At 40.6% G+C, this 263,246-nt stretch overlaps 1 protein-coding gene across 10 annotated transcripts; it reads left to right on the forward strand.

Annotated features, from left to right (window-relative positions):
* The first annotated feature begins 19,428 nt into the window (after positions 1–19,428).
* Positions 19,429–224,235, forward strand: IPCEF1 (interaction protein for cytohesin exchange factors 1). 10 transcript variants are annotated; one of them, XM_033234991.1, is made up of 12 exons: positions 19,429–19,573; positions 88,285–88,328; positions 113,569–113,621; positions 132,275–132,314; positions 132,989–133,158; positions 157,422–157,495; positions 159,007–159,078; positions 166,102–166,160; positions 167,517–167,602; positions 182,256–182,628; positions 214,070–214,263; positions 222,225–224,235. In XM_033234991.1, exons 3-12 carry the CDS (start codon positions 113,586–113,588, stop codon positions 222,435–222,437), a joined length of 1,317 nt encoding a protein of 438 aa, XP_033090882.1. In that variant the 5' UTR covers positions 19,429–19,573; positions 88,285–88,328; positions 113,569–113,585; the 3' UTR covers positions 222,438–224,235. The 10 variants fall into 10 exon arrangements, with proteins under 10 accessions (XP_033090882.1, XP_033090885.1, XP_033090888.1 ...); XM_033234994.1 differs by having other exon boundaries at positions 132,278–132,314; XM_033234997.1 differs by lacking the exon at positions 132,275–132,314.
* The last annotated feature ends 39,011 nt before the right edge of the window (positions 224,236–263,246 follow it).

A 263,246-nucleotide genomic window follows, 5' to 3' on the forward strand; every position in this document is an offset into this window, starting at 1 on the left:
TCACCCATGCTGGAGTGCAGTGGCACAATTTCGGCTAACTGCAACCCCCACCTCCCTGGTTCAAGTGATTCTCCTGTCTCAGCCTCCCCAGTAGCTGGGGATTGCGGGTGCATGCTACCACACTTGGATACTTTTTTTGTATTTTTATTAGAGACGGGGTTTCACCATGTTGGCCAGGCTGGTCTCGAACTTCTGACCTCAAGTGATCCGCCCACCTCAGCCTCCCAAAGTGCTGGAATTACAGGCTTGAGCCACCGCACCCGGCCTCATTGTGGTTTTGATTTGTATTTCTCTGATGATTAGTGATGATGAGCATTTTTATCTATGTTTGTTGGCCACATGTATGTCTTCTTTTGAGAGGTGTCAATGCTCTTTGCTCACTTTGGAGTTTTGCTCTGTCCCTCAGGCTGGAGTGAAGTGGTGAGGTCTTGGCTCACTGCAACCTCCACCTCCCGGGTTCAAGCAATTCTCTGCCTCAGCCTCCTGAGTAGCTGGGATTATAGGCGCGCACCACCACACCTGGCTAATTTTTGTATTTTTAGTAGAGGCGGGGTTTCACCATGTTGCCCAGGATGGTCTAGAACTCCTGAGCTCAGACAATCCGCCCACCTTGGGCTCTCAAAGTGCTGAGATTACAGGCATGAGCCACCGTGCCTGGCCTCTTTGCTCACTTTTTAGTGGAGTTATTTGTTTTTTGCTTGTTGATTTAAGTTCCTTATAGATTCTGGATATTAGATCTTTGTTGGATGCATAGTTTGGAAATACTTTCTCCCATTCTGTAGGCTGTCTGTTTACTCCTTTGGTAGTTTCTCTTGCTGTGCAGAAGCTCTTTATTTTAATTAGGTCCCACTTGGCAATTTTTGTTTTTGTTATAATTGATTTTGAGGACTTAACTATACAAATTCTTTGGCAAGCCTGATATTGTGAAGAATATTTCCTAGGTTTTCTTCTAGGATTTTTATGATTTGAGGTCTTATATTTATGTGGGAGAAACTTTTCTAAGTGAGATTTCATTAAAGACAGAGTCTCACCCTGTCGCCCAGGCTGGAGTCGAGTGGCATGATCATAGCTCACTGCAGCCTCGAACTCCTGGGCTCAAGCAATCCTCCCACCTCAGCCCCTTGAGTAGCTGGGAATACAGGTGCTCACCACCATGCCTCGCTAATTTTCAAAATTATTGTAGAGACAGGGTGTCGCTATGTTGCCCAGGCTGGTCTTGAACGCCTGCCCTCAAGTGATCCTCTTGCCTCCGCCTTTCAAAGTGCTTGGATTACAGGCTGCACCAAGACAGTTCAGCAATTACTGACAATTAACTACAGAGTTAAATGACTTTAAGTTCTGGGTATTTTTTTTTTTTGCCAAACTTGTAGGGGGTGCAGGGGGCGCATTCCAGGCTCCAGTCCCTTTTGGGGTATGTCCCTCTCCTTCTTCTCTGCTGTCTGGCTGATGCAGCCTGCATGAACCATGAACCTGACTAGTTTGGTTCTGATTCTCAATTTTTATTTCAATTATCATTAACTTGTAAAAATCTTCCCCCTTGAGTAAGAGATGTCATGTCAAAAAAAAAAAAAAAAAGTCACAGCTACATTTTAGCTCATTTCAATCTTTGCTGCTACCTGGATTTCCTGGCTTCTTGACAACCCATATTTAGTACATATTGAGGCTGTAATTGCATAATCATCGAAAGGTCGTAGGTGAACATTTTGTGCTTCAGAAATTTCCTGAAATTTCCTGAATTACTAGCTGTATCTGAAAGGGACTCGATAACTTGCATTTTTAGCAAGTATTACAATTTGAATATACCACAATATTATTATAAACAATTGAAAATCCTAAGTAGGTCCAAACAAGAGAGTAGCAAATACACAAAAGATAATAGGCAGGACCTGTGTAAAAGGGAAAACGAATGATGTTACCATTATGATGCTATGACCATTAGTACGGTCCGTATTTTACAAGGTGTATATTAGCAGTTTGTAAAGAACTGCTGTTCTGGTATTCTGGCATTCCCAAGTAGCTTAGAGAGGCTATTCTACAGCTATTTCTTCAAGAATGACAGTTTCCAGCCTGTCTTTTTAAATGTCAGAATAAGTGTCTGATGTAAAGTAGGAATTAGGATATGAGAATCAGAGTCATTTCAAGTTTCTTAAACAAGACCTCTAAGTCTTAAGCAGGAATCGGCATATCAGTTTTACAGATGGGAACATCGTAAGAGCCATTTGTTTAAACTCTGCATAATTAGAGATAATTACGTGTTTAACAGTCTTTTAAGCTCATTCTCTGGTTTGTAAGGAACAGAGACTCATGTTAATTACCCAGAAAAAGGAGGCATGTTGCTAAGGCACATAAACTAGAACAAGAGCAGAAACAGCATCAGAATGAGCTGTGCAACCCACCTCTCTGCTTCTCTCTGACATGGACATCTCTGGTTCCCCCTCCTCTTTACTTCTATCCCTAACCCCAACCCCTGATACAGACACAGAAAACAGCATTCAAACTAACATCAATATATGATGTGCTATATTTGTTATCTTAAACAAATATGTACATTGCTTTCTAGTTTTTGTGTGTGACTTGATTAGGCTAAGTCGGCATCCCTGTGGACAGAAAATCCAAAGGCAGAGACAAAACAGAGTTTCTGTGCCTGCAAGGATGGGCCTGCCCCTGAACTGTGGTGAATTCACACTGTGACACCAAATAAATTATCCTTCTTGGCAGCTACTGGCCTTTCAGGCTGCACCAAGACATACAGCACATCATTTTGTTCCAACTCCTTTGCAAGGAGACATCTATACATGCCCATTATATGTGGCTACATTTTAAAAATATGTTTTAGTTCTTAAAGACATAATCTTGAGTTACTTTGAAAATGACCTTTCCAAATGTCATATCCCTTTTACTGTCAATAAACAAGGCAACGCTGTGTTTTTAAAGTTGAAATGGAAAGAAGCAGAAGGAAAAAATAACGAATTTCTATGGTGAAGCTCACAAGTATTTTTACTTCTTTTTTCCTGCTTAGATATAAAAATCCTGTTAATTATTCCTCTAAACCTCAGCTCCTTGCTGTTCTGATGTGGGTCTTGGATACATTCCATAGCGTTTCTTTTTTTTTTTTTTTTTGAGGCGGAGTCTCGCTCTGTCGCCCGGACTGGAGTGCAGTGGCCGGATCTCAGCTCACCGCAAGCTCCGCCTCCCGGGTTCACGCCATTCTCCTGTCTCAGCCTCCCGAGTAGCTGGGACTACAGGCGCCCGCCACCTTGCCCGGCTAGTTTTTGTATTTTTAGTAGAGACGGGGTTTCACTGTGTTAGCCAGGATGGTCTCGATCTCCTGACCTCGTGATCCGCCCGTCTCGGCCTCCCAAAGTGCTGGGATTACAGGCTTGAGCCACCGCGCCCGGCATTCCATAGCGTTTCTTATGCATCGGAGGCTGGAACAGAACAAACGAAGGGAAGAAACTGTTGTGTCCTTGTGCTTCCGGGCTCCAATGACAACATTTGCCACTTGGTGGCAGTAATTGGTTTAGTCCAGGCTGAGGAGTTCATGTATGTCGTCTGTGATGTGCCTGTTAATCTTAGAAAGCTATTATTATAAACATGATTCATGTGTCTTATGCATGAATTAATTTGCCAGAGAAATGGGCTTCCTTACGAAACTGCCACAGGTAGTGGGTGAAATCCAATCAAAATAGTCCCTCACAAATGAGGACTGAAGTAGATCAAAGATAATAGGATCTGTTCTTTTTCATTTCTTTTATTTTTTATTTTTTATTTATTATTATTTTTTTTTTTTTTGAGGCGGAGTCTCGCTCTGTCGCCCGGACTGGAGTGCAGTGGCCGGATCTCAGCTCACTGCAAGCTCCGCCTCCCGGGTTTCCGCCATTCTCCTGCCTCAGCCTCCCGAGTAGCTGGGACTACAGGCGCCCGCCACCTCGCCCGGCTAGTTTTTGTATTTTTAGTAGAGACGGGGTTTCACCGTATTAGCCAGGATGGTCTCGATCTCCTGACCTCGTGATCCGCCCGTCTCGGCCTCCCAAAGTGCTGGGATTACAGGCTTGAGCCACCGCGCCCGGCCGGATCTGTTCTTTTTCAAATCAATGTCTATTATCACCAATTCTGTTCAATAAATGTCTCAGAGTGCTGTGCTTGGCTCCCAGGGAGCGGTAGGTTTGCCTTTTAAAGAGATTGCACAGCCTCTTGGAGGGAGGGGTGAGGGAAATTCACTTCGAGGTGGTGAGACTACCCAGAACGCTATTGCAATTCTGGCAAAAATGAGGCCTGAAGGTGAAGTGAGGTGGCAGGGTTGGAAGAAGGAGAGAAGTTTGAGAAATATTAGATAGTTGAGGTGATAAATCTTGGTGATTTATTTGTGAGGAAAGTAAAGGGTCTGGAAAAATCAAGTGTCTCCTCTGCTTTGACTGTTGATAAAAACTGAGCTAGGGATTTGGAAACATTATCTTTTCTTACATTCTGGGGCTTGATGATATCCAGCTACTCATGGAATGTCCAAGCAGGTATTAGGAACTATTGGAATTAGGTAAGGGGAGAAAGTCTGCCCTGGTAGAGTGCTTGTAGGCCGAATAGTGCCCACCTCTACCACCCTGGAAAGATATCTACATTCTAGAACCTGTGATGATATTATTTTACATGGCAAAAGGGATGTTGCAGATGGAGAGATTATCCTGGACTATCCCAGTGGGTCTAGTGTACTCACAAGGGTCCCTGTAAGAGGGAGGCAGGAACATCAGCGTCATAGGAGGAGATGTGACAGGCAATGGAAGCAGAGACCGGAGTGATATGGGGCAATGGGCCATGGAATGCGGGCAGCTTCTAGAAACTGGAAAAAACAAGGAGATGGATTCTCTCCTACTACCTCCAGGAGCACACTCTTGCCAGTTCGTTTTAGACTTTGAACTCCAGAATGGTAAAATAATAAATCTGTGATGTTTTAAGCCATTAGTCCCCAACTTTTTTGGCATCAGTGACTAGTTTCATGGAAGACTATTTTTCCATGGACTAGTGTGGAGGAGATGGTTTGGGGCTGATTCAGTCACATTACATTTATTGTGCACTTTATTTCGATTATCATTACATTATAATATATAATGAGATAATTATACAACTTGCCATAAAGTAGAATCAGTGGGAGCCCTGAGCTTGTTTTCCTGCAACTAGATAGTTCCATCTTGGGGTGATGGGAGAGAACGACAGATCATCAGGCACCAGATTCTCATAAGGAGTGCGCAGCCTGGATCCCTCACATGCGCAGTCCACAACAGGGTTCTTGCACCTGTGAGAATCGAATGCCGCCACTTATCTGACAGGCGGTGGAGCTGAGGTGGTAATGCCAGCGATGGGGAGTGGCTGTAAATACAGATGAAACTTCACTGGTTCACCTGCCACTCACCTCCTGCTGTGACACCCTGTTAGATCTAACAGGCCATGGACCAATACTGGTTTGTGGCCCAGAGGCGGGAGATGTCTGTTTGAAGCCACTAAGTTAGCAGCAATTTGTTAGAAGAGCAATAGGAAATTAATACATATCCCTTTACATCTTTTTCACTTCTTCCATCTTTACTGTTTCAATAATATTTATGAAGTGCCTACTATGTGCTATGCATTGTGAGATACATTATGAACAAGATACTGACTCTCACTTCTAGCAGTTTAGAGTGTAGGTGGAATTATAATCATAGAAACACCTCAATTTACAATATAGTAAATTGCTGGAACTGTACAAATTGAAGGAGCTGTGAATAGTTCCTCCTTACTTTTTGATGAATCTTTGATCTATAACACTTTAACTTCCTAGCTGCTAGTAACATCTTGAAAATCTGACTAATCATCTATACTGGAAACACCATTCCAGATACATACTGGAAAATATTTTCAGCACCTACTTCATTTACCTGTTTCCGATTCTTTGATCATCCAGTTTGTGCAAGTCTCTTCTTATCACGCCTCCAGGATGATTCTTCTTTGCAGGTTCCTGAACTGCCTGGCTGGTGGCATTCGTGGTCTAGAAGGTGCAGGGAAGCTGAGTCTTTTCTTAGGCCATGTCAATGTGCACACTCACTTGATGGTTCCCTGGGAGGGCCAATCTACAGAAAGCACAATCTTATCTGGAAAAGCAGGAGCTGGAGAGAGAGTGCTTGGCAGAACCGCACTACATGTTGTAAGAAGGGATACACTAGGAGAAGCCTGTATGAGTGACAGATGAGATCCCTACTGGACAAGGGATACACTAGGAGAAGCCTGTATGAGTGACAGATGAGATCCCTACTGGCCAAAAGGCTGCTTCACTAACAGATAACAGCCTGACTTGGGGCTCATAGGTGTTGGTTGGGTCTTTACATCATCAGCAGAATCTTAGCTCAGTCATGTCCTCAAGACCAAGGGAGGTGAAAACAGTCCAGGTATTGCATCCTGACCTGGGGGTGGTCTTCTGATCATCTCTGAGTAAGGCTTGATTCAGAAATGGTAAAACAAGGATCTTACCCAACAGTATTGCACACTCTCTGGGATTTATTAGCCAAGAGGTCAATGTTATGCAATGATCCATGATAAAATTGCTCCAATTACTATCTCATTTACTGAAACAGAAAGTGAGTCTTTTAAACTTTGGCATTCTTGGGAATACAGATAAGTTAGGCTGATACAGTAACCCAATGATATCAGAATGGAGCTGTTGTTTTTCCTAATAAGTGTATGAGGGGCAAAACATAGAGGAACACAGAGGAGGAAAGACTAACATTTGCACTCTAGTCTTTACTTTTGGAAAAGATAATGAATTCAAACAACATTCCTTGGCCATAACATGCCATGCGTTGCACCTGCAGGTTTAAAGTTTAAAAGAAAAGAAAGTCCTTGCCTTTGAGAATCTTGTTTCTTTTAATAAAAAGAATATTTCTACATAGAGAAATGATAGAATGTCAGCAAAATACATGATGTTCAGAATGCTTTTTCTTCAAGGAGGCTGGCATCCTACACACCTCACTTCCATACTCCTGAGTTTGACACTGGGTGAGTCTCAGCCTAGCCCTCAGCTTCCCCTTTCGTTTTAATTCTCACTTCCTGCTCCTTCATGTTAGCCTCAATTTGCAGTCAATGGTTCTCAGTGCTTCCCTTTCCATCATCAAATATATGTTGAAATGCCCTCTTTGCTATTTTGAAATAAAATTCATAAATAATATAATCTGCCGACATACAAGCCAAACAACAACAACATAGTGATATACAATAATTTGCCTGAAAGCACGAGGTCTGGAGCCAGCCTGGCCAGGCTTGAATCCAGCCTCTGCCATTTACTACCCATGGGGTCTCACGCAAGTGACCTCTCTGTGCCTTGCTTTTCTCATCTCTGTAAAGGGAGTAACAACAGTACCTGCCTCATAGAGTTATTGAGAGGATAGGTAAGCAATATGCACAGCTTTTAGAATGTGTCTGGCACATAATATGCACTCTATATCTATTAGCTCTTACTACTGTAAATAAAATATAAAGGACAGGCCAGGCGCAGTGGCTCACACCTGTAATCCCAGCACTTTGGGAGGCTGAGGCAGATGGATTACCTGAGGTCAGGAGTTCAAGACCAGCCTGGCCAACACAGTGAAACCCCCTTTCTACTAAAAATATAAAACTTAGCTGGGCGTGGTGGTGGGCACCTATAATCCCAGCTACTTGGGAGGCTGAGGCAGGAGAATTGCTTGAACCCCAAAGGTGGAGGTTGCAGTGAGCTGAGACCACGCCATTGCACTGCAGCCTGGGCAACAAGAGCAAAACTCAGCCTCAAAAAATATATATATATATGTGTGTGTGTGTGTGTATTTATAGGAGATACATATAGGAGAAACAAAAGTCGTTCAGTAATAAAATAATATCTACAGTATTTTAATGTATAAATGCTTAGGCATGACCACACTAGGAAAACAAATGAAATAGTCAGACTCTAATTTATAATGAATAAGTTTTGATTTAAGGCTAATATTCAGCTAAACATTGGTGATACTCCTAAAAATTATTGGCCAGGCGCCGTGGCTCATGCCTGTAATCCCAGCACTTTGGGAGGCCGAGGTGGGCGGATCACGAGGTCCAGAGATCAAGATGGTCCTGGCTAACATGGTGAAATCCTGTCTCTACTAAAAATACAAAAAAATTAGCTGGGCGTGGTGGCGGGTGCTTGTAGTTCCAGGTACTCGGGAGGCTGAGGCAGGAGGATGGCGTGAACCTGGGAGGCGGAGCTTGCAGTGAGCCGAGATCGGCCACTGCACTCCAGCCTGGGCGACAGAGCGAGACTCCATCTAAAAAAATAAAAAATAAAAAAATTATTTAACATTTGAGGTAACATTTAACTAACCATAGTCATATGTACATGTCAAATCACAGTGAATGTGACAACTACTATAATGCAGATCGTTACAAGACTCATAATCAGGGCTATCATGTTAATGTGATTTCTGAAATGGTCAACAATTCTTTGTAAATTGCCAAATAAGACAAATTTACGAGATACATTTTATTTTATTTTATTTTTTTTGAGACAGTCTTGCTCTATCGCCCAGGCTGTGGTGCAGTGGCCGGATCTCAGCTCACTGCAAGCTCCGCCTCCCGGGTTCACGCCATTCTCCTGCCTCAGCCTCCCGAGTAGCTGGGACTACAGGCGCCTGCCACCTCGCCCGGCTAGTTTTTTGTATTTTTTAGTAGAGACGCGGTTTCACCATGTTAGCCAGGATGGTCTTGATCTCCTGACCTCATGATCCGCCCATCTCGGCCTCCCAAAGTGCTGGGATTACAGGTTTGAGCCACTGCGCCCGGCCAACAAGATATATTTTAAACTATGAAAGTAGCATTCCTGGAACAATGTATATATAGTGAAAACCATGCAAAAAGACTTTGTTTCTAGAGTCAGTTAAACCTTCCATACTCTTCATATTACAGCTGACCCTTGAATCACATGGGTTTGAACTGTATGGATCCATTTAGAGGCAGATTTTTTTTTTTTTCTGTGGAAGTTACACTGACTGTGCCTTCCTCTCCTGTTTCCCTTTTATTTTCTCAGCTCTTCCACTTCTGCCACCCTGAGACAGCAAGACCAACTCCTCTTCCTTTTCAGCTTATTCAACGAGAAGATGATGAGGATGAAGACCATTATGATAATCCATTTCCATGTCATGGATGGCAAATGTATTTTCTCTTCCTTATGATTTTCTTAATGACATTTTCTTTTCTCTAGCTTACTTTATTGCAAGAATACAGTGTATTATACATGAAACATATAAAATATGTGTTAATTGACTATTCACATTATCGATAAGGCTTCTGGTAAACAGTAGTCTATTAGAAGTTAAATTTTGGGGGAGTTAAAAGTTATATGTGGATTTTCAACTACTCAGGGGATCAGTGCTTCTAACTGCCATGTTGTTCAAGGGCCACATGAATACAGTATCTGGCGGGATGTTAGAAACTATGTAGGACATAGGATAATGCTTTGTTATGAGGGACTGCCCTTTGTTTTCAGGGAAATCAAACGCCCTTTACCACTACCACCATCACCACCCACCCATCTTACTCCCTGCAAATGCCAGGAACAACTCTCAATCTCTGTGACAAACAAAATCCCACACAAATCTCTAAAATGCCCATTAGGAGGCTGTGCCAGCCCAGTAAGAACCACTGAGCTGATTGTCAACCAGCTGATCTGAGCCTCTATTCACGTTAGGGGTTGTCATCTCCTGCTCCTTCTCCCCTGTCAGTTCAGTATCTCATCTGTGCTTCAAGATCAGGGTCCATGCTGTGTCCTCCATGAAGGACAGCCTGCCAAATTCCCTTCTTCCATCCCTGACCTCTCAGAGTCCCTTTTTTTTTGAGACAGAGTCTCACTTTGTCACCCAGGCTGGAGTACAGTGGCGTGATCTCGACGCACTGCAACCTCTGCCTCCCAGGTTCAAGCAATTATTTGCCTCAGCCTCCCAAGTAGCTGGGATTACAGGCATCTGCCACCATGCCTGGGTAATTTTTGTATTTTTAGTAGAGACTGGGTTTCACCATCTTGGCCAGGCTGGTCTTGAACTCCTGACCTCGTGATCAGCCCGCCTTGGCCTCTCTCAGGATCCTTCTACGCAGCATCAGGCACACAGCATTTGTCATACGCTGCCCCTCCTCATCTGCTTGGTTGTCTTCACTCTCCTTCTTTCCTAGATGCAAAGCCCCCAGATTTTAGCACACATTCCACAGATACATCCAAGAGTGAATAAAGCAGGGAAGGGTTTTTATTCCTGATTAGTGGGAAAGATGAGAAAATGTTTCAGACATAAATTCAAGATGATATTACATGTGTTGGAGACTATAAATTCTTCAAGAAAATCTTGAATATTGATATATTTTCATGTATAACATTAAAATTTTCACTTCGCTGATTTGTAGTGGCTGAGGCTTGCAAGCTGTTTGAGTTATTTGTCTACGTGTCTTACCAGCGTCATCCCAAATCAGTAACAGCTGTGTGTTATGTGTTCAAAGTGTGAACTTAAAATGATTCGTCTGCTTTGGGGATGGGGTTGTTTCTGTCTAAACTAAAGGGATCTGACAAATTCATATTCGTTAAAGTTCAATAGCGAAGCTTAAAGGCCACCTCTCCTGGAGAGACTGGTGGTGCAAGAGAAGGAAATGCCTTAAAAAAGAAAGACTAAAACTGTAATTATGGCATTTCAGGCGTCAGAGAAAGTCAGAAACGGTTTATGGATGGTGTGAGAGAGGCTCCCAATAGCCTACAAACCATAGCTTTTCTGAGAGATGGATTATGTCCTTGGATCTTGGAGTACAAAAAATTACAGCCCTCACAAGAAAAATATAGCTAAGTATCAGTTAGGGAAAATGGTCATTTTACTGAGGGCCCTGTACTAGATCGTGAGGATACAAACTCAAAAATGATACTTCCTTGCTTTCAGAGAGCTGACAGTCCAGCTAGAGAGGCAAACTTAAAACCAGGAGGGCTCCATAATTTGTGGGGTCCAGCTCAAAATGAAAATAGGGAATCTCTTATTCATAAATTATTCAACATTTCAAGAGTGACTGCAGAGCGTTAAACTAAGCACAGGGCCCTTCTAAGGACCGGGACCTTGAGAATGCATGTCTCATGCCCTGCTTCTACATGGCTATAATAACACAGGACAATGTGCACTGGAGACATGCATGAGATGCTGGGAGAACAGGGAGGGAAGTAACCTCCGAACATCAGGGCTAAACTTTGTAGGATGGACCAACTTTTGCTAAACAGAGACAATTGGAGATCCCAGGGGCTCCAGGGAGGGGAAGCAAAGAGGAAAGCCTCCTTCTCCTGCTGCAGCTCTTTCCACGCCAAGCTGATCACACAGATTTTGTGTGTTATAATTAACTTCCCGGTTAGTACTCGTCAGTTACTTGGGTAACTTTTAAAATAATATGCTCCCACTTGTTTCTTGCTTGTGGAGAATCTCCTGTAAGTTTGAGGGCCAACTTATTTTTTTATTTTTTTATTTTATTTTTATTTTTTTGAGATGGAGTCTCGCTCTGCCGCCCAGGCTGGAGTGCAGTGGCCGGATCTCAGCTCACTGCAAGCTCCGCCTCCCAGGTTTATGCCATTCTCCTGCCTCAGCCTCCCGAGTAGCTGGGACTACAGGCGCCCACCACCTCGTCTGGCTAGTTTTTTGTATTTTTTAGTAGAGACGGGGTTTCACCATGTTAGCCAGGATGGTCTTGATCTCCTGACCTCGTGATCCGCCCGTCTCGGCCTCCCAAAGTGCTGGGATTACAGGCTTGAGCCACCGCGCCCGGCCTGAGGGCCAATTTACAATCCCCAAATTGTAAGTTGGCTCTCAAACCTCTCTTTCCACCTCTCAAGTCCCCCAGGGCTCTCCAAAGGAACTTTCCGGTGGAAGAGAAATGCTCCATGTCTGTGCTGTGCAAGATGGGAGATCCTGGACACCAGTGGTCACTGAGCACTTGAACTGTGGCTGGTGCCACCAAGGCACTGAATTTTTATTTCACTAAATTTTAATTAGCTAAAGCTTAATTTTCAGTAGCTATTGGCTGCCATCAGAGTCCAGCATACTTTAATGTTTATATTGTCTTAATCTTTTCTCTTTTTTTTTATCTTTAAAACATACATAGAGACAGTGTCTCCCTACATTGCCCATTCTTGGCTTGAACTCCTGGGCTAAAGCAGTCCTCTTGCCTCAGCCTCCCAAAGTTCGGATTATGGGTGCGAGCCACCACACTCTGCCACTTACAGTGTCTTCGTGTCTTACATGTTTTCTCCAGACCTTGATCCTCAAAGTTGAAAATCAGTTGTGAGTATTGCATTATTATGACTATAAAAATTGTTATTAACTTCACAAGCTGAACAGTATAGAGTAATTCCATTCTGTTCCTTTACTGCTTTTATTGTTATTTCTCGATGTTTTCTAATTGTTTTTCTATTTTTCTTTCTTTGGCTGCGCTGCCCATATTGGTTACTCCATAATTTCAGGGGTGATATCACGCTCTGTGACTCCATTTTCCCCTGAATACTTTGCTTTTGGAAGCTTTTCCTCTCCTACCGAGTTCCATGCTGATGTTTGCTGTCTGGTTCAGCTGCCTGATTCCCATCCAAGGATTTCCCTTTGCAACACTCCCAGGTTGAGTCTTCTCTTTCCTGGATTCCACCACTTCCATTTTTTAGTTTACTCCCTTATTTTGCTGGGGTCCATCATCAAGTAACTTCCTAAGAAGGTATGTGGAGGCTGGGCACAGTGGCTCATGCCTGTAAAACCAGCACTTTGGGAGGCCGAGATAGGAGGATCACTAAAGGTAGGGAGTGTGAGACCAGCCTGGCTAGCATGGTGATACCCTGTCTCTGCTAAAAATACAAAAATTAGCCAGGCGTGGTGGCAGATGCCTGTAATCTCAGCTACTTGGGAGGCTGAAGCAGGAGAATCGCTGAACCTGGAGGGGAGAGGTTGCAGTGAGCTGAGATCGTGCCACTGCACTCCAGCCTGAGCAAGAGAGCAGGATTCTGTCTCAAAGCATAAAAATAAAAATAAAAGAAAGGGTATGTGGGCAGTCATCCTTCTGAGTCAGCTCTGATGCATCTGAAAACGAGCATGTTCTACCTTCACACCTAATTGATGCTTTCGTTCAGGTATCAGCAACCTACTCTCCATGGGCCACTTTTGACTTGCTGCCTACTTTTGTACGGCTGGTAAGTTATGACAGTTTTTTGACATTTTTAGATGCTTAAAAAAATTCAAAAGAAGATTTTGTGATGTGTGAAAATTACAGGCAGTTCAAATTTTAGTGGCCCTAAATAAAGTTTTATTAGAGCACAGCTGTTCTTTTACATGTTATCTATGGCTGCTTTGATACCACAATGGCAGGGTTGAGTAACTGAACAGAGACTGGCCCACAAAATCTAAAATATTTACTATCTGGCCTGTTCCAGAAATCGTTTGTCAGCTCCTGCTTTAGTTGGTCAGAGTCAAAAACCCAAGTTCTCACAGTGATCCCTATAGGACCTAACCATAACCATGGACTCCCTGGCTCCCCTCTCCATCTCTGACCCGTTCTGCTCTGTTCCAGCCACACCTGCCCCCATGCTGTTTCTGTGGCACCAAGAGGCTCTGGGGGTGGCAGGATGGTTGCATTTGTCTGCCTGATCTCTCTTCCCTTAGCTGTCTACGCAGCTTACACCTTTACTTCCTCCAGGCTATCACTCAGAGGTCACTTTTGTGAGTCCTTCACTGGCCTCCCCATCTAATTTTTAGCCTTTCCTTAGACTCTTATGTATTTCCTCTGCTGATTTATTTTTCCTCCTTAGCACTTATTTCTACCTAACACTTTATATTTTACTGTCTTAGTTTGTGTAGAGAGCACACCATCCTGATCTGAGCATGAGAAAAGAAGTTCCCTGAGGGCAGGACTTTCTTTGGTTCACTGCTGCCTCCCCACTGCCTAGACTGTTGCTCAAAAATATTTACTGAATGATATGGTTAGGCTTTGAGTCCCCACCCAATTGCAATCGCCATAATCACCATGTGTCCAGGGAGACACCAGGTAGAGGTAATTGAATCGTGGAGGTGGTTTCCCCCATGCTGTTCTCGTGAGAGCGAGTTCTCATGAGATCTGATGGTTTTATAAGGGGCTCTTACTCCATCACTCAGCACTTCTCCTTCCTATCACCTTGTGAAGAAGGTGCTTTACTTCCCCTTCACCTTCCAGGGTGATTGTAAGTTTCCTGAGGCCTCCCTAGCCGTGCTGAACTGTGAGTCAATTAAACCTCTTGCCTTTATAAATTACCCAGTCTCTGGCAGTTCTTTCTAGCAGTGTGAAAATGTACTAATACACTGGATGAATGAACATAAAATTCTAGGGTGAAATATAAATCCTTCAGAACTTTGAAGGCTGTGCTCACTGACCCTCTAACCCTTAATGCTACTTCTGTGAAATCTGGAGCCCTTTAATTCCTCGTTTCTGTGAAAGTGACTTATTTTCTGTGCTTGGGAGATTTTAAGATTTTCTCTTTATTTCTGGAGCTTGGAAATTTTGCAGTGACTTGAAATTCATCTTAGGCACTCAGTGAGACTTTTTAATCTAAATATTCTTGGACTTCAGGGGGATCCTTAATGTTATTTCTTTGACTTTGTCATTGAATATTTCCTGAAAATTTCACTTGAATTTGTCATCCAACCTGTCCATCCAAATCTTTATTTAACAATTATATTTGCAATATCCAAGGGGTCTTTCTTGTTTTCAGATTATTTACCTTTTTTAGCATCCTGTTCTTTTTAATGGATACAGTATCTTCAGGACTGTCTCGAAGGATACTGATTAGAAGCATATCTAGGCCAGGCGTGGTGACTCATACCTATAATCCCATCACTTTGGGAGGCCGAGTGCACAGATCACCTGAGGTTAGGAGTTTGAGACCAGCCTGGCCAACATGGTGAAACCCTGTCTCTACTAAAAATACAAAACATAGCTGGGTGTGGTGGCGTATGCCTGTAATGCCGGCTACTGGGGAGGCTGAGGCAGGAGAATCGCTTGAACCCGGGAGGCGGGGCTTGCAGTGAGCCGAGATCCCGCCACTGCACTCCAGCCTGGGGGACAGAGCAAGACTCTGTCTCAAAAAAAATAAAAAAAAAAAGAAGCACATCATCTGGCACATGCTAGATGAGACTCTTATGCCAGAATGTGAAATTCTGACTCTGGAGTGCCCATATCCACATATAATGCCTGTCTTCTCTGCATGATTTCACTGTGTGTAGAGACAAATCCTCGGTATGCTGCCCGGGGAAGGAATTGTGTGTGTTTGCTGTGCAGAGGCTGGGTGGACAGAGAGATTTGAAAGAGGGGTATGGGAGGGGCTGAGTTCTTACAGACTTTTTATTACTCTTCCTGTTTTCAGTCCTGTCACTCTATCACTCATTTAGCTCTCTTAGCTTCTCTTGGCTTGAGTTCTGGTCCTCTCAGGGATTCAGCACCGCACACGGGCAATTTCCTCCAATGCAGTGTTCTCCTAACTAATGGGATATTGTGGTTCCCCTGCCTGCCTCCATCTGTTATTGCTCCTCTATTGGCTTTCCGGCTGCCAGAAATCTGTTGTGCTCTCTCAAGTTCTGATGCTTTTCCTCCTTTTTTTGGGTTATTGTGGGTTTATATCTTTTGTTTTTTTCTTTTGAGACGGAATCTCGCTCTGTCACCCAGGCTGGAGTGCAGTGACGCGATCTTCGCTCACTGCAACCTCCGCCTCCCGGGCTCAAACTATTCTCCTGCCTCAGCCTCCCAAGTAGCTGGGATTACAGGTGTCCGCCACCACACCCGGCTAATTTTTTGTATTTTTAGTAGAGATGGGGTTTTACCATGTTAGCCAGGATGGTCTCGATCTCCTGACCTAGTGATCTGTCCGCCTGGGGCTCCCAAAGTGTTGGGATTATAGGCGTGAGCCACCACGCCCAGCCCTATATATTTTTTTATACTTTTCTCATCATTTTAACGGAGTCTTTGGGGAGGGAGCAAATCTGTGGTCAGCCCATCATCTTGAACTGACAGTCCGGCCACTTTGAGGATTATTCTAATTCTACAAATCAGGTGATTTTTACTCAAATAATTTAAGTGGCTCTAATCTGGCCCCATAAATGTAAATAACATGTCTTTTGAGGATGTCTTTGATGATGGCATCTAAATGTCTGGTGAGAAGCCAGGCCATACTATTGATGCCACTAAATTCCTTTAATAACACTAGTACCATTTTTTTCTTCTACATAAAGCAGGGAACTAGAAGACAAGTCAATTTAGGGAGAAGATAAGGCAACACTTCCAGAAATAGAAGTGTACACAAACAAGAAGCCACGGAGAGAACCTTCATTTTATTCCTGCTTAAAATATACAGCATCTTCTTTTATTTTTTCACTCCTCCGCAGATTCAATTTACATTTTATCTTTGTCTTAGTTGTTCAGGCCGTTATATCAAAACACCATAGCCTGGGTGGCTTACAAACAACAGACATTTGTTTCTCACAGTTCTGGAGGCTGGCCATCCAAGACCAAGGCACCAGGAGATTCAGTGTCTGGTGAGGACCTGCTTCCTGGTTCATAGGTGGCTGTCTTCTGGCCCTGTCCTCACATGGTGGAGGGCTGGGCAGATCTCCAGGTTCTCTTTAATAAGGAAATTAATCCCATTCATGAGGGCACTGTCCTCATGACCTAATCACTCCCCAAAGGTCCACCTCTAAATACAATCACATTGGGGATTAGATTTCTATATTATATATATATATAAAATATAAAATATGTTATATATATATATATTTGGAGATGGAGTCCTGCCCTGTTGCCCAGGCTGGAGTGCAGTGGTGTGATCTTGACTCACTGCAACCTCTGCCTCCCGGGTTCAAGCAATTCTCCTGCCTCAGCCTTCCAAGTAGTTGGTATTACAGGTGCCTGCCACCACACCCAGTTAATTTTTGTATTTTTAGTGGAGACGGGGTTTCACCATGTTGGTCACGCTGGTCTCGAACTCCTGACCTCGTGATCTGCCCTCCTCGGCCTCCCAAAGTGCTGGGATTACAGGCATGAGCCACCACGCCCGGCCTCAACATATATATTTAGGTGACATAAGCATTTAGTCTATAGCAATCATCCTGTGAAATGAATGTAAAGAAGGCCAGACGTGATGGCTCATGCCAAGGCAGGCAGATTGTTTGAGTCTAGGAGTTTGAGACCAGCCTGGGCAACATAGCAAAACCCTGTCTCTACAAAAAATACAAAAATTAGCCAGGTGTGGTGGCTCATGCCTGTAGTCCCAGCTACTTAGGGCGCTGAGATGGGAGGATCTCTGGAGCCTGGGAGGTCGAGGCTGCAATTAGCCATGATTGCACCACTGCACTCCAGCCTCCTGGCTCAATAGAGCAAGACCCTGTCTCAAAACAAAACAAAACAAAACAAAAAACCAAAAAAATAAAAAAGGAAAGGAAGCAAGCAAGGAAGGAAAGACAGGACTATAAAGAAAATGTGAAAAACTTTGAAACCAGAAACTGAAGTATTTCAAACTCTTATTTATTCCTTATTTATTCCTTAAGGGCAGTAGCTTTTACCAAATAGCATTAATAACTTAGTTACATGTTCTCTTTCTCTGCTCTTCCAACAACATTATTTACTTTTAACATATTTTACTTTTAAGTAAAATTTCCTAAAGTAAAAGTAACATTTTACTTTTACTTTTTTTATTGACATTTGAATTGAGGCATTTGAATCTTGTTACTCAAGATTATTATTTCTTTTTTTTTTTTTTTTTTTTTATGAGCCGGAGTCTCGCTCTGTCGCCCGGGCTGGAGTGCAGTGGCCGCATCTCAGCTCACTGCAAGCTCCGCCTCCCAGGTTCATGCCATTCTCCTGCCTCAGCCTCCCGAGTAGCTGGGACTACAGGCGCCCGCCACCTCGCCCGGCTATTTTTTTCTATTTTTTAGTAGAGACGGGGTTTCACCGTGTTAGCCAGGATGGTCTCAATCTCCTGACCTCGTGATCCGCCCGTCTCGGCCTCCCAAAGTGCTGGGATTACAGGCCTGAGCCACCGCGCCCGGCCCCCAAGTAGGCAGCTTTCTAAGATCCGTTTGATCCCCGCCTCCCAGAATTTACGTCTTGTGTAATCAATCCCCTCCTCTTGAGTGGAGATTGGACCAAGTAACTTGCTTTTAACAAATCGGGTATGGCAAAAGTGATAGACTGTCACTTCTGAGATTAGGTTACAGAAGTGATGTCCATCTTGCTCTCACTGAACTCTCTCTCATTCTCTTGCACTCTTGCTTGCTTTTGCTAATGAAGCTAGCTGCCATGATATGAAGCTGCCCTAAGTAGAAGTCCATGTGGCAAGGGACTGAGGATGGCCTCCAGGCAATAGGTGGCATTGAACTGAGACCCCCAGTCCAATCGTCCCTGAGAAACTGAATCCTACCAACAACCAAATGAGCGATCTTAGAAGAGCTTCTTTCCCTCACTGAGCCTTGAGATGACTGCAGTTCCAGCCCACACTTTGATTGCAGCCTTGTAGGGGGATCTTTAGCTGGACCACCAGCTAACCTGGGCCTGGATTCCTTACCCACAGATACCATGGGATAATAGATGTTTGTTGTTTTAAGCCACTAAATTTTGGCGTAATTTGCTAAGCAGTGAAAAGTAACCAATACACATGCTAAAATTTAGGTACCACATTTGGAAGATTGCACTGGTCATGAGCCCATTTTTAATGATTTATTTGAGAGCAGAATATAAATAGAGTGAGACTGTATTCATTTCCCAGGAAGGTATGGAGAACCAAGAAGCTGGTGTTGAAAGGGAGATTGGGAGGGCAGGAATTTGTTTGTAATGAGATGGAATATCTCTGACTTTCAGGCTGCCATTTTCCTTTCCCGTGTGGGAAAGAAAAGTTTTGAAGTTAGAAACTCTACTATGTGTACTGCAAAAGATGGCAGGCTAAGACTTATTTTTCTCCTAAAATACTTTTTACAAATGTGTGTGTACCCTCTGTTTATTAGAGCATTAGGAATGATTAGGAAAGGAGGAAAGAGGGAAATCTGAAAGAAGATTGAACCTAAGGGGTTGAAGTGGCATTTCACCCAAAAATGCTGAGAATGACTGCAGATCAGCTCACCCTCCATGCCCTGTACATGAACATTCTTGCCTCCAAAACAGGAAAGCAGAACTATGAACTGTTTTGCCAATGTGCTCAGCAAATGAATACACTGGGGGCAGTGCTTAGTGATCAATTAAGTCAGGCAGATGGGATGTGCTTGCCTTACATGTACTTTGTCCTGGATATGGGCATCAAGGAAGAGTTTGATAACAATGAGAAGGAAGAGCAATAGGATTGAGGAAGTGGAGATGACACTTCCTCTTCTTTCGAAAGAGCTTTACTCTCTGATCAGCTTTGAATGTTAGTTCTGGGTTGACTGAGCCTCCAGAGCTAAGGCTGCTTTGAGTAGAATCCTCAAGCTTGGCCTCAGAGTACTATGAGGCTTCAGAATCCAGAAATAAAGAGACTACTCTTGGATTTACTCTCTTTGTATTGCATGTAAGTAACGTCACTCCTTGGCTGATGTGTGAGAGGTAATTGCTTGACAGATCAAGATGGCAAAGCAATGGATACCCTAGAACTCTCCTTAGAGCAGTGAGGTAAGAAATGTGGCTTTGGGGATATGGTATTCACTAAGCTCTCTGTAATCTGGGAAGCCAGGTGCTAAAGATTCTCTAATTCTGTGAAAGCTTTGAAAGAGGAGAGAGTTGTATACTCACTGTGCTTTTGTGTTTCTTAAATGGGTGTTGTCTTGATAGGTGTTTAGACTGCAGACCACAGGTTTGATTTAGAAAAGCACTATCCAGCATGTGTTTGGGTCCTGAGGAGTTCATTGGGGGAAGCGCTCTGGGGCCGCCCTCTTTCGAGAAAGTGTGTTCTTTGCGGGGGAGCTTCCTTTGCGTGGAGGCAACTGGGGGGCATTTTACTCTTACATAAAGATCTTGGGCTTGACACAATATCTCTGGTATGAAAATGATGGCTAGGTGTTGTTGGTTCAGAGGCTTTTAGTAAGGGTGTCTGGGGCACTTGATTTTTCTTTGCTGGGGTGTATGTGAAAGAATTTAATTATAGCAGGCAGAATTATAACCCCCTGAAGCATCTCTGACTACAGCAGTGGACTTTATTAGTCTTGAGTGGCCTATGTGTTCCTAGTGCTGTCCTTGATAAAGTCTAATTTCTATCCAGTTATTTATTTTATGTAGAAAATAGAAACGGAGGGCTGGGCACGATGGCTGACGCCTGTAATCCCAGTACTTTGGGTGACTATGGCGAGAGGATCACTTGAGGTCAGGAGTTTGAGACCAGCCTGGGGGCAACGTAATGAGACCTCATCTCTACAGGAAAAAAAAAAAAAGGACAAGAAAAGAAAATAGAAATAGAAGGCTGGGTGTGGTGGCTCACACTTGTAATCCCAGTACTTTGGGAGCCCAAGGCAGGTTGATCACCTGAGGTCAGGAGTTCGAGACCAGCCTAGCCAACATGGTGAAACCCCGTCTCTACTAAAAATACAAAAATCAGCTGGTCATGGGAGCATGCACCTGTAATCCCAGCTACTTGGGAGGCTGAGGCAGGAGCATTGCTTGAACCTGGGAAGCGGAGGTTAGAGTGAGCCTACATTGCACCACTGCACTCCAACCTGGGCGACAGAGCAAGACTCCATCTCAAAATAAAATAAAATAAAGAAGAAAACACAAAAAGAAAGAACACGCATTTCTTTCTGCTCACATCATGCAAGCAAGGAGGAAAAGGGTGTAAGTTTGTGTATGTGTTGATGAACTCATTCTTTAATTTACCTTTTAATTTTCTTCCATTCCTCTTTTTATAAATCAAGTGTCTTTTCTGGAGTGGGTCCATGTATGAACTATTTCAGGCAAGCTGTGTTAAGCAAATATATATCATCAGAGTATGGAAATAGGAAGTTCTTTCCTGCGGTAGTTTGCTGTGGCAATAAGAGATAAGAAATTACTTCATGACTATTGCCTGAGACTTTCCTTTTGACTCGTGTATCCTTTTGAATCAACAGCTCACTTCTGCTTTCCATCCAGCTTGGAGGCTCTGCAGTGTGAGCTGATAAATGAAGTACAGGTTAACAATTTGCAAGTAGGTCTAATGTAGCAAATGGTGTGTGTGTGTGTGTGTGTGTGTGTGTGTGAAGAAAAATCCTAAAAAATAAGCTTTTCAGCCTTAAAGAGAATCCTGCAAATGGAGGAGTTACTTATGCTCCCAAGTGCTCAGAACAGTGCCTGCTCTCAGTAAATATTTGTTGAATGAATGAATAACTGGGATAATTCATAAAATGAATGTGGTAGGAAAGCCATTGCTTTATCTCTGTTACTCAGGCACTTTAAAAAGTGAAGGTTAGAAAAGGTCAGAGGTAAGCAGGAGAGGAGAGTATGAAGGTGTAAAGAAAGGGTGTGTAGAACAGGGATCAGAAAAGTCCCTAGGTCAGTAAAGTAAAAGGGGTGGCAATACGTGGTGGTAGAGGTGGAGGTGGAGATAAAGGGCTTGGTGGTGGAATTGGTGGTGGTAGGGGAGGTGATGGTGGAAGTGACGGTGGAGATGGTAGAGGTGGTTGTGGAGGAGATGGTGGAGGTGGTGGTTGAGGTGGTGGTGGAGATGGTGGTTGGAGGTGATGGTGGAGGTGATAGATGGTAGAAGTGATGGTAGATATGGTGGAGGTGGTTGAGGAAGTGATGGTAGAAGTGACAGTACAGATGGTGGAGATGGTGGTTGGAGATGATGGTGGTAGAGGTGATGGTGGAAGTAATTACGGGAAGGTCAGTGTAATTTAGCCAAGAGAAAACACAGTTTAGGGGTCAGATATATCTGTTCAAAATCTGTATCTCTGAACCCACCAGCTCTATGACCTCTGAACCTATAAAGTGGTGACTATAACTTACTGACTTTTTGGGTTGTTGTATGAGGGTTAAAAATATGATTGCATTAAATGGCAGTTATCAATATCAGTTTTCAAGTTGCCACAGCCACGCTTAAAAATTTAATCACTAATTTGTCTTTTCTTCTTTATGCTTTGTGCATTTTCTGAATTTTATAAAGTGAAAGTGAGTTTTTAAAAGAATCATTAATTTAAAATAAATGTTACAAGCCTAGTTACCAGAATGGTTGAATACATGGTGGTATATAAAGAAATGTCATCAATAAAATGATATTTATGGAAATATTCTCATGATGTAATGCTAAGTCAAAAAAGGAGGAACATAACTTTTTCAACTATGTAAAAATACTGCAGAGAAGCAAGATTTGGGTGAAATGTGTTAAAATGTTAATATATGAACAGTGGACTTATAGCTCATGATTTTTCTTTTTCTTTTTTTTTTTTTTTTGAGATGGAGTCTCGCTCTGTCGCCCAGGCTGGAGAGCTCATGATTTTTCTTTCTTTGTACTTTGTACTCTATTTTTTTCCCAGATTTTTCATTAGTGAAACATACCTGAACTATTTTAGTAATATGAAAATAAAACAAATGTTGAAAGAAAATAAACAAGCCCGGTGCGGTAGCTCACGCCTGTCATCCCAGGACTTTGGGAGGCCAAGGCAGGCAGATCACCTGAGGTCAGGAGTTCAAAACCAGTCTGACCAACATGGCGAAACGCTGTTTCTACTAAAAATATAAAAATTAGCTGGGCATGGTGGTGGGCGCCTGTAATCCCAGCTACTCAAGAGGTTAGGCATGAGAATCGCTTGAATCCGGGAGGTGCGGTGAGCCGAGATCACGCAGCTGCACTCCAGCTTGGTCAATGAGGGAGACTTCATCTAAAAAAAAAAAAAAGAAATGGACAAAAATTTAACCCTCCTTAAGTCTTCCACCAACAGGACAACAAAAGCAATGTTTTAGTTATAGTGTGCTCAAGTTCATGGTTCATTGCAGTCTAAGAAATGACACTTAAAATTTATGTTATTTAGTCTTTGTAGGGGAATCCCCTTTGACAGTAAACCTGGTGCAGAATCATGTGTCAACTCTGAAGTGAGAAAAAGGAAACATGGTCCCACTGGGGCTGGCTGGTCTGATTAATTCCTAGAATGACCTGAAAATGGGTTATTTTCTCTGAATGATTTATAAATGCGTCTAAACCTGAGTTTGATGATTTCCTAAAAAATTCAATAGTCAATTCGTCAGTTACTAATTCTAAGTTCAATTTAAATCTCCCAGTATAATTGTAATTCATTTTTTAGGGAATGTTGCCATATCTTTATCATCTTGGTACGCATAGGGAGAGGTCATGAAAACATTTTTGTAGAGTCACGGGTTATTTTGTAGAGTCAAGAATTATTATTCCTGTTGTTAGAATCTTGGCCCTGCCATCTCACAGGGCCAGCAGGTCACCATGGAGTCCCTTATCAGGGACGTAAGCAAAATAAAATATTTTGGCTTGTAGGCATTGAAAAGAATCTTCTGCCTCTGTCTTAGAATCAATCTTTGCCTTAGAAAGGAGAGGTAGTTGGCAGACAAAAAGGCAAAGGGCTGAACAAATGTGAGCAAAGACAGGCCTCCTAGACTGACACAGGGATTGACACAGAAGCAGCTGAAAGGTGAAAAGTGAGCCAGCTTAAACTCAGCCCAAAGTTACTAGAATGTGGATGAGTCTTTCAAAAGAAGTCTGCATAAAGAATGACCAGATCGTCAAGGAAAACTAAGTCAAGTTAGAAATGAAAGAATTAATCAAAGAAACAAAAACCCAGCATGCACTAGGCGTCGAAATAGAAATGGCAGCATGATAGGATTCCCAACAGAGTCTACAGCATTTTCTGAATATTTCATATGTGGAGTGCTGAATAAAAACCAATGATATTACTGAGCGCTTGGTAGGTTCTAGACGCTGTGATCTGCACTTTTATTTTTACTTTTTAGTTTACATTTACATTTACAATTTCTTTTTCTTTCTTCAACTTTTAAGTTCCAGTGTACATGTGCAGGATATGCAGGCTTGTTACATAGGTAAATGTGTGCCATGGTGATTTGCTGCATAAATCAACCCAACATCTAGGTATTAAGCCCAGCATCCATCAGCTATTCCCGATGCCCTCCCTCTCCCCCCGCCCCCACAGGCCTCAGTGTGTGCTATTCCCCTCCCTGTGTCTATGTGTTCTCATTGTTCAGCTCCCACTTGTAAGTGAGAACTGCGGTATTTGGTTTCCTGTTCCTGCGTTAGTTTGCTGAGGATAATGGCTTCAAGCTCCATCCGTGTCCCTGCAAAGGACATGATCTCGTTCCTTTTTATGCTATTTCAGCCACTTCTTAAAACAGTTCTGGGAAATAGTACTATTGTTATCTCCATGAAATTGAAGCTTAGAAAGGTAAAGTCCTCTGCCTCAAACCGCCACAATAGGCAGGAGAGAGGGATTCAAACCCAGATCTTTGTGTCTCTGAGCCTGTGGCCTAACTACCATTCTACACATTACATTGTTTTCATTTATGTTAAAGTTTTTGTTACATAAATAGTGATTTGACATCAAGGGCGAGTCTGAGCAGAGCAGATTTGCTCTCTACTTTAAAACCGTCCAAGTGAAATTCTTTTCTGCTTTCTTAGGGAGGAGGTAGTGGAAAGGAGTTGTTCTTTTTTTCCAGGAAACTGTCTGTGCCTTGGCATGATTGCACATCCGTGATTGTCTTCTTAGGCAGCCAGGTGGTACCATGTAGGAAATGCTTCCAGCCAGCAGGGAGCAAAAGGGGACTGGGGGGACCTCAGAACCATCCCTCGGTAGTTCACAACCACAGTCAAGATATGTGACTGTTCCATCACCACGAGGATACCTCACGCTGCTCTTTCATAACCGTACCCAATCTAATTTAAAAAATATCCAATTTCCATTTTGAGTATTGTTGGACCCATATTGATGGGGCCTTCTATTAGGCTCAATTTTTTTAGTGGGAACACCACATATCAAAAGGTTAGGAGACTTCAGTGTCCTGCCTGTGGTATATAATAGTTTTGTGCTATAAGCAAGCATTTAACTTCTCCACGCTTGAGTTTTCTCATCTATAAAAGCTGAGATAAAAAATACCAAACCAGGCCAGGTGTGGTGGTTGATGCCTGTAATCCTAGCACTTCGTGAAGCCGAGGTGGGAGGATCGCTTGAGGCTAGGAGCTGAAGACCAGACTGGGCAATAAAGCAAGATCCCATCTCTACAAAAATAAGAAATGTGGCCAGGTGTGGTGATGTGTGGGCCTGTAATCCCAGCTGCTCAGGAGGCTGAGGCAGAAGGATCCCTTGAGCATAGGAGTTTGAAGCTGCAGTGAGCTATGATCATGCCACGGCTGTACAGCCTGGGCAACAGAGTGAGACTCTGTCTCTGAAAAAATAAAAAAAACTAACCAATTGCTTTGATGTATGGGCCAAATGAAAGTAAATATATATACTTAGAAGAAAACAAAAATATTATAAACCACTGGAGACCTTCTTGGAAGCTAATACAGGAGGTAAATAATGAAAGCAATTTTAAGTGCTAGTAATAAACCCATCTGTATTGCTGGCAAGCACTTCTAGGGGCCAAATTGAACATGACTCATTTCTATGAAGTTAACTTGTGGCATTGGGTCTCAAACAGTAGAGTCACTTCATCATTGAATGGGAGTAAATAAAGACACTCAACAATGAGACACATTTACAAAATGAAAATCAGGCTATTGTGAAATCTATAAAACGACTTCCTTTCATAAATGGAGTCTAGAGAGTGATCCCAGATTATCATGACAATTTGGTTACTTGTTAGATATGGAACATTAGTGTCTATTTGGGGTGATATTTACTTACCTCAGTTTCTATTGAAAGAAAAGTTCAAATATTCTGAAAATGATGCAATGTGATGGAACTTTGATCCACATGTAAAATCTAAGGCTGCAATCTAAGTGTATAGCAAGTGGAAACTTCTCAATAAATGGATGTTATATCATTTTAGTGGTTCATCTGTAATTGTTGATCACTTTGATCCATAAATTTAGGCTGGTACCTGCATAAGTACTTTAATGACAGCATAAATAGCCATGATTTCCAGCATATTCTTGAGTTTCTCTGTGACATAAGAATCTCTTAAATCCCCTTTTCAGATTTGAAATCCCCAATTTCAAAATGGAAATTGAATTGCCCTGATTCCTATTACATGATTATCCCTAGCAGAACAACATTCTTTTAACAGGTAAATATCATTATAGGAAGCTAATTCATTTAATCTGTGCAAAACTAAAAATATCTTTTTTCTCCTTCTCTTAATTGATCCATATTTAATTTTTGTTAGACTTGTTAATTTTATATAATCTTTTTCTAAACATGCAGTAGAAACCTGTGACTAGATAGATTTTTTTCAAATTTGGACAGGGTAGAAGTTCTTTTTTTCCTGACTATTGTGAAGGAGACTGCATTCTTAGGAGTTTTATGCACTGATCTCTAATGCCAGAGAGGACTAGAACATTTAACTACTTATAAGCAAATGTACATATATTAATAGAGACTGAACCTTAGTCTAAAACAGGAAAATAGGCCAGGCACAGTGGCTCACGCCTGTAATCCCAGCACTTTGGGAGGCTGAGGTGTGAGGATCACTTGAAACCAGGAATTCGACCCACCACTTTGGGAGGCTGAGGTGAAAAGATCACTTGAGCTCAGGAGTTTGAGATCAGCCCAAGCAACATATAGCAAGACCTCATCTATACTAAAAACAAAACAAAACAAAACAAAAATTAGCTAAGTGTGGGAGAGCATGCCTGTAGTCTCAGCTGCTCAGGAGATGGAGGCAGGAGGATCACTTGAGACCAGGATACTGAGGTTGCAGTGAGCGATGACCATACCACTGCATTCCTTCCAGGGTGACAGACAACGACCCTGTTTCAATAATAATAATAATAAGATAGAATAATACAAACCTCTGAGAAAGGAAAAAAGATGAAACCAACCAAAACACTTCCCAGGAACCTTAATTTAACATTATTCACTCCTATAGAATATAATTCTATGTAAAGTGTCACAGTTTATCCAAAGATAAGCTGTACTTATACAAAGTTATGTTTTAAGGAGAAAATCAGTAATTATTTGAAAAACTAAGCAAACAGTTATAAACATGAAAACCGTATGTTTTAGGCTACTTGTTTATGATTATTCTGTTTGAATAGCTCAGACTACAGCACACTATTGGGTAAATCTGTAATAGTTTTATGGACTGATGAGAATATATATAATCTCAACAATTTCTTGAACATGTTTGAAGATCCTGCTATTCTAGCAGATTAAATGATTGCAGCAGGAACATTGCATTTATTCACTGGAAGTGCAAGTCATTTGTAACAACTTTGTTCTTTCCACCAATTAAAAGCCTGAAGCAAATGATATTAAGGACCTTATTTTCTGGTTCCTTGTTAAGTCACAAATCCCAACCTCTTTTTTTATCCTGATAAAAAATAGTCAAAGAGTTGTTCTTACTAGTGGTTGTGAATGCTAACCATATAATATGATAAGGACTCACTTTTGAATATTCAACATTCACCAAATACTTATTGAGTACCTAATATTTTCCACATAATGTGCCAGGTATTTCATTACAATTAAACGGACAAGATCACCTTTGAAATTCCCCTGGAATCGTGTGAATTAGTATTGTCTCTTGGTTAGACTCAGTTATAGCCAGTCTATCAAAGAGAAATGTCTGAACTTGAACTCTCTTGGTCAAATACGGTCACAGTTTTCCAGCTAGAGCTGGATTTTACTCTGGAACACAGTTACCAGCGTTTTCTGCACTTAGATTTTCAACTTGATTAATCAACTGGAGCAGCTTTTGCGTAGGTAATGGGGACTTGAGGGAGGGACTGTCAAACAAGGTTTGAGCCAGGCACTTGAGTACTAGTTTTATTTTGTGAACATTCACAAACATTCCAAAGTTATGTACAAATTAGTTGCCTTGAGAGGGACGCTGGAGTCCCAGATATTCTGAGCTGAGAAGCCAGCACGGGGAGAGAGACACCAAGTCACCAAAACACAGTAAGTGAGCTGAGTAATGAAGGCTCAGCGACTCCAGATTGCCTTGAAGTGACTTTGCTTTCAGGTTGGCATTAGCTGTAGTCACAGGGTCCTAGACATGGGGTGTAGTAATTTCCACCTTGCGTTGCATCCTCTTTGTGTTCTGTGCATTGGGAGCAAGTTGGCAAGCGATTCTTCCGTCAATCTCAGTGGACTTCACGGATTGAGCACCAAACCACTGTTTACTCCCCACAAGCTCACGTTTCTTATCATTGTGGAGGTGGCCTTTTGCCAATGGATGGATGCTCCTGGCCCATGAAACATTCTAGGCAATGCCTGGAACTTTCTGGGCAGTAGAAGTCACTGATGTGAGCCTTAGAGGAAGGCAGAAAATAGAGTCCAAGAGGACTCCTTCTTTCTATAGGTTGGTGAAAAGTAGTTTTTAATGGCAAAACCTGCAACTACTTTTGCACCAACTAATAATTGCAGCTCCTTCAACAGGCCATGCAGGCCTTCCCCAGCCTCACTGGCTGTGTGGCACATGGAGGTAATATATACTGTCCTCTTGCTGTTTGCAAGGGACTGTGTTAAAGGCTTTACATTCATTATCTATTTTTTTAAATCAAATAGCTCTAGGAAGTGCTGTTATTATTAACTACTTCCCTTTTTCTGATGAGAAAACACAGGTTCAGAGAACTTCAAACCTGGCTCGAGGTCACCCAGAAATAGTACAGTCAGGGTCCCAACCCCAATAGTTTGACTCTGGGGTCCGAATTTGAGCCTAGGCGTGTTTGACCTGAGAGTCCAGTATATAGCGGCCCTGAGGGAATGTACTATAATATAAGGAAAAGGATGCTACATAATTTCTTATTTTTGGATAAGGTTGTTTTGTGCTTGTCCACCTTTGTCTCCATTCCTGGAGCTGAGAATGTGTGTAATCCAACCCCAGTGAGGCCAGAGCAAGCTTGTTTGGGTGAATAATGATTTTAGGAGTGCTCAGCCCAGATTTGCCTGAACCTTGAGGAAAATCTCATTCCCAAAGACACTTCCAGATCAAAGCTGAGGAGAGTTGGGGTTGAGGGTGATGGAGCATTGTTTCTAATAATTTAGATTGAAAAGGGGAAGAAAACAGAGATTAAAACATAGTAAGGCAGAGTTTTGAGAGGATGTGTTTGGATAGGGATACAGTCTGACCACCCAAATCTTATCTTAAACTGTAATCCGAATTGTAATCCCCATGTGTTGGGGGAGGGAACTTGTGGGAGGTGATTAGACCATGGGGGCAGTTCCTCATGTTGTTCTCACGATAGTGAGTGAGTTCTCACGAGATCTGATGGTTTTATAAGAGGTTTTCCCCTGCTTTGCTCTGCACTTCTCTCTCATGCTGCCACGTGAAGAAGGACATGTTTGCTTCCCCTTCCACCATGATTGTAAGTTTCTTGAGGCCTCCCTGGCCATGCGGAACTGTGAGTCAATTAAACCTCTTTCCTTTATACATTACCGAGTCTCAGGTATTTCTTCAGAGCAGCATGAGAATGGACTAACACAGATAGTCCATGCATTCTTTCTAATTATTATACAACTAGAAAAAGTTCTTGAATAAAAGAAAAGATTAGCATATGCTAAATTAGAAAAAAGGAGAGAAGAAATAATCTCTTGTTTTTTTTTTTTTTGTTTGAGACGGAGTCTTGCTCTGCCACCCAGGCTGGAGTGCAGTGGCCAGATCTCAGCTCACTGCAAGCTCCGCCTCCCGGGTTTACGCCATTCTCCTGCCTCAGCCTCCCGAGTAGCTGGGACTACAGGCGCCCGCCTCGTCGCCTGGCTAGTTTTTTGTATTTTTAAGTAGAGACAGGGTTTCACCGTATTAGCCAGGATGGTCTCGATCTCCTGACCTCGTGATCCGCCCGTCTCGGCCTCCCAAAGTGCTGGGATTACAGGCTTGAGCCACCGTGCCCAGCCAGAAATAATCTCTTTAGGCAAACACTTTGAATTCAACCTCATAGTAAAATGTGTTATCCACTTTCTTGATATCTAGAGCTTAAATTTTTAAAAATAATTATTTTTCCTTAGTACACATAGAATGCATTTTATTGCCAATGACACAGATAAGCAAGGAAAAGATAAATACTTTTCATGATCTAATAACCTTGAAGTAATTATAGTTAACATTTTGATGTAAAATTTTCAATGTTTTTGCTTTTTAAAAATGTACATGTGAGGCCAGGTGCAGTGGCTCACACCTGTAATCCCAGCACTTTGGGACACTGAGGTGGGCAGAGGGCATGAGCTCAGGAGTTTGACACCAGCCTGGGAAACATGGTGGAACCCTGTCTCTACCAAAAAGTATACAAAAAATTAGCCAAGCGTGGTGGCGCATGCCTGTGGTTTCAGCTACTTGGGAGGCTGAATTGGGAGGATTACTTGGCACCACTACACTCCAACCTGGGTGACAGAGTGAGACCCCATCTCACAAAAGAAGTGTGTATTTACAAAAAAAGAGATACAAGTGTATTTTAATATATTAAAGTCATATTCCTAACACATCGTATATTTTAGATACAAAGATTTACCATATGGGGTACAGTAGCCAACGTTTTTGAATGGATAGATGAAGAGATTTCTTTCTTCATGATAACTGCCCATAGGAAAGCTCAGATATTCAGAATTATTAAATACTGAAGAACTGACAAATCTAAGACATTTTCAACCAAAAAATGGTGAGCAGTCATGTAAAACAAAAGAAAGCAGAAGTTAATGAAAGAACAAAAAGTGGTTGAGGCATGTTTTGGGAGGTGTCATAGCAGGTGGCAGCAGCTATGGATTATTCTCATAATCCATATGAGAGATGAGAAAGTGGATTATTCTCAATTGGCTTGCATTGTTTTTTGCAATTTTATTTTGGTGTTTCGTGGTCCTGGAGACTAGTAGGGCTCTGATCTCCATGTGATTTTAAGCTTGTCGTATCATCACGCATGTAAAATTTTTGAGTTATCTGACTGTAAGAAAGATAATGTCTTAAGCCTAGAATTTCTGTTCAGTCCCCTGAGACATTCATCCCGATTCAGCAAATATTTGTGTAAAATTTTCTCTGTATTAGGCATTGTGAAGAATATAAAATGAATACTAGAAAATAATAGTTACTACAAATATCTTGCTAATTTACAGTGACAACAAAACACACACATGAAACAGTAAATAAAAGAACCGACTGGGTGCGGTGTCTCACGCTTGTAATCCCAGCACTTTGGGAGGCCAAGGCGGGTGGATCACCTGAGGTCAGGAGTTTGAGACCAGCCTGGGCAACACGGTGAAACCCTGTCTCTACAAAAAGTATTAAAATTAGCTGGGTGTGATGGCGTGTAGGAGGATTGCTTGAAGCCAGGAAGAGGAGATTGCACCACTGCATGCCAGGCTGGGTGACAGAGTGAAACCCTGTCTCAAAAAAGAGCAACAACAACAAAAAAGACCCAAAGTGACATGTGATTGTCATGGTGAACAGTGTAGAGAATAAGTATGCTAAACGTTAGAGAGAGCGTGATCCAGGAGCCTGTAACGGTGGAGAAAAAAGTTGAGTAACAACTTCTGTTCTGTTCAGAAAAAAGGGGAAAGTTTCAGGTGAGGGGAGAAGAGAGATAACCATGAAAGTCAGTAGGAAAATGTAGGCTCAGAGCTCTCCCCGGGTGCCATCTGTAATGGTACTTGGGATTCGTGCTCCAGCATATTGGTCACTCCTATACCAGGAAGAATCTTGGACCCCGGAGGGAAGACCTTTATGCTGCCAGTTGCTAAACCCGTGAACGTGGGGTTTTCTTCATGTCTTAGTTTCTCCATTTGTGAAACGGGGAGCCTCATATCTTTACATGCCCCAAAGTCATTGGGGCCTCTATGAGAGAATGTGTTTGAATGAGATTTTTCAGTTGAAAAACAGGATGTAAGTATCTTTGGTGATAATGATTTACTGGATATACAGATGGAAGAAAAGCACAAAACCAGGACATGAAAGGACAGTGACGTCCTCATGATATGGCTCCGCTGAGGGGAGGAACACCAGGGATCTTGACTTATATGAATTAGATAAAACGACATGGACACATGTGGAGTGGTTTTAAGAAGCAGAAAATTTAATAGGCAAGAGATAAGGGAGACGAAAGAAAGAAGAATCTCCCGTGTACAGACACAGAGGGAGGAGGGCTCCAAAGCCGAGAGGAGACTCCCAGTGTGGTGGAAAACAGCCAGTTTTATGAGGAGGCTGGAGGGGGCGGTGTCTGATTTGCACAGGGCTCAGGGGATTGGTTTGACTAGGCATGTCATTCATGAAACATGCAAAAAAACTGGCCCTCCCACCTTAGTCTTTTAATATGCAAATACAGGGCGCCATGATGTTCTGCACACTTGGGGATATGTAGGGGTGCCCATGCTGCCAGGCACACATCTGGGCAAGGGCAAGAGGACAATCGTGGGAATTTCCAGGTTGGGTGGACCCAGTTTGTAATGGCTCGCATTTGCATATCAAAGATTGCCAGCCCAGTTCTAAGAGCCAAGGGTTTCCTGCTAGACAAGAAACGTTTCTGGAGCTGCTTTATAAGGGATGAAAATGTTCCAAGGACCCCTTTTCCGCTCTATCTGCCTAAGATAATTTCCTAATAACTCCTACAGCAGTCACAGCACACCCGGGTCAATGTGAGTAATTTTAGAGACAGAGTGAGTGCATAATTGGGTCAGATTGGCAGAGGAAAGAAGGCTGGTTGATAGGTTGAGGCCCCTGAGACTTCTCTGATCAGCATGGAGAAATGGTGGGAAGTGAGGTGACTTGGGGAGGAAAAGCTTTCCCAGGGAAATGGAGCATTTTGGAAGTCTGCAGATAGGGAGAGTTTTCATACATTTGTATTTCACCTAATAAAACGGCACTTTCCTGAGTTTTGTGGGCAAAGCATGATGTTAAATCTTTTAACATCTTCTTGCCACTAATTGAATAGGAGGAAAAGGAAATTTCTTCTTTTTCTTCTTATTTCCTTTTTTTTTGAGACGGAGTCTCACTCTGTCGCCTGGGCTGGAGCGCAGTGGCCGGATCTCAGCTCACTGCAAGCTCCGCCTCCCGAGTTTACGCCATTCTCCTGCCTCAGCCTCCCGAGTAGCTGGGACTACAGGCGCCCACCACCTTGCCCGGCTAGTTTTTTGTATTTTTTTAGTAGAGACGGGGTTTCACCATGTTAGCCAGGATGGTCTCGATCTCCTGACCTCGTGATCCGCCCGTCTCGGCCTCCCAAAGTGCTGGGATTACAGGCTTGAGCCACCGCTCCCGGCCTTACTTCCTTTTTGTATCCCTAGAAGCACATGACATAATGCTCAACAAAAAGCAAAAAGATGCAGTGGCTTTGAGAAATATTATGATAACTGAAATGAGTGACTGAGGCAAGGGGCTCAATGAATCGAGGTTTATTAGGCCAGCTTTAGGGAGTTTCTGGGAAAAACTCGAGCCGTAAACACGTCTGTGGCTGTTTTCCCTTCCTTCCTTCCTTCCTTCCTTCCTTCCTTCCTTCCTTCCTTCCTTCCTTCCTTCCTTCCTCCCTCCCTCCCTCCCTCTCTCTCTCCCTCTCTTTCTCTCTCTTTCTTCTTTCTTTTCTTTCTTTCTTCTTCTTCTTCTTCTTTTTTTTTTTTAAAGCATCTGGCTCTTTTGCCAAGGCTGGAGTGCAGTGGTGGGATCCCAGTTCACTGTAGCCTTCAGCTCCTGGGCTCAAGTGATCCTCCTGCCTCAGCCTCCTGAGTATCTGGGACTATAAGCACATCTGACCAAGCCTGACTAGTTTTCTTGTGTTATTTTCTGTAGAGACAGGATCTCGCCATATGCCCAGGCTGGTCTTAAACTCCTGGACTCAAGTGATCCACTGGCCTCAGCCTCCCAAAGTGTGGCATTGCAGGCGTGAGCCACCATATTCAGCCTTGTGGCTGCTTTTCTGAAGAGATATTTAGGAGGTTTAGTATTTACACATTTCCTTAAAGAGGGAAAGAGGCTGGATGCAGTATCTCATGCCCATAATCCTAGTACTTTTGGAGGCTGAGGCAGAAGGATCACTTGAGACTAGGAGTTTGAGACCAGCCTGAGTAACACAGCAAAATTCAGCCCTGCCTGCCTCCCCTTCCTCAGCCCCCCACCCTGCCACCGTTTCTCCAAAAAATGAAAAAAATTGCCAGGTGTGGTGGTGCATGCCTGTGATCCCAGTTACTTGGGAGGCTAAGGTGGGAGGATCACTTGAGTCGCAGAAGTTAAGGCTGTAGTGAGCTATGATCATGCCACTCCTCTCCAGCCTGAAAAGGGGAAGGCATGTAGGGAGAGGGGCAGGTAGGTAGTAAGAGGAATGGTTACATTCTTGTGAGACTTTAGTCAATGTCCAGAAATCTACATTTTACATAAGACAAGATGAATAATAGAATTAAAAAAAAAAAAAAACACAGGGAGTAAAGGAAAACTCAATTATGCAGAGGTCTTTGGGTAAGTGGAGGTATGATTGATCTTGTCTTTGTTCTGTACCTGGGGAAAAAAAGCTTGTAATGACGTTATTGGTATGGAATCAAACAGACTTCAGGTTTAGGAGCTAGACTTAGACTGCAGACCTAAAGTATAATTGGCATGTCCATGGTTATGGGAGGCCAGCAAATAATTTACTTCAAACGATCTGTGGGAACAGTCTTGAAAGATGCCTGAGGCCTTTTGCCTTTCTGTGGGGGTCTGGGTAATGCATGCCAGTAACAGCTATTCATTTGAAAAAGGATGTTGCATGACTCAACCTCTATGATTAACCTCTTTGACATAAGGGGTTTGGAAGTTCTGAGATATTTAAATTTTCCTTTACGTTATCAGTACAATAGGGTAGTAGCTGGAGCTCAGGCAGCAGTTGGAGGCTTACATATCACACTCTTCTTTTTAGGTGAAGGCATACAGACACTATAAATTATTAAGGTTTAATGCAATCAACTCAGAATGAGTGGTGGTAATGATAAAGCAGGAATGAAGAACACATCCACACAATCTATAAAGGTTCATTCCAACTGTAGTGTTTGAGTAATTTCTTCCCTAATTATCTAATAGATTTCGCAATTAGTTTTATCTTCCCTTATGCATTGAACCTTCCAGTGGACACAGGAAAAAAAGCCAAAGGAGGAAGAAAGATGAAAAAGGAGGAAGCTTGGGAAATTCACACACTCTATTAAAGGATCCGGAACTGATTTAGCCTGGCAAACTTCCTGCCTGTTTTGTTCATTGCACTCTGTTCAGACTGCTCTGAAAGGCTCCATTTCGGCCAAATCTAGGATCTTTCTCATGCTAATCTTTCTGGATTCAGCGTTCCTTTCAATATCAATCATAACCTCCATCCCCAAATGATCCCTTCTGTAGGCTTCAAGCCCCAGGGCTTTCAGCCTCTTCCACCCTGGTGACTTGTACTCCATCTCTCTCAAACTTTTTCTTTTAACTATGGGCTCTTATTTGATTTGGTTCTTGGCACCCTGTGTTGCTGTCCCTAGTGTGAAAGGAAAATATCTTGGGCCCCCCAAATCACTAAGCTAAGAGGAAAACTCAAGCTGGAAACTGCTTATGGCAAACCTGCCTCCCAGTCTATTCAAAGTTATTCCTCTGCTGACTGTGATAAATGCGTATCTGATGGCCTTCTTTGAAAAGACTGATCAGCGACTCAGAACAACACAACAGCTTGTCTGCCACCTATCTGTGACCTGGAAGCGCTCTCTCCAGTGTGAGCCTTCCTGCCTTTGCTTCAAGTTGTTCCGCCTTTCGGACCTAACCAATGTACTTCTTACATATCTATACTTTATATATACATGAAATATATAAATATAATATGTATACACATGCATATATACACATATATATGTATTTATTTCTGTTTTTTTTTTTTTTTGAGATGGAGTTTTGCTCTTGTTTCCCAGGCTGAGTGCAATGACGTGATCTCGGCTCACTGCAACCTCCACTTCCCGGATTCAAGCGATTCTCCTGCCTCAGCCTCTGGAGTAGCTGGGATTACAGGCATGCGCTATCACGCCTGGCTAATTTTGTATTTTTAGTAGAGACGGGGTTTCTGCATGTTGGTCAGGCTGATGTCGAACTCCCAACTGCAGGTAATCAACCCACCTTGGCCTTCCAAAGTGCTGGGATTACAGGCGTTAGCCACTGCGCCTGGCTGTTCTCACACATTTTAATTGATATCTCATGTCTCCCTAAAATGTATAAAACTGGCTGGGCTCAGTGGCTCAAGCCTGTAATCCCAGCACTTTGGGAGGCTGAGGCGGGCAGATCACCTGAGGTTAGGAGTTTGAGACTAGCCTGGCCAACATGGCGAAACCCGTCTGTACTAAAAATACAAAAATTAACTGGGTGTTGCTGGCGTGCACCTATAATCCCAGCTACTAGGGAGGTTGGGGCAGGAGAATTGGTCTAACCTGGGAGGCAGAGGTTGCAAGGAGCCGAGATCACACCACTGCACTCCAGTCTGGGCGACAGAGCGTGACTCCATCTCAGTAGTAATAATAATAATAATAATAATAAATTAAAAAATAAAATCTATAAAACCACACTGTGCCCTGACGACGTTGGGCAGATGTCGTCAAGACTTCCTGAGGCTGTGTCACGGGCACGCATCCTCAACCTTGGCAAAATAAACTGAGACCTGTCTCAAATTTTCAGGGTTCATTCTAGAGACTCTCTCAGGAAGTTCCCTAGCCTCAAGTATCTTCAACTGCTACTCTGCAATATGTTGAGGACCCATCTTTCCAGCCTTGATCTAACTCTAGATCCCCACTCAGTTTCCTCGTGCTATCAGGTTTCCCCCACTCACATTACTGACATTATTTACAACTTGAACATGCTTGAAATTAAATTATCACTTGGCCAGGTGCGGCAGCTCACGCCTGTAATCCCAGCACTTTAGGAGGTGAGGTGGGTGGTTCACTTGAGCCCAAGCATTCTAGACCAGTCTGGGTTACATAGTGAGACCCCATCTCTATAAAAATAGTTTTTAAAATTAGCTGGATGTGGTGGTGGTATGTGCTTGTAGTCCCAGCTACTCAGGAGGCTGTGTGGAAGAATCACTTGATCCTAGGAGTTTGAGACTGAAGTGAGCTACGATTGCACCACTGCACTCCAGTCTGGGTAACAGAAAGAGAACCTCTCAAAAAAAAAAAAAAAAGGAAAAAAAAAAAAAAGGCCAGGCTTAATAGCTCATGCCTGTAATCCTACCACTTACCACTTTGGATGGGAGCAATGCTTGAGGCCTGGAGTTTGAGACCAGCTTGGGCAATATAGCAAGTCCCAGTCTCTAAATTAAAAAAAAAGATTAAAAAAATGATAAAAGTAAGTAAATAAAATAAATTATTACTCAATGTACTCTTGCTGTTCTTATGCTATTTTGAGAATTCATGGACAGTGGATTGGACCAAACGAACTTGGTTGAATTTATTTTTAAAAAAATGATTAGGCTCTTCTCCTCTCTCATTTATAGGTTAACACACCTGTATCCAATTATATTGGTCAAAATTAAATAATGAGATTCAGAAAATATGATCAAGTATAGAGTTTATTTTAACCTAAATTTTGAGAATGGCCCCCCAGGAGCACAGATTCAAGTTGCCCTGAATATACACTCTGATTAGCAGCAGTTACAGGTGGGTTTTTAAAGGAAAAAAGAAGAGGCAGTTCCTAAATTGTTTATCGATAATTTACATTGAAATAACAAGCTATTCATTGGCAGCAATGTACGTTGTTTTTTGTGCATGAAGATAATGGGTGAGGCAGCTAGGCAGGAACAAAGTGATTTTATTTTTCTTATTTTTTTAGAAGCAGGGTCTCGCTCTGTCACTCAGGCTGGAGTGCAGTGTTGCAGTCTCAGCTCATTGCAACCTCCACCTCCCGGGCTCAAGCGATCCTCCTGTCTCAGCCTCCTGAGTAGCTGGGACCACAGGTGTGCTTCACCATGCCTGGAATTTTTTGTATATCTTTTGGAGACAAGTTTTCATCATGTTGCCCAGGCCAGTCTCAAAATCCTGGGTTCTAGTGATCTTCCCCTTTGGCCTCCGAAAATACCGGGATTTTCGTTATGGGGCAGTTAACATTTAGAGGTCCAGATCAGGCATTTATCAGCCCACAGCTACGGGGTAGATGGGTCAGATAGTTTGGAGATCCCAATTCACCCTTAGTTGGAAGGATTTGATTGTCTAACTCATACATCAGCGTTAGTAACTCATAACAATTTAAAGACCTTCTCTTTTCAAACATGTGCTCATTTTAACCCAGATATAGCAGCACAAAGAGTCTAGCAGTAAAAAGTCTAGGCTGTGAACAGTTATCGCTAACAAGATGAACACATTTGGAAAATCACCGAAACTCTTTGGATCTCAGTTCTCTATCCATAAAGTGGCGGAGTTAGAGTCCATGAAGTCAGAATTTCTTCTAGCTAAAGTATGTTTGGTATCTATGATTCTATAAAGAAAGCCTTGGTATAAGGCATCAAAGGCAAGTGAATAGGGTTCTACAACCCACCCAAGTGCAAGGCTAGGAATACATACCCCATGGGAAGACCCAGGCTGGGAGGCACCAGGGAGCAGAAGATCAATAGACTTGAATTCAAACTTTACCTAGATGATAAATCAACAGAGACAACTTATTGATGAAGGTCAGGCAATAGAATGTTCTAGAGTGGGGAAACCTTACATAAGAGACCTAAAGTTCAAGCCTCAACTTAGCCATTCAGTAGAAGGGTGGCCTTGGACAGGCTACTTAACTCTTCTGAGCCACAGTTTCCCCAATGGGTGTATTACTATCTGGGATTACAGGCAGGAACCATGGTCCAAAGTGACTTAAAACAAGTGCCCCCAGGGCAAGGGTGGTATGGTATGTCACTGAAGTCCTTTACTCATGTCTTTCTGGGCCTGATCACTTTTGTGTATGGCACAAAGCTTAGACTGCTCAGAGCTAGTTTTCTTCTCACATTGTATAGCACTGAGTTCACACATTTGTCCTTAGGTCAAAATAGCTTTGTTAACACTTTTCTTCCTAGCCAACCTGGTTCCTCCCCCCTCCCCCTTCTCCCCAGTAAATAGCGGAAATTTGACTGTGGCCAAATCTCTTTCCTCGTTGCTGTGCCTCTTTTTTCACAATAACTCACATACATTGGCTAATTCAGCTGCTGAGACCTGGCCTCTTTTCCTGCCCTGTAGCTTGTGTCTTGTCTCCTGGTATAAAAGAGAGACTCAGAGATTCTTTTGCTTATCTGAATGTCATTGCATGGTCTTGGGCTTTGAGTAAATGTGACAAAGATTCAGGTTTAGCAATCTTTTTATTATTCAGACGTTTCCATGGAAAGGCAGTCCCTCTTTCTCTTGGAAAGACTAGAGAAGTTACTTACATTCACACTCAGTGTCTATGGCTAACGAATGGGCAAAGTAGAATGCTGTTTTCTCAAAAGTCTTTTCCTAGCCTTTTTCTTTCCATTTTTGCTCTATTTTGAGAAGGAAAATATCCTTCTAAATCATAAATGCCTGTTTGCATGGAACTTCTGAGCTCAGGCTCAGAAGTTTAATAACTCAGAAGTTTTATAATTTATTGAGTGTGCTTGTGCACATTTTTTCTTTTTTACTGATGTATAATATTTGTTCATATTTATGGATTACATATGATAATTTGTTACATCCATAGAATGTGTGAGGATCAAGTCAGGGTTACTTAGGGTGTCCATCACTTCCAGTATTTATCATTTCTATGTGGTGGGAACATTTCAAGTCCTCTCTTATAGCTATTTTGAAATATATAATACAGTGTTATTAACTGTAATCACTCTACTCTGCTATTGAATATAACACTTATTCTTTCTAGGCCAGGCGTGGTGGCTCATGCCTGTAATCTCAGCACTTTGGGAGACACTGAGGTGGGAGAATCACTTGAACCCAGGAGATCAAGACCAGCTTCAACACAGTGAGACGTCGTTGCAACAAAAATTTTTTAAAAACTAAGCAGGGCATGGTAGCACATGCTTGTAGTCACAGTTATCTGGGAGGCTGAGGTGGGAGGATAGCTTGAGACTGGGAAGTCGAGGCTGCAGTGAGCTGTGATTATGCAACTGCACTTCAGCCTGAGTAACAGAGTGAGACCTTGGTCTCAAAAAAAAAATAAGAAAGAAAGAGAACTTTTCCTCCTATCTAACTGTATGTTTGTATGTTTGTATCCACTGACCAATCTTTCTTCATCCTCCCAATACACACACCCTTCCCAGTTACTGGTATCTATCATTCTATTCTCTACCTCCATGAGATCAACCTTTTTAGCTTCCACATATGAGTGAGAACTTGTGATATTTGTCTTTCTGTGCCTGGCTTATTTTACTTAACATAATTACCTTCAGTTCCATCCATATTGCTGCAAATGATGTGATTTCATTCTTTTTTATGGCCAAATGATATTCCATTGTGTACATACACCACATTTTCTTCATCCATTTGTCCACTGATGGACACTTAGGTTGATTCCATGTCTTTGCTATTGTGGATAGTGCTACAGTAAACATGCAAATACAGATATTCCTTATGTATACTGATTTCTTTTCCTTCGGATAAGTACCTAATAGTGGGAATGTGGGAGCATGTGGTAGTTCTATTTCTAGTTTTTAAAGAAATCTTCATACTATTTTCCACCCTATTCACTTGCCTTTGATGCCTTATAACAAGGCTTTCTTTATAGAGTCGTAGATACCAAACATACTTTAGCTAGAAGAAATTCTGACTTCATGTACTCTAACCCTGCCACTTTATGGATAGAGAACTGAGATTCAAAGAGTTTCGGTGATTTTCCAGAATCCTAGACTTTTTACTGCTAGACTCTTTATGCTGCTATATCTGGGTTAAAATGAGCACATGTTTGAAAAGAGAAGGTCTTTAAATTGTTATGAGTTATTAACACTGATGTATGAGTTAGACAATCAAATCCTTCCAACTAAGGGTGAATTGGGATCTTCAAACTATCTGACCCATCTACCCCGTAGCTGTGGGCTGATAAATGCCTGATCTGGACCTCTAAATGTTGGCTGCCTGACAATGAAGACTACACCATGTGTTTTTGAAGATTCTTTCAGTTTTTCTCATTTCTGTGTCTTTGTCTACAATGAAGTGCCATCCATTGTACATGAAGATGGTGAATATACTTTATTTATTTCTCTCTCCTAATACTCATTTATTTATTTATTTCTCTCTCCTAATACTTATTTCTGTTAAGCCCTTGCATGTTGTATGAGATATTAGGGTGGAGGGGCAGTCTGTAACTAAAGAAATGTATTAGTCATGGTTCTCTAGAGGGATAGAACTAATAAGATATATATACACACACACACATATACACATATATATCCATATATATATGCGTGTGTGTGTATATATATATGTATATATAAAGGGGAGTTTATTAAGTATTAACTCACACAATCACAAGGTCCCACAATAGACCACCTGCAAGCTGAGGAGCAAGGAGAGCCAGTTTGAGTCCCAAACTGAAGAACTTGGAGTCTGATGTTCAAGGGCAGGAAGCACGCAGCATAGGAGAAAGATGTAGGCTGAGAGGCTAAGCCAGTCTCACTTTTGCATGTTTGTCTGCCTCCTTATATTTGTTGGCAGCAGGTTAGATTGTGCCCACCCAGATTAAGAGTGGATCTGCCTTCCCCAAATCACTGACTTAAATGTTAATCTCCTCTGGCAACACCCTCACAGACACACCCAGGATCAATACTTTGCATCCTTCAATCCAATCAAGTTGACACTCAGTATTAACCATCACAAAAAACATCTAAATGAATTGGCTTGTTTGAAGATCCAACACATGACTTCAGTTCCAGTAACACCCTGAACATCATCAGGAAATGAAGTTAATCTAGCGTTGGGAGCCTAAGATGAGAGACGAGCCTAAGTTTCTAAAGTTTCCAGAAGGCAGGAGTGAATTGGGGGTAAAAAATGCTGGGTTTTCTGTTAGATCAATTTTTTTTTCAACTTTTTCTAACCAAGATCCCCTTAGCGTTTCCATCACGCCTGCTTAAAGCTCAGATGAGCATCAAGTTGTTGTAAGGCATTTTGAGGCCCTTCCGATCACACATATTTTTACTGACAGCTTTCTCTGACCTTGTAATGTGCCTGTTTTACAACAGAGTGCCTTACTCAGTCTCTGTTGCTCTCTGGAGCCTCATTCAGTAAGTGACAACCAATCTTAGACTTGGAGGATAGCTGTGCTGACATTCTACCTCTCTAGAGATTTAGAAGTCTGCACAGATGGGAGAGGGAGAGCACTCTTAATTAGCATAGGAGATGTAGGAATTCAAGCAGAACCTGTATAAAATGCTGGAAACCCCAGTTTTATGTGCTGAAGGAGAGAATCTCTTCAGTTTTCAAGATTTTTTAATTGAAAACTTTTAAACACAAAAATCACATAAAACTTGATTGTGGAAACATAGCATCTTCACATATAAACTTAAACTGTCAGATAAATATTTGTCATTCACTGGCTTTCACCAGAAGATGAGTTTGTCTTATAAAAAGTTATCAACATGAGCTGGTTACAGTGATTTATGCCTGTAGTCCTAGCAGACTTTGAGACCAGCCTGGCAACATAGCATGGCCCTATCTCTAAAAAAACAGTAAAACAAACAATCCCCCCAAAACAAAGAACAGTTATCAACAGGTCAGATACTGTGCAAGGAGAGAAGTATAAAAATATCATGATCCCTGATATTTCAGTTGCATTTGTCCTGCAATTGACTTAATGAAAATTATGGCAGAGTATGAGAATTGCACTTGTTGTTAGTAGCGGCAAATCCTAACAGGTCTGTAGCAACCCATTTCTTGCCTCCTCAGAGAAAATAATTTGGCTGAGCGGCATAAGGGAGAGTGACAGTGAGAGACTGAGGCAAGTTTTAGAACAGGAGTGAAAGTTTATTAAAAAGTTTCAGAGCAGTAATGAAAGGAAGTGAATTTGGAAGAGGGACAAGGGAGCAACTTGAGAAAACCAAGTGCCCTATCAGACCTTTGACTTGGGGTCTTCTGCACTGGCATGGTTCTGGGGTTTGTGTCTCTCCTCACTTGATTTTTCCTTGGGGTTGGCTGTCCTCGCCCACAGTGGCCTTTCAGCACTTGGGAGGGGTTACATGCATATGTGTTTAGTAGAGTTGTATGAATGCTCGTTTGAGGATTTTTGTTGAGTCAAATGTTCCTCAAGGAAGGTCATATACCAGCTAGACTCTGCCATTTTGCCTCTTAGTGCACATGCTTGAGCCCACTCTCCCATGCCTGGGATCTTACTGGGAAGCTGCTGATCACCAACTTCAGGTGTTTTCTGTCTATCGGGATACTGCCTTTCCTTGGTACTGACTGCAACAAATTACTATATTATTATTTCTTTTATTTATTGAAGTCATAAAACTGCTTCTTTTCTCTTTCTTTCTTCCTTTCTTTCTTCTTTCCTTTCCTTCCTTCCTTCCTTCCTTCCTTTTTCTCTTTCTTTCTTTCTTTCTTCTTTCCTTTCCTTCCTTCCTTCTTCCTTCCTTCCTTTTTCTCTTTCTTTCTTCTTACCCTTCCTTCCTTCCTTCCTTCCTTCCTTCCTTCCTTCCTTCTCAAATTCTCCATTATTTATTTATTTATTTATTTTTAGAGTCTCACTCTATCACCCTGGCTGGAGTGCAGTGATGTCTCAGCTCACTGCAGCCTCTGCTTCCTGGGTTCAAGGAATTCTCCTGCCTCAGCCTCCTAAGTAGCTGGGACTACAGGCATATGCCGCCACACCTGGTTAATTTTTGTATTTTTAGTAGAGACGGGGTTTCGCCGTGTTGGCCAACCTGGTCTCAAACTCCTGATCTCAAGTGATCCACCCACCTTGACCTCCTGAATTATTATTTTAGAGAGACAGCTTAACAACTGCCTGACCATCACTTGACAGTTGCCTGACATCCCTGGGGTAGGAAGGAGCCCTCTCCTGCCCTGCTCATGTCTGCCTAGCTACCTCCTCCAACATTTTTAAATATGGAAGGAAATAATTCCTTTGCTAAGGTTTTGCCTTTGACAGTAGGCTGTAGAAAATGCTGTGTCGACCACTGAGCCAGACTATTTTGCTTCTCGAAAGATTGGAAGTGAGGTGTCCTGATAAATTCAAGAGAGAATAAGAACTTAGGAGGGCCCACAGCTGAACATACTTGTGAGGGGTGCTGTAAGAAAAAACGCTTGGATTGGTTTTAAAGTTGAATGTAAGACAACTTCTTTAGGCAGACTGTTAGTTGAAAGAGAGGCTGACCAGACGTGGGGGTCATGGCTGTAATCCCAGCACTTTGGGAAGTGAGGCGGGTGGATTGCTTGAGCCCAGGAGTTAGATCAGCCTGGGCAACATAGCAAGACCTTATCTCTACCAATCATAAAAAAAAGTTAACTAGGCGTGATGGTGCATATCTGTGTTCTCAGCTGCTCGGGAGGCTGAGGTGGGAGAATTCCTCGAGTCCAGGAGGTTGAGGCTATATAGTGAGCTGTGATTTTGCCGCTGTACTCCATCCAGCCTGGGTGACAGAGAGAGATCCTGTCTCAAAAAAAAAAAAAAAAAAAGAGCCTATAATTATAGAAGTCCTGTTGGTCCTGCTGGTATTCTGTTAAAAGGAAAGTTGTTTCCCTCCCCATTTTCTTTTGGGGGAGTGTCTTGAATTGGATCTCTTTTGTCTCATATGTGTTGTTTTTTTAAATTGGATATTGCATTTGTTGTTGTTGGTCACTGCTGTGCTCTATCCGAGAAGATTGTCCTTATAAGGAAGTAATCTGGTGGGTAATAGTGAATTTCAGTTGTTCTAAGCCCACACGTAGTCTTCTCACTTTCTTCTTGCCATGGGACTGAGAGAGTGCTCCTTGGGATGGAGGTAGGTTGTGCTCTATTTTCACAGATGGCAGCTTCAGGTTAGCTACAAACTAGTAAGAACTTTTGACAGCATGGAGGCCAGAGTGGGGCTGGGAAGTACTTTGGAGTTTGCTGAAGAAAAACAAAGATTCAAACCAAAGACTGTCCTGATTTGAGCTCAGATGAGCATTTCCTGATGTCAGGTGATCCAGTCTTTTCTAATTTGCTCCCGCACTTTTTGGAAGCATGTGAATTTGCCACTAAGCTAGTGCTGAGCTGTTTGGGAGGAAAATGACTAGATAATTCATGAAAAAAAAAATTTCACTTTCTTTTTTGCATGATGAATCTAGGAATTCATAAAAAAACTGTTCTTTTTTTTTAGTTTTTATATTCCTTCCTTCCTCCCTCCTTTCTTTCTTTCTTTTTTTTTTTTTTGGCAACAGGATCTGGCTCTGTCACTCGGGCTGGAGTGCAGTGGCACGGTCATGGCTCACTGCAGCCTCCTGGGCTCAAGTGATCCTCCCACCTCCTCAGTAGCTGGGACTACAGGCATGTGCCACCACACCTGGCTAATTTTTTTATTTTTTGTAGAGGCAGAGTGTCACTCTGTTGTCCAAGCTGGTCTCAAACTCCTGAGCTCAAGTGATCTTCCTGCCTCAACCTCCCAAAGTGTTGATATTACAAGTGTGAGCCATTGTGCCTGGCTGACATAGGTGTTCTTGTGAATGGTTACTTAGAAATATTACTCTCAGTTGATTAAAAACAATAAATTCTTAGAGACAGGGTCTTGCCATGTTGTTGAGGCAGGTTTCAAACTCCTGACCTCAGGTGATTCTCCCCCGTTGGTCCCCCAAAGGGCTGGGATTACAGACATGAGCCACTGCACCTGGCAGATTTTTAAAATGTAATTTAAAAACTTCTTTTCCTGTTTCCTGGAAACATTAGAGTCTGAACTAATGCCTTTTTGTTCAGTCTAGTGTCTGGGATTATTTTTTTCTTCCATCTTTTAAGATTTATGCTAAGTTGCTTTGAAAAAAGATACAATTTTTTTTCTTGGTATTCATAAATGCACCAGTGATTTGAGTATCGCTTCATATCACATTAATCAATCATACAGAATACTTTGAAGTTCAGTAATAGCTGATGATTATTTATTTGGCTGGGTTTCAAAGCAATAACATCAAATGCTTCAATTGCTTAATTTTTCTAAAGTAAGACTGGGAACCTGGAATGATAAACTGGAATGGGAACCATTGACTTCATCTGGTCTGAGCTGTTACATTTTAGAAATGAGTACACTAGGCCTGAAGAGAGTCTTAAATGAAGTTAAAGGACGCACTTGAGTCAGAGAGAGGAGAAAAAGAGAAGACAGAGAAAGATGAAAAAGTTAAGCAAAAAAAAAGTTCTCCACTGAAGGATTTCTTTAAAATTTTTTTTTTAATTTTCTTTTTAGAAAATAGATTTGGGGTCTTGCTATGTTGCCCAGGCTGGTCTTGAACTCCTGGGCTGAAGTGATCTGCCTGTCTCAGTCTCCCAAACTGCTGGGATTACAGGTGTGAGCCACTATGCCTGGCCTCCATTGAAGGATTTCTTAGGGCTGCTAATATGTTAACAAGCATCGTAAATCTCCAAGGTGGGGACAATTTTTTATTTTGGAGAAATTTAATAAGCAGTGTTTCCCAGTTGATTGACCAAGGTTTCCTTTTTTGACAGAGCACTGGGCAAGCCTAGTGTTCATCAGCCACACTTTAGAATTTGTTCTTCTTTAGCTTGACCTGTTCTTTAACTAAAATGTATATTTTTTTCAACTTTTATTTTAAGTTCAGGGATACATGTACAGGATGTGCAGGTTTGTTACATAGGTAAGTGTGTACCATGGTGGTTTGCTGCACAGATCAACCCATCACATAGGTATTCAGCCCAGCATCCACTAGCTAGTCTTCCTGATATTCCTCCTCCCCCAACCACCCTCCTCTGACAGGCCCCAGTGTGTGTTGTTAGCCCCCATGTGTCCATGTGTTCTTATCATTCAGCTGTCACTGAGAGCATGTGGTATTTGGTTGTCTCTTTCTGCGTTAGTTTGCTGAGGATAACAGCTTCCAGCTCCATACATATCCCTACAAAGGACGTGATCTCCTTCCTTCTTACGGGTGCATAGTATTCCATGGTGTATATGGACCACATTTTCTTTATCCAGTCTATCACTGATGGGCATTTAGGTTGATTCCATGTATTTGCTACTGTGAACAGTGCTGCAATGAACATACGTGTGCATATATCTTTTTTTTTTTTTTTTTTTTTAAGACGGAGTCTCGCTCTGTCGCCCGGCCTGGAGTGCAGTGGCCGGATCTCAGCTCACTGCAAGCTCCGCCTCCCGAGTTTACCGCCATTCTCCTGCCTCAGCCTCCCGAGTAGCTGGGACTACAGGCGCCCGCCACCTCGCCCGGCTATTTTTTTCTATTTTTTAGTAGAGACGGGGTTTCACAGTGTTAGCCAGGATGGTCTCGATCTCCTGACCTCGTGATCCGCCCGTCTCGGCCTCCCAAAGTGCTGGGATTACAGGCTTGAGCCACCGCGCCCGGCTATATCTTTATAATAAAATGATTTCTATTCCTTTGGGTACATACCCAGTAAAGGAATTGGTAGGTCAAATGGTATTTCTGCCTCTAGTTCTTTGAGAAATCGCTACACTGTTTTCCACAGTGGTTGAACTAATTTACACTCCCATCAACAGTGTAAAAGTGTTCCTTTTTCTCAGCAACTTTGCCAACATCTGTTGTTTTTTGCTTTTTTAGCCATTTAGTCATTTTGACTGGCGTGAGATGGTACCTCATTGTGGTTTTGATTTGCATATCTCTAATAATCAGTGATATTGAGCTTTTTTCCCCCATATGTTTGTTGGCCACATGTACATCTTCCTTTTTTTTTTTTTTTTTTTTTGAGACGGAGTCTTGCTCTGTTGCCCAGGCTGGAGTGCAGTGGTGCAATCTTGGCTCACTACAAGCTCCGCCTCCCAGGTTCACACCATTCTACTGCCTCAGCCTCCCGAGTAGCTGGGACTACAGGCACCCACCACCTCAGTCGGCTAATTGTTTGTATATTTAGTAGAGACAGGGTTTCACTGTGTTAGCCCGGATCGTCTCAATCTCCTGACCTCGTGATCCACCCACCTCAGCCTCGCAAAGTGCTGGGATTACAGGCGTCAGCCACCCTGCCCGGCCACATCTTCTTTTGAGAAATGACTGTTCATCTTCTTTGCCTACTTTTTAATGGGTTTGTTTTTTTCTTGTAAATTTGTTTAAGTCCCTTGTAGACTCTGGATATTAGACCTTTGTCAGATGGATAGATTGCAGAAATTTTCTCCCATTCTGCAGATTTTCTATTCACTCTGATGATAGTTTCTCTTGTTGTGTAGAAGCGCTTTAGTTTAATCAGATCCCACTTGTCAATTTTTGCTTTTGTTGCAATTGCTTTTGGCATTTCCATCATGAAATCTCTGCCTGTGCCTATGTCCTGAATGGTATTGCCTAGATTTTCTTCCAGGGTTTTTGTGGTTTTGGGTTTTACATTTAAGTCTTCAATCTATCTTAATTTTTCTATAAGGTGTAAGGAAGAGGTCCAGTTTCAGTCTTCTGCATATGGCTAGCCAGTTATTCCAGTACCATTTATTGTACAGGGAATTCTTTCCCCATTGCTTGTTTTTGTCAGGTCTGTCAAAGAGCAGATGGTTGTAGGTGTGTGGTCTAATTTCTGAGATCTCTTTTCTCTTCCATTGGTCTATGTGTTTGTTCTTGTACCAGTACCATGCCGTTTTGGTTACTGTAGCCTTGTATTATAGTTTGAAGTTGGGTAACATAATGTCTCCAGTTTTGTTCTTTTTACTTAGGATTGTCTTGGCTATTTGGGCTCTTTTTTGGTTCCATATGAATTTTAAAATCTTTTTTTTCTAATTCTGTGAAGAATGTCAATGGTAGTTTAATGAGAATAGCATTGAATCTATACATTACTTTGAGCAGTATGGCCATTCTCATGATAGTAATTCTTCCTATCCAAGAGCATGGAATGTTTTTCCATTTGTTTGTGTCCTCTCTGGTTTTTTTGAGCAGTGGTTTTAGGCCTCCTTGAAGAGGTCCTTTTCTTCTGTCCTTAGCTGTGTTCATAGGTATTTTATTCTTTTTGTAGCAATTGTGAATGGGAATTCATTCATGATTTGGCTCTCTATTTGCCTGTTGTTGGTGTATAGGAATACTAGTGATTTTTGCACATTGATTTTGTTTCCTGTGACTTTGCTGAAGTTGCTTATCAGCTTAAGAAGGTTTTGGGCTGAGGTTATGGGGTTTTCTAGATACAGGATTATGTCATCTGCCAAAATGTGTATTTTTTTCTATGTGAAACAATGTTAACAGTTTGTTTCTTTTTTCTTTGAGAGAAAGTCTGGCTCTATCACTCAGGCTAGAGTGCAGTGGTGCAGTCGTGGCTCATTGCAGTCTCTGCCTCCTGGGCTCAAGCCTCCCACCTCAGCTTCCCGAGTAGCTGGGACCACAGGTGCACACCACCATACTTGGCTAATTTTTGTATTTTTTGTAGAGATGGGGTTCCGCCATGTTGTCCAGACTGGTCTTGAACTCCAGAGCTCAAGGGATCCACCTGCCTCGGCCTCCCAAAATGCTGGGATTACAAGCGTGAGCCACTGTGCCCAGCCAAGAATGAAATTCTTAAATAATGTGGCTATGCATGGAGGCTTGAACAACAAACCTCTTCTCATTTCTTCTCACTTGTCAAGCCCTATTCAAATTATGATGGCAATTATTGTGTCTGTTCTAAAGAATGTGTTTCTGGAGTAGTGATTTTATATAAAACTAAATATATTCACTGTAAAACAGCACACCCCAAAAAAGCACACTCAAAGAAAACATTAATTAAGTTGCAGTCAAAATTACTAGATTGACCAGGATTAACTGAAGATTTTTATTATTCTCTTCCCAGAAGCATGTTAGAGCTGTGAGGACAGAGTTTCACGCTGGTCATCCCCACCTCTATTCTCAACCCTTAAGTAGTGATTGTCAGAAAGTAGATGCTCAGTCAGTAAATATTTGTGGAATAAAGTAATTCAGATTATTTTATTACCCAGTTATTTTTGAATTGGAAAACTATGCAGATATACATTTAAACATTAAAAATTACATGGTGGGAAGTGACATTTATTCTCACTTAAGACTTTGGGCTCCCACTCTTAGTTCTCTTCCTCAGAAGCAATCACTAACCAGTTTATACAATGTAGTTCTAGAATGTCCTATGCATATTTAAGCATATACACACATATGTACATATCCTTATCTATGTGTATAGATATGCATATATATTAATATATAGTTTTTATACACTGGTGGAGGCATAGTTTACAGACTGTTCTATGTTTGATATTTTGTCACTTAGTAGCCATCTTATGAATATATTTAGAGAATTTCCATCTAATAAATGAAAAATTTTATCTCATTGATATTTTACTTTTTTAAAATGATTGAGGTGGATTATCTTTTCCTGTGCTTATAAGCCATTTGTGTTTCCTTTCTATGAACTGCCTCTTTAAGCTTTGTGCCTGTTTTTCTATTGGTTTACTGATCTTTTATAATTGATTTGTAAGAGGTCTTTATTCATGAAAGACATGAACTCATTGTCATATGCGTTGAAATATTTTTCCCAGTTGATCATTTGTCTTTTGACTTTGTATGGTATTTTTTTTCCATGCTGGAAAAAACCCTCAAATGTATTTTATGTAGTCACATTTGCTAATCTTTTTGGAATTCGGGTTTTGTGTATTTTTTTGTTTGTTTCAAGACAGAATCTTGCTCTGTCACCCAGGCTGGAGTGCAGTGGCACGATCTCAGCTCACTGCAACCTCCGCTTCCTGGGTTCAAGCGATTCTCCTGCCTCAGTCTCCCAAATAGTTGGGATTACAGGCACCTGCCACCATGACCAGCTGAGTTTTGTATTTTTAGTAAAGACAGGGTTTCACCATGTTAGCCAGACTGGTCTCGAACTCCTGACCTCAGGTGATCTGCCTGCCTTGGCCTCCCAAAATGTTGGGATTGCAGGTGTGAGCCACTGCACCCAGTCTTGTACATTGTGTAGAAAAGCCTTCTCAAATCCAAGAAGAAATAAATTATCCCACATTTACCTGGAATAGTTTTATGATTTTCTTTTTATTATTTATTTATTCATTTTATTTATTTTTTCAAATAGAGATGGGGTCTTGCCATCTTGCCCAGGCTGGTCTCAAACTCCTGAGCTCAAGTATTCCTTCCACCTTGGGCATCCAAAGTGCTAGGATTACAGGCATGAACCACTGTAACTGATCATGATTTTATTTTATATATCCAAATATTTGATTCACCTGCAATTTATTTTGATAAAAGGTAGCTTTATTAGATGTGTTCCATATGGCTAGCCAGTTGGATAAGCCACATGCTTCTGCTGATTTGAAATGTTGTCTGTTTCACGTTCTGACTTTCAGTGTATTTGTGCATTCATTTTAAAAAATTAACTTTGTTATGAAAAATTTCAAACTTATCAAAGTAGACAAAATAATAAAATGAAGTCCCATTGTACCCATCACTTAGCTTCAAAACTTTCAATGTGATCAGTCTTGTTTCATCTGTATCTTCCCTCTGTGTGTGTGTGTGTGTGTGTGTGTGTGTGTATATATATATTTTTTTTTTAAGATGGAGTTTCGCTTTTGTCATCCAGGCTGGAGTGCAATGGCACCATCTTGGCTCACTGCAACCTCCACCTCCCGGGTTCAAACGATTCTCCGTCCTCAGCCTCCCAAACAGTTGGGATTACAGGCGTCTGCCACCATGCCCTGCTAATTTTTGTATTTTTAGTAGAGACAGGGTTTCACCATGTTGGCCAGGCTGGTCTTGAACTCCTGACCTCAGGTGATCTGCCCACCTCGGCCTCCCAAAGTGTTGGGATTACAGGTGTGAGCCACTGCACCGGGCTCTGGATATTATTTTGAAGGAATCAGACATCATGTCATTTTGAGATATTTCTGCATGTATCTGTTTTAGTTTGGGTTACTCCAGAAGCAGACCCTGAGACAAAGATGGTAATGCAAGTATTTATGTGTAAATACCAAATAGACGTTTATTTGTAAATACCAAATAAATGTTTGGTAGAATGAGAGAGGGAAGGGAAACAGATCAATAGGGCGAGCATCAAAAAGTTTGTCACCACCAACTATGGCTTCATCCTGCTGCAGAATTCCTGGAGGCTGTGGAGAATATATGTTCCCTGTCCCCAAGGAGCAAGGGAACTGGAATATGTATTCATCAACCCCCAGCAGTCATTGGTTGAGGGGCGCTAGGGGCGAGAATGGAGAGGACAGCTGTGTGGATTCCTCAGCACTTCTAGTCCCTTGTGCACGTGGATCTGGGGCTAGTAAAGGTCTCAGTCAAAGGGACCCAGATGCTGGGTGTTGGAAACTGGGCAGGGTATCTAAGGCAATGGTTCAGGACCAAGGGCATGGGATGCAGAGCTGACAACACCTGCTAGAATCTCTTGTTAAAAAGCACTTGTCACATCTAAAAAGATTAATAAAGTTCTCTAATAATATTAAATAATGTTCAAATTCCTCTAATTGTTTCATACACTTGTTTTGTTTTTGTTGTTTGTTTGAATTAGATTTCAAGTATAGTTTATGTATTATAATTTTACATTTAAAAATTGCGTTTAATATATAGGCTGCTCATTTCTTTTGAGATAATTTGTTTTTTGAGACAAAGTTTCATTCTGTCATCCAGGCTAGAGTGCAATGGTGTAATCTCAGCTCACTGCAACCTCCACCTTCCCGGCTCAAGCGATTCTCGTGCCTTGGCCTCCTGAGTAACTGGAATTACAGATATGCACCACCATGCCCAGCTAATTTTTGTATTTTTAGTAGAGAGGGGGTTTCATCATGTTGGCCAGGCTGGTCTGGAACTCCTGGCCTTATTGATCTGCCTCCCTCAGCCTCCCAAAATGCTGAGATTATGGGTGTGAGTCAACATGCCTGGCCAACATTTTCTTTAGGAGGCAGTTTTACCTTTTCTTTTCCAAGTCTTTAAATCTTTTATTTTTTCTTATTTTATCACATTGGTTAATACTGCAGGTACGATGATAGCAGAAGTATGCGATAGCACATCATTTGCATTTTTCCCAACCATAGGGGTGGGTGCGTGTGTCTGTGTGTGTGTGTGTGTGTGTGTGTGTTTAAAATTTTAAAACTTTTTGTAGAGGCAGGACCTCACTATTTTGCCCAGGCTGGTCTTCAGCTCCTAGCCTGAAGTGATTCTCCTGCCTCAGCCTCCCAAAATGCTGGGATTATAGGTGTGAGACACTTTGCCCAGCCTGTAGGTGGCCTTTTCATGAGATGAAGTTCCCTTCTATTTCTTGCATGCCTGAAGGTTTTTTGTTTAGTTTTTAATCATAAATGTTTTTGAAGTTTGGTGAATGTGCTTTTGGCACCTATTGAGTTAATCATGTGGTTTTTTTTTTTCCCCTTTATTGTTTTAATATGATGATATATATTGATTGAATTTCAAATGTTAAGCTTGGGTAACCACACAGTCATTGTATAATATCCTTTTTATTTTTTGTTGAGTTCAATTTGCAAATATTTTGGTAAGAGCTTTTGCATCCATGTTCATGAGAGATACTGGTCTACAGTTTTCTTTTCTTAAAATGTTCAGGTTAGGTTTTGGTATCGGGGTTCCATTGTCCTCATGAAAACACTTGAGAATTATTTCCTCCTCTACCTTCTACCTTCTAAAAGGTTTTGTAAGGTTCCTTGGGTTTTTTTTTGTTGTTGTTGTTTGTTTGTTTCTTAGGAAGAGTCTCTCTCTGTCACCCTGGCTGAAATGCAGTGGTGCGATCTTGGCTCACTGCAGCGTCTGCCTCCCAGGTTCAAGCAATTCTCCTGCCTCAGCCTCCCAAGTAGCTGGGACTATAGGCTCGTGCCACCATGCCTGGCTAACTTTTTGTGTTTTTAGTAGAGATGGGGTTTTGCCATTTTGGCCAGGCTAGTCTTGAACTCCTGACCTCAGGTGATCTGCCTGCCTCTGGCTCCCGAAGTGCTGGAATTACAGATGTGAACCACCATGCCTGACCTGGGTCTTTTGGATGCTTTTTATATTTTACTTCTCCAAAGGTTGAGAAGGAAATTTATAAATATACATATCACCTTCTTTCCTGAAATGTTTATCTAGTATATAAGTTTATGAGTAAAAACTATTTTGCATCATCTGCAGGTTTTATTTATACACATATTATAATTACTTACCTTCTAAAATTAGCATAGATATTTGAAGCGTCAGAATTACTATTCAAAGGTAACATTGTTCAAATGTAACATTTATTCGTGAATTTACATATAGGCTGGGCATGGTGGCTCACCCCTGTAATCCCAGCACTTTGGGAGGTTGAGATGGGAGGATTGCGTGAGCCCAGGAGTTCGAAACTAGCCTGGGCAACATGGAGAAATCCTGTCTCTACAAAAAATACAAAAACTAGCCTGGTGTGGTGGTGTGCGCCTATAGTCCCAGCTAGTCAGGAGGCTAAGGTGGGAAGATTGCTTGAGCCCAGGAGGTCAAGGCTGGTGAGCCGTGATTGTACCATTGTGCTCCAGCCTGAGCAACAGAGCAAGATCCTGTCTCAAAACAACAAAAAAGAATTCATGTATACACATATACATATATACACACGTATATGTGTGAGTGTCTATATATATATCTATAGATAAAATTATATACATAATTTTTTAAACATGGTGTCTTGCTATGTTGCCCAGACTGATCTAGGGTCCATGGGCTCAAGCAGTCCTCCCACATTAGTCTCCCAAGTAGCTGGAATCACAGGCTCGTCCCACAGTGCCTGGCCATGTACGTATAGTTTTGTATGGGAAACTTAATATACTTCATTCATGCACAATTGGTACGTTCAGTCCTTCCTATCCTAGGAAGGGGTTCTCTGGATATGTAGTGTGACAGTCAGCTTTAAACAATTTTTCTTATTATTCCATAAACCAAAGTGTCTAAAAATTGATTACTACCCTTTTTAATCAGTGACAGGAATTAAGAATATTAAGGTTTATTTAAATTCTCAGATGCACCACAGTCGTTAGTAGAGCCAGTTTTTCTAGGCTTCTTGGAAACAAAGCTTTTCCTTGGGGCAGTTGAGGCCAGTTGCACTTATTGAATCTCATCTCTTTGTATTTTCCCCAGTCTCTTTTTCTCTAGAGTGAAATGAGCTGTGAAGTGGCCAAAAGGAAAGAGAACAGGAAAGAGAAAAGAAAAAGGCGAGGTTTTGAATTAGATACAAATTGGAAAAATATGTCTTGAAATAGTTGAAAATGATTATTCCTTTTATTTTTGCTTATTTGATACTTATGAACTATATGGTTAGCTTCTAGGATTTATAATTCAGGAGTTTTGGAGTTTTGTTTTCATTCTTTTTCACTTTTTTATTAGTTAGATAACAACATACGAATAAAAATGAGGAAACGGTTTTGCAGATTGAAACTCAAAACAACAGAATAAAAGCTAGATAAGAGCAATTTATTCTAAATTAGTGCTCGGAAGGGAATATTCTCATAATTTACATGTTATATTTTTGGAAAAAAATGCTCGAATCTAAAATATGATTGGCCTCCTTAAATAGACAGGGGAGAGTTAGAACAGATATTTATGTTGTGATTTGAAATTTTGGGGACATAGCAATGATTAAGAGAACTCTTGAAAGCCAAGAATTTTCTCTTTTTCCAAAAAAAAAAGCCCATGCCTGAGCCGTGTATTGGGAGCGCGGAACAGACTTCAGGCTTGTTTATATAGGCAGGGAGTGCATTCAAACACGATCTTGCTAATCTTGAAGTATCACACCCGGAGCTAGTTGCTGCTTTTGAAGGCTTTTTAAATTTAAATAAGATGTTTCCCCCCCCCCGCCCCACCTTCGTGTCTCAATTTAATTCTGTGCTTCTCACACACTGATAAAAATAAGACATGACACATGCTTTGGTTAGGCTTGGAAAGCAATGATTGATAGAAAGAGAGAACACTGAACCAGAGAAAGGGATTTAAAAAGGACCTGGCCGGGGTGGGGGGGGACCATCTTCTGTTTTCTTAACATGGAAAACATCTTAGCAGTAGAAACAATGTTTTGAACAGATATATTTTAAAAATGTTTAGTAGGCACATTTTTCTGCCATGTTATAGTGAGAAACAGATGTAGATGCTGTTAAATCATGTCAAATATGAACTGCCTGTGTACCCCATGTATATGTGTAAATATTTAACTAGAAAAACAGTCACATGAGAACTATTCTGGAGTGATCTTAGAAGCAGGAAGCCACAAATTATAGGTCTGAAATTTACCATGCATGGCTTATGAGTCCAGATAAGTAAAACCAAATGAAAAGACTCTGAAAATTTTATAACTAGTTCCTGTTTTTGGGTAAGGGGAGGGAAGGGAAAAGAGCAGAATGAATTTTAATATACTTCATTCACGCACAATGAGTATGTTCAATTATAACCAGAGTACTAAGAATAATATGACATTAATTTAGTTATGCATTTAAATCTAAGATATTAGTTATCACCCTGCTGCATAGATAAAATTACTGTGGAATTGTAGCTTATCTTAAGTTAGGTTCTAAAGTCAGCACATAAAGCAAAAATTACAAACATTCACATTTTTCCTTGAAAGTTGCCCTTGTTGACATCATGTTTGAGACAGACACACATAGGTCTGCTAATGTGGCCAGTGCCAAAACAGATCATATCTTCTGAAGGTTCCAGAAGATAAAACTGGCTTGTGTTTATGGATGGAATGAGGGAAAAAATAATTATTGACATCGGGTGCATGTTGTATAGAAAATATGTATTGTTTTCTTCTTCTTCTTCTTCTTCTTCTTCTTCTTCTTCTTCTTCTTCTTCTTCTTCTTCTTCTTCTTCTTCTTCTTCTTCTTCTTCTTCTTCTCTTCTTCTTCTTCTTCTTCTTCTTCTTCTTCTTCTTCTTCTTCTTCTTCTTCTTCTTCTTCTTCTTCTTTCTTCTTGTTCTTCTTGTTCTTCTTCTTCCTCCTCCTCCTCCTCCTCCTCCTCCTCCTCCTCCTTCTTCTTCTTCTTCTTCTTTTTTTTGAGACAGGGTCTCTCTCTGTCACCCAGGCTGGAGGGCAGTGCTGCGATCTTGGCTCACTGCAACCTTCCCATCCTGGGCTCAAGCAATCTACCCACCTTGGCTTCCCAAAGTGCTGAGACTACAGGTGTGAGCCACCATACCCGGCCAGAAGCACATCATGATTCTAGTAAGGTGGAAATGGAAGCAGATTTATGCCTTCCATCTCGGTCCCAATCTGGGGCTTATCCTTCTGAAGCAGAAGAGTGGAATGAGTCCTGCCCTACATTATTCCTTTATTTATTTTCAAGTTAAATTTTAATTTCATAGAAATAATATTCTCTAATTACCTTCTGTGACTTAAATTATTTTATTGGGGCATGGCCTTCACGTAGTGAAAGGCACAGGTCATAAGTGTTGCAGTTCCATGAGTTTTGACAAATGCGTATGTATGTTCATGGAACTCAAACTATTACCAAAAAACAGAATATTTCCTGTCTTGCTCCATTAAGGTCAATCCCACCAGCCTCTACTCTCACTGGGGACCACCACTGTTCAGATTTCTTTCTCCAAAGGTTAGTCTTGCCTGTTCCAGAACTTCATAGCAAAGGCATCATGTGGCTTGTACTTTTACATATCTGACTTCTTTTGTTCAGCATGATGTGTGTGAGATTAATCTATGCTCTTGGGAAAATTATCAGTAGTATTTTGTTTCTGTTTATTACTGTATATTCTGTCTTATGAACATATTACAATTTATCTGTTCCTATTGATGGACAGTTGGGTTGTTTCCAACCTGAATTATAAGCAAACTAGCTATGAATATTCATAGACAAATCTTTGCATGGATACATGTTTTTCTTTCTTTTGAGTAAATACTAAAGGGCAGAACTGGTGGTCACAGAAGATGTTATGTTTAACTTTATCAGAAAGCACCAAACATTTAAAAAAAAAAACAGTTGCAGCTTTTTACATTCTCACCTTTGTATAAGAGTTCTTTTTGCTTCAAATCTGACCAACATCTTTCTGACTTTTGCCATTATAGTGGGTGTGCAGTGGTATCTCATTGTGGTTTTATTGCATTTTCCTGATGATTCACTATGTTGAGCACTGTTTTATGTGTTTATTGGCCATTTTTACATTTTTTTTGTTAAGTGTCCATGTCATTTGCTCTTTTTTTCTTTTTTGTTCTTTTTTTTGAGATGGAGTCTAGCTCTTTTGCCCAGGCTGGAGTGCAGTGACGCAATCTTGGCTCACTGCCACCTCCGCCTCCCAGGTTCAAGTGTTTCTCCTGCCTTAGCATCCTGAGTAGCTGGGAACACAGAAGCCTGCCACCATGCCCAGCTAATTTTTTGTATTTTTAGTAGAGATGGGGTTTCACTGTGTTGGCCAGGCTGGTCTCGAACTCCTGACCTCGTGATCTACTCACCTCAGCCTCCGAAAGTGCTGGGATTACAAGCGTGAGCCACCATGCCTGGCCCATTTGCTCATTTTTAACTGGTTTACTTGTCATTTTATAATTGAGTTGGAGGAATTCTTTATGTATTCTAGGTACAGATTATTTGACAGATATATGTTTGATGACTATTTTCTCCCAGCTTGTGGCTCGCTTATTTTATTAACGTCACTTGTGATTAGAATTTTTTTCTTTTATGTTTAGTGCTTTCTGTATCCTGAGTAAGAAATCCCCAAGATCACAAAAATATTACTTTATATTTTCTTCTGGAAGCTTTATAGTTTCAGCTGTCAAGTTTGGATCTGAGAGGTAGGCATTGAAGTTAATTTTTTTTCATATGACTATCCAGTTTTTCCATCAGTATTATTATTATTCCTATTAACTAATTAATTGACAAAATTGTATCTACTTACTAGGTACATGTTGTTTTAATATATGTATATATTGTGGAATGGCTAAATTGAACTAAATAACATTGTCTAACTTTACACACTCATTTTTTGTTGTGAGAACTCTTAAAATTTACTCTTTTAGTGATTTTCAGGAATACACTATACTGTTATTAACTGTACTCACCTTGTTGTACAATTGCTCTCTTGAATTTATTCCTCTTGTCTCATTGAACTTTTGTATAGTTTGACCAACATCTCCTCCTCCCCTAACCCTTGGTAACTAACCACCATCCTATTCTTTGCATCTATGAGTTCAACCTCTTTAGAATCCACATGTAAGTGAGAGTGTGCAGTATTGCTTTTTCTGTGTCTGGCTTATTGCATAACATTTACATAATGTTCTCCACGTTTATTCATGTTGTGAAGGACAGATTTTTAGGGATACAAACATTTTCAAAAACTTGTTCTTTTGTGGTTTTGATCTTATCTCAATTTTGTCTTTTACAAAACTAAGAGCTATTTAGACTGTTGTGTTTTTCATCTGAAAACTTGAGATCAACTGGGGAAATGGTCAATAGATATGAGAATTCAATTAGAAACAGTAATTAATACTTTTCTGAGTTTTTCTTTAATGTTAGATGAGGCAAATGAATTCTTAGGATACTAAAGTAGAAAGAGAAACACAAGAGGAAGGGCAAGTTTTAAAAAGTAAGAAGAAAGCAAAGTTTTCTAGGTAGATAGATCTGATTTTCACTAGTTTTTTCTTAGTATCTTTGTTGGTAATATAAACATAGGTATGTTTGCATTTTTTTGTATTTTTAGTTATGGGCTCAAACGTATATACAAATGATTATGTCATTAATCTCTCCAATATGCTTGGCCCTCTTTTGCAAGAATTACTGGGCACAGAGCTATAGTGGCCAATTTGATTCTCCTATTGGCATTTATATTGGGCATTTCCCCTGACCCTGTTCTCAGTTTCTTATCTAAGATGAACTGATAATCCTCCAAAGACTTGTTTTTTGTGATCAAAATGAAATCAGATTAAAAGCACTCTATAAAAAGTACAAAAATGTAAGTACTATGATTATTAGCCAAGGACCTGGGTTAACTCCCTTTTTGATGCCAGAGAAAGCACCAAGGTAAATGGCAGAGGCAAAAACAGAACCAGAAGATATCTGGGCATGGTGGCTCACACCTGTAATCCCAGCACTTTCAGGGGCCAAGGTGGGAAGATTGCTTGAGACCAGGAGTTTGAGACCAGCCCTGCCAACACAGTGGGACCCCATCTCTACAAGAAATTAAAAAAACTTAGCTGGGTGTGGTGGCACACACCTGTAGTCTCAGCTACTTGGGAGGCTGAGAAGGGAAGATTGCTTGAGTCCTGGAGTTAGAGGCTGCAGTGAACGACGATCATGCCACTACACTCCAGCCTGGGTGACAGAGCAAGACCCTGTCTCAAAAAAACAGACCAAAAAAAAAAAAAAAAACCAGAAGATGAATTTTTGGCTCCTTGGTGTTTTACATCTCTTTTATATAAAAGCATACATACAATTCTACACCATTTTGGAATTTACCTGCCTATATAACAGTACAGTAAAGCCATAATAACTAGAACAGTGATTGAGTTGAAGAGATTAGGCTTAACCGAAACATCTTTCTTTAATGAAGTCATTAGTATAGACAAATAGTAAAGAAAAATGTTTCCAATATCCAATAGGATAGACTTTTGTAGTCTCTTCAAACATTCTGTTACAGTGTTAAATTGAAATACCATTTATAGTTTAAACTCTGTAAGAGATCTGTATGACATTAATTTTTTTTTCTTTTTTTTTGAGACAGAGTCTCGCTCTCTTGCCCAAGATGGAGTGGAGTGGCGTGATCTCGGCTCACTGCAACCTCTGCTTCCTGGGTTCAAGTGATTCTCCTGCCTCAGCCTCCTGAGTAGCTAAGATTACAGGCACCCACCACCACGCTTGGATAATTTTGGTATTTTTAGTAGAGATAGGGTTTCACCATGTTGGCCAGGCTGGTCTAAAACTCCTGACCTGAGGTGATCTGCCCTCCACAGTCTCCCAAAATCCTGGAATTACAGGTGTGAGCCACTGTGCCCTGGCCATGACATTTTATTTTTTTGAGACAGGGCCTCACTCTGTCACCCAGCCTGGAGTGCAGTGGCATGATTTCGGCTCACTGCAACCTTCCCTTCCTGGGTTCAAGCGATCTTCCCACCTCACCCTCCGAAAGTGTTGGATGTGAGCCACTGTGCCCTGCCCAAGAATAAGTTCTAAAAAAATTTTATTTATTCATCTTAAATTGACAAATGCAAATTGTACATATTTATGGTTTACAACATGGTGTTTTGAAATATGTGTACATTGTGGCATAGCGAAATCAAGCCCATTAACATATGTGTTACCTCACATACTTTTTTTTGGTCATGAGAATACTCAAAATCTCTCTTGGAAATTTTCAAGTATACAATTCATTGTTATTAACTATGGTCACCATGTTGTACAATAGCTCTCTTGAACTTATTCATCTTGTCTAAACAAAAGTTTTGACTCTGGCTGGATGCGATGGCTCACGCCTGTAATCCCAGCACTTTGGGAGGCTGAGACGGGCGGATCACGAGGTCAGGAGTTCGAGACCAGCCTGGCCAACATGGTGAAACCCCGTCTCTACTAAAAATACAAAAAATTAGCCGGGTGTGGTGGTGCACGCCTGTAGTCCCAGTTACTCAGGAGGCTGAGGCAGAAGAATCACTTGAACCCAGGAGGTTGAGGTTACAGTGAGCCGAGAGCATGACACTGCACTCCAGCCTGGCGACAGAGCAAGACTTGGTCTCAAAAAAAAAAAAAGTTTTGATTTTTTTGACCAACATCTCTCCAATCCTTCCCTCTACACCAGCCCCTGACAACCACCATTATACTCTCTTTCTCTCGGTTTGACTTTCTTAGGTTCCACATATAAATGAGATCATACAGTAGTTATCTTTTTGTGACTGGCTTATTTCATGTAACAAAATGTCCTCCAGGTTCATCTGTGTTATTGCAAATAACAGGATTGCCTTCTTTTAAAAGTATTTTTAAGTGTATTCTATTGTGCATATAGATCACGTTTTCTTTATTTGATCATCTGTTGACGGACAAAGACTGATTCGGTATCTTGGCTATTGTGAATAGTGCTGCTATGAATGCGGGGCACAGGCATTTCTTTAATATACTGATTTCATTTCTTTTGGATACATATCCAGGATTTATCCAAAAGATAAAGAGGTTTCTGCCCATATAGTAGTTCTATTTTTAATTTTCTGAGAAACTTCCATACTGTTTTCCATATTGGCTGTATTAATTTTCCTTCCCATTGACTGAATACACACAAGAATTCCCTTTTCTACACATCTTCACCAACACTTGTTATCATTCATCTTTTTTTGAAAAGAGTTATTCTAACAACAGGTGTGAGGTGATATCTCACTACAGTTTTAATTTGTATTTTTGTAATGATTAGTGAGGTTGAAAAATTTTTTATGCACTTGTTGGCCGTTTGTCTGTCTTCTTTCAGGAACTGTCTATTCTGATTCTTTGCCCATTAAAAAAATCAGGTTATTTAAAAATAAGTGTTTGAGGAAACATAATGAGCACTTTTTTTTTTTTTTAAACATATTTAGGAAATTGTGATTCATGGAGAGGGGGATGGCCAGTGGTCAATTGGAAGTATAGCTCTGGAACTCAAGAGGTCTAGCTTGAAATATGGATTTGGTTGCCATTAGCACTGGTGATAACTCAATAAAAGGTAGTAAGAGAATGTAAAAAGAACATGAATAAGATCGTAAGGAACACTGATATTTAAGGGATTAAAAGAGGCAAGGGTTTGCAAGGAGCCTGAGAAGAGATGAAAGAAGACTGGCAGGAAGTGGCGTACTGAAAGCCAAGGGAAAAGAGTATTAGGATGGGATCCTGTGCTGCAGGGAGGTTAGAAAGAGAGAGATTGAAAAGCGCTCCTTGAACTCAGCAAGAAGAAAATGCCTGGCAATTTTTCTTTCTTACTTTTTATTAATTTATTTTTAATTGACAAATAGTAATTGTGCATATTTATGGGTTACAATGTGTTGTTTTGATTTATGTATACACTGTAGAAAGATTCAATCAAGATCATTAGTGTATTTATTCCCTTCCAACATCATTTGTTTGAGGTGAGGACTTTAAAAATAAATTCTTTTATCAATTTTGAAATATATAATACATTATTATTAACTGTGTTCACCATGCAGTGCACTACAACACCAACACTTATTCCTCCAGTCTAACTAAAGCTCTGTACCCTTTGATCACCATCTCCCCTTTCCCCAGCCCTTCCCCCACCATCCTCAGCACCTAGTAACTCCCTTTCTATAAGATTAACTTTTTAGATTCCACATATAAGTGAGATCATATAGTATTTGCATTTATGTGCCTGGCTCATTTCATTTAGCATAATGTACTTCAATTCCATCCATGTGGCAAATTACAGACTCTTCTTCTTTTTTAAGGCTGTGTAGTATTCCATTATGTATATACATACCACATTTTCTTTATCCATTTATCTGTTGAACACATAGGCTGATTCTGTATCTTAACTATTGCGAATAATGCTGAAATAAACATGGGAGTACAGATATCTCTTTGACATGCTAATTTCAATTTCTCTGGATATATACCCAGAATAGGGATTGCTAGATCATATGGTAATTTTATTTTTAGTTTTTGTGGAACCTCATACTATTTTCCAAAATGGCTGTACTAATTTACATTCCCACCAACAATGTGCAAGGATTCTCTTTTCTCTGCTTCCTTGCCAACATCCTAGACCTCCTCCCCTTCCTCTAGTTTTCAAAAAAATAGAAAGAAAGAAAATAGCCATTCTAACAGGTATCAGGTGATATCATTGGGGTTTTAATTTGCATTTCCCTGGTGGTTAGTGATGTTCAGCATTTTTTCATACATCTGTTGGCCAATCATACGTCCTCTTTTGAGAAATGCCTGGCAGTTTTGAGGTGGGCATCTTTATTCAGTTGAGGTTGAGCTCCACTTGTATTATTAGGTCTTGGAGAGCTGAGTGTGTAGTAAGAATTGGAGCAGCAGGAACTGAGTTCTTTTACAAAGGTTGACTAAAGGGAAAGTTTAAAAATGCACAGTGATGGCTGAGCGCGGTGGCTCACGCCTGTGATCCTAGCACTTTGGGAGGCTGAGGTGGGCGGATCACTTGAGGTCAGGAGTTTGAGACCATCCTGGCCAACATGGTGAAACCCCATCTCTACTAAAAATACAAAAATCAGCCAGGCATGGTGGCAGGCACCTGTAATCCCAGCAACTTGGGAGACTGATCCAGGAGAATTGCTTGAACCAGGGAGGTGAAGGTTGCAGTGAGCCAAGATCTCACCATGGCACTCCAGCCTAGGTGACACAGCAAGACTCCGTCTCACAAAAACAAACAAACAAACAAACAAACAAACAAAAAACCCACCCACACAACAACAACAAAAGCACGGTGACTAAATTGCTTTAGTGGAAAGGATATTATTTTAAGGTGGGTGGGATTTCACAAAGATTGTGGATCGAAGAGGAAAGTAGAGAGGAATTGTCTAAAGATACAGGACAGAAGAAAAAAAAAAAACAGGACAGAGAAGAGACAGTAAATATGCCTTATCCAAGAACTAGGAGGGTGGCACCTCCCAAACATGGTGAAGTTATTGGTGTTCAATAGGAAGAGAAGGGTAACAGGTATATAAGGATGGTATATAACAGCTCTATGAAGAACAGTGAGATTGTTGAATAAGAGACAGTAGGATGCATTGGGGATGCGAAGGTAGCATAACTGTTGGTTTCTTCCATCGGTCGGGTGTCATTCAACACAAGTTGTGAGCTCCTGTTACATTTCAGGTAGTGTGCTGGGATTAGATGGTGAGCCCTGCCACCATGGAGTGGGGGGACAGATATTAATCTTAATCATACAAATATATCCAAATTTGTGATATTGATAAAGGCTGTGAATGAGAGGTTATTGGCATTCTGAGACCATGTAATGGGTAGTTTGACTCAGACAGCTCAGGGAACTGAGCTCATCTGAGGCGACTTAACATATTTGCAAGAAGTTCCTTTAAAAAGAACCAAAAAACAAATGTAGATGTTTACGTTTTTAAAATGAGAACTGCAACCCATTTTTAGCAGATGTTCCTAAGTTGCAGATGTCACACCTTATCACATCTAATTTAAATTGAAAAATAGTCTCATCCTGTAAAATTTGACAACAGAGAACATTCTAAAGTATTATTTTATGAAGAATCTAGAAATTACAAATGCATGTTACCTCCTATTGCACTGTAATAATGGTTGTGTGTTCGTGATTCTTTTACAGTCCTTCAACACAAATTGATTAATTTTATCCCCAGTTTCAGGTTAAACTCCCTTAAAAGCCACACAAAGTCATGGCTAGTTTTATTAGTCGAGATCATTGATTTCAATTAAACAGCAAAGATAGGCTTTGCTGAAGGAACGATGTTAATTCTCAAGATGTCTGATATTAACATAAAGAATACTATGTTCTCTGTTAAACCTCTATTGCTTTGGGAAAGAAGGTTGGCTTCTGGGTAAGTTTTGTAAAAAGACAAATTAGATGGTATAATTTTAAATGTGGAGCCCTCATTAAAATATTTCAGAAAGGGCCAGGTGTGGTGGCTCATGCCTGTAATCCCAGTAGTTTGGGAGGCTGAGACAGGTAGATCACCTGAGCTCAGGAGTTGGAGACTAACCTGGTCAACATGGTAAAAAAAAATACAAAACATCTCTACAAAAAAACACAAACGTTAGTAGGGCATGGTGGCATGCACCTATGATCCCAGCTACCTGGAAAGCTGGGGTGTGAGGATCGCTTGAGCCAAAGAGGTTGAGGCCACAGTGAGCCATAATTGCGCCACTGCACTCCAGCTTAGATCACAGAAAGGACATAAATAAATTAATCATATCTTTTGGCCCCTTTTCACCCAGTTCTAGTTTTTTTCCACTATTTACTACTGTCTGTTTACATCCCTCTCCCCCTAAAAATTCCTGAGACGGCTGGAGAACCATTTTTATTTAAAGGGGCAACGTTCAAGTCACCCCCTATCTTTCTTCTTTTCAGTGGTGAGAGCCTCCTAGGAAGTTTTCTGTTTGCTTGCTGGTTGTGACTGTTTGTCAGTGGGCGGGTGTGAGGATGCAGAGATGGAAAGGGCAGCTCAGTCATCTAATAGTACACAGAGGAGGCACTCATGCTGTGAGTACACATTCATTTTTACTCACTTTGTTTTTGATGAGTGTTTGAAGCAAAGAGTAGGGTATAGTTAGCAATAAAGATGGTGAATGTACATCTAGATTCTTCTCACATTAAATGCAGATTTGCAAAAAAGCCTAAATGTAAATAAATTGTCTAGTATTTGTGTGATTTTATTATAATTTGGTGAAAGAGACTACTTGGCGGGTATGGCATTAAGGAGAACAGAAGTAGAAGACAGTTCCGGACCACCATTATAAGCTTAAACTGTATCTGTCCATACCCCCCACTGCCATTCGTATGCTGGAGTCCTAACCCCATTACATCAGAATGTGACTGTGTATTAGTCCGTTTTCATACTGCTGATAAAAACATACCTGAGACTGGGAAATTTACAAACGAAAGAGGTTTAATGGAGAACTCACAGTTCCACGTGGCTGGGGAAACCTCATGACCGTGGCAGAAGGCAAGGAGGAACAAAGTCATGTCTTACACGGATAGCAGCAGGCAAAGAGAGAGCTTGTGCAGAGAAACCCCCATTTTTAAAACCATCAGATCTCACAAGACACATTCACTGTCATGAGAACAGTACAGGAAAGACCTGTCTCTGTGATTCAGTCATCTCCCACTGGGTCCCTCCCACAACATGTGGGAATTATGGGAGCGACAAGATCAGATTTGGGTGGGGACACAGAGTCAAACCATATCCGACTGTATTTGGAGATAGACAGGGCCTTTAGAAAAGTAATTAAGTTAAACTGAGGTCATTAGTGTGGGCCCTAAAACCAAACCTGCAGGCACCTTGATCTCAGACTCTGGCCTCAGAACTGTGAGTGGATGAATGTCTGTTGTGGAAGCCACCCAGTCTGTGATATTTTGTGATGGCTTCCTAGCAAACTAGTATAACCACTGACAGCCAGCAACCTGCACAAAGAGGCATGAATACAAATGTGAATGTTATAGCAGCTGCAGGTTGAGGGAAGTAAGATATACAAAATAAGTGAGATTCAGTCTGAGAGCTGAGTGTGAGCATTGACTAGATGTCTGACTTTGAGCAAGTTCCTTAAACTTTTTGAGTTTCGAAGTCATAAACTGGGCTCATGAGAACCACAAGAAACCTGCGAAGGCACTGGGACAGAGCCTGGCTGCTGGTAGGCACTGCACAGTATCCATCCTCCCTGTCCTCTGCCCTGACTGTGTGTGCTCTTTCCTAGGGGGCCCATAGGATTAGGGTTCATTGACCCTGAGAGCTTTCTGACAGCATGGTGTCATGAACCATCTCTGGGTCTTAGTTTCTTGACTATTAATGGGCCAGGCACAGTGGCTCATGCCTGTAATCTCCAGCCTTTGGGAGACTGAGTCAGGAGGATGCCTTGGACCCAGGAGTTGGAGACCAGCTGGGCGACATAGAGAGACCTTGTCTCTACAAAATAAATAAATCAATAAAAATAAGTTAAAACAAAATACAGCAAATAATTCAAACTAAAAAAAAAAAAGAAAAGATTGCGCTGCATTGTTAGACTCTAACTCGAGGTCATTCTGTCTCTGAAAGTTTATATTTTTAAAGAATTAAAGGAAGCAAGCTTGAGCGAGAAGACAAGGTAGGGGGTTCTGGATAGATCTGCTGAAATGTTAGTAAATTATGAGAAACAAAGCACTGGTGAGGTTAATGTAAGTGATGTGGGGCGACTTCCAGAGTTAGATGGCAGGGGTGGGCAGGCAGGGAGAAGGAAGCTGGGTGTATTAGGGTTGTCTAGAAGACAGAGCTAATCGGATATATGTCTATATGAAAGGGAATTTTTTTTTTTTTTTTTTTGAGACGGAGTCTCGCTGTGTCGCCCAGGCTGGAGTGCGGTGGCAGGATCTCGGCTCACTGCAAGCTCCGCCTCCCGGGTTCCCGCCATTCTGCCGCCTCAGCCTCCTAGTAGCTGGGACTACAGGCGCCCGCAACCGCGCCCGGCTAGTTTTTTGTATTTTTAGTAGAGACTGAAAGGGAATTCTTTAAGGAGAATTGACTCACACAATCATAAGGTGAAGTTCCATCTGCAAGTTGAGGAGCAAGGAAGCCAATCAGAGTCCCCAAACCTCAAAAGTAGGGAAGCCAACAGTGCAACCTTTAGACGGTGGCCAAAGGCCCAGGAGCCCTTGATAAACCACTGGTGTAAGTCCAAAGGTCCAAAAGCTGAAGAACTTGGAGGCTGATGTTTGAGGGCTGGAAGCATCCAGCATGGGAGAAAGATGGAGGCCAGAAGCCTCAGCAAGTCAGTTTCTCCCACCTTCTTCTGCCTGCTTTATTCCAGCTGCACTGGCAGCTGATTGGATGGTACCCATCTGTACTGAAGGTGTGTTTGCCTCTCCCAGTCCACTGACTCAAAGTTAATCTCCCTCACAGTCACACCCAGGAACAATACTTTGCATCCTTCAATCCAATCCAGTTGACGCTTAATATTAACCATCACACTGAAGTTAGTTTCAGTGGTTGAAAAGGAAAGCCCAGGATGGAGAACGATTAGTGATTTTTGTTTTTAAACCAGTGAGATGTGATTTTTGTGAAAGATTATTCTGGTAGTGTATGGTTGTGTATGTGGGATAGATAGGTACAGTAGGAGGGAGAAGACAGAGATACAGGCAGAAGTATGAACATAGGAGGGCCTGAAAGATTGCTGTGGAAATGGACAAACGCACAGAGAGGAATGCATGTAGAATTACTGATGGGGTGGGAACAGCAGAGGAAGGAGAAAGGGAGTTCGAATCACTGAAAAGCAGGTGACATGCACCAGCCTATTGACCTCCTGCTGTTTTTTTTTTTTGTCCAAAGACAGACACCTGACTGGGTAAACTCTGAGATGGAGGGGGCCGAGTAACAGCAAGGGGAGGCACCAGCCTTCTCACGTATTCTCTTTTCTTTTCTTTCTTTCTTTCTTTCTTTTTTTTTTTTTTTGAGACGGAGTTTTGCTCTTGTCCCCCAGGCTGGAGTGCAATGGCGCAATCTCAGCTCACTGTAACCTCCTTCTCCTGGGTTCAAGCGATTCTCCTGCCTTTGGTCATATTGGTCATAAAAAGCAAGATCCTCTTGCTTTTTGGGATCTCTGGCTTCTGATCCAAATACTTACTATATCAGATCCAGAACCGACTCATACAAGCAAACCTTCATTTAGAATATATAAATGGTGATTTCTTCTTTTATTCATTTATTAAATGTTTACTAGTGTCCTAGGTAATGGGCTATGAGTTGGGAACACAGAGATGAATGAGATGCCAACCCTTCCTGTAATAATTCATGCTAAGCTTATCTGTCTATTAAATTGCATCACACGAATTGAGAACGAGAGTGATTTCAGGTAGTATTCTCAACGTAAGTAAAGTCTGAAAAAATTGGCATGAACACGATACTCTTTTAGGAAGAGCAGACTTTTGCTCTACCTTGTTCTAAAGCTGCTTATTGATGTATTTTAAGTGTATTTTATTTGTTTATTATTATTTTTTAATTAAAAGACGTTTTTTGAGACAGGGTCTTGCTCTGTCACCCAGAATGGAGTGCAGTGGCAAAATCATGGCTCACTGCAGCCTCAAACTTCTGGGCTTAAGTGATCCTTCCACCTCAGTCTTCCAAGTAGCTGGGACTACAGGTGTGCCCCACCACACCAGGCTAAATTTTAATTTTTTTTTACAAAAGTGGGATCTCCTTATGTTGCACCAGGCTACTCTTGAACTCCTGGGCCCAGATCCTCCTGCCTCAGCCTCCTGAGTAGCTGGGACCACAGATGCATGACACCTTGCCTGGTTAAGGAGTGCATTTTATTTTATTTTTTAATTTTAGACAACGTCTTGCTCTGTTGCTCAGGCTGGAGTGCAGTGGCACAATCATGGCTCACTGAAGCCCTGACCTCCTGGGCTCAAGCGATCATCCTGACTCAGACTCGCATGTAATTAGGGCCACAGGTGCACCAATATGCCTCGTCAATTTTTTAATTTTTTGCAGAGAGGGGGTCTCACTTTGTTGCCCAGGCTAGTCTCAAACTTCTGGGCTCAAGCGATCCTCCTGTCTTGGCCTCTCAAAGTGCTGGAATTACAGGCATGAACCAGTGTGCCTGCCCAGGAGTACATTTTAGAGTAGGGCAATAGTTGCTACAGAAGAATGTATGAGAATCATGCTCTTTTTGTGTTTAGTTCTCTTCAAAACAAATGATAGAAAAGAAGAAGGGCGAATGAGTCATTCTTGTCTCTCCACTTCCTATATTATATCATTAAAGTTGGAGAGGTTTTGCAGAAAACAACTCCCTGATGTTCTGAGAGCTGGTGGATATGTACACTAGTAATTAAACGACAAAGTGAAAAGTGCTATCATAGGCCGGGCACAGTGGCTCACGCCTGTAATCCCAGCACTTTGGGAGACCAAGGCAGGCGGATCATAAGGTCAGGCTGGAGTTTGAGACCAGCCTGGCCAACATGGTGAAACCCCGTGTCTTCTAAAAATATAAAAATTAGCCGGGCATGGTGGTATGCACCTGTAATCCCCGCTATTCAGGACGCTGAGGCAAGAGAATAGCTTGAATCCGGGAGGCGGAGGTTGCAGTGAGCTAAGATCGTGCTATTGCACTCCAGCCTGGGTGACAGAGCGAGACTTTATCCAAAAAAAAAAAAAAAAAAAAAAAGAAAGAAAGAAAAGTGCTATCATATAGTTGCATTCAAAATTTGACGGGAACTTAGGAAGATTTACTAAAGCTGTTGAATTGCTGGTCAATGTTGCCTCACTAAAGATGGTAATTAGTTATTATGATCCATGTATTTGGGTGTTGCAGAGTCAATAAACAAAATAAAGGAAGGTGGGAAAGGATAGGAAATAAGTAATTATTAAGCATCTACTTAAGTGCCTGATGATAACTGGGTAAATTCATGAAAATTATGTCACTTAATCCATACAAGCACCCTGGGTCCTAAGTTATAGTCACTTTTCAGATGAAAAATCTGAGATCTGGGCCGGGCACGGTGGCCCATGCCTATAATCCCAGCACTTGGGAGGCCGAGGCTGGTGGATTGCTCAAGCTGGAGAGTTCAAGACCAGCCTGGACAACATGGTGAAACCCTGTCTCTGCAAAAAATATAAAAATTAGCCAGGCGTGGTGGCATATGCCTATAGTCCTAGCTACTCGGGAGGCTGAGGCGAGAGGATCAGTTGAGCCTGGGATGTTGAGGCTACAGTGAGCTGAGCTCATGCCACTGCACTCCATCCTGGGAGACACAGCAAGATCCCCTCCCTGCCGACTAAAAAAAAGAAAAGAAAAAGCTGGGACTTGGAAAGAATAATAGTTTATCCAAAGTCCTACAGCTAGTGGGAAGGCAGAAGCAGGATTTCCATACGTGTCCAGATTCCTCCCACCATATCGTGTGGTTACAACTAAATGAGACAAATAAAGCACACAAGAAAGAGGAAGTGGGCAAATTTGGCTTTGCTGCCTCAGAAAGTGAGCGTGACTCAGAGATTTCTGACAGCAGAACCTAGTGGTTTGTGGAGTCAAGGTCTATAAATGTTTCTGTTACTGGATTCAGGAGATTTAACTTGATAACAGAAGGTAGCTGTCAGATAAAGACTGGAATAAACATTTCTTTGCATTAGTATATAGATCTACAAATGTGAGCAATGAGAACTCTCTGGATGGTTTCCACAGAAAATGAAATGTAGTTGAATCTCATTTATTTGGAAGTTGTCTATCTATAAGCTTACACATCCAGCACACAACAAGGAATCAGCAAATCAGCAAAACTCCATGAGTGCTCAAGTAGATGTCAAAACCAACAAATGGTAAGTCTCAGGCACCACGCTGTTTATTCCATTCCAAATGCCTTCAAGCCCTCAGTTAGAATCTATTTATTAATTCTTCTCCGATTTTCTAATCTAGAGGAGGATGGAAGAAACTCTCCATAGTATTACTGAAAATAGAAGTGATGTCTGACAGGAAGTAATTAAGACAAAAGAAAAAACAAAGCAGTTGGAAGAATGCAAAGATCTTAGTGTTAATTCAGATTATGGTGAGAGACCCTCAATGGGTGGGATTGCCCTTGTAACATATCCATGCAAGAAAGTGGGGGTTTTCACCGTCGACCCAGAGTCATCAGTATAAAATTAAACGAATTTCAGGCTACTTTTCTAGGTAGGCAGGAGGTATCTAGTACATTTATAGGACATTCACTTATTCAAAATAAGTAACATGAAAATGTGTCATTGCCTAAATGAATAGGAACTCGGCCATCTCGGAAAATTTTTAGTTATGCAAAGCAATGCATACTCAGAGGATCTTAGATAATCTGGTGTAGTATCATTCAACTATGAACTCTAATTTCCAATCATAGCTTTCAATGGAAATGGGGCAGATGACCCAGGGATAAGATACCCCTGTTGGTCTGAAGAAGAGAGAGGAAAACTTCACCATCCCAGGGATCAACCGTGCCTCCTAATAGCTGTGGGACTTTGAGGAAACTAACATACGCTCCAAGCCTCAGCTTTTTCATCTGTAAAGTGAATATTGTACAATTTAGGACCCAGGGTGTTTGTGAGGATTAAATGACATAATTCCTGTGAATTTACCCAGTTAATGTCCTCACTCCCCACTCCCACTGTCACTGCAGTGGGGAGTAGTGGTAGTTAGAGGAAATCTCCCAGTTGGGTTTTTTGTTTTGTTTTGTTTTGTTTTTGAGACAGAAGCTCGCACTGTCACCCTGGCTGGAGTGTGGTGGTTTGATTGTAGCTCAGTGCATGCAGGCTTGAACTCCTGGGCTCAAGCAATCTTCCCACTTTAGCCTCCTGAGTAACTAGGACTGCAGGCATATACTGCCATGTCTGGCTAATTTTTTATTTTTGTAGAGATGAGGGTCTCACTATGTTGCCTAGGCTGGTCTCAAACTCCTGGCATCAAGTGATCCTCCTACCTCAGCCTCCCAAAGTGCTGGGATTACAGGTGTGAGGCATCTCGCCCAGCCCCCAGTGGGTTCATACTCCCTCTCCTCATCTTAGGCCATGCAATCTTGGAAACTAGGGACAAAGGCCTTTACCCATGTCCTTCTTGGGGTGGTCTTACCACATGTACACTATCTCCCTTGCCCCCAAAACATCCACACAAACACACACATTCCTTGTACCAGGCCCTCTCATAACTGTAACTAAAAAGGATATTTAAATGTGTACTAAGTAATTGTGTTGACAGCCTTTTGTTTTACTTCCTTATTTTTGTCCTATTCCAATTGTGCTAAAAGTGTCAAAGTATCCGATAAAAATACAAAAGAAGCCTGACATACAAGGAAGAATAAATAAAAGGAAGGGACTTGGATAATTTGCACCGTATAAAATGAGTCTTCAAATGATTGAATCAGATGTACTGCTTCTTAAGAGACATTTTATATGCTGAATAATCTGTTTTTTCTCTCTCAGTAATAGAAATGTTGACCCAAAGTTTCATAAAGCTGTTGAATGCTGTTTCAGATGTTGCAAATGCAAACTTAAGAAATAGAAGTTTTGGCTGGGCGCGGTGGCTCACACCTGTAATCCCAACACTTTGGGAGGTCGAAATGGGCGGTTCCCTTGAGGTCAGGAGTTTGAAACCAGCCTGGCCAACATGGCAAAACCCCATCTCTACTAACCATACCAAAATTACCTGGGTGTGGTGGCACGCACCTGTAATGCCAGGTACTTGGGAGGCTGAGACACGAGAATCACTTGAACAGGGGCGGATAGGGGGAGGTTGCAGTTACTGCAGTCTGAGTGACAGACCGAGACTCTCTCTCAAAGCAAAACAAAACAAAACAACTTATTGTTTCATTGAACTATCTCTTATAATTTCTCAGTGGAAATCAATGACACACATTTATGCTGGCCCAGCTTAATATAGGAGTAGATTTAAAAATACTTAGTATAGGCCGGGCGCGGTGGCTCAAGCCTGTAATCCCAGCACTTTGGGAGGCCGAGATGGGTGGATCACGAGGTCAGGAGATCGAGACCATCCTGGCTAACACAGTGAAACCCCGTCTCTACTAAAAAATACAAAAAACTAGCCGGGTGAGGTGGCGGGCGCCTGTAGTCCCAGCTACTCGGGAGGCTGAGGCAGGAGAATGGCGTGAACCTGGGAGGCAGAGCTTGCAGTGAGCTGAGATCTGGCCACTGCTCTCCAGCCTGGGCGACAGAGCGAGACTCCGTCTCAAAAAAAAAAAAAAAAAAATACTTAGTATAATTTTTTTAACCTTTTGAGAGTATAAGATATTATTTATTTTTACTTGTTAGTACTACCTCCTTTGAGATACTTAATCTTAAAATGTAGATTCGTGATTCTTACTTTTTATATGTCCTGGTCCAATTTGAGACTATGATGAAAGCTGTAAATGCACATATCACATTAAATTATGCCCACAATTTCAGCGATCATGGTCCCCCAAAGTCCCAGGACTCAATAAATAACTCTGGGATACAGAGTAATAGATGTGCCTTTAAGAATATTACATAAATGCTGTTTATTGTAACTGAGCCTTTGACATGGATTGAGAATCAGCCAGTTGGATTTAAGTGTTCTCAGCATTAAATAGGAATGCAGCCTGTTCTATGCTGTAGATTAAACAAGTGATTTGTAGCTTGGAGAACGGTATACCCACAGACACATTTAACAAAACACCATGCTAATATTTCAAGGTTTGAGGGGTGCCTGGACCAGATAGCCTCAACCCTTGTGCCCAAGAGTCTCATACCCATTTGGGAGCATCGTAAATCTCTAGTTCCTACCAGTGCATGGTCCCAGGAGATGAAGACCCACATAAGAATGCTGGTCCCTTCCCTCATCATTCCTTCCTCATATCCCAGCTGAGTCCAAACTATAATGTGAGGGATCCGGGACACACATGTAGACCAGAGACTATGACAACAATGATTTTAACCTGGAAAATCTAAACAGGTATAACTACATGTTAATTTCAACTCTAAAATTTAAATACAGCCTATATGTAATATTTTAAGTGTAATTAATATAACTTTTTGGTGTATGTGCCAACATAATTGACTGCAAAATATACTCTAGTAAGTGGCCGAATTAACTTGTTTTATAGATTTTTTGATTATAAGCCACTTAAATGTGGAGCTAAGTGTAACAAAAGTAATTACTTTGGGTTTAGAACAGCTGGTCTGCAGTAGCTCTTCTTTCTCAGTGATCAAGTAACAGGGCAACTTTTCCATGAAAACCACTCCTAGTTCATAACAATAAGAACTATTGTTTTCAAATATAAGAATCTTTATTTACTTACCTAAGTCAGTAGAGTGCTGTCAATTTTATCGAAGAGTAATTTGCTAAGGGGCATAAAATGTCTACTTCTTCAAAGCCCATGGGGAATATGGTGTTTCTGTGTTGGACTTTATGTTTTTTTGGGGTGAGGAGGAATAATCTACTTTGATTTTTGTTTTGTTATTGATGTTGTTAGTGTTTTTTTTGTTTGTTTGTTTTTAGACACAGAGTCTTACTGTGTCACTCAGGCTGGAGTGCACTGTTGTCATCATAGTTCAGTGCATCCTTAAACTCCCATACTCAAGGGATCCTCCTACCTCAGCCTGTCAAGTAGCTAAGTACTACAGCGCATGCTACCATGCCCGGCTAATTTTTCATTTTTCTGTAGAGATATGGGTCTTCATATATTGCCCAGGCAGTTCTGGAGCTCCTGGCCTGAAGTGATCCTTCTGCCTCGGCTTCCCGAAATGTTGGGATTACAGGCATGAGCCACCGCATCTGATCATTTGTTTAAGGAAGAAAGAAAAAAAGAAGCCACGTCTCTCAATACCTACATTTAAACAAATAGAAAACAAATATTTTCAGAGGCTCAGTTGAAGAATCAGAATAAGTAATAATACTCTATGTTTAACCTAAAATTGCATCTGCTTTGGACTTTACCCACAAAGAGGTCTGCCTGCATTTCAGCTTTATTGAAGATGTAAAGTAATTGTTCTTTCCTTTTAGGAGGGAAGACAAAACACCGTTCCCAGTCATGGAGAAATGCTTCCTCCGTGCCTGGGGCTTGGAAAACGAGTGGGGAGGTGAAGTCTTCATTCACTTTGGGGTTTCATTTTTTTTTTTTTTTTTTTTTTGAGATGGAGTCTCGCTCTGTCGCCCAGGCTGGAGTGCAGTGGCCGGATCTCAGCTCACTGCAAACTCCGCCTCCCAGGTTTACGCCATTCTCCTGCCTCAGCCTCCCGGATAGCTGGGACTACAGGCGCCTGCCACCTCGCCCAGCTAGTTTTTTTGTAATTTTTAGTAGAGACGAGGTTTCACTGTGTTAGCCAGGATAGTCTTGATCTCCTCACCTCGCGATCCGCCCGTCTCGGACTCCCAAAGTGCTGGGATTACAGGCTTGAGCCACCGCGCCCGGCCTGGGGTTTCATTTTTAAAGTCATATGCCAGCTGATGAATTTTACACATGATTTGGGCACAGAATTGCTAAATTTTTGCAAAATTGAAGAGGATAAATCCCCAGTTTTCCAAGTTTTTTTTTTTTTAAAGTCATAGACTACTTTCTTTTTTATTTTCTTTTTTAAACATTTTAAGGTATTTGCTTTATTGCTTATCCGTCCTTTTATCCATCCCTCTATCCATCTTAAGTTTTTATTTTATGTCATTTTAAGTTCCAGTATACATGTGCAGGACGTGCAGGTTTGCTACAGAGGTAAATGTGTGCCATGGTGGTTTGCTGCACCTATCAGCCCATCAGCTAGGTATTAAGCCCAGCACGCATTAGCTGTTTTTCCCAATGTTTTCACTACTCCCATCTTCCTTAGAAGCCCCAGTCAGTGTGTGTTGTGCGCTTTCATGTGTCCATGTGTTCTCATTGTTCAGCTCCCACTTATAAGTGAGAGAGTATGCAGTGTTTGCTGAGGATAATGGTTTCCAGCTTCGTCCATGTCCCTGCAGAGGACATGATCTCATTCCTTTTTATGACTGCATAGTGTTCCATGATATATCTGTGCCACATTTTCTTTATCCAGTCTGTTATTGGTGGGCATTTGGATTGATTCCATGATAGACCCCTTTCTTTGAATAAAAGTATGCCCTGTAGCCCAAGTGAAACTGCTAAGTGTGGACCCGCCCACTTCCCCTAGGCTCTCAGCAAGTGTCCCCCGGTCTCTTCTCTCACCTGCACAGAGCCTTGCTTATTATTGGGCATGGAGTAGCTTTATCCCAGCTTAATAAAGCACTCATGAGGCCGGGTGCGGTTGCTCACGCCTGCAATCCCAGCACTTTGGGAGGCCGAGGTGGGCGGATCACGAGGTCAGGAGATCGAGACCATCTTGGCTAACACGGTGAAACCCTGTCTCTACTAAAAATACAAAAAATTAGCTGGGTGTGGTGGTGGGTGCCTGTAGTCCCAAATACTCGGGAGGCTGAGGCAGGAGAATGGCGTGAACCCAGGAGGCGGAGCTTGCAGTGAGCCGTGATCGTGCCACTGCACTCCAGCCTGGATGACAGAGCGAGACTCCGTCTCAAAAATCAATCAATCAATCAATCAATCAGTCACTCATGGGAGGACTGAGAGGGGCTTTAGGATGCTAACCAGTGACAACAGGATTTTAAGGCATGAATAATTCACAACTGATTTGTGAAAGAAATAGCAGTATTTCCTAAACTCTTTGGGTTGACATCCTGGGATAAAGAGGAGCATTGGCATCCTTCTTCCTTAGATTATGTTTGTATGCACGTGCACAACGCTAATATTGGTAATCTTTATTTTATTTTATTTTTGAGATGGAGTTTCACTCTTGTTGCCCAGGCTGGAGAGCAATGGGGCTATCTCAGCTCACTGCAACCTCCGCCTCCTGAGTTTGAGCAATTCTGCTGCCTCAGCTTCCCATGTAGTTGGGATTACAGGCATGTGCCACCATGCCTGGCTAATTCTGTATTTTAATAGAGACAGGGTTTCACCGTGTTGATCAGGCTGGTCTCAAACTCCTGACCTCAGTTGATCCATCGGCCTCAGCCTCCCAAAGTGCTAGCATTACAGGTGTGAGCCACCGCACCCAGCCCATAATGTTGGTAACATATAAAAGAGTTACTCATTCTCTGTTGAAAGAAGAGACTCTTAACCATTCTTCTCTCTTTAAAGGAAGATTGCTCTCTATTTTCTTTGCTTTCTTTGGGTTTGAGTCATTTTTCAGTTGAATTAGCAGGGCACAGTCTGTTTTTTCAATGAACAAATAACAATGCCCTCTTGATTTGAGATTATGTAATTGACTATAATAACTCATGAAATGTTTGCAAAGTCAAAGTGAAACTGCTGACTTAAATTTAGTTTAAATTATGATTAAGAGGTTTTCTAGAAACCAACTCTGCAAAGACATTTTGGGGACCACTTGGGAAATTGTTAAATCAAAGTGGTGTGTATTTGAAAGCTTACTACAATATATTTTGTAACGTGTTCTCAAAATGTTTTCTTAGAAAAAGTTTTTATAGTTCTCTGAAATCGAGCCAGAAGATCCTGAATCTGACAATTTTTTAAATAACTAACAGTGAATTTTTAGGTGAAACAATCTTTGCATTGTTCCATTTATGTAGCTTTTATTTAAAAGAACGTAGAAATGCTAAACGATGAAATAAAATATTTTGGATAGCCCTACCCATTGAGCCTCAAAAGTGTTCCTGACCTTGTTCTTAGAAGCACTTCTGTGTGTTATACGCTGGTTTTCAAACACTGAAAATGTTCATATGGACTTTCACGTTATTCTGCACCCCAGCACCTTATGCTCAACAGCCGAGATAAGAAAAGAAGGCTCTTCAGAGCACTGCGTCTCATTAAAGTGCTGTCCAAAATCTCATCCATGCCTGATAAAGTTAGTGGAATGTCAGGGCCTCTACTGTGATGAAAGGATCTAAATGTGACTTCTCAAGCAGCCAAAATATTAGCTGTCATCCCTGTCCGTGCAGAGTTCTAAGAGTAGGCCTTGCAGACACAAAACTGTATGTACAGAATGACCCTTGTTATGTTACAAATTTTCAAAATGAAAAGAAGAAAGTGGACAGGAAATACACAATGAGTTCACAGTGGGTACCTGTGGACCTGGGAATGATGGTGATTTTTGTTTTCCTCTATTAACTTTTTCGTTTGCATTTTAAAGCCTACAACAATGCAAATATGTATTTGTAAATGTCAAAACAACATAGTTTTCTAAAAAGTGGAATAGATGCTGTAGTTATTGGCAGAGCCAAAATCAGAGTGAGGACATGGTGACCGTGAGCCCTGAATGTAAGCTGCCCAATAGCATTGCCAGACCTGCACGTCAACCTGGGATTTAAAATATGCTCACGGTAGGGGTGCTGAGTCAGGAACCTGCTTACATGCCAGAAGGACCAAATACCTAGAACGGTAATGACTTTCGGCTGGGCACGGTGGCTCACATCTGTAATCCCAGCACTTTGGGAGGGTGAGGTGGGTGGACTGCATGAGTCCGGAAGTGCAAGACCAGCCTAGGCAACATGGTGAAACCCCATCTCTACAAAAGATACAAACATTAGCTAGGTGGGGTGGTGTGTGTCTGTAGTTCCAGCTACTCAGGAGGCTGAGGCAGGAGGATCTCCTGAGCCCAGGAAGCTTGCGACTGTAGCGAGCCATGATCATGCCAGGCTGGGTGACAGAGTGAGACCCTATTTAAAAAAAAAACGAGGCCAGGCACGGTGGCTCAAGCCTGTAATCCCAGCACTTTGGGAGGCCGAGATGGGCAGATCACGAGGTCAGGAGATCGAGACCATCCTGGCTAACACGGTGAAACCCTGTCTCTACTAAAAAATACAAAAAACTAGCCGGTCGAGGTGGTGGGCACCTGTAGTCCTAGCTACTTGGGAGGCTGAGACAGGAGAATGGTGTAAACCCAGGAGGCGGAGCTTGCAGTGAGCTGAGATCCGGCCACTGCACTCCAGCCTGGACAAAAGAGCGAGACTCCGTCTCAAAAAAAAAAAAAAAAAAAAAAAAAAAGAAAAGAAAAAAGAAAAAGAGAGAGAGAAAAGAAAAGAAAAAAAGAAATGTAATGACTTTGGACCAGTAGGGAAGCAGAGAGATCAGTGTCATTGTATATCACACATTCAGGATCTGCATCCAACCCTTCTGCATCCAATCCTCCTGACTTCCACTGTGGCTGGGGCCCTGTCAGTCTTTCTCACTTTAATGTTCTTTCGCTGTTTTTATCCAAAGCCATTGAGGATGATATTCCTTTTTTTTTTTGAGATGGAGTCTCTCTCTGTCACCCAGGCTGAAGTGCAGTGGCCGGATCTCAGCTCACTGCAAGCTCCGCCTCCCGGGTTTACACCATTCTCCTGCCTCAGTCTCCCGAGTAGCTGGGACTACAGGTGCCGGCCACCACACCCGGCTAATTTTTTGTATTTTTAGTAGAGATGGGGTTTCACCATGTTAGCTAGGATGGTCTCCATCTCCTGACCTCATGATCTTCCTGCCTCGCCCTCCCAAAGCACTGGGATTACAGGCACGAGCCACCACGCCTGGCTGATACTCATTTTAACAACATTTTAGGTGGTACATACATTTTGGTCAAGGAGAGACACAGACAGAGTTTTGCCTGGGTGTTGGTAGTGGCCACAAATGAATCTCTAGCCTGGTAGTTTCTAGGGTGTGCGGTGGCGTTGAGGGTGGGATAAACAGGTGAAAAGATGTGGTGCTGGCCTCTGGGAGAAGCAGAGAAGGCAACGGTGGATCTGAGAAGTGACTTTTGTGTTTCACACTCCCTTGTCTTCTTTACATCCTCTTCTTATAGCAGCTCTTCCCCTGCCTCTGGTGTTTCTGTCCTCTTGGTGCCCTCTGGGTGGTCAAAACCCGACAAGAGCACATCTTGGAAACTGCTTGCCCCAAAGGGCTCCTTTTCCTTCATTTCTGTCTTGTTCCCTTTCTTCCCTATCTCCCTGTGCTTCCTTTATCCTCATGAAATATATGCGCAGAGTCCACAGCATATTTAGACTCAGAACACTGAGACGTTTGAGAGTAGTAGCTGTCAGGTCCTTCATATAGCTAACAATTTGGGACTAATATTTTGAACAGTGTCCGGTGTTGTGGGAAGTCAGGGACCCCGAACGGAGGGACCGGCTGGAGCCGTGGCAGAGGAACATAAATTGTGAAGATTTCATGGACATTTATCAGTTCCCAAATAATACTTTCATAATTTCTTACACTTGTCTTTATTTTAATCTCTTAATCTTATTATCTTCGTAAGCTGAGGATGTACATCACCTCAGGACCACTGTAACGATTGTGTTAACTGTATAAATTGATTATAAAACGTGTGTTTGAACAATAAGAAATCAGTGCACCTTGAAAAAGAACAGAATAACAGTGATTTTAGAAAACAAGGGAAGACAACCATAAGGTCTGACTGCCTGTAGGGTCAGGCAAAAAGAGCCATATTTTTCTTCTTGCAGAGAACCTATAAAAGGATGTGCAAGTAGGAAAGATATTGCTAATTTCTTTTCCTAGCAAGGAATATTGATATTAATACTCTGGGAAGAGAATTACATTCCTGGGGGAGGTCTATAAATGGCTGCTCTGGGGATGTCTGTCCTATGTGGTTGAGATAAGCACTGAGATATGCCCTGATCTCCTGCTGTACCCTCAGGCTTACTAGGATTGGGAAACTCCAGCCTGGTAAATTTTTGGTCAGACTGGTTCTCTGCTCTTGAACCCTGTTTTCTGTTAAGATGTTTTTCAAGACAGTATGTGCACTGCTGAACATAGACCCTTATCAGGAGTTTCTGATTTTGTCCTTGCCCTGTTTCCTCAGAAGCATGTGATCTTTGCTCTGCCATTTGCCCCTTGAAGCGTGTGGTGACCTACTCCCAAAATAGAAAGAACCTACGTTGAAATATTGGGGATGGGTTCCCCTGATAGTCAGGGAAGACAGTGTGCTAACATGACCTGCTACATTAGGTGGTGACCAACCAACTGCTAAGAGTATGTGTGTGTGTGTGTATGTGTACACATGTGTGTGACAGGCAGCCACCTCCTGGCTGTCAGAGAGCTCCAGATGGTTCAGGACAGAGGCATGACCAGGAGTATTGCAAGAGTCCCAAAGCTCTGGGGAAGAGAGGCTAAACTTCTCTGCAGTTTTGGTTTAGACATGTACAGACTTAGCTGATGGACTGAGACTCACAAAAGGCTGGACTGGAGGGAGAGCCATGGGGCTGCTGGCAAAAACCAAGATGAGCCAAGAAGTCTAGCAATGTGGGAAGAGGCAGCAGATCCTTGTGCAGGCGTTGCTGACCTAGACCCCCTGTGCTCTCTGTTCCCCGAGCAATGCCCACAGCAAAGTGTGTGCCACCGATGCTCACAGCAAAGTGCGTGCCACCCATGGAAAGTCCTCGTCAAAGTAATGAGCAGAAAGAGGTGTGTGTGTGTTGGTGGGTGGCTGTGGTGAGATGGGGGTGTCCAGAGGAGGTTGGGGGCAGCACAGCAGCCATCCATGAGCAATAGAGTCGCAGCAACAGAGCAGTCAACAGCAGCCAGAGTGGCAGATGCCAGGTCAGTGGTCTTCATTTGTAAAAATAGCACCACCTTCACAGGGTTGCTGTGAAAATGAAATATTTAATGCATGAGCAGCATCTAGCACATGACTGTACAAATTAAATAATCAGAGCTTAACAAATGTTGGCTATTAGTACTTTCTTTTTTTTTTTTTTTTGAGGTGGAGTCTCGCTCTGTTGCCCAGGCTGGAGTGCAGTGGTGCAATCTCAGCTCACTGCAATCTCCACCTCCCAGGTTCACGCCATTCTCCTGCCTCAGCCTCCTGAGTAGCTGGAACTACAGGTTCCCACCACCACACCCGGCCAATTTTTTGTATTTTTAGTAGAGATAGGGTTTCACCATGTTAGCCAGGCTGGTCTTGATCTCCTGACCTCATGATCCACCTGCCTTGACTTCCCAAAGTGCTGGGATTACAGGCGTGAGTCACCATGCCCAGCCAAGTACTTTCTTTAAAAAGTAATTTTTATATTTTATTTTTTAAAAGAGATGGGGTCTCACTCTGTTGCCCAGGGTGATCTTGAACTCCTCGTGGTGAAGGACTTTCTCTTTAGTTCAGCTAAGAGCCGAGTTCTTGTCACACAACCGTGAAAGATTAGTCTCGCAGGCACTTTGAAGGGTGAGAAGGGCAGGGTTTATTGGGCAAAAAGGAAATAAAAAGGGAAACAGGGACTCTCAGCAAAGCGAGAGTTCTGCTGGTAGGCTTCCTGCCTCACAGATTGAATTCCCATTTACCATCCCAGAATCCTCCCCTCTGCAAATGGTGTGAAATTCCGTGGCTCCACCCCAGTGCCCACGCCTCCCTGTGCAAAGGCCAGTCGAATGTTCTCTGGGAACCCCTTTATAGTTGGCTGTCTCACTGAGGTCAAACAATCCCCCAGCCTTGACCTCCCAAAGTGCTGGGATTACAGGCATAACCTACTGCATCCAGCCTCCAGTGCTTTTATCATTGGTGCTTTTGTGAGATTTCTTTACTTTTATCTACTTCTACTTGTTTTCAAGTGGTTACATAGTTTGATTTTACATGATACAATAAAAAGGATTCGGCCCAGTTTTTGTTTTTAAGCAGAGAAATTGCTTCTTAGGATGTATTTTAAAGAGTTAAATTACACCTGAAGTGGGTTGAACTTGAGCAAAGTTTTAAAAATAATTGTGTCTCAAAGTTGAACAAAAGAATTGGACCCCAGTGTCATTCTTTGCTTTAAGAGGATTGTGAGAATAACTAATAACAATTAGGAGGTTAATATATTATTGAAAGTGGTAATTTTACCAGTTTTGAACTCATGTTCAAAGACATAATTGGAATAATTTTCAATAGACATCAGTCTTTATTTCTTAGGAAATTACAGTGATTAAATTAATGGCAGGCAGCCTCTCTTATTATTTGAGGATAATAGGAGTCTGTTGAGGATTAGGGGGGAAAAATGAATGATACATGTTCTATTAAAGACTTCACAGTTGAAACATTTCTTACTGCTCTCTGTCTTGCCACAATTTGTGTATTTAAGCACAATCATCAATGCAACTTCCTTTACTGTATTTGGCCTAAAAAGTAATTCAAATGAAGAATAAGAATAATGCTTTCCTTGGGATTCCAGTATAGAGTTTTCTTTTAGGGGATGCATAATATGCCAATTCAAAAGAAAGTTATGTAATGCTTGAAGAGCTCTGTGGAAGTGGAAAAGATAGTTCATTTTTTTCTCTGGATATTTTTCAGGAGTCTGTTCCTGCTTCTTTATGAAATTGAACACTGGACAATAATAATAATATCACACTCATTATTCAGACATTTTAAATTGCTCTAATTTCTCTTTTACTTTGAAGTGAGATATTCAGATCACTGAGTATTAGAGAAATGGTGCACTGATGAAGCAGTGAATGGATCTTGATCTGTTATCTCAGCTTGAGGCTTAGTAAAGTGGTTTTTGTCAGTGGACCATTGTACCCTATTTTCTTGAATATCTTTCTATACTGAAAATGATTTAGATGGTACATCTGAGTCTAATGCCACCCAGATAAGCATCTGCAGTTGCGATGACCTGGACTTGGGTGGTACTGCTTTTCAGATTTCAGTATCACTCTAAACCTTGTCTGGCTTTTGCCCGCGTCAGTACCCTTGAGCTATAGGTTGGGAAACCTGTTTGTTTCTCTTTCTGGCTGGAATGTCTTTTAGAGATTCATGTTATAGGTTGTGACTCAAGTTATATACACCGATTCCCAAACTTTTCTTGACTTGATTCTAGACTAAACAACACTGCAATTGTGAGGCCCCCAAGGCAAAAAGTAAATAAGAAAAACTACCTAATTTAATATGCTAGAGAGTTTTTGCAAACATACAGATGACTACATCAGGAAATACTGTTTTCATTGCTTTGGAAAGTAGGAGGAAGTGACCTAAGATCTTGTTCTGGGGAGAAAGAAAGAGTTAGCACATTATTAGTTGCACCAAAGCAGAGGCAAAAACGTGAAGAAAAGTCAGTGACTTTGAGTGTTAGCTTACCTGATACAGCTAACACTCATTTATTTTAACATATCGCCACTTTTAAGTTAATACCAATTTTTCCCACTGTTTCTGGTTTAACTATTATAATTTGAAATAATCATGGTTGGAAATGTTTAGATAAATCATGATGCCTCACTACCTTGTAATTTAACACCACAAAATAAGAACTGTAAGGCAAAGGGTTTGGACAACAGGGAGTACAGGTTACAAAACAGAAAAAGAGATCTGGATTTATTTGACATGAAAGTAGAGGGTTTCTTACTCCAGGGTGTTTTTTACAGGAATTCTATACTTAAATTTTGGCCGCTGAACTAGACTTGCTGATTGTATGAACTTGGATAAAATTCCATTCAGAAGAGAAAAGATGACCAAAATAAAAAACCTACCTCATGGGACTGTAGTGCAAATTGCATGAATTAATCCATATGAAAGCATTTTGTAAATTGCAAACTGTGTCACTAAATTTATTTTATATGAGACAATCACTAAGTGTTATTAAGTGATTGAAAGGAAATATTAATCCAGCCTGTTATGTGGTTTTCCGAATGTATAAAAACAAGGAAAGCATTCCAACCTGTGAGTACCTCTGCCAGAAATGTTTACCTTAGTTGTGAAGGAACAGTCAAATCCAAATTGAGGGGTGTTAGGCAAAGCAACTGGCCTGGACTCTACAAAAACGTGTCGTGAAAGGTAAAAGGAGACTGTAGACATGCCTTGGTGATCCCTGCTTAAATTCAGGATTTAAAATAAAATATAACAAATATTCCACACTGAAACAGACATTAGTGATACAGTTGGAACATTTGGACTGTATATTGATTGCATTGTGTCAATTTAAAGTTTTCTGAGTGTGGCTGGGCATGGTGGCTCAAGCCTGTAATCCCAGCACTTTGGGAGGCTGACGCGGGTGGATCACGAGGTCAGGAGATCAAGACTACCCTTGCTAACGTGGTGAAACCCCATCTCTATTAAAGTAAAAAAAAAATTTAGCCAGGCGTGGTGGTGGGCACCTGTGGTCGCAGCTACTCAGGAGGCTGAGGCAGGAGAATGGTGTGAACCCAGGAGGCGGAGCTTGCAGTGAGCCGAGATCATACCACTGTACTCCAGCCGGGGCCACAGAGCAAGACTCCATCTCAAAAAAAAAAAAAAATTTCCTGAGTGTGACCATTATTATGTAACTATGGTGGGATCATTGCTCTTAGGAAGTATATGCTGAAGTATATAGGGGGTGAACCATCTTTATGTCTGCAAGTGACTCAAATGGTTCAGCAAAATATTTAGATATGCAGAGAGATAAAGCAAATGTGGAAAAGTGTCATAATTTGGGAATCAAGGTGAAGGCCATCTAGTTGTTCATTGCTACCTATTCCTACAACCTTTCTACAGTTTTAAACATTTTCAAAATACAATTTTGGAAAAAAAATTTAAGAAGAAAAAATCCAGGTACTCAAAAATACAGATCTTGAAATATGTTCTTTACAGAGCATGTCTTCCTGCAATCTTATTTTTCTGTGAGATGCCGATATATAGATTTTAAAAAAGAAAAATCTGTGTTTTTATAAATGTATGCTTTTAGGCAATGAACAGGATTATTGTTACTAATTTGAAGCATATTCCCACTGGCTGGGCGCGGTGGCTCATGCCTGTAATCCCAGCACTTTGGGAGGCCGGAGGCGGGCAGATCACAAGGTCAGGAGCTCAAGACCAGCCTGACCAAAATGGCGAAACCCTGTCTCTACGAAAAATACAAAAATTAGCTGGGCATGGTGGCACTTGCCTGTAATCCCAGCTACTCAGGAGTCTGGAGCAGGAGAATCACTTGAACCTGGGAGGTGGAGGTTGCAGTGAGCTGAGATTGTGTGCCACTGCATTCCAGCGTGGGCCACAGAGTGAGACTCTGTCTCAAAAAAAAAAAAAAAAAAAAAAGAAATATATTCCACTGGAAAAATTCCAGGAAAATAGATAGAAGTTCTCAATCCATGTGCACATCTTTTGTGGTATTTAAAAGTGAAGTAAAAATGTATCATGGGATGTGTTCAAAAGGACAGAACATTATTTTTACTGTCCTCTTTAGAAAAAATTCAAGTTTGGGGATCTCAGTTTAATGATTTTGTGATAATTCGCTACCCGGATCTTCTTTCCTATGAGATTAAACTTTTGTTTTCATTTTTTGAGAGAGACATTGGGAAGTTATTGTTAGCAGAGGTGAATCTGTGTAGGTCTGCACCAACTTGATTCTTGCCTCTTCAAAGGAAAGAATTCGATTGAGGGGCATGACTTAGAGTGAGAGACTGAGGCAAGTTTTTGAGGAGTGAGAGCTTATTAAAAAGTTTTAGAACACAAACCAAAGGAAGTAAAGGACATTTGGAAAAGTGCCAAGCAGACAACTTGAGAGATCCAAGTACCCTGTTTGATCTTTGACTTGGGGTTTTATACATCGGCATGGTACAGGGGTTTCTGTCTCTCGTCCCCTGATTCTTCCCTTGGGACTAGCTTACCGCATGCGTAGTGGCCTGCCAGCACTTGGGAGGGGAGCATGCTCAGTGTATTTACTGAAGTTGTGTGTGTGCTCACTTGAGGCATTTTTCCCTTACCAGTTGAGTGTTCCTAGAGGGAGGTCATATACTAGTTAAACTCTGTCATTTTGCCCCTTAGTACACATACTTGGGCCCACTTGCCAACTCCTGAGATCTTATCAGGAAGCTGCTGATCGCCAACTTCAAGTGTTTCCTACCTATTGGGAGACTGCCTGTCCCTGGCACCAGCTGCCACCAATTATTATTTTAGAGAGCCAGTTTAACAACTACCTGACCATCACCTGATGGTTTAACATTGCCTGACCTGTTTGTGTTTGCTTAGCTATCTACCCTAACATTATCATGATGATTGACTTACTATTCTGTTGCTTATTCCTGGGGTTGATGTGGTGGGATTCTGATTTTCTCCCAGGTGATTGAGTCCAGGCAGAAATCTCATGATTCACTTTTCTCTCTCTCTCTCTCTCTTTTTTTTTTCCCGTAAAGGTCAAAGACAACAGAACTGGACCAAGAAAGTTCGTAAGTTTTTGGTATGTAATTGAAAACTCTTTGCAACAAATTCTTTCTCTTTAGTGATATTTATGGCTTGAAAGGCCTGAGTTTCACTTTGTTATTCTAGTTTGTGAATCAACTTAGTGTAGTCTAGATATGTTTATCCTAGTCTAGGATTTATGCAGAGGGAAGTTCATAGTATTACTACCTTTGGTCCTCTGAAGATTACTTTTCAGTGGGAGAATTAAGTAATTTATTTAGTTATTTATGGGTTGATTCTTTTTTTTTTTTTTTTTTTGCCTCTCTCAGAGTAAGGAATATACCGTGACTATCAAAGTGCTTTAAAACTATAATTATGTGAAGAGTCTATTTTACAAGCAATTGCGTGTTTAAATGCCCGAGTATAAATTGAATGCTCTAGAAATGGAGTACTTACTGATTCAAATTTACTAATAATTACAATTAAATATTTATATTTAATAATTATAGTAGAACAGTAAAACAATCTGAAGATGTCCCACCTCTAAAGTTTATAAGTTTATTCCTAATGATCTAGGAAAGACTGGAGTTGAATGCCTGTGTGTTCTTCTCATTATTACTCTGATTTTCTATTATAAAATGATTTTAAAAGAATTTTTTATATATCTTAGCTCCTCACTAAAGTATCCATCTTTTATTTGGTTTAACTCTTGTTTGTTTGTTTTTGAGACAGTGTCTCACTTTGTCCCCCAGACTGGAGTGTAGTGGCATGATCGTGGCTCACTGCAGTCTTGATCTCCCAGGTTCAGGTGATTCTCTCACCTCAGCCTCCCAAGTATGCCACCATGCCCAGCTAATTTTTAAAATTTTCTGTAAAGATGGGGTCTCATTATGTTGCCCAAGCTGATCTCTAACTCCTGGTCTCCAGTGATCTTCTTGCCTCAGCCTCCCAAAGAGCTAGGATTATAGGCGTGAGCCATTGCACTAAGCCTTAATTCATTTTTTTCCAAAGATGAAACACAATTTTAAACTTGCTGTGGAATTCAAAGGAAGTATTCTTTTCCAGTTATCTTATTTTTTTTGAGATGGAGTCTTGCTCTGTCTCTAGGCTGGAGTGCAGTGACGTGATCTCGGCTCACTGCGACCTCCACCTTCCGGGTTCATGCCATTCTCCTGCCTCAGGCTGTCTGGTAGCTCAGACTACAGATGCCCGCCACCACACCTGGCTAATTTTTTGTATTTTTAGTAGAGATGGAGTTTCACCATGTTGGCCAGGGTGGTCTCGATCTCCTGACATCATGATTCACCTGCCTCAGCCTCCCAAAGTGCTGGGATTACAGGCGTGAGCCACTGTGCCTGGCCGCCCACAGTTATCTATTAAGGACACATCTTTTTGTGACTCTATAGATATAATTGAAATTCTGGTAAATTTACCAGAATTGCTTAAGTCATTAAGCAATAACTTAAATGCTATTATTTCCTATGACCCAGAAAATAATCACTATTGTCCCCAGTATGTAGTTTCTACCATTTCCAATAATGTTGCAACTGTCTTTGAAACATTGTTAGTCATAACTCATTAGTCACCATGGTGCTTTTTGGTGACCATTGCCCTTCTCTTTCTTATTCTGTAGTTATTTTTCTATTTTTTATTTTTTTGAGACAGAGTCTCGCTCTGTGGCCCAGGCTGGAGTGCAGTGGCCGGATCTCAGCTCACTGCAAGCTCCGCCTCCCAGGTTTACGCCATTCTCCTGCCTCAGCCTCCCGACCAGCTGGAACTATAGGCGCCCGCCACCTCGCCCGGCTAGTTTTTTTGCGTTTTTTATTAGAGACAGGGTTTCACCGTGTTAGCCAGGATGGTCTCGATCTCCTGACCTCATGATCCGCCCATCTCGGCCTCCCAAAGTGCTGGGATTACAGGTTTGAGCCACCGCGCCCGGCATTCTGTAGTTATTAAAACCCGTTGTCCTGGTTGTCCAACTCATGGACACGCAAATTAGCTTTGGTGCATACCTTAGTGGTTCAGACGTCTTCTAAGACATAAATTCTGTTGTTTCAACATGTGTATGAAAGATAGGCATTTACTCATGAGTCAGTCAGTAAGATGTCTGCATTGTCTTCTGCAGTAAAGAATGCTTTATTTACTATAAAATTTGATGTTTTGTTGAGGAATGTTAAGTGATGCTTTTTTATACTCATACTTTTCATTGATGATACACAAAACTGATTACCCTAAGGTATTGACAAAAGTGGGTGATTTTACCGTCTTCAAAAGTTGTCAAGTATGTTTTCCAGTATAACACTTCTGACTCTCGGATTAGGGACCTCCCATCACAGTGGCCATCTAGTAAGAACATGGCTTGTTATAAGAAACTGCGTTTGTTGGAAGACTGAATTAGATGAACTTTATAGTCTCTTGTAATAAAATAAGAGATAGCACAATGGTACAAAGGGGAGGTTCTGAGCTCAGAGTTCTGGGGTTTGAATCTTATCTGTGACACAAATACACACCAATCTGTATGACCTTGGGCAAACTGCTTAACTTTTACGCACTTCACTTTCCTCATCTGTTAAATGGAGACAGTATTAGTACCCATAGCTGATGTAAGGATTTAATGTGTTAATATGAATATAGCTCTTAGAACAATATCTGGTGCATAATTAAGCACTTAATAAGTATTAGTTATGACGATATATTAGTTCATTCCCACACTGCTATAAAGAACTACCTGAGACTGGGAAATTTATAAAGAAGGGAGGTTTAATTGGCTCGCTGTTCCACAGGCTGTACAGGAACCATGGCTGGGGAGGTGTCAGGAAACTTACAATCATGGCGGAAGGCAAAGGGGAAGTAGTCACAGTCTTCACATAGCAGAACGAGAGAGAGAAAGAGAGAGAAGGGGAAAGTGCTACACACTTTTTATATTTTATTTATTCTTATTTTTTAATTTTAAAAAACAGAAAGGGGGCTTTGCCATTTTGCCCAGACTGACCTCAAACTCCTGAGCTCAAGCGATCTGTTACACACTTTTAAACAACCAGATCTCATGAGAACTCACTCATTGTCATGAGAACAACAAGAGAAAATCCACCCCCATGATCCAGTCACCTCCCACCAGGCCCCTCTTTCAACACTGAAGATCGTAATTCAACATGAGATTTGGGTAGGGGCACAGGGTCAAACCATATCAGATGGTGATGAACGATCTTGTCATCAGCCATGGCCTTTATTCCCAGCAACTTACTTCTTCAGGTGTCCTTATATACTGCCTTGGTTCCACCTGATGCAAACGTAAGGCAAAGCTCAGACTTCACCGCTTTCTGCTGAAACTGACACTGTGGTGTCCTTTCTTCCATCACACTGCTCCCCCCATTTTACAGGCTCCACCTCTCCTCTTCCCCTCCCTGCCTCATTGCAGGTCTTTCCACATACATCCAAACACCGCTGGATTTCAGATTTTATGACAAAGGGGTTTATTATGATATTTTTCTAGCAAAGTCAAATGTTTACATAAGAGAAAGTCTTGAACCGGTTACTAGGATAATAAAATGTCCTCCAACTTCATGCAAAAGTATGTTAACAATTTTCATCTTTTAATCCTGTCATTAAGCTATACTAAAGGAATCTTGTTTATCCAGTCATTCTAATATATTATCAACATAGTTCTTTTTAAAAAAATTTTATTTTAAGTTCTGGGATACATGTGCAGAATGTGCAGGTTTGTTACATGGGTATACAGGTTCCATGGTGGTTTGCTGCATCTATCAACCTGTCATCTAGGTTTTAAGCCCCATATGCATTAGTTATTTTTCCTAATGCTCTCCCTCCTCTTGCCCCCCACCCCGACAGGTCCTGGTGTATAATAGACATAGTTCTTAGTTCAAGGGTGTGTAGTGGGAGCAAACAGTTCCTATTTAGTTTTCATTCACATGTGCCTACATTTTTGGCCCCATAATTATTTTGAGTTCTCCACAGATTTCTTAAGTACAGAATGCTTGTCTAATTATTTTGACATATTCCTGCTGGGCAGTAAATATTGTGAAGTTTTATGTGAATGCATTTGAACATCAGGTTATATTTTTCTTACTATGTTTTACTTGCTATGGCCTATGAAACTTATGTTCTAAGGATGGCTTAATTTTGATTTATGTTACCAAGTGATTCAAGGTGTCAATGGACTTTTTCCAGAACAGAAACGTGTGGGGCCAGGTCTCACACCTCTAATAAAGAAACAACTCAGACTCCAAGGGTTTCTTGCCTTATTTTAAAATAAACTCTGTGTTAAAACCTTGTGTGCTGGCAGTGAAGAAATAGATGACCACATGTATTTTCTTCTTGAAGGCTCATAATTTTTGTGCATATGTGTGCAAAATATAACAATATGAACAAGAATGTGGCAACTAGATTACAAAAAAAGAACTGGCAAAAGAATACTTATATGGACATTATTTCTTGAAAACAGTATCTGTAAGCTTTTCAGATTATTGAGAGGGCAGGTTAACATTGGAGCTATTGTTTTCCTGGTTAATAATATTTTTGCTTTTTTAAAATTGTAGCTCAAAAATATGGGTATAGCTTTCTAAAAAATAGAATCCAATTTCAAGAATGGTGAGGTACTAACTGAAAATCTCTAAATCTTTTGAGATTATTTCCACACATTAATAGGGCATTTCCTCAGAAAATTTTCTGCATGTATTATAGGTAGACAGTGAGGAAAAGGGAATAGAAAAGATCAAGTTTTCTCAGCAAGCAAAAGGTTTCTTGTTGCCATTTTCATTTTCCCTGAGTTTATTATCCTCAGTAGAGACATCAATGTCTTTCCTAATAAAATCACCTTCCAGCCAAACTGTTAAAAAGGGCAACTAACTACCTTGGGTGTATGTCAGTTTACACAGAAAAAATTTAAATAGAGCTTGAAGAAATATAGAAAAGACTTCTGTTAATAATTAATGAGGCACAGGAGCTCTTATTAGACTAGACTGTGTTATGCTGAAATTAACTCTCGAGTAACTCTGATTTCTTTTTTTTTTTTTTGAGTCGGAGTCTCACTCTGTTGCCCAGGCTGGAGTGCAGTGGCACGATCTTGGCTCACTGCAACCTCTGCCTCCCGGGTTCAAGCGATTCTTTTGCCTCAGTCTCCCGAGTAGCTGGGACTATAGGCAGACACCACCATGCCTGGCTAATTTTTAATAGAGACGGGGTTTCACCATGTTGGCCAAGATGGTCTTGATCTCCTGACTTTGTGGTCCACCCGCCTTGGCCTCCCAAAGTGCTGAGATTATAGGCGTGAGCCTCACTGTGCCTGGCTGTATCTCTGATTTCTTACCCAAACTCTATGTTCAGTGCTGGTCATCAGGAGGGGAGGGCTCCTCTACTCCATATAATCACTCAGGGATTCAGGCTGATGAAAGCTCCACCATCCTGCAACACCACCATGTCAATAGGTGGCTTCAGAGTTGGCCATGACACAGGAGGGTGTGGGGCACTCATACTCTTCTCCAGACACAAAGTGATGACATCACCTCTGCCCAGTTCCCATTGGTCAGAACAACTCACGTGGCCTCTCCTAACTGCATGGGCCTGGGAGGTCTTCCTGGGGGCTAAGGGAGAAGAGGAGAACTAGACACAGAGCACAGTAGCAATTTCTTATCTGATTTTATGTGCTGCAAAGTTATCACTTCGGTGTCTCTATATAACACCCTTCCTTTCTAAATCAGTCACACTTACAATTCCTTCTGTTCTGCCAGGTAATTGAGTTATTTTGATATTTTAAAATTAACTTCACATTTTTTACTTTCTGAGCTTAGGTGAGAACAAGTGAAACAAAGATTATGAAGAAGGAATTAGTGAAGGCATAGATACCATCAACAGCAGAAAAATGTCTAATTACATTTTAGCCTTCATCTGTTTATAGACTTCATTGGTGTTATTAATGGTACTTTCTTTTTTCCCAACAAAATCATTACTTGAAATTTAATGTAACTGCAAATGTGTGACGATTGATTGCAAAATCAATTTAAGGGATATCAAGCTGGAAATATGAAACTATACTTGCATAGTTTCAGTAGATTGTATTTTATGTGTACATCTTTTTTTAATTATATGCTCATCTTTCCCTGAATCTTAATCTCATGTTCTTTTCCTTTTTCTATCTCACGTTTTTCTTTTTAAATGTCTTTATCAGTTTATTAAAGTATTTTACCAAGCAATGTTTTCACATAGGGCACGTAAGGAATAAACAAACATGTCTAAAATATGTTTATTTTGCACTCACAATAGTTGTGTGTTTGGTTGGATATAGAACTTTATGTACAAATTTATTTTCACTAAGAACTTCAAAGGTATTGTCCCCATGTCCTTCAGCAGCTCATCTTGCATGAGAAATCTAATGCTGTTCTTGTTTCTTTAGAGATAGAACATTTTTGTTCTGTCTGTAAACTTAGAATTCTCTGTATACTTTGAAATTCTGAAATTTCACAAGATATATTCAAACTTACATCGTATTGTATTGTATTGTATTGTTTGTATTTTTCGAGACGGAGTTTTGCTCTGTCGCCCAGGCTGGAGTGCGGTGGCGCAATGTCAGCTCACTGCAAGCTCCACCTCCCGGGTTCACACCATTCTCCTGCCTCAGCCTCCTGAGTAGCTGGGATTACAGGTGCCCACCACCGTGCCTGGCTAACTTTTGTATTTTTAGTAGAGACAGGGTTTCACTGAATTAGCCAAGATGGTCTCCATCTCCTGACCTCGTGATCCACCCGCCTCGGCCTTCCAAAGTGCTGGGATTACAGGTGTGAGCTCCCGCGCCCGGCCTTTTGTTTTTGTTTGTTTTTTGTTTTTTGTTTTTGAGATGGAGTTTTGCTCTTGTGCCCCAGGCTGGAGTGCAATGCATGATCTTGGCTTATTGCAACCTCCGCCTCCCAGGTTCAAGTGAGTCTCCTGCCTCAGCCTCCTGAGTAGCTGGGATTACAGGCATGCACCAGCATACCTGGCTAATTTTTTTTTTTTTTTGTATTTTTAGTAGAGACGGGATTTCACCATGTTGACCAGGCTGGTTCTGAAATCCTGACCTCAGGTGATCCACCCGCCTCAGCCTCCCAAAGTGCTGGGATTGCAGGAATGAGGTACTGTGCCCCGCCCTCAAATGTGCATCCTTGAAAATTTGTGGGATTGACTATTTTGTAGCATAGAAGATTTTTTCCACTCTCTCCCTGGGTTCTGCTTCCTGCTGTTGTGGCTTCATTTTCAATCTCTTTTCTCCACTATTTCACAAAGGTGACCACTGCTAACTCCAGGTTTGCAGGGCATTCATGGCTGACACCCCAGAAAAAAGGGACAAATCTCTTTTCCAATATTTCAGACAGGATTTCCTGATTATCTTGACTTGATGCACATACTCCTTTCTGGATTGGTCATTGTGACAAAGAGGAGTAAGTACTTTGATCCATCTACTTCTTACCACTTCTATTGCTACCACTCTGATCCAGCAAAAGAGATGACACTGTAATCTCTTCCCTGGATCATTCCAGTAGCCTCTTAATTGATTTCTCTGTTTATGTCTTTTCTCTCTTTCAGTCTGTTCTCAGTGCTGGACCCAGAGCTGTTAATGTGTTTGTCAGATCAGAACCCTACAAAGCCATTCATTTTATTTATTTATTTATTTAATTTTGAGACAGAGTCTTGCTCTGTCACCCAGGTTGGTGTGCAATGGCACAATCTCAGCTCACCGCCACCTCCGCTTCCCAGATTCAAGCTATTCTCCTGCCTCAGCCTCCTGAGTACAGGATTACAGACAAGTGTCAGCATGCCAGGCTATTTTTTTGTGTTGTTGTTGTTGAGATGGAGTTTCACTCTTGTTGCCCAGGCTGGAGAGCAATGGTGCCATCTCGGCTCATTGCAACCTCCACCTTCTGGGTTCAGGTTATTCTCCTGCCTCAGCCTCCCAAGTAGCTGGGATTACAGGTTGTGTGCCACCACATCTGGCTAATTTTTTGTATTTTTAGTAGAGATGGGGTTTCACCATGTTGGCCAGGCTGGTCTTGAACTCATAACCTCAGGTGATCCACCTGCCTCGGCCTCCCAAAGTGCTGGGATTACAGGCTTGAGCCACCATGCCTGGCCAAGCTTGCCCATTTTGCTTCAAGGAAAACTAAAGTCTTCAACAAGAGTTTATTTATTTATTTAGAGACAAGCTTGCACATTGCTATCCAGGCTAGAGTGCAGTATTGCTCACTGCAACCTCAAACTCCTGGGCTCAAGCGATCCTCCCATCTCAGCCTCCTAAGTAGCTAGGATTACAGGCATGCACCACCACACAAGGCTACTTTTTGAATTTTTTTTTTTTTTTTTTTTAGAGATGGGGTCTTGCTGTGTTACCCAGGCTGGAGTGCAGTGTTGTGATCTCGGCTCACTGCAGCCTCCACCTCCCGGGTTCAGGCAATTCTCCTGTCTCAGCCTCCCAAGTAGCTGGGATTACAGATGTACACCGCCACACCTGGCAATTTTTTTTTTTTCTTTTGTGTTTTAGTAGGCACGGGGTTTCACCATCTTGGCCAGGTTGGTCTTGAACTCCTGACCTCAAGTGATCTGCCCGCCTCGGCCTCCCTAAGTGCTGGGATTGCAGGCGTGAGCCACTGCACCTGGACTTAATTTTTAAATTGTTCTGTTGAGATGGGGATTCTCACTATGTTGCCCAAGCTGGTCTCAAACTCCTGGCCTCAAACAATCATTCCACACTGGCCTCCCAAAGTGTTGGGATTACAGGTATAAGCCATAGCATCTGGCCTGGTTCTCACTTTTCAAAATGACTTTTATTTTGAAATATAACATACATACAGTGGAAAACATGAAAAAAATGGAATAGCTAGATGATTTATCATAAAGTGTAAATTCTTGCAACTGCCACTTGAATCAAGAAATAGAATACCATTGGGATCCCGAATCCCCTCTTATACCCCTTCCAATAAATAATTCCTGACTCCTCCTCAAAGGTTACCACTCCCCTGCCATTTGTGGTCATTGTGGTTGCATTTTGTTATAATTTTATGAGCCGAGTACACTTCCCTAAACACTATGATCTAGTTTTGGCTGCTGTATTATTTTATATAAATGGAATCATATAATTTATATTCTTTTGTGTCTAGCTTCTTTCTCTCAAAGTTATGTCACTGTGGGTAGAAGTAGTCATTTTGATTGCTATGTAGTTCATTGTAATGACTATATCACAATTTATTCATTTTCCCATTGATGGACATTTGTTTTGTTCTTTTTTTTTTTTAAACAATTTTTTAAATGATTTACTTCTTTGTAGAGCTAGAGTTTCACTTTGTTTCCCAGGCTGGTCTTGAACTTCTGGCCTCCAGTGATCTTCCCATGTTGGCCTCTCAAAGCACTGGGATTATAGGCCTGAGCCACCGTGCCCAGGCCTTTTTTTTTTTTTTGTGGTTGTTATTAATGAACTGGATAGAACCATTGTTACACATTTTCAGAATACATTTGCACACATATCTGAGGCATGTACACCTTAGAGTAAAGGTTGTGGGCATAGACTATGCATGTAATTAACCTTAGCAAGTGTTACCAAACACTTTTCCAAAATAATTTTCCACTGGCAATATTTTGAGTTTTCAGTGGTTCTACAATCTTGCCAACGCTTGGCATTGTCAGTCTTTTAAAATTACACTGTTTTGGTGGCTGTTTAATTATGTTTCATTGCTGTTCTGCCTTGCATTTCCCTGATGGTTAATGAGGTTTAGTGTCTCTCCTATATATATTGGCTAATTGATGTTCCTCCTTGGTCAAAGGCCAGTAAACCTTTTCTCATTTTTGTGTTAGGTTTTCTCCCTGTTCCTCATTGATTCATGGGAGTTCTTTATAGATTCTGAATGCATGGCCTCATGCAAGTTATATGTATGGCACATATTTCTTCGCATTCATTTGCTTGTTTTCTCGGTCCCTAAGGTTGTCTTTTGATGAATGGGAATTCTTAATTCTAATATGTTTCAACTTATAGCTTTTCCTTTATGGTTAGAACCAGTGGGGGAAATTACAGTATTTTCAATAGATGATACTGACATAATTGGCTATTAATTTAAAAGATGAAACTTGACCCCTATTTGAAACCATAATAGAAAATCAATTCCAAGTATATTGTAGATCTAATAAGGAAGACAATGCAATAAAATTTGTAGAAGGAAAAGTAGGACAATATCCTTATGACTACAGAATAATGAAGATAACAGCAAAGGAAAAGCACTAGCCAGAGTCATCTTCACAATATTGACTCTTCCAATGAATGAACACAACATCTTTCCATTTATTTATACCTTTTTAAAGTTTCTTTCAAAAATTGATTTCTTCATTGAAGTCTTACACATCTTTTTTTATTAGATTCATTCTAACATATTTGAATTTTTATGATACTGCTATTTTCTTAGAAATTTTACTTTCAAACTGTTGGTGGCTGGTAGAAATGTTACTGATTTTAACATATTGGCTTTGTAGCTAGCAACCTTCTTATGTCCACTTTTTTAAAATGTTGAGACAGGGTCTGGCTCTGACACCCAGGCTGGAAAGTGGTGGCATGATCTCAGCTCACTGCAACCTCCATCCCTCAGGTTCAAGGGATCTCCTCACCCCAGCCCCCAAAATAGCTGGGACCTCAGGTGCACACCACCATGACCAGCTTTTTTTTTTTTTTTTTTTTTTGTATTTTTGGTAGAGACAGGGTTTCTCCATGTTGCCCAGGCTGGTCTCAAACTCCTGAGCTCTAGCGATCCACACACCATAACCTCCCAAAGTGCTGGGATTACAGGCATGAGCCACCACACCTGGCCCACTTTTTAATTGTAATTGTTAATGTGTAGATTCTTTCTGCATGTAAAACTGTATCATCTGAAAATAATGACAATCTTGATTTTTTACCTTTTAATCATAATTTTTTTTACCATTGTTTTCCAGTACTTTTGAGACAATGTTGTTAAGTGATAATGAGAATCTTTGGCTTATTGCTAATATCAAAGGAAAATATTTCAACATGTCACCATCAAATATGTGATGTAGGAATAAGGACCTTCTTACTTATTGAAAACAGTGGAGTAAGGACCTTTTTGTTTTGACCATGACAGGAATTTGGAGAGGGTTTGGCTTGACTTGGCAGTTCATCTTTGACCCATGTGACTTTAGCTGGGGTGACTAGGATTGGAGGATCCCTACTTTCAAGATCACTTTTGCATCCATACATCTGGAGCCTTGGCGTCTCTTGGATTCCCATTCTCTACTTAGCATCCCGTTCTCCTGGGCCTGTCCACAGGGCTTGGCTCTTTGCAGCACAGCAGCATCAGGGAACCTGGACCTGGTGAATGTCAATCTGGCTTCTGCTAGAGCATATGTTCCTCTTTCAGATGTAAAATCCCATGAAGTTGAGCCTGTGAGGTCATAGAAATTGCAATTAAACATATCTGTTAAATTAAAAATCAATTTCCAATCTAAACTTTTTTTTTCTACACAGGAGTTTAAAAATAATAATCCAAACAATTGTCATAGCTGAATTTTAGTACTATGGAATAAAGAAAAAAATAGGTGATTCCTTCTATTTTGCGATGACAGACTTTTACTTTTGAGGTTAAATGAAGGTATTTAGGGCAGGAAGGAGAGAGGAAGGTGCATCTGTGCATGGAAGGTGAGGAGGTGGGCGCAGTACAGAGTGTAGGTGAGGTGCGAGTGAGAAAGTGAGCATGTAAAGACGAGAGTGGGTGGACCACAGGAAGCTGGGCGGACCACAGGAAGCTGGCTGGAAAAAAAAACTCTTTGACTTTACTTAATTGAAAGCAAGAGAAAAGCAACCCAAAGACAAGCGGAAAATCTCACAGGCAAAGTCTATAGAAAGGGATGGAAACAAAAAATAAGCCCACATGTGTTCAGAGAAAGGTGAAGTGACTGGCCAGTTACAGTCTGCTCTGTAATTTTTGTATTACTTCGCAGTACTTTATACAGTAAGATAGTCTAATTATTGTAAACTAGTTCAACCATTATGGAAAACAGTATGGCGATTCCTCAAGGATCTAGAACTAGATGTACCATATGACCCAGCCATCCCACTACTGGGTATATGCCCAAAGGATTATAAATCATGCTGCTATAAAGACACATGCACACGTATGTTTATTGCAGCACTATTCACAATTGCAAAGACTTGGAATCAACCCAAATGTCCATCAGTGACAGACTGGATTAAGAAAATGTGGCACATATACACCATGGAATATTATGCAGCCATAAAAAAGGATGAGTTTGCATCCTTTGTAGGGTCATGGATGCAGCTGGAAACCATCATTCTTAGCAAACTATCACAAGAACAGAAAACCAAACACTGCATGTTCTCACTCATAGGTGGGAACTGAACAATGAGATCACTTGGACTCGGGAAGGGGAACATCACACATCGGGGCCTATCATGGGGAGGGGGGAGGGGGAGAGATTGCATTGGGAGTTATACCTGATATAAATGACGAATTGATGGGTGCTGACGAGTTGATGGGTGCAGCACACCAACATGGCACAAGTATACATATGTAACAAACCTGCACGTTATGCACATGTACCCTGAAACTTAAAGTATAATAAAAAAAAAAAAAACAAATAAAAAAACCAACCAATAAAAGAGCCAATGCTTCCTGGAAAAACAAATTGAAAATTTTCTTTTTGAAAACTTAGATTTCTGAGTTTATGATTCTAGTGATTTTAAAAAATGCGCTATTTAAATCGAAAGAATGTCAAATTAGGGAGTGGGGACGATTTCATCTTTTGTCTTAAGGTAAATATTGTACTTAGATATTTTTCCACTAGGTGTCTCTTTGCATACATGTTATGATTTCAGAGAAAGCGAATCTATTCCTGAAGGCATTCACTTATGTGGATTGTGTCAACAAATATCTCAATTTGGGTTGGTGGGTATTTAAGAATGACTTTAATTTCAGTCCTTCCTAAAAAATAAATAGGTGTCTTTTAGTGACTTCTCTCGTTCTTGCTTTAAATGTTTTGGAGACGCTGACCCAGATTTTTCAGCAGATGCAAAATTGAGGTCCTTGTGCCTGTGTGGTTACCAGCATGATATGGTTTAAGCCTTCAATTTATAGCCTGCCTATGTGGGATTCTGACCAGGATGTGAGCCCTTCATAAGTTCTGAATGAAACCTCACCTAGGATGCACAATTCCCAAACGAGCTGTGTGCAGCTGGTCAGTGTCTCTTGCTGAGAGCTGCATTGCCTGCTGATCAGACCCTTCCAGACCACACAGTGGCAGCTGAACTGTGATCCCACGAGTAGCCCTTTGGGCAGCCACATGATCACTGCTAGTCACCTTAGTTCCCTTGAATTGTCTAAATTTGGTAAATAGCTTACTCATTCTAACTTGTCCTAAAGTTGAGGCAGGGCCAAGGTAAGTAAACAGATATTTATTAGGTGCCCACTGCATGTCTTGCCTTCAATGTCTGTAAGAATTATTAGATTCATTCATTGTCTAAGAATGTAATGAGATCTACTGTTTGGGGGGGGAAGAAAAGGGCCTGCTTCTAAGGAGAATTTGAAAAGGCAAAGATTACTCTGAGACGGCACTGCTGATGACCACAGGGTCCCGGACCTGGGCTTTGAAAATCTGAATTTAAATTTGGCTTTAACTTGCTAGTTGTGTAAACCAGTTAGTCTACCCACTCTGTATATTAGTTTCTTCATGTGTAAAAGTGTAAGTTACTTTACAGCGTTGCTGTGAAGGCTGAAAACAGTTTGCAATAGTTCTGCCAAGTATCATTATAAGAGCCTCCAAGAAAAGTCACCCTATTCTGGGTAAAGCAGCCCTTACCATGATTATATACAGTAGTTTAACTCCTTATGGTCTCTCTTGTCTGGTAACCCTTGGGCATGACCTTTGCAAAATTACAAGGCCCCTAAAAATGATCTTTTCTTTTCTTTCCTCCCTCCTTCTTTTCCTTCCTTCCTCCCTCCCTCCTTCCCTCCCTCCCTCTTTCCCTCCCTCCCTTTTCTTTTTTTTCTTTCTTTCTTTCTCTCTCCCTCTCTCTCTCTCTTTCTCTCTTTCTTTCTTTCTTCCTTCCTTCTTTCTTTCCTTCCTTCCTTCTTCCTTCTTTCTTTCCTTTCTTTTCTTTCTTTCTTCCTTCCTTCCTTCTTCCTTCCTTCTTTTCTTTCTTTCTTTCCTTCCTTCCTTCTTTTCTTTCTTTCTTTCTTTCTTTCTTTCCTTCCTTCCTTCCTTCCTTCCTTCTTCCTTCTTTCTTCTTCTTTCTTTCTTTCTTTCTTTCTTTCTTTCTTTCCTTCCTTCCTTCCTTCCTTCTTTCTTTCTTTCTTTCTTTCTTTCTTTCCTTCCTTCCTCCTTCCTTCTTCCTTCCTTCCTTCCTTCCTTCCTTCCTTCTTCTTTCTTTCTTTCTTCTTTCTTTCTTTCTTCTTTCTTCTTTCTTTCTTTCTTTCTTTCTTTCTTTCTTCTTTCTCTCTCTCTCTCTCCCTCCCTCCCTCCTTCTTTCTCTCTCTCTCTCTTTCTTCTTTCTTTCTTTTCTTTCTTTCTTTCTCTCTCCCTCTCTCTCTCTCTTTCTTTCTTCTTTCCTTTTTTCTCTCTCTCTCTTTCTCTCTTTCTTTCTTTTCTTCTGAGATGGAGTCTCTCTCGGTTGCCCAGGCTGGAGTGCAGTGGCACAATCTTGGCTCACTGCAACCTCCGCCTCCCAGGTTCAAGCGATTCTCCTGCCTCAGCCTCCTGGGTAGCTGGGATTACAGGCACCTGCCACCACACCCAGCTAAATTTTTTGGTATTTTTAGTAGAGACGGGGTTTCACCACGTTGGTCAGGCTGGTTTCGAACTCGTGACCTCAAGTGATCCACCCACCTTCGCCTCCCAAAGTGCCAGGATAACAGGTGTGAGTCACTGCGCCCAACCCCTAAAATGATATTTCTTAAGGAAAGATCTAGCCAGACAGAAGAGGATTTGGCTCCAACTCTAGAGCAATGGGTGCAAACGGTTGACAGCTTTTATAATCATTTTTTTTTCTTGGCTGCCTTCTAGCCAGTGAATGTTCAGTTGCAGAGTTCCCTGCTGTATGGGGTATAGTTGCTCACTTTGGTGTAAAGGGCATTGAATGGAATAATGTTTGGCAAAGCAGAAATAAAGTGACTGGCTGCCTCAGAGCCATGTACACTGTCTGAATTTCACCAAGTAGAAAAATATTTCATCTTCTGCAGACAGAAAATGTAATTATTATTCATGTGGAGAAATGGAGAGATGCAAGTTGCAGAAAGGTAAGGGCCATCACTTGCTATTCCTAACTGGCTCATCCTAGAGCACTGTGTCAGCTCTTGCCTCACAGGCTAGAGTGAAGCAAACTAGGAATTGGGGGTATTATTTGGGGGATGCCCTAGTAGGGACCTGGAAGGAACCAGGCTGTGCTCATGGAACAGACTATGGTAGACTGCAGTAGGCCTCATAATTGATACCTTATCTAAGAGCTACCAGTGTTTCCTGTGTCCTTATTAGGGAGCTGGTGCCCCTTTTCTCCTATGATGTAGCAGCTTGAGGACAGTACAAACTTTTGAGGTGGCTCCTGGAGTTTCAGTCACAATCCCTGAGAATCACACCTCAGCACACAGCTAGCTTGGATCCTAGAGTGACTGGCTCCTAGAGGTTCCTTGGATCTGGAGCTGGCATAGGAGAAGCAGGTGTGATGGTGTGTTTTATCTGCACTGATAAAACTGAACAAGAGCTGCCACTAGGGTGTGTATGTTTGTGTGTCTTTAAGGGGTAGGTTCAAATATGCGTTGTGGTACCCCTGCCTATACAAATAATTGGAATCGTTGAACATCTATCTCTGTTTTGGAGAACCAGTGACAACAACTGCTCTCCAGGCAGGTGTTATGGAACTTAAGACAACCACAGAACAAACCCAACTCTGTAGAAACAAGTGCCAGTGCTTTTCAGGGCCTCTGGTCTACCCCATGGTTTGGTGAAGGGAACCTTGATTGGGTGCAGCCAACACAGTGTGCATGTGGGCCCGGGCTGGGCTCTGGGTGCTCTGAAGAGGATCGGCCAGGGTGTAGCCCACGGCAGGTCTCTGCTTGCCCAGTCTAATGGCCCCTGCAGGTGCAGACCACATTTTAGAAGGTTCAGGTTCAGGAGGCCCACAGAAGGACAAGAGACCCCTGTAGTTCAGCAACTCAGGGGAGCTCTGTACCTCCAAGAGGGGCATGGCCAATAGCCATTGGCATTTGGTAGGCCCTTCCAGGATGTAAAAGAGGCAAATCGTTTGAGAGCTCTTGCAGTTTTCCACCTGTTTGTTATTATGGTAAAATGGTCCAGTGAGAGGACAGATTGACATTATTGGCTGAAAGAAAGTCTTTTATCTCCCTTAGCTTTGTGGATTTTGTGTGTCTGAGCCTTGATTGTCAGGGCTGACAGCTTATGTGGGAATTCATGAAGGGAAAGCAGGGAAGAGGCCTGCCAGTCTCTGCAGATGATGGATTGCAGTATTTTTATGGTGTCAAAAATAAAGTAATTTTAAGCATCATAGTTTTTCTGTTTGAAAAAAGCTGTGGTTCTTAAAACCATCTGTCAATTCATCATCAAAGCAGAGAGAAGGCAGAAAAGAAATGCAATGAAATAAGCGGAAAAGACAACAATAAAAAAGGGAAGATAGGTGAAAGAGAAAGAATGAGAATATTCTATAGCAAGTAGAAAACGGATTGGAATCAGAATGACACTTTGAGCTTAAGTTAAAAAGAAAAATGCAGCCGAGTGCGGTGGCTCATGCCTGTAATCCCAGCACTTTGGGAGGCTGAGGCGGTCAGATCACGAGGTCAGGAAATCGAGACCATCCTGGCTAACACGGTGAAACCCCGTCTGTACTAAAAATACAAAAAATTCACAGGGCGTGGTGGTGGGCACCTGTAGTCCCAGCCACTGGGGAGGCTGAGGCAGGAGAATGGCGTGAACCGGGGAGGTGGAGCTTGCAGTGAGCCAAGATCGCGCCATTACATTCCAGCCTGGGCGACAGAGCGAGACTCCATGTAAGAAAGAAAAGAAAGAGAGAAAGAGAGAAAGAGAGAAAGAGAGAGAGGGAGAGAGAGAAGAAAGGAGGGAGGGAGGGAAGGAAGGAAGGAAGGAAGGAAGGAAGGAAGGGAGAGAGAAAGAAAGTTAAAATAATTTGAATGAAGCTATTTTCTCCCTCATAAAGTTCCTGAACAAAGTCACAACCCCAAACCGCCCCTGCCCCATATGTCACTGTACACAGGCCAGTAGGGAAGTCATCTTGCATTTGCTTTCTTCTCTCCTGCTTTGCCTTGACAAGTGAAGTCTCCTACTAATTGGCAAAATGAATGGATTATCTCATGTCCTTTGCTTTTATATGAGAGCAAAGATGAATGTCCTCTTCTGTTTTCCATGGCATTGCTGTGATGGACTATCATTTAACAGAACATGCTCGCTTACAAACAGTGCTTGTCTCCAGTAGAGTGTGGACGTTTGCTGCCACATGGATTACCTGCTTGTCGATGGTCAAGACTTCTGTCACGACAATAACAAGCATTTTTTGTTTCCTCTTAGCTCTGGCTTCTGGATTAAGAATAATGCACATTGTTTGCCTGTGTTTGTGAACTTCGTATAAATGCATTTGCTGCTGTGATGTCTTGCAAATGCTAGCATTATAATTTTAAAGGATAAATTAATCTGTGGGTTTTAAAAATTTTAGTTCAGACCTGTTTTGTTTTCACTTAAGGCTCCGTGAGAAAGAGAATCGACCTAGCTCCTGTGTTATTTCAACTGGAAAATCGTCTCTAAATCACAATAAATTATCTTCTTTTTAAAAACATGGAAAACATTAGGCATGGTACTTATTTTGCTGCATGATTCCAAAGATGATAATGTATAGATGATAACAGTCTAGGGAATAACCAAGACAGTTACTTTTGCATCAGTTGAATCAATAAATTCCCTTAGTGGAATTTTTTTCTTGATTCCTAAGAAAATACTAATTATGCTAGCCTTCTTTATAAATCGTTTATTTGTTGCAGATTGATATTTTTGGTTTATTTTCTGGGTTTAAAATAACATAGAATGAGAGTCCATATTTCTATCTTAAATAACTTACTAAACAATTTCTAAAATTGCTAGAACACACTTGGTTTAAGAACCATGCAATTTGTGATTAAAACAAAATGGAATGATTCTTTATTAATATATGTGAAGGAAAATCTCTTCTTTGCAATTGACTTTATTACTCATTTGCTAACAAAACATACTTTCCAGTTTTCAGTTGCAGAGTTTATCAGGAATGCGTTGTATTTCATTTAGCCAACTTAAACAATTAATGATTTCATTGGTTTGGCTATGTTTCATGTTGTAGTATGTTGAAAAATTGTTCTTTAAAGAAGATAACTGTTTTAAATATGATTGAGATAACCATTCCCTTAAACTCTGAAACAAAGCACCAGAAATGGCATTGGTGAGTTGGCTAGGGAGTTTAACCAACCTTGAAGTGTGAAAGCTATTTTATTTGATGAAACCTGTTATCACACTTGTTCAATCCCTTTAGTTGTATACTGATTCCATCAGGAAGAATAGTTTTGTATAATGAAGCTATTTCTAGGTAATGGCTCCCATTCTAGGTAATTGCTACCACTTACTAAGCATGCACTGTGCCCTGTGTGCTTCCCATATGATATCTCGTTTAATTCTCACAAACACCTTATGAGTTGGTTATTATTACTCAAAGAGGAGGCATTTATTAGTCAGAGCATTAAGCAATTTCCATAAGTTTTCACATTTAACAAGTGGCAGAGCTGGGATTTGAACTTAAAGCTGCTTGACTCTAATCTACATACTTTAGTGCAGTAGTTTTCTTTTAGAGACAGAGTCTCACTCTGTTGTTCAGGATGGAGTGCGATAGCATAATCAAAGCTCATTGCAGACTTGAACTCCTGGGCTCAAGCAATCCTCCCACCTTAGCCTCCTGAGTAGCTGGGACTACAGGTACACGTCACCATAGCCTGCTAATTTTTTAACTTTTTTGTAAAAATGAGGGTTTTGCTATGTTGCCCAGTCTTGTCTCATACTTCTGGTCTTAAGTTATCCTTCCATCTTGGTCTTCCAAACTGCTGGGATTACAGATGTAAGCCACTGAACCCGGCCTAGTTTTAAGCATATATTTCTGGTTGTGCACCCATAAAAGAACTTGGGAGCCTCATGTAGCCCCTTATACTTCAAATTGTCACCTAAAGGTTTTGTCATACATGTAGTTGAAAAGATGTGTTTTCTGGCATATTGTAAATATTGATGATTAAAAAGGTTACACTTCTGTATAAAAGTAACCTATGCAATATAGATATCATAAGGAGTTGGTATGTCCCATAATTTTTTTTAAAGTAATCCTTAGTACTTTTAAATTTTACATTGTTTTCTTTTCTCCTGAAACTCATATTTTCATTCCACTATCATGGATTTTTATCCTATTATGTGATTTTTTTTTTTTTTCTTTAAGAGACAGGATCCCACTCGGTTACCCAGGCTGGAGTGCAGTGGCATGATCATAGCAACCTTGACCTCCTGGGTGGGAGGGATACTCCTGCCTCAATCTCCCAACTACATATGCCTGCCACCATATCTGGCTGATTTTTCTTGTTTTTTTTTTTTTTTTTTTTTTTTTTTTTTGTAGAGATATGGTCTTGCTGTGTTGCCCAGACTGCTCTTGAACTCCTGACCTCAAGTGATCCTCCTACCTCAGCATTCCAAAGTGCTGGGATTACAAGTGTGAGCCATTGTGCCAAGTCCTATTATATAATTTTATGCCTGAAAATATTTTATTGATAATTCTATCATACATTTAAGCTAAAAGAATAGTTTTTTTTAGTGTGTGTGGTGGGGGAACAAGGTCTGGCCCTGTCACCTATGCTGGAGTTGCAATGACTCACTGCAACCTCAGCCTCCTGGGCTCAAGCCATCCTCCCACCTGAGCCTCCCTGGTAGCTGGGACCACAAGTGTGCACCACCACACCTGGCTAATTTTTGCATTTTTTGCAGAGATGGAGTTTCACCATGTTGGCCAGGCTGGTCTTGAACTCGTGATCTCAAGCTATCTGCCCACCTTGGCCTCCCAAAGTGCTGGGATTAGAGTCATGAGCCACCGTACCTGGCCAAGAATACATATTTAAATTGAAATTAATTTAAAACTTTTTTGGTGACATAATTATTTAAGCCAAAAAATTTTATTCAGAGTTATTGTTACAATTATTATTGGTACATAATTTAACAAACGTTAATATGATATGCTACCCATTTTGACTGATAATGATTGAATAAAACAGATGAATATTTTTATTGAATATGCAGTACTTAATGAGACAGATGAGACATTCCCCCCAATTATGTAACAGACACATGAATAAGCATTATTTATTACTACAATGAGAGAGTTGAGAACTAATTTTAATCCTATTATTGGTTTTTATGTATGTAAGCACTTAGAAATATTTTTCACATAAGTAAATATGTAGGAATCGAGCACTTTTTGAACTCCTTCCAAGGATATGCCAAATATCACATGGTGATTTATCAGAACAATTACTTTCATAATTCATAGACAATTCAAATAGGTTTTTCCTTAATTTTGTTGAAAGCAAAGAACTGGAAACCTCTTGATATACAAAAGTGTTTTGTTACCCTGTCATTAGGTTCTTATCTATTTTTAAATTTGTGGTAATTCAGAAATTCATTATAAAGACATATCAAATTGTCATTATTTCTTCCTTCAATTCTTATTTATAGGCGCTTTGCTTAAACTGATATTCTTAGAAAGGATTGTGAATACTGAAAAAATATTACTTTCAAAACATCTTTGCCAGGATTATTTTTTTCACAATCTGCTTTTATTGTGTGCTTTATATACATATTTTCATCAAAACCTTGGAGCTACCCATTTAGCTTATCAACATATGGACACCATGTGTCCTGGTTAATAGCTGAACCAGTTCTCATTGTCCAAATAATCAAAAGTATGTACATGAGTCTCCATAGCCCTCATTTCTTTTCCTAATTCTTCTTGGTTATGGCCATGGGCTTTGTCTGGAAGAGGAGAACCAAGAGTTGAACTTAGCTTATTTTGGCAGTTCTTCTGCCCAAAATTAGTTTTGAATCATTTTAGTGGAATTTAGATTTCATATGTTTCAACTACTTCAAGAAACAAAGTACTGGTCAGGCATGGTTGCTCACTCATGTAATCGCAATGCTTTAGGATGCCAAGGCAAGAGGATTGTTTAAAACCAGGAGTTTGAGACCAGCCTGGGCGACAAAGAAATACCGTCTCTATTTTTTTTTTTAATTTAAAATTAAAAATAAAATAAAATAAAGACACAAAAAAAGAAACAAAGTACTGAAACTTCAAGATTATGAATGAAACGCTCATACACAGACTCCACAAAGGGACATCCAGCCCTAGCTGTCTCCCATTCCACCTCCACCACCCATGCCAGTGGCTGCGTATTATTTCTGACCTTTTGCTCTTTGACCAAAGGAAGCATGACATCAACACCATCTCATTTCCATATCCTGCAGATTGGGGAGGAGCCTTCTAACGGGCTATTCATGATGCCAATATTTTACAAAACAAAAATTTGGAATTCATACATTTCCTTTATGGAAACTCATCTATAGTGAGTGGTTTTATTGCTTGTATATTTAATTCATTTATTCAACAAATATATATTGAACTACATATACAGAGCATGACATATACAGTCGCCTGTATACAGAGACTGGGGACACAGCAGCAAATAAGTGAACAAGGCTAGACACAGTGGCTGCCTTCAGGTAGGATATATTATAATGGAGAGTCAGATGTTAAAGAACCAATTGCAAAATTAATCATTCACTACAATGATGAAAACTTCTATGAATAAAAAATAAGGTAATGTGAGAGGCTATAGAAGGTGATCGCTCTCTCCTAAGGATCAGGGAAGGTTTTCTTGATGGAGTGACCTTCTGTCAGAGAGTTGAAAAATTAGATGGTATCAGCCATCCTAGGTGGGGACTGTTGAGAAAAAGCATGCACCAAGCCTCTGAAATGGAAATAAATGTGTTTGAGGGCTTAAAAAAAAAAAAAAAAAAGACAGTAAGGGAGATGGAGAGAAACAGACATGGAAACAACCCAAGGAAGGGATGAAGATGAGGTAGTTGTCAGATGGTGCAAAGCCTCACTTGTAGGAGGTTTTCACAATTTTGATCTTTATTTAACGACAAATAACCATTGTAGGGATTTAAGGAAAGAGGTAAATAGTCAGATGTGCACTGAAAAAAAAAAATCACTGGGCCAGAGAGAAGGCTGGGACATCAGCTAGGATGTTCTTGCAGTGGTCCAAGAGGGAGGTGCTGATGGCTTGGACTAGGATGATGGCAATAGGTGTGAACAGAGAGGACTTAAGGGATAGTTAGGAATTAAGCAGGTAAAATGCATACAAAAGAAAGATTCTGAGTTGAGATGGAGCTCCCTGGGTGCTGCTGCAGCCACCCAAACCACAGTGGGGCAGGCAGAACCCCTGCCCTCCTGAGCAGGGCTGCAGCCACCCAAGCTGTACCTACAGATCTGAGTCTCTCTGTGCTCTTGGGGGGCCAGGAGCAGGCAGGAGCCCTGCCCTCCCGGGTGCAGCGACAGCCACCCAAACTGTAGCTGCAAACCCAGGCCTCCCACTCCAAAGAGTAGATAGGACCTACCCACCCCCAGACTCAGGCATCACTGCACTCTTTGGGGCCTGAGAAGGCCCCTGCTGTCCTTGCAGGCTCAGGGGTGCCTGCTCTTGCTGCCTGGCTTCTCCCTGCTGTCAGTGCCTGCTCTGATGGGAGCAAAGTCCCCACAAGCCCAGGCAGCATGGACAGCAGCAGGAGGCAGACAGATTCCAGGGCGGAAGGGGGCAGGTCCCTGGTGAGGCCCACCTTCAGGCTGGGGAGGGCCTGAAGACTGGGGGCCGGGCTGCCAGTCTCACCAACTGGAGTGGGAACTTGTGGTGCCTTTTCTGGGCCCTCCCGTGGCCACCCATGGACCAATCTGTGTGTATTTCCTCACCTCTGAGGCCGTAAAAGCCCCAAGATGAGACAGAACTGAGCAGACATCCCAACAACCAGTTGCAGGGAGGAGCTACCCTCTGCTGAGAGCTTCAGGACCTGCAGAGACATTGGGACTACCAGCTACAGAGAGGAGTGACCCACTCCAGGGCCTCCTCTCTGCTGAAAGCTGAACACTCCATGGGACGACCTGCCTGTGGAGAGGAACTACCCACTATGGGTCTTCTCTGAGCTGTTCTAACACTCAATAAAGCTCCTCTTCATCTTGCTCCCTTCTACTTGTCTGTGTACCTCATTATTCCTGGATGCAGGACAAGAACTTGGGCAAAGGTGCCACTGGCCACAGAAGTTTCTGGCCAGAAGAGCAACAACCCAAAGATCCTGTAACATTTTGATATCCCAACTTGTGAGAGTATTCTTTTCTTTTCTTTTTTTTTTTGAGACGGAGTCTCACTCTGTCGCCCAGGCTGGAGTGCAGTGGCCGAATCTCAGCTCACTGCAATCTCTGCCTCCCGGGTTTACGCCATTCTCCTGCCTCAGCCTCCCGAGTAGCTGGGACCACAGACGCCCGCCACCTCGCCCGGCTAGTTTTTTGTATTTTTTATTAGAGATAGGGTTTCAACGTGTTGTCCAGGATGGTCTCGATCTCCTGACCTCGTGATCCGCCCCTCTTGGCCTCCCAAAGTGCTGGGATTACAGGCTTGAGCCACCGCGCCCGGCCGAGAGTATTCTTTTCAGCACACCTCCACCTCCAGCCAAATTGGCTTCCATCACTTAATTTTTTCCAATCTTGAAGATTAAAAATTGAATCATGGTATTTTATTTTGCATTTATTTTATTACTAATGAGATGAAGCATTAGTTATTTGTATTTTTTTTTCAGTTTTCCTTTATTTGTTCTTCTATTAGTTTGCTTATTATCTTCTTTGTGACATGTAAGAACTCTATTTTATGGTTCTTATGTATTATTAAATGTATATTTCGGATATTTTTATCAGCTTGTGACTTGATTTTTTAAATTTAGGTTTTAGTGTTTTTTTAAGAAATAAGTTAAAATTAAGTAATTAAATTTATCAGTCTTTTTATTGTGGTTTCTCTCTTTCACATTTTACCACTAAATGTCTTATTAATATCTACGCAATATAAACATAGCATTTTTGATGTGAAAAAGGAGTTTCCATTACTCAGAATTTGGGAACCTCCACTGGTGTAAGAAACAAACAGGTCATGAATGTGTACTTGTCGTGTCACTGGGAAGAAGTTGAAAAGCTGTCTGCTCTGGGGAGAGTTTCAGTGGCTTGTGGATCTTTAACACGTTTCTTGCTTGTCAAAGTTGAAAACATGAAGATTTCGTTTGCTTTTCTTGAAACCACAGAGTGTCTTGTTTTTCAGGCAACCCACTACACAGTGCAGACATCAAAAGGAGCCCATCTTGGTATTAAAGTTTGGGACTTCAGAGGCAGGGGAGTTAGCTGTGTTTTCAAAGTTGGATAATAGTGATGGGCCACATTTTCACATCTTAGTTGCATTGTTTGTCACGAAGAGGAAAAGATTTCCGCTTCTCAAAATGTGTGTATGTGTGTGTGTGTATATATATATTAGAGAGAGCAAGCAATATTAAGTGTTTAAATCATGTACATGTCTTGTTGAATACTTGAAAAGAATATTGACAAATGTATAAATGAAATTCTGGCTTATCTTATGAACTCAACTTTAAACAGTTGACTTATTGAGTTCTGAAATAAAAAGCTATTTATTTATGTATTCATTAAATTTTTTTTTTAAGAGACAGGATCTTGTTCTGTCACTTAGGCTGGAGTGCAGTGCAGCCATTATAGCTCACTGTAACCTTGAACCTCTGGGTTCAAACAATCCTCCCACATCAGCCTCCTGAGCAGCTGGGACTACAGGTGTGTGCCGCTATAACTGGCTATGTTTTTTTTTTCTTTTAGGGACAGGGTCACCGTATGTTGTTCAGGCTGGTCTTGAACTACTGACCTCAAGCAATCATCCTGCCTTGGCCTCCCAAAGCTCTGGGACTAGAAGCATGAGTCACCATGCCTGGCCGAAAGGCTATTTAATGAATTACTTTTATTGTAAAATTGATTAATCACAATAGAATTATTTTCTCTCCCCACTCAAAGAGATATGTTTTTATGAACACTTTAATCTCACATTTAACTGAAAGTATTTTTTCTCTTCTAGCTTTTGTTTCTACTAAGATGACATCATACATGACTATTGATGACAGTGCTCTTGTAAGTATCCTTTGGAATACCCCGGGCTTTCGATGTTGTCAGTTTGATGAATGAGTAAAATAATAGATTGATTTCAAGTTTGGCCAGCAATTTATTGTCTTCAATTTCATTAGCCACAGTAGAACCAAAGACCCTGTTGCTAGGTTTAAAGGGTCTTATGGTCACCAAGCATTTAAGACCTCTAGATTTTTACTTTTAAAGTTTAAGCTGCATACCATGGTTTTAATATGCTGTACATAAATTATATTTTAAGAAGATGCTAGCTATGGTACTGGTGGAACCTCTCATGCAAACTCTATAGGAAAAATTCTATTAATAATTTCACTGAAATTGGGCTGGGCACGGTGGCTCATGCCTGTAATCTCAGCACTTTGGGAGGCCGAGGCTGGCAGATCACAAGGTCAGGAGTCTGAGACCGGCCTGGCCAACATGGTGAAACCCCGCCTCTACTAAAAATACAAAAATTAACTGGGTGTGGTGGCATGCGCCTGTAATCCCAGCTACTGAGGAGGCTGAGGCAGGAGAATCACTTGAACCTGGGAAGTGGAGGTTGCAATGAGCCGAGATTGCGCCACTGCACTCCAGCCTGAGCGACAGAGTAAGACTCTCCCTCAAAAAAATAAAAATAATTTCACTGAAATCATGGGTATCTTTTAAAACAATTTTATAGTCATATATTTGCCTAAGATAAGTCAGGGAATTGAGCAAGTATATAATTCTATTAGACAAGGAAACTTACGCAGGGAAAAATTAGGAAGTTGATGTCAGTAACATGGCATTTCTAATAGAAGGGACTGTGGGGAGTGGTGTGGGATTGTATGGTGTGCTTCTTTTGGCAAATCTAATGACCTCATGATGGATGTATAGGACAGAGTTTTAGGAGCAGAGCTAAAAGCATAATCAGAAGTGGCATGTTGGGAGGATAAAGTATAGACTTTCTGCCAGATCTGGAATGTGGACTGTGGTTTCTTGATGCAAATTAGAAAATGGATGTCAGGGAGTTTGTGGTAACAGGGATGAAGAAACTGAGTTAACCAGACGGCTCCTAAAAGGGACACCTTAGTAAAATGCAGGGCGGCTGATACATCCTTTGCTTGACTTGCTAGCAATGTCATATCCCAGAAACTGAAAAAGCAATGAAAACACTTTAATTCTGGTGGTAATTCTAATTAAGGAGAAAACTTGTTAGATATGAAAAAAATGCAGGAAACTTTGAAATACCAGACTGCAGAAATTAAAAATGAAAACACAAATTATAAGAAGTTATGTATTGGCCGGGTGCGGTAGTTCATGCCTGAAATCCCAGCACTTTGGGAGGCTGAGGTGGGTGGATCACTTGAGGTCAGGAGTTTGAGACCAGCTTGGCCAACATGGTGAAACCCCGTCCCTACTAAAAATACAAAAATTAGCTGAGCATGGTGGTGCACATCTGCAGTCCCAGCTACCTGGGAGGCTGAGGTGAAAGGATCGCTTGAATCTGGGAGGCAGAGGCTGCAGTGAGCTGAGATCCGCCACTGCACTCCAGCCTTGGAAACAAGGGATGACTCCATCTCAATTAAAAACATAAAATAACATAATGCTGCTGGGCCTTTACCTCACACCAGATATAAAAATTAACTCAACAGGGAGGATGGCCTCACCCGCACACAGGCAGGCCTGAATCATGAATGGGGAGTGGCCAATAAGGGATAAGGTGTTTCTTTAAAAAAAAGAAGTTGGCTGGGCATGGTGGCTCACGCCTGTAATCCCAGCACTTTGGGAGGCCAAGGCGGGTGGGTCACAAGGTCAGGAGATCAAGACCATCATGGCTAACATGATGAAACCTATCTCTACTAAAAATACAAAAAATTAGCCGGGTGTGGTGGCGGGCGCCTGTAGTCCCAGCTACTCGGGAGGCTGAGGCAGAAGAATGGCATGAACCCGGGAGGCAGAGCTTGCAGTGAGCTGAGATGGTGCCACCGCACTCCAGCCTGGGTGACAGAGCGAGACTCTGTCTCAGAAAATAAATAAATAAATAAAAAGGAAGTCATGCATTGTAGGATATTTGCCATCTAAAGCATGGAGAAAAGGAAGGTGTGATCCAATGGGCATGGATGGATGGGTGTTTTTTGATAATAGAAATGTGAATAATTATAAGGAACATAAATAAGAGGAACAAATAAGAGAATCAATGTGGCTGCAGTAGGAGGCTTTGGCTAGGAGTTGATATAAAAACTTGTTTACAGGATGCTGAAAGGGAGTCCTGTGGTCAAGATTTAATGCAAATGGACATCGCAGATCTATAAAAATAAAGTAAGGAAGTTGAAGTTCAGAGTAACAAAAATGAAAATTTTTAAATAGGAAAAAATCCATTTTAAGATTATAAGCCGGGCATGGTGGCTCATGCCTGTAACCCCAGCACTTTGGGAGGCTGAGGCAGGTGGATCACAAGGTCAGGATCTGGAGACCATCTTGACCAACATGGTGAAACACTGTCTCTACTAAAATACAAAAATTAACTGGGCATGGTGGCCCATACCTGTGGGGAATTGCTTGAACCTGAGAGCTGGAGGTTGCAGTGAGCTGAGATCACACCACTGCACTCCAGCCTGGTGACAGAGCAAGACTCTCACAAAAAAAAAAAAAAAAAAAATTATAAGCATGTGTGTATGTACTATTTGGAACAAAGACATAAAAAAGAAAGGATTAGGATTCTTGTACCCTTGGGAAAGGTAATGCAATGTTTAATTCTTACATTGCTCCACCTTTTCCACTGAAAGGATGTAATCTTCCAACTGGAGGAAGTTCATCTTATGTGTTTAAGAAGAACTGGAAATCAAGGTAGTAAGAGAACATTTAAATGCTTTAAAAAATTTGTTCGTTCGTTGGAACATTCACTTAATATTACTTACCCTTACCTATCCTGATTCTATCATGCATCAGGCACTGTGCCAGGAAGAGTAGGAACTGGAGATTTAATTGGCTTTGGACAAGTTAAAGTCTCTACATCAAGTATAACCCTGGGTACTGGAATAAGATCACAGTTGTGATTACCAAAGGACTAACATATCATCATGTAATTTCCAACCTAGAGCCATTACCACTATAACAGGTAACCTGTTTCCCTTGGTCTTGTGTACAAATGAATTCTATTCTTATTAGTGAGAACTCTGGCTATTTACGGATCTTTCTCATTTCATGAGCCATCTCCACTCCTAGAGTCAATCAGCCAGCTCTCCTCATGTGTCTATTTTTCCGTTATTTTTATCTCACAGCCGTCAGTGTCTGGGTGGCACTGCTGAACATTTCTTTTAAGCATTTCTTCCAGCAGCTTTTCAGTGGTTACCCTACTTTATCTTTCCGTTCAGAAAATTAGTTCAATTTTCTGCTGTCATTTCTTCTCTAAATAAAATGTGGCACAGGAGACCTATTTTTATGCTAGGTAGTTTCAGTAGGTTTGACACCTTTGACCTAATCACATCTTGAATTGCACTTCATTTCCACTGAACTAACACTTATTGAGTTATATGAGTTGAGCAAACTGCTTGGTGCTGGGGTATAAAGATGAGGAGCATACCATCTTGTTGGGGGTAGGGGGAAGGAATATGCCTTCAAGGTCCTTTTGTTGATCCTAGCCTGCTAGTTTTCACTGAGGCTGGTACGGTACCTGGTACTAAGAAAACTGCTCAGAATTCACAACTAAATTTGAAGTGCTATTTGAAATTGTATCATGTGTATGCCAAATAGCATTGTCCTGTTTTGCTAAGCTGAGTTGTTACCTGATAGTATTCTTTTCTCTCTTCTAAATGAAACAATGGGATTTTCAAAGCTAAAGTTTCATGCAGATCCAAAAGTATCAATCCACCAATTTCTATCAGTTCAATTTCTTAAATATTTCTCCATCTTCACAGCCACAGCTGTTGCCCTCTTCCCCTGGGCTTTTGCCTCTGGCCCTGTGTCCCTCCAATCCACTAGCCACACGACAACCAGAGTGAATTTTTCTTAAATGGCAGTCTGATTATGCCACTTGCCTGCTTTCATTGGTACAATGTCCCATTGTCCTTTGGATAAACTTCATACTTTAAGGCCGAGAGAAGTGGCTTATGCCTGTAATCTCAGCACTTTGGGAGGCTGAGGTGGGAAGATCACTGAAGCCAGGAGTTCGAGACCAGCCCTGGGCAACATAGGGAGACCCCATCTTTACAAAAAAAAAATAGCCAAGTGTATTGCCTCATGTCTGTAGTCCCAGTTACTTGGGAGGCTGAGGTGGGTGGATTATTTGGGCCCAGGAGATAGAGGCTGCAGTGATCCACTGCACTCCAGTCTTGGCTATAGAGCAAGACCCTGTCTCAACACACACACACGCACACACACATGCCTTTAGAATCTGGCTCATTGTGTGTTGGGAATCTTCAATATAGTTACCAGATTTGGTACTACCCTCGAACTTCTCTAAGAACTGGTTTATGTAGTCCTTGATATTGATAAAGTTTCCTTGAATCACACTATAGTGATAACCAACTGTTATGCCCGAAATCATGATTGCTTAGTTTTCTTTTAAGATCAGTTTCTCATTAAAATAAATAAATAAATGAATAAATAATACTGGCACATATGAATCTTCGAGGCTTGATTATAAAGTTCTCCTGTCGGCCAGGCGCGGTGGCTCACACCTGTAATCCCAGCACTTTGGGAGGTCGAGACAGGTGGATCACGAGGTCAGGAGATTGAGACCATCCTGGTGAAACCCCGTCTCTACTAAAAATATAAAAATTAGCCGGTTGTGGTGGCGGGTGCCTGTGATCCCAGCTCCTCAGGAGGCTGAGGCAGGAGAATTGCTTGAACTCAGGAGGTGGAGGTTGCAGTGAGCTGAGATGGCGCCACTGCACTCTAGCCTGGGCGACAGAGCGAGACTCGTCTAAAAAAAAAAAAAAAAGTTCTCTGGTCTTAGATAGATGTTAGCAACAATGTTCAACTAAAGAAGGAAAACAGCCTAGTTTAAGGATCACAGGGCTCACAGGGAATGAGGCAGATAATCTCTTTTACTGCTATACGTAGTTCCTGTACCCAAAGCTCCTAAAAAGTTTTCCCTGAAACAAAAAATTATGTGTATAAATCACAGATATTTCACTCAGTTTTCTTGCTGACAAGGAAATGGTCAATGGATGCGAATGCATGTTTATGTCTGCTACTGTGGTCATTTACTGTTGCCTGGACTCTCACCTGTGGGATGATCTGTCTAACAGCAAACTGGCACTTGCTGTGTTTGCTTCACAAGACAGCTCTGCATTTGTCACTTACAAAGCGTCGGTCTTTATGTGACTATGTGTAGTCAACAGCCCGGACACGATTTCTGCCTACATGAAGCATGCATGTCTCACCCCTCACTCCATCTCCGTGCTCGTCGTGTGAACTTCAGGGAGAAGAAGCGAGGAGTTTATTCTTCATGTTTCTGGTCAATTAAAAAAAGCTGAAACTTTGCAGTTTGCTTTCAGGCTACATCAACATAACCCATGTCGAAATAAGGGGCCAAAGCTGCTCTTCACACGGGTCAAACACAGGAGACTTGAACATATTTCCTGTCACAAGGACTTAGGTGGGAAGGGCATGAGAGCTCTCTGGGGAATAGATTATTGGTAGGGGTGGGAGTGGCTCATTAACTAGAAAACTTCTGTCCTCACATGCCACCCTTGCCCCATGCATTCTATATTTCTTTTTTCTTTTCTTTTCTTTTCTTTTTTTTAGATGGAGTTTGGCTCTTATTGCCCAGGCTGGAGTGCAATGGGGCGATCTCGGTTCACCACAACCTTTGGGGTTCAAGCGATTTTCCTGCCTCAGCCTCCCGAGTAGCTGGGATTACAGGCATGCACCACCACGCCTGGCTAATTTTTTATTTTTAGTAGAGACAGGGTTTCTCTGTGTTGGTCAGGCTGGTCTCAAACTCCTGACCTCAGGTGATCCGCCCACCTTGGCTTCCCAAGGTGCTGGGATTACAGGTGTGAGCCACCGCATCTGGCCCACAGTCTGCCCACCTTGGCTTCCCAAGGTGCTGGGATTACAGGTGTGAGCCACCACATCTGGCCCACAGTCTATATTTCTTTGGTTCCAGATTCTCAGTATTTGGAGGGTTTGTTGAAAGAAGATGAGCGAGAAAGGTATTGTGCATTTTAAGGAAATAGTCTTTTAGTAGAACTAGAGATTTGTTCAGCAAAAGCCCATTTTACCTTCAAGAAAATACCAAGAGTCAACTTTTCCTGTGAATTCAAGCTTAAAGTCAATCAATCCTATGTGGTTTTCTCTATGGATGTGCCTCTTTGGAAGTGAGAAAGGTATTGGAGAAACTTTTGTGTTGCTTAACTATGCTGATATTATTTACTAGCCAAGGTGTTTTGCAACTTTGAGTAATTGAGCAGTAGATGGCTTTGCAGACATCTGTCAAAGTTCCACTATCTGCCATGCACCTAGGAAGTCATCATGCTTACTAAAGGCATCATAGGAAGGAAAAATTGATATAAGACCATAAATCTTTTTGTTAAATTTTTTTTGAGTGCCTACTTTGTGTCAGTCACTGGGCTAGGTACTAGATTTTGAGCACATGGCATGTTCAAGAACATCAATTCTGTCTTGAATTCTTGGCCAGTCATTGATGCATTTTAAGCAGAGTTGTAGTTGTTCAGTGGTGTGTTGAATGGGTTTTGAGGATCTAGACTGTAGACGGGGAGTCCGGGAATGAGATGGTTGGTCACTGTTTAAGAGAAAACTGATACGGATCTGACTAAGGCAGCAATAGTGGAGATAGAGAGGGAAGAGAGATTTGATAAATATTAGGAAGAAACCTGGACAGGGGTGGTGCATGAGCGAATGTGTAGGAGAGGGGAAAGGGCAAACCTGAGATTACTCACAGGTTTGGAGTAATCTCTGGGTTGGATCATTGGGTAGGCAATGTTACCACAGTGTGTGTACCATGGTGTCCCACACAGATAAATAAACAGATTTTAATATCAATTGCAGAGGCATAGCAAAACGTGGTGAGAACATAGAAGACAGAACAGCAGGAGAATATGTAATTAAACAATAGACTTAGGAGTCTGACTGGCTGGGTCCCATTCTTGGCTTTGCTACTAGCTGTGCGTGATCTGTAGAGAAGTTTCTTAACCACACCAAGCTGAAGTTCCTCATCTGTGAACAGGAGGATAAAAATAGTACCTACCATGAAGATCTTCGGAGATAACATAAATAGCTTATTACAGGGGCTACAAATAAATAACACTGGGTGAATATGAGATTAGTATTAGAACTAACCACCTTCTAATGTCAGAGAGGACTTCATGTGGAGGTGCCATTTGACCTGGATCTCAGAGGACGAGTAAGCATTAACCAGGAGAAGAATGGGCAGGGAAATACAGTAGTCAAAAGCAAGGAACTGTTAAAGTGCCTGATATTTCTGCAGAATAGAAAAAAGTTATCTGGGTGTGGTGGCTCACATCTATAATCCCAGCACTTTGGAAGACCTCGGCGAGAGGATCACTTGAGGTCAGGAGTTTGAGACCAGCTTGGGCCACATGGCAAGACTTCATCTCTACCAAAAAATAAAAAATTAGCCAGGTGTCCTGGTGTGTGCCTGTAGTCCCAATTGCTACTTGGGAGGCTGTGGTGGGAGGATCGCTTGAGCCTGGGAGCTTGAGGCTGCAGTGAGCCATGATCATGTCACTGTACTCTAGCCTGGGTGAAAAAGCAAGACCCTGTCTCAAAAAACAAACAAGCAAAAACAAACAAACAAACAAACAAACAACAGCAACAACAACAAAAAACCAAACCAAAACAAAACAAAAAAGCAAAAAGTTTTGGTGGTGTATTGAGGCCGGTATGGGAAGAGATTGGTTTGTCATTTGTGTTTTTAAGATGGAATTTTTAAATGAAATAACTGACTTCCATTCAAAGATGGTACACATTTTGACATTCCATTCATCTTCCAACATATAGCACTGATAGACAAAGAAAAACATAGAAAGACAAAAATGGATAGTTAGTCTCAGAAACATGGTAAGCATCTCTATGGATCAGAAATGAAAAATGCAGCGTGACTGAAGCCATGAGCTGGATGGGCACCTGGTCTGGAAGCAGGAAGTAGTTTGCCTCCGCCTGTAGGTTAAGGGATGGGGGTGTAAAAAATGTTCCACTAAATGTGGGGAGAGCTAGGTTCACTCCATGATGACAATGGAGCTTCCCCACTTGTGAAAGGAGCTAAAGATAAATGGAGGAAACAGTTGCCAAATCACTGCCTGAGATGACACATTTTGCTAGTTGTGGGCCTTGGGAGGAAGGAGATACAGACACAGGCGCCAAACCGGGAGCTAAATTTAGTCACCAACTGGATCAGTGACAGAATATACAGATGTTTCTTGACTTACCATGGGGTTATGTCCTAATAAATCTGTAATAAATTGAAAATATCTTAAGTTGAAAATGCACTTAATACACCTAATCTACTGAACATCATAGCTTAGCATAGCTTGCCTTAAACATGTTCAGAACACTTAAATTAGCCCACGACTGGGCAAAATCATCTAACACAAAGCCTATTTTATAATAAAGTGTTGAAAATCCCATGTGAAGGTATCATACTACGTATTGCTAGCCCAGGAAAATATCAAAATTCAAAATTTGAGGTGCAACTTCTACTGAATGCATATTGCTTTTTCTTTTGTACTATCATAAAGTCATTGTAAGTCAAACTATCCATCATACGTTGGGGACCATCTGTGCAAGATTCTCTATGATTAAATCAGGATATTATTATAGAACTAGTTTTGCAGTAAATGGAGGTAACTTCTAAACCACAAAAGAGAGAGCCATAAGCACAGATTGGAAGAGAGAGAGAAAGTGAGAGTGTTTGTGTGTGTGTGTGTGTGTGAGAGAGAGAGAGAGAGAGGGAATGCCATATAGACAGAGAGTAAGGCAGAGAAAGAGAAGACATAATACTTTTTCACTTGCAATTCTGCAAATTTAAATTCTGTCATAGCCTGGATATTTGTGTCCCTCCTATTCAGTCCTCACAAATTTATACATGGAACCCCTAATCCCCAGTGTAATAATTTTAGGAGGTGGAACCTTTGAGAGTTAATTAGGTCATGAGGGCTTCACCCTGATGAATGAGATTTGTGCCCTTATAAGAAGAGACCAGAGGCCGGGCACAGTGGCTCACGCCTGTAATCCCAGCACTTTGGGAGGCCGAGGCGGGCGGATCACAAGGTCAGGAGATCGAGACCATCCTGGCTAACTCGGTGAAACCCCGTCTCTACTAAAAATACAAAAAATTAGCCAGGCGTGGTGGCGAGCGCCTGTAGTTCCAGCTACTTGGGAGGCTGAGGCAGGAGAATGGTGTGAACCCCAGAGGCGGAGCTTGCAGTGAGCCAAGATCACACCACTGTACTCCAGCCTGGGTGACAGAGTGAGACTCCATCTCAAAAAAAAAAAAAAAAAAAAGAAAAAAGAAAAAAAAGAAGAGACCAGAGAGAGATGACTTTTCTCCCTGGCCATGTGAGGATATAATGAGAAAATGGCCATGTGCAAACCAGTAAGAGGGCCCTCACCAGACACCAGCTCTGCCCACATCTTGATGTTGGACTTCCCAGCTTCCAAAACTGTGAGATAAATATTTGTTGTTTAAACCACTCAATCTATGGTACTCTGTTACAGCAGTCCAAACTGACTAAGACAAATCCCAGAACACATTTACAAATAATAATGTTAAGAAAGATAGAATACAGAATAAAAAATTAGAAGATAGCTTAATCTTAAATTAAATAAAAAGTTAAAAACTCGACAAAATGTTTAAGTACGAGGTTCAAAGAAACTTTTAAAAGTTTTTGAAGAAAAATCAGGCACCAATAATAAACTATCAGTTGGTTTTGAAAAAATTTAGAAATATCAGAAAATGCCTTCCTTGCAATAGCTCAATAGATGGCATAAACATTGGATGCTTTCAAAAAAGAGTATTAGTAACTTGGAATTAGATTTGAAAAATTGATATAAGACGTAAGTAGCATAGAGAGATAAAGAGATTAAAAAAGAGCTAAGATATGAAAAAAAATCACTCATCTCTAACATAAATCTAACAGTAGCCCCAAAAGAAGAGAATGAGGAAAATGGCAGAAAAACACTATTTGAAGACCTTTTAAAATTTTCCATGCTTGAAAAAAGATGCAAGCATCAATTAGAGGATTGAGCAGTATAAATAAAGATAAGTCCATAACAAGAAACATTGCAGTAAAGTTACAGTATCTCAAGGATGATGAGAATGCCTTAAGAGAGTGAAAAGAAAAATCAAGTACAATGAATGATAGACTGAGAGCAGAAATCTGATCAATATGACAGTTGTTAGAAGACCAATGATCAAAATAGTCAAAGTGCCAGGGGCGAAAATACTTTTATACTCACCTCAATTATTGTTCAATTTTGAGGTGAAAATAAAGGCATTACAATATACACGGAGACTGAGAATTTACTACCTATGGATTGTCATTAAAAGGGACTATTCAAAGAGGCACCCTCCTAAACAGAAAAGTGGATCCAATGGGAAGCTATATGATAAATGAAACAAAGATGATCCCAGAAATAGGAAAACTTGTGAATTCTGATTGAGAAATAATAACTTAATCATAATAAATTTATGATTAAGAATAATAATATGCTTACCATTTTTAATGGAAAAATAAATATGTAGACTGCAATAACAAGAGAGTAGTCATTCAAACAGGAGTTACAATATGCTAAGTTATGTTATATTTATGGTGAATTTAGAAATACTAAATTAAACATCCGAGAAATCGCATGTGAGAAAGAAAAAAGGGAAAAATAAAAATAAACGAAATGAATGAAACCAAAACCGCAAAATAAAAATGCTGTTAAATGTAAGCAGATTAAATTCACCTATGAAAAGGCACAGATAATCTTGTTATATTAAAAACATCAAAATGTAGTCATATGGTCCTTATAAAAGAAATGGCAAAAACCAGCCAACAATCACACGGAAGTTTGAAAATAAAAGGACAGAAATACTAACAAAGTTGTAACTCCAGCAACAAAAATTAAAGAGTGATATAAAAGATTTGGAAAACAAAATTAGCAGTTTTGCTTTAAGTTTACATAGACTGTGATTTGACTGTGTCCCCACCTCATCTGGAATTGTAATCCAGATTGTAATCTCTGCATGTTGAGGGAGGGACTTGGTGGGAGGTGACTGGATTATGGGAGCAGCTTCCCCCATGCTGTTCTCGTGATATTGAGTGAGTTCTCATGAGATCTAATTGTTTGATTAGTATCTGGTGCTTCCTGCTTCTCTCTCTCTCTCTCCTGTCACCATGTAAGACGTGTCTCTCTTCCCCTTTGCCTTCCACCCTGATTGTAACTTTTCTGAGGCTCCCTCAGCCATGCAGAACTGTGAGTCAATTAAACCTCTTTTGTTTATAAATTACCCAGTGGGTAGTATGTTTATAGCAGTGTGAGAATGGACTAATACAGAATGTTTACAAAATTTGATTATGTAATAAGTCACAAATAAATGCTAATAATTTCAAGAAATTGGTATCATAAAGATCATATGTTCTGAACAAAATGCAATGAATTTAGAAGTTTAAAAAAATGGTGAAAATTTTCCATATGCTAAGAAACCTATAAATACACACTCCAATGTCTCATTCTAAAGAAATGATTTAGGATGGAAAAACAAGGAGATACAAGTAAAGCAAAATTCACAGTAAATGTATAACTCTGACTGTTTTATTATAATAAAAGCAAAGAATATAAATAAGATAAACATCACCTCTAGGAGCTGGGAAAAGAATAACAGAGTAAATTTTTAAAAAATTTAAATAAATAAGGATAATAAGAGCAGACATGAATGAAAGAGAAAAAAAACAAAGAAACAGTAGAAGGAGACACAGGAAAGATTTATGAAATTCTGAGATAGGAGACTAAAACATATTCCTGGTTGTAGAGAGCTAAATTTTATATATTGCAGGAGGGTCTGTAAGTAGGACACTTTTGAAGAAACGTGGGAATATCTAAAAAGTTAAAGACGCACATATCCTATTATCATGCAATTCCACTTCCAGACACATACGTAGCCCAGAAAGACACCTGCATATATGCACAATGGAAGTTATACAAAATTGTTAATTGTGACATTTTTGTGATAGCATAACACTGTAGATAATTTAAATGTGCATCAATAGGTAGAGATAAATTGTGGCATTTTTCTTCACTGCAGCACTATGCAGCATTGAAAATGAACTAGAGATACATGTATCAATGTGAAAACATTACAGAAACATAATAGTGAAAATTAAATGTCTGTGTTAATGTTATTACTTATAGTTTTGTTAAAATATTATATATAGATAGTAAAAATGCAAGGGAGGCCGGGTGTGGTGGCTCGAGTCTGTACTCCCAGCACTTTGGGAGGCTGAGGAGGATAAATCTCTTGAGCCTATGATTTCGAGACCAGCCTGGGAAACAGAGCGAGAAAAAAAAAAAAGCAAGGAAATGATCAACATCACATTCAGTTAGTGTAATGTGAGGAGAATGAGAGAGAAATGAAAAAGGGAAGAGGTACACAGAGAGATAACAGTATACTTAATTCCCTTAAAAATCATCTCAAAAGAAAAAAAGCAGAAAGAAATGGATGATCAATGAGTTAGAATATGAATATAATTGAAGCCTTCGATACTGTATTGTTGACGAGCTTTCTAAGTGTGTATCTGTATCTTACTGCAATAGAAGGGTTTAAGCACAGAAGCTTGGTTTTGAGGGAGGTCTGTGGCAATCTCTGTCCTTTGGCAGTGTGCCTTCCTGTTACTATCATGACGCCTCTTTTCAGTGAAGATTCTTGAAAGAGTAGTCTGCAACGCTGTCTTTATTTCTTCCATTCCCACTCTTCTCTCAACCCACTCGGACTGGTCTTGTAGCCCCACACAATAGTTAAACTGTTTTTGCCAAATCTCTAGTGAATCTGTCCTTTGTTTTTTGTTTTCTTTTCTTATTTTTTTGAGACGAGTCTTGCTCTGTCACCCAGGCTAGAGTGTGGTGGCATGATCTCAGCTCACTGCAACCTCTGTCTCCCAGGTTCAAGCAATTCTCCTGCCTCAGTCTCCTGAGTAGCTGGGATTACAGGTGCCCACCGCCACACCCGACTGATTTTTGTATTTTTGGTAGAGATAGGTTTTCACCATGTTGGCCAGGCTTGTCTTGAACACTTGACCTCATGCTCTGCCCGCCCCGGCCTCCCAAGGTTCTGGAATTACAGGTGAGAGCCACCGTGCCTGGCCAAGAGGGGCTTGTCCTTTATTTTTTCACACTGACCGTATTGGAAGGTTTGGACCTACCTTTCTCTTGTATTCCTCCCTCTGCTCCACGACCACCTTCTCTCCTGCCTCTGCTTATTCCTGCCTCAGCTTCCTGAGTAGCTGGGAATACGGGCACCCGCCACCACGCCCGGCTAATTTTTTGTATTTTTAGTAGAGACGGGGTTTCTCCGTGTTAGCCAGAATGGTCTCGATCTCCTGACCTCGTGATCCACTCGCCTCGGCCTCCCAAAGTGCTGGGATTACAGGCGTGAGCCCCGCGCCCGGCCCCTGCCCTACTTCTTAACAAAACAGCAACAATGCAAACAAATCCCCTACCAGTCTACTCTGCAGAGTTTTATTCTTGAAATAGCTCTTGTGGCTATGAGAGTTCAATGCCAGTATCTTGAAAAGACTCAGAGCAGTGCCTGGCACCCGTCAGCATGATATGATTATTAAACTTTATTCACGTTTCTTTTTATATTTCTTTCTTTCTTTCTTTTTTTTTTTTTTTTTTGAGACTGAGTCTCATATTGTCACCCAGGCTGGATTGCAGTGGCGCAATCTCGGCTCACTGCAAGCTCTGCCTCCCGGGTTCATGCCCTTCTCCTGCCTCAGCCTTCCAAGTAGCTGGGACTACAGGTGCCCGCCACCACGCCCAGCTAATTTTTTGTATTTTTAATAGGGACAGGGTTTCACCATGTTAGCCAGGATGGTCTGGATCTCCTGACCTCGTGATCCATCCACTTCGGCCTCCCAAAGTGCTGGGATTACAGGTGTGAGCCACCACGCCCAGCAAGCTTTATTCATATTTCTTAGCTGTCGTTGTGGTTTTTAAAAATAAGAGATGGGGTCTTGCTATGTTGTCCAGGCCAGTTTTGAACTCCTGGGCTCAAGAGATCCTCCTGCCCCAGCCTCCCAAATCACTGGCATTATAGGTGTGAGTCATCACCTCACACCCGACCTCTGTCACTGTTTTTAGTTCTGCTTCTATTATTATTATTATTAGAATGTCTGTTGTCTGTCTCCATTATTCACTACTATGAGAGATTATTTCAATTAATGTATTAAGTATTATTTAAGGTGGTTAGTCTTCTGAAAAATTAAGCAAACTTTTCATGTTTTCACAGGTAAATGTTTATTAATTGGATGCTTTAGATTCTCCTTTAAAAAGTTGAGTCTAGTTTTCCGGGAAGGATAAAAAACACTTGTGATGTCAGGGGTTTCTGGAGAAACATCCCTAACAGCTCTATCAGTGCTGTGCCGATTTGGTACGGCTCTAAAATAGTCAGGAATTTTTGTGGCTTGGTTGTTAAAATACTGGTAGCTTGAAATTGTCAATGATGTGAGGGTTTGTACCATGGAAATTGACAAAATCCACAAGTTAGGGCTCCTGCAACCAGAGAGCCCATTTTACCAGCATATCACTGTATAGTTTTTGCTAAAGACTAGGATCACTGTGAAGTCTGATGTAATGACAGAGCATCCTACTGTGAATTTTAATACATCTTGGGGTAAATTTTGCTTGCAAGGTTTAACAACTACTATATGGATTATAAGTCAATATAGTAGTTGCCTGTAACCTGGGCATTAGTCTCATCATTCAACATCAAAGGGGTTTCCTTTGTGTATTTTCTACTGTTCTATGTGTTTTTGAGTGATTCGTGGCCAAATGAAGTTTTTGAACCATCTTTTAAAAAGTTAAAGAAAAGGTCGGGTGCGGTGGCTCAAGCCTGTAATCCCAGCACTTTGGGAGGCCGAGACGGGCGGATCACGAGGTCAGGAGATCGAGACCATCCTGGCTAACACGGTGAAACCCCGTTTCTACTAAAAAATACAAAAAACTAGCTGGATGTGGTGGCGGCGCCTGTAGTCCCAGCTACTCGGGAGGCTGAGGCAGGAGAATGGCGGGAACCCGGGAGGCGGAGCTTGCAGTGAGCTGAGATCCGGCCACTGCACTCCAGCCTGGGCGACAGAGCGAGACTCCGTCTCAAAAAAAAAAAAAGTTAAAGAAAAATACACTTCTTCAATAAAAAAGAAATACATACTTTCAAAGAAAATTTTCCCCTCAATTTTAGAACCAAGTTAGAGCAAAATTAGATTTTAAGAATAATGTTTTAGTTTTACCTATGGCATTCAAACTGGAAGAAAATAGAATGAGAAAATATCTTACTAGGCTCTGAATATTTATGATGATAACAAGTTATAATTTCCCCTATTGAAAAACCATCTCATAAAATGCTCAACTGGTTGCTTGCTTTTTTTTTTTTTTTAACTTACCTAGTTAAAAACCACATGAAGATCTTTTTGAAACTGACTAGTTCGCGGGTTCCACTTCCTGTTGTGAGGAGTAAAATCTATCTTAGATGCAATAAAGTTCTCAAAGATTGTTTTCATTGTCTCATGTAAACCAATTTAGGTTTCAAATTCATGTATATTAAGTGAAACCGAAACTCCCTGAATTTGTTATTTCTATAATGCAGTCTGTTTCTGGTCAGGGAAAACAGTTTTAACAGTTAATAATTTGCTTTAAGAGAATTACTGTCAGAACAGGGGTGACTCAATGACCCAATAACTAAGCTACCCTCTCTAAAAAAAAAAAAAAAAGACTTTCTTTGAGTTGGGTGCCCGCTCTGCTTGAGGTATTGTTCTCATCCCATCCTAGGCACAAGAACATGGTGTAGAACAAGGGTTGGTCTTGGGCAGAATTGAGACAAAGCTCACATTTTGGGGCTTTCCCTGGAAGTAGCCCTAAGGTTTGAAGGTGGAGCCGGAAGGCTCCAGTCCCACTGGGTGCTCACAACGAATGGGTAGAGAATACTCACTGGTACCCAGCTGGGAGTGATGGAAGGAGCATCACTTCCTCTCTGCCTTGGCTGATCCCATTGCTACCCTCCAGGGACTTTTCTCTCATTTGTTCATCTGAAGGCTGCTCTTCTTGTTTGAAGTAATGTAATTTCATCTTGCTCATTGGGGGCCTGAGCACTCTAGGAATGACTGTTAACAATGCCCTTTTCTCCCTATTAGCCTCGTTCTTGGTTTGTCTTAAGTGCCCCCTAGGAACTCCTGGACCCCAGATTTCCCAAATCTTATCCAGCATCTATATTCACGTATTCTCTTCTTTGTCCTTAGTCCTGGCTCTCAGCTAACATTTAGCCACTCAAATGATATACATATTTGGGCAAAAATATTTTGCCAGTAGGTACTAGTTGGGTTTTACTGATCTCAGAGAATTGGCATATCAAAAAAAGGTCCCAGGAGATGATTTGAGGGAATGACAGGAACTTTAGAACACAAACAGGTCAGTGTGGGAGATATTTGTGAGGTGAGGCTGAGACTAGGTCTTTTTCATGATAACTTGCCTGGATTTTAGTAACATGCCATGATTATAACATGTCTATCTTTGCTTAAAATTTAAGGCAATTATTGCCATCTTTATGGGTGATTAATTTTGGGGGGGGATAAATTTTACTCTAACATTTGTCAGATGAAATGTCAGTGCAGTATTTTGTGGGATCTGTATTTCCCAGGAAATATAATTTAGACACTTTAGCTTCATTATAATTGCTGAAGGAAACATAAATCATACTTATACAAATCATGATTTTTTTCTGTTTATTAGATATAAAGTATTTGTTTATGTCAACGATATAATATTATATTACATATACTCACATAAAGGAATGTTGTTCAGTTCTCAGAGGATTTTCACAAATAAATCTTGTCAAATCTTTATAAGACCTATAGGATTAGAATTATTATCAGTATCTTCATTTTATAAATGAAGAAGCAGATTCAGAGGGTGCTATTTTCTTGGGCAACACAGCTACTAATTATAATAGCCAGGAATTAGGCCAGGTGCCGTGGCTCAAGCCTGTAATCCCAGCACTTTGGGAGGCCGAGACGGGCGGATCACGAGGTCAGGAGATCAAGACCATCCTGGCTAACACGGTGAAACCCCGTCTCTACTAAAAAAATACAAAAAAAAGTAGCCGGGTGAGCTGGCAGGCTCCTGTAGTCCCAGCTACTCGGGAGGCTGAGGCAGGAGAATGGCCTGAACCAGGGAGGCGGAGCTTGGCAGTGAGCTGAGATCAGGCCACTGCACTCCAGCCTGGGCGACAAGGCAAGACTCCGTCTCAAAAAAAAAAAAATAATGATAATAATAGCCAGGAATTGGTTCCAGGCCTCTGGATTTAAAGACCCTCTCCTCTTTTCACTGTCATATCCCTTCTTCAAACATACAGTAGAACCATATACAATAGCTATGAGATCAATAGTTAGATATGTAGAATATAAGCCAGGCATCTCTAGAAAACATTATAAAATGCTGTACTAAGATTGCATACCAAATTTAGAACTGCTTTTCATTTTTACGCTTTTTTCCCCCTGAGTTCTCTAACTGTTAACAGAAAAGGTTATCTTTCAAATTTAAATCAATTCAGCTTAGATATTTGTAAAGAAAAAACAAAACTTCTTTAAGCAAAATTTTTTTTCTCTCTACACACACAGACACACACGTATTTGAAAATACTTAAAAATATTTTTTATTTTTGCTGGTAGTCTGATTCTATGTTTGTTTAAAATGTATTGTGTAAAAATTGTATATTTCATATATATTGTCTTATGTCTTATTTGAAGATTTGAAGAGCTAGTACAGAATAGTAGGTGGTAGCTAATTTATCTTCCATAAAACGTGAGAAATATTCAGAGATATTTCAATACAATTCTGTAAATAAGAATTTCCTGATAAGGAGGGTTGATTGCTACTGAACTCTCACTAAAAGAGGTTGTGGAATTTCATTTTCTGGGATATTTAATTCATGTGGTTTAGGTGTAACCCTATGTGGGAGCAGGACTATGAACGGAATAGTCAAGTGACTCTAATATTTTGAGATTGTAGCAATTATCCTCCAGGTTGATCTGAATAATCATTGTTATTTAGAAATTGCAAAAGAAGCAGATCTATTTTTCCTTCTCTCACAAAAACACAAAAGGGGAAATATTTTTTGATTTTTAAAACTTCCGTGAACACTGTGCTATCATAACTAAAGTAGTAGTGAGAGAGCAGCTAGTGGGTGGGAACAGGAAACATTAGTGATAAAAGCTCTGTGACATTTTTTTTTTCAGGTTCAGCTCAATGTATATTGATTCTAATTAGCACATTTTGTGCCTCAGCTAGTAGCTCCCCGTTAGCTCTGCCTGGAGAGGTTTTTTTTTTTTTTTAGATTCCATCCTGCTCATAAACACTGCCACCTCCTCCCTCCTTCTCTCTTTACAAATGTTACAACACAATCAGAAATTTCCTCTTTTCTTTCCTTCCTGCATTTTCAGCAGGTTCCCTTGCGTCAGAAGCCGAGGAGGAAAACTCAAGGTAATTAGATCTCCTTTGTTTCTTTATCTCCTTTTTGTGTGCGTTGAGTGTGGCTTTCCTCCGGGATGCCTTCCTTGGGATCAGATTTTTGTCTCTTAATGCTAATACGAGGAGGTGGACGGCAGATTAATTTTTGGTTATTGTTGAATTGATTTTAAGAAATGACGACATGCTGTTCATTTGGATTAATCCCTCGTGGTATGTCGAAAGAGCTTAGAAAAACTGGCAGTGAGTCGGGAAGTAGCTGTGTTTTGAGGTGGCCATTAACCCTTTAACATCTATTGCATAACTACGGCTGTTATTGTTGAGAGGAGCGATGTTACTGCACTGATATGCCTGTCAGCCTTACGATTTTAATTATTTTCAACTTATTCTTGGTGAATACTATTCTTAGACTAATACTTGCATATCAGCCCCGCTGCGCTGTTTCTTTGGCTGTATCTTATACCTTCTAAGCATCAAACGAATGTTTAAAAATAAAACAGACACATGGCTTTTTTTTTTTTTTTTTTTGCATTGGTTTTGCATAGGCTTTGCATAAATCTTGGTGAAAAATCCAACTCCCTGGGGGGGTTAACAATTAAAAGTTGCCTTTCACTCTGTCACATAAATCAGGATAATACTTTACCTACCAAATCAGGGTAATACTTTACCTCTTCATGTAATCGTTGCAGGTTTTCTCACGATGAGTCGGAGGAGGATATCGTGTAAAGATCTGGGCCATGCTGACTGCCAAGGGTGGCTGTATAAGAAAAAGGAAAAGGGAAGTTTCCTAAGCAACAAATGGAAAAAGTTCTGGGTGATACTGAAGGGGTCGTCACTGTACTGGTATAGCAATCAAATGGTGAGTCTGCTTTCTTCCTCCTGTTCCCAGCCATTTTAATGAGGGGCACGTTAAAGGGATCAGGTGATCCCTGTGGGAAAGTTAATTTTGATTTCTGGGAATTGGAGCTGAGTAAATAAACAAATAAGTTATAGAAGCCATTTCTGGTCCAGTAGATATGTAGGTTATGCTATTGTGTTTTATGGAGAAGAAACCCATCCTGTTTGACTACCCTGGTTGGGGAGGAAGGGAGTGTTGACGTTTACATCCTTGCTAAAGGAGACTTTTAAGTTCTGTTATAATGTTACTATTCCATGAGCGATTGTAATAGTTTCAGGATTTATGTGGGCATCACATAACATAGCACCTTTACATAGTTAAGGTCTCTCTAGTAAAAGGAGACTCAGCTTCACGACCTACAAGGGTATCAATTGATTCAGTTCAGAGAAGCTTTTTCAATTTCTCCTCCTTTACTTTCTTCTTCCTCTTCTTTCCCCCTGACCTGCTTTATCAGATGGGTTGGTTTGGAATCACTAACCCCTATGCCAGCTTTGCGTTGGCGACGGTCACCTCTTGTCCCCTGGTGTGCTCTGTAATGGCATTAAACTAGTCGTGCTTAGACAACATTTGAAAAGATCATTGCCTAGTTTATTCCTTAAAAAGTCAGTATACTGTTGTGATCTGCTTCCCAGGCTAGTTTTCTGTTGAAAATGGCTGGAAATAAAGTGATTGTTAGAAAGCGTGCTGATCTTTCATGACCTGAATCCTGTTGAAAGTGATGATGTTGTTGAACGTCAAATGAGGAGGCGTTTCCAAGGAGGAATGCTCTCCACAAGCCCCAATGAGGTTTGATTGCTGCCCTCAGGACAGTGAGAGTCTCTGTGGCACTGTGAAGATCAGCATTGGATGGCCTTTAATCAATTAAGGGAAAAGTACTTAGGAGTTGCTTATAAGCCAGGAAAGTTCTTTTTATGTGACATTCTTCTTGTGAAATGACGTGGGCATGCCTGTCATTCAAGCAACAGAGCTGTACATCATGTAACTTTATACATGCAAAATAAGTACTGCATATGGTTTGTGGGCCAAATTTTTAGTTGATGCATTTACCTTCACTAGCCACTAATTAATTTTTGTTACTCACATACCCCTGGGCACCTGTTCATTAAAGATTTGGTTAAACCGGACCCAAATCCAATTCCAGTGCTGGGAATAAGCACACTCCTCTCTGCTCCTCTGCCTCCAAACTTATTGCCCCAGCTTCACCTCATGAAAAATGTGGCACAAAGCTCCTCTTTGGGTTCCCTAAAAATACATTTTTTTTTCAAGCATTTGGTGAGTTATAACAACTTTATCAAAGTTTTAAGGGATTCACAAAAAGTCACTGGCAGAGTGTGCAGTTTTCCACTGGCATCCTTTTTCTCTCTTTTCTTCTCCTCTCCTGAACACATTCTTCATCTTGTCTAGCATGAATGGTTTTTCCCAAATTAAGGCAACCTGGGTCTGCGGTCTTGCCTTCTATTGTAAGAGAATTTTCCTAAACAAATACAGCTTCCTTCTTTTTTTTTTTTTTTTTTTTTGAGACGGAGTCTCGCTCTGTCGCCCAGGCTGGAGTGCAGTGGCCGGATCTTAGCTCACTGCAAGCTCTGCCTCCCGGGTTCACGCCATTCTCCTGCCTCAGCCTCCCGAGTAGCTGGGACTACGGGCGCCCGCCACCTCGCCCGGCTAGTGTTTTGTATTTTTTTAGTAGAGACGGGGTTTCACCGTGTTAGCCAAGATGGTCTCGATCTCCTGACCTCGTGATCCGCTCGTCTCGGCCTCCCAAAGTGCTGGGATTACAGGCTTGAGCCACCGCACCCGGCCAGCTTCCTTCTTAAGAGGAACTAGGGTTAATATAAATGTCTCTTTCTTGTTTCATATTATTTCAGACCCCTGTTTTGGGGTAGTTGTGGCAAGCGATTGTCCTCTTCATCTTTTATAACATGAGAGAACCTGCTGATTTACCTTTTAATAGTGGTCAGGGCATTTCCAGAGGTTGTTAGAAAGATTGGATGCTGATAGAGCTTGGCATGTCTGTGGGAAGTAATAGAGCTTGGATAGAAGCAAGACGTTCATCTTCTCAGGGAATCAAATTATTCAGCAAATATGTTCTGTCTGCTGTCCCTGTCTTCACAGAATTTAAAGGAAGTTCTTCTGAACCACACAGGCTTCCAGATTGGGTTGGCTTGGCCTCATCAGCTCATTCAGCTTATGATTCTCTTAGAGGAGCCTATTTTAGGCATTAGGAACTTCATGCTTCCACAAGGAGCAGCAGTGTTGACAGACTAGGCTAGAAAGAGGAAAGGGATAGAGCCTTAGATATACTCACGCATTCCTGCCCTGGCTTGCTTTCATGGCAATACAGAAAAAAATATTCAGGTTGCAAAGCATGTACTTGAATACAGTTAGGTTAGCAGCATTGAATGGAGAATAAGCTTGCCATTATCTGGCTAGGGAACTATAGGATTAAACTAATGGTATGCAAACTAATGGTTATAAAACTAATGGCATGTAGAAGAATTCTTCTTCTCTCTTCCTCCACCACACACACACACACACACACACACACACACACCCTGAATCTTAATTATATGTTTATTGTGGGGGAGAAAAGGCTACTCAATGAATACTTAATTAGCAGTCATATTCCTCTTGTCTGTGTGGACATCAACTGTGAAATAAGACCCAAGCATGTCCTGTCAAGCCAAGAAGCTTTATTTACTTTCTGCCGCTTAAAAGAATTCAGATTCAACAAAGTCACTCTCAAAGCACCTAAGCCTAAGCACCTAAGAGCAGAATTCTCATTCTACCTTCCATGTTCCTTAACCTTGGGTTACGACCAGCCCTGTCCCTATACGTTCTCGTATAACCTAATGCTGAGAGGTAGCAGAGTACATAGCATCTTAGGAAGAGCCACCTGTTACTTGGTGTCTACCCTAGGCCAAGGGATAGATGATTCAAGGTATTTTGCATATATGCTCTCATTTACTCCTCAGAATCACCCTGAGAGGTAGTAATTGTCTCCACGTTTTGAAAGTGGGATAGACTGAAATGCAGAGAGATTGTGTCAATTATCCTAAGTCACACGGGAGTAAAGGGTAAAAAACAGATTCACATTCAGGTCCCTTGGACTCCTAGGCCCATGACTTACAGCATACCAACCTGACTCCCTCTGGGGCCAGGATCCATGACACAATTAAGACCACCCTGTTTTCTGCCTTCAACGGGGTTCTGAGAGAACAGCTGTAGAAATGAAATTTAGGGTAATTCTCCTTTGAAACTACATGTGATCTCATTGTCATTGACTCTCTTTGCTTGTCTCCTCTATCATTCCCTGACACTGCCTGGGAAGACCAGCATCGCCTCTCTTCTGTTTTGTGCTGTTGTTACCCAGTGACCCGATGCATGGTCTACCTTTTTCTTTCACCACACATTGCTGCTTCAAACTGTACTACCCAGAATTCATTGAGAACAGTCAAGTCCAGAGGCTCATCTGCCATTTTTCACACCACATGCTATGTGCTTAGAGTGTGGTGCAGCACACAAGATTACTCGCCAAGTCCTACAAAACCATATGCAAGTTTAACAGCCGTAGAAATCCAGGCTGGTAAAATCGTGGATTTAAAAATCCACAGTTTTGTTTTCCCATGCCCTTACGAGAAAGTACAAACTCACTTTCTGGTTTGTGGGAATCACCTTAACTGGTAACCTTTCTTACTTCCTCACACTTGTCAGCCCAACCCATTTAAAGATGGCACTTCTTTCAATTTCTGTTAGCACATGGTCTGGCTTTCTCTAAGCCTTCGCATATGCTATTTCCCTGCTCAGAAAACTCTGTCTCCATGCCCTGAAGTCTTTCTCCTATCCAATTCCATCAAGCTTATCCCTCCTTATAGGTCACATTTTAGCTTAAATAGCCTTCTTCTAGAGGCACGTACCTTCTCCCCTGACCTAAATTTGACTTCCTCTCTGCTCCCTGAGTGACCTATACTTTTCTTTTCTTTCTTTTTTTTTTTTGAGACAGAGTCTGGCTTTGTTGCCCAGGCTGGAGTACAATGGTGTTATCTCGGCTCACTGCAACCTCTGCCTCCCAGTTTCAAGCGATTCTCATGCCTCAGCCTCCTTGAGTAGCTGGGATTACAGGCATGGGCCACCATGTCCGGCTAATTTTTGTATTTTTAGTAGAGACAAGGTTTCACTATGTTGGCCAGGCTGGTCTTGAACTCCTGACCTCAAGTGATCCACCTGCCTTGGCCTCCCAAAGTGCTGGGATTACAGGTGTGAGCCACCTCGCCTGGCCTATACTTTTCATACTATCATACTTGTCCTCATTTTTGGGTACTTGCTTGTCAGACTTGCTGTTTTCCATAAGTGATCATTTCTGTAGGACAAGATCATGGGTATATCTTCAGCAACTTACTCCGTGTCTGACAGTTAATAGGCTCTCAATTAATAGTTCTTGATTTCATATATAAATAAGAATTAAGAATCTCTAGCATTTACATTGCCCATGGGAATTTCGAGAAATGGAGTCATGTGTGAGGACTGATTTTGACAGAAAATAATTTTCCAGGAGAGGATTTCCACGTCTGTTTTTAAAAACAGATACGGGAAAAGGAGCAATCTGAATTTGCTAGAAAGGCCCAAGGTTCGGATTAGGTCCTGCGCAGCTGTTCCCATTTTGCTAACACATTATTAGGATCTTTGAGGAGTAGAGGTGGGAGACGTGCATTCTGGGGACTAATGTGAACAAAGGAATGAAAATATAAATGAGCTGTGCCAGCCCACTGTGTTAGTGATTATATTGAATTCTCATAATAGCCGAGCAAGATAGATTTTATTATTCCCATTTTTCAAGGGAGTTTACTGAAGCTCAGGGAATTTAAGTAACTTGCTCGAAGTCTCATAAGGAGTAAATAGCAGAGCTGGGATTTGAAACAAAGGTTTCCCAACAACAAAGCCAGGCTCTTTTCTCCAGGCTGCACGGCTTCTCCATTTAGAGGTGACTTAGGGCCAGTGAATGGAGGACTGAGACACGTAGTGATAGTGTAGGAATGTAGGTTTGATCCAGCAGGCAGTAGGGAGCTACTGCCTATTCTTGAGCCGGAAGGTGAGCACGTGAAATTGGCATGCGAAAAATATGAACCTAGCAGCAATAAACTGGATATTTTGGAGAGTGAGGGAGCTGCCAGAAGGCCAGTTAGGAGACGGTGAGAAAATGCAGGCGTTCAGACATGAGCTCCGGGACTAGAGTGTGGCCATCGTGAGAATTTAGGACACACTATGCAAATAAAAAGGGGCAAGGTTTGAAGAATGATTGGATATAAGACACAAAAAATTTGAAGCTAAGATAAGCATGATTCCAAGTTTTAGAGCCTGGGGAGACTGGGAAAACAATATGAAAATTGAGGGACAAAGAGTTTGTGACTAAGAAGGGTGGAATTTCATTTAGATTCACCATCGCTTACTTTTTTTGGTTTATTTTAGTTTTGTATGTTGTTTCTTTGTATGAAATTACTAGATACTTGTGTTTTTCAGTTTTCATTTATTGACACCATTTGTGCCATTGCATCACCAGTTCAAGGAAGCCTTGAGGCCCCTGGGCCTCAACTAGAAAAAGTGAATCATCCAACTATCTGTTTCTCTCTCTCTCTTTTTTTTTTTTTTGAGACGGAGTCTTACTTTGTTGCTAGGCTGAAGTGCAGTGGTATGATCTTGGCTCACTGCAATCTCCGCCTCCCGGGTTCAAGTGATTCTCCTTCCTCAGCCTCCCGAGTAGCTGGATTACAGGCGTGCGCCATCATGCCCAGCTAAGTTTTGTATTTTTAGTAGAGACAAGGTTTCACCATGTTGGCCAGGATGATCTTGATCTCTTGACCTCATAATCTGCGTGCCTCAGCCTCCCAAAGTGCTGGGATTACAGGCATGAGTCACTGCACCCAGCCCCAACTATCTATTTCATAAAAACTTTAGACAAACTGAAGAGGTTTGTAGGTTAATATCTGGTTTAGTATATATTACAGAGACTTTAAAGTTTTTCGCGAATCCAACGTGTCTGTGCAATTGTGATTGTATTTCTTCTTTACTTTCTGAATGGTGAAAGTTTTGCATGTTTGGGGATTGAAGTAACTGTCTGCACGAGACGTGTTCCATCTCTAGCTGCATGTGCACTTCATGTGAATTTCAGAGGATCTTATCTTTGGAAGGCATATTTCTTGAAATCAGTTTTATGAGAACCTCTATAGTGAAGATCTAATCACTTTTTACATTGGGCAGAATTTACCCTTGTAGAAAATGTTACTTGAAAGTCAAACTGTTCGCTTTTCATGGGACAACTATTCTGAAAGTTTCAGTAAATATAGAGTACGCTTTTTTTTTTTCAGCTCAAGAAAAATAAAGATGGGATTAACTTTCCCTGGGAAAGTGACATTAAGTCTTCTGAACCTTTCATCGGTAGCTGTAGATTAGCATACATTTTGGAAAATGTCTGAGTGAGTTTACAATAGATTCAAAAAAATTTTATAGGAATTTATGAATACATTAGTCATAGCTTATTATATTCTTTCTCCCCCAGCTCCAACATAAGCAGCGGAGGACGTATTCTTTACTTGTCTGATTTAAGCTGTGTCTCTATATCCTAGAAGTTGGCAGGTACAGAGCATGTACCAGTATTTTTTGAAGGAATTGCTTAATTATTACATTACTTAATTATCAATTAGTTGTAGGAATCAACTAATTAAATTGAGCATTATTGTTGAACACTGACGTGTTCCCAGACTTCTACCAAAATGAGAATTATGGGCTTTTAATTTATTTGAACTCTATATTTATTTATTTATTTATTTATTTTTTGAGACAGAGTCTTGCTCAGTCGCCCAGTCTGGAGTGCAGTGGCGCGATCTCGGCTCACTGCAAGTTCCGCCTCCCGGGTTCCCGCCATTCTCCTGCCTCAGCCTCCCGAGTAGCTGGGACTACAGGCGCCCGCCCCCACGCCCGGCTCATTTTTAGCATTTTTTAGTAAAGACGGGGTTTCACCGTGTTAGCCAGGATGGTCTCGATATCCTGACCTCATGATCTGCCTGCCTCGGCCTCCCAAAGTGCTGGGATTACAGGCTTGAGCCACCGCGCCTGGCCAGACTTTTCTACTACAAAGCATGAATTTTATTGTATGCTGGGATTACAGGCGTGAGGCACCGCGCCCGGCTGAACTCTATATTTATTGTCTTAGCCAAGAATCAGCCTCTGAGCATATCCCAAACAAAACTCTAATGTTTTGAAATGTTTCTTCAAGGTTGGGCGCGGTGGCTCACGCCTGTAGTGCCAGCACTTTGGGTGGCTGAGGTGGGCGGATTACTGAAGGTCAGGAGTTCAAGATCAGCCTGGTCAACATGTGAAACCCCTTCTCTACTAAAAATATAAAAATTAGCCAGGCATGGTGGCTATGCCTGTAGTCCCACCTACTTGGGAGACTGAGGCAAGAGAATTGCTTGAACATGGAAGGTGGACGTTGCAGTGAGCCGAGATCACACCACTGCACTCCAGCCTGGGCGACAGAGCAAGACCGCGTCTCAAAAAGAAAAAAAAAAAAAAAAATTTCTTCAGTGAAGACAATTCAAACTAACCATGTGAAATTGATGAACTTTTGACCAACATATGTTCCTAGAATTTGTATTAGAAAGGAGGATGAGAAGGTGGAATGTTGACATGTCTAGACAGGGCAAAACGTGACATTTCTGCAGCTGTAGGTGACCGGTTTACCATAAGACAATGACTCATGGATCAAAGGGGTAAAAATGCTTGCTTAGTTAACATTTGGAAACCTAAATGTTAGAATGATTGAGGAGTTTCTTGAAATCTGTTACTTCTGACATTGTAATTTCACATGTGTGAAAATCAATTTTTAAATGGGTATTTGGTTTATTTATTGTCTATAATGTATCATTGTGTTCTAACAATTATTTTCGTTTGCAGATCCTTGAATGTATTTCTAAAATAATAGTTCCCCTGTCATAGCTTTATGCCCACACTATCTGTAGTTGGGATAGGCAGTTCTCAATAACTTCTTGTTGCTAACTCCATGTCATATGGGAACAATTGCTCATGTTGCCAATATTATTTTCCTTTAAATTCTTTCCAAACTTTTCAATATTAATTGTGAAACACCGAGAGCCAGGAAATGTTGGTTTCTTTTGTCTTGTTCTCAGAAGGCGGTGATATGCTTGGGCATTGCCAGAGTGAATGCTGTGGTTGGGGTATTTTAGAGGACAGTCTTCTTAGCTCACAGCAGTGAGGTGCCCACTCAGGGGACACAGCCTCCCTCTTTTCTCTGGTGGACAGTGCATAGTACTTTTGTTGGTGTTTCCATAACTTCTTCTTCTTCTTTTTTTTTTTAAAAAGCAACAATATAGAGTCCAACTTCTTGCTTTTTGGAAATTTAAAGTGACTGAAAAATGCTTTAAAAGATTATACAATAGGGTCAGGCATGGTGGCTCATGCCTGTAATTCCAGCACTTTGGGAAGCTGAGATGGGAGGATCACTTGAGGCCAGGAGTTTCAGACCAGTTTGGTCAACATGGTGAGACCACATCTCTTAAAAAACAGCTAAAAATTAAAATAAAAATTGTAAAGAAGGTTATACAGTAGTATGTGCTCATAGGAAAAATTTGAAAATAGAAGTAAGTGAAATAAAAAAAGAAGACGGACATGGAAGCAAACAGAGATGAATAAATGATTTAAGATCATACAGGGTCGGCCGGACGTGGTGGCTCACATCTGTGATCCCAGCACTTTGGGAGGCCAAGGCAGGCAGATCACCTGAGGTCAGGAGTTTGAGACCAGCCTGACCAACATGGAGAAACCCCGTCTGTATTAAAAAAACAAAAACAAAAACAAAAACAAAATTAGCCCGGTATGGTGGTGCATGCCTGTAATTCCAGCTACTCAGGAGAGTGAGGCAGGAGAATTGCTTGTATCTGGGAGGTGGAGGTTGCAGTGAGCCGAGATAGCACCATTGCACTCCAGCTTGGGCAACAAGAGTGAAACTCCATCTAAAAAAAAAAAAAAAAAATCATACAGCTTCCTACCACCATGGCATGAGTTTAGACATTTTGATGTATGTGTTTCCAAGCATTCGTTTCTATGTTTTACAAAAATAAAATAATATTATGCATGATGCTGTTGTCATTTGATTTGCTCACTAAGTAATACCTAGAAACATATTTCCATGTTGATACATGTATACCCACAATATCATTTCTGATGGCTGTAATAATTATATATGAATATATGATAGTTGATTTGCCAATGTGTAGAATGTAAAATCAAAAATGCCTTTTATCCTAAAATCGTTTAAAATAGTTAACAGGAAATAGAGTACATAAGTGCACACACACTAACTTAAATATAAATTAATATATATTGAATTGATGTTTATAGTGCATAAATGTGTATTGGCACATATATGTATGTATATAAATATTAACATATATCTAGATATACATGTGTATAAATATACGTATATGTATATGTGTGTGTATATAATTTGATCATTCTTGAAGCAAGCCAGCAGTAAGGTGGATTTCGGCAGCATGGTATAAAGGACATACGGCACCTGGATTCTAGTCCTGTACTTTATTATGAGGTCTTGTAGCTCTAAGTCAGTGATGCAAATCTCTACGCATCTATTTTCTTGCAAGTAAATGTTGACCAAGAACACCGTCTCTATATTATTCAAAGCTACTTTGAGAAGATCGAATGCATCTAAAAGCAATATTTAAAAAATCAAAGGAATGTATACAAAGAAAAGCAATGTGTTTGCCAAAATATTGAGATTTTAGGATGCAGAAGAATTGTGCTAGGAATTTTCAGACACCAGGAATGGTTTCTCTCAGTGACTATGACCTGTCCTGTGTAGGAAAGTCTAAAAATATACCTACCGACCCCATGTAAAGGATGATTTTAAGCTATAAGACAGGGGAAAGGACTAGAATACATTATGTACTTGTCAATACAGAGTTTTCCACCCTGGAGGAAGAGTTCAGGTAACACATGAGTTAATGGTGAGAGTGTGGGCACATTTCCCAAGCAACAGAATGCGAAGTGGCCCATGGGATAAGCTGAACTTTTCATTAGGTTTGAGGATTTTCCTGAGAAGTCTTTATTTGAAGATTTACCATCTGTCTCGGGCAAGCTCTTTTAAGGGTCAGGTTCCAGCTGCCTCTTCTACAGACAAACTAGACTCATCTGTCACTGTGCTGCTGTGTTTAATCTTCCATGGAGCATATTTCAAGAAGATTTCAAAAGGGAACTATGCAGTGGAAAGTTTAAAAAATATTGGAATATTTCTGTAAGGAGTCAGAATTTAGCGAAGCATGTTTGAAACAATGTCTTTAAAAAAGATGCAAGGAAAAGGCACGCTGCAGGGGAAGATATCCCCGGGCTCACAGTGTAATATCTCTACATTCCCTTGAAAGCGAATGCACCCAATTTTAATTCTCCCTTGATTCTACCCTGATGCTGAGGCTCCTTGACAGCCTGGGCAAACCGCCTACCATCTCTGGGCCGCGCTTCTGTGTCTGTTCAACAGAAGCATGAATAGATGTCTGTTACCTGTGGAAGAGATGGTGCTCATTAGCAGCCCCTCAGCCACTGATATTTTCACACCTTGAATCTTGTAAAACTCACTGTGGCAAATGCATTTTCATTTTTTACTGACAACGATTTCAGAGTAGTAGCTTTAAAATTAACTTTTTAAATGAAGTTTACCATCTTAGCCATTTTTAAGGGTATAGTTGAGTGGCATTAAATAAGTTCCAATTACTGTGCAACCGTCAGCATCATCCACCTCCAGAACTCTTTGCATCTTGCAAAACTGAGACTCTGTACCTATTAAATAATAACTCTCCGTTCCTTCTCCTCCCAGTCCCTGGCAACCACCCTTCTACTCTCTGTCTCTATGAATTTGACTACTGTAGTTCCCTCCTATAAGTAGAATCATACAGTATTTATCCTTTTATGACTGACCTATTTTACTTAGCATAATGTCTTCAGGGTTCATCCATGTTGAAGCAGGTCTCAGAATTGTCTTCCTTTTTAAGCTGAATCCTATCCCATTGATGTGTGTACCACATTTTGTTCATTCATTCATATTTGTTGACAGACACTTGGATTGCTTCTACCTTTGGGCTATTGTGAATAATGCTGCTGTGAACATGGCCATACGAATATCTCTTTGAGACCCTGCTTTCAGTTCTCTCGGTTTTATACCTAGAGGTGGAATTGCTGGATCATATGGTAGTTCTATCTTTTTTTTTTTTTTTTTGAGGAACTACCATGCTATTTTGCATAGCAGCTACACTATTTTACATTCCCAACCGTAGTACACAAGGGTTTCAGTTTCTCTACATCCTCACCAGCGCTTGTTACTTAATTAATTAATTATTTACAGTAACCATCCTAATGGGTGTGAGGTACCATCACACAGTGGCTTTGATTTGCCTTTTCCTAATGACTATTGTCCTTGAGCAACTTTCACATGTGCTTATTGGCCATTTCCTTATCTTATTGGGAGAAATATCTTTTGCCATTTTTGAACTGGATTTTCTTCGTGGTGGTGGTGGTGATGTATTTTAATAGTGCACATGAAACTCATGAAAACAGCTTGAAGAGATTTGAAAGTTCCTGAAGTATTTGATAACTTCACATTGCATGAAGGCAAGATTATGTGGTGTGTTGACTGGGATTTTGAAAGAATTAACCTTGTCTTTTTTTTTTTTTTTTTTTTTTTGAGACAGAGTTTTGCTCTTGTCGCCCAGGCTGGAGTGCAATGGCACGATCTCAGCTGACTGCGACCTCCGCCTCCCGGGTTCAAGTGATTCTCCTGCCTTAGCCTCCCGAGTAGCTGGGATTATAGGCACCCGCCACCATGGTTGGCTAATTTTTTGTATTTTTAGTAGAGACAGGTTTTCGCCATGTTGGCCAGGCTGGTCTCAAACTCCTGACCTCAGGTGATCTGCCCACCTTGCCCTCCCAAAGTGCTGGGATTAAGGAATGAGCCACCATGCCCGGCCTATTACTTCTAAATCTCTAATATTCAAAGAGAATGCATCTGATTTTAAATTTTCTTAAATGGTGCTCCTTTATCTGTTCTTCTCCCAACTCATGCAATAACCATGGATGGTAGATGAATTAGATAGCAAGAGATAAAATGTAGTCTGTAATGGTGAGATTTTCTCAAATTTCTTACGATTCATTTAAAACCTTTCCTTCATATGTATTGTTTTCTTTCATTTTTTTGGCTATGCTGTTGCAGAGACCAGCCCATATATGTGAAAACAGTAGCACATTTGGGATTTTCAAGCTTCCAAAAGAATAGGGCAGAGATGAGACTGAGCCGAAGCTAAGGTTTTTACATGGCAGAGAACAATTATACAACACTCTATTAAATTTTGAGGTTTGCATCTTAATCGTTTTTGAAAATTACATTTCAGAAGGTAATTCCTATCTTTGTATGTCAGACTACCTGAAAGTTCACTAGTAGCTTAATTTCACTTAAAATATGATTTTGCTCCAAGAGGTCTCCTTACTTCAGAGCCCTTTCCCTCTTTCTCCATAAGGAGAGAATGAAAGATTGTGAGTGGCTAGCTAGGAGAGGTGACTTACAAAGCATAGAACAGGATGCCAGACACTTCTTGGTCACCAATCTAAATATGATGTAATGTGATAGTGAGATAGCCATATCCTTGGTTGACTTTTAGGAGGGAATAGTAAGGAGGGATTGTTGTGCTGAGCAGTTGGGCTGTTCTTGGGAGGGAATGTTTTCTGCAAGGGGAATAGCACCCTGGTTTAGGTTTCCCAGAAGCAGACTCTTAAGAAGAGGATTTGGGTGCTAGCAGTTTACTTGAGAAGTGACCCAGGAGATACTCGGAAAGGGAATAGGGAAGTGAGAGAGGGTAGAAAAGTTAGTTAATAAAGTTCTCCTTAGCAAGCAGGGTGTGACTGTGGATAACCAAAGTTTCATCCTGGGGAACCCTGGAAGCCTGTGAAAAACATGTACCCCAGAGTTTTCACACTAAGGGAAAAAGGAACTGGGATATTGATTTGTTTAGTTATGTATTTTTCTTTTTTTAGAGATGGGATCTCACTGTCATCCAGGCTCAAATGTGGTAGTGTGATCATAGCTCACTGCAACCTCCAACTCCTGGGCTCAAGCAATATTCCTGCCTCAGCTTCCTGCATAGTTGAGGCTACAGGTGCACATAGTTGTGCTTTGCTAATTTTTGTATGTTTTTTAGAGAGATGTCTCACTATGTTGCCCAGGCGGGTCTTGAACTCCTAGCCTCAAGAGATCCTTCTGCCTTGGCCTCTCAAAGTGCTTGGATTACAGGTGTGAGCCATGGCGTCTGACCTAGCTGGGGGCACTTCTGCCCCAAGTCCCATTCGTTGCTGGTTGAGAGCTCGTCCCAGGGAGCAGTGATCTCTGAGGACTTCTGTACAGGTGAAAGAGTGGAATAGGGCAGCCAGAGAAGCTTTCCCACAATGAGATGCAGGTGCTGGTGCAGGAAGTCTTGCCAGTGTGCCCCGGGTGGTAAGGACAGGGCATGTGTCAGGGTGACTGAGAGTAAGTGATCTCCTTACTGCAGAACTCTCCCCTCTTCCCCCTGTTGGAGCCTCAGTATCCCCAGAACCATCCTCATTAGCGTAATCAATTCTTTCTGTCTGTTTTTATAATCAATGCCAAGATTCTCTGGGTTCTGTAGGAAATTGGGCCTTTTTTCTAGCCAAAAACATTTACCAACTGTTGTCTATGTAGAATATCTATTTCTAGGTGTTTGTAAGAAAAACGTCTCTCTGGATCTAAATCTAATTATATTCATAGGGCAATGTTCGCTAAACCCAAATGAAACAATATCTTAGTAAAAACATACCCCAAATAATACATGAAGAATATAGTAAGTTTACTAGCATTATTATTCTCCAAATAATCTAAAATGTTTTTTTCAACCATTAATCTGATGCAAAGAAAAGAGAGGAGAGCTGAGACACAGAAACAGCTAGTCGGAGGGCTCAGCTTACAGTGCACTCAGTCAAAAAACTTATTTTGCACTTTTGGAGGCAGAGGTGGGCAGATCACTTGAGGCCAGGAGTTTGAGACCAGTCTGGTCAATATGGCGAAAACCTGTCTCTGTTAAAAATACAAAAATTAGGTGGGCATGGCAGCACGTGTCTGTAACCCCAGCTACTTGGGAGGCTAAGGCAGAAGAATCACTTGAACCTGGGAGGCGGAGGTTACAGTGAGATGAGATCGCACCACTGCGCTCCAGCCTGTGTGACAAGAGTAAGACTCCATCTCAAAAACAAAACAAAACAAAACAAAAAAAACCCCTTATTTTACATTAATTTCAGGGTCAGTCCTTCTCTTTTGTTTTCCTTTCACCCATTTTCCTGCTTTTCTAGGAACTAGTAATAATAAATTCTTGGATTTTTTATAGCTTTAACAAATTTTACATTATTACACACATCTATGTTAATTTCTATTTAGTCTGGAGAAGCTGGTTATAGCTGCTTATTCACTGTGAGGACAGTGGCTCAAAGAAGTTAAGTACTCTGCCTGGGATGTCAGAGTATGTGGCTTGCATTGAGACATTAATTCCAAATCCAGGGTTGTTTTTTTCTGTGCCATGCGTTGACTGCAGATTCTCTCCTCCTCCCATTTCAGTTCCTGAACCTATTTTAGCTCTGAAGAATTTCTTCAGTCTTGTCTTTAGAATTATTCGACTGTTTGCTGGGTCCTGGTCTGAGTCCTGTCACTTTAATAGTACCACATGGGGGTTCCCATAGTATAATGCCAGGCTAGCTTGGTGTTCTAGCTTCTGGCACTTGGCATGGGATTACTTTTCCTTTTAAGGCTGTGATCATAGTACTGCCTCACTGGCATATGCTTAGCACTCAATAAATGTTAGGTCTTATTAGATGTTACTCAAGATTATTATTTCTTTCTTTTTTTTTTTTTTTTTTTGAGACGGAGTCTCGCTCTGTGGCCCGGGCTGGAGTGCAGTGGCCGGATCTCAGCTCACTGCAAGCTCCGCCTCCCGGGTTCACGCCATTCTCCTGCCTCAGCCTCCCGAGTAGCTGGGACTACAGGCGCCCGCCACCTCGCCCGGCTAGTTTTTTGTATTTTTTAATAGAGACGGGGTTTCACCATGTTAGCCAGGATGGTCTCGATCTCCTGACCTCGTGATCCGCCCGTCTCGGCCTCCCAAAGTGCTGGGATTACAGGCTTGAGCCACTGCGCCCGGCCAAGATTATTATTTCTTAAAAGGATTCCAAACACACTCCCTACCGTGTCTGCTTCTGATATCTACAAGAAAATAAAATACAGACATTTTTTCTTTCTTTTGGTGCAGTGCTTGTCACAGCCCGATGCTAATACGTGCAGCTCTCTGTGATAGTTGCAGAATGTAGATTGTGTTGGTGTGCTAATCTTCATTTTTCCTTTTCTGAAAGGAAAGGGCAGATGAGCTGCAATGCCATGGATGCTATTGTATGGAGAGAAGGAGGGAAGCTTTAGATTCGGTACAATTTTAGAGGGGAAGAAAGGAAAAACCTACCAAGAGTATGTAAAGATGACAGTAACATGTCATTACGAAGAGTACTTATTTAGCCTGTGTGCCATGAAGTATGTATAGTCAAAGTTCTGAGGTGTCTCAGAGCAATGATTATTTGTGTAGTGCTATGTCACCATGTTTACATTCAGTTAGGTTTGTTTCTATTTGTTTTTAATTTCGAGAATTGTTTTTCTTTTTCATGTTTGTTTTTGATTTAAAAAAATCAATCATGTACCCGATTCCAAAGTCAACACTGTAACAAGTTACAACCAAGTCAGTCTCCTTTGCATCTCTGTTCTCTATCCTCTTTCTTCCCCCTTTTCTGTTTGTTTTTGGTTTATTTTTCCATGTTTCTTTTTCACAAATACAGCAAGTGTGTATATTGAGTCAAATCCCATCCTCCTTTCTTACACAAAATTAGCATATTACATATATAGTACTGAACCTTACTTTTTCTCTCACTATGTCCTAGAGATTGCTGTATGTGTCATATGGCACTTTTCATAGTTATTCACTGTGTGTGGATGCCATAGTGTATTCAACTGTCCCCTGATGATAGGTATTTGCATTCTTTGCAATCCTTTGTAAATACAAACAATGCTGCAATGCACATGCCATTCCATATATTCTCCAAGGTATAGTTAGGACAGATCCCAGAAATGGAATTTCTGGGTCAATGGGCAAGTGCGTTTTTGCTGATTATTATCCAGTTTCCTTCTGTTGAGTTCCATTTTGCATTACCACTAGCAATGTGTAAGAATGACTGTTTCTCCGTAGAACTAGAACTTTTACAGTGAATTTTAAACTATCTTTTCTTCGATCTCCATTTACTTGCACTTTCTATTTTAAAGAATATAATTCAGATTTCTCTAGTGATCATGAGTGTGTGTGTAGTGTGAGAATCTAGTGACAACTGTTCTAAGGTGGCATGAGAATGGGCAGCTCAGCTCAGAGTTTAGACCTCATCTGTTTCCAATGCCCTGGGGGTTTTGGGGAATAACTGAGAAAACAATAGATTTACGTGGAGAAATGGAGACTTTTGCAGCTTCTCCTGATTCAGATCGTCATTGGGTAACGTCATTAAATTTGCTTAAGGTAATTTCAAGAATTTCAATTCTACATTCCCTTAAAAACACAAAAGTATATTAGAAAGAATTTTTTTTAGCTAATTTTTTCCTTGAATTCAAGATTCTATTGAAGACCTATAATTTATTTAATAACAGGTTTTAGGGGAGAAAACGTTGCAATGAAAATATACATAGATTCTAAGGTGCCTTCTGATTTCAGAGTTATTGAAGTGTAAAGAAATCAGGGCTTTAGAATTAAGGAACTATGGTTTCATTGAAAGTAGAGAGAGAATATTACTTTTCATTTTTTCACCAGGAACTACATGACAGTTTCCTATATTACCATTCATCTGCTTCTGGCTTGGTCTTCTTTGACCTACTTAGACTCGGGAATACACGTCACTCTCATTTCTCCTGGTCAGCCTTTCTGCTTTTCTGACATGTGTAGGTACCTAAGAAGTAATTTTGTATATTTTCCAAAATGTTTGTGGTACAAAAAGGCCAAATGTTATCATGGTAATGAACACTTATTTTTGCATTTAATTTCTAAAATCTGATGTCCTATTTTAGTTAATTTCTAAAATACTTTATCTTTTTAGAGCAGTTTTAGGCTCACAGCAAAATTAAGAGGAAGGTACAGCTATTGCCCATCTACTCCCTGCCCGTACTCATGGACAACCTCCCCATCATCAATATCTCCATCTGCATGGGAGATTTATTATCATTGATGAGCCGACATTGGCACATCATTGTCACCCAGACTCCATAGTTCATCCTGGGTTCACTCTTGGTGTTGTACATTCTGTGGGTTTGGACAAATGTACAATGACATATATCCAGTTTTAAAAAAAATACAGTGTATTTTCACTGTCCTAAAAAGCCTCTGTGCTCTGCCATTTAAACATTAAAATTTAATGTTCTATTTTAGTTAATTTTTACAAATGTCTGAAGTATGGCAAACATTGCATGAAATATTTGTGTCTCCAAAATTCCTATAGTCCAAGCTTGAAACTATAGTTAAGATTAAACCATGGAGTATTGGAAATAGAAACCTAATTTGGTATCTGAAGTTTGAACCAATCATACTGAATCGTCAGTGGGATTGTCAGAAGCCTCCTATTTCATCTGCTTCCAAGTCTCACTGATGGCCAACTAGGAGAGATTTAATTTGCATATTATTCTCCAAACTTCTTCTACACCTCGTGTTTTTAAAAAACAGCTGTATTAAGGTACATTTTATGTATCATAAAGTTCACACTATTCAAATTTGCAGTTCATCCATTTTTGGTAGATTTACCCAGTGGTGCAACCATCATAATAAAACAGTTTTAAATAATTTTTATTGTACCAGTAAGATCCTCCATCCCTATTTACAGTTAATTCCCACCCCTAACCCCAGGCAACCACTGTCCTGCTTTCTGTCTCTATAGATTTGCCCTTTCTGGACATTTCATGGAAATGGAATCACACAGTCATAAGTGATCACTTGTGTTTCATTTTCACTTAGCAGAATGTTTTCAGGGTTCATTCATGTTTCAGCAAGTGTCAGTGGCTTGCTCCTTTTCATGATTACATAGCATTTCACCGTATGGCTGTGTCCTATTCTATTTAGTAGTTGATGGGCATTTAGGCTGTTTCCAGTTCTGGGTTATTACGAATAACGCTGCTGTAATGATTTGCACACAAACCTTTGCATGGGCATTTGTATCCGTTCCTCTTGGATAGGGGTAGAATTGCTCAGTTGCATGGTAATTATATGCTTACATTTTTTAGAAACTGCCGAACTGCTGGGTGTGGTGGCTCATGCCTGTAATCCCAGCACTTTGGGAGGCTGAGGCAGGCTGATCACGAGGTCAGGAGATCAAGACTATCCTGGTTAACACAGTGAAACCTCGTCTCTACTAAAAAAAATACAAAAAATTAGCCAGGTATGGTGGCGGGTGCCTGTAGTCTCAGCTACTAGGGAGGCTGAGGCAGGAGAATGGTGTGAACCCAGGAGGCGGAGCTTGCAGTGAGCCAAGATCGCACCACTGCACTCAAGCCTGGGCAACACAGAGAGAGACTCTGTCTGAAAAAAAAAAAAAAAAGAAACTGTCAAACTTTTTCACACTACCTTCTGCATCTCATTTTAACACTTTATTGTTAGAGGAAAAAGATTATAGTTCGTTCATTCATTCATAAAATGTATTTATTTATTTTACATGTACTTATTCCATACCTTATAAGTAATATGTATGAACAACACAGTTATTACCTTCAAGGTACTCACAATCCACTGGAGAAGCAGACAAACAACCAGATAACTAAATACAGTAAAAGGAATGTGTTTCTTCTGAATTTAAGACTAGATTTGGAAAGAGAAGTTTGCACAATGGCCAAAGGATGGGTTTGATACCTCTGGCAGGAGAACAAGTTTTTTATGATATCACGATTTCGAGGGAAACTTGCAGGTACCCATATAGAACCTGGAGGAAATCTTTTTTTTTTTTTTTTTCAGTAGAGACAAGGTCTCCCTATGTTGCCTGGGCTGGTCTTGAACTCCTGAGCTCAAGTGATCCTTCTGCCTCGGCCTCCCAAAGTGCTGAGTTTACAGGCGTGAGCCACCCCATTTGGCCACCTGCAAGAAACTTTTTAGAAAGTTAGGAATTGAAGAAGAAGGATCTCATTCAACAAACTCATTTTAGTTAATATAATAGGCAACAAGGGATCTGGAGAAACGTAGGAGGAGGAAAAGGAGGAGGAAGAGAAGAAAACTGTCATTCTCTCAGGATTTGCCCTGTGTGATTGTCATTTTTGAGGCATTTTTTTTTGCAAGTCAAATAAGCAAGGACCATTTTTGACATAAATTATCCGTGATTTTGAATATAACTCAACTGTCTTCAGAATACAAAAAAAAAGCTTCTGCTTTTAAAGTGATAATTTCCTGGGGAAACACTAAGGTGTTTTCACCCAAACTTATTTAGGCTCCTATTTAAGGGAATGTCAGCTGTTTCACTTATGCAGAAAAGGAATCCACCCAAATGAAGATTTACCATTTATTTTTTACATTGATTAGATTTAATTAGTTATTATTATTATTTTTTGAGACACATTTTAACTTTGTCACCCAGGCTGGAGTGCAGTGGTGTGATCACAACCCATGACAGCCTCAACCTCTGGGCTCAGGTGATTCTCCCACCTCAGCCTCTCAAGTAGCTGGGAATACAGGCGTGTGCCACCATACGCGGCTAATTTTTATACCTTTGCAGAGATGGGATTTCACCATGTTGCCCAGGCTGGTCTTGAACTCTTGGGCTCAAGTGATCCTTCCACTTTGGCCTCCAAAAGTGCTGGGATTACAGGCGTGAGCCACTGAGCCTGGCCAATTTTATTTTTAGATGAATAAAAATATTACTAAAAGTGTATGTAGGTATGTTACATTTTTGTTGATTGATTTGTGTATTATATCATTTGAGATAGATTTATTGTACTGAAAATGAGTTTTCTAGAAACTAATCATGCCATAAATTGGGTGCTGATTCTAATTCAGCTCCATGGAACTATTGTTTTTTTCTTTTTTTATTATTTTGTTTTTTAATTTTTTTTTTTTTGTTTCGAGACAGAGTTTAGCTCTGTTTCCCAGGCTGGAGTACAATGGTGTGATCTCGGCTCACTGCAACTTCTGCCCCCTGGTTCAAGCGATTCTCCTGCCTCAGCTTCAGCCTCCTAAGTGGCCGGGATCACAGGCGTCCACCACCATGCTTGGCTACTTTTTGCAATTTTTAGTAGAGATGGAGTTTCACCATGTTGGCCAAGCTAGTCTCAAACTCCTAACCTCAGGTGATCTGCCTACCTTGGCCTCCCAAAGTGCTGGGATTACAGGCGTGAGCCACTGCACCTGGCCAGAAGTATTGTTTTTCCTTTGTTTTTGATTTTTCTGTTTGGCTTTGGCTAAATGGGGGAGGGGGAGAGATGAAATTGTGGAACTAATCAGGGCTTGATTATAAAGGGTCTAAATCCTCTGCTGAGGCATTTAGAGTTGACCCGAGGGCAACTGGACACCATGCAGGGTATTTAATCAGAACGGTGCCATGAAGAATGCTCATGATGTAAAGATTTGCTGTGACTGTGGCTGTGATTTGGACACTAAATTTGATGAAAGGACAGAATTACAGAGAAGGAGAATAGTTTAGGAGACTTTTATAGTAATTCAACAAAACATTAAGGGTAAGTTGAAGGAGGCAGTAGGTAATGGATGGATTGAAGACCCGTGAGCAGATGCAGCAACAATACAACTTTGAGTTTACGTGCATGGGCACCGAGAAGGGAATGGAAGAGTTGGGGATGTCTCTCAGATGTCCTGTTTCGGCAACTGGCTAGAAAGTGATATTGTTCATTGAAGTGGAGAACACAGGAGAAAGGAATAGGCATTTTATGGAGTAAGATAATGAGTTTGATTTTGGATTTGTTACTCTTGTGGGGCCCATGGGAATAGGCTTACTAGGCAGCTGGAAATCTGGGACAGGAGTTCCTGGATTGAATCCCAGTTTGAGATATGGATTTTGGATATATGTAGACAGTGGTGATACAAGGTATGGGTTTTGGATATGTGTGTACAGTGATGACAGATGAAGCCATGAAAGTGTGTATGATCATCCATAGAGAGTTTTGGAACAAAAAGAGAATAAGTCTGTGGACAGAACTCTAGGGAACTCTGACATTTAAGAAATAGACAGGAGAACAAGACCCCTGAAAGAGAAGAAGGCATAGAGAAAAAAGGGGAGCAGCAGTAATGTGTTGTCAAAAAGGCCACAACAGGAGGGTGGCTCCAGAGGGAGAGAGCAGCTACAGCGCCACTTAGAGTTCAATTAAGTGAGGACTGAAAACAGTAGAGGGGATTTAGCAACACGGGCGGAGTTTTGGTCTCTACGGTTTCTCTGGAACATATGGAAATGAATGGGAGGAGGAAGTAGAAACAAATGCTGAGTCTAAGTGATTTTTTTCTTTCTAAATTAATTATGGAAATTTACATAAAAACGCCTTACCCTAACATAGATTCTTAAAATTGAGATGAAAGTCATACAACCTAACATTAACTACTTTAAAGTGAGCAATTCAGTGGCATTTAATACATTCACGACATTGTGCAACCTCCTCATCTATCTAGATTCCAAACATTTTCATCACCCCAAAAGGAAACCCCTTACCCATTGAGCAGTTGCTCCCTATTTCCTACTGCCTAGGCCCTGGGTAGCTACCAATTAGCTATGTTCTGTCTCCCTGTATTTCCACTTCTGGATATTTCCTATAAATTGAATCATATGAGAGACGAGCTTTTGTGTCTCGTTTCTTTCACTTAACACAAGGTTTTCGAGATTCATCCACATAGCATGTATTAGCACTTTATTCTTTTTTTAAGGCTGAATAATATTCCATTGTATAGATACAGCACAATTAATTTATCCATTTGTCTGTTAATGGGCATTTGGGCTGTTTCTACCTTTTGGCTGTTGTGAGTGCTTTGTGAACAGGGCTGCACATGTATTTGAGTACCCTTTTTCAATTCCTTTGGGCATACAGTTGAGCATCCGTAATCCCAAAATCCAATCCAAAATGTTCCAAAATCTGAAAGTTCTTGAGCACCAACATGATGCTCAAAGGGAGTATTCATTGGGTGTTGGATTTTCAGATTTGGGATGCTTGACTTGTTTGTACATGCAAATATCCGCAAATCAGAAAAATTCTGAAATATAAAACACTTACAGTCCCAAGCATTTCAATTAAGGGATACTCAGTTTGTAGATCTAAAAGTGGAATTGATGGGCCCTAACGTAGTTTTTCAAAACTATACTTTTTTGTAAGGTTGATTGAGAATCCACAGGAAGCACTATGCATTGTACAGAAAGTTGACTTAGTCTGTATTCTCTGAATACCTTATATTCTTTTTGAGAATCAGCATCCAGTAATTAAGCAACCTGTCAAGAGAGAAGCTGCATATATATAATATACATATGAATGAATACATATTCATTCTGTATACACACACATATGCATAAATAATGTTTAAAGAAGAGAGTATCCATTAGAATTAAATTTTGAATTTTTTTTTTTTTTAAGACAGAGTCCCACTCTGTTGTCCACACTGGAGTGCAGTGGCGTGATCTCGGCTCACTGCAACCTCTACCTCCCAGGTTCAAGCTAACCTCCTGCCTCAGCTTCCCAAGTAGCTGAAATTGCAGGTGCCCACCACCATGACTAGCTAAATTTTTTTTTTTTTTTGTATTTTTAGTAGAGACAGGGTTTCACCATGTTGACTGGGCTGATCTTGAACACCTTTCCTCTAGTGATCCACCCGTCTCAACCTCCCAAAGTGCTGGAATTACAGGCATGAACCACTACACCCATCCTTGAGTTTTGAATCTTATAAAAAGAAGGCATTTCAGGTGAAGAATTTAGATGAGTTGAGTCACATAAGAGAGAGAAGATGGGCATAGGGTTAGATGCTTCACCGTTTAATTTTTCCGAAGAAAAGAATGCAAGTTGCACTCTAGTTGACAATAAAGGAAAGAGCAGAATGATCAAGTAAACTAAAAGCACCCATGACACTAACTTAATAGCTAGCCGACTTGTAAAATTAAGACGGTATTTTTTAAATCCATTTTTACTCATCTCCCAGTAACCACAGACTCATTTATGTTTAATCTTGTGGATTCTATTTCTCTACTCAGAGACATCAGTGTAGACGCGAGAAGATTTGAATTCTATGGGTGACAAACAATCTAGCTTCATCGTGGCTCAGTTAAACTTTATTTGTAAAACACAGATCAACAAATTCTTAGAGAGGTGGGACAGTGATTATATTTCCTATACATGTTTTTGCTGATGTAAAGTGACATTTATGCTATGTCCTCATAAATGCAATTTTCTTCTACAGTCTTTTCTTTGTAGAAAGAATCCCCAGGAATCAACAATGGGACTGAGGTTCTGAAAGATGTAGCTCTGTGATTTAATCCCCAAGGCCCTGCCTACAGACTTGGGAGGGGAAATAATGTGTGTTGAGTGACTCTTAGCTGTTTTGTTTATCTGAGCTCATTTAAATCATAACAACCAGTAAGTGGTCGATCCATGATAGGAATGCAGATTTGCTAACTCCAAAGTCAGGGCTCTGGGCACCATATATATCAAGAATGTGAGTTAGGTTTCTTCCTATGTGCTAGCTGACTAGAGTAGTAGGAATAGAAGATGCTATAGATGCTGACGGGCTCAGCAGACATAAGACTCTGTTTGGTTAGCTATGTTTTCCACGGAGACAGGAGGCGGGTGGAGGCAGGTCCTATGCCTGCCATATGGTGACCACCCCTAAGCTGTGTCATGTCATGTCACTTCTCATGGAAAGATTCTGAGTGACTTGTCAGGAAAACATTAATTTTTTTCTCATGAATTGTGTGTCTGGGACACCTCCATGGTGATTCAGGGTGGTATCTCTTGATTCTCCCTCATTTCATTTATACCATCCCTATTCCATGTACATGATCTCAATACACAAATCCCCAAGATTGATGCATTCATTCCTATTTGTGGTATGTGTTTGTTTCAGGCAGAGAAAGCTGATGGATTTGTCAACCTGCCTGATTTCACTGTAGAAAGAGCATCCGAATGCAAGAAAAAACAGTAAGTTGTCTCTCATCTTCCACAAAACTCTGAGCCAGGATACTATCTCTTCATAATGTTCACCAAGTGATATGGTGATTTAGAAGTGAGTGAAGGTAACATTGGAATGTCTGAGATTTTGGAGCGTTATGGGTTGGCACCCTACATAGAAATAAAAGCATTTAACCTCTCATTTTCTGGAAGTTTTGTTTTGTGGAGCAGATGGATTTTAAAACCCCCATGAAGCCTTGGCATGGACTGTTGTTGATGACTGTGTCTGTGATGGAATAAAACCCCTCCAGGACTGGCAGGGAGGTCAGATGTCAAGCTTCAGTTCTAGTAAAGAAAAGAACAAGCAGTTAAATAGGACTCACCCGAGCTGCAGATATGCCAGCAAGACCAGTTTCTCTTTCTTAGTTCATGGAGTTAATCAGAGGCACCCTTGCAATTGAATTTTCTGAGATGTCTTAAGCTTAGAGATTACACTCTGATCTAATTTAAATCCAAAAGATTTGAGAACTGACAGGGACCAAAAAAATCACCAGCTCATGGTCCTGGTTTTCCTGAGAAGGAAACAGCCCAAAGAGTCTGTGACCTGCTTAGATCTCATGAGAGGGCTGGCTGTAAACCCAGGTATCTAGACTTTCATTCAAGTGCTCCTCCCATGATAGCAGGCTGCTATATTTTGCATATGTGTCCATTTTCACCTTTTTCTTATTATTTCTTCAAGCTTTGACATCTTTTCCAGTCTTATCAGAAGGGGGCTTTCCTTTTTGTCCTATGTTACTAGTTGCAGCAATTGAGTACTTTTAACAAGATTAGTAAACTGGTGTTAACTTTAAGTCTTTGCCTCTGTGGTGTGGTTGCACATGTCCAGTGTTGCTTGTGGTTTGAAAATGATTGGCTATTGACAAAAACCCTGGCCTGTGCTGTGCTGCAGGACTTCCTGCCTAAAGGTTGAAGTGGAAGCACTTCTTGTTTGTTATCTTCAATGTTTTCTACTTTTCTTTTATACTAAAATCTATTTCATATTTCTCTTTCACTAACAAAGGATGCCTTGGATAAGATTTCTGATGTGTTGCTGCAGAGTGGATGTTCCATACCTGATTATTTTCCTATAAAAATTCTTCTGTATATTTGATTGAAAGTGAAGAAATACCTTGCTTGAAGTAGTTGTTCTGAATATTTTGAAGTGACATTTCTATCACTTTAAAATTGAATTTATTGTATCTTTATAGCAAAGCAGTTAGCAAGTGAGAGGAAAAGGATATGCCTATATATTTTAAATGGAAACTACTGACCAGCTAAGACTCAGCCCTGTTCTGGATATTCTGACATAAAAAATTGACTCTCAATTCCCTATACGAAATAGAGACTAGACAATAGGTATTTAATATTACCAAATTATTTTTTGTAAATTTACGAAGAAAGCAGACAAATTTACAAAGCTTATATTTTACTGATTTATTTTCAGATCCATTGTTGACTATAAACACTAATTTTTTATGTGTTTCTGCTTTTCCTCCTTCAAGTGCTTTTAAGATCAGCCATCCACAGATCAAGACCTTTTATTTTGCAGCTGAGAATGTGCAGGAAATGAATGTGTAAGTAGAGGAAACTGGTAAACCCAATCCTTAATGGGAGTGTACTTAACTTTGGTTAGGCGTTGGAATTTTAACCATATGTTCATATCAATTATTGTTTTATTTATTTCTGTTACTTTAAGGATTAATCTATTTAGCACTTGCAATGCCTTCATTCTTCTCTAGTATTTGGAAACAGTTTGGAGAATTACACATATCAAAGTGGCTATTTTAGGAAGAGGCTGTACAGTTCCTCTCAGGGAACCACTAAGTAGAGAAAGGAGTGGACAGAAGTCATTAAAAGAACACGTTAAAAGGAGAATCAGCATCACAAGGAGAGAGGCTTGGAAGTATTATGTAACTGATCTTGCAACTTTCAGAATTCTACATGCAAAATATATCTATATCAATTAATATATGCTGTGTGATTATCGTGATGATTCATGTATTTATCACTTCTCCATGTATTGTCCTGAACATTTTGCAAAATGTCTTTGCTCAGAGTACATTGAACTTAAAATTGTAGATCCCTAGCTCCATTTGCCAGGTGGTCTGTGAAAATAAGTGGGTTGTGTGTAGAGTACAACCTGCTCTACGCAATTCCTAATGGTTTAGATTCAGGTGTGATCACCATAGTTGTTATTCGTTTGTTTATTTACTTATTTATTTTTGAGACAGAGTCTTTTCCTGTTGCCCAGGCTGGAGTGCAGTGGTGTGATCTCGGCTCACTGCAACCTCTGCATCCTGAGTCTGAATGATTCTCCTGCATCAGCCTCCCAAGTTACAGGCATGCATCACCATGCCCAGCTAATTTTTTGTGTTTTTGGTGGAGGTAGGGTTTCACCATGTTGGCCAGGCTGGTCTCGAACTCCTGACTTCAAGTGATCCACCCAACTCAGCCTCCCAAAGTGCTGGAACTACAGGCATAAGCCACCTCACCTGGTCAACAATAGCTATTTGAATCAGGCTGTATTTGAGGTGCCAACTGGAGGTATCAGAAGGCATTCTATTTAATTTAGCCATATTTTCAGAATTCTTAGTGTCTCTTATTATTTCAAATGACCAATTGAAAATATGTTTATGGAATGCCTACCACGTGCCCCATTGCAGCAGATGGTGGGCAATGGCAATGAAAAAACCACACATAATTCCTTCATTCATAGAGCTTATGCTTAATCTGTTTTACTTATAATGATTTCCTTACCTATCTGCCCTATGTAGTTCTCTTTGCTCTCTTGCTCTAGAAACATGAAGGAAAAAAGCAACTGTTTTTCACCAAACGTGTGCATGGGCACACGCGCGCAACACACACACGCACACTCTCCTTCAGTAGCTTTGTCCAGCTAGAAGGATTCTCATCTGTCCCCTATCTTCACCTCCCCAGCATCACCCTCCAGGTGAGGACAGAATGGTTTTGTACTGTAGAAAGTTGGGAAGCCCTGTGTTAGAAATAACAAGGCAAGGAACTGACAGTTGAGTCTTCCAAACAAAGCTTTGATTTACTTGGACAAAGAGAGAAGTTGTTTCTACCCTTTTTCTAGTTTTAGCTTTTTTCTCCCCTTGGTTTTCTTAAGCATCTGAGAAAAATAAGAACAGATACACGAACGGAGAGGATGTTAAAATCTCCACATCAAAGCTCTTTACTTATTTTTTTTTATTTGCATCAGTTGCTAAATCCTGTTGGTTAGCAAAGCCCTTGCTGTGTAAGTGGGATGTGGAAGGCACAAGGTCTTGCCCACTAGCACTTGGAGCCCTGTGATAGTGAGGTCAGTCCGCTGCTGAGCCTCAGTTCATCCCAAATGGTCCTTTCTGGTCTTGAATGGCAGTGAAAAAGTGCTGCCCGCCTCTCCCCTGCCCAATACCTCCTGCTGTCCTGGCTGTTCTTTAAAAGCGCCTTGCATCTCCAGCTTCCATCCCTGGCCTGTCCTTCCCACTCATTCTGTGGCTGATTCCTTGCAAGTAGTTCTCCTCTCTCCACCAAGAGGTGAGTGAGACAGTAGCAGAGAAACCATTGATTCTAAGTGCTTTGTTTGTTACCTAGTGAATTTTTCCTCCTACACTGTAAGGTGCATTTTTAAACCAATGAAAGTGTGAGACCTTTCCATGTTTATCTGAATCAGCTGTATTTCATGCAGATGTGCTCTGTAAATCCCACATCCCCCTCCTCACTACCCCAGTGTTTATTTAAATTTCCAGTTTATTTATCTTCCAATTGTATGTTCTCCCTTTGCAGAAACCTACCTAATGGTAAGTAGAGTTGCATGGGTAGATATGATAGATATACTTCATCCTGTTGGCTGTGAAATCAAAGTCTTTCACAGTTATCATTGTCAAGATCTTATCACCTGTCTATGCTATGAAGATCTGTTCATTTTACTTCAAATTCTTTTAGGGGTTATCTTACAGCTGACAAACAAGATGCAAATTGAAATTTGAACTTAAGGTGTCTGGACTCCATGTTTTCGAATCTCTTAGTGACCTTTAGACTTGAAAATTGTCCATCCGGCTAAATGGTCCATTTTGTCTGGGCCTGAAATCTATAATAATTTCTCATGTTTATAATATTATTATAGAGTTTCATTATTCTAAAAATGACTTTTCTAGTAGTCAACAATGCAACTTCTCCCTTCTCCCACAAGATTATGCAGATGACAGAGATTTACTTTGCAATAACATATGAAGAATGTCCCTTCTTACTGATGCAGCCGGTTTAAGCCAGGAAATAATGTATCTGGGTATTACTTGGTAAGATGAGAGGTGTGGGGGAGGGAGTGGGTAGCATTTGGAGTGATGAGTCCTTGTTTTAGAAGTTCCTCTCCCTGGGCAACTGCATTTCTGGATGGTGACATTTCTCTCAGAGACGATGAAGGGAAATTACTTCAACTTAATTACTTGTAACTTAATTACAAGTTTGGTAGAAGCTCCGCATGTTTTGTAGTGAGTCTCAATTTAAAAGTATAGGGGTAAATAATTAAGGGTAATGAAAGAGTTGGTTTCTCAGCAAAGACGGGAGCTGCCTTTCTCAGACACTGTGGGAAGAATGCTCTTGTTTTGTACATCAATTTCTTAACACTTGTTCTCCTCCAACACACACACTCACGTCAAATTAATATACAACAAACTCCCAGGAAACATCTGTCATTTTCTTTTATGTAAATATAAGTCCTTTTGTGCATCCATCTACTTAGCCACAGATAGACATTTTCCTGCTGCCATGATGTTTTTTAAAAAAAGTTCTTAGCAAAGAAGGTACTCTAAGCCAGTGGATCCTAGAAAGAAAACAGTCAAACAAGATTCTAAACCATCACCAGTTTTTCACAGCAAGTAACTAATAGTTGTGATGAAAAGGATATAAGTTTTGCGTAAGGGCTGAGAAAAATATTTTCTTTATTGTCAACAGTCTTCTATTTTGCTCTATTTCCAAGTTTGGGAAAGGAGCTTAGAAATGCCTTTTCTTATTTCAGATACTCAAGTGAAAACTATTTTTTTGGTCTCTTTAAGGAATATTTTGCCTATTTCACTTTTAGTTGTTTTTTGGGGGTGAGGGAGAATCAACTTACACAATTATGAACTAACGTATAAGCTAAAAATTGTTATTCTGGTGTTTTTAAAAGCGAACCATGAAATGTGTTGTATTTTGCCTGGTCAGTTTTAAAAAATGAATTTTTAAATGCTTATTTTAGTTAATAATACATAAAATGTATTCTTGTTAGACAAAGCAAAAGACTTCCTATATCCTCACCTCACTTTCTAATTCAACTACTCTCCTTAGGGATAACCACTTTTTTTCTTTTTGCTTTCATTTGCATTTATTTTATGCAGGATCGATGCTCGTGCCGTGAGTTTTTGTTTCTTCAGTGTCTTATGGGACACTTTTTTTTTTCCCCCATGCAGCCATCTCTTGTGGTTTAGGAACAATGTCTTCCTTTCCAGCGAGGATCATCTCCATGTGGCAGACGGAGCTCACATACAAATTCATCCGACCATGAGCTCTGAAAGTACAGTGGCCCATCTTGGGTGTTTTATTCACCTGGATGTCAATGACCAGAGAATCTACATCCAAACCCTTGAATTCAGCATTACTCTCTGCACTTGTAAACATGTGTAGGAAAAATTGAGCATTCTTGTTGGGCCACCAGCCCTGTGTCCAGCCCTATTGTTCGGCCTGTGCACACCTACCAACTCCACCCTTGGAGGGTTGGAATGGTACACATTGTTTCTGTAAAGTGACATCTTTCAGATAACTTGGTGGCTTTTCATATATGCATACCTTTGATAGCCTAGGGAATTTCACAGGTGTTCTTAAAGTGAACACAAAGATTTGAACCTCTTGATTTGCATGGTTTTATGGAGTTTTCTGGGTCAAGTGAATTGCAAACCATTTTCACAGATCACCTCAGGCCACTTAGGGGAAGAAGAGGGTTATCCACATTTTTTTCTTTTTTCTTTTTTTGAGATGGAGTTTCGCTCTGCTGCCCAGGCTGGAGTGCAGTGGTGCAATCTCAGCTCACTGCAACCTCTGCCTCCTGGGTTCAAGCGATTCTCCTGCCTCAGCCTCCCAAGTAGCTGGGATTATAGGTGCGTGCCATCAGGCCTGGCTATTTTTTGTATTTTTAGTGGAGACAGGGTTTCAATATGTTGGTCAGGCTGGTCTCTAAGTCCTGACCTCATGATCCACCTGCCTCAGCCTCCCAAAGTGCTGGGATTACAGGTGTGAGCCACTGCGCCCAGCCATCCACTTTTAACAGTAAGATTATATTATTCCTGACCCTTTTCTATGCATACCAATTCATGCACATACAAAAATATATAGTTTCTGAAGTACAGTGGATCAGGCTAAACATACTGTTGTATGCTTGATCTTCTCAATTAAGAGCATATTAGGGCTTTCCATTTTATACACATTTCCATTACAAATTTGGAAATTTATAATTTCGAAGGCACAATTACAAAAGATGAATTTGTACATATATTTGTTCATATATTTTTCCAAGTCATTACCAACACTCCCTACCCCCATCTTAGTCCACTCATTCGCTTCATTATAACAGGAAATTGATAGAATCAATGTTGATAGAATAAATAATTTATCCATTTTCTTATTAATGTTTTTTTTTTTTTTGCCATTGCAAGCCTTGTTGGCAGTGAACAATCTGCCACATTTCTTTGTGTATATGAAAGTGTGTTTTTGTAGGATTGATATTTATGATTGGAATTGTTGGGTGAAGGGAATGGATATTTAAATTTGTAATATTACCATCGAATTGCCTTCTCAGTATTGGCTGTATCAGTTTTCATGTTTAATTCAATAAAAGGTGACAATGCTTCTTTTTCTGTTTCCTGCTAAATACTTGAAATCAATAATATTTTTAATTTTTTTCCAATCTAGTGGTGAAAATATTTTCTTGTGTTTGAGTATGCATTCTCAAAATACTATTGAGGCTGAGAAAAGTTTTTTTCACATGTTTTCTAGCTATTTGATTTTTCCTGTAAATTTCTGTTCCCTTATTTTGCCTATTATCCTATTGAGACTTGATATACATTTTTGGGTTCCTATTGCATATCTGGGCTCTTTATTGGTCCAATTTTAAGTGGCTACTAAGGAGTTTGTGATTATTATGGTGCTGAAGGTGATTTCTTAACAAAGGCTGGAGCTCATCTTTGTTCTTTAGAAACTCCTATTTTGTTTGTTTTGTTTATTTATTCATTCATTCATTCATTCATTCATTCATTGAGATGGAGTTTCACTCTTGTTGTCCAGGCTGGAGTGCAATGGTGTGATCTTGGCTCAGGTATAAGCGATTCTCCTGCCTCAGACTGCCGTGTAGCTGAGATTACAGGCACCTGCCACCACACCCACCTAATTTTGTATTTTTTTTAAGTAGCAACGGGGTTTCTCCATGTTGGTCAGGCTGGTCTTGAACTTCCGAGCCCAGGAGATCCACCCGCCTTGACCTCCTGAAGTGCTGGGAGGCATGAGCCACTGCGCCTGGCATTGAATTTATTATATATTTTCTGTTAAAAAATAACAGGTACAACAAGACCATGGCAGGTTGAGGGTTGCATAAGGATTCCTAATTATCTGACAGTTACACAGGTGGGAAGGTGCAATATTTATGGCTTAGTGCAAGTGTAGCATGCTGAATTGTTCATGGCTTGTTCATGGCCCAACGCGAGACTAGAAGACATCAAAAGCATAGATGAATTGATAAATGCGTAGCATGGATTTTCACTGTCTCAAAATAAGTACAGAAATAAACAAGATCTTCCCAGTAAGTGGAAGATAATAGAGTTAGGAGTATATGTCATAGATACACTTTGTGTTCCATCTTTTAAAAATTTGTGTTTCAAGATATCTTCCTAAGTAAACCCTTGAGAAGGAACTACAGTGGTCTGCAGTGATAAGCCAAGTTTGAGTTTCTGTGTCGTTCTGTTTTTGTTATTGATGTTTAATTGGAATTCATTGCCAGTAAAATGATAAATAGGACATTTTCAATTTTTACGTTACATAAAATTCTTCAAGGAATTAACATTTTTTCTAGTTTAAAAATATCTGTCAAATTCTAGCCAGTTTTTTTTACTGATTGACATAAAAATATTCCTGGATTAAACATGGATGATCTTTTTCTAAATTTTTTCTAAAATAAACTGACATTATTAAGACATTATTAAGAGTAACACCCAATAACTTTAATAGCCAAGTCACTAAATCCAGTGATAAAGGATTTGATGCTTGCTAAAAATTTCAAATGCACAATTACAGAAGATGTATTTGTTCATGTATTTGGAATACCTAATTTAGCTGCCATCATTAACCAACTGAGTAATGGGCCACCTCACATCTTACCTTACAAAAGATACCTTGAGTATGGAAAGTATCGTGAAACCAGAGGCCTTAGGTTTCGATGGCACAAACTTATGGTGTTTCTGGAAATGTGCAGTCTGATGGTAGAATCATTACTTAAGTTCATAACAAAGTCTGGGGGAAGGTGAATGGGGGGGGCTAATCTCTTTGGTCAACATTTGCTCTCTATTTAATTTTAGGTGGTTAAATAAACTTGGATTGGCTGTAATCCATCAGGAATCCACTACAAAGGATGAAGGTATGTTCTATTTTAAATTTCTGAAAACTTAGCAAGAATATTAGAATAGGTTGAAACAGGGTGAAAAAACAATGTTAAGTTCTATATATAGTCTGATCCTGAGGAAACATGCTTTGGCATTTAAAATGATCTGAGAATATGTGGAGACAGACATATTCACACAGACTCACCAACATGGAATAGAGCTTCCCATGCTGGCTATGAATGCTTTCCACACTTCACCCACACTCCGGCAGCTGTGGGCTTCATGACATCTCAAACAGTCGCTGATGCAAATGTTTAATTGCTCCACTTGTGGAATTCTTACTCATAGACATGATCTCGTCATGAGCTGGTCAGATAACTTTCATTCCACTACTTCCTCCCTGATATTTTGATATTTCCACCAGATGTGTGCTGAGACTAATTACCCTAAGATTGTACTAGGAACCTGAAGGTCATATTGGGACACAGGCCATATTTTTAGCTCAGTTGGTAGCTTTCAGGGTTCAAAAGCTACAGGAGTCTAATTCTTAATGATGCAATTGCACCTTGGTGTTCAGAAGAGGGAGGATTTAGCTGCCAGGGCCACCAAACTCATAGTCTTTCTGAAATGCTCAGACCCCAAAAGGGCTTGGGAATTGGAAGTAGGGAGTTATATCTTCTGATACAAAATCATAAAATCTTAGAGTGAGTTAGAAATGGGAAAGTAGTAACTTCATTTGAAATAATAAAGGGGTACAATGCAATACCCATGAAATCAGTTGTGTCCTAACCATTTTCTTGGTCCTCTTTTCCATAAAATAAGCACCCATTGTCTATTTATAGATTGTGAGTTAGTACAAAACTACACACAAAACTTCTCCTTGTCCTGGTATGTAAGGCCTTCTATGACATGGCCTCTACCACATTCCAGCTTCGTTTTCTGCCATATCCTGTAGGGTTCTCCACGTACTTGGCCCAGCCTGCTCCCTCAGCCTGGGACTTCCCTTCACAATTTGTGCACCATTGATGCTTTAGTGATCTTGCCAGTTTCAATTCACTATGATTCCTGTGATCAAAATTACCACTGATTTTGTGCTCTGTTGGTATTATGACTCACACCTCTTTTGAGGAATTATTTTACTTTCCCCAAGCTACTGTTTGTCTTCTTCCTGCATACTGGATGCTCTTTGAGCTCAGGAGCCCTGAACTGGCCATTTGTTTCTGCCTCTTATGTAATTCCTTTGCACCAGGTAGTTACCAGGTAGTTCATTAGATATGAACTTTCTGAATTGGATTAAAATTGCAATAGCCAGATGGAGATAAACCTCTGCTTGCATTGTGGAATAAGCGATGACAGCGTTAAAGCATTAAGCATTTTCATTTTTGTTATAGAATGTTACAGTGAAAGTGAACAGGAAGATCCTGAAATAGCTGCAGAGACACCACCCCCTCCTCACGCTTCCCAGACTCAGTCTTCGGTATGTACCGACATAAGTAGTCTGTTGGTCATCGATCAGATGTGTGGATGTCATTTCTTCCAATTGGGTAGGAACTAGCTTGACCGATAAATTTTTAGAATGGGCTAAATTAAGATACCTGCCAATGAGCAAGTGCAATTTTCAGGGTGCTGATTTTGAGCCTTCTCCATAGCAACCCACTGGTATGATAAACTTGGTTTATTTGTGTGTGACCCAAAGATGTACCGTACTCAGAGGATTCATGAGGACGCAAAGGGCTTCTAGGTGATAGGCCGGTGCTTGCAAAGACTTGTTTGACAGTGTTTATTTATGTCCTACTTTTTCTCGGGAAGAATTTAAATGCCTTGCCTATGTGCATGTACTATAGCAATGCAAAACGAACTTAGGATGAAAAAACAGCAGAAAGAAAAAAGGAAAGCCAGAAAGAGAGCAGGAAGTTGGGAGTGGGGATAGTGCATTAAAAGTGCACACGGAGTGATTTGTGTATTCACTAGAGAGGAATTCAAATTTGATTCTAAGCTTTGGAAGCACCAAAAATAAGTTCACATTATTAATTAATGTGAAGTCTATGGAGAGTTGCGTCCTATTTGGGTGCTCTTAGCATTACGGTAATGGCCCCGAGAAAGGGTCATACAATGATCATTGGGGAAGTTGGTTTATGGTTTTTACACCAACCATGTACTAGGATGTATGTAAGTGCTTTCAATGTATAAACTTAATTCCCCAAGCAACCCTGAGAAGTAGTATGATTTAACTTGCATTTTATTTAATGCATTGCATTTAATGAGGCCAAACACCTTCTCATGTTTGTTAGCCATTAGAACTTTCTCTTTTGTGAAGTGTCTAAGTCTTTCCTACATTTTTAGCTGCTTCCTCCTCCTCCTTTTTCTTTATGAATGATAGAATTTCTTAATTTATTATTCTATATATTAGTCCTTTGTCAGCTATAGGTTGGTACAAAAGTAATTCTGGTTTTTGCCATGAAAAATAATGCAAAACACACAATTAATTTTGCACCAAATCTCACTTTTAATCTTTTTTAAACTGTTCCACAATTTCTCTTTGTAAACACATGTTCTTGATTTTAGCATGTCAGATTTATCCATCACTTTAATTGTGGTGAGTGCCTTTTTTTCCCCCTGGTTTCAAAAATTGTTTCCTATCCTAGGTCATGAGAAAGTAGATATTCCTGTCTTCATTTCATGGTTAAGGAAACTGAGGTTCAGAGATGTTGAATGGCATGTTCAGATGTCCAGTGAGTGCCTGAGATGGGAATCCCAGTTTGTTTAGCTTTATAGGACCTGCTCTTTCTACTGAACCATGACATCTGTCCATCGTAGACCCAAATGATGACAGGTTCTGACAGTTTACAGTAGCTCATTCACTTACCAGACCTTTTCTGCCAGAATTTCTGTTCAGTGTGATAGTTTTTATCTTTATTGTGTTTTGCAAGTTCCTGGATTTAAGGTATTATTTTGATTGTTTAAATAATGACCTCTACTGTTTTTTTCACACTGTCAGTGGAGAATTGTCAGTTTTCTAATTTATTTGGCTAGCAGCCAAGAAAAGACATAAATATTTATTGAATAAATGTTTATTAGAATATTTGTTAAATATGATTAGCCAAAATTAAGCAAGATACAAATACAATTAAACTTTGAATATGGTAAAATTTAGAACAATTTTTGAACTACATTTATAATATTATTCTTTCTCAATATATTCATAGCTTCTCCCTAGTGTAATTCTTCTTCTTTTTAAAAATCAATTTTGGATTTTAGAAAAAGCTTTTATTTTCTTTATATCATTCAAACTTAATGATATTGTCAGACCTTACAATGTTCCCCAGCTTTTGACAACTTTCCGGTTAGATTACCCTTTAATGCTTCTAAAGACATTATCAACTTTGTATTGAATAGGTCTTCAAAAAATGTTCCTTGTTGTTGATTTAAGAGAGGATTATGTCTTTTTGCTAAGTTTCTCTCTGTCTCTGTCTTTGTCTCTATGTCTGCCTCTGTGTCACTCTCCTATTTTAACCTGTGACATGCAAATGTTTAGTTGTTCTCCCTCCATTTTTTCCTCGTTTATTCTCCCTCACGCTGTGCCCACCAATATACCTCTTTTATGATTATTTAGTTGTAAAATACTGACACTTTCAGTTTTATAATGGCAAACTAGTATCCCAGGTTACTTTGCTACGAGCATTGTCAGGCATCTAGAACCCACCCTGGTGAAATAAAAGCGACCGAGTAGCCATATCATGGAGGGCCTTCTAGAACTCTCCCTGGTGAAATACAGGCAAACAAATTGCCTTCTTAGATGATGGATCATGGCTCAATTGCATTATGTAATGACAGTCTAACCTGATGCACAATAGAAGTTCAGGGAATACTTGATTTAAAACAAATAAATGAAGGGATACTCATGAGGACAGTAAGTTAGGTCACTGAACTCAGAAGGATCTTTCAATTTTCTGAATCATCAATCAAGTGTTATTTCTTAGAAGTTCTAAGTTGAGCATTTTTTGGCAGGCCATTAATGCCAACATTTTCTAAAGAAATATATTGGAAATAGTCAGATAAATGTTGAACAGTTAGATTTTTTTTTCCCCTTAGCAACAGAATGTGTTCCTCCTGCTCACATATTTCCCAGGCAGATTTTGTTTTTGTTTTCTCTTGTTTCTGAAAAACAGACATGCAAGGCACTTGGTTAAACTAACAGTTAGGCTTTTTATTTACGCAGATGAAATTAAAAATATATATATAGTAACTTTTTTTTTTTTTTTTTGAGACACAGTCTCAGTCTGTCACACAGGCTGGAGTGCAGTGGCATGATTGCAGCTCACTGCAGCCTCACCCCTGGCTCAGGTCATCCTCCCACCTTGGCCTCCTGAGTAGCTGGGACTACAGGTGTGCACCACCATACCTGGTTAAATTTTTGTGGAGATGGGGTTTTGCCATGTTCCCTAGGTTGGTCTGTGGCTCCTGAACTCAAGCGATCCACTCACCTTGGCCTCCCAAAGTGATAGGATTACAAGTGTGAGACACTGCACTCAGTCATAACTTTTATCCAGAAAGCGAATTGAGCTAGTGTTTGGCCCAATACAGTATAGGCTAGCGATGACTCAGGTATACAAGCTTAGGGGCAAAAATATTTTTTCCCCAAGTTTTTGGTTAAAAAATTATTTTGGGGCCGGGTACGGTGGCTCAAGCCTGTAATCCCAGCACTTTGGGAGGCCAACACGGGCGGATCACGAGGTCAGGAGATCAAGACCATCCTGGCTAACACGGTGAAACCCCATCTCTACTAAAAATACAAAAACTAGCCGGGCGAGGTGGCGGGCGCCTGTAGTCCCAGCTACTTGGGAGGCTGAGGCAGGAGAATGGCCTGAACCCGGGAGGTGGAGCTTGCAGTGAGCTGAGATCCGGCCACTGCACTCCAGTCCGGGCGACAGAGCGAGACTCCGCCTCAAAACTTTCATTTTGTTATAATGAACTCAACAGTATAAAATAATACTATTTTGGAAAATTATCTCAAAAAAATTAAAAATCTTGAAAATATTTAATTCAGGGTCCAATCATTCTAATTGCTATAGAGTCAAGATAAACAATGAAACCAGTTTGGATTTCTGCTTCTAATGGGCTGAACGACATTTCGCAAGATAATAACATATCAGGAAATCTTCCCTGAGTGAGGAAGAGGTTTTTATGTTATGTTCCTTCTTCTTCTGAAGGCTTCAGAGGGGTGATAGTGGAAAGAACATCCATTGATTCTCAAAGAAGTTGCAAGTGGGCAGCTTTTAACAGGCTTACTGAAAGGGCTCCAAGTAGATGCGAGACTTTTAGTTTCACTCTGAAAGACAATCTGTAGAAATCATTATCTGTGATTCCTTTAGTTTCACAAAAGAGCAAAAAAGGAACCAACTTTCCATTTTAAATCTGGTAATTTTATAAGCTACAAAGTGAGTTAAGAGCTATAAAAGTCACTAAAAATCTACTCCAGGTATTTTTCCTTCAAGTTTAATTTTAAAAAAGCATCACGAGATAACCTGGTCTATGCTTCTGGGCATATTCATTCATTCAACAAGTATTTATTGAGAGTCAGAGTTCTAAATACTTGGGACACATCAGTGAATAAAGTGGACTGTGATTCATGTTCATCATGGAGCCAAACTTCTAGTTGACGGAGACTGTTAATAAACAATCCACATAATAAGGAACATATATACTATGTGAGAAGTGGACTCCAATGAGCCAGGATGTGCTGGGGTAGATATTGGGTTGTGGCAAAGAATAGAGGAGCCAGGACAGGCCCGACTGAAAGCTAAGATCTGAGCAAAACCTTGAAAGGAGGTGTGAGAGTCAGGCAAGTGGATATTTGGGGGAAAAGTTTTCCAAGCAAAGGGAACAGTGAGAGTCAAGGTCTCCTTGATGTGTAGTACTGCAGGGAGCCCTCTGTGGCTGAAGCGGGGTGAACCAAGATGAGAGTAGTAGGAAATGAAGCCAAAGCATAGTGGTAGCCATGTCGTGGAGGGCCTATGGACCAGTTAAGGACTTTTGACACCTGAGTTGTTTAGGCAGACTTTGAAAGGTTTGAGCAGAGGAGGGATGCAATCAACTTCCATTTCAAATGGAGCCCTCAATCTGCTCTGTGCAAAAGACTCTGGGAGGTTGGCATAGAATCAGAAAACTAAGAGAGAGTATACAGTAAGCTATTGCGAAAGATGGTGGTGATTCCATCAGGGGATAGCAGTGGGGTGGCAGAGAAATGGAATGGTTAGATTTTGAATACATTTGGAAGGTAGACCTTCAAATAGGCAGATCAAATGAGACAAACAGAGGAGATAAATATTTATAATCCCAGCTTCTAGCAGCTTATGCAGATTATTTCAACATAGCAATCTTCACATTTTGATGTTTTTCAGAAGTAGTTTTTTAAATACTGAAATGAGGGGAAAAAATCAGTTAAAATAAACAAAAGAAGCAATAAGGAAAAATAAATCCTGCAAACTGTGGCCCTTGGGCAGCGACAGAGGAGGAAGTCAAAGTTTTCACCAGCCTGAGGTGGTGTATGGCTTGAGCCCCAAAGTTCAAGACCAGCCTGGGCAACATGATGAAACCCCGTCTTTACAGAAAAAAACAAAACAAAACAAAACAAAAGTTTAAACACAGAAAGAGGTGAAATTAATTTTGGAAATTCACATTTAATCTTAACAAGACATCTTGAACAGTTGTCTACCAAAGTCATTTGATTATTCAATATCTGTACTAAATGAAAGAACAGAAATGCAAGTGGGTAGCTGGGTGAAAAAGGTAGAGAGAAAAATTCACCCTTTCTCCTCAAGATTCAAAAAATGATTGTAAGCCATATGGTTGAATATCTAACTGATTTTAAGACTTGGCTAAAATTTGTCTTTATATTTTTGCCTCTGACTTTAACAGCTCATCTTCACAGCCTGCTCTCCTGGCAGTCAGTCACGCAGCCTGGTGGCTGTCCCCCAGCCACTCTCCTGCCTTCTGCTCCCACTACCTAGTGGAGGCCCTCATCAGCCCTGGCCTGAGTTATTGAAATAACAGGCTATTTTTCTTTCCCTGTCTCTAGTCCCTCTCTCTCTCTTTCCTCCTAAAAACCACCTCCCAATTAGTCTTCCTAAGATGCAGTTCTGGTATTACCTAGATTTTCTTCTAGGGTTTTTATGGTATTAGGTCTAACATTTAAGTCTCTAATCCATCTTGAATTAATTTTCATATAAGGAGTAAGGAAAGGATCCAGTTTCAGCTTTCTACTTATGGCTAGCCAATTTTCCCAGCACCATTTATTAAATAGGGAATCCTTTCCCCATTTCTTGTTTTTCTCAGTTTTATCAAAGATCAGATGGCTGTAGATGTGTGGTATTATTTCCGAGGACTCTGTTCTGTTCCATAGGTCTATATCTCTGTTTTGGTACCAGTACCATGCTGTTTTGGTTACTGTAGCCTTGTAGTATAGTTTGAAGTCAGGTAGCATGATGCCTCCAGCTCTGTTCTTTTGACTTAGGATTGTCTTGGCAATGCGGGCTCTTTTTTGGTTCCATATGAACTTTAAAGCCGTTTTTTCCAGTTCTGTGAAGAAACTCATTGGTAGCTTGATGGGGATGGCATTGAATCTATAAATAACCTTGGGCAGTATGGCCATTTTCACGATATTGATTCTTCCTATCCATGAGCATGGTATGTTCTTCCATTTGCTAGTGTCCTCTTTTATTTCACTGAGCAGTGGTTTGTAGTTCTCCTTGAAGAGGTCCTTGACATCCCTTGTAAGTTGGATTCCTAGGTATTTTATTCTCTTTGAAGCAATTGTGAATGGAAGTTCATTCATGATTTGGCTCTCTTAAAGTACAATAATAATTAAAAAAAAAAAGAAGCAATGAGAATTCACTGGAAGCTTTTGTGCAGGTGAATCAATGTGATCAGAACTGCATCTTTTTTTTTTTTTCTTTTTTTTTTATTATACTTTAAGTTCTAGGGTACATGTGCATAACGTGCAGGTTTGTTACATATATATACTTGTGCCATGTTGGTGTGCTGCACCCATCAACTCGTCAGCACCCATCAACTCATTATTTACATCAGGTATAACTCCCAATGCAAACCCTCCCCCCTCCCCCTCCCCATGATAGGCCCCGATGTGTGATGTTCCCCTTCCCGAGTCCAAGTGATCTCATTGTTCAGTTCCAACCTATGAATGAGAACATGCGGTGTTTGGTTTTCTGTTCTTGCGATAGTTTGCTGAGAATGATGGTTTCCAGCTGCATCCACGTCCCTACAAAGGACTCAAACTCATCCTTTTTTGTGGCTGCATAGTATTCCATGGTGTATATGTGTCACATTTTCTTAATCCAGTCTGTCACTGATGGACATTTGGGTTGATTCCAAGTCTTTGCTATTGTGAATAGTGCCGCAATAAACATATGTGTGCATGTGTCTTTGTGGCAGCATAATTTATAATCCTTTGGGTATACACCCAGTAATGGGATGGCTGGGTCATATGATACTTCTAGCTCGAGATCCTTGAGGAATTGCCGTACTGTTTTCCATAATGGTTGAACTAGTTTACAATCCCATCAACAGTGTAAAAGTGTTCCTGTTTCTCCACATCCTCTCCAGCACCTATTGTTTCCTGATTTTTTAATGATTGCCATTCTAACTGGTGTGAGATGGTATCTCATTGTGGTTTTGATTTGCATTTCTCTAATGGTGAGTGATGACGAGCATTTTTTCATGTGTCTGTTGGCTGTATGAATGTCTTCTTTCGAGAAATGTCTGTTCATATCCTTTGCCCACTTTTTGATGGGGTTGTTTGTTTTTTCTTGTATATTTGTTTGAGTTCTTTGTAGATTCTGGATATTAGCCCTTTGTCAGATGAGTAGATTGCAAAAATTTTCTCCCATTCTGTAGGTTGCCTGTTCACTGTGATGGTAGTTTCTTTTGCTGGGCAGAAACTCTTTAGTTTAATTAGATCCCATTTGTCAATTTTGGCTTTTGTTGCCATTGCTTTTGGTGTTTTAGACATGAAGTCCTTGCCCATGCCTATATCCTGAATGGTATTACCTAGGTTTTCTTCTAGGGTTTTTATGGTATTAGGTCTAACATTTAAGTCTCTAATCCATTGCTTCTTAACTTACCTCCCGAGTCTTTGGCTTGGTATTCAAGGCCCTTGGGCTGTCTTCAGACTGCCTTTACAGTCTTGCTGCTGATTTTACCTTTGTCATCAGCCCAACAAACGGCCTGCTGTTTCCCAAAAGCGTTCCAGACTTTCCTGCCCTTGCACCTGTAGGTATAAAGTTTCTCCACTTGCAGGACCACTTGCCCCCGACTCCCACCCCAGTCCCACCTTCTAAATGTCTTTCAAAATGGTAGCTTCGGATGTAGCTTCCTTCATGAGAGCATCTCTAGTCCTCTAGGTCAGGGTGATTCTTTCCTCTTCTGAACTCTCTGTATTCTTGTAGTATTTCTTTTTTTTTTTTTTTTGACAGTTTTTTCATGTTGTTATCATAATCTGCTTTTGATTACAGATTTTGTATAACTGGTTTATTTCTCTAATTATTACATTCTTAAAGTCAGAGCCAGTGCCCGATATCTTCTCATTTACCCACATCATTTATGACTCTGCCTAGCACACATTTGAACCTAAATAAACATTTAATGGACAGATCGATGGGTGAGTGAGTCATTACTGAGACTTCATCCACAACCCCTACAAATTTCTTGCTCCATAAATATTTTCTCATGTGAATGAGAAATACACTACTTTCCACTTGTCTGGTGCTTTTGCATGGCTTTGAGAAGAATGATTTCATTTGACTCTCACAGAAATCTTGTATGAGTTTTACAAATGAGGAAGTCAGGTTCCGGAGAAATAAACATAGCTATCGTAGGTAGCATTTGCAAGCTGCTTATGTTTCATGAAGAATATTCTTTATGGGATATCATTTGCCCCTCTTGATAAATTTGAGTTAGGCAGCTGATAAATATTTTTGTGTATTTACCATGTTTCAGGGACTGTTACCAACATGGGGGTGCCATAAAGAGCTTTTGAGAATAAAGTCTCCTGGCATCTCTTAATAGCCAAAGTAATCCTCTAGTGAAAGCCTCAGATGTAAGCCATTAGTTTCAGGCCTAGCAGCAGCTGGGGATGGCTGCAGCATAGCCAGGTAAAGGGGATCTGGGTAAGTTCCTAAAGTGTCTGCTATTGTAATCCTAGTTGGAGGAACACAAGAAAAGGCATAGAGATACAAAACTTTATGATGTGTTAGAAAGGAAGGAATCATCAAATGTGATAGCATTTGATTTTAAGTGGCAGCCTGGGGTAAACAAAAATGGAAAATGTGCACCTTGTCCTAATTGCAGTTTATTCATTGTCCTCTAAAATATTTCTGCAATACACAGCCACTCATGTTCAGCAGCATATACACTAACTAGTTAGCTAACTAATTAAATAATAATACGTAATAAATTAATGTGTTTCTCTGTGTGTGTATGTTTTTATTTTGAAACAGAGTATTGCTCTTGTTGCCCAGGCTAGAGTGCAGTGGTGCGATCTCGGCTCACTGCAACCTCCGCCTCCTGGGTTCAAGTGATTCTTCTGCCTCAGCCTCCCAAGTAGCTGGGATTACAGGCATGGACCACCATGCCCAGTTAATTTTTGTATTTTTAGTAGAAACGTGGTTTCACCATGTTGGCCAGGCTGGTCTTGAACTCCTGACCTCAGGTCATCCACCTGCCTCGGCCTCCCGAAGTGCTGGGATTACAGGCATGAGCCACCACACCTAGCCAGTGTTTTAGTAAAGCTGTTTTTATTAAAAAAAAAAAATACAGGGACGCTGAATTAAACTAGATGGTGTCTTCTCCCTTGAGCATCTTGAGTTCTGTGTTGAGGAAGAGGGACAATGCAGTAATAATTCAAACAAATTACTTCAAGGACTGACAAATGCTATGAAGAAGATGAAGTAGGGCAATGGGCTGGAGAGTGGTCCGGGGTTGAGGGTGGAGAGGATACTGCTCTGTCTGCTCTGTCACAGAAGGCCCTGCTGAAGAAGTGATATTTCAGTGGAGGTCCAAGCAATGGACCTTGGATGTTGGCAGTCCACCCAACATCCACAGGGAAGCCTTTCTGGCAAGAGGGACCAGAGATGTGCTGATGGGACAGAAAGAAGGCCAGTGTGGCTAGGAAGGAGTGGAGAAGGAGGGAGGAGATGCAGGGAGAGGAGACCTTAGCGGTTCGTGTGGACCTTCTGAGCTCTAATGAAGACTATGGATATTATTCTACTTAAGATGGGCAGTTACGAGAGGGTTTTCTGCGGAGGAATATTGTGAACTTTTTGTGTGTGTTAGCAATACTCTATCTGCGGTTTGGAGGATGGACTGGGGTGGGGTGGGGAGTAGTGATAAGGCAGGAAGCCAGTAGAATGGTACTTGGAGGTAAAATGACTTCTTCAAGGTCACTTGGATACTAAGGATCACAGTGATGAGTAGATCTTCGGTCAGCACATTGCCCAAGGTCATGCGGAAGGTCAGTGGCAGAGAAGGAGTATACTATTACAAGGTCTTTTGGTATTTAGGGTAATGCTTCTCCTGGCATATAGGAGAAACACAAACATGATACTTCTGGGGCTTAACAACAATTGACTGGTTTATTTTTTGTTTTTGCTAATATGGCCAATATAAGGAAAGGGAAGCTGTGTACTTTTCTTCCTTTCTTCTCATTTTGGTTTTGTTTTGTTTTGTTTGGACTTTTTTGTTTCCATGTACTTTGACTCCTTAAGATTTCTATGCTTACTCACTTCTGCCTAATTATAGGCTTTGGGTGGCCATTTTAAACTATTTTTTTTACCATGTCGAACTTGTGTTTGAAAAGCGATTCCAAGAAAAAGATTTTAGGGCTAACATTTGAATGAAGCTTCTTCAAGAATTAAAACTATCCTATACAGAAAATAGGAAAAATCGATATTAATTTTTAATGTAATGTAATATAATTAATTTTTAATGTAATGTAATGTAAATTTTAATGTAATTAATTTTTAATGTAGTCTCTTAACTAGAACTAAGATTTTTGAAATGTCTTTAATTTCCTCATTTAAATGTAAAATACTTAATACCTAAGTGTTCTGAAAGAAATGAAACCACATACAATTATTAATCACTAACTAAATAAAATAATACTTTCATTTGAGCTTATGAGAACATTTTGTCAGGCTATTTGCATTGTAATTGGCACCGATAACCCCTTGATCCTGGGATTTGGATAAATCACTCAGCAACTTTATGGAGGATTTCAGGGAGCTTCTCCCCCCGAGGCTGAATAACTCTGGGGTGCTTTTCTTCACAAAGCTGATTCTGGCCAATTCTTTGTCATTACTTTGTTACCAATTATGTGTCAAACAAGAGGCAAAAAATGGAGGTGCAAAAATGATTAAAACCGGCCTGGTCTCAGGTAGCTCATCAAAAAGATGAACAGTCAATCAGTAGTTGCAATCCAGTCGCCCCTTGGTATCTGTGGGGGTTTAGTTTCAGGAACTCCATGGAGACCAAAGTCTGTGCATACTCAAGTCCCACCGTGGATCCTGCAGAACCCATCTACACGAAAAGTCAGCTTTCTGTATCCTCGAGTTTCTCATCCTGCATCCCGCAAATGCTGTTTTCATCGCCATTTGGTTGTGGATTTGGAATCCATGGACACAGAGGGCCGACTGTATTTATTGGAAAAATATCTGTGCTTAAGTGGACCTGTGCAGTTTGAATCCCTATTGTTCAAGGGACAACTGTGTAAGTTGATACACAAAATGACATCTGTTATGATAGAAATAAGCCCAGAAACACCAGGCAAAGCACCTACCTGGCTCTGAGACTATCAGAGAAGGCTTCCTGGAGGATTTGGTGTTTGAACAGACACATGAAGGATGGGCTGGTATTTACCAATAGAGGTGGGGTGGAGAGGAGAGACTAGCACTGCCTTCTTCTTTCATGTGATCTTCATTGGGGAGCTTTATGAGTATATCGCACAGATGGTCCACAGAAGGCACTGAGCTAAGAGTTCTATGCTTGATGTTGGCTATTGGTTTCTCCATAATGTTAGAAATAATGAACCATGCCTTAGCACTACACGGTCTATAAAGTGTGTTTTCATACTGAATCCTTGGAAATGAAACTCCAGGTTCACTTTGATTTATATTTTATCAATCTCTTTTCCAATGAAAACTCCCCCGACCCGAGCATATAGTCGCTTTCTCATTTTCCTTTTCCTCTTCTCCAAGTCTTCTTATTTCTTCTTTCTCTCTCTTTCTTTTTTTTCCCCCTCATTCATCTTTTCTCCATTTAAAAGTGAAATTTATAAGTGGTGCCTGGTGCCTAGAGAAAATGGATTGAGAGAGCATTTGCACAGTGTTTGGGTAGCACCACAAACAGGATGATACTTCACAGATCCTTCTGATGCTCATTTAACAGGTCTTGATACTTTGCAGAGTTTTGAGGTTCAAAAAACCTCACAGACAGTGCTGTAGCACCTGTGTACATGGTCTCTTGTTCAAACAGCCCAGTTTGCTATAATCTAATTTAAAGTAGAGTCAGCAGGAGTAACAGGAAAAGCTCATGTTTGGTGTTGTTTCAAAAAAGGAAGTTGATCATATAGAAGTTGAGTTTTACTAAAATAGCTCACAATAGGGGAACGTGTCAGGACTGGGCCAGAATGGATATTTTTGTTAATATTTATTTTGTAGATCCTGCTAATGAGTAAACTGTTCTTGCCATTTATTTAGACAATTTGGGGGTAGTGCATTTCCTGTTCTAGATAACTAGGGTTTTATTGAAATTACAGATCTTTGATCTCTTGATTATTAAAGATCTAAGGGATGTAAGGTAACCAGTTTACAAGATACTTGACATATTCCTGAATGGATTTTTTTTATGTCTGTTCCACTATATGATTATTGAGAAGATATGTGTGATTAGTTAGTATCTTAACTAGAGATTTTGATATCATGCTACTTAAAAGTGTATTTCTTGATTATCTGACAATCCATGTCTAGCATGGAGTGAATTGGGCACACATTGGGTAAATATTGGCTTCTCCCATCAACACTCAGAGCTCAGAATCTACAAATTTCCTGGGGGCCATATTGATTCGGAAGAAAGTCAACTCTTCTGAATCAGTTGCAATGATTCTGAGGTTTTTGAGGAGAATCATAGTTTGCTCTTTGGCTTCCTCTCTCTATCAACCTTCCTGACACTGCTTTGGAGTTCTTTTGTTTGTTTTTGTTTTTTTGAGATGGAGTCTCACTCTGTTGCCCAGGCTGGAGTACGATCATGTGATCTTGGCTTACTGCAACTTCCGCTTCCTGAGTTTAAGTGATTCTCCTGCCTTAGCCTCCCAAGTAGCTGGGATTACAGGCATGAGCCACCACGCCTGGCTAATTATTGTAATTTTAGTAGAGACGGGGTTTCACCATGTTGGCCAGGCTGGTCTTGAACTTCTGGCCTCAAGAGATCTGCCCGTCTTGGCCTCCCAAAGTGCTGGGATTACAGGCATGAGCCACTGTGCCTGGCCTTCCTTGGAGTTTTGAATGCTTGACGTTGACAGGCATGTCCAATAGGATGATGTAATGCAACTGAACCATAAAATGCCTTCTCTGTCTTATCTGCTGTTGGAGATATAGGGTGATCCACAGAGCACTGGAGTCTAGATTTTGGATTTTATTGGTCAATAAAATTAAAAATGGAGGAACAAGATAGAGTTGCTGAATCTTTATTTTGCTACATAGGACATTAAGAAAAGAAAACTCCAAAGAGACAAAGGCTTATATGTACTGTCACCATTTTTTTAAAAAGAAGGCATATATTTCAGCATCAGAATGTAGCAAAGACAAAAATCTCAGAATAAATCAAGTTCTTTCCAAGAGTATCCTTGTTGGTTATATTAGCCAATTTTCACACTGCTGTAAAGAACTACCCGAGACTGGGTAATTTATAAAGAAAAGAGATTTTAATTGACTCACAGTTCCACATGGCTGAGGAGGCCTCAGGAAACTTATAATCATGGAGGAAGGCAAAGGGGAAACAAGGCACATCTTACGTGGTGGCAGGAGAAAGAGTGAGTGAGGTGGGAACTACGAAATACTCTTAAACCATCAGATCTCATGAGAACTCACTCACTATCATGAGAACAGCATGGGGGAAACCACCCCCATGATCCAGTCACCTCCTATCAGGTCCCTCCCTCAACATGTGGGGATTACAGTTTGAGGTGAGATTTGGGTAGGGACACAGAGCCAACCATATCATTGGTGATGTTGCTTTGATGTTTTCTCTCTGTACTGATGCAAATGTCGCCAAGGCTTTTAATGCACTAAGGAATATGTGAGCGATGTTCAAGGGTTTAAGTTCGTATTTTGTTTCTGGAATGGCTCCAGCTTTTGTTCTCTTTTTCTTTTTTGGAGGCAGCGTCTCGCTCTGACACCCGGACTGGAATGCAGTGGCATGATCTTAGCTTGCTGCAATCTCTGCCTCCCAGGTTCAAGTGATTCTTCTGCCTCAGCCTCCTGAATAGCTGGGACTACAGGCACGTCCCACCATGCCAGGCTAATTTTTGTATTTTTAGTAGAGATGGGGTTTCAACATGTTGGCCGGGCTGGTCTCGAACTCCCGGCCTCAGGTGATCTGCCCCTCTCAGCCTTCTAAAGTGCTGGGATTACAGGCATGAGCCATCGCACCCACCCTCTCCTTTTTCATAATTATCTTTCTGGTTCCATCAGTGTGAATTAAGTGATAGATTGCAAATTATATTTTGCTCAAAGTGTAATGCAGTATTCTGAAGGATTCCCAAAAGAGGCCTTTTAAGTTTCTGGGGAGTGTTGAAGAATAGGACAAATCATGATAAGGAGATTTTTTTCAGATCCTAGAAGAGTGAATGTAAAGTTATATACATCAGTTTTGGAGAATGAAATCCTAGTGTGTGTCAAACAGAAATAAAATCATGCCTTTACCTTTTGACTGTTTTATTATTGGTCACTTTTTGAAATAACACGGGGACACTGTGATTGAAAATGAAAGGTAAAGAATGATGGTTTAATCATGATGTCTTTTATTCTTTTTTTTTTTGGTTTTATTTGTGAAAAAAATAGGCTGCACAGCAGGCATCTTCATCCTCACCCAGCCTGAGTGGAACATCGTGTTCTTTCTCTTCCCTGGAAAATGCAATGAAGACACCCAGCAGTTTTCCTTCCTCCTTATCTAAAGAGAGACAATCCTTGCCCGACACAGTTAACAGTTCATCTGCTGCTGAAGATGAGGGACAACCAATAATGTTTGCTGTACAAGTTCATTCACCTGCACCCTCAGAGGCAGGCAGCCACAAGGCCCCGGAAAACAGCTTTGTCACATCAGAAAGTGGATTTTTGAACTCTTTATCTAGTGATGATACTTCTTCATTGAGTAGCAATCATGACCATCTTACTGTCCCGGATAAGCCTGCTGGATCAAAGATCATGGACAAAGGTAAACCAAGAAATTCTTTTTTCTTCGTTAGAGAGTGAGTATTTGTGTGTGTATGGAACTCTGATATTAATTTGTAACAAGAATGGTTAAACTCATGCACGATGATTCAATAATTAGTCAAGTGGGGCTATGCCCAGATGTTGCTTTGTAGAGGAGTTTGCATGTGGACAACTCCAGCTACTAGGCCACTAATTACTTGCTATAAGTGTCACTAACCAACTGCTTCAGGACTCTAAGACATGTGATCATAAAATAATGATACTTTTCCACCCATTGGAGAAAAAACTTGCCTCTTTGTTTTTGGTCCCACGTCCCATGCACTGGAGCTTGTGGTGGTTAAGTCAGGATTTTGTAGTCTTGTGTTCATAACATCACCTTGATAGTTCAAAATGAGTTTAGAGCAGCCACTTTCCCTGGGCTATGCCACAGACAGTACCTAATTCTTAGCCCATCGTCTCCTGAATGCTCCTGTGTGGTTAATGGGAAGACAGACTATTTGCACGCACTTTGTGCAGCATTAGAACCTTTATATATAAAGGAGAGTACAACTTATGCGTTCAAAAAACATTTTACGTCTTAACAAAGGAAATAATTAATTGTGTGATGAAGCTGATAATATGAGGTTTAAAAAAATGCTCTGATAACTAACTAGTCCTTATCGTTTATTCAGGACTAGCTTGTTTTTATTACTGTTCAATCATGACGCGTCTTTTCTGATTGTGCGCTATTCATTCTGCTGTAAAACACGGTTACCTGATGGAAGATACTGAGCAGTTAAAGAATGATGAGTTTGGTTTGTATATTTTTGGTGTGCCATTGAGAGAAAGTTGACTTGCTAAATTCCCATAATCACTTGCCAGAGTATCTAATGACACAGATGACTGTTCTCCCCTCTCCTCTAGCCTAGTCAGGGAATGTTTCTTTAAGTTCTCAAATTTCAGATGGGTACCCTGCTAATTTAATTTTTGGTACCAGAGTAATTTGGCCAAGGATCACAACTGCAGACCAAGTTTTGTGTGTGTGTGTGTGTGTGTGTGTGTGTGTGTGTATAGTATTTTAAAAGTATGTAAATTTGAATACTCAGCCTGGTAACTCATTCTCTAGGTTACAACAGTTGTCACCACTCTCTGAGGCCTTACCTTAAGATGCTTTACACAGACCTGCCTGGCCTTGATGGCATTTTTCTTATACCCCTCCCCTCTTAGGCCATCTGTCTATTTTACATTAGAAGAACTGGAGTGAATAAAGTCATTGGCAAACCAACCTATTTCTAGAGGTGAATGAGTAGCATAGGGAGGAGAAAAGAAGCCTTGTCACTGAGGAATGGAGAGGACTAAAGATTAGACTGTGAGGAAGAGTAGTCTGAACCCGCCCCCAGGTTTGTGAGGTGCTGTCATTTGGACACAGTATTGAGCTTAATTGTATCTCCTTGGAAACACAAAATTGAGTTCAGTGGTGCAAGGCAGAAGGAGATAGATTGAAGCTCAGCATAAAAACTTTTTTTTGATGTGAGCTGTTCAAAATAGAATGGGTTCCTTGGAAAGTAATGCATTTCTTATCACTGGAGTTGTTTACTCATTCTGAGACAAACATTTTCATTGACTATTGATTGCCTATTGTGTATTGATCACAACTCTTGTTCTTGAAAAGATATACTGAAGAGATAATTTAAAATATCTTGAACTAGATGACCTCTACCTTGATACTTAGAAGAGACTTCCAGATATAGGACTGGTGGAACTAAAGAAAATAATAAAAAGTACTACATCTATTATTTTTCTCCTACAAACACTTACTTTAATCATTGGGTCATAAGTAGAAGTAAAAAAAATTTCACACACACACACACACACACACACACACCCCAAGATGAGCATAGCTTCAAAAACATACTAGAGAATAAAATCCCATTTGCATTCTTTCCCAAGAGATAACCCTGGAGGTTGAGAGTTTTCTTTTAGGACCATAGCCAGAGAGTCATGGGAAGATGCAACAGTCCTTGTTCCTGGCTAAATGTCATTCCAGGATTGCATGTGCTGTAGAGCCTGGCTGGATACCAACAGCCCTTTTAATGTAAGAATGAAGCAACCTGGTATTATTTAGTTTTGAGTTACACGCAGAGTGCCCAGCAAAATCTGTATACTTCTTCAAACAGCTCAATGTGACGATATTCCTCTTATGAAAAAGGAAAAGAAAATGAAAGTTTTTTTTTTTTGTTTCTCATTGATTTGTTGGCAGTTGCCATATGTTACAGAATTTTTGCTGATGATTTTCTGCTGCTGCTGGGGATTTTTGGTTAAATTCCCAGAAGAACTGAACCACTTAAAGTCATGTCTATGGAAACAGCAGCCCAATCTTTGCTTGCATTTGTGATGACTTGCTGTTGAGTAATCAAATTTCATATTGTGCATTTTTTTTACATGTGTGTTTATGTGTTGCAGACAAAGGTAGCTTTTCGTTTTTGTGACTTTTAAAAGGTAGTGTTTTTGAGTTACTAATAAAACATTCCTGAAATTCTTGTGTCTGAAATTGTTCAAGGTGCTTTTATGTCAGGGATAGAAGTCTTAACATAGATCAAAATGAGAGTTAGGATTTTAAAAGATTAAGTCCTGGTCTCAAGATGCATTTGCTGGAGAAAGAGGCTTTCATCCTAGCAAAGATTCTTAAAGATTAATACCTGAGTCCTGAAATAAGCAGACAGTACGTATTATAGCCTTCCTTTTATTTAGACAATGAAAGAAATATTTTTGCAGTTAGTATGCAATTAAAATTGTGGTTGCTAGGATTTTATGCTGAATTTAAATACTCTGTTAGACATTTCCTCCTGTAGTGTAAGCTATTAAAAAAATAAAATCAGGGTGTTAATTGTGTCCTATTGCCTTTCTTCACTGAGAGTTCCAGGTTCCAGAGCTCTAGGAATTATTCACTGATTAATTTCACAAAGTATAATGGGAAAAGAGGTGAGAGGGTTAATGACATGTTCATTTCATCTCAGTTTTACCCTGTGCTCCTCATTTCTTTTGTTAGAAATTTTTTGAGCCATGACTTATGCCTGTGTGATAGATAGTAAGTCACACAGTGTGTCTCTCCAGACATATGTACAACACACACTACCTGCTGACAATGCGGAGACAATGTCACTTCTACTTAATGAATGGAGAAAACTTACTCTGGATGCTGAAAAGCTGTATGTCAGCGAATAAGACTAATACCCAATTTAATAAGTGAATAAGACTAATACCTAATTTATACAAACAAATTACCAGGTACAAGCACAGCCAGAATTGATCTGGGATTCATGTAGATAACAAGCTTAATTTTTAAAAAAATTGTTAAAGAAGAGACAAGCATTCTAGAGCACGCAGGACACTTCAGGAAAGTGACATCAATGAGCCAGATTTTAGGATTTAAAAAATATTAACAAAATTATACACAATCTGAGTGTGAACCATACTTGAGCTAGCTACTTTGAGTGTTGCTGTTGTAATCATGTAGTATGCCTCCTCAGGAAGTGAGTATGTAATAAAAAATAAGTCCAAAACTGGACTCCATTTAATTTTGCATTATTATATTGTGCATATATCTTTTTTTGAGTACCTAACATACATGTACTGATGTACTTTGTGCTGAAGTGAATAAAATGTGAACAAGAGGGGCTGGGCACGGAGGCTCATGCTTGTAATCCCAGCACTTTGTGAGGCTGAGGTGGACGGATCACGAGGTCAGGAATTCGAGACCAGCCTGGCCAACATGGTGAAACCCTGTCTGTACTAAAAATACAAAAATTAGCCAGGTGTGGTGGCACACACCTGTAATCCCAGCTACTCTGGAGGCTGAGGCAGGAGAATTGCTTGAACCTGTGAGGCAGAGGTTGCAGTGAGCCGAGATCATGCCACTGTACCCCAGCCTGGATGACAGAGCAAGACTCCATCTCAAAAAAAAAAAAAAAAGAATTGTAAACAAGGTACAATTCTGGTCTCAAAAATGTTAACACCGATGGGCTGAGTGGGAGGAACTAGACACATTTAACAAAAGAAAGCAGAGTAAAACAGGTGCCACAGAAGAGATACAGAGCACTCCAGAGGTTTAAGAGAGAGCAGGGACCCAAGAGAAGATCTCATCTAAGTGGCAAGATCTATACATCGAGAAGGGAGGCATTGGAAAAGGGGATGGAAAGGACATTTGGTTGAGGTTGAATACTGGGATAGGTGTTCCTTAATTTCAATAGCTAATGGATGACCATTTCTAATGAGGGTGAGTTGGAAGTATGCTTTAGAAAAATTATTTGAGCTGTAGAGTGCTGGGAAGAATAGAATAAGGGGAGACAGGACATAAGGAGGTTTAGGGAGCCGGTGTAGCAGCTGAGGTGGCAGTGGAGAGAGGAAGGAAAGGGGAGACGAGAGGTTCTGCAGCATGCCTATCAGGGTGAAGACTGATCTTGGTTTTTGTATCCTTAACACTTAATTTTGTTCCTAGAACATTTCCTAGTAATCTTGTTTTGTGAAGTATTATTTGATATTGGGAAAACCTTTAATATATGACCATTGGCATCAATGGCATTGATCTCAGGCATGGGTGACTCATCACCTGCTTTCTCTGATCCTGTGTCATGTGGCTAAAGATCTCTATGAGTTGTCATGAAGTCGTGCTGATTAAGTTACCTGCAAATTTGTGTGATTTAACTAGGCCATTCATAGTACTCAGATTTTACATCATCTTTGTTTTTCATCCTACTTCCTACAATTTTTCCTGCAGCTAGGAGTTAGGAGTGGTAGGTGGTGGGAAGTCACTGGGGCAAAGGTATGGGAGATGGTGACAAATGTAATCTAGAATTTGGAGATATGTAAGCTTAGAGTGGCGATGACAGTTTGAAAGAAATAGGAGGGGTTGAGGAGTTGCAGGGCATAATTGAAAAAGGAAGGTAGTAGGCTCAGAGGTGACAGAATGTGAATAAGGTAAGAGGAATCTTCCACTCAGAAATGAGTAAATGTAGAGGTGAGGATTTTATTTTATTTTATATTTTAGATGGAGTTTCACTCTTGTTGCCCAGGCTGGAGTGCCATGGCATGATCTCGGCTCCTGGTTCCTGCAAACTTTGCCTCCTGGGTTCAAGTGAGTCTCCTGCCTCAGCCTCCCAAGTAGCTGGGATTACAGGCATGAGCCACCACGCCCGGCTAATTTTGTATTTTTAGTAGAGATGGGGTTTCTCCATGTTGGTCAGGCTGGTCTCGAACTCCTGACATCAGCTGATCCACCCACCTTGGCCTCCCAAAGTGCTGGAATTACAGATATTAGCCACGATGATTTTAGATGTAAAACAGTTTGAAACATTGAGGAGTGGGTGTTAACAGTGATCTGCCCTGGGCGTTAAGTACGCTAGGTGTACCACTGCTCATGCACAAATTCCTGCCCAGAAAACAACATTTATTATAGATGAAAACTGCATCTGTCGTGACAGAAATACGTCTTTGAAGTTTGTCATGTTGGACATCCCTTTTAATACTATGCTACTAGAATTGTGTTTTATCAACAATATTTTGAGCACTTTTTGTCTGTACAGAGTATGGAAAACAGCACTGGAAGAAAAAAATAGGTAGTATTGTCATGTTTGATGCTGGGATCATTTCTAAATTGATGTGGCTTTGAGCCAAAGTGACCTGTCACAGACATCTCCTCCTTGTCAGTCTGGCACCAAAGCAGAAGTGTTTGTTTTGCTTATCATGTGATCTAGTGGCGTAGAGGGTTGGAAAGTTATTAGAGGGGTCTTCAATTTTTCTTCTCTTTCTTATAACTTCTTGTTGTTGATTAAATCCTTGGCTTTCTTTCTTTTTTGATGTTATTGATGTCATTATTATTTACTCCTTAGCAGGAGAGTAAAAGTATACGCAGATAGATGTATATTTTTATTTATTTTTAATTTTTTATTTCCATAGGTTTTTGGGGAACAGGTGGTGATGTGTGGTTACATCAATGAGTTCTTCAGTGGTGATTTCTGAGATTTTCGTGCACCCATCACCTCAGCAGCATACATTGAACCCAGCTTGTAGTCTTTTATTCCTCACCTCCCTCTTATCTTTTCCCCCGAGTCCCCAGAGTCCATTTTATCATGCCTTTGCATCCTCATAGCTTAGCTCCCACTTATGAATGAGAACATACAATTTTGGTTTTCCATTCCTGAGTTACTTCACTTAGAATAATGGCCTCCAATTCAATCTAAGATTGCTGTGAATGCCATTATTTGGTTTCTTTTTATGGCTGAGTAGTATTCTATGGTATATGTATACCACAATTTCTTTATCCACTCGTTGATGGATTGGCATTTGGGCTGGTTCCATATTTTAGCAATTGCAAATTGTGCTGCTGTAAACATGCATGCAAGTATCTTTTTTCGTATAATGACTTCCTTTCCTCTGAGTAGGTATCCAGTAGTGAGATTGCTGGGTCAAATTGTAGTTCTTCTTTTAGTTCTTTAAGGAGTCTCCACACTGTTTTCCACAGTGGTTGTTCTAGTTTACATTCCCACCAGCAGTGTAGAAGTGATCCCTGCTCACCAGGTCCATGCCAACATCTATTATTTTTTGATTATGGACATTCTTGCAGAAAAAAGATGGTGTCACATTGTGGTTTTGATTTGCATTTCCCTGACAATTAGTGGTTTCCATCACTAACTGAGCATTTCTTGTTTGTTGGCCATTTGTATATCTTCTTTTGAGAACTGTCTGGTCATGTCCTTAGCCCACTTTTTGATAGGATTGTTTGTTTTTCTTGCTGATTTCTTTGTGTTCATTGTAGATTCTGGATATTGGTCCTTTGTCAGATGTACAGATTGTGAAGATTTTCTCCCACTCTGTGGGTTGCCTGTTTACTCTGCTGATTGTTTCTTTTGCTGTGCAGAAGCTTTTTGGTTTAATTAAGTTCAAACGTTTGGTTTTCTAGTTCTTTTCATGACTCTTGATATTTACATGCTTCATCATTTCTTCTGTTTCATGGAAATTGTTAATTATACTGAAAAGTATCATATGCATAGGAGAGTGTTCTTTCTCTATCTAAAATACTCCATAAATACACACATATGCATGCACACACAAACAATAAGCATGTGGCCACCATTTGGGCCGAGAAACATAATTAGCCAGCAAATTACTTGTGAGGGTGTGGGGTATTGAGAGCGCTCTCACCCGTGCTGAAGAGATATATTTTGGCGGAACCAATTTAGAAAGCAATTTGTCATCATCTAGTAAAGTTGAAGATAGGCATACATCATGGTCAGCAATTCCATTTCCAGGTGTATACCCCTAGAGAAATGCAGGCATAATGGCAGAAACCCCTTGTAATATCCTCTTAATCTAGTTGGAATTCATTCATTTTCATTGTTTGATGGTACTCCATTGTTTTACTATATAACAATAAATGTATCTACTGTTGGTGAACAACCTTTTTTTTCAGTTGTGGGCTGTTATGTAAAATGCTGCTGTAGACATTCTTATTTTTAAATTAATAGGCTTAACTTTGTAGAGCAGTTTTTGATTTATAAAAAAATTTAGCAGAAAGTGCAGAGTTTACATATACCCCCTCCATTCCATACACAGTTTCCTCGATTATTAACACCTTGCATTAGTATGATTCATTTGTTACAACTGGCAATAAATATTCATACTTTTTTATTAACTAAAGTCTATGGTTTACATTAGGGTTTTTTTTTTTTTTTTTTTTTGAGGCAAGGTCTCACTCTGTCACCCTGGCTGGAGTGGAGTGGCGCGATCGTGGCTCACTGAAACCTCTGCCTACTGGGTTCAAGTGATTCTGCTGCCTCAGCCTCCCGAGTAGCTAGGATTACAGGTGCTCACCACCATGCCCGGCTAATTTTTGTATTTTCAGTAGAGACGGGGTTTCACTATGTTGACCAGGTTGGTCTCAAACCCCTGACCTCAGGTGATCCACCCTCCTCGGCCTCCCAAAGTGTTGGGATTACAGGCGTGAACCACTGCGTCTGGCATGGGGTTCACTCTTTATGTTGTACAGTTCTATGGGTTTTCACAAATGTATAACGTCATGTATCTACTATTACAGTATCATATAGACTAGTTTCACTGCCATAAAAAACATCCCCTGTGCTCCATCTATTCATCCTTCTACCCTTCCTCCAAGAACCTGACAACCACTCATCTTTTTTACTACCTCTTTAATTTTACCTTTTCCAGAATGTCACATAGTTGCAATCAAATGGTATGTACCCTTTTCAGATTGGCTTCTTTCATTTGGTAATATGAATTTAAGCTTCTTCTAAGTCTTTTGTGGCTTGATAGGTTACTTTTTAATCATTGAATAATATTCCATTGTATGGATGCATCACAGTTTGTTACTCATTCACCTATTGAAAGACATCTTTGTAGCTTCCAACTTTTTAAAATTATGAATAACCCTGCTAGAAACATGTGGGTGCAGATTATTGCATGGATGCAAGTTTCAACTCTTTGGGGTAAATACCAATGAGTACAATTGCTGGATTGTATGGTAAGAATATGTTTAGGTTTATAAGAGATGCCAAACTGTCTTGCAAAGTGACTGTACCATTTTGCATTCCCACCATCAATGAATGAGAGTTCCTGTTGCTTTACATCCTTGCCAACGGTCGGTGTTGTCTGTGTTTTGGATTTTCGCCATGCCAGTAGGTGGGTAGTAACATTTCATTGTTTTAATTTAGAATTCCCTAATGACTCATGATGTTGAGCATCTTTTCAGATGCTTTTTTGCTATTTATATGCCTTCTTTTCTTTAATATAAGGTGGCTGCTCAGAATTTATTAATTTTCGTATATACTTTCTTTGGTGAGGTATCTGTTGAGATCTTTTGCCTATTTTTTTCATTAGCCTTTTGTTTTCTTTTGAGTCTTTGTATGTGTGTGTATATGAATGATATTTTTAACGTGAAACGTCATTTTATTACTCTACATGTACAAGTTAATGATTTTTGCTTATGTGATGTTGGTGACAGTCGTCGTATATTTTGTAAGTTTTTGGGACCAGATTCAAACTGGGTCAATATAAGTATAGGAAATACATGAGAGCAGAATATTCAGTTTGATGATACATTTTTGTCTACAAGATAGTTTATAGTTTGTTTTTTATTTTTATCTAATTTCTTACCTGTAATTGATAGGTAAGATCAATTACCTATAATTGATAACAGTTTGTTTTTTATTTTTATTTAATTTCTTACCTGTAATTGACCTAAAACAATTGTACATATTAGTGTGGTACAGTGTGATGTTTCTTTTTTGTAATTTTATTTGAGACTGAGTCTTACTCTGTCGCCTAGGCTGGAGTGCAGTGGTGCAATCTTGGCTCACTACAACCTCCGTCTCTCAGGTTCCAGTGATTCTCTCGCCTCAGCCTCCCTATTACAGCCACCATGCCCAGCTAATTTTTGTATTTTTAGTAGAGACAGGGTTTCACCATGTTGGCCAGGCTGGACTCAAACTCCTGACCTCAGGTGATCCACCCACCTCGGCCTCCCAAAGTGCTGGGATTACAGGCGTCAGCCACCATACCCGGCCCAGAGTGATGTTTCAACGCATGAATATATTCATTATACTAGTATAATGATCACATCTGGGTAATAGCATATCCATCACTATAAGCATTTATTATTTATTTGTGGTAACCACATTCAAAATCTTCTCTTCTAGCTATCTTGAACTATATACTACATTGTTATTTGCTATCGTCTCTCTATTATAAAGTCCTTTATTTGTGTGTTTTGCAAATATTTTCTTTTAGTCTCTGGCTTGTCTTTAAATGTTCTTAATGAAAATCTTACATAACTATTTTGGTCCACATATGCCTATGTTTCTCTACGGGTATATACCTGGAAATGGAATTGCTGGCCATGATGTATGTCTGTTTTCAACTTTACTAGATGAAATTGCTTTATAAATTGGTTCCACCAAAATACATCTCTTCAGCATGGGTGAGCGCTCTCAAAGCCCCACATCCTCATTGGTAAAGTTGGGTTTCTAAATTTTTGCAAAATTGACGGGTGGTAATCTTGATTATGGATTAGCACATCTAAGAGTGTTTATTTCACTCTTTTACCCATAGGTGTATTTTTGTTTTTCCAATGGATTTCTAGGAATGTATATGTTCTGGATACTCCTTCATTGTCAGTTTAACATATTGCAAATATATTTTCTACTTTTTTACTTCACTTTTCTTGTAAAGTAGGATCTTTTACTAAGTAGAACTCAGTTTTAAGGTGATTAAAATGATCTATCCTTTCCTTTATGGTTAAATGGTTTTTATGGTATTGATTAAGAAATTTCTCCCTCCATTGGTATCTTCAAGATATTCTTCCATGTTTTATAAACTTTAGTCCACTTGGAATTATTTTGATGTGTCCCATGAATGAGATACAATATCATCTTACTCCATATGCATATATAATTTTCCTAGTATCATTTCTGTACATGCCATTTTTCTCCCAAACGTCCACGTAAGTCTCCAGTGGGCTATTTTTTCTACCCTGGCTCCTACCATTCTTTTTACAAAATAAGTTTTAAAATCTGGCACACGTTTTCCTACCTTGTTCTTTTTTTTAAGGGTGTTTAGGATACTCTTGGCCATTTTAACCTCCATATACCTTTTAGAATTGCCTGTGAAATTACCCACACATACACACACATGCACATGCATGCAGACACACAGTCTGTGGGAATTTGATGCGAATTCGGTTACATTTTTAGATTCAATCTGGGGGAAACAGAAATTGTTATAGTCTAAAATTTTCCAGTACTTGAAATTGGTCTCTTTACCTATCTCCATTTATTTGTCTTTCTTGCATCTTATAATAAAATTTCACAATTTATATTTTCTATTAAAAGTCTTGAAAATATTTGTTAGATTTAGTGCTATATATTTCATATTTTTAAATGCTATTTTTAAAATCAATTTTTCTCTTTTTCATTTTATAACTATTGCTGGTGTACATGAATGCAATTAGGTTTTAAAATGCGTTTTTAAGAATCAAGCTTTCTAAGTTCTCATTTTAATTCTAGTAATTATCCTAATTTTTTAATGTATATGATCATATTTCTACAAATGATAATGGTTTTGCTTTTTTCCTTTCCAAACACTATATCTTTTACTTATTTTTCTTGTTTTGGGTAGATCCAAAGTACAATGCTGATAGAAATAGCGATTATGGGCATTTTTCTGGTTGCTTGATCTCAGACAGAAAGGTTTCTGTGTTTCTACTCTGCCACCATGTCGGAAGTAGGTACTTTTTCATCACTTCTACTACCAAGTTAGAAGTAGGTACTTTTTCATCGCCTCTATTTTATGGAAGAAGAAAAATATCTCTATTTTACTGGGGCTTAAACTGATTAAGTAAATTACTTAAAACAGTCATGTTACTAGTAAGTGTGAAAGTTGTATCTGAAATGCAGTTCTGTTTGACGCCACAGCCTGAGATTCTAATCAACTTAATACCTAAGAATAATTCTGAGTAATCAGCAAGACACAAGGTTGAGTTAGACATGATGTGAGCCAAGCCACATATAACTAAGATAATTTCTCTCCTTCGACAATCATGATGTTGCATGTTTTTCAATAACTGCTGGTGAAGTAGTACAGGTCACCCACCTAACGCTAGAAATAGAAGCATGTAAATACTATTATGATATCACTGGGTGTGGGAACTCCATTCATTCAACAATATTTGTCAAGTGCTTTTTATATGCCAAGCACCATGCCATCAGCTGGTCAAAAAGCAAGAAAAAGCCAAAATAAACAATCCCATAGAGCTAACACTGAGGGGAGAGACTGGTAGGGAAACAGTAGGAAACAGCACGTGTGATAGATTCAGTGGTTGTTAAAAGCCATGCTTTTTTTTTTTTTTTTTTTACAAGAGGCAGGGCAAGGGGATTAGAGAGAGACTGGACAGAGGTGGGGTATGGGGTGGGGTGTGTGATTTTACATTGGTGGTCCTGGAAAGTCTCTCTGATAAGTCGATATTTGAGCAGAAAACTATGGAGGGGAGAGGGCGAGCCAAATTAATATTCGGGGAAGAGTTTTCCAGCAAAAAGCACACCAAGGGCAGTCCGACAGTGCTGGAGGTGATTGAAGACTAGCGGCAGGAAGACGCAGTGTGGAGTGCGTAGAGTGGAGGGCGTGTGGCCAGGAGCAGAGGTGCAAGAGGTGGGCAGGGATCCCATCACATAGGGCCATGTAGGCAAGTGAGCACTCTGGGTTCTGCTCAAAGTGGGAGGGGAAGTGGCTGCAGGGTTCCCTCTACAGGGAGGCTGCAGGGAGGAGCAATGCCATCTCACTGAAGTTTGGAAAGAGCTGCTCTGGCTCCGTGCACGGACATGAGGGAGCATCTGTGAAAGCAGGTGACTGCTGCCTGTGTTCAGGTGGAGGTGATGGGATTTGCTAGGAAGAAAACATTAGGTTGAGATGGAAAGCGGTCAGACGCTGTGTATATTTTAAAGTGAGACAATGGAATTTGCTGACATAAGGTTTGAAAGAAAAAGACAGAAGTCAAAGATGATTTCAAGACTTTCAGCATGAATGAATAAAAGAATAGAGTTGTCATATCATGAGATGGAAAAGACCTACCATTTGGAGATATCAATCAAAAATTTGAAGTTGAATTTGAAATCCAGGCAGAGAAGTCAAGTCTGTGTGGATATGTGAGTCTGGACTTGAGCAGAGGGCTTGGAGACTTAAAATGGGTGATCTTCAGCATATAGTTGTATTTGAAGAATTGGGACTAATTGAGATCACCCGGGGAGAGAGAGTACAGAGAAGGAAGAAGTCAGTTCTGGCCGGGCGCGGTGGCTCACGCCTGTAATCCCAGCACTTTGGGAGGCCGAGGCGGGTGGATCACAAGGTCAGGAGATCGAGACCATCCTGGCTAACACGGTGAAATCCCGTCTCTACTAAAAATAAAAAAATTAGCCGGGCGTGGTGGTGGGCGCCTGTAGACCCAGCTACTCGGGAGGCTGAGGCAGGAGAATGGCGTGAACCTGAGAGGCGGAGCTTGCAGTGAGTTGAGATCGCACCACTGCACTCCAGCCTGGGCAACACAGCGAGACTCTGTCTCAAAAAAAAAAAAAAAAAAATCACATCTGAGCTCTGAGGTGCCCCAACATTGATAGACTGCAAAGAACACAAGCAAAACTTCATGGCTGTTAAGGGAGAAGGGGAACCAAAAGGGTGGTTATTCTGGAGGCTAAGTCAGAAGAGGTATCAGTTAGCCAAATGCTTTTAGCTTTTAGCAAAAAGCCAAGATTAAACGAGTTTATCCAACTTGCGGCTCAGGACAGTTTTGAATGTGGCCCAACACAAATTCATCAACTTTCTTAAAACATTATGAGAATTTTTTGTGATTTTTTTTCTTTTTAGCTGATCAGCTATTGTTAGTGTATTTTACGTGTAGCCCAAGGCAATTCTTCTTCTAATGTGGCCGAGGGAAGCCAAAGATTGGACACCCCTGGATTAAAAGTTGACTGTTGAGGAATTGAATTAATCACAATACAGAACTTGACACTAAATATGTATAATAAGCCTATGGCATATTTTGTGTTAAAATCAAAGCCAAATCTATAGCAATTTTGTGACCATATTTATTAACATATCATGTATTATATCAGCCATACAAACTAGACCTTTAACCATGTAAAATAACACCGAACTGATTTGCAAAGTTTGAGGGCAAGACGTGGCAGTTATGAACAGTCATAATCTAAACTCTAACATTTTGCCATTAAAAATTACAAAGTACCTGTTAGAAATATTTTCTACATATTTGAAAGGTACATTGTGAATGTCTTCCTATTTGCAATGAAGTGTGCCTTGGAAATTTGAACACCTAGGCAGTCATTAAACTCCATGTCTATAACTGCTCCCTGGAAATACAGAAGACCCTCCTCCTTGGCAGGACCCATTGGCATGAGACCCCTTGCTAGGCTCTGTTTTCTCAAAATGCTTTCAAATACAGCTGAGTATATCATGATAAGAGGCTCAGGGGACAATAATATTCAGTATGTCTCTTTATCACCAATGAATATATTTTTTAACCTGAAGGACTAGCTAGTCATGCCATGTAGCAGGATCAGAAATCTGCAATTTTTAGGATGATTTTTTACTTTTTAGGAAAAAGGGCTATATGCAGGCAGTCTGGCCCTGGTAGTACTTTACAAATAATATTGTTTTATTACCAAGAACTTTGTTTGTTTCTTATGACACATCATAACATTATCTGAAGGGGGAAGGCAAGAGTGTATTTTTATCTATATTTAAGTTTTAATCACAAAAGTATTATAACATACTTGATAAAATCTCAAACAATCTAGAAAGATACCAAGAACGAATAAAGATTTCCTTTACCACCATTTTCCCAATGCTACCATATCTTTATCACTAAAGTTACTATTCATTCATTCAAAAAAATATTGTACTTTTATTATTTGGTAATAACTGTTCTAGGCACTATGCCTACAATTTTTGTGTTCTGGATCTTGCATTCCAGTTAACATTTGGAGTGTATTTTTTCTGTGTACCAATGCAGATACACACACACACACACACACACACCACACACACACACACATGCCATTGGTCTTTTTAAAAAAATGTAAATAGAATTGTATGATAAATATCCATCTGTAGCCTGTTTGCTTTTCCACATAAACCTTCCATGTTAGTACATGCAGCTCTACCTTGTTATTTTTGATAACTGCATCATTTTCTGTGGTGTGAATATTACACTACTGCTAGTATAGTAGTATTATTAATTCTTCAAAAGATGGAAATTTAGGTGATTTCCAATTATTTATTATTACAGAGTGTTACTGTAAACATTCTAATATGTATCAGTTTATATACCAGTGCTATTACTTTTTGAGATAGCTGATACAGCTTTTTTTTTTTTAAGAGAAAGTTTTCAGTGTATCTCAACATTTGAAAGTGTACTTGCCCTTGGACCAAGCAATTCTTCAAATGTTGAGATACACTGAAAACTTTCCCTTAAAAAAAGCGACAACAGCTGTACCAGCTTTCAGCTATAAAATGAATATGCTCAGGGGATTGAATATACAGCATAGTGACTAGAGTCAGCAATACTACATTGTGTACTTGAAATTTGCTTAAATGTTCTGAGCTCAAAACAATTTTTTTCTTTTCCTGTTTTTTTTTTTTTTTTGAGATAGGGTCTCATTTTGTTACCCAGGTTGGAATGCAGTGGCATGACCTCTTTTCACTGTAACCTCTGCCTCCTGGGTTCAAGTGATTCTCCCACCTCAGCCTCCTGAGTAGCTAGAGGCATGCCACCACACCTGGCTAATTTTTGCATTTTTGGTAGAGATGGGGTTTCACCATGTTGGCCAGGCTGGTCTCAAACTCCTGACCTCAACTGATCTGACTGCCTCGGCCTCAAAAGTGCTGGGATTACAGGTGTAAGCCATCACCCGGGCCAATCTTTCTTTTTATCACTTTGTCAGTATGGTAGTTAGAATCTAACTTTATAGCATTCTTTGGTGTTCTGTAGAGTGTACCTCTCCTTGGCACGATCATTCAGGTAATCTTGTGAATTTAATTTTCAGGTTGTATTTAGAATATAATTTTTGGATTTTGGTCAAAAATTTCTCAAATGTTTAGATTAATTTGGCAAGAAGTACTACCTTTAAAGCATTAAGTCGTCCATGAATATGGTATATCTAACTAGTTAGGTCATGTTATGCAAGTACATAGATTGCAGTAGATAATAGTCATAGCGATAAGGGAATGAGAGTGCCATCTTGAAAAGATAAGGGCAGCTGGGTGCGGTGGCTCACGCCTGTAATCCCAGCACTTTGGGAGGCTGAGGTGGGCAGATCATGAGGTCAGGAGATCGAGACCATCCTGACTAACGTGGTGAAACCCTATCTCTACTAAAAATACAAAAAATTAGCCGGGTGTGGTGGCAGGCACCTGTAGTCCCAGCTACTTGGGAAGCTGAGGCAGGATAGTAACTTGAACCAAGGAGGCAGTGGTTGCAGTGAACCGAGATCGCACCACTGCACTCCAGCCTGGGCAACAGAGCGAGACCCTGTCTCAAAAAAAAGAAAGAAAAAAAAGATAATGGCATTTATCTGTTTCAACCTTCATATTCTGCCCAGTGAAATTGAGATAAGCTAACGTCTTCCTTTCTCTTTCCTCTCTGTTCTTGACCTGAAGTGTCCCCTAGCCTCATTCCTTTCCTTTTTCTAAAATTTTCATTTTTACCCTTTGTATTCACTTGTCCCCATCATGGATCCACATGGTTGATGGATTCAGTGGGTTTGGGGGCCACAGCTGACATGTTTATCTACAATGCACTGGATTCGTATCCTAGAATTTAGGTGATTTTCCAGCTTCCCACCCACTGCTACCATTTTGTTCTCATTCAGCCTCTACCTCATTAACGTATTTTAAAAAGAAAAAAAAGGATCAAGTATATTTTTTGTATGCACACCAACGTTTTCTGCTTTCTTAGCATATGAGCAAATGTAGTAATTTTATGTCTACTTTAAATATCTTGCCTTATCCTGGGTGCTCATATATTTGGAAGAGTAAAATTTAAAAACAAATGAAATATTTGTTTTAAGAATATAAAGCTACTTAATCAGATAGTTGAGCAATGGAGTCAACTTAAGATTATTTCAGAAAACAATTGCCTCGAGATCCAATAATAACAACAACAAAACAACCATTAAAGATCACCCAATAGACTAGGTTTGTTCTTATCGATAAAAGCAATAATACAGTAAAAGAGTCTTGAGCTGTCTTAACAGAAACATCGAACACATGAGAGAAGATACGTATATGACTCTGGCAGAGAAGGTAAAACAAATAGAGGAAAATGAGGGAAATCAAAGTGAAACTACTATTGTCTCAGATTCATGAGAGCACAAGTAAAAACCTTAGCTTTATACCTGGGTGTTTCTCTCTCTCTCTCTTTCTCTTAATATGTTTAGTTTCTCATGGAATTTATTTTACCTGCCATCTTTTTAAAAAAATTTAATTTAATTTAAGTTTAAGTTCTGAGATACATGCACAGGATGTGCAGGTTTGTTACAAACCTGCCATCTTTTAAAATCACCTCACCTTTCCCAACTAGAGTGTTCTCCCAACTTGACATTCTCTTCTTCTAAGCACTCATACCTCTCTTTAATACATGGTTGCGGTCTTGTACACATGCATTTATGATTATTACCTTCTGCTTTTGATTCAACTGGTTCATGATCCTCAAGTGTCCAGTTCAAGGCCCCAAGAAGGTAATCTGATTTTGTGGTTTGTGTCCTAGATTGCTGGCTGGCTTATCAATTTTCTGCTCTCAGGTCTCGTGCCCTGTGGCCTTGTGGAGACAGAATTTGAGGTACAAAACCTGGGCACCTCAGCAGCAGAGGCTCTGGGTGGGGATTGCTCCCTTTGAAGATGTAGTAGTTCAAGCAGGGATCTGAGCCTCGGTCTGTCCAGTTCAGTCAACTACCATCTCAGGGACTATATATTGCCTGATTGGAAATATATAGTCTTCATTGAGTTTTATTCAAAAGAATGCATCAGATATATATTCATAGCATAGTATAACTATGTAAATTTATAGCATAAATTTATAGCATAGTATTTAAGAAAATGAGCTTTCGAGTCAGAACCTAGGTTTGTCTCTTTGTGAATTTGGTGAAAGAGTTTTAATCTTTCTATGTCTTGATATCCTGCCTTTTATATCAGGGTTAATAATACTTTTCTCATAGAAGTGTTAAAAGATAATGAAATAATGTTGGTCTAAGAATTAACACAGTGCATATCACATAGTAAAAACTCAACGTATGACCGTTATCTCTACCCAACAGCAGCAAAAATAGATTTCTCTCTCAAATTATACTATGCCAATGTTGTTGGTCAGTAGTGTCCTCACTACTAAAATGAGTTATCCAGATTTTTTTCTTAATTAAATAATTTAAATCTATCATTATGATTTCAAATCTTTTGCTGCGTTGTAGAGTTGTCAAATTTACTAATTAGAGGAAGCCTATACAATTCTTCTGATCTTTTGGCATCAGGTGCTATATTAACTAACATTTGTAAAGCCTTAAAGTGTATGCAAAATACCCAAATGACTATATAGTTTTTTCTGCTCTTAGTGAAGTGCCTTCCATGGTCTTTTCTTTCTCAGGCACTTAGAACATTGCATATGAACAGGAAATGCTGTTTTCTACCTAAGCTTTTCCAAGTGTTGCATGTTGGGGAACTAAAATTATCTTCCCTGGGACATCATTTAGACTTTCCTAATCTGAAACAAATTTCCTTTCAAATTCTAATAGGAAATATGGCATATGAATTCCCCTCCTGTCTTCTGAATCCAGCGTTTAGGTTCTAAGTAGAAAATAAACAGCCACATTCTAGAAAGCACAAGGAAAGACCAAAAATAAGATAGTGGGGGAGGCAAAGTTGAAAATATAGCATTTAAAGAGATAATCTGCATACAGTGTTCTTGACAGCCAAATTCCGGGCCTACTGGGGCATGCCTGTGCTGTCAGAGCAGACAATAGACTGGGGTATGGAGGAGGAGGAGAAGGGAGCGGCACATTCATTTGGCATGATCTTGGAAAGAAGTGAACTTCTAACTGTTGGTTAAAAATGTTGTTTTGTCTCATTTGCTAATGTCACCAAGAAGGATCTTGTTTAAAAAAAAATATATATATATAATATATGTTTTTGTTGTTTTGTTTTGTTGTTGTTAAACCAGCTCAGTATATATATTATATATGTATATATATTATATATGTGTGTGTGTATATATATATCCTTTCTTGAGTCTAACTAGTTAGATAGCTGACCCCCTTGAGACATTCTAAGTTAGTGTAACAAATGTGAAGGGTCACTGACATTAACCCACATTCCTACCAACTCAACATATGAGGTACTGACACTTTTAAGCAGGGATTTTGGACATACTCCTTTGAGCAAAGCCAAATTTTCTTTCATTCTGTGTTCTGGTTTTTTAATTAAGACATAGTACAGAGTGTTGGTTTATGGACAAATCTCAGTGTGCTAGTTGTAACTCTAGTCGCTTTCTCTTCCAATGACCTGAGGCTAGCGTTGCATGAAAAATTGCTAACAGACTGGCCTTGTTACTCAAGTATGGTTCATGGACCAGCAATTCCAGCATCACTTAGGAGCTTGTTAAAAATTCACAATCTCGGCACCATCCCAGATGAACTCAAATGGAATCTACATTTTAACAAGATTCCTAGGTGAATGCCTGTTAAAGTTTGAGAGGACTGCTCTAGAAGGGCATGGTTCTGCACGGTGTGAAAGTGAACGTTTATTCTTAACTCCATCACTAATTTGCATTTTGAAAAGATCACTTACTGTTTTTCTGGAGTATTTATTTTTCTCATCCATAAAATAAAAATAGTTTTCATCTTCCTTGACAAAACATGTATGAGGTGAGGTAAGATAGACTTTAAAGCGTCTTCTGTGGCAGAATCAAAGTCCTGCTGTTTTACGTAGGAAGACTAAAATATACACTAGAAAGGAAGGATAAAAATTGCATTGGAAACACTTGACTGTCAGACAAAATTCATTTATTTTGCTTCAGAAGATAAGGGGAGTGGAAATAATTAATTTGGCTCCTGTCTCCAATGGGAGAGAGACAAGCGGTCTTTTCTGCTAATCTGTTTTCTTCGCTCTTTATGATCTTGTAAGATAAGAGAAATAATGTAGTGTTTTCTACTATGAAATCCTAATTTAGAAAAATATATAAAAAGCAAAAGGGAAATTTTAAAAATACTGCTTTACTGAAAAGCCTCTTGGGAGGTACAAGGGTAGCCAGAAAGGTTTGACAAGCCTGCTGTAGTCTTAGTATAGCAATTGAGAAGGATTCTCACATTTGCTTTGGGGTCAGGTACAAACTGTGTTTTGTTTTGCATTTGTACCTTTTGAGTCTGTTTTTGTCCTATGATCCTACTTATCACCTGCTTCCATTATAATTGGATGTTCATTTTATGGCCCTGTGAAGATCTAAGCACCAGCCATTAGCAACAATAAAAACCATATAATGTCCCTGACTGAGTCGTGGACCTGGGGCACAGGTGTATCCCCTGAGTACTTAGTGATATGTTGTAGACCTCTTAGATTGTGACACACAAAACAGCCAATAAGGGTATTTTCTTGACTCCTAACACCAGCATTTATTATTTTTACTGTTTTATGCTTGTGGGTGATTCTGGAATCAGGTTATTAGGGGTCAGACACACAGTCTTTCAGTTCTAGGCTTTCTCTGAGGAGAGAGGGATGGCTGAGAGGCAGGAAGCTGCGTGATAATTTGCCTTTCATTTTTTCCTCATTTCTTGAACAGCTTTAATCCTATCTGAACATACATACTTCTTGCCATGATCTCATTTTTGGATTAATTTAAATAGAAGATGTTTGTTTTTTCGAACATAATATATGAAATTTTAGATGAATTCTGTTTTCATGTCTGGTTACCGCAACAGGTTCACTTTATCTGTTTGTTAATTTTAAAGTTTAGTTATTTATTAGAAGATCAAGCTATATTTACATGTACACAGCTGCCCAACCCAACGTTTAAGTTAGAAAAAGAAATGGAAGAGGGGGAGGAAGATACCCTTTGATATTTTTAACATAAAGATCATATGTCTTCATATAAATACATTAAATAATAATAAAACTATCCAAAAGGAAGTTCCATTATTTTTCATGTAGGGAATATATTATATGCCATGTTATCCCAAGATTCTAAAGTTATTTTTATCTTTACTGATTTAATGGGTATTGAATCAGGTATGTGATTTTAATGTAATAATTTTTTTATTATTATGCTTTAAGTTCTAGGGTACATGTGCACAACGTGCAGGTTTGTTACATAGGTATACATGTGCCATGTTGGTTTGCTGCACCCATCAACTTGTCATTTACATTAGGTATTTCTCCTAATGCTACCCCTCCCCCAGTCCCTCACCCACCAACAGGCCCCTGTGTGTGATGTTCCTCTTCCTGTGTCCATGTGTACTCATTGTTCAACTCCCATTTATGAGTGAGAACATGCAGTATTTGGTTTTCTGTCCTTGTGATATTTTGCTGAGAATGATGGTTTCCAGCTTCATCTATGTCCCTGTAAAGGACATGGACTCATCCTTTTTTATGGCTGCATAGTATTCCATGGTGAATATGTACCACATTTTCTTTATCCAGTCTATTATTGATGGACATATCCACAAGTCTTTGCTATTGTGAATAATGCCACAATAAACATATGTGTGCATGTGTCTTTACAGTGGCATGATTTATAAGCCTTTGGGTATATACCCAGTAATGGGATTGCTGGCTCGAATGGTATTTCTAGTTCTAGATCCTTGAGGAATCGCCATACTGTCTTCCACAATGGTTGAACTAATTTACAATCCCACCAACAGTGTAAAAGCGTTCCTATTTCTCCACATCCTCTCCAGCATCTGTTGTTTCCTGACTTTTTAATGATCACCGTTCTAACTGGCGTGAGATGGTATCTCATTGTGGTTTTGATTTGCATTTCTCTGATGATGAGTGATAAGGAGCATTTTTTCATGCCTGTTGGCTGCATAAATGTCTTCTTTTGAGAAGAGTCTGTTCATATCCTTTGCCCACTTTTTGATGGGGTTGTTTTTCTCTTGTAAATTTGTTTAAGTTCTTTGTAGATTCTGGATATTAGCCCTTTGTCAGATGGATAGATTGCAAAGATTTTCTCTCATTCTGTAGGTTGCCCGTTCACTTCGATGATAGTTTCTTTGGCTGTGCAGAAGCTCTTTAGTTTAATTAGATCCCATTTGTCAATTTTGGTTTTTGTTGCCATTGCTTTTGGTGTTTAGTTATGAAGTCTTTGCCCATTCCTATGTCCTGAATGGTATTGCCTAGGTTTTCTTCTAGGGTTTTTATGATTTTAGGTCTTATGTGTAAGTCTTTAATCCATCTTGCGTTAATTTTTGTGTAGGGTGTAAGGAAGCAATCCAGTTTCAGCTTTGTGCATATGGCTAGCCAGTTTTCCCAGCACCACTTATTAAATAGGGAATCCTTTCCCCATTGCTTGTTTTTGTCAGGTTTCTCAAAGATCAGATGGTTGTGGATGTGTGGTGTTATTTCTGAGTCCTCTGTTCTGTTCCATTGGTCTATATATCTGTTTTGGTACCAGTACCATACTGTTTTGGTTATTGTGGCCTTGTAGTATAGTTTGAAGTCAGGTAGCGTGATGCCTCCAGCTTTGTTTTTTTGACTTAGGATTGTCTTGTTTATGCAGGATCCTTTTTGCTTCCATATGAAATTTAAAGTAATTTTTTCCAATTCTGTGAAGAAGCTCAGTAGTAGCTTGATGGGGATAGCATTGAATCTATAAATACCTTGGGCAGTGTGGCCATTTTCATGATATTGATTCTTCCTATCCATGGGCATGGAATGTTCTTCTGTTTGTTTGTGTCTTCTTTTATTTCACTGAGCAGTGGTTTGTAGTTCTCCTTGAAGAAGTCCTTCACATCCCTTATAAGTTGGATTCCTAGGTGTTTATTCTCTTTGTAGCAATTGTGAATAGGAGTTCACTCATGATTTGGCTCTCTGCCTGTTATTGGTGTATAGGAATGCTTGTGATTTTTGCACATTGATTTTGTATCCTGAGACTTTGCTGAAGTTGCTTATCAGCTTAAGGAGACTTTGGGCTGAGATAATGGGGTTTTCTAAATATACAATCTGTCATCCGCAAACAGAGACAATTTGACCTCCTCTTTTCCTAATTGAATACACTTTATTTCTTTCTCTTGCCTCATTGTCCTGGCCAGAACTTCCATTACTAGGTTGAATAGGAGTGATGAGAGAGGGCATCCTTGTCTTATGCTAGTTTTCTAAGGGAATGCTTCCCATTTTTGCCCATTCAGTATGATATTGGCTGTGGGTTTGTCATAAATAGCTCTTATTATTTTGAGATACATTCCATCAATACCTAGTTTATTGAGAGTTTGTAGCATGACAGGTTGTTGATTTTTGTCGAAGGACTTTTTGCATCTATTAAGATAATCATGTAGTTTTTGTCATTGGTTCTGTTTATGTGATGGATTATGTCTATTGATTTGCATACGTTGAAGCAGCCTTGCATCCCAGGGATGAAGCTGACTTGATCGTGGTTGATAAGCTTTTTGATATGCTGCTGGATTTGGTTTGCCAGTATTTTATTGAGAATTTTCACATCAATGTTCTTTGGGGATATTGGCCTAAAATTCTCTTTTTTTGTTGTGTCTCTGCCAGGCTTTGGTATCACAATGATGCTGGCCTCATAAAATGAGTTTGGGAAGATTCCCTCTTTTTCTGTTGATTGGAATAGTTTCAGAAGGAATGGTACCAACTCCTCTTTGTACCTCTGGTAGAATTCGGATGTGAATCTGTCTGGTCTTGGACTTTTTTTGGTTGGTGGGCTATTAATTATCGCCTCAATTTTCAGAAGCTATTATTAGTTTATTCAGAGATTCAACTTCTTCCTGGTTTATTTTTGGGAGGGTGTATGTGTCCAGGAATTTCTCAGCTTCTTCTAGACTTTCTAGTTTATTTGTGTATAGATGTTTATAGTATTCTCTGATGGTAGTTTGTATTTCTGTGGGATCAGTGGTGATATCCCCTTTATCATTTTTTATTGTGTCTATTTGATACTTCTTTCTTTTCTTCTTTATTGGTGTTGCTATCATTGTATCTATTTTGTTGATCTTTTCAAGAAAAACAGCTCCTGGATTCGCTGATTTTTGAAGGGTTTTTTTGTGTCTCTATCTCCTTCAGTTCTGGTTCTGCTCTGATCTTAGTTATTTCTTGCCTTCTGCTAGCTTTTGAATTTGTTTGTTCTTACTTCTCTGGTTCTTTTAATTGTGATGTTAGGGTGTCAATTTTAGATCTTCCTTGCTTTCTCCTGTGGGCATTTAGTGCTATAAATTTCCCTATAAACACTGCTTTAAATATGTCCCAGAGATTCTGGTACGTTGTGTCTTCGTTCTCATTGGTTTCAAAGAACATCTTTATTTCTGCCTTCATTTCATTATGTACCCAGTAGTCATTCAGGAGCAGGTTGTTCAGTTTCTGTGTAGTTGTGCAGTTTTGAGTGAGTTTCTTAACCCTGAATTGTAATTTGATTGCACTGGGGTCTGAGAGACAGTTTGTTGTGATTTCTATTTTTTTTAATTTGCTGAGGAGTGTTTTACTTCCAATTATTTGGTCAACTTTAGAATAAGTGTGATGTGGTGCTGAGAAGAATGTATATTCTGTTGATTTGCAGGGGAGAGTTCTGTAGATGTCTATTAGGTCTGCTTGGTCCAGAGCTGAGTTCAAGTCCTGGATATCCTTGTTAATTATCTGTCTTGTTGATCTGTCTAATATTGACTGTGGGGTGATAAAGTCTCCCATTATTATTGTGTGAGAGTCTAAGTCTCTTTGTAGGTCTCTAAGGACTTGCTTTATGAATCTGCGTGCTCCTGTCTTGGGTGCATATATATTTCGGATAGTTAGCTCTTCTTGTTGAATTGATCCCTTTACCATTATGTAATGGCCTTCTTTGTTTCTTTTGATCTTTGTTGGTTTAAAGTCTGTTTTATCAGAGACCAGGATTGCTACCCCTGTTTTATTTGCTTTGCGTTTGCTTGGTAGATCTTCCTCCATCCCTTTATTTTGAGCCTATGTGTGTTTTTGCACGTGAGGTGGGTCTCTGATTACAGCACACTGGTGGGTCTTGACTCTTTATCCAATTTTCCAGTCTGTGTCTTTTAATTGGGACGTTTAGCCCATTTACATTTAAGTTTAGTGTTGTTATGTGTGAATTTGATCCTGTCATTATGATGCTAGTTGTTTTTTTTACCCATTAATTGATGCAGTTTCTTCCTAGCATTGATGGTCTTTACAATTTGGCATGTTTTTGCAGTGGCTGGTACTGGTTGTGTCTTTCCGTGTTTAGTGCTTCCTTTAAGAGCTCTTATAAGGCAGGCCTGGTGGTGACAAAATCTCTCAGCATTTGCTTGTCTGTAAAGGATTTTATTTCTCCTTCACTTATGAAGCTTAGTTTGGCTGGATATGAAATTCTGGGTTGGAAATTCTTTTCTTTAAGAATGTTGAATATTGGCCTCCACTCTCTTCTGGCTTGTAGGGTTTCTGCCGAGAGAGATCCACTGTTTGTCTGATGGGCTTCCCTTTGTGGGTAACCCAAACTTTCTTTCTGGCTGCCCTTAACATTTTTTCCTTCATTTCAACCTTGGTGAATCTCACAATTATGTGTCTCAGGGTTGTTCTTCTCAAGAAGTATCTTTGTGGTGTTCTCTGTATTTCCTGAATTTGAATGTTGACCTGCCTTGCTAGGTTGGGGAAGTTCTCCTGGATAACATCCTAAAGAGTGTTTTCCAATTTGGTTCCATTCTTCCCGTCACTTTCAGGTACACCAATCAAATGTAGATTTGGTCTTTTCACATAGTCCCATATTTCTTGGAGGCTTTGTTCGTTTCTTTCCATTCTTTTTTCTCTAATTTTGTCTTCTCGCTTTATTTCATTAATTTGATCTTCAATCACTGATGTCCTTTTTTCCACTTGATTGAATCGGCTGTTGAAGCTTGTGTATGCTTCACCAAGTTCTTGTACTGTGGTTTTCAGCACCATCAGGTCATTGAACTCTTCTCTACACTGATTATTCTAGTTAGCCATTCATCTAATCTTTTTCCAAGTATTTTAGCTTCCTTGGGATGGGTTATAACATGCTCCTTTAGCTCAGAGAAGTTTGTTATTATCGACTTTCTGAAGCCTACTTCTGTCAACTCGTCAAACTCATTCTCCATCCAGTTTTGTTCCCTTGCTGGTGAGGAGTTGTGTTCCTTTGGAGGAGAAGAGGCGCTCTGGTTTTTGGAATTTTCAGCCTTTCCACTCTGGTTTCTCCCCATCTTTGTGGTTTTATCTACCTTTGGTCTTTGATGTTGGTGACCTATGGGTGGAGTTTTGGTGTGGATGTCCTTTCTAATGATGTTGATGTTAGTCTTTTCTGTTCGTTAGTTTTCCATGTAACAGATAGGTTCCTTAGCTGCAGGTCTGTTGGAGTTTGCCCTTGGGTGCACTCCAGACCCTGTTTGCCTGGGTATCACCAGCGGAGGCTGCAAAACATCAAGTATCGCTGCCTGATTCTTCCTCTGGAAGCTTCGTCCCCGAGGGGCACCCACTTGTATGAGGTGTCTGTCAGCCCCTACTGGGAGACGAGGCTCTAGTCAGGCTACATGGGGCTCAGGGACCCACTTGAGGAGGTGGTCTGTCCATTATTGGAGTTCAAATGCCGTGCTGGGAGAACCACTGCTCTCTTCAGAGCTGTCAGGCAAGGACGTTTAAGTCTGCAGAAGTTGTCGGCTGCCTTTTGTTCAGATATTCCCTGCCCACAGAGTCCTGGAATCTAGAGAGGCAGTAGGCCTTGCCGAGTTGCAATGGGCTCCACCCAGTTCAAGCTTCCCTGCTGCTTTGTTTACACTGTGAGCATAGAACCACCTACTCAAGCCTCAGCAATGGTGAACGCCCCTACCCCTGCCAAGCTCCAGCATCCCAAGATGATCTCAGATTGCTGTGCTAGCAGTGAGCAAGGCTCCATAGGTGTGGGACCCGCTGAGCCAGGCATGGGAGGGAATCTCCTGGTCTGCTGGTAGCGAAGACCATGGGAAAAGCGCAGTATTTGGGTGGGAGTGTACCGTTTCTCCAGGTACAGTTACTCATGGGTTCTCTTGGCTAGGAAAGGGAAATCCCCCAACCCCTTGCACTTCCCGGGTGAGGCAACGCCCCGCCCTGCTTCAGCTTGCCCTCCATGGGCTGCACCCACTGTCCAACCAGTCCCAGTGAGGTGAACCAGGTACCTCAGTTGGAAATGCAAAAATCACCTGTCTTCTGTATTGATTTCACTGGGAGCTGTAGACCGGAGCGGTTCCTATTCAGCCATCTTGGAAGCAATGATAATCATTGTTACTGTGACATAATTACAAACGAATTGTTTTAGTCAAAAGTATTTTTTTTCTTTTAGTGGCTCAATTGGTAAGTTGTTTTCTATCACAGTCTTTAGTAGCACAATGTAGCTACTTGGTGAATACAGAGAAATGTGAAGAAACCATTCTATTTATCTTTGTCATACTCTTGTTCCGTTTGCTTGTTGATGTTTGTTTTTTTGGTTTGTTTTGTTTTGGTTTTTTTCGAGACAGAGTTTCACTCTGTCACCCAAGTCTGGAGTGCAGTGGTGCGATCTCGGCTCACTGCAACCTCACCTCTGGGGTTCAAGCAAGTCTCCTGCCTCAGCCTCCGGAGTAGCTGGGATTACAGGCATCTACCACCATGCCCAGCTAATTTTTTCTTTTTAAGTAGAGACAGGGTTTCGCCATGTTGGCCAGGCTGGTCTCGAACTCCTGACCTCAAGTGATCCACCCACCTCGGCCTCCCAAAGTGCTAGGATTACAGGCATGAGCCACCGTGCCCAGCCAACATATATTCCTTAATTCAAAAATACTGTGGTATTGAAAGCTATGTGTTTTTGCTTTCATCTAAGTAGAATTCTACCTTGTTAGCTGTATTTTTTTTTTTAAAAAAGGACATGTAAAATAACTATGTGTCTTAAAACTGAAAACTCCAAGTCCTCAATCCTAATGCCCCCTTTTAGGAGTCAGATTTCTTTCCACTTAACTTCCTTAAGACTTTCCAGTGTCTCCAGCTTGGCCCCAGAACTGTGGCCACGCTTAGTATTTCTGCTATGTAGCATCAGCTCTCATGACAATCTCATAAATGACTACTTTTTTATAGCTTTATTGAGATATATTTCACATATCATAACATTCACACATGAAAGTGTACAGTTCATTGGTTTTTAGTATATTTGGAGTTGTGCAACTGTCATCACAATCTAATTTTGGAACATTTCAGCCTCACGAAAAGAAATTCCTACACATTAACTGCCATTCCCCATTCCTGCTTGTCCCCTCCCAGACCCCAGGCAATTATTATTCTAGTTTCTGTCTCTGTGGGTTCGTCTAATCTGGACATTTCATATAAATGGAATCACACAAAATGTGGTTGTTTGTGACTGGCTTCTTTTACTTAGCAAAATGTTTTCAAGGTTCACCCATGTTGAAGTATTCTGGACAATTGAATACTTTATTTATCTTAATTATTGAATACTATTCTGTCACGTGCAGATGCCACATTTTGTTTTTCCTTTCATCAGCTGATGAACATTTAGGCTCTTCCCACGTTTAGTCTGTTATGAATAATACTGTTGTGAACAGTGTACAATTTTTGTGTGAATATATGTTTTCAATTCTCTTGGGTATTTATGTTGGAGTGGAATTGCTGGGGCACATGCTAAACTCCATGTTTAGCACTTTGAGAAATGGGCAAACTATTTTCTAAAGTGGTAACTCAATTAGCTGAGCATGGTGGCATGCACCTGTAGTCCCAGCTACTTGGGAGGCTGAGGCAGGAGAATCTAGTGAGTCCAAGGGTTCTAGCCTGCAATGAGCTATGCTTATGCCACTGCTCTCCAGCCCAGGTGACACACCAAGACCCTGTCTTTAAAAACTGAACAATAAAATAAAATAAAATAAAAGTAGCAGCTCTGTTTTACATTTCCACTAGCAATGTATGAGGATTCCAACTTACCCACATCCTCACCCACACTTACTGTTTGTCTTTTTAATTGTAGCCACCCTGAGTTGAAGGGACATCTCATGGTGGTTTTGGTTTGCATTTCCCTCATGACTGATGATATTGAGCATCTTTTCATGTGCTTATTGACAAAAGCCCATTTTTGATGTCTGCACATGGCCTGAGCCAAAAATCTTATTGTCTTCAGATGTAGTTTTGAGTATTTTCTTCCCTTTTTTGAGACGGTTTGGTAGAGAAAAAAGAGACTGTGCTGACGAACACTTTAACTCAGCTATGAAGTGAGTGCATCATCTTTGCTTTCTGTTTTATGAAAGAGTATTGGTCACTTTCTGGGATGGATGGGAGGCAACTAATTCTTGCGTAAAGATTTCTAATCATAGAGGAGTAAACTCTAAGGTATGTGAAATTTGCTTGGTTTTGATGTTCCTAGGTTACCATTATATGCTTTTCTCTACCCAGTGGAGAGGCTGTTTTTCCATTTCCTCTAATGCCATACTTTCTATAGAGTCCTCTTTCAAGCTGGTTCTTTGGACAGGAAGTGAAACATATAAACATTAAGGAATATGTGGTGGAGAAAGAAATCTCATTGTATTTCTTTCCCAAGCTTATTTTCAGGGAATAAAGGAATAACAGACTAACATTCTTAGTGAGAAATTAAAGCAACATCAAAAGATGAAGACTTTCTTTGAGTAACCTCTGTATCATTTGAGGCCCATCTAGGTGCATATGATTGAAAAACAAACCTGGGGTAGCTTAACATGGGTAACATATTAGCTCCCATAGGCTGAGAGGGCTCCAACGGTATCATCCAATCTGTGTCTCAGAATTTTGGCTCCAGTGTCATTATTCTTGGGATGCTTCCTGGAAGCTTCCAGCTCACACTATCACAACATTCAGCTTAAGAAAAAACAGAGATTACTTATCTGATACTCCAAAGTCTTGGAACTGAGTCTCCTTGGCCCCAAATGTCCTGACCAGAGACACATGTTTATCTCTGAATCAGTGACTGTGGCCAGAATGGTGGAACTGCCATTGGCCTCATCCAGTCCACATGGTCCCCAGTAGTTCCTATGGTGGAGTGGCTTCACTGCAGTCATGTGGGCCGAGGCTGGCAAGGTGTGGTTAAGAAGGGAGACGGAGTCTGTGTGGCAAAATGAGGAATGATCCCTTTCTACGCAAAACCACAGACCACAGACAGGTTTCTTCCCTCCAAGGGTAGTTCTGGGAAGGACATTAAGCAATCATCTAGGGCAGTAGTTCTCAAACTTTAGCATGGGTATCATTTGCTAGGGCTTATCTGTCCCACACTCTGTATTTTAGAAGCAGATATTTTTCTACTTGCATTGGGTTTAAAGATGGAGATGAATTTTGCCTCAGGATGAATCACTGCCCCACTGAGTTTCACCAGTACCTGCTTTAGATTATATATATATATTTTTTTTTTTTTTTCACTTTTTAAATTTTTATTTATTTATTTATTTTTGGTGACAGAGTCTCACTCTGTAGCCCAAGCTGGAGTGCAGTGGTGTGATCTTGGCTCACTGCAACCTCCACCTCCTGGGCTCAAGTGATTCTCACGTCTCAGTATCCCAAGTAGCTGGGATGACAGGCACGCACCACCACGCCCAGCTATTTTTTTGTATTTTAGTAGACACAGGTTTTACTGTGTTGCCAAGGGTGGTCTCAAACTCCTGAGTTCGGGTTATCTGCCTGCCTCGGCCTCCCAAAGTGTTGGGCTTATAGGCGTGAGCCACCGCTCCCGGCCTGGATGATATCTTGGTGAGCTTTTGGTCTTAGAGTTGATGGTGGAATGGGTTAAGACTTTTGGAGTTGTTGGGATGAGGTGAATGTATTGCATATGAGAAACACATGAATTTAGGAGGCTAGAGGGTGGACTCTGTATGGGTTGAATTGTGTCCCTCTAAAATTCATATGTTGGGCTGGGCATGGTGGCTCACACTTGCAATCCCAGAACTTTGGGAGGCTGAGGTAGGCGGATCACCTGAGGTCAGGAGTTCAAGACCAGCCTGGGCAACATGGTGAAACCCCATCTCTACTAAAAATATAAAAATGAACTGGGCATGGTGGTAGGTGCCTGTAATCCCAGCTACTTGGGAGGCTGAGACAGGAGAATCACTTGAACTTGGGAGGCAGAGGTTTCAGTGAGCCAAGATTGTGCCATTGCACTTTAGCCTGGGCAACAATAGTAAAACACAATCTCAAAATAATAATAATAATAATAAAATAAATAAATAAAATTCATATGTTGAAGTCTTAACCCCTAATACCTCAGAATGTGACCTTATTGGGAAACGGGGTTGTTGGAGATTTAACTAGTTAAGATGAGGGCAATAGGGCAGGTTTCTAATCCAACATGACTGATACCCTCATAAATAGGGGAAGTTTGGACACAGAGACATGCATGCAGGGAACACCTGACGTGAATATTGGAGTTATGCTGCCACAAACCAAGGAACCACTTGAAGCCAGGAGAGAGGCTTGGAATAACTCCTTCCCTGGTGCCTTCACAGGGAACATGGCTCTGCAATAATAAAGTATCACCAACTGGGTGACTTAGACAGCAAACATTTATTGTCTTTCAGTTCTAGAGAGAAGTCTGAGATGAGGGTGCCAGCAGGGCCATGCCTTAGGACCACAGTATTGAATGTTCTCTCTTTGATTTTTTTTTTACTGGGTTAATTGTTATTGCTTTCTTTCTTTCTTTTTTTTTCAAATAGGAGAGATAAAAGTGTCTGAAGATGACGAAATGGAGAAGCTGTACAAATCGTTAGAGCAAGCTAGTCTATCTCCTCTTGGGGACCGACGGCCTTCGACTAAAAAGGAGTTGAGAAAATCCTTTGTTAAGCGGTGTAAAAATCCATCTATAAATGAGAAACTCCACAAAATCCGAACATTGAATAGCACATTAAAGGTAACAACATTTCAAATTGTGGATGAACTCTATGAATGTGGGGGCAAGGAATGGCTGGTTCTGCAGAGATTCTTGCTAATCACAGCGTGTTTGTGTGGGTGCAGGGAAGGGCTGTAAAAGTAAATATAATCTTTCTAGGGTAAGATGACCTTGACATTCTTAAAGCACTAGGACATTCACATGGTAGCGCCCAAGGCAGTTTTTCACAATAGGCCTTGATTTTTGCATTCACTCTGATATAAAATTTCAAATTTTAAGCTCCTAGACAACCAGGACCATGCATAATTTTTTTTGTAACCCTTATACCTAGCACAGTACCGGGTTCAATAAATGTTGATGAGAGACAGAGATCATCAACTGGTGAGATTAAACAGTGGTATAAATAAGATCTCGAGTTTTCATCTGATAAATGCAAGGTGTCATTCTTCAGGACTACATCCAGAAGAAAATGTTTTGACTTCAGCTGCATCTAAGATGTAGTGATTGTCAGCTGTGGGCATTGCAGCCAAGGAGCACCGTGAGAGCCCGACAGTGGGAAGTACACACTCTGTGGTAATAGAGCAGCAGATGTTTTCACAATGGGAATAAGGGACAGTGTACAGGAAGTACTGAAGCTATTTTCAGGGCCTCCCTGAGCCGAAATGGTTCTTCATAACAAAAGTGTCCTGCTTTCACATTTAGATTATAGCAGGAACACGTGGAGGCCAGGATACTTTGTCGAATAGTCCTGATTTAGCAGACGATTTATCTGAAAAGCTTTGATAAAATCTGTAAGTGAATTTTGTTTTGTCTATGGCCTTTGGCATTAAGAACTTGAGTCATTTTCCAGGAAGAAATGTCAGCAATGGAAAGGACAAGGCTACAAAGGCAGGCTGAGTGGCTCTTAGTCAGGCGTCCCAGTTAGTCAGGAGAACATCTGAACACCCTAAAAGGCTGCAAAAATGAGGCTGGAATGGAAAAAGAAAAGTGAATTTTAATTATACAAAGAGAACACAAATGCAGAGAAATTCACTCTTATTTAATATTAAAATTTTTATTGATAATAAAAGATATCACTGGCCGCCATTTCACAGTATGTACAAAGCTGATGAATATGTTTGATTATACAATGTAATATGTCATCGTGTATTGAGATTTTACTGTCTTCTTTGTCTGTGATAGCTGATATGAATGAGTAAAGTTTTCATTGAGCAAGTGTTTTCTGACTCTTACTATGTACCAGCCACTATTCTAGGTGACTGGGACCACTGAATGGACTCTACTGGGTGTAGAAACAGAGGAAAACAAATACATGACTGAAATGAAGTGCAAAAATACTACAGTTGAGATGTGCTCAGGGTGCTTTGGTGGCCTGAGGGGGAAGGTGACTTACTGGGGGCATTAGGAACACTGTCACGAAGTCCATGAGTCAGGAAGAAATGAATAGCAAGAGAAGGACATTCAAGGAAGTGGAATGTCTATTAACGGATAATCAGCTGTCGTCCATGTTGGGAGAAGTAGGAAGTAGAGGCCAAGGAGAGCATGTGCAGTTTGAGTCATTAGTAGAAGGAAAAAGGCTGTGGCCTCAGGCCTTCCATAGAGCGGCAGACTCAGGATTTTAGATCTTTACAGGCACCATGCCCTCACCTGGCCACTGCGGGGCCAACTTTGTGAAAAGAATTAGTGTTACCATTCACTATGGGTCTCTGTGACCTTATGCTCTCCATGCAGTATAACCATGTCGTTGGTGAATTCAGCAGCTTTTGCTTTTCTGTCAGTGTATCAGTTATCCAGTGCTAGGTAACAAATTTGCCCAAAGCTTAGCAACTTCCAACAATCAGCATTTATTATTTCAAAGTGTCTGTGGCCAGGAATCTGGGTGTGGCTTGGTGAAATGACTCTGCCCCCAGGTCTCTCACAAGGCTGTGATCAGGGTGTCAGGTGGGGCTGCATTCATTCCTCCATGGAGAGGGATCAGTTTCTAAACCCTTGCATGTAGTCATTGGCAGGATTCAGCTCCTTTCAGGTTGTTGGACTGAGGGTCTCAGTTGCTCTCTGGCTATTGGCCAGAGGCTACCCTCAGTTCCTTGCCACATGGGCTTCTCCATAGGGCAGGTCACAACTTGGAAACTGGCTTCTTTCAGAGCAAGCAACACAGTGAGAGTGAGTGAGTGAGATGGGTTATAACCTAGTGGCAGTAATGACATCACATTACTTTTGCAGTATTCTATTCAGTAGAAGCAAGTCATTAGGTCATCTCGTCTTCAGGGAGGAGATTACACAAGGTCTTGAATACCAGGAAGCAGAGAAGATTAGGGGCCCGCTCAGGGCTGCCTGCCCCACCCAGCTGGGGAACTGCTCTCTCTGGACATTTGTGGGAAGCAGCTCTTTCCATAGAGCCCTTAGGATTCCCCAAAGTGTAGTGCCAGGGGCTGATAAAATACAACAGGACCCATGTCATGCAGTCCTATTAACCTCAGGAAGTAAGAGGATATGCTGATGTGGAAACTGGTCTTGCTGAAGAAGCCAAACAAAAGCAAAGCACGTCAACCTATTCAAAGGAGAGAGAGAACTTGGTACGTGTGTGCATGTTCATATTGGAAGGGTATAATAATTATTTCTAATTGTTTTTAAAATTCAAAGCAGTCAAGAGAGTGGTTGCCTTTGAGGAAGAGGAGAGGATGGGACTGAGAGGGGATGTGAATGGAGCTTCTGAGTGCTGGCTGCGAGTCCTTCTGTGACCTCGGTAGTAGTTGTATAGAAGTGTTTATTTTGTGATAATTCTGTAAGCACACTTCTTCTATTTGTGCACTTCTCTCTGAGTATTATATATTGCACAGAGAATATATCATACACAGAGGAAATGTTTATTTTTTAAAAGCTTCAAAGTAGGAGTGTGGACAAGCAAAGACAACAGAGTTTCATGCAGAAACAAGGAAACTGTTTTAACAATAATGTTTATATTTGCCATAGGCGCATTCCGTAAATAAGAAAAATCCCTGCACTGGGATAGTGCTGGAATGAATGCACTTCAGGGAAATTCTTCTAGGAAGTTGAGCAAACTTCCAAGTTGACCTTGAGCAAAAGTTGATCGTATTATGCTGTATACTAAATACAGATATTTAGGAATTTCTAACAGCTCACCGTTCACTGACTTTTGGCTAAGCCTGTTTTCATTTTAAAATAAATTATTAATGGAATGATTAATGGGTCCAACTGAAACTGTCTCTGAGTTACTCTGGCCTATGTCACAAGAGCGGTGAACCTCCTCTTCCCATAGCTGCTCTGGTAGAGCACATTTCCAATGCTTAGGTCTTAAGTCAAGCTACGCACTGACTATTTGGAGTAAAAACTGAAAGTATAGCATTCTCTCTTTCATGATATTTTTAGAATCCCTGCCAAACCTTGCTTGTCTGCCAGAAAGCAGAGCGGATGTTGTGAAAGCAGTTCAAAGCCCTCCAAAAGCCTCCTGCACCATCCAGGAGAAGCTGGGCTGCTGGACGAGGCCCAGCCCCAGGGTGCCTGGTGTAGGAAGGAGCTTGGAGGGTTCTGTTGTTTCATTAATTTCCTTCTTCTGTATTATTATCTACATTTTTTTCTTTCATCCAGAAAAGAATGAACACAGAGCCAAATGGTAAAAAATTTGAACTGCTTAGAGCCAAAAGCCACATGAGAAGTGTCATCTTAATGCCCAAAATTGAAAAGACCCTTTTCTAAAAATTTTGATAGAAAAGAAGGGTTAATTCATGTTTGCTTTTTCAAAGTCAATTTCCCTGATTTTTATTAATCTTTGAAGATCTTATTTAGTTTTTTAATATAAAAAATTAGGATCCTCCTCTGAAGCAGAGGTCTAAATTTCTTTAGAACAAAATAAAACTCTTTAAATAACTTTACATTAATAGCACTATGGTGATATCAGAGGAAGAAAGCCTTTTTTTTTTTTTTTTTTGGAAAAGTTGTTTTGGAAGCATAGATATTGAAAACTCAGAGAGAAGAAATATGCTCTTTTGGCCCTGTCTAACTTTCTATAAATAATCTCTCTGCTTTCCTACTGCACCATTTTTTCTCCATTTTGGAAGGAAGGCTTTGTATCTTTATCCATCTATATGTCTATCTTCTGTCTGTCTCTATCTATCTATCTATCTATCTATCTATCTATCTATCTATCTGCTGACCTATCTATCTATCAGTATCTATCTATCTATCCAGCTATTGATCTATGAATCTATCTATGTCTACTTTATTTGTTTAATGGAAAGGATTTCCTCAGACTCCAAATAGGATTCAGAATGCAAAAGAAAATAAAAAGCAAGTGGGTAATTCATTTATTCATTTATTTCTTATTTTATATATTCATTTTTTCAACAAGTATTCAACGGATGTCTACATGTGTCAGTCATTCTTTCAGGCACTTGGGGCTATATAGCAGTGTGCATGTGAGACAAAAAGGCCTGCCTTCAGGAAGCTTATGTTTTAGTAGGAGAATAAACAAACATAATTGACTATTAAGTTTTATAATATAATAATTGATGATAAATTTGATAAAGAACAGAAAAGAGAGGGGATATAAAATATTGAGGAATTGATATTTAAATAGGAAAGACATGAAAGGCCTCCTTGAAAGACATAATTTGTATAAAATCTGAAAAAGGAAAGGGAATGAGGCTTGAGGTTTTCTGAGGCCAAAAATGCAAACACCTTGGGGCGGGAGTGTGCCTAGGGCATTTAAGGAAGAGCAGGGAGGTCAGGGTAGCTGTAATGTAGTGGGGATGGAGCATGGGGAGAGCAGCAGTGTGCCAGGGACACGGGGATTCGAGCCACTGAGGACCTCATTGCCATTGCAAACACCAGCTTCTACTTGGAGTAAGACAGTGGCCCTCTGGAAGGTTCTGAACAGAGGGATGGCATGCTTTGTGTGACGTTTGAAGGTAGAATCATCAGGCTTTGCTGGTGGATTGGATGTGATAGAAGGAGTCAAGAATGACTCCAGAGTTTGCCGTGAGCAACTGGAAAGACGGAGTTACCATTCAGTGCTTTGTGGAAGACTACATTAGGAACAGGGTTTGATGTGTATTGGAAGTTAGTGGGTTGGGTGGGGATGAAGAGAATAAGAGGAACTTAGCTTTAGATATGTTATTTTTGAGATGCTTTTAGGGGTTGATGTGGAACTGCTAAAGAGGAAGTTTAGATAAATGATGGTGGAGTCCAGGGGAGAAGTAAGGAGAGATATAAATTTGGGACCCTCAGCACATAGGAGAGTGGGAGAGAGTACATGTGATTACCAAGAGCATGAACATAGAGCAGAGAAGAGCATACAAGCTGGTGCTCTAGAACACTCCAGTGAGAAGAGGTGGCATGATGAGGAGGAACCAGAAACCAAGGTGAGAGTAAGTAGCAATTGTGGGATAAGAAAAATCAGGAGAATGTGTCACAGGAGCACAATGACGAAAGTGTTCAAGAAGGAGGAGTAGTCAATAGGTTTAGGTGCTGCTGATAAATAAGTTGAAGATGGATCACTGGTTTAACATTGATTTAATGGATTATGGATTTAACAACATGGAGGTCACTGATGGTCTTCACAAGAGCAGTTTTGGTGAACGGTGGGGGCCAAAGCCTGGTGCGACTGAATCTATGAAGAATGGGCTATTGGAGACAGGGAGAAAGTGGAGCATTAGCTGGACAGGGATTTGGGGGCAGAGAGGAATTTTAAGATGGAAGAAATAACAGTAAACATGTATACCAGTGAAACTGCTGGAAGGGATCTGGGAAATTGGTGAGTCACAGGAGAGAAGATTGCTGGGATGAATTTCTCAAGTAGGAGAGTGGGGGTCATTGTACCCAGGTGGAGGGACTGGGCTTTGCTAGGAGCGCTGATGCTCCGTCTTTGTGAACAGGGCGGAAGGCGGCATAGATTTGCATCCATGTAGTTCATGGGCAATAGGAAGTTGGGAGAAGTGCTCTACTGATGGCTTCCGTTTCCTCAAAAAAGAGACAGCAAGGCCATCAGCTGTGAGTGAGGATGAGAGAGGCGGTTTGAGATGAGAAGAGGTTTTGAAATAGTTATTTGGGAGACTGCCAGAAAAGGGATGTGAAAGTGTGAAGACCGGAGAGTAGTGAAAATCCCCTTGCTGGCAGTGGTTGTGAATTTTAGCTTCACACATGCTTTTCTGGGGATAGTCAAAAAGGGTGGTTCAATTACATGCATTAATTGAATGTCTACATGGCACTTGGCATTGTGTTAGATGCAGGGAATACAGGGATGAAGGAAATGTTTCTTGTCATCTTTAGGCTTTAGAAGAGGGGCCATGACTTATTCGTAAATACCTAAATGTACATTGGTAAGTTCTCAGAGGGCTTCATTGGAAGGCATGAGAACACAAAAACTTAAAAGCTTATCGGTCCAATTTTGGGCGTGCGGGGGAGGTTTCCTTTATAATGTGATGCCTCAAGTGAGTAAGATTTACAGGTTATGAAAAATTGGGTGGGCCGGGTGCAGTGGCTCACGCCTGTAATCCCAGCACTTTGGGAGGTTGAGGCGGGTGTATCACTTGAGGTCAGGATTTTGAGACCAGCCTGGCCAACATGGCAAAACCCTATCTCTACTAAAAATAGAAAAATTAGCCAGGTGTGGTGGCGCATGCCTGTAATCCCAGCTACTCAGGAGGTTGAGGCAGGAGAATCACTTGAACCTGGGAGGCAGAGGTTGCAGTGAGCTGAGATCAGGCCACTGCTCTCCAGCCTGGGCAACAGAGTGAGACTATCTCAAAAAAAAACAAAACAAAAAACAAACAAACAAAAAAAAAAAAAGAAAAGAATTGGGTAAAGAAAAATTGGCAAGTGTTCTCTGTAAAAGAAACTCTAAAAATTAGAGTTTATCAGGTGAAGAAAGGCAAGGAAGATTCTCCATGTGGCACAAGGACATGGAGGTGTGAGCTAGTGTTGTGTGGGTGAGAAAATGCACGCCAGTACATTAGACTGGAAAGTCAGAAGGAAGCAGAGTATCAACAAATGGTGCCAGTGCAGGTGAGGAGCCTTTGGTGTAAGGGGATCCATGAGGGGGACTCGGCATCTTGATGCATCCCTGCTCTGCTAAGTGGAGGTGGAGTTGACGTGGGCACTGGCGGCAGTGGTCTTGCTCAGGAGGCTGTGTCAGCAGATCAAGTGTGGTACACTGAACTGGATATCCACTCTTAGGACTATGGTCAGGGATAGAGAAAACAGGCATAGATTTGAGATACAATTGTCAGGGCTGAATATTTGTTTTTAATATGGAGGATGAACATCTTATTTTTACTCCATTCCTTGTCTGTAGAAAACTCTAAGCTGAGCTAGACATTTCAGAAATATGTGTCACTGGTTACAGAGGAGGCAGAGTGGAATAGCACCAATAGGTTGTTTATTAATATTATTGGAATACATACTGTTTTGATGGAAGGTTAATAGCCTCTTCTTTGACTAGAAAGATAACCTGTGTATTTAGTCTGTGTATATTAATTAAATTAATGGGATTTATTAAAATAAAGATAATTTAATAAAATCTTAAAAGATATATTTTATGTTGCCTTATGTCCTAGGTAAAGTGTTACGTTCCAGTTTTACTTAGTGAAAATGAATAGTCAATGAAATGCTAACACCTTCAGTGATAAGTTTTAGGAGGCATGAGTCCCACACCAAGGTAGAATTGTTACTGCGGTGTGGAATAATGGATTAATCAGGGAAAGGCACGATAGAAGACCTTTGCTAAATGTCTAGCTCTTCCACCAACTCTTGGGTAGGATACTTCACTTCTTTGTGGCTAGCATATGCAAACAAATGTCATATTTGTTAGGCCTGATGCAGGAATTAGAATATGAACGTGCAAAAATGCTTTGGTAATTTTATGTGAATGTATATGTGTACTTGTAAAAGAGTTGGTAAAGATGGTTTATGTAAATTAAGACACTCTCAACATCCCCCCTTCCCCTTTTTTTCTACTTGCACAGTGTAAAGAACATGATCTGGCCATGATTAACCAGTTGCTGGATGACCCGAAGCTGACAGCCAGGAAATACAGAGAGTGGAAAGTCATGAACACCCTGCTGATCCAGGACATCTATCAGCAGCAGCGGGCTTCGCCTTCTCCTGATGACACTGATGACACCCCCCAGGAACTCAAGAAATCACCTTCTTCTCCCTGTGTTGAAAATTCCATTTGAGACACAAAGTCAGGGTTTTATCCTCTTATATTTTATCATAAGCAACTCTTCAAGATATTGCAAAAGCTTACATTTTTCCTTAAAAGGAAAACTGAATCCCAGTCCTTCAAGCATCAGCTTCCCATCTAAAGATGCATGTTACATGAAGATAATCACCAAATGCACCAGGGCGCCTCATTCCAGTCGTAACGCGTCCATTGAGACTGGAATGATTGAGTTCAGTTGAAAGGCGTTTTTTGTGTTCCTACTGGGAGCTCTCGGTGATGCAGGGCTCTAGGAGGGATGTGAGAAATGTCTCTTCTGTTCCTTGCTCTCCAGATAATGCTATGGGCAAAAATCAAATTTTACCAGGAATAATTGTCCATGGAAACATTCTGTTTTTCAAAAGAAGAATGTACATATGCCACTTGGCTGGGAAGCTGTGTGGTCCAAATCACTTTTTGAGTGGAGGAATGTTTTCTATAGCAGTGAATACAAGGACAAACGTGGTGTTGCAGAGCAAAAATTCCTTGCCTTTGGTATAGAATGGTGGTGCCTTTTCCACGTGTTGAGAAATACTTAATAGACAGTGGCGTGTGGGAGAGCTGAAGGAGGAGGCATGTTCCATATTCCACTCACTCAAAGGACAGCTTAGTGTTTTCACACTTTGTGCAGGTTAGGGGATCTGATTAATGTTTCCTTTCCTTACAACAGCTAGAGAAAACATCTCATCACAATTGGAGACCTCTACTCCCTTTGAACTTTCCTACTCAACGGTAGGAGATAGTAATATGTCCAGCAAAGAATGTCTACTGCTCTTGTCCTTGGCTGTGATCCCTATACATAGTGTGAGTTTATATCCAGATTTCCCAGGATCAATATTGACAAGATGACTTTGGCATCTGAATTGTTTTAATATCTTTACTCAAAAACAAAAAACAAAAAACAAAACAAAAACCCACGGAAACAACAAAAGAGTTAAACATGATGGTTTTATTTTTGTATGTTTATATGTCACTTGTGTGCTCTGTGAATAGCTATCTATGTTTGTTATTTAAATATATTTATAGAAGTTCACATTACTAGTGTTTTAAAAGATGATATACTATTATATATTGTGCTTAGTATATATTTGATGAGTCTAGACTTTTTGCTTGAGAAAAATAGAAATACTATTGATTCACTGGTGTTACGATGTTGCACTATAATGTCTGAGGAATGCTCAGGAAATCTTGTGGGAAAAAAATGGGGCATGCATTCATAATTTTTCTTTTTCTTCCCCACCCCAAACCCCATGAGCTCTTACATTTAGATTTCTATCTCCTGTGAGTCACTCTTTTAACCAGAAAAGGATTTTCATCTTAGATTATCCTTTCTATTAAATAAACTTTAAGCTTTGTGCCATTTATGCCTGCAAACCTTAGATCAAAGGCAACACAACTAATGTCGTCTTTTCATTAAAGACTAATAGAAATTTGGAAATCATTGTGGTAAAGAGAGCTCATAGAGAAACAATATGAAAGTCTTCCCTTACTAATCACCATGAATATTTCTCATCATAGGAATAACCACAACCCACCAAGCACTCGTGTTGGCCCTGCCTACCCCTAACAAATTGTTGACATAACCTATTTTGTTTTACAGCTTCAAAGTGTGGCTTGACATTCAAATGGAAGAAACCACTCGAATTATATCTGCAAACAAAATGGAAATAGTTGTTGAGTATTTCCCCAAGCTTTACTAAGAAGCCTTAATACTCTGTAAACAAACAAACAAACAAACAAACAAAAAACAACCTTAGCATTAAGAAATAAAAATAGGCCGGGCGCGGTGGCTCAAGCCTGTAATCCCAGCACTTTGGGAGGCCGAGACGGGCGGATCACAAGGTCAGGAGATCGAGACCATCCTGGCTAACACGGTGAAACCCCGTCTCTACTAAAAAATACAAAAATCTAGCCGGGTGAGGTGGCGGGCGCCTGTAGTCCCAGCTACTCGGGAGGCTGAGGCAGGAGAATGGTGTGAACCCAGGAGGCGGAGCTTGCAGTGAGCTGAGATCCGGCCACTGCACTCCAGTCCGGGCGACAGAGCAAGACTCCGTCTCAAAAAAAAAAAAAAAGAAATAAAAATAAAAAACAAGAAGCAAGTTATACTACTAGAAGCTTCTCTAAGATAAGAAGCCAGGCCAATCAGTTTGGCCCAGCAAACATGTGGGTACTTCTCCACCTAGGGAAGCTAGTGAAGTTGAGTTTGACCTGTGGTGACCTGACGGAGGGAACATTCAGATCCTCAGATTGCACCCTGATGCCCTGGTTTGGGAGAGCAGTGCTTTAACCTTTTGGCCCTGGAAACTACTGATTCTTTCTGTGATTAGCAGATCCTAGAAGGGAAATTATTTAGGATTGGCAATGTAAAGGGTATTGAAGGGACGGCAAATAACAGTAGCAGAAATAACAGTGTGACACAAAGTACCTTTCCATCTATTTTTCTTTGGTTTGCAACACCAACCTGTAGACTTCCAGTTTTTCTTAAATTGAAGAGCTCCAGACACTTTTGAGCAGGGTTTGTGAATACCTTCAAATGCTTTCCTTTGGCTTCTCTTGAAGACATATTTCCCCAGCCTTTCAATGTAAACTCCTTTAGTACCATTCAAACTTAAAGGCAAAAAAGATCCCTTCGATTACTTAGCCAAGGCTTACAGTTATTTTTCAAAGATACGTCAAGAACGTTAGCCTAGAAGTTTTCGCTTTGCTAGTTAAAGCTGACTGCAGAGCTTCCCAAAGTGAAAGTAAAACTGAACTTCACAATTTTGCACCTAGCTTTCTGGAGCCCCATTGCCTGCTCATTCGTGTTTTTCCCCCTGTAAATTCTTTTGCTTTTGACCAGGTTGTACTACAAAGTAGGGCTGCTTCTGTGAGTTCTCAGCCTAGGTTGTGGACACTGAGACGTGGGTGGGGAGATAGACAGGAGTGAAAGGGAGAGTGGGTGACACTTTCCATGACACTCAATGTAGGAAGACAGGCTTCTCTCTCGGCCTCATGCCACTTTTCTGGTCCAAAGAATATTGGGAAAACTGGATTACTTTCAGCATATTTCTTGAGACCAGGTCATCTCTGAAATGCATTTGGGGTAGTTTCATGGGGTCCAAGGGCCAACTCCTATACCCAGTTCTACAGTGTTTGTGAACTGTGGAATGAGAGAGAAAACCGTGGCTGCTCAGGAAGGAAGTGGAGAATCTCTCAGCACATGTAGATCCAAATCTGTGGCACTTGCTAAAGATTAGGATTTGGAGAGGACTCCTCTTTGGGGTTGTGAAGCGGACCTTTTCCCTCTATTGTTAGCGTGTAGATCCAGAACGGAGCCTGATGGGATGCCCTCACTGGTTAATATATTGCAAATAGACATGCTGGGCCCTGCATTGGAAGGGCCTCTGTTGCTTTAAAGAATTCTTAGCGTTGCCACAAGAGCTCAAATCTCAGAGTAGGATCAAAGGCCTAGAAAGACTCCTAAAGTATAGGATTACAAAGACTCCAGGAAGCGTAAGAAAGAGATTGTGTCTGGAGTCAGATTTCAATGTGAAACCCATGCCTTACATTTACACAGCACTTTGTAGTTTGCAAATGGGTGTGTTTTCAGCCCCCTCCCGCTGCCCCACGCTCTGTGTGAGATGATTGTGGATTATTACAGGGAAGTGCCTGGCCCAGAGCCCCAAGTGGTAAAGCGGGAACTTGAGTCTCAGGACTCCCAGTGGCTCTCTGCCCTTTCCCTTCTCTCCGCCCCCACCTTGCTTCACCTGTTACCTTGTTAAGTTGCTGTTGGCACACAGCCCACTAGGAAACCAAGAAGTTTGACTCGGAGCGTGTGTTTCATTGCACTGGGTTCAGCATAGGGCCGGCCCTGGTGGCTGTTAGGCTACATTCTCCATTTGAAACCTAAGGGCCTCTCTCTGTGCTTGAGCACAGTCTCCTCCTAATGGCCCTGCCTCAACCTGCTGGTGGGCTGTCTGTGGATTGAGTTTTCACTTAATCATGCTGTGTTTCCTTTCCTTTCTTTCTGTACGTTAGACTACTTGAGAAGTGCTGTGAGATCCTTGGATGAAAAACATGTATTTAAAGAAATGGAGAGTGTTTATTTTGTTTGCTTTTTGAGGCATGTGCTGTCAGATGTCAGAGACCCAAGTTAGTGATTAGAGGTTGGTCTTTGGACCTTCTTCTCTTAATTGCTTTTCATGTAATCATGATAGTTTACTCAGGTAGCACTCCAGTCACAAACAATGTCACAGAAACAGATTCAAAGAAAAAATGTTTTTAAGTCTTGAAAAGAAGTGCTATTCAAATTTAAGCCATGTTTAAATCCGTAGGTACATTATCTCTTAGTAAGAAAGACTTTTTTTTTTAGACGGAGTCTCACTCTATTGCCCAGGCTGGAGTGCAGTGGCGCAACCTCAGCTCACTGCAACCTCTGCCTCCTGGGTTCAAGTGATTCTCCTGTCTCAGCCTCCCGAGTAGCTGGGACTATGCCCAGCTAATTTTTATATTTTTAGTAGAGACCGGGGTTTACCATGTTGCCCTGGCTGGTTTCAAACTCCTGACTTCAGGTGATCCGCCTGCCTCTGCCTCCCAAAGTGCTGGGATTACAGGCGTGAGCCACCACCCTCGGCCGAAAGACAGTATTTTGATAGAGCCACATACATGATTTAATGAGTAATGTTAAGTACAGAAAAGCTGCCGTATCCACATAAAGTTTTAGGGGGCATTTCTTCTTCAGTCTAACAAGAATATGATATCCGATTGCGGTTTTCCAATTTATTTCTCTTCTAGTTTTTTTTTTTTTGTATACCTCACAGGAGAAATCGAGTACTAGAACTGGGAGATGACTGCCCTGCCCAGGGTTTTGGAATACATAATTGAAAATAAAAGCCCCTGAAACTAAATGTTTGCAGCCTGTATGAAATGGACTGTGGAAGGGGGATAATTTCTCTCCTCACAGAAAGCCACTCATCTCCTTGAATGAGACATTGAGCAGACATATGTTTCTCTGTGTCGTGGAGCAGGGAAACATTCCCTTGCCTCTTCAGCACATCTCAGTTCTTTCCCACATGACCCCAGAACCACTTAGAAAACATTGAAATGGATTCTTCATTGAAAGAAGCTTTATATTTCTTTTGCTGTAAGGATACTTAACTGCTCTGTATTTGATTTTTTTTTTTTTTAACCTTTAGCTCAAAAGGGAAGTGTGCCCCATGGAAAGAGCAAATGCCGTAAAATAAAAACCAGGAGTTTTAATCGCCATATATTTTAATGTGCTTGCATGATGGGAATGTGACTTTTAGCACTGCATGGTGTTTGAGAGCAAGATATTAATGTGGAAATCTTAGCTTAAGTTTCTCTGTGCTCTCATCCTGTGTCAGCTACCTCTCTAAACTGAAAAAAGAGGCATGGCTCATTTCTCTCCTTCTTTATGTTTTTGAGGTTGACTTGTAAGATAAAAATAAAAATAAGAAAAACATATATATCTAGTAAAATGACATGAAAAAAAGTTGAAATATACTACTGGTGTTCATTTTCTGTCCTGCAGTGTTGCTTTCTCAAAGAAATAAACATGTGGCTGGGAAGTGTTTAATGGCTGCGTTTTGATCGTCTACAAAGGCTACAGTGCCCTCTGGTGGCAGTCATCAAAATCACTTCTAGACTCTAGACTTGTTTTTATTTTTAAATAACAGATCTAATTATATTGGAAATCTATTTAAACAATAACCGATGTGATCTTTTCCAGTGGTTCTCAAGTTATAGGTTTATTAATACAATGATATGTAGATTTTTCAAAAATTGCCATTGGACCACTACATTTGACTTGCATATTATATTGCTTATTATTATTTCTGGGCACCCACATTTTGTTCAAAAAATTTTTTAAATTTGCATATTATAAAAATTACAAACTGTGATACACAAGCTCCTTAAAACAGATGAGATATTTATTTGAAAATGAACAAAGAAAATAATGAAATAGCCTAATAAATTGCCTTTCTTTTGGATCCACTGATTAGAGGGAATCAGCCTGCATTTGAACTCATTCATGCTCTTGACTGCTGTCTACACACACAGAGTTTTCATTTTGTTCCTCGTTCTCTCCCAGTTCTCACCTCACAAGCCAAGCTCACCTTCTGTTTTTTTGTCCTGCCACCACCAAATATTTCTAGGCTCCTACATGGAAGCAGTAAAAATTATTTTAGACCAAAGGGATTAGTAAAAGGCATAGGTTCCATGTGTTTCCTGATTTCTGGAACAATCTCATATTATTTCCTATTGCTGCTATAATAAATTACCACAATTAGAGCAGCTTCAACAAATCTGTGACCTCACAGTTTGAGGAAGGTTGCACTCCTTGTGGAGGTTCTGGGGGAGAATTCATTTCTTTGCCCACTCCCTGGGCTACAGGTACCCTACTTTGCTTGTCTCTGAGCTTCTTCCTCCAGCTTCAGTGTCAGCAACTTGCACCTCGTGCCTTCCTTCTCTCCTTGCCTCCTCCTGGGGCTTCTTTTACCTTTTCCTTTTTTTTTTGACAGAGTTTCACTCTGTCACCCAGGCTGGAGTGCAGTGGCGTGATCTTGGCTCACTGCAACCTCCGCCTCCCGGGAGGTTGTCCTGCCTCAGCCTCCTGAGTAGTAGCTGGGATTACAGGGACCTAACACCACGCCTGGCTAATTTTTTGTGTTTTTAGTGGAGATGGGACTTCGTCATGTTGGGCAGGCTGGTCTTGAACTCCTGACCTCAGGGGATCTGCCCGCCTCGACCTCCCAAAGTGCTGGGATTACAGGCATGAGCCACCGGTCCTGGCCGGGGCTGACTCTTTTAAGGACTCTTGTGATTACAGTGGGCTCGCCTGGATAATCCAGGTGAATCTATTTTAAGCTCGGTCAATTTGCAGCTTAAATTCCCCTTTGTTATGTCTACACAGGTTCCAGTGACACTGGCCTGGACGCTGTCCTGCTTACCTCACATCTCCATTTCAGATATCCTGTTGAGTCCTGGTGGACCAGCAACACCTCCCAGAAATCCCAGGAATTCCACGTTTTAGCTACAAGCATGAAAGTCGTTTTTCACACCATGTAACTTGAATTTGACTTCAAGATATGTTCACCATAGGAAAGATAATTCATCTTTATGAGGGGAAAAGCAAGAAATTTCTGGCTTTTAAGAAATCAAGTGCTGGGAACCATGGCTCATGTTTGCAATCCCAGCACTTTGGGAGGCTGAGGCGGGAGGATTGCTTGAAGCCAAGAGTTTGAGACCAGACTGGTAGACATAATGAGACCCTGTCTCTTAAAAAAAAAAAAAAAAAAAAAAAAAAAAAAAAAAAAAAGTTGGGTGTGGTGGAATTTGCCTGTAGTCCCAGGTCCCAGCTGCTTGAGAGGCTAAGGCAGGAGTATCCCTTGAGCCCAGGATTTCAGGGCTACAGTGAGCTATAATCATGCTACTGCACTGCAGCCTGGGTGACAGAGCAAGACCTGGTCTCAAAAAATAAAATAAATAAAAACAAAAATAAAAATTATGTGTGCACAGGTGCAATGGGGACAGTATTTTAATTAGCAAATCAGATTTTTACAATACCTGAATTTAAAGACAAAGCATTACAAAATCACTTTTGAGAATCAAGTATCACCAAGCAAAGGATAATTTAGATCTTAACATCTTAGGTTTATGATCTGCTTGGTACCATGTCAGACTGATGGATTCGACCTAATCTGTAGCTCTTCCCCCACGACAGTGTGAGGGGGCTTTTCTGAGTGGATGTTGATGTTGAAATGCATGGATGATACAGAATTTCATTGGTCCTGACCTGTGTAACCACAACCTGAACATTATACCTTTCCTTCCTTCCTTCCTTCCTTCCTTCCTTCCTTCCTTCCTTCCTTCCTTCCTTCCTTCTTCCCTTCCCTTCCTTTCCCTTCCTTCCTTTCTTTCCTCTTTCCCTTTCTTTCTTTTCTTTCTTTCCTCTCTTTCTTCTTTCTCTTTCTTTTTCTTTTCTTTTCTTTCTTTCTTTTTTTCTTTCTTTCTTTCTTTCTTTTCTTTTTCTTTCTTTCTTTCTTTTTCTTCTTTATTTCTTCCTTCCTTTCTTTCTCTCTCTCTTTCTTTTCTTTTCTTTTTTTCCAGTCTCACTCTATCGGCTGGAGTGCAGTGGCATGATCTTGGCTCACTGCAACCTCTGCCTCCCAGGGTCAAGCAATTCTTGTGCTTCAGCTTTGTGAGTAGCTGGGATTACAGGCCTACATCACCATACCCAGCTAACTTTTCTGTATTTTTAGTAGAGACAGGGTTTCATCATGTTGCCCAGGCTGGTCTTAAACTTCTGGCCTCAAGCGATCCACCCACCTCAGCCTCCCGAAGTGCTGAGACTTATAGGCACGAGCCACCACGCCCAGCCCTCTGTTTGTTGTTTCTCTTCAAACAAATGAACCAACCTGGATTTATAGCTAATTCCTTGATGCCAGTCTGCTTGTTTTTCCAGTCGCGTATTCTAGGAAGGCATAAACACAACATCAACCCTGAAGTCTCTTCTGAGCCTATCTTGGCATTTCTAGGAGGTAGGAGGTATGGGGAAGGAACAAAATTCCCAGGCAAACAGGGTGCCTGGAGATTTAGCACGTTATTGTCCCCATGCCAAAGGTTCTTGTTGTGGATGCTGTTGATGCCCTGCCCAGATCCCTTTACCTGGCCAGAGCTTTCATTCTCCAGTGGCTATGAGTTTTTGCAGCTTATAGCATTTTCCTTTTTCAGAAAATTTCCCTCAGCTACATGAAAACCACTCAGGTTAGGAGGTTATGCTCCCCATCCCCAACCATGGCGGCCACAACCAATGACTGACAGATGTGGTGTAAAAGGCCCTGCCCCTCTCTTGCCCTTGTCTCATAATGGAAGCAATTCTGTGGTAGGATGCATGCTCCAGAGCTTCCCCCAGGGACCAGACTGAATCTGGTCTACAACTGAGGTCACAGCCTTGCTTAGCTTCTCCCACCCCCTTGTCCTGTCTTGCTTCCTTCAATCCCTTCTGTAAGCATTCTTTCAATAAATCACAGTCCTAAGACTCCATTTCTCAGGCTTTGCTTCCAGCCTAAGGCAGTTAGTACTGGAAAGAACCCAGGATACAGACTGTAAGGATGGAATAAGAGAGATGGGTGCTACTTGGTTGCAAAGCCAGCTGCATGCCAATTAGGACAACACCTCCTGTGGTCTGTGGTTGCTGAGACTTTTACCTGTGGTGACCAGAGACAAGACACGGGGGGAAGAGGGTGGACCAGCCGGGGCCGTGTCTCTGGTGTTTGACAGGTATGGGGGAAAACAGTTGCTGAGTGCCACTGATGCATCGACGAGAGGAACAGGCTTGAATAACAGGCTCAGGTTTATTCACAATTTAAAGCAAAGCATTGGAGAGTGGCTCTTTGGGCAACATTCAGAGAGATACTAACGATGAATACTAATCTTCTGTAGTCTGAAGGCAGAAAGAGCTGAAAATCAGGTCTAAGAGTGACAGAATTTCAAAGAAGATTAAACCCTTGGCCTCGGCCAGTCTTTAATGTCAAAGTCAGGAACTTGACAGAGAAGGAACAAGGCCCTGAGACTTGGAATGGGGATGCACAGGTAAAGAAGCTTGAGAAATGTGAATCCCCAGGTTCACCTGAAATGTCTGAGCCTGCAGCAGAAGTGGACTCCTCCTTATTGGGACATAGGGCTCCAAGCCCCCAGGCTTGAAAACTACCCAGAGGGTTCCCATGAGGCAGGGACCTTATAAGACAATGCCTGGCCTTGCTAGGCTGTCTCCCATTTTCCCCACCTTGGCTGCCTATTTGTCAGTAGGACCCAACAGCATTAGCCAATGGGGGAAGGGCTAGTCTGACTAAAGGAGGAAGGCACTTATACATCAAGTAACTGCAGAACCTTCTGACTCACTGGCAGGAACCATAACACAATGCCTGGGAGTAGATCCTGAAGGTTGGATCAAGGGAAGCAAGAACAAAATATCAAGCAAGACAAGGGAGAGGTTATTAATATAGGCTTAATATACCATCAGTGTTGTCTGCCACAAGAATTCATGCTGGGCAAAAGTCCTGGGAGACTAATATGCTGCTGAAATGACTCTCCTTGAAAGCCTGGAAAATGGTGTCCCAAATTTAATGAAGAAGAGATGCCAGAACTACCAGGCAGATTGTGGAGGAAGGGATACAAGTGCCCAGAGAAGTAGGGGAAAAACTAAAAAAAAATTGAATTATTAAACCAGGAAACCCACTAGCAGATAATGTGCCTTGGTGGGACATTATTTGCCAAAGCAATTGGGATGCGCCGGTGAGGGGGCTATTAGCATCATTAAAAAGCTTATGGTGGCTGTCCTGTGGAGGTGGGAGCTGTCAGGAGATGCTGTGAGGGAAAATAACTATCTAGAAGCAATGGGGATGACAGAATTCTGGAATAGTAGGGGCCAGATGGTAGCACTTTATAGTCATAAGCAAGCAAGATATTCAGAACTACTGTAGTAGGCACAAGGCTGCAATGGCAACCTGGGGCCTTGACCATATGGGACCAACCATATGGATCTTGGAAGATCTTGGGAGATTGCTAATAGAACAATAGATTGTGGCATTTCTAAAGACAAGACGTATGGGAACTTTCTCTCTCTCTCTCTCTACACACACACACACACCACACACACACACACACACTCCAGAGTGGATATGCAGAAGCCTGAAGCCAGCTGCCTCAAAAGAAAGTCACAATCCCTTGTTCAGTTTTGAGACCTAACCCTCAAGAGGAGGCTGTTTCTCATGAGGAAGATGATTTTAACAACACCATGTGATATGGGTAGGCTTTGAGTCCCCACCCAGATCTCATGTTGAATTATAGTTCCCACAATCCCACATGTTATGAGAGCAATGGGGGAAGGTAATTGAATCATGGGGACAGTTACTCCCATGTTGTTCTTATGATAGTGAGTGAGTTCTCATAAGATCTGATGGTTTTATAAGAGACTTTCCTGGTCTCCTTTGCTCTGCACTTCTGTCTTCTGCTGCCATGAAGAAAGATGTTTTGCTTCCCCTTCTGCCATGATTGTAAGTTTCCTGAGGCCTCCCCAGCCATGTGGAACTGTGAGTCAATCAAATCTCTTTTCTTTATAATTTACCCAGTCTCGGCTATGTCTTCACAGTAGTGTGGAAATGAACTAATACACCCTGAGATAAGATACAGGCAATTCCCCTAGTCCTTCCCAAAGGAACCTATAACCATTTACTTGGGCAACTGTACAGTGGGGAAGGGGAGTACATAACTATTTCAAGAGAAGTTGTATACAGGGCCCACATTGTTTCTAATTCCCAGGAACTACTAAAAAAATAACATGGCCTCTGTGTTAAGGTAGGGGTATACAGAGGTCAAGTAATAAATGACCTTTGTTCTCAATGGTTTCTAAATGTATAATTGGAATAGCCAGACCTAGCAGTTGGAAGAATTCTCGTGTTGGTTCTTTGACCGATAATAACAGTCACAGGCCAAATATAGAGAGGCCAAATAGAAGTTTTTGAAGCTACCTCTCTCAGGAAAGATAATAAATAGTAATCCATATTACATCTAAGGGAATTGGCAGAGATTAATGCCACTCTTAATGACTTTAAGAATACAAGCATAATGGTCCCCACTTATACCTATTCAGTTCACCAATTTGATCTCTGAAAAACCCAGATGGATGTGGCAAATTACAGTAGGTTCCTGCAAACTCAACCAAGTTATAGCTCCACTTGCAGTTAGTGTGCTAGATGTGGGATTTTCCTAGAGCAGATTACAGACTCAAGTGCATAGACTTTGGCTAGGTGAGTGCATTCTTTTAAATAACCATCATAAAGGAGGATCAGAGACATTTCACATTTATATGGAAGGGGTGACAATATGCATTTATGATCTTACCTCAGGGCTATATTAATTCTCCTGCTATGTGTCACAATATAGTCAAAAGGTACCTAAGCCATTTGGACATTCCACAGACCATTACACTGGTTCACTCTATTGATGTTATCATGTAATAAACACTAAGAGTTTGATGAGTAAGAAGTGGCATGTACTCTGAAGACGATGGTTAGACACAATAACTCCAGAGCGAGTGAGAAACTCTACAAAGATTCAGGGGCCTGCCAGATACGTGAAGTATTTAGAGGTCCAATGGGCTAAGGCAAGCCGGGGCATCTCATCCAAAGTAAAGAACAATTTATTGCACCTTGCACTTCTACCAGTAAGAAAGAAACACTATACTTGGTGGGATTGTTCAAGTTTTCTAGGCAACATAGTCTATACTTATGAAGATTGTTCTGACTTCATTCATTGGGTGATATGGGAAGCTTCTTGTTTTGGGTGGAACAAAAATAGGCTGTACAGTGGGAACAGGTTGTGGTATAAGTAGTCTTATTTTGGGGGCCATATGGCTTAGCAGATCCCATGGTAGTAGAGGTAGATATAGTACAGAAAAAACGTGGAGTCCCTGGCAATCTCCAATAGGGAGTCATAGGACAGATCCCTAGGGTTCTGGAGCAAGTCCATGCCATCTGCAACAGAGAAAGGGCCACCACTAGAAAATATATCCTGACATGCCATGTAGCCCTGGTAGGCACTAACCATGGTACAGTGTCTAACCAGGGGCTATCAGCTAACATTGCAGCTAGGACTAACCTGTCAAGTGCTGGGTACTGTTAGACTAGGTTAGCCTGGAAGCACTTCATTATAAAATGGAAGTGGTACATCCAGGATTGGGCTTAAGCAGCTGCAGAGGGCACAAGAAATTCACATAAACTGGTGACCCAGACACCTATATTAGTTACCACTATTACATGGTCACCTCTCATATTGCAACACATTTGACCTTGTGGGAAAGTTCTCGTCGTCAAACAGAGGAAAAAATGCCTGAACTTAGTTCACTAATGGGTCAGCTTGATATGTGAGTTCAAGCCAAAAATGGGCTACGACTGTCCTACAGCCTCTCTTATGGGTGGTGAATGGAAAGTGTTCCACGGGGCAGAGCTTCATGTAACACATCTTGCCATCCATGTTGTGTGGAGAGAGAAGTGGTCCAAGGAACATAGTGGACAAGGAGGTCTCCGGGAGAGGCTTGTGGAGGTACCTGTGGGAGTGGGCATAATGTTGATGATCTGATCTTTATGTTGAATGAAAATACCTACCAGAGAGCATCCCTTTCAGAAGAAGCACACAGCCAGGATGAGTCAGTCAGCAATGTCTGCTAGTTTCTCTGTTGACATGTGCATGAGCTCATGAACAGAGAAGACATGGTGGTAGAGATGAAGGGGCACCATGGCCCCCAGACGTGCACAGACTCACCAAGGCTGCAAGCTACTGCTGCTGCTGGATGACTTGCCTGCTAATAATAAAAGTCAATGCAGAGCCCCAATATGGTATCATGTTTTGGGGACATCAACCAGACACTTGTTGGCAAGTTGATTAGCTTGGACCCCTTCAGTTTGGGAAAAGGCAGTGTTTCAACCTGACTACGAAAGACAAGGATTTCACCCGGATTGGCCTTTCCTTGATACAGTGCCTCAGTCAACACTAATATTCCAGGGCTCACAGAATGTTTGATCTATGCTTGGAATCCCACTGTATGGCCAAGGAAGTGAGGCAGTGGGCACATAATCATGGGATCATGTGGTTCTATCACATGCTGTTCCATTCAGAAGCCGCTGGCCTGAAAGAGCCTTGAAAAAGTCTCTTGAAGGTGCAGGTGAGGCACCTGCCAGTGGAAGACACCTTGTAAGAATGGAGCATCAGCCTTCAGAATATAGTATACTTTACAAAAACTGGCCATTATATGGTACTCTGACCCCAGTTGGCTGAATTATATAGGTCAAGGAACCGAGGGGTGAAAATAGGACTGGACTAGCTCTTCATAGCTACAAGTGATCAACCTAGGATTTGTGTTTCCCATCCCTACAACTTTAGGCTCTCTGGATCTAGAGGTCCTGCTCCCGCCAGAGGATGCTGTAAGAATTCCAGTAAACCTATGCCTGCCACTTAGTTCCTTTGGGTTCCTGATGCTAGGAGATCAGTGGCACTAAAAGAATTTACCAGCTGGCAGGGATGATTGATAATCATGAGGAGGTAGGATTTGCTGTTTCTTAAGAGAAGAGGGAAGAGTATGGTTGGCACTCACACGATCTATTATGGTATCTCTTGGTATGCCTATGCCCACACTCCGTTATAACTTGCCCAGTGAAGCAACTGGCCTGATAAGTATATGGTGAACAGGGGCTCAAACAGCTCAGGGATGAGGGCCTGGGACACCAAACAGCAGAAATGCAAGTGAAGGAAAATCTAGAACGTGTTGTGTAGGAGGGAGATAATGTATCACTGAAGGCCTTAGGACCAATTGTACCACATAGCTGTTGTTCATCACCCTAACTTGTCTTTTGGAATTCTCCCCAGAAATCATGATAGTTCCTATGTAGCAAACAATGTGAAAAGCAAGAGAACATGAGCAAGACAAGAGATGGACTCCACTGGGTGTTGACAGCAATCTGTTTAGATCCCCTTATCCAGGCAGACGGACCCAAATTACAGTGAATGGTGGCTGCTAACCACTCCCCATTGCTTCCTTCTCCAGAACTTTGCCTCTAGTTGAATAGCAGCTGCCTCCCTGGAGTGGTTGTCCTTCTGCTCCCGTTCCCCACCTCTCCCTCAGCAGCCAGTAACCAATAACTGATTTATGCGAGTACAAAAGTCCATTTCCCTTATCTTAACATAGAACCAGCTCCGCGGTGCAGAGTGGACTCCCGAGCTGCCCTCAAGACTAGATGGAAGCTAGTTTCTATCCAGACTCTTTCGTTAATTAGCTTACTTCCCATGCCCCACCCTCCTTCCCCAATGCACCTTCTTCTGAGATCCCTCCTCAATGCATCACTTTAACAAAAATCCCCATATCTGGCCCCATCTCTTCTCTGGAACCTGACCTAGGACAGTTACCCACCCCTCAGCATGGCTCTTCCATGTGGAAAGCCCTTTCAGTTCCTTCCATAAGGGTACCCAGGGGAAGCACAGCATATTAAGGATGATATTGTATTTTTCCTTGCACCATAGTTTGTCAGCCCTGAGAATGAAACTAGAATGCAAACGCTCTTTTCCTTAACCTGTCACCTTGATGTATCATCCAATATGAGTGAATATCAGAACCATTCACCAGCAATCACACGGCATATTTTAAATACTGATTTTATATGTTATGCACAAAGTACTCCGTTACATATCTTAAAAATTTTGGCTGAAATTTAAGTGTTACCCACCATTAGAAATCATTGATCAGAGTAGGTTGTAGATTTCCTCTTCCACTTTCTTTCTTTTCTTTTTTTGAGAGAGAGTCTCGTTCTGTTGCTCAGGCTAGAGTGCCGTGGCGCGATCTCAGCTCACTGCAACCTCTGCCTCCTGGGTTCAAGTGATTCTTGCCCCTCAGCCTCCCGAGTAGCTGAGATTACAGGCACCCTCCACCACGCTCAGTTAATTTTTGTATATTTAGTTGAGCCGGGGTTTCATCATGTTGGCCAGGCTGGTCTTGAACTCCTGACCCCAAGAGACCTGCATGTCTCGGCCTCCCAAAGTGTTGGGATTACAGGTGTGAGCCACCGCACCTGACCCACTTTCTTTACTTAAATATCTAAGTTAACCAAAAGTCTCTTTGTAAAGCCACTGACTTGCTGAGATGCCCCATGCAAATATTGCCTTCTTGTTGCGCTATTTCATCCAGCACAGTGTGATACTTTTTAAATACAGTGTGAGGGTTATAAACCTTACGAATCAAGGTTTATTTTTCTTTTTTTGCCTATGGATGTCCAATTGCTCCAGCACCACTTGTTGAAAACACTTTTTTCTTCATTGAATTGCTTTCACACCTTTGTCAAAAATAAGTTTGGCGTATTTATGTGGGCCTATTTCTGGGTTTTCTATCTCTGTTCATTTGATCCATGTCTCTATCCCTCTGTCGATACTGCACATCTTTGATTCCTGTAGCTACATAAGTATCGAAATAGGGCAGACTGCTGCTTCCTCTCAATTTATTCTTCTTTTTCAAAATGTTTTAGCTATTTTAGTTCCTTACCCTTTCATGTAAATTTTAGAATAATCTTGTCTACATCTACAAAACCCATTGCTGGGAAAAGCCTGTATATCAATTTGGGAAGAACTGACATCTTTATTACGTTGAGTCTTTCAACCTATGAACAATGTATGTCTCTCCATTTATATAAATGTCTTTGATTTCTGTCATTAGTGTTTTATAGTTTTTAGCATGTGAGTCCTGTATGTATTAGATTAACACCTAACTATTTCATTTTTTGAGTGATTGTAAGTGATATTGTATTTTTAATTTGGCTGCCCATGTGGCTGTTGAAAGTCTATAGAAATACAATTGATTTTTGTGTCTGTTCGTCTTGAATTCTGCGATTTTGAACTCCCTTATTAGTTCTAGGAGAGTTTTTTGGTTTTCTCTTTTAAGATTTCTGAGGATTTTCTACACAGACAATCACAGTCACGTCATCTGCCAACAGAAGTTTGTTTGTTTGTTTCCTTTTGAACTGTATGACTTTTATTTCCTTCTCTTGTCTTATTGCACTGGCTAGAACTTCTGGCATTTTGTTGAGTAAGAGTAGTGAGAGTAGACATCCTTGCTTTGTTTCCAGTGTTTAGGGAGAAAACATCCAGTCTTTCACCATTAAATATAATTGTAGCTGTAGTTCTTTGGTGGATTTTTTTTAAATCTAGTTGATAGAGTACCTTTTGCCACCTGTTCTTATTTTTCTGAGAATTTTCATTATGAATAGATGTTAAGGTTTGTCAAATGAATTGTATGTATCAATTGCTATAATCATGAGTTTTCTTCTTTTACTATTGATATGGTGAGTGTCTTGATTTATTTTGAATATCAAACCAGCCTTGCTTCCTTGGAATAAATTCCACTTGGTCACAGTGTATAATTCTTTTATTTTTATTTATTTTTTTAAAGACAGAGTCTCACTCTTCCTGCTCAGGCTGGAGTGCAATGCTGTGATCTTGGCTCACTGAAACCTCTGCCTTCTGAGTTTAAGTGATTCTCCTGCTACAGCCTCCCCAGTAGCTGGGATTACAGGTGCCCACCACCACACCCAGCTAATTTTTTGTCTTTTAGTAGAGATGAGATTTCACAATGTTGGCCAGGCTGGTCTTGAACTCCTGACCTCAGGTGATCCACCTGCCTCGGCCTCCCAAAGTGCTGGGATTACAGGCATGAGCCACCACGCCTGGCTCCTGTTGTATAATTCTTATTAAATGTTGCTGAACTTTATTTGCTAATACTTTGTTTAAAAGTTTCACTTCTTTATTCAGGATGAATATTGGTCTGTAAATTTTTTTGGTGCTATCTTTATCTGGTTTGGTATCAATATAACAGTAGCTTTGAAAGTAAATTGGGAAGTGTTCTCTTCTACTTTCTCAAAGAGGTTGTGTAGAATTGATGCAAACTCTTTAAATGTTTGGTAGAAGCCTTCGGTGAAATCACCTGGGCTTGGAGACATCTTTTTGGGAATTTTAAAATCACAAATTCTATTTCCTTAATACTTATAGGGTATTCAAATTATCTATTTCATATTGTGTGTCTTGTGGTAGTTTGTGATTTTTGAGGAACTGGCTCGTTTCATATAAGCTGTCAAATTTATTTTTGTTAAATTATCTATAGTATTTCTTTATTATCCTTTTGTTACCTGCAGGTCTGTACTGAAAACCCTGTTTCATTTCTGATATTGGTAATTTGTGTCCTTTCTCTGTCTCTTTCTCTTTTTTGGTCAGTCTTGCTAGAGGGTGGTCAATTATATTGCTTTTGTCAGAGAACTGCCTTTTTAGTTTAGTGATTTTCTCTATTGTTTTTCTGTTTTCAATGTGTGTGTGTGTGTGTGTGTGTGTGTGTGTGTGCGGTATTTTGCAGTAGAAGTAAGGAAAAATATATCTACTCCATTTTTCCAGAAGTGGAAATTCCTGAGTCTTGTTTTAGGACCAAACTTGCCCTTTTAAAGTGAGATTAATCCCACTCATTAGGGTGAAGCCCTCATAGCCCAATCACCTCTTAAAGGTCCTACCTCTCAACACTGTAACAAAGGCAACTACATTTTTAACATGGGGACTTTTAGAGGGGACACATACATTCAAACCACAGCATCTATCTATCTCCAAACTCCTTTCCCAGTAGTTTATGCAAGAGAAGGCAATTTATATTCTTACACTTCACTCTGTGGTCTTGTTACTCTTTGCTTCCTGTCTATCTTTCTTGTCCTGAAGAAGAATAAATTCATTGTCAAATTACATCATGAATAATAATTTTAATAAATGTAAATGAAGAAGAGAGGACTGTGTGCTGTAGTCAAGGAGGTCAAGGAGGGCTTCATGGAGGAGGTGAAGTTTGAGCTGCATTTTGAGGTATTGGTATAGATGGAGCAAAAGTGATGAGAGAAGGACTAGGTATGCCAGGCTTAGATCCAGTGGGACAGAGGAGTGAACTCAGAAAAATACCAGGTGTATTAATAGACACATAAGCAATTTGGCTTACTGTAATCCCAGCTACTCGGGAGGCTGAGGCAGGAGAATCGCTTGAACCTGGGAGATGGAGGTTGCAGTCAGCTGATATCGCACCACTGCACTCCAGCCTGGGTGACAGAGTGAGACTTTGTCTCAAAAAACTAAAATAAAAGAACATAAATGGCTTTCTATTATTTTTAAGGTTGATGATGAAATAAATCATAGGTCTGGGAAGTGTGTAAGCTTGAAAGTTGAAGAGTTCTAAAGTCTTACTTCCTCTGGGGAGGATAAAAGCTGTGGTTCTTTTGTTGCGATAATGACAGACTGTCAGTGTCTGTCTGTTTGCCTGATTCCCATTCGCTGAATAAATGCTGGTAATTGCTAATTGCTTTGAGAAGAAAACTGACTCATAGCTTGAGAGCGACTTGCATATCAATGTTTCCGGCCCTCAGTGCTGGTTTTCTCAAGAGGGCAGGGAACTGGAGATGGCATGATTGCTTCCTCAACGGCTTTTGGCCTAGACTGATTCAAGTGTGATATTTTTTTTTCCCCCAAGAGAGAACATCACCGGGGAGTTTAAACTGTGGGCCAGGGGAATGAATGCTTCTTTTTTCTGGTCATCTTGGTCTGCAGATCATGTCTTCCATTTTGTACACAGTGGAGAAGATAAAAAGCATTTGATTGAATTTCTAGCAACCTAGATGTTAGGGGCTGATTTAAGTGGCTGCTCACACTTACCAGGGGCCTTAAGTGTCTTTTACTCTGATTGCTCCTGTGAAAATATATTAGCCGACCATTGATTGATGGCTGTGTGTTAGGCCCAGCTGCAGCCGTAGGGATGCCCTTTCTCATTTTAAGGATAGCTACCAAGTAAGAAGGTGTCCCCGGGCCCCACAGGTCGGGGGGCTTTTTCTGCGACGCTAGAGACATGAGATCCTCAAAACACTGCTTTTGTTGATTGCTGAATCAACAAAATTGAAACAGCATGTTGAAATTTTGTTGAAACAGCATGGTAGCTGTTTCTCTTCAGCTTATTCTGCTTTTCCTATTTTCTGGTTTCTAATGTGCTCCAAGTTGAAAGAAATTGTAAAGAAAACAAATTTTAAGGTGAGAACTCCAAGAGTTTTCAAAAGGGAAACCATTTTTAAGGCCCTCAAAAGACTATATTTTGACTATATATTTGTTTGACTATATTTGACTATATATAAAAGTTATATTTGACTATAACCCTCGTCTTGACCTCTCCAATGTTTGGTACACATCTTATCCTCTTCCTTTCTTGTCTGTCAGGCTCTGATACCAGTGACAGAAGACAGGAATCATCCATTCCAGGAGGTCTCCCTTTGTAACCTATCAATGGGTTCACCTTACCTGCTGCCCAGACAGAACTGATTTCTCAAGACTGGGGAATCGCAATAGGGAAAGAGTCATTTAAGCAAAGTTGGCCAAGTCGGAGATCAGAGTTTTATTATTACACAAATCGGTCTCCCCGAACATTTGGGGATCAAAGTTTTTAAAGACAATTTGGTGGGAGTGGAGGGACAGTGAGTCAGGGAGTGCCGATTGGTTGGGTTGGAGGCGAAATCCTGGGCTGTCCCAGTCTTCCTGCACTGAGTCAGTTCCTGGGTGGGGTACAAGATCAGATGGGCTGGTTTATACATCTGGGTAGTGCCAGTTGATCCATCAAGTGTAGAGTCTGCAAAACATCTTAAGCATTGATCTTAGGAGCAGTTTAGGGAGGGTCAGAATCTTGTAGCCACCAGTTACGTGACTCCAAAACTATAATTTCTAATCTTGTGGCTAATGTTAGTAGTCTAGTCCCCAGGCAAGAAGGAGGTTTGTTTTGGGAAAGGTCTGTTGTCATCTTTGTTTTAAACTCTAAACTCTAAACTAAGTTCCTCCCAAAGTTGGTTCAGCCTACACCCAGGAATGAACAGGACAGCTTGGAGATTAGAGGCAAGATAGAATCATTTAAGTTGGACCTCTTTCTCTGTCTCTGTCATAATCTTGCAAAGGCGGTTTCACCTTGACACTCTCCCTCCTGGCAAACAAACAGGCAGAGCTGCTTATTCCTTTTATATGCTCAACCCAGAAAGCAGGCACATAAGCCTCACCAGGAGGACTTGGAGCAAAGTCCAGACACTTGCCTGATATAATTCATCTGCAGAAGGTTCCAGACATTGGTATTTTTTTTTATTTTAAAGTAATCAGGTGATTCAATTGAATAGCTGGGGTGAGTAACCTCTGTATGAAGGCATTCTAAACTATTAGCATTAAAATATTTAACTGTTAAAAAACTGCATGACTTTTTCTTTTCGGAAAGATTTCTGCATACTGTCTAATTTAATTATCACATTAATTATCAGAGATTTTGCAGTGGCAGAAACAGGCTCAGAGAGGTTAAGAATATGCTAGTAAGTAGAAGGGGTGAGGGGTTACACCTAATCAGTGTGACTTGAAAGCTCAGAATTTTAATTACTATTATAGATGCTGGCTTGATTTTCTTAGCTTTTTACTGGGCTCAGAACTCCTTGAAGGAGAAGACTATGTCTTTTTATATCTCTATTTCCAGTGGTCAGCATTATGCCCCATGTTAGTTGGAAACAAATGAATACTGAATATTCTTTAAGAACGTGAGGGTTCTTTAACAGAGAGATGGGTCTCAGCCCTGAGTTCTGGGTCTTCAAGGTTATTTATTCTTCTGTGTCTGGCTCATGCAAATTCTTCCTCTCCCAACATCCTTCTTATTCTATCCATTGATTTCGATTTCATACTTACTTCTATTTTACCTGTGAAGTTTTCCAGGCTAATTGTGTCTGAAATGGTGTTTCTTTCTGAACTCCCATGGTATATAAAACATGTATTATTTGACTTAGGACTGAATCTGTACCATTCTTTTGTATGTGTAAAGGCTGTACACTTTGATTTTGATCTATAAGATAATTGGAATAAGATTGTAAATATCATCAGAATCTTCTCTTCTGAATTTCTTAAAATACCCAATGTGGCCCCTGGTATAGAGTACTTATGAATTGATTTCTGTTTATCTGTTAACTTTATTCTGTTAAATAAATTTAATAATTTAGATACAATAGGGGGTGGCACCTAAGATGGCCAAATAGGAACAGCTCCAGCCTCCAGCTCCCAGTGTGAGTGACACAGAAGATGGGTGATTTCTGCATTTTCAACCGAGGTACTGGGTTCATCTCACTGGGGTGTGTCAGACAGTTGATGCCGGTCCATGGGTGCAGCCCGACTAGCGAGAGCTGAGGCAGGGCGAGGCATTGCCTCACCTGGGAAGTGCAAGGGGGAAGGGACTTCCTTTTCCTAGCCAAGGGAAATTGAGACACACAACACCTGGAAAATTGGGTAACTCCCACCCTAATACTGAGCTATACCAAGGGTCTTAGCAAACGGCACACCAGGAGATTATATCCCACATCTGGCCCAGAGGGTCCCATGCCCACGGAGCCTCCCTCATTGCTAGCACAGCAGTAGGAGATCTAACTGCAAGGCGGCAGTGAGGCTGGGGGAGGGGTGCCCGACATCACTGAGGCTTAAGTAGATAAACAAAGCCACCAGGAAGCTCGAATTGGATGAAGCCCACTGCAGCTCAAGGAGGCCTGCCTGCCTCTGTAGACTCCACCTCTGGGGACAGGGCATAGCTAAACAAAAAGTGGCAGAAACCTCTGCAGATGTAAAAGTCCCTGTCTGACAGCTTTGAAGAGAGCAGTGGTTCTCCCAGCATGGAGGTTGAGATCTGAGAATGGACAGACTGCCTGCTCAAGTGGGTCCCTGACCCCTGAGTAGCCTAACTGGGAGACATCCCCCACTAGGTGCAGATTGACACATTACACCTCACACGGCTGGGTACACCCTGAGATGAAGCTTCCAGAGCAAGAATCAGACAGCAGCACTTGCTGTTCAGCAATATTCTATCTTCTACAGTCTCCGCTGCTGATACCCAGGCAAACAGGGTCTGGAGTGGACCTCAAGCAAACCCCAACAGACCTGCAGCTGAGCGTCCTGACTGTTAGAAGGAAAACTAACAAACAGAAAAGACACCCACACCAAAACCCCATCGGTATGTCACCATCAACAAGACCAAAGGCGGATAAAAACACAAAGATGGGGAAAAAGCAGTGCAGAAAAGCTGGAAATTCAAAAAATCAGAGTGCATCTCCCCCTTCAAAGCAATGCAGCTCATTGCCAGCAATGGAACAAAGTTGGATGGAGAATGACTTTGATGAGTTGAGAGAAGAAGGCTTCAGTCGATCAAACTTCTCAGAGCTAAAGGAGGAACTACATAACTAGCACAAAGAAACTAAAAACCTTGAAAAAAGAATGGATGAATGGATAACTAGAATAATCAATGCAGAGAAGACCTTAGAATAACTGACAGAGATGAAAACCATGACATGAGAACTATGTGACAAATGCACAAGCTTCAGTAACCGACTCGATCAACTGGAAGAAAGATTATCAGTGATTGAAGATCAAATGAATGAAATGAAGAGAGAAGAGAAAGGTAGAGAAAAAAGAGTAAAAAGAAATGAACAAAGCCTCCAAGAAATATGGGATTATGTGAAAAGACCAAATCTACGTCTGACTGGTGTAACTGAAAGTGACAGGGAAAATGGAACCAAGTTGGAAAACACTCTTCAGGATATCATCCAGGAGAACTTCCCCAACCTAGTAAGGCAGGTCAACATTCAAATTCAGGAAATACAGACAACACCACAAAGATACTCCTCGAGAAGAGCAGCTCCAAGATACATAATTGTCAGATTCACCAAAGTTGAAATGAAGGGAAAAAATGTTAAGGGCAGCCAGAGAGAAAGGTCGGGTTACCCACAAAGGGAAGCCCATCAGACTAACAGCATATCTCTCGGCAGAAACTCTCCAAGCCAGAAGAGAGTGGGGGCCAATATTCAACATTCTTAAAAAAAGAATTTTCAACTCAGAATTTCATATCCAGCCAAACTAAGTTTCATAAGTGAAGGAGAAATAAAATCCTTTACAGACCAGCAAATGCTGAGAGAATTTGTCACCACCAGGCCTGCCTTATAAGAGACCCTGAAGGAAGCACTAAACATGGAAAGGAACAACCAGTACCATCCATTGCAAAAACATGCCAAAATGTGAAGTCCATCGATGCTAGGAAGAAACTGCATCAACTAACGAGCAAAATAACCAGCTAATATCAGAATGACAGGATCAAGTTCACACATAACAATATTAACCTTAAATGTAAATGGACGAAATGGTTCAATTAAAAGACACAGACTGGCAAATTGGATAAAGAGTCAAGACCCATCAGTTTGCTGTATTCAGGAGACCCATCTCACATGCAGAGACACACATAGGCTCCAAATAAATGGATGGAGGAAGATCTACCAAGCAAATGGAAAACAAACAAACAAAAAAGCAGGGGTTGCAGTCTTAGTCTCTGATAAAACAGACTTTAAACCATCAAAGATCAAAAGAGACAAAGAAGGCCATTACATCATGGTAAAGTGATCAATTCATCAGGAAGAGCTAACTATCCTAAATACACATGCACCCAATACAGGAACACCCAGATTCATAAAGCAAGTCCTTAGAGACTTACAAAGAGACTTAGACTCCCATACAATAATAATGGGAGACTTTAACACCCTACTGTCAACATTAGACAGATCAATGAGACAGAAAGTTAACAAGGATATCCAGGAATTGAACTCAACTCTGCACCAAGTGGACCTAATAGACATCTACAGAACTCTCCACCCCAAATCAACAGAATATACATTCTTCTCATCACCACATCACACTTATTCCAAAATTGACCACATAGTTGGAAGTAAAGCACTCCTCAGCAAATGTAAAAGAACAGAAATTACAACAAACTGTCTCTCAGACCACAGTGCAATCAAACTAGAACTTGGGACTAAGAAAATCAATCAAAACTGCTCAACTACATGAAAACTGAACAACCTGCTCCTGAATGGCTACTGGGTACATAACGAAATGAAGGCAGAAATAAAGATGTTCTTTGAAACCAGTGAGAACAAAGATACAACATACCAGAATCTCTGGGACACATTTAAAGCAGTGTGTAGAGGGAAATGTATAGCACTAAATGCCCACAAGAGAAAGCAGGAAAGATCTAAAATTGACACCCTAACATCACAATTAAAAGAACTAGAGAAGCAAGAACAAATACATTCAAAAGCTAGCAGAAGGCAAGAAATAACTAAGATCAGGGAAGAACTGAAGGAGATAGAGACATAAAAAGCCCTCCAAAATCAATGAATCCAGGAGCTGTTTTTTTGAAAAGATCAACAAATTGATAGACCGCTAGCAAGACTAATAAAGAAGAGAGAAGAATCAAATAGACACAGTAAAAAACGATAAAGGGGATATCACCACCGACCCCACAGAAATACAAACTACCATCAGAGAATACTATAAACACCTCTATGCAAATAAACTAGAAAACTTAGAAGAAATGGATAATTTCCTGGAACTTACACTCTCCCAAGACTAAACCGGGAAGAAGGTGAATCCCTGAATAGACCAATAGCAGGTTCTGAAATTGAGGCAATAATTAACAGCCTATCAACCAAAAAAAGTCCAGGACCAGATGGATTCACAGCTGAATTCTATCAGAGGTACAAGGAGGAGCTGGTACCATTCCTTCTGAAACTATTCCAACCAATAGAAAAAGAGGGAATCCTCCCTAACTCATTTTATTAGGCCAACATCATCCTGATACCAAAGCCTGGCAGAGACACAACAAAAAAAGAGAATTTTAGACCAATACCCCTGATGAACATCGACGCAAAAATCCTCAATAAAATACTGGCAAACTGAATCCAGCAGTACATCAAAAAGTGTATCCACCATGATCAAGTGGGCTTCATCCCTGGGATGCAAGGCTGATTCAACATACACAAATCAATAAACGCAATCCAGCATATAAACAGAACCAAAGACAAAAACCACATGATTATCTCAATAGATGCAGAAAAGGCCTTTGACAAAATTCAACAGCCCTTCATACTAAAAACGCTCAATAAATTTGGTATTGATGGAACATATCTCAAAATAATAAGAGCTATTTATGACAAACCCACAGCCAGTATCATACTGAGTGGGCAAAAACTGGAAGCATTCCCTTTGAAAAGTGTCACAAGACAGGGATGCCCTCTCTCATCACTCCTATTCAACATAGTGTTGGAAGTTCTGGCTAGGGCAATCAGGCAAGAGAAAGAAATAAAGGGTATTCAGTTAGGAAAAGAAGAAGTTAAATTGTTCCTGTTTGCCAATGATATGATTGTATATTTAGAAAACCCCATCGTCTCAGCCCAAAATCTCCTTAAGCTGATAAACAACTTCAGCAAAGTCTCAGGATACAAAATTAATGTGCAAAAATCACAAGCATTCTTATACACCAGTAACAGACAAGCAGAGAGCCAAATCAGGAATGAACTTCCATTCACAATTGCTTCAAAGAGAGTAAAATACTAGGAATCCAACTTACAAGGGATGTAAAGGACCTCTTCAAGGAGAACTACAAACCACTGCTCAGTGAAATAAAAGAGGACACAAACAAATGGAAGAACATACCATGCTCATGGATAGAAAGAATCAATATCGTGAAAATGGCCATACTGCCCAAGGTAATTTGTAGATTCAATGCCATCCCCATTAAGCTACCAATGACTTTCTTCACAGAATTGGAAAAAACTGCTTTAAAGTTCATGTGGAACTAAAAAAGACCCCACATTGCCAAGACAATGCTAAGCCAAAAGAACAAAGCTGGAGGCATCATGCTACCTGACTTCAAACTATACTACAAGGCTACAGTAACCAAAACAGCATGGTACTGGTACCAAAACAGAGATATAGACCAATGGAACAGAACAGAGTCCTCAGAAATAATACCACACATCTACAGCCATCTGATCTTTGACAAACCTGACAAAAACAAGAAATGGGGAAGGGATTCCCTATTTAATAAATGGTGTTGGGAAAATTGGCTAGCCATAAGTAGAAAGCTGAAACTGGATCCTTTCCTTACTCCTTATACAAAAATTAATTGAAGATGGACTGGAGACTTAAATATTAGACCTAAAACCATAAAAACTCTAGAAGAACACCTAGGTAATACCATTCAGGACATACGCATGGGCAAGGACTTCATGTCTAAAACACCAAAAGCAATGGCAGCAAAAGCCAAAATTGACAAATGGGATCTAATTAAACTAAAGAGCTTCTGCACAGCAAAAGAAACTACCATCACAGTGAACAGGCAACCTAGAGAATGGGAGAACATTTTTTGCAATCTACTCATCTGACAAAGGGCTAATATCCAGAACCTACAAAGAACTCAAACAAATTTACAAGAAAGAAACAAACAACCCCATCAAAAAGTGGACAAAGGATATGAACAGACACTTCTCAAAAGAAGACATTCATACAGCCAACAGACACATGAAAATATGCTCATCATCACTCTCCATCAGAGAAATGCAAATCAAAATCACAATGAGATACCATCTCACACCAGTTGGAATGGCAATCATTAAAAAATCAGGAAACAACAGGTGCTGGAGAGGATGTGGAGAAATAGAAACGCTTTTACACTGTTGGTGGGACTGTAAACTAGTTCAACCATGTGGAAAACAGTGTGGCGATTCCTCAAGGATCTAGAACTAGAAATACCATTTGACCCAGCCATCCCATTACTGGGTATATACCCAAAGGATTATAATCATGCTGCTATAAAGACACATGCACACATATGTTAATTGCAGCACTATTCACAATAGCAAAGACTGGAATCAACCCAATGTCCATCAGTGACAGACTGGATTAAGAAAATGTGCCATGTATACACCATGGAATACTATGCAGCCATAAAAAAGGATGAGTTTGTGCCCTTTGTAGGGACATGGATGCAGCTGGAAACCATCATTCTCAGCAAACTATCGCAAGAACAGAAAACCAAACACCACATGTTCTCACTCATGGGTGGGAACTGAACAATGAGATCACTTGGACACCAGAAGGAGAACATCACACACCGGGGCGTATTGTGGGGAGGGGACGGGGGGAGGGATAGCATTAGGAGACATACCTAATGTAAATGACGAGTTAATGGGTACAGCACACCAACATGGCACACGCACACATATGTAACAAACCTGCACTTTGTGCACATGTACCCTAGAACTTAAAATATAATAATAAAAATTAAAAAAAAAAGAAAGTCAAATCCAGCTGTACTAAGTGCCTACCAAAAAAGAAAAGTATACAATATATTGTTATTATTTTTTTTTTTTTTTTTTAATTATAAAGGAAGAAGTTTTATTTTTTTTTTTATTTTTTATTTTTTATTATACTTTAAGTACTTGGGGTAGGTACATGTGCATGACGTTTATATACAGTGTATAACTCCCAATGCAATCCCTCCCTCCTCCCCCCTCCCCATGATAGGCCCCAGTGTGTGATGTTCCCCTTCCCGAGTCCAAGTGATCTCATTGTTCAGTTCCCACCTATGAGTGAGACATGCGGGTTTTGGTTTTCTCTTCTTGTGATAGTTTGCTAAGAATGATGGTTTCAGCTGCATCCATGTCCCTACAAAGGACGCAAACTCATCCTTTTTGATGGCTGCATAGTATTCCATGGTGTATATGTGCCACATTTTCTTAATCCAGTCTGTCACAGATGGACATTTGGGTTGATTCCAAGTCTTTGCTATTGTGAATAGTGCCGCAATAAACAAACGTGTGCATGTGTCTTTGTAGTAGAGTAATTTATATCCTTTGGGTATATACCCAGTATGGGATGGCTGGGTCATATGGTACATCTAGTTCTAGATCCTTGAGGAATCGCCATACTGTTTTCCATAATGGTTGAACTAGTTTACAATCCCACCAACAGTGTAAAAGTGTTCCTATTTCTCCACATCCTCTCCAACACCTGTTGTTTCCTGACTTCTTAATGATTGCCATTCTAACTGGTGTGAGATGGTATCTCATTGTGGTTTTGATTTGCATTTCTCTGATGGCCAGTGATGATGAGCATTTTTCATGTGTCTGTTGGCTGTATGGATGTCTTCTTTTGAGAAATGTCTGTTCATATCCTTTCCCCACTTTTTGATGGGGTGTTTGCTTTTTTCTTGTATATTTGTTTGAGTTCTTGGTAGATTCTGGATATTAGCCCTTTGTCAGATGAGTAGGTTGCAAAAATTTTTTCCCATTCTGTAGGTTGCCTGTTCACTGTGATGGTAGTTTCTTTGGCTGTGCAAAAGCTCTTTAGTTTATTAGATCCCATGTGTCAATTTTGCTTTTGCTGCCGTTGCTTTTGGTGTTTTAGACATGAAGTCCTTGCCCATGCCTATGTCCTGAATGGTACTACCTAGATTTTTCTTCTAGGGTTTTTTGGTATTAGGTCTAACATTTAGTCTCTAATCCATCTTGAATTAATTTTCGTATAAGGGAAGGAAAGGATCCAGTTTCAGCTTTCTACTTATGGCTAGCCAATTTTCCCAGCACCATTTATTAAATAGGGAATCCTTTCCCCATTTCTTGTTTCTCTCAGGTTTGTCAAAGATCAGATGGCTGTAGATGTGTGGTATTATTTCTGAGGACTCTGTTCTGTTCCATTGGTCTATATCTCTGTTTTGGTACCAGTACCATGCTGTTTTGGTTACTGTAGCCTTGTAGTATAGTTTGAAGTCAGGTAGCGTGACGCCTCCAGCTTTGTCCTTTTGACTTAGGATTGTCTTGGCAATGCGGGCTCTTTTTTGGTTCCATATGAACTTTAAAGCAGTTTTTTCCAATTCTGTGAAGAAAGTCATTGGTAGCTTGATGGGGATGGCATTGAATCTATAAATCACCTTGGCAGTATGGCCATTTTCACGATATTGATTCTTCCTATCCATGAGCATGGTATGTTCTTCCATTTGTTTGTGTCCTCTTTATTTCACTGAGCAGTGGTTTGTAGTTCTCCTTGAAGAGGTCCTTTACATCCCTTGTAAGCTGGATTCCTAGGTATTTTATTCTCTTTGAAGCAATTGTGAATGGAAGTTCATTCCTGATTTGGCTCTCTGCTTGTCTGTTACTGGTGTATAAGAATGCTTGTGATTTTTGCACATTAATTTTGTATCCTGAGACTTTGCTGAAGTTGCTTATCAGCTTAAGGAGATTTTGGGCTGAGACAATGGGGTTTTCTAAATATACAATCATGTCATCTGCAAACAGGGACAATTTGACTTCTCTTTTCCTAACTGGATACCCTTGATTTCTTTCTCTTGCCTGATTGCCCTAGCCAGAACTTCCAACACTATGTTGAATAGGAGTGGTGAGAGAGGGCATCCCTGTCTTGTGCCAGTTTTCAAAGGGAATTTTTCCAGTTTTTGCCCATTCAGTATGATATTAGCTGTGGGTTTGTCATAAATAGCTCTTATTATTTTGAGGTACGTTCCATCAATACCAATTTATTGAGCGTTTTAGCATAAAGGGCTGTTGAATTTTGTCAAAAGCCTTTTCTGCATCTATTGAGATAATCATGTGGTTCTTGTCTTTGGTTCTGTTTATATGCTGGATTACGTTTATTGATTTGCGAATGTTGAACCAGCCTTGCATCCCAGGGATGAAGCCCACTTGATCATGGTGGATAAGCTTTTTGATGTGCTGCTGAATCCGGTTTGCCAGTATTTTATTGAGGATTTTTGCATCGATGTTCATCAGGGATATTGGTCTAAAATTCTCTTTTTTGTTGTGTCTCTGCCAGGCTTTGGTATCAGGATGATGTTGGCCTCATAAAATGAGTTAGGGAGGATTCCCTCTTTTTCTATTGATTGAAATAGTTTCAGAAGGAATGGTACCAGCTCCTCCTTGTACCTCTGGTAGAATTCAGCTGTGAATCCATCTGGTCCTGGACTTTTTTGGTGGGTAGGCTATTAATTGTTGCCTCAATTTCAGAGCCTGCTATTGGTCTATTCAGGGATTCAACTTCTTCCTGGTTTAGTCTTGGGAGAGTGTAAGTGTCCAGGAAATTATCCATTTCTTCTAGATTTTCTAGTTGATTTGCGTAGAGGTGTTTATAGTATTCTCTGATGGTAGTTTGTATTTCTGTGGGGTCGGTGGTGATATCCCCTTTATCATTTTTATTGCGTCTATTTGATTCCTCTCTCTTTTCTTCTTTATTAGTCAGCTAGCGGTCTGTCAATTTTGTTGATCTTTTCAAAAAACCAACTCCTGGATTCATTGATTTTTTGGAGGGTTTTTGTGTCTCTATCTCCTTCAGTTCTGCTCTGATCTTAGTTATTTCTTGCCTTCTGCTAGCTTTTGAATGTGTTTGCTCTTGCCTCTCTAGTTCTTTTATTGTGATGTTAGAGTGTCAATTTAGATCTCTCCTGCTTTCTCTTGTGGGCATTTAGTGCTATAAATTTCCCTCTACACACTGCTTTAAATGTGTCCCAGAGATTCTGGTATGTTGTATCTTTGTTCTCATTGGTTTCAAAGAACATCTTTATTTCTGCTTTTCATTTCGTTATGTACCAGTAGTCATTCAGGAGCAGGTTGTTCAGTTTCCATGTAGTTGAGCGGTTTGGATTGAGTTTCTTAGTCCTGAGTTCTAGTTTGATTGCACTGTGGTCTGAGAGACAGTTTGTTATAATTTCTGTTCTTGTACATTTGCTGAGGAGTGCTTTACTTCCAATTATGTGGTCAATTTTGGAATAAGTGCGATGTGGTGCTGAGAAGAATGTATATTCTGTTGATTTGGGATGGAGAGTTCTATAGATGTCTATTAGGTCCGCTTGGTGCAGAGATGAGTTCAATTCCTGGATATCCTTGTTAACTTTCTGTCTCGTTGATCTGTCTAATGTTGACAGTGGAGTGTTGAAGTCTCCCATTATTATTGTATGGGAGTCTAAGTCTCTTTGTAGGTCTCTAAGGACTTGCTTTATGAATCTGGGTGCTCCTGTATTGGGTGCATAGATATTTAGGAGAGTTAGCTCTTCCTGTTGAATTGATCCCTTTACCATGATGTAATGGCCTTCTTTGTCTCTTTTGATCTTTGATGGTTTAAAGTCTGTTTTATCAGAGACTAGGATTGCAACCCCTGCTTTTTTTTGTTCTCCATTTGCTTGGTAGATCTTCCTCCATCCCTTTATTTTGAGCTATGTATGTCTCTGCATGTGAGATGGGTCTCCTGAATACAGCAGACTGATGGGTCTTGACTCTTGATCCAGTTTGCCAGTCTGTGTCTTTTAATTGGAGCATTTAGTCCATTGACATTTAAGTTAATATTGTTATGTGTGAACTTGATCCTGTCATTATGATATTAACTGGTTATTTTGCTCGTTAGTTGATGCAGTTTCTTCCTAGCCTCGATGGTCTTTACATTTTGGCATGTTTTTGCAGTGGCTGGTACCGCTTGTTCCTTTCCATGTTTAGGGCTTCCTTCAGGGTCTCTTGTAAGGCAGGCCTGGTGGTGACAAAATCTCTAAGCATTTGCTTATCTGTAAAGGATTTTATTTCTCCTTCACTGATGAAGCTTAGTTTGGCTGGATATGAAATTCTGGGTTGAAAATTCTTTTCTTTAAGAACGTTGAATATTGGCCCCCACTCTCTTCTGGCTTGTAGAGTTTCTGCCGAGAGGTCTGCTGTTATTCTGATGGGCTTCCCTTTGTGGGTAACCCGACCTTTCTCTCTGGCTGCCCTTAGATTTTTCCTTCATTTCAACTTTGGTGAATCTGGCAATTATGTGTCTTGGAGTTGCTCTTCTGGAGGAGTATCTTTGTGGCGTTCTCTGTATTTCCTGAATTTGAATGTTGGCCTGCCTACTAGGTTGGGGAAGTTCTCCTGGATGATATCCTGAAGAGTGTTTTCCAACTTGGTTCCATTTTCCCCCTCACTTTCAGGCACCCCAATCAGACGTAGATTTGGTCTTTTTACATAATCCCATACTTCTTGCAGGCTTGTTCATTTCTTTTTCTTCTTTTTTCTTTTGGTTTTCTCTTCTCGCTTCATTTCATTCATTTGATCCTCAATCGCTGATACTCTTTCTTCCAGTTGATCGAGTCGGTTACTGAAGCTTGTGCATTTGTCACGTATTTCTCGTGTCATGGTTTTCATCTCTGTCATTTCGTTTATATCTTCTCTGCATTAATTAATCTAGCTGTCAATTCTTCCACTTTTTTTCAAGATTTTTAGTTTCTTTGCGCTGGTACGTAATTCCTCCTTTAGCTCTGAGAGGTTTGATGGACTGAAGCCTTCTTCTCTCATCTCGTCAAAGTCATTCTCTGACCAGCTTTGATCCGTTGCTGGCGTGGGCTGCGCTCCTTTGCAGGGGAGATGCGCTCTTATTTTTTGAATTTCCAGCTTTTCTGCCCTGCTTCTTCCCCATCTTTGTGGTTTTATCTGTCTCTGGACTTTGATGATGGTGACGTACGGATGGGGTTTTGGTATAGGTGTCCTTCCTGTTTGATAGTTTTCCGTCTGACAGTCAGAAGGACTGTCTGTTGGTCTGTTGGAGATTGCTTGAGGTCCACTCCAGACCCTGTTTGCCTGGGTATCAGCAGCAGAGGTTGCCGAAGATAGAATATTGCTGAACAGCGAGTGTACCTGTCTGATTCTTTCTTTAGAAGTTTCCTCTCAGGGGTGACGCCACCCTGTGAGGTGTGGGGTGTCAGACTGCCCCTAGTGGGGGATGTCTCCCAGCTAGGCTACTCAGGGGTCAGGGACCCACCTGAGCAGGCAGTCTGTCCGTTCTCGGATCTCAACCTCCGCGTTAGGAGATCCACGGCTCTCCCCAAAGGTGTCAGACAGAGTCGTTCGCGTCTGCACCGCCCCCACTCTTTCCCCTAATGGCTGCAGCTGTGCGCTGTCCGCAGAGGTAGAGTCTACAGAGACAGGCAGGCTTCCTGAGCTGCTGTGAGCTCCACCAGTTCGAGCTTCCCAGAGCTTTGTTTACCTACTTAAGCCTCAGCAATGGCGGGCGCCCCTCCCCCAGCCTCGCTGCTGCCTTGCAGATAGATCGCCGCAGAGGGCTGTGTTAGCAGTGAGGGAGGCTCCGTGGGCGTGGGACCCTCCCGGCCAGGTGTGGGATATATTCTCCTGGTGTGCCTGTTTCCTTAAAGCGCAGTATTGGGGTGGGAGTTACCCGATTTTCCAGGTGTGTGTGTCTCAGTTCCCCTGGCTAGGAAAAAGGGATTCCTTTCCCCCTTGCGCTTCCAGGTGAGGCGATGCCTCGCCCTGCTTCAGCTCACGCTGGTCAGGCTGCAGCAGCTGACCAGCACCGATTGTCCGGCACTCCCTAGCGAGATTACCCCAGTACCTCAGTTGAAAACGCAGAAATCACCGGTCTTCTGTGTCGCTCGCGCTGGGAGTTGGAGACTGGAGCTGCTCCTATTCGGCCATCTTGCTCCGCCCCTAATATATTGTTATTAAATATAGTCACCATGCTGTGTAAGAGATCACTCTTATTTACCCTGTCTAATTGAAACTTTGTACCCTTTCACCAACATCTCCTCATTGCCCCACCCCTACCTTGGCTCCTGGCAACCACACTATGCTTCTATGAGTTTGACATTTTTAGATCCCACAAATAAATGACATCATGCAGAAAAAAAATTAATTCATTAAATTATAGAAAAATATTTCTAACTTCGGAAATAAAATTATTAGCATCAATAACTGAGTACATAAAGGTTTATTTCTTTATTAATATAAAGTAATTTGTTAGTTTTGCACAAGCATGCCACAGAAAGCAAGTATATTCAGAGGTAACAGATACATTTTAAAATAATAATATACTCCCATCTTTTCCTTTCTCTTTATCCCATCTTTTCCTTTCTCTTTATCACTGTACATTTATCACTTACCACAAGCCCACTTTTCCAATTGTGGACTTGTATTTCATAGGCATTTCACCTATATTCTTGGAGAATAATTTTTGAAGGAGGTAGCGTAATGTGGAGGTTTAAAGTATAGTTTTGACATAATATATTAGCCGGGCTACTATGGGTAATGTAGTCTCTCAGGCTTGGTTTCCTAATCTGTGAAATGAGATACTAGTATTACTGTCTAAGGTTGTTGTGAAGATTAAATGAGATAATGAAGATCTTACTGGAATGACCATAAATAGTCTGTACTTGATGAATGTTCACAATGTCAGTATTAAAATTTTTATTATCATTAAAAGGTTTAAAATTTTTATGAGCTGCTTTCAAAGGCACTTTATTTCCCCAAATAGCAGCAGGAATGTTTTTTTGACAAGTAGATGTGGGCAGCTACCTATCGCTCTTCTTGCCTCCCTTTTCACCCATCCTTTGCAAGTCACATGTTGGCCTCCCTTCAAATCCCAGCTCTATCCACATCATATGGGTAGGTCATAGGAAGCAGCTGCCAGTTTTCACCACTCTCCACATGTATTTGAAGTAAAGGAGATGTATATTTTTGTTATACCTGAATTTCAGACAGTGTCTTGGGCACCGTCTGTGGGGATGCTGGGCAGTGCAGGTAGAGGGCCCAGGAACCAAACTGAGGGGCTGAGGGATGAGGTGGAACATGAGATCCCCCTGGCCATTCTAGAGAGGGACCCTCAGGTGGGTATGAGAGATTTAGATGAGTTCAGTCTATAGAATCACTTAGATATGTCTGACAGCTCTTTCTAGATGACTCAGTTGAAATGGGCACCATTGTTTTACAAGAAGAGTCAGGGATTGCCTAATATCATACACACATTCTCACAGGAGTTCCTCTTATTTCTTCTCTCCTTCCACCTTGGGCAGAGTGTTTTTTGTATTAAATATTTAGCCTTGGAATGAAACCATGGTGCAGTCAGGGAGGGGAGGAGAGTGGTGATGGGGAGATGGAGAAATGGAAGCCCCGGTAAACAGAATTAGTAGCAGGCTGTGACACAGGTAGGGGTTTGCCTGGGATCCCTTGGCTATAGCCTCTCTTGCCTTTATGATGGCCAGGACCCAACAAATTCATATTCAGCCATTTCCATGTGATCATCCAGGTCTCTCTGGGATATGATGCCTCAGCCTTCCTAGAGGCAGAGCCGAATCACGCCTTTATAGGTGCTACACACTCAAGAGAATGATTCTCCTCTGTGTGTAAGTTAAAATGGTCAAAATACTCAACACAGGTAAAGCTCAGCAATGTTTTGAGTTTAATATTCCCTACGATGCTTCTTTAGGGACTATAAAATATGAAATGCTTTCAATTTTTTCTCTGTCTTGATGTTTTCGGTATACTTTCCTTTCAGAAAACACATGTTTTATTTCAATGGGAAGCTAGCAGCTTTGGCACTGCTGGGAGTACCAGGTTGTACTAGGAAAATGTCGAATGGTGCCCATAGCTACTGCCTTCATTCCTCCGGAGACTTGGCCAAGGCCAAGAGGTTCTACATGCCTGGATATGAGGCCTAGGTACCTCTGAGAAGTTGGACACAATGGCTGGACCATGGCCTTTTCAAGTTAGCCAGGGAGCCTGCCACTAGGAAGAAGATCGAGTTGAAAAACTAAGTTTCCCCCTAGATCTGGACCAACATTAAGCTATAGTATGGTTGACAGAATATCAAGATTCTTTTTCTTTTTTGAGATGGAGTCTTACTCTGTCATCCAGGCTAGAGTGCAGAGGCATGAACTTGGCTCACTGCAACCTCCACCTCTCAGTTTCAAGTGATTCTCCCTGCCTCAGTCTCCTGAGTAGCTGGGATTACAGGCGCCTGCCACCATGCCCGGCTAATTTTTATATTTTTAGTAGAGACGGGGTGTTGCCATGTTGGCCAGGATGATCTTGAGCTCCTGACGTCAGGTGATTCACCCGCCTCGGCCTCCCAAAGTGCTGGGATTATAGGCGTGAGCCACCACACCTGGCCAAATATCAATATTCTTTAGTATGGGTGCATAGACTTAATAAGGGAAGATATGTGATCTCATATTCTGACACCTCTAATGAATTCCATAGTACACACAGCAAAAAAGAAAGAAAAAAAGCATTGTTAGAATGTGGGCTATATATTTGACTCAGTGAAATGGTCCAAGTCTTGCTTGGCCACCAGACCGGCTCTGGGAAACCCATAGATGATGGGTGGGAATGAAAGAAGGGCTCTGAGATCTTCTTCTTCTCCCAAAATGAAATCAAATTTAAATAGATAGTTTCTGTCAGCTATTTTTGACAACTGGGTTAACTACTATTCTCATTTTCCCTTCTCAAATAGTAGTTTTCTTTGACTCTTGTTCTAAAAAAAAAAAATGCATATGGAATTTTAAATTAGCTGCTCAGCTAGCCAGTTTCTGGAAGAGAACTATCTGCAATTTGCAGGTTGGCCTGATCGCTCCTTCTATCTGGGTCAGAAGTTTGAGGGTGAGGAGTCTGAGTCCTGGTGGAATATCTTTTAACAAGTTGCTGTTTTGTTGTGTATTATGGTCCTCAGTATGACTTCTGGATATATTATATCTCTAGCACTGTCAGTGCTAAGTGGGTTCCCTGCTTCAGCCTGGGGATCACAGTGGGGTCAAGGGGTGATGTGAGGTGTAGGGTGGGTGATTCAGGCACAGCTTAAGAACCAGGGTCATTGCATCTGCTGGTCTCTTCTCGCACATCGCAAGTCTTCTTTGCAGACATAAACCACTTCAGAGATGGCACTCTCCTGCCTCTCAAACCAAAGCTTGGATTAAATGTTGATGTATCAGAAAGAAATACCTGGTTGGCTGTGTTTACTCTATGCCATGGTGAGGTCTCTCTCCTGCAAAACTAGGCACGAAACAGCTTCTCCTCTGCTTTGGGGTTCCAGAAGGAATAACTCATCTCCCAGTGCCTGGGTATGAATATAACTCTATATTTAGAGTAGATATCTGGGAATTTAGGTGACAGGAATTAGGCATGGATGTTACCTCCTAGTGATCTTTCAGAAAGACAAATCTAATCATCTGACTTCTGTGCTTAAAGATCACTGATGGTTCCCCACTGTACAGTGAACAAAATTCATACTCCTTAAATGACAGCCAAAGTTTTTAAAAAATAAGCTTTCAGCCAAACTTAAAACTTCTTCCATTGGTCAGCTTTCAAACCCTATGTCCCAGTCAACCAAACCATAGGCCATTTCCAGCAGACAACAGTTTATTTTTTTCAAAATCTCTTTGTCTTTTTCTGTGGAAATGAACAAGCTAGTTCTAAAATTTATATAGAAATGTAAAGGGTCAAGAATAGCAGTCAGTCTTGAGAATGAAGCTCTTGGAGGACTTATGCCACTAGATAATCAAGACTCATTGTAAACGCACAGTATCTAAAACAGAGTGGACAGATCAATGGAATAAATTCAACAGTTAGAAACAGACCAACACACATTGGGCTGCCTGAATTCTGGCACAGGTACATGACAATGAACTTGAGAAAAGTAATCTTTTCAAGAAAAGGTATTGGGCCAATTGAAAGTCCATATGGAAACTACAGAGGACATTGTGCCTAATTTAGCAACAATTTTCATATGGATTGTAGATTGTGAAAGGTAACAGCTTCTAGAAGCAAACATAGGAGAATATCTTCTTTACTTTGTAGTAGGTGAAAATGTCCTTAAATAGGGCATGAAAACTACTATTATTGAAAATTAGACTATATTAAAATCCAGAACTTTCATTCATCCAAATCAAACTTTAAAAGAGTAAAAATTGAAGCCATAGAGTGTGAAAGACTGCAATATATGCAGTCATGTACTATATAACAAAGTTTCAACGAATGATAGACCACTTATAATGGTGGTGCCATAAGATTCTAGTACTATTTTTTTTCATTTCCAACCCACATTTTATTATCGTCTTTAATTTATTGAATACAAGCAAGAAAATTATTTCCTTAATAAGTGAGAATTATTCTGCAAATATTAAATGTCACTTTTGGAAAAGTATTATAATTATTGTATCATTAGTTTTATTGTTACTTTTAAAATTTTATTTTATTTTATTTCAATAGTTTTTGGGGAACAGGTGCTTTTTGGTTACATGAATAAGTTATTTAGTGGTGATTTCTGAGATTTTTGATGCACTTGTCACCAGAGCAGTGTCACTGTACCCAATATAGTCCTTTATCCTCACTCCTTCCTACCCTTTCCCTGAGTCCCCAAAGTCCATTATGTCATTCTCATGCCTTTGCATCCTCATAGCTTAGCTCCCACTTATAAGTGAGAACATAGGATGTTTTGTTTTCCATTCCTGAGTTAATTCACTTAGAATAATGGCCTCCAGATCTACTCAGGTTGCTGCAAATGCCATTATTTCATTCCATTTTATGGCTGAGTAGTATTCCATGGTATATATATGCTACATTTTCTTTATCCACTTGTTGGTTGATGAGCATTTAGGTTGGTTCCATATTTTTGCAATTGTGAATTGCGCTGCTATAAACATATGCATGCAGGTGTCTTTTTCATATAATGACTTCTTTTCCTTCGGGTAGATATCCAGTGGTGGGATTGCTGGATTGAATGCTATTTCTACTTTTAATTCTTTAAAGAATCTCCGTACTGTTTTTGAAAGTGGTTGTACTAGTTTATATTCCCACCAGTGTGTAAAAGACTTCCGTTTTCATCACATTCACACCAACATCTATTATTCTTTGATTTTTAAATTATTGCCATTCTTGTAGGAGTAAGGTGGTATCTCATTGTGGTTTTAATTTGCATTTCCTTGATAGTTAGTGACGTTGAGCATTTTTTCATATGTTTGTTGACTGTTTGTATAGCTTCTTTTAAGTAAACAGACAACCCACAGAATGGGAGAAAATATTTGCAAACCATGCATCTGACAAAGGATTAATATCCAGAATGTACAAAGAACTCAAACAAATCAGCAAGAAAAAACAAATAATCTCATTAAAAAGTGGGCAAAGGACATGAACAGACAATTCTAGTGCCACATTTTTGCTGTACATTTTCTCTGTTTGGATATATAAATACCATTGTGTTGCAGCTGCCTACAGTATTCAATATGGAAATAGGCTGTACAGTTTGGTGGCCTGGGAGTAATAGGCTGTACCATGTAGCCCAGGTATGAAGTGGGCTATCCTATCTAAGTTTGTATCAGTACAGTTTGTGATGTTCACACAATAATGAAATCACTTAACATATTTCTCAGAACATGCCCCTTGTTACGTGATGCATGACTGTGTATCCAATGAAAGATTTATATCCAGAAAATAGAAAGAACTACAAGTCAATGGAACATAATGTACAACTCAATAAAAAGCAAGGAAAAAGTTTATATAAACACTTTATAAAAGAGAAAACTCAAATGCTAGTAAGTATATGATAAGGTGTTCAGCATGATTACTATCAGAAAATGCAAGTTATACTCATAGTAAGATGTCACTACATACCATTAAGATAGCTAAAATTGTTATAAGCTGAAAATATAGAATATATACATATATATATTTTTTGAGACAGGGTTTCACTCTGTTGCCCAGGCTGGAGTACGGTGGCATCGATCATACCTCACGGCAGACTCAAACTCCCGGGCTCAAGTGATTCTTTTGCCTCAGTCTCCTGAGTAACTGGGACTATAGGTGCACACCACCAAGCCAGGCTAATTTTTTGTTTTTTATCTCTAGAGGTGACAGTGGGGATCAGAGTCTCACAATGTTTCCTAGCCTGGTCTCAAACTCCTGGCCTCCAGAGACTATCCTACCTCAGTGCCCCGCAAAGTTTTGGGATTACAGGCATGAGCCATCGTGCCCAGTCTAATATCATATATTGATCAGGAAGAGTAGCACCGGAACTTTCTCACACACTATTGGAAGGAGGGTAAACTGGCAAAGTCACTTCAGAAAACCATTCAGTATTATTTGCCAAACAATTCAATTTCTAGATAAATACTTAAGACAAATGCATGCATATGTGTACCAGAAGATGTTACACACTAGCATTATGATCGCCTAAGACTGGAGGTGACCCAAATGTCTATCTATTGATAACAAAATGGGTGAATAAATTGTGACATGTTCACCCAAAATATGAAGGCCCTTGAATGCCATGGGAAGGGACTGGACTTTAATCGTTAGGTAGTAAGACACCATTCAAACTTTTGAGCAGAAGGACAAGATAAAAACTGTGTGTCAGGAATTTACATCTGGTAATGCTATGTAGAGAGGAAATTTTTACATATTGGGACATAGATTTTTTCTTTTCAAAGAGCCCTTGTAAATAACTTTTTTCAATGGGCAATCTAAAGTTATGCAGTGTTTTTTTT

This window comes from Trachypithecus francoisi, unplaced genomic scaffold (genome assembly GCF_009764315.1).
Source record: "Trachypithecus francoisi isolate TF-2019V2 unplaced genomic scaffold, Tfra_2.0 Lachesis_group15, whole genome shotgun sequence".
Taxonomy (NCBI): domain Eukaryota; kingdom Metazoa; phylum Chordata; class Mammalia; order Primates; family Cercopithecidae; genus Trachypithecus; species Trachypithecus francoisi.

Excerpts from the sequence above, each read along its gene's own strand:
- IPCEF1 (XM_033234989.1), top strand. The coding sequence starts at position 124,899 with ATGAGATCTAATTGTTTGATTAGTATCTGGTGCTTCCTGCTTCTCTCT. Across the intron at positions 133,159-157,421 it reads ACTGGTATAGCAATCAAATG|GCAGAGAAAGCTGATGGATT; the intron begins GTGAGTCTGCTT and ends TGTTTGTTTCAG. Across the intron at positions 157,496-159,006 it reads TCCGAATGCAAGAAAAAACA|TGCTTTTAAGATCAGCCATC; the intron begins GTAAGTTGTCTC and ends TCCTCCTTCAAG.